At 33.2% G+C, this 205267-nt stretch overlaps 15 protein-coding genes, 3 long non-coding RNA genes and 1 other non-coding gene across 23 annotated transcripts; 11 read left to right on the top strand and 8 right to left on the bottom strand.

Moving 5' to 3' along the window:
• Positions 1–6918: 6918 nt before the first annotated feature.
• Positions 6919–13510, bottom strand: LOC105338554 (transforming growth factor-beta-induced protein ig-h3). Its single transcript, XM_011443733.4, has 6 exons — positions 13247–13510; positions 12577–12788; positions 10443–10632; positions 9890–9988; positions 8576–8683; positions 6919–7030 (listed from the first exon to the last, which is right to left on the bottom strand). Exons 1-6 carry the CDS (start codon positions 13389–13391, stop codon positions 6927–6929), a joined length of 858 nt encoding a protein of 285 aa, XP_011442035.3. The 5' UTR covers positions 13392–13510; the 3' UTR covers positions 6919–6926.
• A 4177-nt stretch (positions 13511–17687) lies between these two features.
• Positions 17688–25736, top strand: LOC105338555 (uncharacterized). Its single transcript, XM_011443734.4, has 4 exons — positions 17688–17827; positions 23890–24452; positions 25232–25379; positions 25559–25736. The coding sequence occupies exons 1-4, from the start codon at positions 17824–17826 to the stop codon at positions 25597–25599; spliced, it is 756 nt and encodes a 251-aa protein (XP_011442036.3). The 5' UTR covers positions 17688–17823; the 3' UTR covers positions 25600–25736.
• A 501-nt stretch (positions 25737–26237) lies between these two features.
• On the bottom strand, positions 26238–30284 carry LOC105338556 (uncharacterized). Its single transcript, XM_011443735.4, has 9 exons — positions 30134–30284; positions 29988–30032; positions 28880–28977; positions 28300–28371; positions 28058–28184; positions 27296–27390; positions 26917–26985; positions 26473–26632; positions 26238–26382 (listed from the first exon to the last, which is right to left on the bottom strand). The coding sequence occupies exons 1-9, from the start codon at positions 30147–30149 to the stop codon at positions 26327–26329; spliced, it is 738 nt and encodes a 245-aa protein (XP_011442037.3). The 5' UTR covers positions 30150–30284; the 3' UTR covers positions 26238–26326.
• Positions 30285–34659: 4375 nt separating this feature from the next.
• Positions 34660–43221, top strand: LOC105338557 (metalloproteinase inhibitor 3). The gene is made up of 6 exons (XM_011443736.4): positions 34660–34927; positions 36903–37028; positions 37457–37560; positions 39725–39821; positions 42528–42649; positions 42869–43221. The coding sequence occupies exons 2-6, from the start codon at positions 36905–36907 to the stop codon at positions 43049–43051; spliced, it is 630 nt and encodes a 209-aa protein (XP_011442038.2). The 5' UTR covers positions 34660–34927; positions 36903–36904; the 3' UTR covers positions 43052–43221.
• Positions 43222–44014: 793 nt separating this feature from the next.
• On the bottom strand, positions 44015–48974 carry LOC105338558 (metalloproteinase inhibitor 1). Its single transcript, XM_011443737.4, has 5 exons — positions 48675–48974; positions 47904–48046; positions 47462–47567; positions 45452–45573; positions 44015–44431 (listed from the first exon to the last, which is right to left on the bottom strand). Exons 1-5 carry the CDS (start codon positions 48787–48789, stop codon positions 44264–44266), a joined length of 654 nt encoding a protein of 217 aa, XP_011442039.3. The 5' UTR covers positions 48790–48974; the 3' UTR covers positions 44015–44263.
• Positions 48975–50807: 1833 nt separating this feature from the next.
• Positions 50808–59898, bottom strand: LOC105338559 (U3 small nucleolar RNA-interacting protein 2). 2 transcript variants are annotated; one of them, XM_011443738.4, is made up of 14 exons: positions 59761–59898; positions 57883–57992; positions 57113–57225; positions 56639–56706; positions 55925–55966; positions 55453–55579; positions 55111–55235; positions 54476–54568; positions 54168–54268; positions 53402–53536; positions 52992–53054; positions 52446–52597; positions 51450–51532; positions 50808–51189 (listed from the first exon to the last, which is right to left on the bottom strand). In XM_011443738.4, the coding sequence occupies exons 1-14, from the start codon at positions 59803–59805 to the stop codon at positions 51040–51042; spliced, it is 1407 nt and encodes a 468-aa protein (XP_011442040.3). In that variant the 5' UTR covers positions 59806–59898; the 3' UTR covers positions 50808–51039. The 2 variants fall into 2 exon arrangements, with proteins under 2 accessions (XP_011442040.3, XP_011442041.3); XM_011443739.4 differs by having other exon boundaries at positions 50810–51189; positions 51450–51529.
• A 1245-nt stretch (positions 59899–61143) lies between these two features.
• Positions 61144–61763, bottom strand: LOC109620035 (uncharacterized). Its single transcript, XR_004596776.2, has 3 exons — positions 61607–61763; positions 61391–61462; positions 61144–61249 (listed from the first exon to the last, which is right to left on the bottom strand). It is a non-coding gene; the product is annotated as an uncharacterized lncRNA (long non-coding RNA).
• A 1715-nt stretch (positions 61764–63478) lies between these two features.
• On the bottom strand, positions 63479–75902 carry LOC117692791 (uncharacterized). Of its 3 annotated transcripts, none has more exons than XM_066081741.1 (3): positions 75328–75902; positions 72775–74213; positions 63479–68070 (listed from the first exon to the last, which is right to left on the bottom strand). In XM_066081741.1, the coding sequence occupies exons 2-3, from the start codon at positions 74138–74140 to the stop codon at positions 65651–65653; spliced, it is 3786 nt and encodes a 1261-aa protein (XP_065937813.1). In that variant the 5' UTR covers positions 74141–74213; positions 75328–75902; the 3' UTR covers positions 63479–65650. The 3 variants fall into 3 exon arrangements, with proteins under 3 accessions (XP_065937813.1, XP_065937812.1, XP_034337724.2); XM_066081740.1 differs by lacking the exon at positions 75328–75902 and adding an exon at positions 74858–75321; XM_034481833.2 differs by lacking the exon at positions 75328–75902 and having other exon boundaries at positions 72775–74309.
• Positions 75903–78445: 2543 nt separating this feature from the next.
• Positions 78446–180077, top strand: LOC105330985 (uncharacterized). Its single transcript, XR_010713022.1, has 3 exons — positions 78446–78599; positions 78781–78837; positions 179993–180077. It is a non-coding gene; the product is annotated as an uncharacterized lncRNA (long non-coding RNA).
• Positions 79421–84744, top strand: LOC105336219 (uncharacterized). Its single transcript, XM_066081738.1, has 2 exons — positions 79421–79540; positions 81738–84744. Exon 2 carries the CDS (start codon positions 81745–81747, stop codon positions 83407–83409), a length of 1665 nt encoding a protein of 554 aa, XP_065937810.1. The 5' UTR covers positions 79421–79540; positions 81738–81744; the 3' UTR covers positions 83410–84744.
• LOC105338562 (uncharacterized) lies at positions 84814–116784 on the bottom strand. 2 transcript variants are annotated; one of them, XM_066081739.1, is made up of 5 exons: positions 116661–116784; positions 115296–115459; positions 114761–115089; positions 114196–114432; positions 84814–84979 (listed from the first exon to the last, which is right to left on the bottom strand). In XM_066081739.1, the coding sequence occupies exons 1-5, from the start codon at positions 116721–116723 to the stop codon at positions 84849–84851; spliced, it is 924 nt and encodes a 307-aa protein (XP_065937811.1). In that variant the 5' UTR covers positions 116724–116784; the 3' UTR covers positions 84814–84848. The 2 variants fall into 2 exon arrangements, with proteins under 2 accessions (XP_065937811.1, XP_011442043.3); XM_011443741.4 differs by lacking the exon at positions 84814–84979 and adding an exon at positions 112878–113096.
• LOC136274582 (tripartite motif-containing protein 2-like) lies at positions 87077–90301 on the top strand. Its single transcript, XM_066081733.1, has 2 exons — positions 87077–87223; positions 88154–90301. Exon 2 carries the CDS (start codon positions 88161–88163, stop codon positions 89823–89825), a length of 1665 nt encoding a protein of 554 aa, XP_065937805.1. The 5' UTR covers positions 87077–87223; positions 88154–88160; the 3' UTR covers positions 89826–90301.
• Positions 93387–98341, top strand: LOC136269772 (tripartite motif-containing protein 2-like). The gene is made up of 2 exons (XM_066081734.1): positions 93387–93489; positions 95220–98341. The coding sequence occupies exon 2, from the start codon at positions 95227–95229 to the stop codon at positions 96889–96891; it is 1665 nt and encodes a 554-aa protein (XP_065937806.1). The 5' UTR covers positions 93387–93489; positions 95220–95226; the 3' UTR covers positions 96892–98341.
• Positions 100737–104470, top strand: LOC136274584 (uncharacterized). The gene is made up of 2 exons (XM_066081737.1): positions 100737–100833; positions 101761–104470. The coding sequence occupies exon 2, from the start codon at positions 101768–101770 to the stop codon at positions 103430–103432; it is 1665 nt and encodes a 554-aa protein (XP_065937809.1). The 5' UTR covers positions 100737–100833; positions 101761–101767; the 3' UTR covers positions 103433–104470.
• On the top strand, positions 108108–112333 carry LOC136274583 (uncharacterized). The gene is made up of 2 exons (XM_066081735.1): positions 108108–108254; positions 110129–112333. Exon 2 carries the CDS (start codon positions 110136–110138, stop codon positions 111798–111800), a length of 1665 nt encoding a protein of 554 aa, XP_065937807.1. The 5' UTR covers positions 108108–108254; positions 110129–110135; the 3' UTR covers positions 111801–112333.
• On the top strand, positions 120194–126594 carry LOC105338561 (zinc finger protein 888). The gene is made up of 2 exons (XM_011443740.4): positions 120194–120278; positions 121985–126594. The coding sequence occupies exon 2, from the start codon at positions 122159–122161 to the stop codon at positions 124907–124909; it is 2751 nt and encodes a 916-aa protein (XP_011442042.3). The 5' UTR covers positions 120194–120278; positions 121985–122158; the 3' UTR covers positions 124910–126594.
• Positions 131951–137215, top strand: LOC105338563 (uncharacterized). Its single transcript, XR_010713021.1, has 3 exons — positions 131951–132104; positions 133362–133667; positions 136364–137215. It is a non-coding gene; the product is annotated as an uncharacterized protein (transcript).
• On the top strand, positions 165125–170004 carry LOC136274585 (uncharacterized). Its single transcript, XR_010713023.1, has 3 exons — positions 165125–165483; positions 167255–167325; positions 168966–170004. It is a non-coding gene; the product is annotated as an uncharacterized lncRNA (long non-coding RNA).
• A 1376-nt stretch (positions 180078–181453) lies between the features above and the next one.
• Positions 181454–190783, bottom strand: LOC105338565 (uncharacterized). Its single transcript, XM_034449419.2, has 3 exons — positions 190435–190783; positions 189218–189286; positions 181454–182042 (listed from the first exon to the last, which is right to left on the bottom strand). The coding sequence occupies exons 1-3, from the start codon at positions 190739–190741 to the stop codon at positions 181582–181584; spliced, it is 837 nt and encodes a 278-aa protein (XP_034305310.2). The 5' UTR covers positions 190742–190783; the 3' UTR covers positions 181454–181581.
• Between the last annotated feature and the right edge of the window lie 14484 nt (positions 190784–205267).

The following is a 205267-nucleotide window of genomic DNA, read 5'->3' as shown; positions in this document are numbered from 1 at the left end:
AATGGTCCTATTAAAAAAACCCAATAATCTTGATTAAGCTCGTAGGTTAATGTTTTTTAAAAGATATATCATGATACATGTATGATAAAAAGATGATGACAGTTAAGGTTTAGTTTAATAGAATTGTTATTGAAAAATGAATGAGTGTGTGCACCCTCAAGGTTCTGAGTTACTTCTACCAATCAATGATGTACAATATTTGTGACTCATTGGGGCGTACCCTTAACCAACGTACTCCTAGAACGGAAGCATATTAAAAATCGTTAAGTGAAAACGAGGTAAGGAACGGATATAGCCGTTCGAGTGGTCCTTTCCTTTCCATATTATATATCATTCTAGAATTCAAGGTTACTAGCCTGAGGATAAGTTGGTTATTTCTTGATTAAAACACCTTTTATACAGTTGATGCTATGGTATAAATATTTTGTTTATTTAAATTAATGTATCGTATGAACATGCAATAAATTTTACAGGAAAGAAACAAGAAAAAAAAAATGGCAATATTATTATCATATGTTATGTTGTTAAATACAAAGTATCATTTTTTTTTTATAAATTAAGGTAATATAAATATAATTGTGATACTGTTAATTATTTAGAAAGTCCAACTAGATTCGTTTCGATACGAAAATATTTATTTTCATATAAAAATAAAGAAAAGAATTGTGTTCATTTTTTGTTGGGCTTAGTTAACACAATTAAATGCTTGGATGAAACTTCCAAATATAAAGGATAAACATCAATGTTTGTAGGAGGTGAGATGTATGCCACTTAATTTATATGTCTTAGTCCCTATCATGATTATTTTTAAAATAATGTGTTATTTTCACCTTGCTAATCCAATCCGACAATTAATAATAATTTCTTTACATAGTAAAGTGGTTAAGTGCAATGTCTGCAATAACCTACCAACAAGTGTCATTGATTACAATTTTAAGATAACTTGACGCTTAAATGGTCGTGTATCATATATACAATGTGTATCCCAAATCGCTGTTACAAATGTAATTCTATTAACAAACAAAAAATTACATAATGCATTAGATGATGCATGTATTTATGTAAACCAGTTTTATCTTAATTGGTACTGCAACTTTGTTTTTTGGGTTTTTTTTTTTGCTCCTTTGAAACACTACAAGTCATGATTTGATATTGTCATTTATTAATGACAGACAGACAGACAGATAGATAGACATATAGATAGTTGGGTAGATAGATACAGATATGTTACAACGGCATGAAAAGAAATTATACCTTCGGCTTCGTTCGATATCTTCAATTTGGGTGGACCTGATGTTTACACGCTACTAGAGACATGTTCATTTACTACACGAAAAAAAAATACACACATAAAGAAAACAAAATATAATGATATAATAGATAGATAGATAGATAGATAGATAGATAGATAGATAATTTAGCCATCGTTTGCATACCTTTGTATCCCCTTTTAATAATGATTTTGAAGCAGTCATTAAAATGTACAGGCATGCAATACATATGCACATGACGTTTAAATTTTTCCCATAATAAAATATCTACAATTTAGGTAGATGCCTGTGATGCAATATTATACAGGAAAGAATTTTGATGCACCAGGAAAATACGAAAATTTCTAAAATTAGATAAATGTGATCAAAACTCATAAACAAACAATTTTCTACACACCTTAAACAGGTGTAACATGTAAATAACATTGTAGTGATCCACACCGGTGCTGTATTCATTTTTAGATTTGTAGTTAACGTAAACTTTTACGATCTTTGCTGCAAAACCCGGTTGATTTTTATATCCCGTGCAGGTACCACTTGAATAAAATACAAAAGTAGGCACATTGTGGAAATACCATAGTGTGTTTTGAAAGAGAGAGAGAGAGAGAGAGAGAGAGAGAGAGAGAGAGAGAGAGAGAGAGAGAGAGAGAATTGTTACATCTAACATAATGACTTTGCGACTGTGTAAATAATAAATATTGCGATTTATGCGTGTAGTATATATATAATTTGACCTCTTCTTCCCTTTATACAGCTTACATACCATTCAAATAAAGATTAAACAGTTCAAGTTTCATCTATCTAAAAGTGATGGATGTTTTAAGTATTCATTTAATTCTTTTGATTTAAAAAATTGTAAAAGAATATATCAATGGATACATTTAATTTCATACACACAAGATAATAGTTCAGGAAGAAATCAGTGTTTTCCGACAGTTCATTTGGTCATGCTAAACATCGTTATTCTGTCGCGCATACGTGATTTCGAAGCGGAAAATGAGAAATTCATTATTTTTTTCTCATTAAGCCAGACATGAATTGTGCTTTTTTCACATGAGATTGTTTTAGCAAATTTCCGGTGTCATAGCCTTCGAAAGAATTCATATATTTTTTTATAATTCATTTTGATATAAAAAAAAAATTGAGCCCATGGTTTCGACGGCAACATGATTGTCACTTCAATTCAATGCTCTCTTATATAACTTTAACTTACTGTATGAAATAATAACAACATAAAACTTACATGAGAGAGAAAATCTTGAAAAAGTTTATTTTTTTTAGAGAAGACAATATTCCTCAGCATAAGTACAAGAAATTCTTTAAAATAAACATAATTTTGTTAATAATCAAGTATGTGTGCACATTGTCAAAACTCTCTCTCTCTCTCTCTCTCTCTCTCTCTCTCTCTCTCTCTCTCTCTCTCTCTCTCTCCAGCTTTCTAGATCTTTTTTCTCTTATAAGTCAGGTAAAGTTTAAAAAGTTAAGAAATGAATCATTTTTCTAAAATCAATAACCTTAAATTTCTTAATTCTCAAACTTCTTAAAATTGATGCACCGTGAACTAAAAACTTAAACGGTGTACAAATATAAAAACATTACAAACGTAAAATTAAGACAGGTTGTTTTTGTTATATCAAGTAATGTAACTTTACCTAATCTTATTTGGGTTTTTTTGACACAAAAACATCCTTCTGTTTTAGAATGTCCTGTCTGGTGAAATTATACAATATCTTAAAACACAATGCAACTAAATAATATAAATGAAAAGAGAAAAAGTGTTTACCCCCGTCAAGAAGTGAATAATGTTATGCGTGGCTCTTTTTGACGTCCATAAATTATAACCGGAAGGTAAGCATCGTTCAAATATAAAATTTAATTTGGAAAAGAATGGAAAAAGATTTTCCCCTTAGAGGTATTTTCATATCAAATACCTATATCATTTTAGATTATATAGATACTATTAAAATATTTGTCATTTATTAAAGCAGGCGTCCAATATCATGCTGTTTATCTCACAATCTTGTTTATTTCACATCCACCAATATAAAAAAGCACAGTCCAATTAATTTCTATCAAAAAATATCTTGCTTAAGTTTGACTGGATTTGTTGAAAAAGTTTTAAGTTAACCAAAAACCAAATCAACATATCCTTAGAATAAGAACATTCATTACATATACATGTAATAACATAAAAAGTACAATTTTACTTCAATTCATCTAATATACAGCTTTATATATAGTTTAAGAAAGAAACAACAGAAAGAACAAAATATATTGTAATATTGTAGATTAACGGATCTTTCACTGAGTGCTTATATATGAATTGAAACTTCTGAAACCTCTGACGTTCATTGATGAAAAACAAACCCGCAATATTTACCTAAGATCTTTTGCAACTTGCATACGATTTATATATGCAAACTCATCAGATTTTCAATTAAATCATCTTTAATCGTTTTACATTTATATCGTTATTGGTGTCGGTGTTTGAAATTTTCCGAATTACAATTTTACTAAGTAATTAATTTGCCTACTGAGCTTACGAATTCCATACGATGTTTTGTTTAGGAGTCCAAAGATGATACATATTATGACCGGTATATCTGGGATATAAATAGTTTCATGACAAAGTCAGCCGAAGTAAAATTTCTTAATGTTAAAATTGTTATTATATATAATAGTTTATTCAACGAAGAATTGAATTTTTAAATAATGCATTGAAAATTTTTGTGACCAAAAAGATTTAACACTTTTTTAACAATGAGTATAAAATGCTTTCGTTGGTGATTCATGCGGGATATGAAGGTTGTGCAAGTGGGTTATCTTCATTTTTTCTGCAATGATCGCGACCTTCATACTCCGAGTAAATCAAAGAAAGCATTTGATTGTTTATAATTACATTCTTCCTTTTACAAGTTTACGAATTGATCGTAGAAAGGTACTAAATTTTACTGAATTATTGTTAATTTACATCAGTATGTTGGATAAAAGAAATAGCCAATTTTTCTCATACGGTAATTTGACTCTGACATCATGATGATTATTTTGTGCAGGTCTTGATTTTCCTTAGGTTGCTAAATATTTCGACCAATCGATAAATTGTTTAGAAGTGGATCACGTAAATCGCAGCCGTGTCAGTTTCTTTAGAGCTGCGAATACACAATCTTTTTTTTTAAATATGGAGGAGAAATTACTCGATAAATGTTAAAATAATTCATGCAAGTAAATAAATAATTGTTGGCAAATTTTACTCTGCAACTGTTTAACTTCTAAAAAGTCAAAACATTAAGCATCAAGTACTTCATGAAAAGTGAATTCTTTTTATCTAAAGTTGCTGGTATGAAGCTAATTTTAATCTGCTTTTAAAACACAAAAGTTCCAATAAATTATGACTTTCTCATGTAGTTGGACTAGTATTCAGGGAAACTTGTTTCATCAGTTACGGTTGCAAATAGCCTTACAAAGAAAACAATGACAGTGATAAAGTTTGTAGGTTGATGTCTTTTTTTAAAATTTCATAATATGATTAAAAGAATGTTGTGGATGGTCAAGTTTTAGTGTAAAAGGATTGTCATTGAAATATGAATGGGTGTGTACTTCAAGGTTTTGAGTAACTTCCACCAATCAATGATGTATAATAGTTGTGACTCATCGAGGCGTGCAAGTATATGAGTTGTCCTTTCTTATCCTAGTTGTGTATTGTCTATAATTTAGGATTTCTAAAATAAATTAAGTGATTTCTAAAACGAAACACCCTTAATAAAGTTCATGCTTTGATACAAATATTTTGTTTAGTAATATTAATGTATTGAATATATTATGTACATGTATTTAAACTTTCAAAAAGAACTGAAGAACAAAAAAACCCCAAAAGAGGATCAAATGACAATGTAAAAAAAATGTCATAATGCTGAATAAACAGTAAAATTAAAAAAAGGTGGATCCTTGTGAACAGCATTAGGTATAAAACAATGCTTTTGTCTCTTTGGAAAGTCTATATACATGTAGCTTCGTTTTTTAAAAAAAACAAACAACAACAGTGGTTTCCATGGATAACTTCACATCTGATGTCTAAAATTAATCAGGAATTCGTACATTTTCTTTTTATATCAGTTTACATATGTTTGGTTCGATTTAACTTTTAAGATAATTGTCAATGTATATGCTCTATTTTAAGAAATGTTGAATTCGTAGGAAGTGAGATGTAGGCCGCGTAATTAAAATGACTTAATCCGATCCCCATTATGATTATTTCTAAAATGGTGTATTTTTCACTTTGTTAATCAAATCTGGAAGTACATTACACTGTAAACTGACCAAGTGCCATATCCACAATAAAGAGTCGTGTATTATATAATTACAATGTCTAAACGCTTATAAAATGGTAATACTGTAACCAAAAAAAGGGTCTATTCCGTAGCAAATTGGATGATTGCGGCATTTTTAAAACATTTTTTTTGGATGGATTTTTTTAACTTAACAAAATCTGCCACTCAAAATTTGTAAAAAAAAAAATAATAATAATTACAACTTAACGAAAGAGAGAGTTTTTCTGTAGATTTTGTTTATTTTCAGGATTGCGTCAAAAAGTTTGTGAGGAATTTTTATTTCTTTTTCATTTCAAGAATATTGACAAGACTCTTGTCAAATGAAAACCAATGTTTACAGGGTTTTTTGGCAACCAATTAGACTAATAATAACATTTATCTGATAAAATGCCTCTACCTGTAAAGTACAATAACTTATGATTCACCTGTATAAAACGTAAGGCATATGATACGTTATTTTAGATTTTTACATCAAGAATATTCAACTATGGAGCAGATTAGATATGTGTTTCCTTTTCCTTTTAATACAGGTCTTATTATTCACGTGTAGTTTATACCTTTATCTTCCGTACATGCTATTAGAAATATTTGTGACTGAAAATGTTACTTTAATTGATTAATTACTTACAGAAAAAATGCTTACTTATCGTATTTGGACTGCCAGCCAAAGCGAGAGAACTCGTCTGCCGTATACAACATTGTAGAATTGAAAAGAAACACGTTAGATAAAACGTGACTGTATACGTTTTGCATTATGACTTTCTTCATTAATTTTATTAATACATTTAATAATTTTATGATATTGATGAATTGTCTCTATTTCAGATCAATTTTAAATATTTTAATGAAATGTTAGTACGGTGTTGTTTGTAAACGTGTTTAAGTCATAGGATGTCAGGTTGCTATTTTCATTGTTGATTTCTTCTCTTTACATATATTAAATATTGTAAGCAAATTGTTATTCAAATTTGTTATATAGCAATTGCCATCTTCTTGCACATGATAACTATTACTATCCTTAATTTAAAGCAAATACTGGTAAAGTACCTTAGTCTGTACAACACTTGTTTTACAAACAAAAAGCGAAAGTCAGTTTACTTTATTTGATGATATGAACTTTAAATTTGATGTATGTTTAATCATGACAAAGAATATTAAAGATAAACATAGAGCCTCTGTGATAGCAGTGCATATAACAGAAATATACAATATAAAACTCAAGAAATCTAGATTAAAGGAAGATATTGACGAAAAACTATGTCATAATAAGAACTATACAATATTTTTTTCAAAGCATTTTTTAATGTTCACTTTGTTAATCACATTGTTAATTAGGCGGAGTGAGTACGGTATCAATGACGTGAATCACGCCGTTAGTTACGCTGACGTCAGCCTGTACAACTGTTGCGCCACCAACCTTCACCACGCCACCTGGAATAAAGTCATAAAGGAATATTATATACCGTATATCAGTTTTTTTCCGCGTGAATCCAATTTCCACTTTGTTCGCGACGATTAATTTCCGAATTGCGGAAAATAAATCAGCGTAAATTTGATACAAAGTTTGTTCTTGTAATAGAGTTTTCTCTTTCCTGATAAAGTAAACAGGTAAGTAAAAGTACGATGAACTGTGTTCATTTAGTGTAGTTAAAGGTACAAATCACGGAATCGGAGGACAAGCACCAGATACTAGATTTGTAAGCCTCCATTGACAAGCTAATTTAAACGGTCGTATTCCTTGCGTAAACCGATGTTTAATAATACCTGAGCTACTGGTATATGTAACGGTACATGATCTATTTATCTATGACTGTTTTATCATAATTATCGGTTATCATATTACATTATGGAAAACCTGTAAATAGTTTCAATGTCTGAATTTTTCATTGCCAATAGCGACAATTAAGATACTTTTTCCCTCACAGGTTTAAACAATCGTGAATTATACTTACAATTTGACTTTGAAATAGTGAACATTTCATTCGCATTAATTTTATATACCGTTCTAGGCTCCGATTCGCAGAAAAAAACTGATATACCGTATCATGTAAGTGCTGCACATTCCGCTCCAATTGAGGAAATATATTGTACTGTATACATGAAAATATTCGTCACCGTTTAATTTTCGCCTCTTTTGCCCTCCTTTAAAACAACTGTGTCCGGGCGAATTCAAGACAGGGTGAAACCGTTTGCAAGTGTAGAAGGGCGAAATTTACATGGGGGCGAAAATAAGCCTGTATACAGTATTTACTGCACAGAAGGACAGCTGTAACCCGTGATTTTTATTTCAAAATGAGCTTATTATCGAAACGAAATTTAATCCAAATAAGGGACAATTTACAAAAGTTTTGTAATTCTAGCAACGGATTATATAGTTTCGAGGCTATTTCTTCAAGACAATATTAAGCGGAGACATATCAGTGAACAAATATTAGTCTGACAAATCATGGACAAAAAATTGCTTGGCTCATGTTATTTTCTAGAGGAAGAAATAGATCTATCATGCCTGAAAAACATTAGAACTGTAAATAAATAGTTACCTTTTTGTTGGTTTGTAATTGTATAGCTTATATATAAGTACATGTATATCATAATGACCGGATGACATCACGAATAATATAGGCTAGTATAGACTATTTTCAAAATTAAGAGAAGCCCGATTCATTTATGATAATGACATGAAATCTCAACCAAACGTTAAAGCATGTTATTTCCCCATAAGTTATCAAATGTTTATTGTGACAAGAATTCATCTTGGAAGTGCGTGTACATGTAATTAAGGCAATGTTACTTAAACCTATTATGACCTGATTATATTTATTAACGGAAGAATGCATCAAATGCCATTGACCGATCTTGGAATAATACACTATAATTAGAAAATATAGTTACACAAAGGAAAATCTTTTTATCATTGTAAACAGAGCCCATTTTCAAGGAGACTGGAGAGTGTTTGAATTATCTGAGTGTGATTACCATTAATACTAATCACGAGCTTTGACTTCTCCACCGTGAGAACTTCCTGTCCATCTTTCAGTCCACCGCTGTAGAGTACCTCCTCGGTCACGTGATATGTCAACAGAGCTGTCAATAGATACACAAACACTCAAAATCCCGGAAATTGATACATGTATGGCCGGTTTAAAAAGATTCACGAAATCAAAAACAGTTCTGATTGATTTACCAGCACATTAATTATCATTGATAGAACGCAATTGATCTATGAAAGCTGCAATTTACTCATTCATGAAGATTGAAACTATTGTAATTGATTTACTTCAATTTAGTACGATGAAAAAATTCGATCTGAAGTACATGCATGAAGATATTTTTACCCAGATACAAAGATTGGTTTTGCGTAAGTAAAAAAAAAAAAAAAAACCAGATAAGAAAATTTATTCAATGTATCGTAAATATTTTAAAAATTGTAAAGTCCCATTTTTCAAAGTTTAGAAATATTTCAAAGTATCTGATTACATTGAAACTTTTTCCGGGTCACCATGTGAAACAATTGTCTGATCTTTGTTTTTGAAATTTTTCTTCTTTTGTTGCAAACCCCAGCGTATAAGTCTTCACTTATTACTATTCATTCTTAAATGATGCGATCAAGAAAACCTATCTTGTTTATTGATTGTGAAATCATCAAAAAATACATTCCAATACTTCGACATTAATTCAAGACAAGACCTTAAAAAATCGCAGTTTGGTTTCAATCCTATCTCTGTTACACTTTTTTTGTATCGTTGCAACGAATTAAGATCAATTTACAAATTAAGAAAAACAATACTCATGAGGAGAATATAACAACGAGAATACCAATGAACGTTACGGGAGCTGTAGGTTGATAATTCATCAACAGCCAAAAATGTCAAACATTTCTTGATAATTAAGATTTTGTCGACAGCTTTGCAAATTTGATTCAAATTTATGGAAGCAATGGTCATAAAACCACAAGTATATCATTTGAATCAATATATCTGATTCTTATTATCATTCTTCTTATTCTCTGAACATGACAATTAAAGACTAATTTGTGCAATTTATTCAAATGAAATCCCTGTTGTCCTGCAATACAACTTTTATATTATACACGCCGTAAATTGTTTTCCTTCTTGCGCTCACATTTCCAATGGTTGGATAAAACGCGATCTCTGATGTATCTACTTTACATGAATGTGAGACATAATTTCCTTTTCATTCATTTGCATCTGCAGATAACACACACGATATATTTTTTTTATTTCTCCATGCTTAGATCTTAACATTAGGTACCGATTACAATGTACTTACAAACAAGGGCTGTTTCATTACTGAGGAGGTCGCTGAGTTTCCCAGGAGGTAACTTTTGGAAAGCAGCATTATTTGGAGCAAATACCGTGAAGTTGCCGTCTATAAACAATAAAAAGTACGCTGTTAGACTAAACACAGAACTATTTTAAAGTAACATAGTGATTATTATAGAGGCGATATAGAGAGCACCATTAGTTGTAGTCGTCCTATGTCCTTCATCGGACGGAATGAATTAAGGGAGCTGAATATCAACAACATTATCCATGGGATATGCCTTGAAATATGATATTTTAAGCCATAAACTGTAAATCTCATAAAATGAAAATCCAAATAAGTTAGCTTTTAAAATTCATTTTTTCTTTTTAAGGACATTGATATAGTTTGAAAATGGCTACAGCCATCGAGCCTTCTTAAAAAATTCATTGTATATTTGACTTCTTATCACGTTTTTTTAAAAGGTCAATTTTCAAACTATCAAATCAATATGATTTATTTTCTGTTCACGAGATTGATTTATTCAAAATATTGCATTCGTGATATCATTTTCAGGTACCTGTTAGCGTTTTCTGTAAATTTCCTCGAATAACGGCGTACACTAATGTACTGAGTTCCGGAGTTGTGGAAGCCTCGGCTACAATGTTTTTCGTGGGAACGGGGTAGATGACTTGGTTTAACATATGGACTACACCATTGGAGGCATCATTGTCAGGTAGTATCACTTTACGCCCTGTGGCAAAAACATCCTGGCAAAATTTATGAAATTGAAACTCAAAGATTTTATCAAAGATAATAATGCTCACACTCTTATTTATTACGTGAAACATACTCTTTCCTTTACATGTACATGAATTTCTACCCGAAAATAGTTATTAATAATTAACATTCCAACCCACTAGCAGTGTAAGCCATTGCTTTTATGATGATTATTGATTAATAATTAAATAAAAAATAAATTTAAAATCAGAAGGATGGGTGTTTTGCTTTTCTTTTAGCTACATTCAAAATCGACGCAAGTAATTCTATTGTACATCTACAGACACAGTTTCTCTTATAGAAATTATAAATAAAAAACAAGACTATATCATATTTTTGTATGCAAGGATGGAACCTTTACAAGGATATATCAATTGTTTAATTATTTGTATTTAATGCCTTTGTATCCAGTATAGACTACAAAGTCTAAACACTAATTGCAAAGTTTGATGCAGTTTAGAACAGAGCAAAAGTGAAATGATTTACCATTAAGGCATCACTAAAGTTTAGGGTTGGAATTCTTGAGTGTTTGACCGCTGAAGGCCGTATTACTCTGAGATTTGTTAGTCAATCAACAAATTAAAGAGAAAAAGAAAGTTAATCAGTTAATCTTAATAACCACAACGTACACAGTCCGTAGACGGGTGTAGATGTAATAGATAATTTTAATCATTTAGATTGAATAACAAGTCCGTCAACGGGCTTTTGTAGTGTCTTTACTGAGAGATAAATAATCATATACTTGTTTGCTCGCCTTTAGCAATTGATTTCCCTTAGGGAAATTAAACGTCTGGTCCGATTATGATCTAAATTGAAGTGATGCCCCAAAGTGCTTAATTGATATACAATACAGTTAATATTCTAAAGATTTTTACATGATTTATCGTATGTTCAAGCCTATCTGAAACATGTAATTTTATTTCTAATGGTATAACTGTAGAATTCTGCAATTTTAAAAAAGATTTCTCGAGAAGAACTTAACCGAGCTGCACCATTTTCTGAACTTTTCCCTATTTTTATACAAATGCAAAAACAAAATATACATATTCATTGTTTATTGTGTCCCTTAATGCTAAGAAAATTTTAGTTTACAACTTGTAGTGTTCACACAATCATTGGTTTTGAAAACTTAAATCATAGCAATTAAACAATTTTAACTTATTTTTTACATAAGAGTATGCATTTTTTATACAATGTTTATTGTGACCGCTTTATTTTGCGGATTTAAGATTTTTGAGTGATAGTCTTTATCAAAAATTATAAAATTAATATTAATTGGAAAATGGTGTTTCATTCAAATTTCAAGTTGACTATGTAAGGACTTATTTGTGATGAGGTACATTTGTATTTTAACTCCTTCTTCAATACTTGTTTAGTTTAAGGTATCTATCGTGCCTTTATATTGTAAGACTGCTTAACTCAAAATAAAGTATTGATCGTTTACACTCTACATCAGTCCATAGTACAAGTTGTTGGACATAACATGTAACATTGAACTCTAATGTAGTGGTAGAGAATCGAGTTGTGGGCTCTGAGGCAAGGGTTGATTTTAAAAAGGGACCAGAACACTTACGACTAAACCATATACATGCTCATTATTAATAGCTGCCAGTTCGTTATTGTAATCAATAACAGTAAAACCATACTTATATTAATGTAATACTGATGTAATGTTAGAGATTCGGGACCACGTATTAAGTTCTTTTGAAACGGACAAGTCACGATTACAACTTCATTGAAATGCAACATAAAGAATGCAACCTTTACAAAAGTGCTTTGTCAACAACACCACTGTTGCATCATCTATTGCATTATTTCATAAATCGTACTTAAACATCAACCATAATCACAACAACAACAACAACAAAGAAACAAACCCAAGGCATGGTTTGTATTCTTAAATCTAAATATATATTAGATAAAGAAAAACTCACTTGGCCGTAGATATTGATTCTGAGTTTTTCAGGGTTGTCCAAACTATCCAAAAGTTCGTTATTCTTAAGATCTTTTGCCAGTATTTTACCGGAAACGACATGATATGATAAAACCTTTTTCAGAAGAGCTTTATCTTTTGATAACTTATCCAAAACATCGGCAGGAAGAGCATCGAATCCCTTGTCTGTCGGAGCAAACAGTGTGAATGGACCTGTAGAAGAAGATTCCAAAAATTATGATGCGGCGTTTTGAAGAACCAAATACTCAAAATAATGCGTATATAGAAAAGAAAAATGATAGATTAAGGAGGTTAGGTGGCTAACAATTATTATCAAATCATTTTTTGAATTTCCAGGTATGATTTGCTATAATTCATTGAGTAAATACAAAGTGTAGTACCGCCTTAAAATTTGAGTATTTTTTCTATTATCTTTATACATAGCTCTTTTTTAATATCTTTATACATAGTTCTTCTTAAGGAGATCAGTGCACTCTAAAAATAGCCACGGCCACTCAGTCCTCTTAAAGTTGAATTATTTGTTACGTTATAAAAAACAAACCGTTACTGATATTTGAAAACTTACAAATGGACAAATGTGTTCATGTTCTAGAGAACCAGTGAAATGTACACTTATTTGACCTCTGTAGTAATGATTGAACTTATCATACCTTGGCCTTTTAGAACGCTGCTCAGTTCGGCGTCTTGTAGTAACTTCACCAACGTCATGGCTCCACGTTGTTTTGCAATGTCTAACACATTGTCTTGACTGCATACAAGATTTACCATAAGGAGGACAAAAAATTGTTGATACATATTTCCTTACAAATATATAATCCTTTCTTCCCTTAGATATACGGCAGTGCAAAACACAAAAACACGCGGTAGTATCAGTCTAGAATTTGAACCTTTACCTGTTGTGAATTAATGGTTATCAAACATGGAATGTTTCATCGTTATCACAATATTCAAAGCATTATCTTGCAATACAAAGGAGCTTACAGACTGTCTGTCATAAGGTTGTTTACATACTGTTGATAAAGAACTATTTTCACGAATATAACAATTCCTGAATTTTTCATAATGGTCGAGGAAATGCAATAAAACAATTTTGATTGAATTTGGTTTTTTAATTGCATTAAAGAATACTGCTTAGAGCGATTAACCGCGGATAATTCTGTATTTTTTTTTTGTTAAGGATGACGTGCCTAGATAGTAGGTATTTGATCAGGTATTTGTTAACTGTAATAAAAGCGTTATCATTGCTCAAACTAGGAAAAACCTTTATTTAAACAGTAAACTTCACTGTTTGGTGGTTCATGCAGATATGAGAGCAGCAATAATGAAGAGAAATGATCGTTACATGTACTTTTATATTCCGAATGAATCACCAGGAAAACATGTCATTGTTTATATTTTTTCTTACTTCTTTCTTTTAACAAACTAATGAATTAATCATAAAAGAAAATTAAAGCAATTAATTTATTATTTGGAACGTTTATACGTAAAATAAAAGAAATGACTATTTTTCTATGTATGTAAGTCTGACATCATATTCATTTCGCGTGGTCCGTGACTGTTTAGGTTGATGATGGTTTATATCGATCGATAAAATTGTCAGAACTGCATAATATATAGTATATTTATGATATAATATTATTTCATCCCTCTCAGATTAAAGGAGCATGGGGTTACAATTTGGTCAAAAATCATTTTTCCGATTCTACTGTTTGCAATGCTTCAGTAAAGCATTTTTACTAGGCAAACAAACTTTAGGTGTCATTTGTTGAGATATAAGCGAGTTACGGAGCTTAAAATTCTTTGCTATGTAAACAAAGCTTTTGTTTACATTTTGAATGTTGATTTGAAAATTGTTAAACGTTAAGAACTGTTTATTTATGCACTAAAATGAGTAAGAAGATAGACAAATCAGTTTGAAAAAGATGTTTTACAGGTATATTGAACCTATGTTAACAAAAACAGGACACGAGCGTTGTTTATATGATAAAGAGTTATGAGCCCTGTATATTGCTTAAAACTCTACGACTGACTCTCAAAATTCATGTGATCATTAGAGATGCATTTCGACAGCATTGCAAATAATAAAAACAGAAAAATATAATTTTACCAAAATCGTGACCATATCCCTTTAAAAGAGCAATGAATCACAATGGATTAAGTTAGGAAATGGAGAAAAAATCAATCAGTAGTTGTAAATAAAGGCCAGGGAAAACAGTGAAAGAAACACAGTAAACTTAATACAAACTTGGTTTGTTTGAGCCGGTAGTGAGATTGACAAAATGAAACCCGTTAAACGCATCGCAAATCAAATGCCTATCGCCCATAAAAGTTTAGTGTCTTAATCACATACAATTTTTTAGATATCACGGGTACAATATTCACAGGAAGCAAAGTTTGCTTGTTTATTTAACACTGTACAGAGGACATGTCATTTGTAAGGTTTTATACTGATTCATTCAATACATGCATTTAAATTAAAAAATAAAGAACAGATTTGTAGCGTCCGGTCTAAAAAAAATGGAAAGAAAGAAAAAACACTACAATCTCTATGAGGTCTTCTGTTGGAAACGGAAGACATTAATAAGATGAACATTTAGCTGTTACAACTCGAAATACAGTACAGTGGTAAAATGTTTAAGAATTCAAGACTCAACCAAATAAAAGATCCATATTCCATAATGCAATGACAAAACTCTATTCTTTGTTTATGATCTTCAACCTAAACATTTGATCACGTTACACGAAACAACACACGTAGATGTCAGCTAATGCCAACTACAGATATACACTGGTTACAAATCCTCTACCTCCCTCCAGACCTTGGTTGCTGAATGTACACTAATAGCATTTACTCAAACGTCATTTGATTTAATCAAAGCTGTGTAGTCGTGCACTGTGGCTCTTTTGTGTATATCTTCGTGAAAAGAAATTGCATTGTCCATCCTCCATCAGTTCTAATAACCATTAACGCAGATTTACGATAATGACATTGTAGTGCTTTTCATTTCATAACACATCCGACGCTGATGTTGATACCATCGGCCTACCGGAAAAGACTTTCAAGGCAAGTGATATGATGAAGGAAATCGAATGATCTGTGTCACAATCTCTTTGTCAATTACTGTAGGCAAAATGCAGAGGGACATGTATTGTTCAACGCTGTACACAAGCTTTTCAATATAGAAATGGAACCAAGTTTCTGGTAGCACGAAAAGGATACTAGAAAAGGCATCGCAAATTCTTACTATCGATCATTGTGCATCAAATGCGACCATATGTGAATGGAAATAGGTCTCGCTTGAAAATTGACATGTATTTGTGATAAAAATGTCTTAATTTTGAAATTAATTATTAATAAAAGTCCGATTTCCCCCATAAATTTGCCTATGCTAGTTTGTTTTATATGGGTAACAAAACGAAAAAATCAAGCTATGAAGCAACATACATTATACCATTATTGGCATTTTACAAATACGTATACATGCCATTAAACATGTACACAGTAAAAACGCACTTTCAGAGATTCAAGTAATTTAGTAATTTGCTTTAAAACATTACTATTGGAAAATATAAAAAGAAAATCAGTAGAAGTTACCGTGATGAGTTTGTGCTGAGAATATTATGCTTTTGTGAAATAAAAACCCAGGAGGCTAATGAAAACGGATTGTCTTCATTAAAGATTTTTAATGACAAAATAATGATACCCTTTATGGGAACGAATGGCAAAACGATGCCCTAATCACGTAAAGAAGGCTTTTGAAAATACCAACATCGAAAGATACACTTCCTAAAATGTGACTTCACGTAAAAAGCACGGTCTCCCTAATTGATACTGATCCCTTCATCAAACCTCAATGTATTGTACTCAACATGAACGCAAATGCTAAGCAAAGCACCAAATTCCATAATTTTTTTTCAAATAAGCAGACGCCTGCTGCTTAATAATTCTTTTCATTTTTATTTTAAAGCCATTTATTGTCCGGTTAATAGCGCAAATTAACATACTCTAAATCCGGTATTTTTCGGTACGATCTTATATTTTTTTTGCGATCACTTTTACATCATAAGATATGAAGTACGCAAAAAATCCAATACGCTATTGTTAAGAAACTTTTTAAAGCGTAAAATACGTTACATAGTTTTCCCCTTCTAGTAATGTTTGTGACACGCGAAAAAAAAACAAACAAACAAACGAATATACGGTACATGTTTATCTATAAAAGTCTTAATTATTTATTTGTCTTCTTTCTCTAATTCATCAAATTTAGATCGGCCATGCTTTATTATACACACAGTCTTGTTCTTTATTGAATCAATTAAACGGTGTTAAATAATTATCACTCGGTTAATGGATTTGCAACATCTTACTTTAAAAATGATTTTAAGAATAATGATATCCGTATCAATTGTTTGTTTGTTGCTTTGTTCCTTTTGGTTATGGATTCTTGTTATTGATTACATAGCCCTCTGTTAGGCTTGCATTATTACTTTTAGGCAAATGTTAATCTTGTGCATGAAAAGAAATTTGGAAACAGCAAAAATGTATTGATATATTTCTTTTATAACAATTCTAGAAGTTCATAGACGCAACAAATAATATTGAGAAGTGGATTTCTGTTAAACTTACCTCGGCAATAACGCAAACATAGTGCAATTCGTGATTTTTGAGGGCACTGATTTTCTCACTTAAACTACAGTTCAAATACAATTTTCTGTAAGTAAATGCAACTGAATTCAAAATTATACACTTACATTCGTTCGTTTTTTTTTTAGTTTATTTTTACAGAAAAGCCAAGCCTATGACTTTAACTTCGTTAACGTTGCATAATCTTATGTCAGCAATGATCGTTCACGAAAACAGTCTTCTCAAAAAATGAAACCTGATGTCCACCGAACAAATAAAGATAGCTATGTGTATTTAACCGTTTGCTCGACGACGCTCCTTGTTTTTACCGTATGTATCTGAAGCTCACGCAATGTTCTTGATAACGTCAATACAAAAGGCAGAGTTGCCCTCTTCCCCCTCTATTGGATTGGTGATCTTTGTTTGCAGTGAGTAGCTGTGACGAGAAGTCCTAGCTAGCCCACGGAGCGCGGTTTAATACATCACAATTAGAAGCTGTGTCAAGAAAATCGCTTTGGTATTGACAGGATAGTGTGTATATATATAGGCTCAACAGGTGTTGAAGGAAACTGGTATAGTTTGCTCCTGTTATCTTAAGCCAAAATGCGTAAGTATATATATTATTCAGCTTTTATGGTTTTTTCTCTTTCTTTTTTTTATTTTTCTAAAACGTCCGTAATGATTGGTCTTTGCAGCAGCATTGAACGTTTGAATATAACTTTGTATATACCGTTTTTTTTTCGTTTTCATTAAATAAATTCCCATTTAGAAGACTACCTTTCAAATGATATATGGTGTTGCAGAAACACTTTGGATTATATGTTTATCGTACATAGCCATAGCTACATAACCACGTACCTAGTTATAGTTAATCCTGTATTTTGTTTTAACGATGTTCAATGTTTATGTTTATACGTAACATTTACCAAAAGCAGATCTTTTTGAAAACGACTAGTTTTAGAGGAACTTGATAACATTTTTAAACATGCTGTCCGGTTTATTAAAATTTACTAAAACAATCCCTGTACTTTGAAATCTATATTATAAAACGTTAAACTGATGGATTTTTAAAAGATAATTAAAGGTTAAAAAGAAATAGAAATGATACATTTTTGTTATAGCATATAAAACTCTAATACGATGTATAGGTTCTGTTAGCTTCCTGTCGTGATATCGCATGATTTATGTTTTTTAATTAAGTACAACGGTTTTTTGGCCAAAGAAACTAATTGACAGCTCTTTGTTGTTAATTCCGATAATATAGAACTGATTACTGGTAAAAGGAATTAGTAATATGACAGAATTGTGTAGGGCAATAGACGAAAATAAAGTCATCTCAACTTTGACAATGGTGTGTTCCCTTATTTAAAAATAGTAGCAGTTTAAGGTTAACGCCCCACATTACAAAATCCTAACAACGGTTAGTTACATTATTTATAAAGCGGAAGACATTTATTCTTTACATACAACCCTTCCCCTCCCCAATGAAAAAAAAACCGAACCCAATAAATGGTCATTCTATCATTTTTTATGCTTTAACCTTGCTATACATGGCCCATGCCATAAACAGCGTTCGATTTTCCTTTACTTGACAAAGTTGATATTTTCGTTATTGAAATTAGCGGTTTCTAAAGAACTTTATATAAAAAAAAAACTAAAACTCGGAATTAAAATGCAAAATAATAAAAAAATGTTTGATTTAAATTATTGAGGATAAGGCCCATCAGATCAACTGAGATATGTGCTTAAATATAACTGGTTTTGCTAAATACATGCCACGAAAAACGCTTTTTTAAACTACTAAGATGATCTGAAAAAATGTTTACTTTGCTGAAAATCCCAAGACAATCAATTTCTTTCTAACACTTTTTCTTGAATAACAAATTCGATTTTCTTACAAATCAAGGATTGAGATATTACAATTTCTGTTCACTTTTCTCAACCATGGTCGTACATTAAGATTTTTTGCATATAGATATTTTCAAAAATATTTCAAAAAAGGCATTACTTCGTTTATTTGTCTTAAAATTGATAAACATTTTGATAAAGTATAGCAATATTTGGAATTGATCTTGGACAAATGATCATAACAATGATACAGAAATTAAAAGCACGTTAGGTTTTGAGATGAAAACAAACCAATGTATAATTATAGAATTTGGTAGTTTTTTTTAATGAAAAAAAATCATTTGTTATCTAATTAGATCATTGTCTATCATGCGAGGATTGTGCAGGCATACAATAGAAATTGTGCAAAGTGAATGTTCAGTATAATTACATGTTAATGAAAGGCATGCCACAAATACAACACATTATGGGTTATCATAATAATCAATTTTTATCCAAAAGAGATCAATGTTCCGTTTTCTTATCGTGTTGAAAGAAATTAAACACTAACTAACCCGTTTGTTGAAATATTTGTAAAAAAAAATGATAGAGTTCGCTTTCAGACCAATTTGCAAATTCTTAATTGAATTTTTTTTATTCGAATATATTCATATTAGATTACAATAACACAAATTGGATTTCATTTTTTAGTTTATTTTTTTGTTTGGTTTTTTTTTTGTTTGAGTGCACCCATATGTAAAGAAATACAATGATTGAAATAATATAGTAGGTGTCTGATCTTTCACGTCGGTTATGAAATATGAGCACCCATCAAATACGTTATTCTTAGTAATTTAAAACTCATCTTCTTTTTTAATTAATCAACAACATATATTAATGTGAGAATCACATGCTCATACACGAGTTCAAAACACAAGTTTGAAGTTATGATTAAAAATTTATAGGCAGAGCAAATAAAAAAACCCACTAAAGAAACATTGATCTTTTGTAATTAATATAATATTGGAACATCAGAAGTACACTTCTAACGTTTTGTGAAAAAAAGAGAGAGGAAACTGACATTTACCTAAAAATTTGAAACATATTAATGTACTGTAAAGTGCATTTTGTAGCCAGTGATCTCAAAGGTAAATAAACTGTGATCTATGTACATGTATTATACTCACGTCTGCTACGAAGTCTCGTAGGTCGAGATCTAACGAGAGTATAATTGGCGGGATCGCCCATCTACTGCTCCACGCAGACGTGTTCGTGACTGACTGGCCCTTATTATAGGTGGCTGTTGTAGATCTTAATCCCATTGGTAACTCAAATCTGTTTACACCCTTGTTAAGAATGGTGACAAATTAAGAAATAATGATTCTCTTAATAGGAGAATCGTGGTTTTTCCCTTTCAACACCTCTTTTATTAATGTATTTTCAGAACTCTTTCAAAAGAAGTCTAAGGCTTGTTTAAATTATTTCTTATCGAATTGAAATTTTGCAGCGCCCTACGAAAATATATCAAACCAAAAATAAGAAATACAACTCAACTTGAATACATATGTACATGAAAAATTTATCGGATTATAAAAATACACAATAGAATTTAAGTTAAAGGAATTCGAATTGTAAAATAATATATAAGCAATGCCGATGTTATCGCTCAATACTTTCTTTGGCGGAAATTGTTCTGTTTTGTAACTATTTGTCTAATTTCATTTGGGTATGTTTTCTTTCTTTTTTTTTTATATACATTTCTTTGATAATTCTTAACGTTTGCAATAGAATCATGGTAATTATGAAGTCCACAAAGTTTAAATCCTGTCGTTAGGCAAAATTAACAATTTCACTTATACTCTGATATAGAACTGTTAACAGTTGGATGAGCTACAGATAAGGTATACCCAGCGGAGTTTCAATAACTAATCTTCATTAACATGCAATGACTCCAAGTTAGATATCTGGGCTATGTTGCCCTTCTGTCTAAACTGCTGTCAACTTCATAAAGATGTACTACTTTCACTGAGGTTTTTAATGATGCTGAAGAAAAAAATCAATTTCATTCTGCATGGAACTTTCATACTCAACGAAATGCATCATCTATTAAAGGCAAATCTTATAGGACTCTCAATTTCCTTTTATTTGGAGTAAATCAACAGATTCGTATAAAATAACCACCATGTGGTAATTAATTGAAATTGAGTTGAGGCATTATTAAGAAGTCTTAAAGCCGGCCAAAGTTTTAATGAATTTCTTTTTTTACTTTTGAGCGCATTAAGGAAATTTTTTAGGAAAGAAATGGATACTCTAGCTCTGATTACGTCACTTCATTAAGTGGAGGCGTGTAATTTAGCAGCATTACTAAAAATAACTAAAGAGTGTTATTTTTAGGAATCATTGTTTAAGAATACAGAATGCGCAAGATAATTCAAGAGATATTCAATTAATTTATTTAAGTTCTATGCCAGACAAAAAAGTAGCACACAGTCGTATTTAAGTTTGACTACTAGATCTTTTCAAAAGGAAAGCAGAACGTGTCTCAAAAAGATAAGAGATAAACCAAATCTTCTTCTATTTCCTTAATGTAAGTTTGAGCTCTGTCTTGTACAGTTAAAGCCAAAATCAAAATTAAATCATTAAAAAGCATACAAGAAACTTAAGTTTTAAATCCATCATAACACATATTTTTTGGTTAATACGGGAGACATGTGGGAAAAAAGTGAAAATTATAATCACCCTACCTGAACGACAATAATATCAAGCGATTTCAAACACATAATGATATCTCAAAACGCTGAAATAAAAAATCTTAATGTTTGTTCTCAAAATATCTAATGTCTTTTTAGTGTTACAAATGTATTTCTTAACACTTTAATTATTATCACAAGAGCCCGAAGTATTGTTTTATAGGTTACAAATATATTTCTACGCTGTTTAGAGATTTTTTGAATTAGTGGTAGCAATGGATATTGTAAAATTCATTTATGAAAGAATCCATTTTCCTCTTTCTAAATTTGATTATGTCAGTGGGTGTTTAAACCAGCATAGATACGTGTTGGCAAGACAGAATAAATAGTCACCTTGTCAACTAGATATTACTGTTAGATTATGCATGTTTTTTTTAGGTTTTTTTTTTTTTTTTTTTAGAAAAGCTTCCTTTCCATTACTTTCGCAATGTTTCATTAGTTCATTTTTGTTTATTTTTTCCAAATATACATGTAGGAAACTGTACAAAGGGAAAGGAAGATGACTTTTACATTTGCTTAATTAAATTAAAATATCCATTTGGAGATATCGTTGATCAGGGATATTCTCTCTTTTTTCTATTTAAATATAATTTTATGGTTCACCGCTACAATCAAATTATATACCATTGTTTCTATTCATCATTCAATCATCGTTTACCCCTACTATCGAATTATGTTTTATCGTTTACCCCTACTATCGAATTATGTTTTATCGTTTACCCCTACTATCGAATTATGTTTTGGGTTGCTCTTTCACTTACCAAGATGGCTTGTTTAAAAGACACTTGTTGATATTGTAATAGTTTTTATTGCATATTGGCAGCACAAGAGGAAAGACTGTTTCCAATCCAAGCAAGCCTTGCCATATAATTGTTACTTGTTGAAATCGCATCATCAATCACATTACTTTCGCTGCAAATGAATTGATAGTTTTATTGGGTCTTTTTATATGCCAAATACGAATGACATTCGCATAATACTCTGTACAGTCGATATTATATAAATAGTGCCTGTTTGGGAGGGTAACAGTTGAAATTGACACCCCGAGAAAACCATTGTCAACCGACGCGAAGCGGAGGTTGACAATGGTTTTCGAGGGGTGTCAATTTCAACTGTTATCCTCCCAAACAGGCACTATTTATTTTGTTATACTGAATGTCTTTTTTAAAAATTTTAAGAAAATTTTACTGCTTTTATATAGGAATAACGTGAATTCTACAGCGAACCGTACGCGCATAATTTTCGCGCATGTAATATTTTTTAATATTACCCGTTGCCAAGTGCGTTGCTAACGCTGAGGGTAATAGTAAATATTATTAACTGCGTCTTAACCAATCAGATTTCAGTATTTAACATGAAAGTATAACAATAATGAATGATGACTGATCACTTTCTTTTAATTGAATAAGAGACATATGCTGTTGACGATCAGAATCGACATATATGACATTCCAATCCATTGTATGATTATGGCTCATGAACACCTTTGAGACTAGTTTCTTTAATCAGTACAACAAATAACTATTAAAAAAGATTTGACATTCTAGAATTTCGTTCAAAATTAAAAATCCCATAAAAATTGATATTTTGGATTTTTTAAGCCCTTGATATCTACTTTATTTGAACCAAGTCTCTCTGTCGATTTCTCACTTGGGATCTATTACTCAATAAATTACGAAGAAAGAAAAACCGAAACTGTCAATTTTCATAATTCGACGCCATCTAATTCCCCATCCTGTGACGGCGTATTGCCATTCAAGACTTTAAAGTAGGCCAAAGGGGCCTTTAAAAAGTTAACGACTCATTGACCTTTTGAGGTGTTAGGTTCCTTTTTAAATTATGATGAAACGCAATATTCTCAAATGGTCTTTATACAGAAGCATTAAATTGATTATAAATAACTTGCATGATTGCATATGTACATTTAAAATGCTTTTTGTAATTGCATTGCAAAAATTCTTATTAATTATATATATTAATTTGATAAAGGAAAATCATGCTTTTGTCATCAAGTTATATATAGAACGGAATTTATAAATTTTCATCTATTTTAATAACCTTTCTGAAAAATGTACGTATATTTTTTCTTTAGAAAATCATCAATCACAGTTTTTATTCAACATGGAGACTATATTCATATTCCTTTTGGCCGCTACTATAGACTGTGTATCACCATTTGGATTTCATCACGTAGGGATTGTTTCGCCAAAACAAAGCGAATCGAAGTTGTATAATTCTTTATTTGAAAATTACAAAACAGAAACAAACGATATACCGATTTGGAAAAAGTTCCATTTTTGGAAGAAAAAGAGGGATTTTTGGACTGATGATGCGTTCGATCCTAGCTCTAGGTTTCTTTCACCAGAAAATCAAGATAACTTCCCACCAAAGACAGAAAACATATTCAGTGAGCTGAAGCCATATGCGTCGTTCCAATTTGTTGATACTCAAAGCGAACCAAGCGAAGATTTTGACCCAGAAGAAATGGAACTAAATGACATGTTACAAGATTCAGATCCATCTGATTTTGGAAGCTTTGGACCAAACGTAGTTCCATCAGATGATTCTGGACTTAGTGGTGGTTTTGGAGTATTACAGAGCAATGTAAAGAATACTGAACACTCACACCAAACGGAGGGTTTTATAAACAGCGGGGTAAGTTTACTGGATCACTTATTAAGTGTATCATTTATACAGCAATTTATTCTTACGGTACTTTTGCTTCTGCATTGACTCATCAAGTGACCATATTTAAAGATGAAGTAAAATATTGTGATTTGATACATAAACGTTTAACTAACAATTGCAATTTTTGTATATAACTTGGCAAGAAAATGGTGATGCTTGTGTAATAAATCTTATTTTACAAAAAAAAAATGAGAAAACATGAGTAATTACAATAGATAAATCAAAATCTCTATTTCAAAATCTTACACATTTTTTCTCTGTTGACTCGCCATTGTCAAAACAAAGATTGCTTTCAATCTTGTTAACTGCTGACAAACAAACCTGGATAATTTAAATGTGCATGCACACTATTGTATTGATATGATACCTTTGAATATACATGTACCACTGATGTGATTCATGTAATACCTATATTGTTACCAATTCTGAGTCACTACCTTAATTAAATTGGGTGTATTGTTACATAAAAATGATGGAATATCACTTTTATTCGTGAGGGGGGGGGGGGGGGGGGTAATGTTTGTGGGTAGACAAAGTTTTTCTAGTTCGAGGAGACGTAATTTCGTTGGTAGTATAATCGGGATAATTTTGATGAATTAAAAAAAATATGATTGTGGAGATGTAAATTCGTGGGCAAGGGTTACTCACGAACAGTGAAGCCCCCCCCCCCCCCCCCCCCCTCCCCCCGAACAATGATGATTCTACAGTACAACTTTTTCACTCTACTGTTTTTAACTGATTTGTAGTCTGGAACATGTGTCAAAAATATTTCACTACAAGGAACCACGAGTTGTGTGTCTGACGGAGACTGCAAAGATTGCAATGGATTTGTATTTCATTGTGCCAGTAACTTCTGCAAAGTTGGTCCTGCTCCAAGTTGTGGGACAGAATGTGGTAAAATATTAAAGTTCATTTATTTTAACTCAATATACCATTATAAATTTTTGACAGTGACCCTGAGAAAAAACTTAATTAATGAGATGAGATTGTATTACCATTGATTGGTCAATGCCTTAATCTGACCTGATTATTAAGAAATAAAAATATTAATATTAATGTTTTTGATCTTTCAGATATCACCGATGGTTTTCCTGCTTGGCTTCTTAAGCGATGAAGATCATTGGATGAACCGAAGACTGGTTATCTTTTGTTGTGTTTGGATAAAACATTTCGCAGTCTCTAAAGGACATTAACTATTTCAATTTGTTTACATGAATAAGGATATAAATATTTTGCATTTATCATAATTATTATTTATAAACGAAAATTAGCGTAATTCTTAGACATTACATTCAATATTAGAATTGCATTATCATGTTAATTTGACCCGCTGAATTTTGAACTTTGTACCAACAACCAGCATTCTTGTCCTTCTATATAAGGATGATGAATGTTATTTTAAAAGATTTACATAGGTATTTCAAAAAAAGGTTTCTTAAGATACATGTTATATTGCTTAATCACTTTTGTTGATCTAATATTGTACATTTTAAAGCCTGACACTTTAGGTCATTTTAAAGTACGTGTTATTAATTTGATATGTTAATGTATTTGCTCCAATTTCAATACTTTTGGCACATAAGTTTCATTATCCACTACTTTACATCTAAGGAAACACGATTTATGTAAAACCAAATCGACAGATTTTGCCATCCGCTAATTAAAATGATTTAATGGCATCGTCTGGAATTAAATACAAAGTATCTTACTTTTTGCTATCTTTAAAAAGATATAAAAGGGAAAAAACTAAGGTTTCTTTCAAAAAATAACATTTATTGACATAACCAGATATTTGTATCAAGAGCATAATTATGAAAACAATGAATAAAAGAGTTTTATCTTTATCCAGCAGTGGGAGGGGGAGGGGGGTTGGTTCCTAGCATGTCAATTGTGATATCTACAAAAACAATTATTCATAGTTAAAATCATAGTTATTCTTTACCAATTGCTATCATTAGAAGTTTACTAAATTCAAAAAGAAGTTTACTTTTTTTCTTCAAATCGAAGCACCCTTCTTGATTACAGTCGTTTCCATAGCAACAGGCAGAGCAGACGATGAGCCCTTGGTTCTCAGCGTTATTAACACGCTTTACCACTTCTCCTATGATATGTCCATCAACATTGTTTGCCAAAGCAATGGCACAAATCTGCAAATTGTGAATAAATACTTAAAGACGCATGTATTCATTTTTTCTTTTTTAAATTTCGGAAAACCTGCCGTTGAAATTAAGAGCAGTAACCAGCAGACCCCACCGTCACCAACAATTTTGAATTTAATTTACTGGTACTCGACCTATATCCCAAGTCAAAGCCTTAACAGACAAGTTCGTATATTTGAAGTAAAACCTCAGTTTTTTGGCTAGGAATCTGAATTTTTAAAAAAGATGGTGACGATAGGGCCGGATATTGTGAGCTTAAGTAGATATCTTACATGTCTTTCCTCACAATAATATCTGTATAAGATATCACCACCAACAATGTGGACAGCATTGGCACAGACCTTAATTAAAACAAAAAGAATCACTCAGAGAATACATGACTTTTAAAAGGTATTAACATGTAAAATAACACTTGTAAATGATATTACACAAAGGATGTAAGGTTAAATTTATCGTACAAAACAAAAGTCAAACATTTAAACCAACCCAATCATTTTAATTTCAGCGACACATCTTTTTCAAATACTAAATTAAGAAAAAGTATTGCGAGATATGACATGTTTGATTGTATTATTTTCAGAATTAAATGCTTCTTCTTTGCTATTGTGTGATAACGTTTTGTAGCGTTAGATTGTTGATAGGGAGACCTACCTGGGTATCTTGACACACTTGTCTGTTAGTACAGCCTCCCTGTGCTGATCGGACTAGATCATCACACACCAGGCATCCAGCTTTGGACAGGCCAGCTAAATACAGAAAAAAAAGGTTTAAGAACTAAGACATTTAAATATATATTGATATTTTATGGTATTCCCAAGTGTTTACTTTCATTAATTACATGTAACTCTGTGGTATTAACAATATTTGCAGCCGATCAAAATCAACGACTTTCCTGTGAAATGTTTGTAACAAAAAGTAACTCTTTCACATTTTTTTTATAAATATTTACAGTAACTAGGTTTGTTTAAAAAAGTAAATCTTTGGCTTATCGTTTGAAATTATTTTTTCTACTTAATTTCAGAGCTGAATAGTCCAAAGAAATAGGATCAAGATTATTTCAAATGATTCAATCGTGCTTTTTTTTTTTTTACACGGATACGTTTGGTAAGGAACGTACTACTTTTATATTTTCTTCCCGCTTTGACAAAATATCCATCTTAAAAATTTGGTCCTCAATCATTCGTTAAACATTATTAATATTTGATTTCACAATTATTTCGAAATGATTACAATGAATTCCGTTCATCGGTAATTAAAAAGCGAATTTTGCTTCAGAAATTGCAAATACTCTATTTCCTTCTTCATTAAACATTGCTTGGACATTTAAGAACGAAATTTACAGACGCTTTTGGCGATTTTTCAGGGATGGCAGAATGATAGGAGTCAAAATTGGTTAGAAATAATTATGCTCACTTTCACCACAGAGATTGGCATTGCATGGTCCGTGTTCCTGTGTTGGGGCTGAATTACAACATTCTACGCAGTTTGTATAATCACTCCTTTTTCTTCCACTGCCCAAAGAAGCCATTAGAGCGCAAACCTTAGAGCAAGAAAAATCTTAATTAAAAGATCAGACTAGACGTAGAATTACAGTTTCATTTGATTTAAACTTTTAAAGGAATTCGAAATAATCCTTAAAGTGGTAAAATACACACCGTTTTTGAACGACAGCCAGCAACGTATGCTGTCTTTAATTCTTGAGTTGTGATTTTCTCCAAATAGCATTCCTGTGTACGTATGACAGAAATTATATATATATATATATATATATATATATATATATATATATATATATATATATAATAAAAATTCAATTCTTAAATTGCGCGACATAAAATTTAAATATACGTTATCATTTTTAGATTCACTATGTGCGAGGAAAAAGGGGGTTTGCAATATGTCTTTTGCGCGACATAAAATTTAAATATACGTTATCATTTTTAGATTCACTATGTGCGAGGAAAAAGGGGGTTTGCAATATGTCTTTTGTTTGACAATGTAATTTAAATAAACGTTAAAATAGTAGGACTACTAAGGAGACTAAGTTACGTATTGTCGTTAGTATCGTGCGGATCCATGTTTAAGAGAGCAAGCACTTGCAAACACTATGTACGATGATTGAGAATAGTGGTGGACGCTTAAAAGCGCTGCTTCGTATTTAAACAGGTCACAGAGCGTCTACGTCATCTTTTCTTGAACAGGTAACGCTTAACATTAATTTACTTATCCACTCACCTCGGCGTCTGAGCACTCGATGATGTTAGTGGCACAGTCACTGATGTTAGCGGCCCTGTTACAATACATACATTTCTGGCTTGCCTCGGAGATGCCCACTGTAATGTATTTGGATTAAATTCTTAAACATCTACACACAGAAAGTACCCTTGCATTCCACCTTTTAATAGGGTTTTAATTCGTTTGACACTCTGTATATTTTATATACCGTTGATAGGAAAGAAAAATGCAAAACACATTTTGTTTTGATGGTGGATGCCACATGATTTGAACAATTTTGAAATCAACCAGTATAAAGCCTCTTTATATATGAAAATTGGAGCTTATAATGCAAAATAAGTTGTTTTCTGAAAGGAGCGGGCTCTTTCTAAATTAACTGCCTATGTTTAAAGCGATATGAGCTTTCTTTTTTTAGAATTTTATTTTGATGCAAAAACCTATTATTATGATAAGTCTGCTTATAACTTAAACTTATATGATAAATTGGATTTTAACAAATTTTTTGCTTTGTTGATATGCAATGCGATGGTAAAGCACATTCATTTGCCTCTTGATGTTTGATCCTTTAAATGATGAACCAAACTGCGTACCTTGCTATTCTATTTTAAACATTGAACAAACTGAATGTCGTCATATTCACCATCTTTTTTCTATTGAGACGAGCGTATTTCCGTACTAATGAAAATACTTATAGATGCTTTGGGTATAATTTTTTTTAACTTAGAAATCAAGAGAACTTAACTGAAATGTCTTAAAATGAATTCGTTAGAATACAATTCCACTATAAAACAATGCGTCCATCAAAATCTAATCGTTTCTGAAAATTCTTGTTAATGAAATTATGGTTAACGCTGAACAAGCTTTTTCCAATTTTACATGAGTTTTGAAGACAAATAATTTAACAGTTTTCTAAAGTAAATAAAAAAAATAGTCTCTTAAAATTTCTCTTGATAAAAATGAATAATTATATTTGAATATATTCCTTACCTCTGAAAAACTTTGTTTATATAATAATTTGTTTAACAATATTTAGGCTTTAAACACGTTTATTTAAATAAAAATAAAGATGAAAATTGTAAGAAATTATTGTTAAACAGAATACTCTTACCTGAACATATAATAACAAATGCTCCAAGTAAATATATACTAATTTCTGAAATAAAAAAAAGGATAATCATAACCAATTTTTGACGGGACAAAATATAATTCAAGAATAGTAAAAAAAAAAAATGCAAGCGTTTTCAAGTTTCTTACCAACTTTTGGATTCATGTTCTTGTTGTTGTAAGGAATAAAAGTATCGTAGTTGTTCAGGTGTTGAAGTCTTCTTACAATTTAGGTATATACTCGTGAAAGCTCTATCCTTAGTTTGGACCGTTTTCTTCTATCTAAATCCGCGATAACGCCATGACGCTTTTAAAGGGAAATAATCCTGTGACTACCATGTACATCATGTACCAAGGGCAAAGCGTATGCAATATTATATATTCTAACACACAGCCTGTGAACCTCTTAACTTAGTTTTCAAGTTCACCAGACGGCGATTCGACTATGTCAAGCACGAAGTTTAACTTCTGGTTTCGTTTCTTGACTTTTTTAAATTTTCAAATGATAAAACATAGATAATTACTACAACAAATCGTGTATATCTAAATTGAAATCAAACATTTGGTATAAAGTCATTTAAAGATATACATGTAGTATGATGGTTGCATAGACTTAAAAGATTAAAAAAAAAAATGGTTGCAAAAACAATAAAACAGTAGAGAAAATTTAATGATAAATCTGCTATTTGTTTTTCAGCGTGTATATTAATGATATAACCAAACTTTGAAATATCTATTAAAAAGTATTATTTCTTTTTATCCTATACATATTATAAGAAAAAAAATTCTCATAGAAAAATTTTATAGAGGGTAGTGGGACACAATGCATGCTTATCTCAATTTGTTAAAAATTCCGAAGTCTGAAAAGTTTCACAAAATGTTTGCATCTTCTCAAATACTGGTCAGGGGATCAGTTTGTACATACTTAGATCTACACTACATTAGTTTACTTGCTTAGGAATAAGTCAAAATGTATCGTCGGGTAGTTCTTTCAGAATTTTTTCAAGTTCTGTCCTACGTTGCTTGCTCTTAATATCGTCACATAATCTGGGCCCATTTCTTGAAGCAATTGTCATGATTTGAACAAATTTGTAATTGAACAATGCCTGTTATGTTGTTTTCCGCTTTTATTTACAATTTGATTTAATATTTAAAAGTAGGATGTGGTGCTTGAAGTGGACAGTTTATTTCCCTCAGGTAAGCTTCATTGTATAAAACTATAAAATGGAACAATTTAACAATAAAAGAAACAGGCAAAACTGAAATAAAAAACAGTTTTAAATTTAAAAGAATGTTCTTAAATGATTCACCATGAATTGTCTCTCTTTCTGTATGCGATTCATTCGAATCTCAATTCAATTACTCCGTTCTTTTTATTTACAAAGGTATCTGTGCCCCAATGATCTACGTGAGTTTTAACACAAAAGTCTTGAACAATGTATAGAAAAGTATTTTTCAAATCTAGTAGATGAAAGAAAAGGTACATTTTTGTAAAATTACTTTAAAATGAAATTTCGAACTACATGTACGTTATTCAAGGCAAAAATTACTTTTTCTGTGTAAAATAAGTTAGGCCTAACGTTCTAGATAAGTAATCTCTAGAGATGTAGTTGGGACTATCTCAAATTCGTATTGACCTTACCTAAGACGTCATATTCACAAGATTGAGCGTCATCGAGTGCGTCTCTTCTGGCATTTTCCAATAACTTAACACATTTTCAATGCCACTTACTGTAATATGGACATGACTAAACCCCTTGTGTGTCTAAATCATCTGCTGTTACAACAGCCTGGCGTCATTAATTGCCATTTCTGCAATTTTACAGGTGAAACGTCGTTTTGATTAGCATTTATGATGTCTGGATGGTCAACAGATTATCCATCAAATCTAACTCAAAGTTTTCGCCATAAACTATCATAAAGTAATGAAAAATTTTAAAAATTTTACCTTTAAAATTTGAATGTTCTCCTACATATTTAAGTCTCAATAACACCATCGTGCCCTCTTAACGAATTGGTTCCCGACTCCTGAATAAAATGTTCAATGAAGAAGGTATTCGAATTATTGATGTGATTTGATACGATTCTACAGGCAAAAACCATGGAAATTACAGATTCAACCATTCTTTATGTAATCACAATAACATCACCTTGTTATTCATGTTATAGTTTTAGGCCTAAAAAAAAGTTGTATGTTTAGGGTAACCCTACCTAACCTACAAAAATGCCCCGATCCTACCATTTTTAGATGTCTGTTTTTATCTGTTTGTGATTTTTATATTATTTCTATTAAAAACCCATTTTTAAAATATGACACAAACAAACACTCTTAGGATTCATGCATGAAAAAATATGATAAAATAAAAAAAAAATCCCTACCTACCTAACCTAATATTTTGATCAGTGTTACCCTAAACACACAATTTTTTTTATAGGCCTTATCAGATTTCAACATATTTTTATCGTACTAATAAAAATGAACAATTGAAATCGGGTACAGATACTGTAATTTATATATTCAGATATATAATATTAATATAGTTTTTAATTACACAAAATATATAGGTCAACGGAATATGCAATTGAATTACATGTACATTTACCATAGTCATCAGTTGTAGTTTCAAAGATGTGCATATTGTTGGGCTTCTATCTATGTCAATTCATAAGTTGAGAATTCTTTAAAAAAAACTTTCCTATAAATAAAATAAGGATAAATGATCGTAATGAAATGGTCCATTTGGTCAAGAATAAAGATAACTTTTAAAGCGTCTTAATCGTACAATTGACGCAAATAATGAGAAATGAAATTGGTTAAATCTGTAAGTAGAACAATATACGTGCATGAGCATATTGTTTCTTCCTTTCGCCACTGCTTTTAACTTTACCACAGGAGTAACTTGGCAAAAAAGGTGCTTTCCGTTTTTCCTGGAACGTTAGGGTAGGGCGGCGGTTTATAGAGTATACACATTGTTCAACAAAACAAACACTGAAACTGAAAGTACAGTTATTTGTACGTGTAGTACAGAAAATTATATCCTACTATAAAATGAAAAATTTTGAAGCCTTATTTCTGTATGTGATAATCAGCAGTTCGAGTTGATATTGTAAATTTTTTAACCAATTTACTTCAGTTTACTTTATATATTAGCTAGTATATATATATATACATCAGCTAATAATATATCAAGCATGCATTCCTGTACACTGTTGATAAGTATCCATTGTGTTTAAAGTTGCCGTTGTTATAGTCATTGCTGAGAGAGAGAGAGAGAGAGAGAGAGAGAGAGAGAGAGAAAGAGAGAGAGAGAGAGAGTGTGTGTGTGTGTGTGTGTGTGTGTGTGTGTGTGTGTGTGTGTGTGTGTGCGTCTCTAATTTAAATTACCGGTATGTGTTGGATCCGCTCGCTTATATGCTAAACATACGAAAATAGCAAGTAAGCGGGCGGATCTAACATCTAATTTAATCTAACATAAATTTTAATGAGAGAGAGAGCGAAAGGGGAGAGAGAGAGAGAGAGAGAGAATTTTTTAAAATCGAAACTATCATAAAATAATTTGCATGTAAGTCGGTTAAACCAGTACATATTCATGGATTCCTAAGATAGGAGTGAATAGTTGGTATTTGTTGTACAGTCATTTTCTAGATAGTGTTTAACTAAATAAAAATATACAACACGTTAATGACAATACAAGTGCATGGAGGAAAGTGTAATTTAAAAAAAAAAACTAATTGAAGACATCGCACTGGTAAGTAAACATTTAAAAGAATTTAGTAATTTTAGAAAAAAAAATTAAACGTGTGTAATGTGATGTGATGTAATATTCAGCCATAATGAATGAAATCTTCGGACGATATCGAGAATATTCAAAGAATTCGTTTAACTTAACTGTTTCAACAATGATTTGAAGGGGAAAACAATTCTAAAGTAAAAACATAATATATATATATATATATATATATATATATATATATATATATATATATATATATATATATGCACACACACACACACACACACACACACACACACACACACACACACACACACACCACTTCTCCTTTTAACATCATTATATTCATGAAGATAAATGTACAAACTTTAAGTTCGAAAAATATTAAAATCATTTTATTATTTAGGCAAGGTAAATTTGTCGCTTCATTCCTAGACGTAAGTACCATAAAATTTATATACACGGTTTACGCTACGTTCCGTCTATTCGCAAGAGGCTACTAAAAAAATATAAGGCGCTAGTTTGAATGATTTCATGCTCCCTAAAATTGTCATATAGGTGTCAACTAAATAAATGGACACTTATATCTGCTTACTTTAAAAAAAAAGTGACCTATTAAATACAGCTAGGGAGTTAAATAATACGTTACACCTAAAACGGTTACCGCAAATCAATGTTGTAAGAAATACGGTAACATAAATAGAATAAAATAGTTGGTAAACATACAATGAATGACACATGTATACGATTTACAGTCATAAAAAGCCTGACTTGCCCTCTTAAATCAGTAACGTTGGTTATAGGAAACTGCGAATCCCCTCCTATTTTTTTTATTAGAAGAAAATCCCTGCGTTCGAAACTTGGCAAGAACATGGTATACTTGGGGCTAAAAACTCTCCCGAATAACAGGGGTAATAGAATTAAATCTAATGTGTATATTTCACCTGAAGGTCTCGCAGTTTGAATTTTTACGATTTTTGACGAGCGTTTCAGTTATGTGTGGAATGCCACATTGAATTGGCTGGCCCCGTAGTTTGGATGAAATGTTAATTACAGATATCTGATCTCGCAAACGACAGGGACTATTGCTACGGGGCTTAATGTCACATAGAGCAAATTGCCTGTACACCCTTTGACCTCTTGCTGCCGTATAAACAACAACAACAAAAAATTGTTGATAGATTTATCAATTGGATTTTGTTGCTCAAAGGTAAGCTAATTACGACGTTGAAATCTGTAATCGAACAATGTATTAAAGGTCGTTAATTTTGTGATACTTTTTATTAAAAGAAACTTCAATGCGCTTTAAACTTTCTTGATAAGTTTCTTCTTCAAATTATATACGCATGCATGGTATAAAAAAGGACATTAAATTTTATCTCTATTTTTTTTTTTAAAATCGTTCGAAATTCGTCTTTTAATTTGATGTGCAGATAATAAATATAACACGTTCAAAGAACGGATTTTATTGATGTCTATTTATTTAATAATTCTTAAATTAAATCTTTTGTTTATTTGCATTTATATTAAACAAACTTTACTTTATGGCTTTTTATTTAAGTATTGATAAAAACTTTAATATTGAACTGGGTTTATTTTAAACGTGAATGTGTAATACCGAAGAAAATTGTTTCAAAGTTAACTTAATTTTAATTGTCTGTAAAAAAAAAAATCGTAGATTTATTAACAGAAATGAATTAATACATGTCTAGATTTCGCTTAACATGCATATACCCAGTCCTTAAGTACACGTATGGTATGAAAAAAATATTACATTGTACATAATTAGATCAAAAACAAACATTGTATGCGTATAATATTTTGCAAGAAGAGATGCCGTTAAAAAAAAAATTAACAAAAATAAACAACACTTAAATCAAAGCGTGATCAAGCTTATCCCAAAAGACCAAATTCAGAAGGAAAAAACTCACTCAAAGCAAACAAAAGCAAAACCTGTTTTGTTTTCTTTGATCCAGAGCTAACCCTGTCGTGCTTCTGGGATTATAATAGACGGTGCGTTAAGCTTGTTCCGACAGTTCGCTGTTAGCTTTTCTTATTATACAGCTAATTAAACAGGTTGTACTTTTCTTATCAATCATTCGTGTTGCCTGCTGTTTAAAAAATGCCAGTTAGTCAAAGAATTCGCTATTTTTGAAATAACAGAAAATTTGAATGAATTAAAGAAAATGAATGATTCAGAAAATTATCTCTCTCTCTCTCTCTCTCTCTCTCTCTCTCTCTCTCTCTCTCTGGGGTCTTGTATGATAACAGACTCCAGGCAAGGAACCTTCCCGTGAAACATATACATGATAAATACAAATCTATTAACTGCGCAATTAACCTTCCAATTCAAAACGGCTTCACTTGGTAGAAAGGCTTGTGTGTGGCGGAAATACGATACCAACTCATTCAGTTTGTGTTTTTTTAATTCGACCACCCTAAGCCAAGACGTCGTGTGAGAATTCTTGCACGTGTCACGTACATGTATGTTTGTATTAACCTTCAACATTATCAAAGATGTGGACGAGAGACACATTGGTCCAAGCTCTACATCTTTTAGATCGGAATGCATTATAAAACAGCGACTGAGGTTTCAGACATAAATTTGTCCATTTATTTCATTATTATACCATACAAAAAACTTGTTGCTGCAGAAGCTTCGTCTAAATTATGAGCAAGTTCTGGGATGCGATCAAAAACATTATAGGATCAATCTCTCAACCAATGAGATAAATTTCGTGTAAGCAAATTCTGGCCAAAATTAGTTTCTGCAGTTATTAAGGTGGTATGGTACACCTGTCGATATTGATGTGGATTAAAGTACATTATAATTAAATACTAGCTTTACCAATTTAGAATTTTCAAATTTTACATTATTTAACAAAAAAAATACGTCTTAAATTTTTTTGGAAAAGTACAAATTTAAAAAAACAGCAGCGTGATTCTAACTCATGACTTTCAGCTCCGTAGTGAACCCACTAACCTTCTGCTTTACCCTGTTATAAAACAACTTTGATAAAGCAATTATTTATAACATTCTACTTGATTTTATTGTTTATTTCGATAAATAATACGTCACAGCATGGAGGTGCCCCATACTACCTTAATATTAACCAATTAATAAGAAAAAAGAACACATGTTTCTTAAACATATTTTATATGGCGGAAGGGAATTTCATTTTCAGAGATGGATTGGAAAGAGTTGATTTTCTTCCTTAGCATGATGTGCCTGTTTAGACCGAAGTTGACGTCATGTTGCAAATGTCCCGGTCCAGAACATCCCCAATGGCTCTACTGCAAGTCTGACATAGGTAAAACTATTGATGCAATATGTTCAAATCAAAATTGTTGTTACATGTTTTATTATTAAATTTGCTTTTTGAATCATGTATATGAACCAATTGGCTAAATACAAAACTTATCTTTTATAGATCTTATTTAAGTCTTCAGTCTAATATTTGCTGCTTTTGTTAGTAATCTTGTTTTTCCATGAAAATTTAAATATCTAAAGTTTTTGCGAATACTTCAGATTGAATAAAGACATATGAATAGCATTGAATTTTATTACTGTTATACGAATAGCATTATTTTATACATTACTGTTGTCCGAAATACATTTAACCTTCGAGATTTGGCTTCACCGTCACCAAAATTTTTCAACTCACTCAACTCAACTCAGACTTGAGACTGAGTATTGACTTGAGGAAAGTTGGTGACGGCTTCACTTGGTCTTTTGCAGTCATCAAAGCCTACATCACGAACATCACCCGAGTGTATTCCAAACAAGTACCTGGCCGTCCAATTGGCAACCACATTCATGTCCACATCTATCAGAAGTTCAAGGTCAGATGAAAGTGTCATAATGACTCCTGATTGACTGGCATGAAAAACCTCTCTCTTATTTACAGTTGAAAAGCGCTTGATGGCAGTTACATGATATTGTCAGCTTCCTTAATAAATTTTCAATTACTTAAAGTTAATTTTAGTTAATCAACTTTCTCAATCTTAACAATTCGTAACAGTTATTTACAGTTAATCTACTCTCGATCACTAGCAGTTAACTTAACGTTAGTCAAACATCTTACAGTTAAATTTTATAAACTTTCGATCTCGATCAGCATTCAATTGATTCGTCGATTTTAGTTTACTGCTAACAATTATAGTTAATCAACGTTCAATCACTTTTAGCTAATCAGACTAAATACATTTATGAAAAAGTTTCCTAACTCTCAACAGTTACTTTTATTTTTTCAACTCTCACTTAAAATCATCTTACAAATAATTGTAAGCAACTATTTTCAATTCCTATCAGATAATTAACTCTCAATAACTTAACTGCAGTACAGTTTTAACAGAATCTCTACCTCTTAACAGATACAGTACACGTAAAGAACTATCAACTACAAAAAAGTTATCAACTCACAACTTATACACCTATTCAATTCTCAACCTTTCACATGTACAGTGAAAAAAACAAAAACTTTCTATTACCAACAGTTGCTTAATTAATTACAAAACCAAAACAGTTACTTAACTACCAACCGTTAAAATTGAATGTTGAAACAGTTACTATTTCAAAATTCAATTTTAACTGTAACCATTTAGAGTTACTCGTTCCTAAATAGTTATTGCCAACAATTAATCAACTCTCAGTACAGCACAGTTACAGTTAACAGTTATATACAAAAAATGGTTAACTATTCCATTTACGATTTTCATGGTTAAAAAAAATCTTTCTTGGTTTATATAATCGTATCATAAAAATTTAATAGCATTTTCTCTCCAAAAAAGAAAAATGTCCTATTCAAACTTGAGTAGTTCTACGGTATCAAATCAATAAACAACTTACAGTTCTTATTGCACTACTATCTGCAGTCAGTACCATTTAAAAAAGTCTATTCTGATGCATTATGATTTTCAAAACCGTTTCGTTTTAAGTTCATAACCATCTTCTATCGCTTTCATTCAAACAGTATAAGTATATTATGATGTAATGAAATATAAAAAAACTCATTTACACCAAGATAGAATTAAATTAAACATGTCATTATGATGCGGTGGGATGGGGAAGGGGGGAGGACAGGGGCGTACAAGGCGTTGTATATCCCCCACTCGGAGCAATGAAGACGAAAGAATTTCAATTTAAGTTTGAATATTAATTTTTGGCTTGTATGTATTGTTTTTAATGTAAATCAATATTGTGCTTTCATTCTTTAAACACGACGTGTATAGGTTTCCAAACTAAGCTGCACGCTAATATTGAAATCTTGGATCATTCACTGTTCTAAATTCCAAAATTTAGGTATGAATAGGTCTTGACTCCATCCTTAAACTACTTTTAATTAAAGAATAAGTTGATATTGATTTTATTATTGATTAATTAAAATGGAGTCTAGACCCATAATGGTTCAAATTCGTAGTTTTTACCATAAATGCTTTACTTTATCAATTATTGTCAAACAATTTTATTCACCCGTACTCTAATGTGTCAATGTAGCTCACTGTTATACGTGGAGACTTGTAGTCCATCCTTCTCTATGTAGAGGGTGAATTCATTTACTTTAAACTAAAACATATATTTTGCTTTTTTATTGGATTATTATGAAAAAAATATCTTATAACATTTATATAATCACAACAATTACGCAATGTTCATGTTCTGTAAACACAATGTCGGATAAAGATAGCGCTATCACAGATATGAGATCATGCTGTAATGTTTGGAAAGCAACAAATAATACAAAGGATATGAGTACCAAGTACATGTGCTAATTATTTATTTGTCAGAGAATGCAGTTCTATATTATACATGTACATGTACTGATGCACACTTTCAAATGTTAAGATTTTCATATGCCATTTCAAAATCCTGGGTACGGAGGATTTGTCAGGCCTTGTACGCTCTTGTCCTTTACGAAATATCCTTTCGATCTAAGGCGTAGGTAAATTGGTACGTGAGGTCATTATTTGGGTACATTTTTGTTACTGTAGCTGTTTTCTTTTCCAGGGAGAACGAAAATTCAAGAACATTGACCACACAAAGATATATACGCCACTGGGGTGTAACATTAGACCAAGAATCGGGCGAAAGTATATTATGATGGGTAAGGAGAATAACAAAAAAAACAACATTCATTTGATACGTGTACACTGTGATTGTAATTCAAACGCTAGCTGTCTTCTCAGGTGGGGTTTAGAGAAATATTCTTTAAACGACAATAATGACAATATATGTAATTGAAGGAAAAAATTATCTTCTTATATCAACGAGTAGCGGCAAAAAGGAACTTTTCATTCGCGAGTTCGTTCTTCATTTTACACTTTCTCAACAAGCATATACACTTTTTTGACGTTTTAAAACAAAACATTTTTACCAAATCTTTAAACATAGTGTACCACTGTTAAGAGTATTACATACCCATGAAAATAATATTTTTCGGATTTTTTAAATATCATTTTGTTTAGTCATTGTCAGGGGTAAAAAAATAGTGCAGATATTGTGCTTACAATCTACAGAATATCTCCATATAGTTTTGGACGGGGTCTAGATCCATATACAATCAGCTGGTCAGGATGTTAAACAACAATAACCGACTTCAACCTATACTTCATACAGATAACAAGTTAATTTTTATTGTGGTAAATTTTTAGAAGTTCGGAAATTGCTTTACCAAATATATATATAGCTGATGATACGTTATATAGTAATTGTGTTGGGCGCGTGCGCTTTTGTGTGGGTCTGGGAGAACAAAAGTGCAAGTGTAACATCACTTCCTTTTAATACCTAAAATTAAATCGTGCGTTATGGTTCGAACACGGCCACTTGACATGACATCGTGAAATCTTGTGTTTGGTGCGTTCAATATGCAAGGCTAAGTTCAACAGCTGAAGCGACATATATACAGCAGCAAATTTAACACGATAAAGGTTACGAGTTTATTCAAGCGTGTTTGACACGGACCAACAATTAATTTGACAATTAAAAACACGATACATTTCAAACCTGATGGCACGTCATTGCATTGTGCTTTTCTTTTTAAACTTGATCTTTTTATTAAGTACAATCATACAGGTCGCTTTAGTGATTTTTTGGTTTAAAGACAAAGGAAGGGAAAAATATTGATGATTTTAAATAATTTAATATACGCCCTTAAATATTAAAAAGATAACAATTTGATCTATACCTTGTAGTAATTGAAGCGAAAAATAAAAATTAAACCCATATTCGGAATAAATATAAGGGGGGGGGGGGTCTAGTATACTAAAACAACACGTTATTGAACTAAATACGTCTAGAAAAGAAGATTTAGAAAATTTTAGGAAGTTCAAAACACATTCTACTTGTGTTGATTTTGCTAATGAAAGAAAGTACACTTAGTTTGTATCCAACTGTTTCATACAGATTCAAATGGCCCCTAAATTGATAATGGATCCAAATCAGATAGCGGAGAGCTGTGTATCAACTTCTAGGTTTTTATTTAGTGATGTTATCTCGTGATTTCATTGAAATCACAGGTGTTAAGTTGTTATATTAGGTCCCCTACATTGTTGGAGTTGTTGAATCGAAAGAAGATTTGTCAGTGATATTGAGTAATGTTTTTACAAACATTTTCAGTTATTAGCCAGATGTAAATTTATTTAATAAATAAAATCCAGGTCCTCATTGATTCATTTTCCCAACTTTAAAATGTGCGTACTTAATATATTGATGGAGAAGGACTGAAGAAAAAAATCGTTTTTATTTTTCTTCCTTAATATTTTCAATTTTTTTTCCTCTCTTTTCGTCATTTAAGTTACAAATGTACTGAATTTAAAGTGCCCAGGTGCAAGTTACATTTAATTTCTATAATTGCACAATTTATGATGTGCAATTTGCAGATGTGTAACAAAAATGTTTGGAAATGGGATGACATTTTGTATTATTTAATTTTGACATTAAATGGAGATGCGTTTGAATTAAATGTACTTGCCTTAGATTTTAGATTAAGATGTACGCAATATGCATTTGTCTCTTTGATAAGAGATTTGCATGGGTTTCAATAGGTGTTTCACAACATTGTCAAGGTTAATTTTTTGTAACATGCATATGGTATCAATTCCTTTACAATTTATATTTACTTTGGGAATTTTTTCACAGAAGCTAGAAAATGGGTGAATAAGGTAGTATGTCTGTAGTTTAACCTAAAAGCAATCAGCAACCAATTTATCTAGTTGCAATATTTCTGGCAAAACTCTCTAATTTAACGAAGTTTATTTATAAGAAATGGTCTGCTTTCTGCATATAACGAATGATTTCTTTTAAAACAGTGCAGACTTAGTCAACAAAAGCTTGACCCACAATGCATTAATTAAAACCATATCACTCTGTAAAACACCAAAATTCCATCTCTTTTGCAAAAATGATCGAAATCAGAAGACAGCTCAACTTAGCAGACACAACATTATAATTATGTACAGCATTTAGATCATTAGTTCTTGTGACTTCAGTGGCTCAGTGGTTAGAACGTGTACATGTAGGTGGCAACCATGGTTCTTTGATCCTTGCAATTTCAAAATGTTCTACTCTTAAATTATTCTAGAAAGTTCTAACTGGTTATCGAAAGAAATGATGTGTGCTAAAGTTTCTGAGATAGCAGTTGATTCAAAATGATTTTTAAAGTTCGACCTATTTTTTTTTTACTATCAAACCGTATTTTTCGCCCACGTATAATGGTTTTAAACGTTTAGTATTGGATGTTGCAACATCGAAGCGTACTTGTATTTCTGTGGCTTTTCTTCTGAATTGTTTGACTCTGTCGATTTTTCATTAGGGGTGATCTTGGACAATGAGATGAGGATGACCAAGTGTAACTTCATGCAGTTGACACATACACTGACTAAAACCCAACAGCTGGGATTGCGTAAGCTCTATAAAAAGAACTGCCGCTGCATTGTGAGTTCCAAAAACATATCGTCCATGCAACTTTGTTCGTTTTTTTCTTCTATCTCATTTAAATGAAAGCAAAAGCATAAAGGATATTTTTTTTTTAATTTTCCTGTTTATGTGTCTTTAATGTTCATTTTTGATAATTTTAAGAAGATAAAATGAATAAACCTAATCCGCTTTATAAGCTGCAACGATTCTGAATTTAAAACCTTCTCTTTCATTCAGGCTGACATTGGTACGGACAGTCCATATCATTTAAGTCCAAAAGATCCCGGTTTTCGCGGCTGCACATCTCGAAAATCAAAACTATTTGACGTTGATTGCTACGTCAACCACGCTGTTTGTGTCTATCGCAAGAAAACGTGTCAGTGGAAAGGAAAATTCCGGAAAAAGCAACGAGGAAAATAAACCAAAAACAAGAAAATCAAAACGATAACGTTAAAAATACTCAAAGTGGCAGCTCGTGTGAGCATGTAGCAGACGGGGATTTCATACTTCAGGGAACTACTTTTTTGCATGTATATTAAACCATTTTTTTTTAAACTTAACCCTGAATCGGGGTACGTAATCGGTCTGTGTAAGTACATTTGTAATTCGTATATTTTGTGTAACTTACACGTGTAATGTAGATTTCTTTTAAATTTGTATACTAATATGTATATATACAAACAATGCAATATCATTATAAGAATTTGTCTCATTAATTATATATTACACATATATTTGTATATATATATTTTGAATATCACTGCTATTAAAAAGTGCAATTGTTTTTGTTTTAAAGATTTCATGATTGGTAGACTTTTAAAAGTTTTTGAAAAACCAATGTTCACTTGATAAAGTGGTGGTCATATTGAATTTTTCAATATCAGTATCATTTTGTTATTCATGTACGTTAAAATATTACTCAATAAAAGACCAGCTTTGTTTGTTTTTTCAGTCTTGCTATTTATCAGATTTTATTCGTCAACAAAAGAAATTTAATTTTATTAGAGCAATAAACTTACGTAAAAAAAACAACAACAACTCCAAAAACAACAATATTTCAAACATCCCTCCCCGCACCCTTCTTCTTACACTTGTCAGGGTCTGAAAGGTATCAATAAATTCCTATATATAGTGAAGTGATTTCACTTCGAGATCAAGAATTTCGAGCGATCGAAGCTCGAGCCATCGAATGTCACTTGCAAGTACATCTTTTATGTATTCATTCCACAAATTAAAATCTTATTGAAAACATTTTAGAAAGGAGTATTTCAAAAATCATGCATGGTATGGTTTACCTGTAATACAAAACTTTTCAAATGAATCATTGCATTGGTTACACTCAATTTTTCTAAAACCAAAGTTCCCACCTGAGCCATGTCTATGTCTAATTTTGGAAATTAGTTTTATAAGTCTAAATTTTCATACAATTAGATTTCTGATAAAACGCTCACAGTGAAATGAAATCATTATGCGAATTGTTTGGTGTTTAAACAATAATGCATTCATACATTCTTTTTAACGAACACGTACCCTGTTCTGTTGAACTTCGTCCACTTTAATCGTTTAAGAAATTACATAGACATAAGATTTAAAATACCCATAGTCGTTAAACATGAACGTGCGTCCATATATCTATTTGTCCTCATCATCCAGTAAGCAGGGTTCGTCTGCAATATGGCGCCAAACACATTTCCCGCCTTTTCTTTTGACGCAGACGGCCTGTGCCTCCTCGCACGGAGAGTACCACTCGGCCTGGCACACCTTCTTCTTCTTCCATTTTTCCATCATCAGCTCGTTTACCTTATAAATTAAAAAAAAAATAAGGCGGCGAAATTGATCAGATTTTCTCTAGTGTTTCTACAGACTCTGGTTTATCTAACTACGCTCTCTCTCTCTCTCTCTCTCTCTCTCTCTCTCTCTCTCTCTCTCTCTCTCTCTCTCTCTCTCTCTCTCTTTCTCTCTCTCTCTCATATATATATATATATATATATATATATATATATATATATATATATATATATATATATATATATATATATATATATATATTAAGCAGTGTACACTTTGTCAAAGTCTTCTATTTCAAAATAAAATTATTAAATAAAAGCTTTGAATGATTGATTAACAAGTGATTATAAATGATTGAAAATCATCAAAATAAAGAGTTAATGTTTAATCATTAAGATGATTAAAAATGTGTGACTATCAATGATGAGTGCATTAAGATGTAAGTTTCGACGGATCGTTAAAATCATGATGCCAAGAACAGACATGTACCCTCGATTTTAAAAGTGAACGGGGCAGGGAAAAATGGGATCGAACACTCGGTTTGAAAGTTTAATTATACATCTAGATTATAATTTAAATGAGTAAAAAGTTTTATTTAAAAACAGTGAAAGACCACCACCTAGCTTCTTGCTGCTACATGTACGTATCCGAGGAGTTTTGATGACGGACATCTGATTCAGTCTTAAGTATTTATGACCTTTAAACGACTAGTTATTTGTATCATGCCAGTATATACTACACATCATTCACTGTCGTAAACACACAGTCAGTCTCGCATACGCTTACTGACCATGGGTAAACTCATTGAAATTTTTTTGTTCACATTAAAATTTCATGCTTTATTCCGATTGGCTCATTCACACTTTCATATAGGAAATCTAACCAATCCTGTTAAACGCTTATACACTTAGCATATCAACACCGACATGCATACATTACATAAATTGTGTAAAATCACATTACATTTATGATTAAATGATTTTAGCACAAAACAGTTTAATGTACTTCGTGTCTTGACACCGGTTGTCTTACCCGACATTTACAGTTGTCGGCGTACAGCCCCCTGATTCCCTCCAGGTGCCCGGCCTTCAGCTCCGAGAAAGGCGCCGTGGTGAAACAGGACGAGACTACCATGTGATCGTCTCTGACGTAACCTGTCAAATTCATAACAGGGTTAACTAGAACTGTCCTAATGGGACTAATACCCCCGCTAGGCTAATTTCAAATGGGACAAATAATTGAATTGAATAATAAAGGTTTGGAACACATACAAAATTTTTTTTCTAGAATTGTAAAAAAAAAAGTTAACTAAGAAAAATTAAAATCAAAATTGTCAGAATTTCAATGTAAATACATATCTATAACAGTAATACATTTACAAATGTATGTATTTGATGATGTATTTTTTTAATTTAATTGATTTAAAGAAAAACCAACAAAATGACAATAACCCCTCCCTTTGCAGTGAATAGAAATACCGGTAGCCAAGCAATGCTTTTCTGTTGATAAAACTTTCAATATCTTTCTAATAAGAGTCTTGACAGATGCAATTAGTTGTTTCAAATTTTCCTCACTTTCTCCTATGGCACAATGGAACTCCATATCAGAAAATTTATCCCATAGGACTATGATTTTCTTTGATGAACTTGTCAAATTTAATAAACTCCCAAAACATTACCATAATTACCATACTATGTAAAAATATGTAAAAAAAAAAGAAGAAAATTTAATATTACAAACAATTTTAAAATTGCCAAAACACTACAATCATATCAGAAATCTTGAATTTCATTTAAATTAATGCCCAATAGGGTCACTCCATCAATTTACTCGACTAATAAATTTAAACAACCTCTAAAAATAGTTTTACTTCTTTATTAATAATTATATTATTTATTTCCTTATAATGATAGACCTTTTGGTTTACATGAAACAGTTTTAAAATAGCCCCAAAACCATCACCCACTTTACAGATTATTAATGTCCCCTAAACACATGCTCCATCTGAACCATGGCTCAGATAATGGCTCCCTTGGGACAAATGAATTCAGCCACACTTGTCTTTGATGTTCTTATTAGCTCCTAAGAATTTATCATTGACAAACAAAAGCTTTGCATTGTCAGTTGATAAAACACTTATAAAAAATAATTTTTTTTTATTAATTAAGACATAAAGACAAAAAACTCCATCTGGATGTATTTATATAAATATATTTTAGAGTGTTTTCTATCAATTAATTAATAAAATCTGTAAGGATTACCTCCCTTACTTTTCAACATTAGTGTACAATATATAGAATAAGGAAAATGAAAACTGTCATAAAATCATTAAATCTTGTCTGATCTTAAAAAAAATTGCAGGTGCACATCTTCAGATGGTGTTCAACATATGTACAAATTTTCAAACTGTTCCATGCAGTAATAATAAATTCTATAGGGGGGACAAAGTTGCGTCTACAGACAGACGGACAGACGGATGGACAGACAGACGGACAGGGTGAAACCAATATACCCCCCTAAACTTCGTTTGCGGGGGTATAATAACGTCATTTCACGGGTGATACGTCACGTGATTAAATGAATCGAAACCATTCTTCATGAGCATACACAAAAATACATGTTCGGTATATACCACTACTGCCGATCAAATTTATTAAAAAGGATTGTTTGATGACATACATGTACATGTAGTACCTGTGACAACAGGTACTAACGTTCAATGTCTCAATAAACACGTATAAGCAAGAACCATCGTGAAGAATCGTCTGTGATACTTATAATTCTAAAACGGTATTAATAGGAAAAATCCATCAGATATATATTGGTTTGAGATATTTACAATAGTACACGTAAATTTATACTTGTTATGCAGTGCGATTTTTTGAAGGGTCGATTTTCGAGGATAACCAAATTTTAAATTAACAGATTTGTAGCGACATGTTTATATGTGCATTATAAATGAAGCGGGCAATTAATTGCATATTCACGAAAATTAAGCCACCACAATAAAAAAAATGTGTAACTTTATATAGAATATCTGACCCGTCATGTAGTACACTGTCCCAACGGACAGCTCAATCCCACAGGATCCGTCAAATGCGTCGGAAGTGACGTAGTTCTGGTCGACCGTCTCAAAAGTGGGAGTTATCTTTAAAAATAAACCAACATTGTTCGAGCATGTTTCATCATTACGCACTGTGTACACTTTGGAATATTTCCATTAGTTCTTTTTTATTCCTTCCTTTTTCTAGAGATTGAAGCATATTTTTCGAAAATATACAAAAACATGCATCATAGTATCTCCTCTAGCCAAAAGTCTCTCTCTCTCTCTCTCTCTCTCTCTCTCTCTCTCTCTCTCTCTCTCTCTCTCTCTCTCTCTCTCTCTCTCTCTCTCTCTCTCTCTGTAGAGGAGAGGAGCTGACCGTAAATTAAACCCAGATGATGGCCTAGAACTAAAGTCTTTTAAAGTAATCGTATTGCTGACCTTGAAGATGTCCAGCACATCAATGGAGTAGTTATATTCCAGGCGCTGATGTCGGTCCGGAATTACGCCCTCTAGCACGTAGGAACTCAAACTTCTCCCGTCCCGGAAAAACAACTCAGAGGAAGTGACATTTGCTGTGATTGCTGTTATAATGAAATTCAAAAGATATCGTTTGATGCACTAGTAAGTGTTTTGTTCTTCCTGTTTTTGTTTATTTGCTTGTTTGTTTGTTTTATGGGGGTTTTCTTTAATTTTTTATGGCGTTTTTTTTTGTGTATGTTTTACTTTTGCAAGATCCCAAATTGGTAATTCGCTATAAATTATTGTAAACCGCAGATCAGTTGTAAATTGCCACGGACTTTTGTTCATATTCACAAATTGAATTAATGAAAGCCATAATTTTTTATATCCAAAATTGCATATTTTTTTCGCATATTTTACTGAATATACTTCTCATTTGTCATGCTGTTTTTAATGAAGTATCTTTCTGCTGATTTGAGAATATGTTTCAAGGTGTAGTGGGCCACCTTAAAATATTTGCTGAATTAACACACAAAAAAAATATCAAATTGAATGCAATGTACAAGCAAAGACACCCCTATATATCTTCTAAAAATACCGTGAAATTAACATATATACCTTATGAAAAATTAAATAGAACATGAATTAACATGCAAATTAGATCTAAAAGGTTAACATTATTTTAAATACAAACATCATATAAACGAACTTACTATATACATTAAATTGAATTATAATAATTTTACTGACCAAATTCAGCATTGCAGAACGAGTTTTGATATCGTGGCATATAGCAGGAACAGGCGCTAGAAAACTTCATCAGTCCCAGGAACAAACATATCCATGGTAACACGCGCCCAGACATAGCGACTGGATTTCCCACAGATTACGGGGCAGCAAAAAGAAAACTGTGGACTTGGCGATTCCGACAAATTAAAACTAAATAAGTCTCGGATCTTATCACCATATAAAAACCGATCGATGGATTGTCTCTAGTAAGTTCTCAGACCGCAACGCGACCTATAGGAGATATACGAATTAGACAGATCCGCCAATGTTTTGGCTGTCCGTTAGGTATTAAGAGGGAGGCGAAATTAAGTATTCTTGGGGAGGAATCGTTGTCGATGTGTCCAATTAGATACCATGGCGTCAGCGGGGAATACGGACCGGAATAAATGCATTTACGAGGGTTCGGAGAGTGGGGGCATGGATATTAGATGACGGATTGACCGCTGAACAGAGTTGAAGTTCTACGCATCTCCAAATTCGTCAAGGGATGTTTTCTACATATCTACCACATTCTGGCATTTTAGGTCTCAATATATAAATATCATTTATTTCATATTGCATTCATAACAAGAACTAAAAGCGGATTAATTGTAACTAAAATGGTAATTATCTGACAATAACTAAATTTTGTAACTTGCAGGACACAGACGTCAAGGGCACGGGGATTTTGTTCACCAATCCTTGCCTGGTGTATTAACTAATAATTATTTTTTATGACGTTGTAATTGTGCAGACACAGCTGCTCAATGTGCGACGAAGGTTTCCGATTTTGTCACCAAACAGGGTACATGTACGTATAAAAATCAAAGTAAAATAAACTATTTGAATGGAATTATAATGTTAAAGTTATGTCCAAAGTGCGCCATCATGAGCAAAAAACGTCGATGTGCGTGCGTGTTTTGATGTAAATGAATTTTGGATCTGTTTTTTTTTTCGCTTTAAATTTTTAGAAATCTTTTAATCATCGTTTGATTAAATGGTGTGTTCAACAACCCTGCTTTTGAAGCATTTTGTTCACGCGAGGAGTATCGTCATAAACATTTTTTAACAATTCAAATTATTTTAGAAAGTACATGTAGATAATATTATAATCAAGAGAATAAAGTCTTAAATAATCTTTCTTGAGCAATTATGCATTTTAATATTAACCAACATATCATACATATATTCTCTAATATATACAGTTTCAAATTGGTTTATTTATTCCATATTTAATTTTGGAGCTGTATCGCGTCGATGAACGTCAGAATGTCAGCAAGCGCATTATTTTATAACGTTATCTGCAAGCGTAGTTCATGTACATAATTTAAAGCAAATTATGAAAACAAAGGACTTATGTTATGTATCGGAGACGTCGATACATGTACATTTTATATTTGTTTGGCAAGAATATGTGACGTGCAATGCGTGTATTTTCCGAATTTTAACATAAACATACTAGTAAAATGCTCTGCGAAATTACTAATTTTCAGACAAGACTAACGCAAATGTACAAATTAAATGGCGCATTTTATTATCCACTGATTATCTCAGGAAAAATCTATTTTACTCCGGAAGTGGGTTGAAACTATGTTGTATTTTAGTAAGCTTCGAGTTCAAATTCTGGTATCCATATGACTCTCGTCACACTAAATTTATCAAGTTCCCTCCCAAGAAATATTATTGTACACTCCCATTGTAGAATCTTACATAATTAACTACAGCAGACTAGGATAGAATACATTTGGTGATCAACTTTACAAAGATTTACGTGATACGAGTTTTCTTCTAAATCCCTCCAGCTTGTATGCATTAATCCTGAATTGTTTATTGCTCTTTGTTGAGTATACTATGAACAGAGGAACAACAACTGTTGTGTATCAAAGCCGAGAATCGATCGCAGAATCTGCACTGGGATCACACAATCTGCATCAATTTGTTTATTTTACTTTGTATGAAACAGCTCCTAAGGTTTTATACATTGCACCAGATCCCATTCAGTTATACAGATAAGATGTATTAATTTCTTAGATGTATAACTCAAAATAACGACAATTAAAACATAGATGTGTTATTTGTGTTTTGTTTTATTTGCGATTCATTACACCAATCTGCATTCTCAATTCAACAGGCTCTCATATAAATCCAGTATCAAAGCTTTTCCGAATCTATATAATCAATACGTCTTACATACACATGTAAATTATACATGAAAACCAATGTCTATGTAACCAGTACATGTGTATTAACATGTACATCTTTCAATCATTCAATGTCTGTTTCCCTTCTTAAAATTCAAATGAATTTTACTATCAAAGTAAAAAAAAAAGATGATGTTTTCCTTCCATCAGACATCTTTCCTCTTTAACTTGATGATTCTTATCCCGTTTTTGGCCTCTTTGATTCGCCACCACCGACCTAGTTTGTGTTCCTGACCGATTCCTGCCACCAACACCTGTCCATCAGGTGAAAATGCCAGACTGTTCACAAAACCAACCTAAATAAAGGAAATAAAACAGCCATTACTTGCATGTTGCTGAGTATCATGTACTACATGTATACACTGTATAACAAAGAAGCACAATCAATGTCCAATAACAGTTATCATATTTCCATACACAGATCCAGGGGAGGGGGGGGGGTCCAGACCTCCTTCCAAAATTCAATTTTTTAAAATTCACATACATGTAGTAAATTTACTTCAAAAATAACTTGCACATGACATTTCCATGTGAAAATAACTTGAAATCTACCTACCATAGGTATTGAATACAGTGGCTGCAATACTGTGTAATTCTTGGAGATCTTCCATAGTTTGATGCAGCCATCTTTCGATCCTGCTGAACAAAATCTTTTAGTGAGATCCAATTCTTTCACATGTATATGTGTAAAGTACCAGAGAACCAATGAACATATTTCAAGGACTTCTAAATCTAGTTTGGTACTAAAAACAACTAATGCCCTGCTATATAAAGAATGCCAAAAAGGTAACCATAAAGTATCTGTATCCTTCTAAATTAGAGTTAATCACATATAATCATATTCTATGAACAATTAAGATATATTTAATTTAATACAATGTCGTGTCAAAATGTCAAAGCTGAGGCGGCTGAACAATGGAGATCTGAGAGAAAATTTATTGTTAAAAAGTGTACATTACTGAGTTTTAATATCTTATTCATTTTCAACTTCAGTACATGTGTATTTGTAAATTTTTATCAGAAAAATTGTTTATATTGTTATACACAATTTTATTACCATAAAAAAATCGTTGTTCTTTACCGTAAAATTGGGAAATAAATGTGTATGTTATAACATGTGAATAAAATATGTACATAATTTCATTACTTTGTTGTGGTCATATTAATGTGAACTGATTAAAAAAGTTGTTTAAAGCTTGATATGTTTTACATCCAAGGGCAATCACTCTATATGCATAAAAGTACTATAAAATTATTAAATGTGCAGTGTTGAGAGCATAAGAAGGCTTGGTGGCTAGCTGCTGCCATTTTTTTAAATACTATATCTCCTTGAGAAAAGGAGCTCTGAATAAAGATGTAAGAAAATAATAAAACTTCAAAGCTAGGAAATTGGATTTTATCTCTACTAAATAATCATCTATGTGCAAAAATAACATATTTAAAATTGAGGGTAATCTAATGGGCAATTTGTTGACCATTCAGCCTCCTTAAGGGTGTGTTCTGTAATCCAAAGTAAACAATGATCAAACAGTCTTATACTACTGTGAGCTACCTGACGCCACCAGGTCCGTGTTATGGAGAGCTGCCACACAGGTTATCCAGTTGGTCTGGGTGCTGGAGTTCCCATTCTGGTCCTGACCGTGGTGAGCGTTCTTCACTGTCACCAGTGGCTTCTTCTTCATGAGGGACCATATGGATATGGAGCTGTAAAAAGATCAATGTAAGAAGTTTTTTTAACTCTAAAACTGGTTTCTGTTGTGCTTGTCACCTGTGTATCAATCAGGGAAATAAAAAATCAACTACCTCCGAGCATGTTCTTTACTCTGTCTACATATGTTTTTGTTTATTACATTTTGCCTTATACAACTCATTATGAATCACATAAACTTAAAACTTACTTATTTGCATAACTTTTAAAAATTCTATTATCTAAAAAAAGTTTATATCTGAAATATTCTAAAGGATCAATTGATACATGAAAATTATCTGCTGGTATATCATATAATTTACAATAGTGAATTTCATGTTTATATGTGGTACATGTATGTTAAATCATTGACTGTCAGAAACTCTGGAACCTGGTGATTATCTCACTTACTTGTTGTCAGTTCCTGATATAAAATTAGATTCATTGATGAAGGCTATGCAGTCTATGGATCCCCTGAAATCAAAAATTTTAAAAGTAGAATATTTCAAATGGAATAGATTTCTCTGTTGAAAATAATTAACTATGGCATACATAACAACCAATCATCTATGCAGTGTTGTACAAACCTAATAAATTCATACAAATACATAAATTTCAAATTTCTTCTTTCATATGACACAGAAATAGATTTAAGTTGTGTACAAAGCATAACTAAAATCCAGGTATAAAATATACACTCATAAAATCTCTTTCATTTTATGTGATAAGTGATAAAAAATGCTTTTGAAACATTAATAAATAGAGGTAAGTACATTAACAGAACTAACAGTCAATACAAAATAAACATCCAAATTACTCACGGGTCTCCATTGAACACTAGCTGTGACTCCTCCACGACTTTCCAGATTCGGATACTGGCATCCCTCCCCCCTGATGTGATAGCCCTGTCCCGGAACAGACTGTCGATTCCTGTGATTGCATCACTGTGACCAAATCTAGATATTCCACAAAGGGACATAACTTCAGCACAGTCTTTATTGACTAATCAACATAAAATGAAGCCTGATGTTGAACATTCCAAAGATAAATGTTAAAGTTAACTAAATGTACATGTTCCTGAGTATCTAGTATTAGTTTATGTGATTATAACAAAATAATCATAATTTGTGACAAAAAGAGCAAGTTAAGCTTAAGGCACATTGACCTTAAAGACATTTTCTCTGACAAATAAGTATCTTAATCATGCCTTTGTTAATATTTTCTATGTAAAATTACAACGAATAAACATGCTATTCTATCTAACCGTGAAATTGTTTCCTTGCTATATACCCATGGTGAATAGTCATCAGAACTATTCAGCGGTGGCAATCAATTTCCCTTGATTTAAAACTCCCACAGCTCTAATTTGTTTAATCATCAAAATTATGCATTACCGACAAATATCGTTTTTTTTCTCAGTATAATGAAATATCTATTTACTGACTAATCGAACAAATGTAAGTTTAGTATCCCCCTCAACAGCAACTATATCCATAAACTTTGCCTCGTAAAATAGTTGCTGTCTTGGAGGACAATAAGCCAGGCCAGTAAATATATATAAAATATCATCACCAATAGTGTACTCACAATGTTTCTATGTAAGCCAGCTCATCCACGTTCCAGATTTTGATTGATCGGTCATGTGAAGCACTAAACAACTGATGGGAGCCAATTCTAAAAGCCAGGCCCTGAAATTGATAAAAAGTGTCTCCAGTATTGTTGATAAGTACCTGTATTCATACAGATCAGTCTTGTATTTTGGGAAATTATAGACAGAGAAGGAATAAATCTGTAGCTCAAACACTAATCTTGATTACAAAGCCAAAGTTTTATTTATCATGCATGATATTAAAGAAACCTCATTCTACAATGAACACTCATAAATATATCCTTACAGAAATGGCACCCCTATGGCCATTAAATCTGTGAATGAGTTGGCAGGTGTCTGGGTTCCAAAGGAGAACAAACTTATTTTTTCCTCCTGATGCCTGCAATGGACAAATACTATTTAATTTCAAATAAGAACACACCTGCACGGTATTAATTATTATTGAGACAAAACAATCGTGGTACATGTAACGGCTCATTTTTTAAAATAGTTAAACTGATAGATTAAAACCCTTATTATACTATAGATACAATTCTTGATCTGTGTATCAATACAATCAAGAAACTATTACTTGTACATGTATTAAGTAGCTGTACATAACCATTCAAATCCAATGATGCCAATGGTTTCACATCTTTGTAAGAGTTTTCCCCCTTGATGTTTATGTATTATCAAAATAATCTGTGATAACGTCTTTAATGTTAATGGCTAAGTAAAGAAAGATTGACCATTATCCTCCTCTACAAAAAAGCAATCTAACCCTTGTTGTACATCTGCTGTATTAAAAGATATATTTAAAATATATGAAAAATGCCATGTTTGATACTACCCCTTTCAGAGTAAAAATGTTCAAAGAGGTAAACATGACAGATATTTCTTTAACGCACAGCTTACAAAATATACTTGATATGTGTCACTAACCAGAAATTTTCCGTCGGAGGACATTGCGAGACAGAAGACGTGGTCTGTGTGTCCTGTATGAGTGTCCTCCGTCCCTTTCCTCCCCCCAGGAATCATGTGTAGTCTTTTACCCTCCACCGCATCCCCTGTGAAAATCTCATCATCTCATCAATTCACATTCACAAATAATCAAATTTCGGCACCAATGTAAACCATTTTTAAGCTGTTATATTTAAATTAGTCATTTAAATTCGATGTAATATGATTGCATTATTCAATGCAGACTGGTGAACAGACGAATTGAATAATGGGCATTAGACATTTAAAATTCGCCTCATTATAAATCATTTGGGTCAGGCTTACACTTGATGATACTACAGTCTTTGGAGCCACTGAAAACGTGTCTTTTGTCAGGGGAGATAACCACACAGGTCACACTCAACTGATGCCCCCGCAGAACGATGATGTCATCCAGGGATGGTTTTTCATACTGTAACACACACAACAGCAGTGATGTAAAGAAAGACAACTGATGCATAAAAAATTTCAGCAAAAAACTAAAAACTGAAAACACAATAAATCAAATCCTTAATGCCATGGCACACTTCTGTTATATCTCACTAAAAATGAAAGGTGTAGTTATTCGATAACTATTTTTAATTACTGTATTTTTTATTGTGTTGCTAATTTTCCCAATTAAAGGCCTAGCTAAAACAAAAACACCCAGGTTTTTGACTGTAGTTATCCTCAATTTGAAAAAAAATCAAATTATAAAAATTGTTTATTAATATCTTAAACTTTTATAAATCATCTCTATCCTAAATAAAATATTTACCCCATCTGCAACAAGTTTCTGTACTTTTCCACTTTGTTCCAACTGTCAAAAAAAAAATGAAACAATCATAAGTCCTGTATGTATGATGTATATATACATTATTTCCCCGACCAGCAATCATTATGAATGAAAAGCATGTGGTTTGTATATCTTTCTACATATGGATTATTCCATTAATTATGGTTCTGAATGGATACTATATTTGTTTAGAACATAACCCATTTTTTCATCCAATCAGCAGTCAATAAATATTCTCTTAAGTGTTGTTTTTAATTACCAAGAATTTCTCTAAGGTCACAGCTAAGTCACAATTCAATTGAGTAAAAATTGATTTAAGTATTAAAAATTGATTTAAGTTAAATTGATTTAAGTTAAATTTACGCAATTAAGAATGGGCTCGGTCACTTCGCTCCCTCCGCTCCTTCTTAATTGAGTTAATTTTACGTATTAATATGATTTAACTATTAATTTAATAGTTACACGTACATACTCAAAGTGCCATCTCGCAAATGTCAATAATATCAATATGGCTGGACTGATTTGATTAATCAAATATTCTAGACATTTCATTTGACATTACTTACATTAATCACTTGCTGAGTTTAAAGTGGTTTTCATGAAATTTAAAAAAGTTTGGCATTCTAGACATGAAAAAAAAACCTACGAAATTTTACAATCTTCTACCCATTTAATGGAAGATTATCTTATTCTTACCAGGTCCTGCTTTAGTCTGTGAGATATAATGTCTCTGTGGATGTCATCCTCTTCTCTCTTCTCTGCCTCTGAATGATAGAGACATGAATAATTAAGGCCATGCTTTGATTACTCTTCATATTTTTTGGCCTCGAGTCATTCAATGTTATAGACTTCGCAGATAAAGTTATTTCTTTTTTGAACCTTTTTTTGATAAAGAATTAATTTACAACAAATGTGTTACAAAAGAAAATGCTGCTTTTTTGAGAGTAACTTAATGTTTAACATCTTTATTCCAAATAAATTTTGTATCTGAACGTGTCATTTCCAAGAATTTAAAAAGCATAAAAACTTATTAGATATTAATAAATATTTCATGTGTTCAAAAACAAATTAATTACATGACAAGAAATTCAACAAAAATATCATCTTTCAGTAAATATTCCTTTTAATTGATGTACAATGCAACTAATATTCCAAATAAGGTATCCGTACCTTCTTGCTCTAGGTTGGCTAGATATTCTTTTGCAAGACGCAACTTTTTTTCCTGTGCAGTTTCCTCCTCGTCTGAGGATGTCACCACTTCAGCCTTTCTTTCACCTTCATCACTGTCAAAAACAGATAAAAAATAGAACAAATAAAATAGTAATTAAGGTACTCAATATAAGACTATGAAGTCTGTATAAATATCACAATTACTGCAAATGCTGTAGATTCCTTATTAAATGCGAGGAATTTATTTCCGCGTAAAATCGCAAGAAGCATTCCTCGCAGATTTTAAAATCTCACTTTTATTTTTCAGACAGTTTTGAACTTTAGGAAATTATAACAAAAAATTGGTGATCGCAATTTTATGTTCTTATGATTTGATACATAACAGCAGAATCGGAGAATTAAGTACTCACGTAAAATAAGGAATTTACAGTAAGGTATCTTTAAAATAACATTCAAACGTTGTTTTGAACCTCAATGGGACCATGCAAGCAAATTTTTTATATGTGTGAGATATTGAGGTTGAAGTACAAAAAGAAACAGTGGTTGGGACTCAGACTCGAATCAACATGTGACGTCCATTGCACCATGCATCAAAAATCTAGATGCTGATGTCAGAAATAATACCCAATATCAACAGCACCATATCATGTTTTGTGGACATTGATACAGCTTGTCTAAAAGTGTATGCTGTCTAAAAGTGTATGCTGTATAAGTCATTGAGAACTTTATGTGTGCATTAAACAAGTTAATTAAGCTACATGTATTCCAACCTTTCTATCTCTGATTCACTCTCTATTTCTTCATTCTGCAGCCTAAGCTTCTTCCTTTTACGTTTTGAGGGTTCTCCACTGAGCGACACCTGTGGTCTCTGATTTTTTGTCTGGAAAAAAAGCTCTAAATATAGTATTACCAGTTATGTACTGGAACATGTACTAATAAATTGAATTTGCATTACATAGAATTACAGTATCTTTTAGTAAATCAAACAACACAACTGGCAATGCAAGTTTAATAAATGGTTACTTATTTAATGCAGTCATGTACATCTTAGTCACTCATATTTGGTAATATGTATCCAATGCTGATTTCAAAATTCAATTCTAATTTCTTACTGCTTGAGTTTGACATTGTATAACTGAATATATGCTTGCATGCATTCACTGATAAAATAATGTTTTACAGAGATGATTGGACTTCTGAACTCTTTTAACAACCAAGTTTTGGCAGAGATTTGGCTCAGCTTTTAATTTGACGACACCTTCACTGAATCTCTTGACAGTCCTAAATTGTTCATCATCATGCATGTGTGACGGTCAGACTGGTTCAAATACCGGCGCCAGATAGCTCAGTTGGAAGAGCACCTGACCAGAGATTCAGGGGGCCCCTGTTCAAATCCATGTCTGATACGTCAATATTTCTCCCATCCCATTACATTTGGTGCTGTGACCAAACCTGGAACTGACAGGTGAACTCTTGCCATGGGAAGAGCCTGGGGTGATCTTCAAGGGCAAATATCATTTGAGGGGGAGGAATGTGGCGGTCAGACCGGTTAGAATATAGGTGTCAGATAGCTCAGTTGGTAGAGTACCTGACTAGAGATTCTGGGGGCCCGGGTTCGAATCCCTGTCTGGTCAATCATTACTTCTCCCATCCCATTACATTTGGTGCAGTGACCAATCCATTACACGTCTGGATCAGCTATATTATCCATCAGCAGGTTTCACAATCTTTAATTTTCAACCACAACATGGTTATGAAAGACTGTTCCAAGATTGGGTGAAGGTGTCAAACCAAGTAAGAAGGTGGACAGAATCTCCTCCAAAACCATGAAAATCCCATCTCCTAGATAGAATTCTCTATCGTTAAAATGACAGATGTCCTACAGACCCGGTTTAATGATTGAATTCGTCCCATATATTCGCTTCATTCCTAAAAAAATATATCGCGCTGTATGTTGCCTTAATTTTCTGATGATTGGTCTCAAATACAATGTTGCTCTTTTATAATCCCATTTTACCACATTAACTGATTTTGCAACAAAATTACTGCCACTTTTAACATCTTATTTGAAATTCGCTGTTTACGTTCGCCATGTTAATGATATTATTGGAGACATGCCTTGTTATGACTCATAAAATAGATATTTTGTGGACTAAATTACATATGCATGTCCAAAGAGGTTTGTAATATGTAAAATGTGTTTCCACCCTGCAGATTATCTTTAACAGACTTAAAATTGATGAGAAGCAGATCCGCTTTGCAGCTGCTACATTGCAAGTATATGGGACACATTCTTACTGTGACCTGAGCGTAGCCTGGTCACGGTAAGATTATTCTTTCTACCCATCTCCTATCTCTGCATTTTTGAGTCAGAGTTTGTGGGGGGGGGGGGGGGGTCTTCTTAGATGATTTAAACGAGAACGCATATTCTTCCCTATGAACAGATGCTTCTATTGAATAGTGTCATAAATCAGGTATTTTTCTACGTTCATTTGAAACCGTACACATGGTTGTATATATAATATACAGATACATGTATATGTCACTTTTTAGCGTTTTTATCATCGATGAAATGTTGAATAAGAGAGTTATTGTGAAAGGAAAACAAAACCATATAATGCAGCATTACTTCATAGAAAAAATAATACCTTAGACTTTGATTGCTTCCTTTTTGATTTGATGAAAAATGGCATTTTAAAAACAAGACATGAACAACACGTTGTTTTCTAAATCGCAGTCAATGTTTGTCAAACGCTTGAAAAATACTATATGCTCTGAACCTTAAATCAAACGTTCAAGACACTAAAATAGTAATAATAAAACCCAACCTATTTTATTTTATCCGGAATGTATTATGCGTTTGGTTTTTCTGAAAATTCTATTATAGTATAATAAACTTTAAAAACATGAAAAAAAATCTATTCACACAGTTTTTGCCAAAATCACCCTCCTTATAGAAGAGTTAACTTGTGAAATAAATGGTAAGACACATACACACTTTTTATCGCAGCAAAAACATTTTTTTTTTCAATTTACAGAACAAAGTTAGAGTTGCCGCCCGCCCCCACTTTTTGGGGAACATGTGAAAATTAAAGGGAAATGGAGGAAATGAAAGAATCAATGAAGTTTTAGGTAGGGTACATGCATGTACATTTACACTACACCAACAACAACAACAACTCATACTGAAGCCCCCCCCCCCCCCCCCTTTCAACGGAGTTTTGGAAAATTGTACGTCTTTTTTTATTATTTTTTTTTATCATTATTTATCTATCTATTTTTTTATTTTGCTTTTTTTTTTTTTGCTTTTCAAACGTCATGTCAAATGAGTGGAGTCTGGCCAACATAGATGTAAGAAAAATTAAATCATGATCAATTACTACTCCTGACAAAGATACATGTAAATAATTTAGACGAAGAAGTTACAAACGTATGATCATTAGACATGCTGAGGACTCAGAGATACTAGCCAACCCGCAGATGGCTTAAAATGAAATAAATTGTTGGAGATGGTGGTGTAAAAAATTGCGATCTGTTGTATGCACTGATATATACAAATAACATAATTATATATATATATATATATATATATATTGTGTGTCCAAACACGTTCATATGTGCCGTGCATACAAAATATCTTAAACATGCAAGATGACTGTTTATCATGTACATTTAGATAACCATGTCTCATTGTTTATAATTATTTCTCAATTAGGACAATTTTTACGCATTGAAAAATGAAACAAATAATGTATGCTGCCCAAACCTCGATCTTAACTTTTTAAATTGGTAAGTCATCGCTCTAAACGCAAATCTCTCTCTCTCTCTCTCTCTCTCTCTCTCTCTCTCTCTCTCTCTCTCTCCAACCTTTTGCGTAAAGCCATTGTCTTTGTATAACCCATTCCCTGCACTTTTGTGGTCATCCTTTGTTTTTGTTAATTTGCAACCGTTCCAGTAAAAGCATAAAAAAAATTGATTGAACTTGAATGTACATTACACGAAATAAAATAAAATCAAACATTAGGCCAGAATGGGATCGGTCAAATGTTTTATTTCAACATTTTTACAATGATCTCTGAATGCTCTCTAGCATTGCATCAATCTGTTCAGAGATCTCGCGGTTCATATCCGCCTCATCTGAAATGATATGAATACAAAATGCATTATTCATTTTTTTCAGACAATTTCATCTTAGTAGCACTGAAAAAAAATATACATAACAATGCATGTATATATTAATGCTATTGATATTTATGTACATATATGGTAAATATTTACCGTCTTTTCTCAGCCACTTGAATCCTTCAAACACCGCCATAACGAAGATCGTGAATCCTATCATTTTAGTATCTATCAATGAGAAGGGAAACAATTGGATATTTCATTGAATTATAAATCAACCCGTGAAACATGACAAGAATCGTGTGAAATGAGAATTTACATTTCTAAAATAATAAAATTAATTTTCAGATATTCAGAATTACATCTACTTACAGAATTCTTGATGTCCTGGTAAACTTCTTAATGAACAATGAATACAATATTCCGCTTTAGGAATAATTGAAAACTGAAAATTTTCCGAAGAATATTCCTGGGAGGCAAGCAACACCTTTACTCAGAAATAGCTGGAGGGTATTATGACGTATGAATCGTGACGTCACAATTGCTTCTGAATCATGTAGATGCTTTTTTTTTTTAATTTACAGCTGTGAAGATATTATGACGTTGCATATCTGTGACGTCACAGTTGCTTCTGATTCATTTCGCAAACCCATAGTCTTCTGTCTCTCCGCACACAGAGATTTGGTTTGGTACAAAGGAATCTGGCGGAAGTTTGAATTATTTCGATGATATTTTTTTTAATTATTTTTTTTTATTTACGTATCCGATATCAAATTCAGAAAGGCATTGATGAAAAAGTGTTTGCTAGCGCTCTCGAGCGCTATAATAGCAACTACGTTTAACTTAGTCCTTTTTTACTGGAATACACATGCTCGACTCCACATTCTAGGACATTCTTGGAATACTTCTGTTTATAAATTGCACCTTGTCAATTTCGTTTTAACCATCTACAGATAATCTGAAGTTTTGTGTTTGGTTGTTTAACCTCTACATAAATGCCAAAAAGTATATATAACAGTATTTCTTATGCCAAGTCATTTCTAAAATTGATAAGTTTTATGGTGCGTTCTGGCGAGCGCAGCAAAAATTACACATACCTTGCATCTAAGTGATATTTTGACAATAATCAACTGACATCAAAGAATTTTCGAGAGAGAGAGAGAAAGAGAGAGAGAGAGAGAGAGAGAGAGAGAGAGAGAGAGAGAGAGAGAGAGAGAGAGAGAGAGAGAGAGAGAGAGAGAGAGAGAGAGAGAGAGAGAGAAAGAGAGAGATGCACGGAACTCTAAATGAGCGAACAACACATTGTAGTAAAATGTTTGTAAGAATAGAATAAAGGAAATCACATTAAATGAAACATAAAATGTGATTATTCTTTAAAAAAATTTCCAATGTATACGTATTATCTGGCACCGATAGGACTGCCTTGCTTCGCATGCACTTCGAACACGGGTTTCGCTCTTACAGAGTGCATAACGTATGCATCATTTTGAAGACCATGGCGGCACTAGATGTACATCCAACATATTAATAGATTAATGATAGTATTAATCCAGGAGTAGCAACATCAATTCTAAAATCCATGCGGTCAGTTCACGATCTGCCACAGTGTGTGGTTTGTGCGATGTTGAAACAGACACAGGAAAACAATTACAAGAATTTCTGAAATTTGTGTGCCTGTCGATCTGTTCCGTTTCGTCATTCATTTGATACTCCTTACCAGTGCAGAGGTTGTCATCTAATTTTTATTCAAAACTCGTTTCTATAAGTCTTTCAGAGCCGGATCCAGCAATTTGGAAAAGGGGGGGGGGGGGGGGTAACCGTTCCATTTGATGAAAACCAAAATGTGCAAAATTCATCATTTGTCAATAAACAAGGACTTTTTGAACGTTTTCCGTGCGTATACAACTGTATTTTATAAACATTTATCTCATTACTATCTATTTCACATCTATTTCAACAGCAGAGTGCACGGCATTATTGAGCGTTTTTGCCGATTTGGTTTAGGTAAGGAAGATTTGCATACTATCTAGCCACAAGAAACCCAAGTCTCCAGCATGAGAAAGTGAAACACTAAGAAGCAAAAAATAAATCAGACTAATTACGACAAACTATTACAAAAATTGATATTTTGGTAATTTTTTTATATCTTTGATGTTTTTAAATTCTGAACTATTTGTCATCATGGAATATGGGGTTTAAATATATAATCAAAGTTGACCTGTAAAATATGACCAAGAGTTCAAATGTGAAGAAAACGTCTTTTATTGAGGAAGCGTCCAGCAAAAGTCTCATGACATATAAATCATAAGATTATAAACAATGAGTCTTTGCACATATAAAATAGTGCAACAGATAATATAAAATATCAATGACCACATTATGTAAAATTAATCATATGACTTACATGTGCAAACATCAATAAAAATAAACAAAAGTACAAAAACCACATCAAGTATAAATGCTTATAATCAAATGGGAAGATTAACTTAAGTGGGGAGAATTAACTTTAACGGTAGAGAACTTCACTTGGCCATGATAAGGTACACAAATTATGAAGGAGTAGACATAAGCATAGGGTCTTATTTGCATAATTTCAAACTACATGTACTCAATTTAAATTCATGATTTGAATCGAAAGATATGTTTGAATAAAGATGAAATAGATTTTGATTCTGGACTTTCACTTATGAAGTTAAAACAAATAAAAGAATTGAAATCATTAATGCTTAATGAAAACACACACAGCATCACTGTACATGTCTATTGTCATAAAAACCCTCAATCAGAATCATAAAGTATGAAATGACAATAAATCCCTAAACGAATTACAGTAAAAATATGTAATTATCAACTTACATCTTTATGCCATTTAGTTATCAAATGTATTATGCAGATTAACAATGTTTTCCTTAAGTCATGACATTTTCAATTCGGGCGGAAGCGAACTCATGTAAACAAAGCCGAGACTAAATTTAGAACTGGTCATGTGACACATAAATTTCCAGGAAAAGTGTTGCATAAAAATAATAAAAAGAGTAATTCAAATATTGAGATAAATCTACCCAAAGTAATTTTAGATTTTCAAATGAGATAATTTTTCAATCGATATTAAATTACTTTTGTACATTTACGCATTTCAACAGCATACAATGGGATCTATGTAAATGACTAATCTACATGCAACAAGAACAAAGAAAAATCACATAAAATAAAGTACAAACTTATATTGATGTGTTATACAAATTAAGTAAAATTGAACACATAAACCTGAGATCATAAAAACGTACAATACAAAAATAATTAAAAAGTAAGTAAAATATTGCCTACCTGTAAAATATGACCAAGAGTTCAAATGTGAAGAAAACGTCTTTTATTGAGGAAGCGTCCAGCAAAAGTGACGCGCTGGGCTTTGATACAAAAATTCCTCTTGGTCAAGGTAGGGTACACGATAGGTGTACAATATTAAAGTTAAAAAGAAAACACAATAATTTCCCTGTCGGGGGCCTCATACCCGAAAGAAGGGATGTAGCGTGGCCTAAACAAAAGCAGCGCTAATCCGTAATCCTGACAGTAATTGAGTAAAGGGGACATCAAAAGGCTTTCTTAATTGATTGTCATGTGATTATGTAAAAGTTGTTTGTTGGCAAATTATCCAAAATTCCTCGTGGCATCGAATGGTGTTAATATGTACCTAACTTCTTATCGTGTCTAATTTATAGAATAAAAGATATTGTTAATGCTTGACACAAGTTAAACAGAGACTTAGTCACGAATTGTAGTAATTAAAAGTAGTAAAAAGCATTTAACCAAAAAGAACTGTTTTTGAATAAGTTTGAGAAATGATATATTACATTAAAATTATATATAATAAAAATAATATCAGAGGGTCAATGAGACCTGATGATAAATCCCTCCTGGTTCGGAAATCTTTGTCCCCGAAGATAAAAAAATTGTATGCATACAAAACAAAAAAATATAAAATCAACAAAAACTAGTGTTGACATCCTAAAATGTAGGAAAATACTACCCTAAAGAAAAATAACTAAACTAGGTACTCTAATACAAACATTGTTGAATAAAATAAAAAATGTATAAGGAAAACATGATATGAAATATTGAAATTAGAGATCATTGCAATCAATGTCAAACACAAAAATCTGGTAGAATATCTTGGTTAATTAGCAAGATGTAATTATATATACAAAAGTACATGTAGAAACTCATAGACATGTGAGTACATGTAAATACATGTACTAAGTACAATGGAAGTGATACATATGCATCAATCATTATGGTAAAAATTTACCAAAACACAATATAAACACTGTTAAGAACAAATCAGACTCGGTATGCAACTCTCATACCAATGGCAAGTTTTGATAACCTAGATCTACATAGGAATTTCTAATTAAATTTTTACTGAAGCAATTGATAATACTGATGATGGGACAAAAGGTAGTATGCAGTATATGGTTGTTGTAACAGACGACGTAGTCTCAGTGCTTTAAGTGGTGAAAGTCGGAATGTGTTTGGTATGTTGAGTATGGTGTTGGTATGTTTGTTTTGTATGGTGAGATCTGATGCATTGATTGTGAAATTAGCCCAGCCGAGGTATGTTCTTCGAAGTATGATGTTGTTGATGACCTGTGGTGGGGTTATGTTCCAGTTGTCTGGACAAAGTGGAAGAGTAGTGATTGGAAAGAGCATGCATTCAGTTCCTGTTGTGATTTCTAAGTGAAGAGTGGTTTTGTGCGTGCGTTTAAACTTTTTCCACAGTTTGTGCAGATAAAAGCAAATAAGCAGTGTTGTTAGGACAGACAGTGTAACATAGGGCCAAGGAGATGTGAACGAGGTGTAAACATTTTGAAGAGTTGTTACTTGGTTGTCAGTTTGGGAAGGGTTAGAATATAAGGATAATAAATCAGGGTGAGGGGTAGGTAAAGCTTTAGCAGAGTTAGGAAGTTGTGTAAGTGTAATAATAGTTGTCAGTTTTCTAATTTTAAAGAAAGACCAAATGCAATAAATCATGCAAATGAGAACGAGGGCAGAAGCGATTAGTGCAATGGTACCACTAGTGTCAGGGAAAGAGGTCACAGCAAAGTCAATTTGACCATCTAACATGGATTCTGCCAAAGATTGAAACACTGTTGCATCTTTTTGTGCTAATTTTGCCATTTTCTTTAAATTTAAGTGTTGTTTTTGATCAGCAGCCACAAAATGAGAAAATGAATGATTGAAAATTTTGAAATTTGGAACTTTGAGATCAAGATATTGTTGAAATGTTGTATCACCAAAGATAGTTGAATGAGATTTAGGATCAAAAAATTCTTGGATGAGTGCGAGGTTGACTGGGTGAAGGACAGTAACTGACTGCGAGTTATTGTTGCATGAACCCATCCTGGGGGGTAAGAACAGGGTACCTGATGTTACTGAGCAGAGGCAAGGTAACTGCATGACACAAAAGGGACATCCTTTGATAATTCGTTGACCAGAAGGGCAGTCAAGAGCAACCATAGGGGTTTGGTACATAAGAGTGTTAGAGGGAGATAACTCTACAATATTTGGTTTGATTTCATTGGTTAGAAAGCGAAAGTCACATAAAAAGTGAACCGATTCCTTTTGATTGTAGAATAATGCTGAAATGCACGAGGGTGATGCAGATGATGTGAGTGCTAAATGAAATGAGCAAAATAGCATTGAAGTTCCAATGCATTTAGATATCTGGTGAGAAGTTATCACTGTGAAATGTTGATTGTCATGTGTATGTGCGAAATACTGGGGTACATCCTTGAGTTTTGTGGCATGCGAAGTAGATGAATTAATTGGAACAGGAAATGAGTAAATATTATACAATAACAATGGTTGTTTAAATGGAGAGATGGGAACTTTGAGTGTCAGAAACAAGGTGGAATGAACTCTTGCATACAAGAAATCACCATATGTAAAATAGTAAAGGGGATCTTTATGAATTATAGTAAACTGGGGATACTTTTTGTCCATAATGCTTTGGATCTGGTGAAGGGACGATGTTATTGCCTGAGGGGTGATCAAATAAGGTGAGAGTTTTCCTTTGATGAGTTCATGTATGCTGAGTTTGACACGATCTAAAGCCTGTTGTAAATGAGCTGATGCATTCGTTTGTTTCATGATGAGCTGTTCTAATAATATAAACTCATGTTCTACAGAGTCAACTGAGCTGTGTAAAAGGTCTGTGAGAGCTACTGTGTCTTGATGATTTTTCTTTACCGCACTTACTATATTATTAAACCTGGCATCAACAGTAGATATAAAAGAAGAAAGATGTTTCTCTTGAATGGCCATGGTGTGAGCAATTTGGGCATTGTTTCTGTTTAGAGTTTGCATGTGTCGTTGCAATGTAGCTATATCATCAGAAGTTGCTGTTCCAAAAAGGGATTTTGAAATTTGTCCTACAAAGTCAAAAATGCCGCGCTTGGATCTAGATCTAGATGAGCCGATGAAGGATTTAGGTCTTGGAAGGTGACTTTGTGGAATCAGCATGTGAATATCATGTACGGTAGCATTTAGGTTTGCCATGGTTTGGGTCCGCAGTGCATTGAGTGTTTTGATCACATGTTTGCCGTACTTACAATGAGGGGCGTTGTTGCAATACAGCTCTCTGTGTAAATACACTTTCTTGGGCAGGGGAATTTGGAAAGTATGCGACCAATACTCCTGTCCAAGATAAAGCTGTTGTTGTTGCTCAAATAGGACGCCATAATTTAAACGTTGGTATGTGGCAGCATTACCAGTAGGCACAACTCCAAGAAGGGAGACAAGACAAATGAGGAACAATGTAGGCGGAAGTCCTGGGGTACCTAGGGAAGGAAGTGAGGAAGATTAGGGGAAAAAAAAAAAGGGTCATGTATTCATTGTTAATATCAAACAGTCAAAATAACAAATAACAACTTTTGAGCAATATATTGAGATATTAACAATGATACATGATGAGGGGCTCAGAGAGCATAGTTAGAGGTAGAATTATAGGAAAGGGCAGGTACAGGATAGAACTAGGGCTTAATTGTTCATCTACTTAAAACAAGTCAGTTTTGTCCTCTTCTTGCGGGCCGAACCCTGTTGTGTTTTGGTAATATGAAACTTGCGAACCATACAGGGAGGAAGATTTTCTTCAGGTTCCCATGTTCGTTCGCCGTATCCTAGCCATTTGACTCGGAATAGCTTCTTGCCTTTGACAAACTTGTAGCGCAGTAGTTTGTCAACAAAATAAGTTTTATCAGAGACGTCCTGTGTCTGTACTGAGGAGTCTGATGAACATTGAGCACGTAAACGCTGCGGGTAAGGTGCTGGATTGTCAGCAGTTTGAGTAGGAGGTAACTTTGGCTCCTGTTGTACTTGTATGGTTTGTTGCACGGGTGCAGTTTCTGGGGGTTGATGAGTAGCATCAATTGGTGCATCTGGAGGTTGCGGGATTACAGGGTCTGGGGGATAATGGGCATCATCAATGGGTTCATCTGGACGAGGTGGGTCAAAACTTGGACGATGATCTGGGTCATTGTAGGGTTTGAGTCTGTTCACATGAATGAAGGATTTCAGTTCCTTGTTGTTGGAGCATCTGCGCACTTTGTAGGTGTTGTTTGGACCAACTCTACACACATAGAAGGGACCTTCCCATGGGCTGGTTAATTTAGGTGACAATCCTTGAGGAACTTTTGTTGTGTGAAGCAGTACATATTGTCCTACACGAAACTCTCGAACTTGAGTTTTTTTGTCATACTGCTGTTTCTGTTTCTGTTGGGCTTTTTGGATGTTTTTGGTTGCGATATTCTTCACGATTTTAAGGTGAGACATGAGATCACTTACATGAGTTTTTGCATCCTTATTGAGTCCATTTTTGGGAATTAGTGAAGTATCAAATGGTAGGTTCATTTCTTTCCCAAAGACAAGATGGTATGGTGACAGATCAGATGCTTGTGTAGAAGGACTCATCCTCAAGGCCATCATAACTCCTGGAAGGAGTTTGTTCCAGTTTGTTTGTTCAGGATTGATGTAGGTGCGGAGGCACTGGGCAATGGTACTGTTCATTCTTTCGCAAGCTGCATTTGTCTGAGGGTGGTAGGCACTAGTAAAATGTCTGGTGACTTGGAATATTTCACACACTGCCGTAACAAGTTTGCTCAGAAAGTTCTGTCCTCTATCACTCACAATCACACGTGGTGCTCCATATCTTGCAAATATTTCTGCGAAGAGAACTTCAGCTATTTCTTTTGATTCTTGAGTTTTTAATGGAAATGCTTCTGGAAATTTGCTGAATGAGTCCACGACCAGTAGGATGTATTTGTGGCCTTGTTTTGATGTGGTAAGTGGTCCCAAGATATCCATATGGAGACGTAGGAAAGTGTCCTCAACTGGCATATTGACGAGGGGAGCGCGTGGTAAAGTGGTTTGTTTCTTGGCATGCTGGCATGTATCACAGGAGCGAATATAGTCGGCAACATTTTGGTACATCTTGGGCCAATAGTACTTCAGTTGAATTGCTCGATATGTTCTGTCAAGGCCAAGATGTGCTCCTCCTGCTAGACTGTCATGGTAGGATCTCAGAACATCTTCTCTTAGACAACGTGGTACGGCTAACTGTTTTAAGATTGGTTGACATTGAGCTATTTTCTTTGAGCGAGGTTCGTAAAAATGGTATAGTGTATGGTCTAAGAAAACATAATGTTTGCTCTCTGAGATAAGTTTGTCACGCTCTTGTTTTGTTGACGGAACAGCTCCATCTGTAAAGTAAGCATGTAAGGGACCAAAGTCTGGACACTGGCTTTGAAGCTGACCAATTTCTGTAGATTCGTCAATGGTGCATACGTTTGATTGTGTTTGGTGTTTAGATTGCTGAGATCCACAGTTTTCATTTTTATAGAAGAAAGTCGCTTGATTGTGTTCAGATGGAGTAGAGAGGACGGATACTGTAGCAGTACTGGGTATGACATCCTCTGGTTCTTCAGCTTTCTTGGGTGGTTGTGGGTAGTTTCTTCTGGAGAGGGCATCAGCTACTCCATTTTTCTTGCCTTTCTTGTGGATTACATTGAAGTTGTAGCCCTGTAAGAGGATGGACCAACGAGCGAGTCTGCCTGTATCATGCTTGACAGTCTGTAGCCATTTAAGAGCTGAGTGGTCAGTGTACACTGTGAATGGTTTGCTAGCGAGATAAACATGGTAATTCTTAATACCTTCAATAATGGCCAAACATTCGCGTTCTGATATGGTGTAGTTTCTTTCATGTTTGTTGAGGGATCGTCCACCAAATGCAATTACACGCTCTTTTCCGTTGTCATCAAATTGTCCAAGAATAAACCCTAATGCTGTTCCAGATGCATCAGTAGTAAGGATGAATGGTTTGGAGTTGTCTGGATATGCTAAAACAGGTGGCGATGTGAGAGCTGTTTTCAGTAGATCGAAGGCTGTTTGACATTCATCACACCATTTGAATTTGTTGTCTTTTCTCAGTAATGCTGTTAATGGTCCTATGATGGTACTGTAGTCATGAATAAATTTTCGATAGTAGTTACATAGGCCAAGAAAAGATCGGACATCTTTTGTACATTTTGGTGTTGGGAATGACTTCACAGCATCTGTCTTAGAAACATCCACTTGGACTCCATCTTTGGTAATGACATGACCAAGATACTGCACTTGGCGTTGAGCAAAAGAGCATTTGGTAGGTTTCAATGTAAGACCTGCTGAACTAAGGCGAGAAAAGATTTGATCCAAATGCTGAAGGTGTTGTTCAAAGGAGCTAGAGAAGACAAGAATATCATCTACATAGACAAGACAGGTTTTCCAGTTAAGACCCCTAAGTACTTGGGTCATAAGTGCCTGAAAGCTAGCTGGGGCATTGACAAGGCCAAAGGGCATACGTTTCCACTGATACACTCCAGTAGGGGTAACGAATGCTGATTTGTGGGCAGTTTCAGGATCCATGGGTATTTGCCAAAAACCAGAAGCTAAGTCTAGAGTAGAAAATATCTGTGCTTTAGAAATGCCAATTGTGTCAAAAACATCTTCCAAACGAGGTAAGGGAAATGTGTATTGTTTTGTGACAGAGTTTAGCTTTCTATAATCTATCGCAAAACGTAGTTGGCCATTTTTCTTTTTAACCATGACAACTGGACTTTGCCACATAGATGTTGACTCTTCAATGATATTGGCTTCTAACATCTCCTCTAGTTGTCTATTCATCTCAGCATTTACTTCTGGGGACTGTCGATAAAATCGCTGTCGGACAGGAAATGCATCACCAGTTTCTATGCGATGGGATTGAACAGCACAGTTGCCTAATTCTGATAATTCTGTTGCAAAAACAGATCTATGTTTGTTGAGAAAAGCTAGAAGAATCTGTTTTTGTGTGGGATTAAGATTAGAGTCAGAAAGATCAAAATCTATTGGACAACCTTGTGGTGGTTTGGGATCAGAGTCTGTATTGGATGGTTTTGGGTTGTCTAGAGATAGTACAGTATCAGGATTAACAACTGTGGCAGATGCAATGCATGTATTTGCTGACAAAGTAATTGGGTCAGTTGTAGGATTGATGACTTGCATATAATGAATCTCGTTGTTTAGGGTATCAACTAAGCATTTGGCTCCTGCAAGGCCTAACTTGGGAAGTTGTTGTGAAGGTTCCAACAGAACATGAGCACCTTTTAATGAACTTGAGATAAATACCTCAATTGCCATGACACACCCTGGGTTGACAGTGACTGTTTGACAAACTCTAGCAAGACCTGAATTAACGTCAATTGCAAGGACATGGTTAGAAATAGGGTCCTTAAGAGAGAGAGTGTTCTGTGCAATGCTAAGAACAGCATCATTTGCTCTTAAAAAATCTAAGCCCAAAATAAGAGGTTGATGGAATTTGTCATAAACCTGAAAATCATGTGTAAAAACAAAACCATCAAAAGAAATTGGCAAGGATAGAACACCAAGACTGCGATGAACTTCACCGCCAACAGCGACCGCATCAGTTGCATTAGTTGATTGAATTGAACTCTTGTCTATCCCTAACCTAGTCACAAGAGAGGATGTAATACATGAGATAGATGCACCTGTATCAACCAATGCACGCATGGGAGTATCATAGATATCAACACTAACAGTGTTTTTCATGATAGGCATAATCAAATTAACCGAGCTGTGAGATTTGGGTGTACTACTGGGCTTGGGTTTGGGAGATGGGGTAGGTTTTAATGAGGAGTGGGGGGCTTGGTTAGAGGGACTGATCGGACGGCAAGTGTTAGTCGATCTATGCCTACTATGCATACACTGAGTTTTTAGTGAGGATGCTACAATGCTGTTAGTTTGGTGCCTATCCTTGGAAAGGATAGGCGCGTTTCCCTAGTATGATGAATTGTGGTGTGACATTGAGGGATGGTTGTGTGATTGTGTGTTAGGCATGTGTGGAGTTTGTGCTTGTGGGGTTTGACACACTGAAGCAAAATGACGCCATCTGAAACATCTTAAACACTTTACATTAAAAGCAGGGCAAGTAGATCTAGGGTAACAAAACTTACCACATCCCTTGCACACTCGACTTGCTCTCTGGTACTGTCTCACTTGGGGTTCATTGTTGGTTGCTTGGGGCCACTGCTGAGCTGATGGCTGGACCTGGGGTTGCACTGGGGGCTGCTGTTGATAGGAGGTAGGTGGCACTGCAAAGTTTGTTTGGCACACTGGCACACTGTATCCGGGTGGTGGGGGTGCGAATTGCTGCCACTGAGGATGGGGGTTGGGTGGTTTGCTCCATGGTTCTGGCTGACCGTTCTTTGATTGACAAGTACTCTGTGTTAAGGCACTAATTTCAGCTTTCAAGGAGTCCTTCAGCTGAGCAGCTAATGCTACCAGGGTTAAATTGTTCATGTCTTCTGTGGTGTTGCATTCTAGTTGTGCTTTAGCTAGGGACACTGCATGGCGTAGTTCCTGAAATGTTTTCGGCTCTTTGGATATAACCTTTGCCTTCACCTGGTTCTCCAGTCCTTGGATGGCGAATTGGACCTTGTATATCTCTGGCAAATCATGGCCAAGGGCGGTTTTCTCTGCCCTAGACAAGTACACATCAGCAGTTTCTCCTGCTTGTTGTCTTATGGACAAGAGGGTAAAGTTTGTTTCTTGAGGGGCGAATTGGTTTTTTAGGCACTCTTTGAACTCGGTTAAATTGTTTCTCTGTCGTGGTGACAATGTTTGTAGCCAGGTTTCAGCTTGGCCTTCTAAACTGCATCCAATTGCTAAAAGTGCTGCACCGTCTGTCACGTTGTGAAATTTCTGCCAACTGTCTAAGTGGGACAGCCACAAGTGGACATTTTCACTACCACTAAACTTCTTTAAATTTATTCCAGTGGCCATATTGAGAATAATTCTTTCACTGTTTTCTATGTGATTTTCAGTAACGTTTTCTGTAGTTTGTTCGTGGGATGTGTTGTTTACACCTGAGGCTGCAGCGTTTTCTGTATTTTGTTCCAAGGATGGATTGTTATCACTTGAAGTTGCAGAGTTTTCAGTATTTTGTTCCTCGGATGTAGTATTTTCACTTGAGGTTGTAGAGTTTTCTGTATTGTGTTCCTCAGGTGTGGTATTTTCACTTGAGGCTGTAGAGTTTTCTGTATTGTGTTCCTCAGATGTGGTATTTTCACTTGAGGTTGTAGAGTTTTCTGTATTGTGTTCCTCGGATGAGGTATTTTCACTTGAGGTTGTAGAGTTTTCTGTATTGTGTTCCTTGGATGTGTTGTTTTCACTTCCTAGTATATTATGCTCTTCACTTGGTATTTGGCTTTCACTGGAATTGGTAGGTTGATTTGAGCTAGATTGTTGTGAGTCAGAAGATTGATCTTTTTGTTGTCTATCTCTCAAGTTGTACATGTAGTTTATTGGTCTGCTCTTCATTGGGATCTTTGAGGAAACATCCACCAACTTGTCATCATGGAATTTGGGGTTTAAATATATAATCAAAGTTGACCTGTAAAATATGACCAAGAGTTCAAATGTGAAGAAAACGTCTTTTATTGAGGAAGCGTCCAGCAAAAGTCTCATGACATATAAATCATAAGATTATAAACAATGAGTCTTTGCACATATAAAATAGTGCAACAGATAATATAAAATATCAATGACCACATTATGTAAAATTAATCATATGACTTACATGTGCAAACATCAATAAAAATAAACAAAAGTACAAAAACCACATCAAGTACATGTATAAATGCTTATAATCAAATGGGAAGATTAACTTAAGTGGGGAGAATTAACTTTAACGGTAGAGAACTTCACTTGGCCATGATAAGGTACACAAATTATGAAGGAGTAGACATAAGCATATGGTCTTATTTGCATAATTTCAAACTACATGTACTCAATTTAAATTCATGATTTGAATCGAAAGATATGTTTGAATAAAGATGAAATAGATTTTGATTCTGGACTTTCACTTATGAAGTTAAAACAAATAAAAGAATTGAAATCATTAATGCTTAATGAAAACACACACAGCATCACTGTACATGTCTATTGTCATAAAAACCCTCAATCAGAATCATAAAGTATGAAATGACAATAAATCCCTAAACGAATTACAGTAAAAATATGTAATTATCAACTTACATCTTTATGCCATTTAGTTATCAAATGTATTATGCAGATTAACAATGTTTTCCTTAAGTCATGACATTTTCAATTCGGGCGGAAGCGAACTCATGTAAACAAAGCCGAGACTAAATTTAGAACTGGTCATGTGACACATAAATTTCCGGAAAAGTGTTGCATAAAAATAATAAAAAGAGTAATTCAAATATTGAGATAAATCTACCCAAAGTAATTTTAGATTTTCAAATGAGATAATTTTTCAATCGATATTAAATTACTTTTGTACATTTACGCATTTCAACAGCATACAATGGGATCTATGTAAATGACTAATCTACATGCAACAAGAACAAAGAAAAATCACATAAAATAAAGTACAAACTTATATTGATGTGTTATACAAATTAAGTAAAATTGAACACATAAACCTGAGATCATAAAAACGTACAATACAAAAATAATTAAAAAGTAAGTAAAATATTGCCTACCTGTAAAATATGACCAAGAGTTCAAATGTGAAGAAAACGTCTTTTATTGAGGAAGCGTCCAGCAAAAGTGACGCGCTGGGCTTTGATACAAAAATTCCTCTTGGTCAAGGTAGGGTACACGATAGGTGTACAATATTAAAGTTAAAAAGAAAACACAATAATTTCCCTGTCGGGGGCCTCATACCCGAAAGAAGGGATGTAGCGTGGCCTAAACAAAAGCAGCGCTAATCCGTAATCCTGACAGTAATTGAGTAAAGGGGACATCAAAAGGCTTTCTTAATTGATTGTCATGTGATTATGTAAAAGTTGTTTGTTGGCAAATTATCCAAAATTCCTCGTGGCATCGAATGGTGTTAATATGTACCTAACTTCTTATCGTGTCTAATTTATAGAATAAAAGATATTGTTAATGCTTGACACAAGTTAAACAGAGACTTAGTCACGAATTGTAGTAATTAAAAGTAGTAAAAAGCATTTAACCAAAAAGAACTGTTTTTGAATAAGTTTGAGAAATGATATATTACATTAAAATTATATATAATAAAAATAATATCAGAGGGTCAATGAGACCTGATGATATATTTATCGATTTTGAGTTCTATCGATTGCCTTCTTAAATAAAGGTCTAAATGATAGGATATAACAAAAAATGGGGATAATTTATGTGCTGAATAGATGGTATGTGTGTAATACAATGGTAAAAGCAATTGTCGTCCCAGGGAACTTGATGTGACCCCTGTAATGGCCGGGTGCGCTACATCATTCGGCACAAGTACAGATGCGATCATATTTAGAAAAGTTTTGAAAAGTTGGGCATTTTCATAATGGTTTACATGTAAACCCTTTATACGGTATTTTTGTAACAGAATTTCCGACTTTTGGAAACAAAACAAAAAAGGCTTTCTTTTGTGTTTCATGTGGGTATGAAGGTAGTCAGCATTCCAGAAAAATAGCATAACCCGCGTAAGCGGGTCATGTAATTTTCTTTGTATTTTTCCTTTGAAACGAAGTAAAACTCATCTATTATAAATACTTAAGTTTATTAACTAAACAATAAATTTGAAAGCGAATGCGTGTACTCATATTTGATCGTCGTTTTACTCGATGGCTTGTCAGTTCAAAACTGTATGAACTATAATAATTTTGTTTTAAAAGAAATGAGTAGAAAATAAAGTGTATATGTTATTATAAATCTGTGTTTTTTAGCGATACTGCTGAATATTATGGGTTTTTTTCTTTAATTTTCCACATGTTTACTCGGTGTAGTAAACACGGGATGCTGAAGGGGGATACAATGTACTTTATTTCGATAAAAAATCGATAGGGTTTTTTCACATAAGAACAAAATTATGGGACGCAGTACGAAATTCTTTAAATAAGCAATTTTAAAAACATTTCTTTGAGATAATTACAGTATTTCTATTATAAATGGGAAAATTGTCTTTAAATAGGCACTAAACGTTTTCAAAAAAATTCATATGTTCCAGAGAAAGGGGGGGTTCCGACCCCCGGAACCCCCCCCTCTGGATCCGCCAATGTCTTTTCGTCCAACGTTTTCGGGTGAATAAAATACCGGATCATCAGAACGCGATGAAGATGACTAGTGACACCAGCCTTCCATTTATACATGTATAGGGGTTTGTAGCTCTAAGCGTAACAATAGAGATCGACAACTAATATGGCGGTATTCGGAGATTATGATAAATGGAAAATAATGCATATTTATGAATTCATGTCAGCTTTAAGCTCGGAAAATAACTTCGGAAACGTTTTCCGAACATGCCGGAAAGGCCCGAGAAGACACGATTCCTAGAAAACGGTCACATCGGTCTTCTAATAGCTTATTTTCACCTCAAAGTTAAAATTACAACAAAAACAGAATGACTATTTAAAATCACAAATGAGGAGTTATGCCAGTGCCGATGGGAAACCCACTCTAGATCGATTCACCATTCTAGATTCACCCGATACACACTATTGAATAAAGACACAACTTTACACTTTGTTGACAGTGTTTATTTTGGTTCTAATATGTTTTACGGTGCTACCGTTCTGGCGAGCGCAGCAAGAATTACACATACCTTGCATCATTATCAACTTATAGTTTTATTTAGGTATCAACGAACGTCAAAGAATTTTTGAGAGAGTATTGCTCTACAATAAGTATGCCAAAGGTACTAATTTTAATGGTTATGATACATACAGCGCAACCCCCTTCCCAGAGAGAGAGAGAGAGAGAGAGAGAGAGAGAGAGAGAGAGAGAGAGAGAGAGAGAGAGAGAGAGAGAGAGAGAGAGAGAGACCGGTACCTGTTTGTAGGTGTGTAATTTCCCACTTTTAAATTTAATGGTCTGACTATATGCAATATCTAAATAATTTTTTAACTGTTTTTTTTTTCTTCATTTTATTCCTTTTATTTATTTCAAAATGTCCTATTGTTTATTTCCTCTCTACTCATGCATGCACAATTAGCTTAAAAATGGATCGATATGACAGTAAAGTACAGTATGGCTCTTGCTAATATATATACATAAAATCTCTATATTAAAAAAAATTAAAAATAAATCATACGTCAATGAGGCGGGTATCGCAGTCTATACTGAAATAGCTAGTACACGCATTTCAGATGTTTGATCCACCTCTAAATTTATCGCGGGAAATATAGCGCGAGTGCACTGTGACGTCATCCATGACTTTGTTCGTCTTTGTTTATGTTTCTCGACTCAATACGGAGGTATGGAAGCATGTAACTAATCTTTTGAGTGTCGCCAAAGCATATGCGGTACTCAAAACGTGTCTTCAAACTTTAAGTCACTGTAAATTACGAGTTAAAAGTCGGCCATTTTTGGCATAGCACCACGGGTGAAAACATTAGAGAGCATTATGGGACGTAGACAAAAAGTTTTGTTTGATGAACTGCAGGTTTAGCTGGTTCTTTTTCCCGCGCACACTGGTTCTTAGAGCTCGCTTCGCTCGCTATAAATGACCTATCAGAAGCGCCGATAAATGAGAAGCAACTGTGACGTCACAAATCATGCAACGTCATAATATCTTCTCAGCTGTAAATTAAAAAAAATAAAGCATCTGCATGATTCAGAAGCAATTTTGATGTCACGATTCATACGTCATAATATCTTCTCAGCTGTTTCTGAGTAAAGGTGTTGCTTGCCTCCCAGGAATATTCTTCGGAAAATTTCAGTTTTCGATTATTCCTTAAGCGGAACATTGTATTCATTGCTACATTAAGAAGTTAACCGAGAAGACAAGAATTCTGTAAGTATAGATATAATTCTGAATATCTGAAAATTAATTTTAAAAATGAATTATTCTAACTTCTTGTTCTCATTCTTCTTATTTCTTTGTTTAATGTCTCGATTCACGCGATTCTTGTCATGTTTTAATTCAATGACGTATCCAATTGTTTCCCTTTTCATTGATAGATACCAAATGATAGGATTCACGATCTTCGTTATGGCCGTTTTTGAAGGATTCAAGTGGCTGAGAAAAGACGGTAAATATTTACCATTTATTTACACGAACATTAATAGCATTAAAATACATACATTTATAGGTAAATATGATATTTATTTTTTTATCAAAGCTACTAAGGTAAAATTCTTGAAAACAATGAGTAATGCATTTTGTTATATCATATCATTTCATTAATTTAATTATTTTCTGGCACAATTAAGTTACTTTATTTATCTGACAACATATAATCAAAATTCATGCGCGAATCTACGGGATAGGGACAGGACGCCCAGCAAAATTATTATGCATCAAACCCTATGGTATAAATACAAAACAATACCGGTAGACCCTCGCCCCCCCCCCCCCCCCTCCCTTCCATCGGTAGACAAAATCCTCCATTTGATCCCCGGAAAATTAAATTTTCTGTTTGTGCTACTTTCATCACAATCACAGCTACATGACTGCATGTATATGACCAAATCAATAATTATAACCGGTACAATCAAAATTTAAAAAATCATATGGCCCAGAGAAACTAACTCCCGTACACCCCCCCCCCCTTTTGATCCGCCCATGGGGCTACAAATTGCCAGACAACGGGCCATAGTGATGAAAGGGAAATAACTCTGATTTCTTTTCTTTTTTTTATTTCAGATCAGGTGGTTACCAGAACAGGATCAGCCATGTTTTGCATTGGGAACGAATACAGACAGTTATAAATTGTGTAAATTCTTGCTGTTAAGGTTTGTTATCTATCTATATCTATCTATAATTGCATTTAAACCAACACATAAGTTGCTAGCTATGGGGATTAAAACAATTCCAATTCCTTCATTAGAAATTTTATAGCTACTTTCGTTTTGAATAATGTGATGTTTATAGTCTGTCCCAAAATATTAATGCAGCACATTTGGACGATTTTTAATAAAAATACACATACATGTGAAAGAAGTGCGTTTGAAATAGTTGAAAGGGATATTTTCCAAGATAATTTCATTGACACATTATCATCTTTCACTCGGAAAAATTCACAGGAACGGATTCCTTACGGAGATTGGTTACATCTTTTTAGCTCACCTGAGCTGAAAGCTCAAGTGAGCTTTTCTGATCACATTTTGCCTGTTGTCCGTCTCTGTCCGTTTGTCAGTAAACTTTTCATATTTTCAACATCTTCTCAAGAGCCTCTGGGCCAATTTCAACCAAACTTGGTACAAATCATCCATAGGCGAAGGGGATTCTAATTTCTAATTATCTCTCCATGAAAATTAAGGGCCACACCCTTTTTCAAGGGGTGATAATTAGAAATTAATGAAATATTTGAGAAATTTTTAAAAATCTTCTTCTCAAGAACCATAAAGCCAGGAAAGCTGAAACTTGTGTGGAAGCATCCCCAGGTAGTGTAGATTCAAGGTTGTAAAAATCATGACCCCGGGGGTAGGATGATGCCACAATGGGGGTCAACGTTTTACATAGGAATATATAGAGTAAATCTTTAAAAATCTTCTTCTCAGAAACTAATCAGCCAGAAAAACTGAAATTTGTGTTGAAGCATCCTCAGGTAGTTTAAATTCAAAGTTGTGAAAATCATGATCCCTGGGAGTAGGGTGGGGCCACATTGGGGGTGTTGGGGTGTTAAAGTTTTACATAGGAATATATATAGAGTAAATCTTTTAAAATCGTCTCAGAAACTAATCAGCTAGATGATTCTGATAAAATTGTGAAGACTTTGGCCCCAGGACAATTCTTCGGCCTCACAAGAAGGTTCAGAGGTTGATGTAGCTTTACATCCAATATATAAACAATTGTTAAGGATCTTTTTGAGAACTGCAATACTCAACATGTGATCTGACTATAAAATCATCCTCTTAGAAAAGGGACTAATGATTATAAACATATGAATATCCAGGGGGGGGGGGGTGGATTTTATTTACACAGGATCTACATGTTAGTACATTGTCCAGAAAGTTTGTATTATGATTCCATTAAGCTGATTTTATCATACCTATTGTTCCTCAGGTGAGCGATGTGGCCCATGGGCCTCTTGTTTCATTCGGAATACACTGAGAATCCATCGCGCAATTTCAACGTTATCATCCGAGTTTGCTGCAATACAAAATATCCGTAGACATCACATTTTTTAGCATTGTATTAAAACCTGATAAGCTAACAGGGGCGTTTCGACTGAGAAATCTTGGCAATTTTTCATACTTTTATATGAAAACCGTTTGAACCTTGAAGTATTCATAAATATCAAGCAATTAAGCCAAATGTAAATCCAGGATATCTTGGGACAGAGTATAGTAAACTATAGTTTATCAAACGCATATATGGCAACTTGATTTATTATAATCTAATGATTTATAAAATGAGACAGCTGTGTTAAAAAGTGTTCTATAATTTGTTTCAATGTCCGACTAAAAAAAAAACGAAGCTTAACGGGGAAAGCACAGGAGTCGGCGATTTTATCAATTTGTTGAAAGTATAACCATTTTAACATGTTTAACAAGGCCTTGGACTTTAAGTAGGACGTAACGTTACTATCAATTTCTTGCGTCAAAACAAGTTAAAAATGATGCTGGTTTCGAGTGAAATATACACCGATTGTGTAAACTTAGCTCAAAAGCCAGACAAATCTTGTTGATTTCAAAGAGCCACGGCTGAGTAGCCCACAATGAAATAGACAGGCCTACGTCACATTGCTGTTTAACACCAACTACCTAAAGTCCAAGCTCTTGTCAAAATGGTTCTAAATGAGAAACAAATTGATAAAATCGCCGATTCCTGTGAGGAAATGGGTGTAGTAGATGAATTAAAAAAAAAAAATCAGAAATTCGTTTTATTAGCCAAATTAATTTGTTGTATTCACTCTGACTACACATATGAATTTTTTTTTATCTTTATCAATGTACAATCTTAAGTCTTTAATTTATTTTTTCATAGAAAAACAATGCATCCTCGTTCTAGTGCCCAGGATGTACATCGATGTGACCTTTGTGAGACCGCCATAGTACACAGCTACTGTGACTTTTGTCATGTCAACCTATGTAAACCCTGTATATTAGATCATATATTAGATGAATATGACAAACATAAAATAGTTCCTTTCCAGAAACGAAGATCAACCCCTATTCATTCGAAATGTGAAACACATCCACACAGAAATTGTGAATTCCAGTGCAAGGATTGCAACAATATGTTTGTTTGTTCTTCCTGCATGGCATCTAAACAGCACAAGGGACATAACTTCGTAGAAGTTACAGAAGTTTACAAAACTAAGAAAGATGATATTAAAAAAGATACAAAAGAGTTAGAAAATTATATTTCCCCTACATATGAAGAAATTGCATTCGACTTAGAAAATCAGCTTGCAAGCCTTGATGGAGGATATGATAAACTTACAACAACAATGTCCAAACAAGGAGAGCAATGGCACAGAGAAATTGACATCGTTGTCAACAAAATGAAAACTGAAATCAGCAAGATAAAAGTAAAACACAAAGAACTTTTACAGAAACATTTGAATGAAATCAAACAGATACAGTCTCTCATAAAAGAAACACTGCATGCTTTAAGGAAAATTGAGGAGTCCACTGAAGTATCTTCTACCATTGAATACAACTCTAAGATCAGAGAGTTCAGCAAGCCTCCACCCAAAGTTAAGGTTACAATGCCCACATTTATTCCAAAACCAATAGACCATGAGAAGCTGTATGTTTTGTTTGGACAGATCACCCCATTATCTACAGTTACAGAAGAAAATGTCTTGTCACTAAACCAACCCAACACTTCAGTCAAAGAACTACTGGATGAACCGAAGCTTGTTACCACAATACAGACTGGGCATAAAAATCTACGTAATGTTACCTGTGTAAATGATGACATGATATGGACGAGTGGAAATAACAAAGATATCAAATGCTTCGATATCAAAGGTTCAACACTTCACACAATCCTTACAAAATCAGGTGCTTGGCCCGGTGGTATAGCTGTAGACAGTGATGGGAATCTACTGTACTCAGATAGTACAACAAGAACAGTGTATAAAGTAAAGAGTAGCCAGACAGAAGAGTTAATCAGATTACAGGGATGGGTGCCTCGTAATCTGTGTGTCACCTCTACTGGTGATCTCCTGCTTACCATGTACAGTGATGATGAAACTCAATCCAAAGTTGTCCGCTACTCAGGATCTACAGAGAAACAAACCATTCAGTTTGACGATGAAGGTAAACCTTTGTACTCGGGGAATAGTTATATGAAACACATCACAGAGAACAGAAACCATGACATCTGTGTAGCTGACTTTTATGCTGGTGCAATAGTAATGGTTAATCAGAGCGGGAAACTCAGATGGAAATACACCGGCCATCCCTCAGTTACCAAGAACAATCAATTTAATCCCTATGGTATCACAACAGACAGTCAGAGCCGTATCCTGACAGCAGACAGTTTCAACCATTGTATCCACGTTCTGGATCATAATGGACAGTTTCTCCGTTACATTGATAACTGTGATCTGAAAAATCCTTCTGGTTTATGTGTGGACAATAATGACAATCTGTTTGTGTGTGAGGTTTTAGGGGGCAATGTAAAGAAATTCAAATATTTTAAGTAGACATCATCAAATATAAAAATGTGATTTTCATCGAACAAAAGTGGACTTTCCCTGTGTATATTGAATTTCATTCTTTACCCTAGCTAGTTATACACTGATGAATTCACAAAGTGTATTCATTTTTAATCAGCAATAAGAAATTCTCTTAATCTTATCCCTTTACTATTATTTGAAGAGAGGGCATTTAAGCATTGTTTGCATGTAATATACAGCTATTGTACCTTATCAAGTAAATTAACAAGCGGTGCGTCATGCAGTTACTCAATTATCAGGACAGAAGTAGATTTTATAGACATGTTGCTCAGTCCTATACAATTTAACTAGCATATTTGTATCATTCAATGCTTATATTCATATTGAAATTTTTTTTGTAAGAATTTGTGTATCGTCGCTTTTTATTCATTGTAGAACCATTTTAACAAGAGCTTGGACTTTGAGTAGTTGTGTTAAACTGCAATGTGATCTAGACCTGTCTATTTCATTGTCAGCCACTCAGCCTAGGCTCTCTGAAATCCACAAGATTTGTTTGGCTTTTGAGCTAAGACTACGTAGTCGGTGCATATTTCGCTTGAAACCGCGTCATTTTTAACTTGCTTTGACGCAAGAAATAGATAGCTACGTCCTACTGAAAGTCCAAGGTCTTGTTAAAATGGTACTATATGCATGTCAAGGATATGAAACATACACGGAGTATCCATATTATTATCGTTTTACTACATGTAGATTCTTGGATCCACCGCGGATTTAAAAAATCTAATGATAAGATTGTTACCAGAACTGTGTAGAACATGTAGTGAAATAAAAAACTAATTAATGTTGCATCAATTTATCTAGTATTATAATCAGTTGTGGTCAACAACACGATAAACAAACTATATTACATGGTAAAAAGCAAAAATCATATTACAGAAACATGGAATAATTATGTTATTATGAAGTTTAATTATATAATTCCGGTGAATTTTACATGCATTGATAATGACAACAAATCTTATGGGACTGCACCTACATGTAGAATGCATAATGTGAAATTAAGTCCATCTTAACAAAATTAATTAATAAAAATTAAACTATCTATATATTATACATTTTATATACTTATGTTCAAGCTTAAAATGAACTTGCAATATATATACAGCAAGTCCATGCCGGTATTTATGAGTTCTTAAAAATAAATGTGACTTCACTGATATACATGTACCTGCGTGTACGATATATAAAGAAAGAAATGTTAATTACCAAAAGTGAATATCACAATCAAATACATGCACACTTTGTACAATAATTTTGTAGTTTCTTGTATTTACAACAACCAGCTTCGTACACAGATAACACAAATTGAAATTTAAAATTTTTTTTTTTGTTATTGAAATGAAATACCTTCTCTATCGTGTTACATATATTGCTGTCTATATAAACGATATATTCAGCAATCTTTTCTATTTCGAATTATCATAGACCATGGCGACTAAGACTGATAAAAGAACGACTTCCGTTTTCACCCTCCGATCAGCACCACCATTGTTGGAGTTTGTACAGCTACAGAGGAATCCCCAGGAACTGTCAAATGCTGCAAAAACATATTGATAACACATGTTGACAAATGAGAATTGCAAGGGTCATTTGACAAAAATTTGGGATGAGTAGAGACAGACAGACAGACAGAATGACAATGAGCTTGTATGTACATATATGAACATTTTGTTTGACTTGTTATGGCTGTACAAGGTGGGCTTGTTGTATGGTTAAATTTCTGATGTGTAATATTTATAGCTTATAATAAGCTTTTTTTTATGCATAATACATGTACGTGTTTGGACAAAATACTGTATGTTATGAATTTGTATATCAGTACGTATACTATACTGCAGTTATACAATTATTTCATTTACATGTGCAACATATACACATCAAACGAGTATATGCGAACTAAGTAGATATATAACTCACACGATGAACTCGATTAGCTACAGGTGTAGGACACACTCGAAGAAGATCACCGATCTATAACCTTCGTTTCTTGAAGCCCTCGATTGCACTGGCTTCTTTGACGTTGTTTTTTGTTCCAGTCCCTGATGGTTCTCAAACTATTCTTTGCCTAGATGTAGATTAGAAAGTATTAAAACCACGTGGATTTTTTGTGTGTAATTATTTTAATAGCATGCATTAAATTTATTTTTTTGGCACAATGAACAAGTATTTCTGTTTAATCAAAACTGAAATGTTATGTCAGTCATAATTCTTCGTACAAGTTATATATAATGGGAATATAATGGGAGCTTTGTTTATCATTACTTTATGTCACAATTCTGTCATGTTTCACGAGTTAATTTTATTTAATTTATTAAAATATTGTGTTTTTTATTCCATTGATAGATATCAAAATGATAGGATTCTCAATCTTTGTGATGGTTGTATTTGAAGGTTTCAGGTGACTGAGAAAAGACGGTAAATAAATACCATTCATTCTACACAAATATCAATACATGTAGCATTAACATACATTGATGTTATTCTTTATCAGTGCTACTATGATACAATTCTTTAAATACATTGAATACTTGTCATTAGTTACATGTAATTATGTCATTTCAGACGAAGTAGATATGGACCGCGAAATCTCCCCGCAGAAATTAATGGAATGTTCACTTGGAAATCATTCAGAGATCGTTGTTAAACAAAATTAGAATGTTGAAATAAAACACTTGACCGATCTCATGCTGACCTTTTGTTTGATTTGATTTTAACTCGTGTGATGTACAATTAAGTACAACTTATTCAATGTTTTTTTTTTCAGGGGCGCTTGCCAATTATCGAAAGCAAAAGAATTACCCAAAAGTCTATGAGACGGATTGCACAAACCCACTTCGATCTGTAAAAAAAAAATTATGACTGTCGTCTTATTTTATATCAATTTATTATAATAAATCGATACATGTGTCTGTCTACCATTACCGTTTATTTTCTTGCACATCGACAACATTTTCTGAGAATTAAGTCAATACATTTATCTGACAACATATAATTAAAATGACGTTTATGTGTCTTCATCAGTTTTTATCAGTATTTATGATTTATTTGACTTCACATGTTTTGTTGACTTGCCAGATCAGCCACCGATCTCTGATTGTCAAAAATGTGGTCCAAATATTGATACAGATACAAATTTAAAACACCCCATAAGAACAAAAATGAACAATATAATTGTAAACAATTTAAGTAGACGAAATAAAGAGAGAAAGAGGACAGAAACCATATTCAGTTATCAAAACCATTTTTCATCTACATTAAAAGTGTTCTAGTTATAATATATAAATCGCCGGATGAGTACTTTCATGCGCGGATCTACGGGATAGGGACAGGACGCCAAGCAAAATTCTTATGCATCAAATACAAAATAATACCGGTAGACCCTCGCCCCCTCCCCCTTCCATCGGTAGACAAAATCCTCCATTTGATCCCCGGAAAATTCAATTTTCCGTATGTGCTACTTTCATCACAATCACAGCTACATGACTGCATGTATATGACCAGATCAATAATTATAACCGGTACAATCAAAATTTAAAAAATCATTTGGCCCAGAGAAAGGGGGGGGGGTGTGCTAACCTCCGTACACCCCCCCCCCCCCATTTTGATCCGCCCATGGGGCTACTAATTGCCAGACAACGGGCGATAGTGATGAAAGGGAAATAACTCTGATTTCTTTTCTTTTTTTATTTCAGATCAGGTGGTCACCAGAACAGGATCAGCCATGTTTTGCATTGGGAACGCATACAGACAGTTATAAATTGTGTAAATTCTTGCTGATAAGGTTTGTTATCTATCTATAATTGCATTTAAACGAACACATAAGTTGCTAGCTATGGGGATTAAAACAATTCCAATTCCTACATTAGAAATTTTATAGCTACTTTCGTTTTGAATAATGTGATGTTTATAGTTTGTCCCAAAATATTTATGCAGCACATTTGGACGATTTTTAATAAAAATACACATACCTGTGAAAGAAGTGTAATTGAAATAGCTGAAAGGGATATTTTATAAGATAATTTCATTAACACATTATCATCTTTCACTCGGATAATTCACAGGAACTATAGTTTATCAAACGCATCTATGACAACTTGATTTATTATAATCTAATGATTTACATGTATAAAATGAGACAGCTGTGTTGAAAAGTGTTCTATAATTTGTTTCAATGTCCGACTGAAAAAAAAACCCGAAGCTTAACGGGGAAAGCACAGGAGTCGGCGATTTTATCAATTTGTTGAAAGTAGAACCATTTTAAAATGTTTAACAAGACCTTGGACTTTAAGTAGGACGTCACGTTACTATCAATTTCTTGCGTCAAAACAAGCTAGAAATAATGCTGGTTTCGAGTGAAATATACACCGATTGCGTAGTCTTAGCTCAAAAGCCAGACAAATCTTGTTGATTTCAAAGAGCAATGGCTGAGCAGCCCACAATGAAATAGACAGGCCTACGTCACATTGCTGTTTGACACCAACTACCTAAAGTCCAAGCTCTTGTCAAAATGGTTCTAAATGAGAAAAAAATTGATAAAATCGCCGATTCCTGTGAGGAAAGGGGTGTAGTATATGAATTCAAAAAAAAAAAAAAAATTCAAAAATTCGTTTTACTAGCCAAATTAATTTCTAGTATTCACTCTGACTACACATATGAAAATTTTTATCTTTATCAATGTACAATCTTAAGTCTTTAATTTATTTTTTCATAGAAAAACAATGAATCCCCGTTCTAGTGCCCAGGATGTACACCGATGTGACCTTTGTGAGACCGCCATAGTACACAGCTACTGTGACTTTTGTCATGTCAACCTATGTAAACCCTGTATATTAGATCATATATTAGATGAATATGACAAACATAAAATAGTTCCTTTCCAGAAACGAAGATCAACCCTTATTCATTCGAAATGTGAAACACACTCACACAGAAATTGTGAATTCCAGTGCGAGGATTGCAACAATATGTTTGTTTGTTCTTCCTGCATGGCATCTACACAGCACAAAAGACATAGCTTCGTAGAAGTTACAGAAGTTTACAAAATTAAGAAAGATGATATTAAAAAAGATACAAAAGAGTTAGAAAATCATATTTCCCCTACATATGAAGAAATTGCATTTGACTTAGAAAATCAGCTAGCAAGCCTTGATGGAGGATATGATAAACTTACAACAACAATTTCCAAACAAGGAGAGCAATGGCACAGAGAAATTGACATCATTGTCAACAAAATGAAAACTGAAATCAGCGACATAAAAGTAAAACACAAAGAACTTTTACAGAAACATTTGAATGATATCGAACAGATACAGTCTCTCATAAAGGAAACACTGCATGCCTTAAGGAAAATTGAGGAGTCCACTGAAGTATCTTCTACCATTGAATACAGCTCTAAGGTCAGTGAGTTCAGTAAGCCTCCACCCAAAGTTAAGGTTACACTGCCCACATTCATTCCAAAACCAATAGACTGTGACAAGCTGTATACTTTGTTTGGACAGATCACCCCATTATCTACAGTTACAGAAGAAAATGTCTTGTCACTAAACCAACCCAACACTTCAGTCAAAGAACTACTGGATGAACCGGAGCTTGTTACCAAAATACAGACTGGGCATAAACATCTACGTAATGTTACCTGTGTAAATGAAGACATGATATGGACGAGTGGAAATAGCAATGAAATCAAATGCTTCAATCTCAAAGGTTCAACACTTCACACAATCCATACAAAATCAGGTGTTTGGCCCGGTGATATAGCTGTAGACAGTGATGGGAATCTAATGTACTCAGGTAGAGAAACAAGAACAGTGAATAAAGTAAAGAGAAGCGAGACAGAAGAGTTAATCAGATTAAAGGGATGGGTGCCTCGTAATCTGTGTGTCACCTCTACTGGTGATCTCCTGCTTACCATGTACAGTGATGATGAAACTCAATCCAAAGTTGTCCGTTACTCAGGATCTACAGAGAAACAAACCATTCAGTTTGACGATGAAGGTAAACCTTTGTACTTGGGGAGTAGTTATATGAAACACATCACAGAGAACAGAAACCATGACATCTGTGTAGCTGACTGTGAGGCTGGTGCAGTAGTAGTGGTTAATCAGAGCGGGAAACTCAGATGGAAATACACCGGTCATCCCTCAGTTACCAAGAACAAACCATTTAATCCCTATGGTATCACAACAGACAGTCAGAGTCGTATCCTGACAGCAGATAAAGACAACCATTGTATCCACATTCTGGATCATAATGGACAGTTTCTCCGTTACATTGATAACTGTGATCTAAAGGATCCGTATGGTTTATGTGTGGACAATAATGACAATCTGTTTGTGTGTGAGTTTTCAAGGGGCAATGTAAAGAAATTCAAATATTTTAAGTAAACATCATCAAATATAAAAATGCGATTTTCATCAAACAAAAGTGGACTTTTCCTGTGTACAGTTATGTGTATATTGAATTTCATTCTTTACCTTACTTATACACTGATGAATTCACAAAGTAAACGGTATTCATTTTTAATCAGCAATAAGAAATTCTCTTATCTTATTCCATTACTATTATTTGGAGAGAGGGCATTTAAGCATTATTTGCATGTAATATACATCTGTTGTACCTTATCAAGTAAACTAACAAGCGATGTGTCAGTTACTCAATCATCATCATTTAATGCTTATATTCGTATTGAAATTTGTTTTAGTAAGAATTTGTGTATCGTCGCTTTTTAGTCATTGTACATGTATATGCATGTAACCTTCTTGTCAAGGATATGAAACATACACGGAATATCCATATTATTATCGTTTTACTACATGTAGATTCTTGGATCCACCGGGGATTTAAAAAAATATAGCAATAAGATTGTTACCAGAACTGTGTAGAACATGTAGTGAAATAAAAAACTAATTAATGTTGCATCAATTTATCTATTATAATCAACTGTGGTCAACAACATGATAAACAAACTATAAAAAGCCAAAATCATATTACAGAAACATGAAATAATTATGTTATTATGAAGATTAATTATATAATTCCGGTGAATTTTACATGCATTGATAATGACAAAAAATCTTATGGGACTGCACCTACATGTAGAATGCATAATGTGAAATTAAGTCCAGCTTAATAACAAAATTAATTATAAAAATTAAACTATCTATATATTATACATTGTATATACTAATGTTCAAGCTTAAAATGAACTTGCAATATATATACCGGTATAAAGCATGTCCATGTCAGTATTTATGAGTTTTTAAACATAAATGTGACTTCACTGATATACATGTACCTGCATGTACGATATATAAAGAAAGAAATGTTAATTACCAAAAGTGATTATCACAATCAAATACATGCACAGTATGTACATTAATAATGTAGTTTCTTGTATAAATTACAACAACCAGCTTAATTCGTACACAGATAACACAAATTGAAATTTAAAAATTATTTTTTTTGTTACTGAAATGAAATACCTTTTCTATCGTGTTACATATATTGCTGTATATATAAACGAATTATTCAGCAATCTTTTCTATTTTGAATTATTATAGACAATGGCGACTAAGACTGATAAAAGAACTACTTCCGTTTTTACCCTCATATCAGCACCACCATTGTTGGAGTTTGTACAGCTACAGAGGGATCCCCAGGAACTGTCAAATGCTGCAAAAACAGATTGATAACAAATGTTGAAAAAAAGGATTTGAGAAATGAAAGGATCAATTGACAAAAATTTGGGATTAGTAGAGAGATAGAGACAGACAGACAGAGAGAATGACAATGAGTTTGTATGTACATATATGTACATTTTGTATGACTTGTTATGGCTGTACAAGGTGGGGTTGTTGTATGGTTAAATTTCTGATGTGTAATATTTATAGCTTATAATAATCTTTTTTATGCATAATACATGTACGTGTTTGGACAAAATACTGTATGTTATGAATTTGTATATAAGTACGTATACTATACTGCAGTTATACAATTATTTCATTTACATGTGCAAAATATACACATCAAACGAGTATATGCGAACTAAGTAGATATATAATGTATACTCACATGATGAACTCGATGAGCTACAGGTGTAGGACACACTCGAAGAAGATCGCCGATCTATAACCTTCTTTTCTTGAAGCCCTCGGTGGCACTGGCTTCTTTGACGGTGTTCTTTGTTCCAGTCCCTGATGGTTCTCAAACTATTCTTTGCCTAGATGTAGATTAGAAAGTATTAAAACCCCAAGGATTTTTTGGTGTGTAATTATTTTATTGCATGCATTAAATGTATTTTTTTTTTGGCACAATGAACAAGTATTTCTGTTTAATCAAATCTGAAATGTTATGTCAGTCATAATTCTTCGTACAAGTTATATATAATGGGAATTTGAGCTTTGTTTATCATTACTTTATGTCACGATTCTGTCACGTTTCACGAGTTGATTTTATTTTAAGTTATTGAAATATTGTGTTTTTTATTCCATTGTTAGATATCAAAATGATAGGATTCTCAATCTTTGTGATGGTTGTATTTGAAGGTTTCAAGTGACTGAGAAAAGACGGTAAACATTTACCATTCATTCTACACAAATATCAATACATGTAGCATTAATATACATTGATGTTATTCTTTTATCAGTGCTACTATGATACAATTCTTTAAACACATTGAATACTTGTCATTAGTTATATGTAATTTTGTCATTACAGACGTAGTAGATATGGACAGTGAAATCTCCGCAGAGATTGATGCAATGTTCACCTGGAAATCATTCAGAGATCATTGTAAACCAAATTAGATTCAATTTGTTGAAATAAAACATTTGACCGATCTCATGCTGGCCTTTTGTTTGATTTGATTTTAAGTCATGTGATGTACAATCAAGTACAACTTACTTAATGTTTTTTTTTTTCAGGGGCGCTTGCAAATTAACGAAAGCAAAAGAATTACCCAAAAGTCTACGAGACGGATTGCACAAACCCACTTCGATTAGTAAAAAAAAATATGACTGTCGTCTTATTTAATATCAATTTATTATAATAAATTGATACATGTGTCCACGGGCCCTTGATGTTATTGTAAATATATTACTTTTTTATACATGCACATGCAATATATTTATAATAACTTCCAGGGCCCGTGCATGTGTCTGTCTACCATTAACGTTTATTTTCTGGCACAATTAAGTCACTTTATTTATCTGACAACATATAATGAAAATGACGTACATGTGTCTTCATCAGTTTTTATCAGTATATTTATGATTTATTTGACTTCATGTGTTTTGTTGACTTGCCAGATCAGTCACTGAATTCGATTTGTCAAAAATGTGGTCCGAATATTGATACAGATACAAAAACACCCCATAAGAACAAAAATGAACAATATAATTGTAAACAATTTAAGTAGACGAAATAAAGAGAGAAAGAGGACAGAAACCATATTCAGTTATCAAAACCATTTTTCATCTACATTAAAAGTGTTTTACTTATAATATATAAATCGCCGGATGAGAACTTTCATGCGCGGATCTGCGGGATAGGGACAGGACGCCCAGCAAAATTCTTATGCATCAAACCCTATGGTATATATACAAAACAATACCGGTAGACCCTCGCCCCCTCCCCCCTCCATCGGTAGACAAAATCCTCCATTTGATCCGGGGACAAAATCCTCCATTTAACTGATCCCCGGAAAATTCAATTTTCTGTTTGTGCTACTTTTATCACAATCACAGCTACATGACTGCATGTATATGACCAGATCAATAATTATAACCGGTACAATCAAAATTTAAAAAATCATTTGGCCCAGAGAAAGGGGGAGGATGGTCTAACCTCCGTACACACCCCCCCCCCTTTTGATCCCCCCATGGGGCTACAAATTGCCAGACAACGGGCGATAGTGATAAAGGGAAATAACTCTGATTTCTTTTTTTTTTCTTTTTTTTATTTCAGATCAGGTGGTTACCAGGATCAGCCATGTTTTGCATTGGGAACGCATACAGACAGTTATAAATTGTGTAAATTCTTGCTGATAAGGTTTGTTATCTATCTACAATTGCATTTAAACCAACACATAAGTTGCTAGCTATGGGGATTATTTTCGATTAAAACAATTCCAGTTCCCGGCTACATTAGAAATTTTAGAGCTACTTTCGTTTTGAATAATGTGATGTTTATAGTCTGTCCCAAGATATTTATGCAGCACATTTGGACGATTTTTAATAGAAATACACATACCTGTGAAAGACGTGCCATTGAAATAGTTGAAAGGGATATTTTCCAAGATAATTTCATTGACACGTTATCATCTTTAACTCGGAAAAATTCAGAGGAACGGATTCCTTATGGAGATTTATAATTAATAGGAAATATTTACATCTTTTTAGCTCACTTGAGCTTTTCTGATCACATTTTGTCTGTCGTCCGTCTCTCCGTCTGTTCGTAAACTTTTCACATTTTCAACATCTTCTCAATAGCCTCTGGGCCAATTTCAACCAAACTTGGCACAAATCATCCTTAGGCGAAGGGGCTTCTAATTTTTAATTATCTCCCCTTGAAAATTAAGGGCCACACCCTTTTTCAAGGGGTGATAATTAGAAATTAATTGAAAAATTTGAGAAATTTTAAAAAATCTTCTTCTCAAGAATCATAAAGCCAGGAAAGCTGAAACTTGTGTGGAAGCATCCTCGGGTAGTGTAGATTCAAGGTTGTAAAAATCATGACCCCCGGGGGTAGGGTGATGCCACAATGGGGGTCAAAGATTTACATAGGAATATATAGAGTAAATCTTTAAAAATCTTCTTCTCAGAAACTAATCAGCCAGGAAAGCTGAAACTTGTGTTGAAGCATCCTCAGTTAGTTTAGATTCAAAGTTGTGAAAATCATGATCCCTGGGGGTAGGGTGGGGCCACATTAGGGGTGTTGGAGTGTTAAAGTTTTACATAGGAATATATATAGAGTAAATCTTTAAAAATCTTCTCAGAAACTAATCAGCCAGATGATTCTTTATAATTGTGAAGACTTTGGCTCCAGGACAACTCTTCGGCCTCAAAAGAAGGTTCAGAGTTTGATTTAGCTTTATATCCAATATATAAACAATTGTTAAGGATCTTTTTGAGAACTGCAATAATCAACATGTGATATGACTATAAAATCAATCATCCTGTTAGAATGATTATAAACATAAGAATATCCAGGGGGGAATGGATTTCATTTACACAGGATCTACATGTATTATTGTACATTGTCCAGATAGTTTGAAGATTAGAAGATGAAAGTACAGGAGTCGGCGATTTTATCAATTTGTTGTAACTTGTAAGTAGAACCATTTTAACAAGGCCTTGGACTTTAAGTAGGACGTCACGTTACAATCAATTTCTTGCGTCAAAACAAGTTAAAACTGATGCAGGTTTCGATTAAAAATACACCGATTGCGTAGTCTTAGCTCAAAAGCCAGACAAATCTTGTTGATTTCAAAGAGCAATGGCTGAGTAGCCCACAATGAAATAGACAGGCCTACGTCACATTGCTGTTTGACACCAACTACCTAAAGTCAAAGCTCTTGTCAAAATGGTTCTAAGTGAGAAACAAATTGATAAAATCGCCGATTCCTGTGAGGAAAGGGGTGTAGTAGATGAAAAAAAAAAATTATTCAAAAATTCGTTTTACTAGCCAAATTAATTTCTAGTATTCACTCTGACTACACATATGAAATTTATTTATCTTTATCAATGTACAATCTTAAGTCTTTAATTTATTTTTCATAGAACAACAATGGATCCCCATTCTAGTGCACAGGATGTACACCGATGTGACCTTTGTGAGACCGCCATAGTACACAGCTACTGCGACTTTTGTCATGTCAACCTATGTAAACCCTGTATATTAGATCATATATTAGATGAATATGACAAACATAAAATAGTTCCTTTCCAGAAACGAAGATCAACCCTTATTCATTTGAAATGTGAAACACATCCACACAGAAATTGTGAATTCCAGTGCAAGGATTGCAACAATATCTTTGTTTGTTCTTCCTGCATGGCATCTACACAGCACAAGGGACATAACTTCGTAGAAGTTACAGAAGTTTACAAAGCTAAGAAAGATGATATTAAAAAAGATACAAAAGAGTTAGAAAATCATATTTCCCCTACATATGAAGAAATTGCATTCTACTTAGAAAATCAGCTTGCAAGCCTTGATGGAGGATATGATAAACTTACAACAACAATGTCCAAACAAGGAGAGCAATGGCACAGAGAAATTGACATCATTGTCAACAAAATGAAAACGGAAATCAGCGAGATAAAAGTAAAACACAAAGAACTTTTACAGAAACATTTGAATGAAATCAAACAGATACAGTCTCTCATAAAGAAAACACTGCACGCTTTAAGGACAATTGAGGAGTCCACTGAAGTATCTTCTACCATTGAATACAACTCTAAGATCAGAGAGTTCAGCAAGCCTCCACCCAACGTTAAGGTTACACTGCCCACATTCATTTCAATACCAATAGACCGTGAGAAGCTGTATACTTTGTTTGGACAGATCACCCCATTATCTACAGTTACAGAAGAAAATGTCTTGTCACTAAACCAACCCAACACTTCAGTGAAAGAACTTCTGGATGAACCGGAACTTGTTACCAAAATACAGACTGGGCAAAAATATCTCTGTAGTGTTACCTGTGTAAATGAAGACATGATATGGACAAGTGGAGCGAGTACTGATATCAAATGCTTCAATATCAAAGGTTCAACACTTCACACAATCCTTACAAAATCAGGTGCTTGGCCCGATGATATAGCTGTAGACAGCGATGGATATCTACTGTACTCAGATGCACAAGCAAGAACAGTACATAAAGTAAAGAGTGGCCGGACAGAAGAGTTGATCAGGTTACAGGGATGGAGGCCATATAATCTGTGTGTCACCTCTACTGGTGATCTTCTGCTTACCATGTACAGTGATGATGGAACTCAATCCAAAGCTGTCCGTTACTCAGGATCTACAGAGAAACAAACAATTCAATTTGACGATGAAGGTAAACCTTTGTACTCTGGAAATATTTATGCTAAATACATCACAGAGATTAGAAACCATGACATCTGTGTAGCTGACTATGGGGCTGGTGCAATAGTGGTGGTTAATCAGGATGGGAAACTCAGATGGAAATACACCGGTCACCCCTCAGTTACCATAAACAAACAATTTAATCCCTATGGTATCACAACAGACAGTCAGAGCCGTATCCTGACAGCAGACATTAACAACAATTGTATCCACATTCTGGATCAGAATGGACAGTTTCTCCGTTACATTGATAACTGTGATCTGAAGTATCCTCGTGGTTTATGTTTGGACAATAATGATGATCTGTTTGTGTGCGAGGTTTTTACAGGCAATGTAAAGAAAATCAAATATTTTAAGTAGACATCATCAAATATAAAAATGTGATTTTCATCAAACAAAAGTGGACTTTTCCTGTGTATATTGAATTTCATTCTTTACCCTAGTTATACACTGATGAATTCACAAAGTGTATTCATTTTTAATCAGCAATAAGAAATTCTCTTATCTTATTCCATTACTATTATTTGGAGAGAGGGCATTTAAGCATTGTTTGCATGTAATATACAGCTATTGTACCTTATCAAGTAAACTCACAAGCGGTGTGTCAGTTACTCAATTATCAGGACATAAGTAGATGTTATAGACATGTTGCTCAGTCTTATACAATTTAACTAGCATATTTGTATCATTCAATGCTTATATTTATATTAAAAAATTTTTAGTAAGATTTTTGTGTATCGTCACTTTTTATTCATTGTAGAACCATTTTAACAAGAGCTTGGACTTTGAGTACAGTGTAGTTGTGTTAAACAGCAATACGACGCAGGCCTGTCCATTTCATTGTCAGCCACTCAGCCTAGGCTCTCTGAAATCCACAGGATTTGTTTGGCTTTTGAGCTAAGACTATCGGTGCATATTTCGCTTGAAACCGCGTCATTTTTAACTTGCTTTGACGCAAGAAATAGATAGCTACGTCCTACTAAAAGTCCAAGGTCTTGTTAAAATAGTTCTATATGCATGTAACCTTCTTGTCAAGGATATGAAACATACACGGAATATCCATATTATTTTCGTTTTACTACAAGTAGATTCTTAGATCCACTGGGGATTTAAAAAAATCTAATGATAAGATTGTTACCAACACTGTGTAGAACATGTAGTGAAATAAAAAACTAATTAATGTTGCATCAATTTATCTATTATAATCAATTGTGGTCAACAACATGATAAACAAACTATATTACATGGTAAAAAGCAAAAATTAGATTACAGAAACATGGAATAATTATGTTATTATGAAGATTAATTATATAATTCCGGTGAATTTTACATGCATTGATAATGACAAAAAATCTTATGGGACTGCACCTACATGTAGAATGCATAATGTGAAATTAAGTCCAGCTTAATAACAAAATTAATTATAAAAATTAAACTATCTATATATTATACATTGTATATACTAATGTTCAAGCTTAAAGTGAACTTGCAATATATATAAAGCATGTCCATGCCGGTATTTATGAGTTTTTAAACATAAATGTGACTTCACTGATATACATGTACCTGCATGTACGATATATAATGAAAGAAATGTTAATTATCAAAAGTGATTATCACAATCAAATACATGCACACTTTGTACATTAATTTTGTAGTTTCTTGTATTTACAACAACCAGCTTCGTACACAGATAACACAAATTGAAATTTAAAATTATTTTTTTTGTTATTGAAATGAAATACCTTCTCTATCGTGTTACATATATTGCTGTCTATATAAACGATATATTCAGCAATCTTTTCTATTTCGAATTATCATAGACCATGGCGACTAAGACTGATAAAAGAACGACTTCCGTTTTCACCCTCCGATCAGCACCACCATTCTTGGAGTTTGTACAGCTACAGAGGAATCCCCAGGAACTGTCAAATGCTGCAAAAACATATTGATAACACATGTTGACAAATGAGAATTGCAAGGGTCATTTGACAAAAATTTGGGATGAGTAGAGACAGACAGACAGACAGAATGACAATGAGCTTGTATGTACATATATGTACATTTTGTATGACTTGTTATGACTGTACAAGGTGGGCTTGTTGTATGGTTAAATTTCTGATGTGTAATATCTATAGCTTATAATAAGCTTTTTTATGCATAATACATGTACGTGTTTGGACACAATACTGTATGTTATGAATTTGTATATCAGTACGTATACTATACTGCAGTTATAAAATTATTTCATTTACATGTGCAAAATATACACATCAAACGAGTATATGCGAACTAAGTAGATATATAATGTATACTCACATGATGAACACGATGAGCTATGTATACAGGTGTAGGACACACACGAAGAAGATCGCCGATCTATAACCTTCGTTTCTTGAAGCTCTCGATGGCACTTGCTTCTTTGACGTTGTTCTTTGTTCCAGTCCCTGATGGTTCTCAAACTATTCTTTGCCTAGATGTAGATCAGAAAGTATTAAAACCACGTGGATTTTTTGTGTGTAATTATTTAAATAGCATGCTTTAAATGTATTTTTTTTGGCACAATGAACAAGTATTTCTGTTTAATCAAAACTGAAATGTTATGTCAGTCATAATTCTTCGTACAAGTTATATATAATAGGAATTTGAGCTTTGTTTATCAGTACTTTATGTCACGATTCTGTCACGTTTCACGAGTTAATTTTATTCCAATTTATTAAAATATTGTGTTTTTTATTTCATTGATAGATATCAAAATGATAGGATTCTCAATCTTTGTGATGGTTGTATTTGAAGGTTTCAAGTGACTGAGAAAAGACGGTAAATATTTACCATTCATCTACACGAAGATCAATACATGTAGCATTAATATACATTGATGTTATTCTTTAATTTATCAGTGCTAATATGATAAAATTCTTTAAACACATTGAATACTTGTCATTAGTTACATGTAATTTTGTCATTTCAGACGCAGTAGATATGGGCTGCAAAATCTCCGCAGAGATCGATGCAATGTTCACTTGGAAATCATTCAGAGATCATTGTAAAAAAAAATTAGAATGTTGAAATAAAACATTTGACCGATCTCATGCTGACTTTTGTTTGATTTGATTTTAAGTCGTGTGATGTACAATCAAGTACAGCTTACTTAATGTTTTTTCCAGGGGCGCTTGCCAATTAACGAAAACCAAAAGTTTATGGGACGGGTTGCACAAACCGACTTAGATCTGTAAAAAAAAATATTATGACTTTCGTCTTATTAAATATCAATTTATTATAATGAAATATATTAACGTTTATTTTCTGGCACATCGACACCATTTCTATATATTTATCTGACAACATATAATTAAGACGTACATGTATCTTCATCAGTTTTTATCAGTATTTATGATTTATTTGACTTCATGTGTTTTGTTGACTTGCTAGATCAGCCACTGATCTCTAAATGTCAAAAATGTGGTCCAAATATTGATACAGATACAAATTTTTAACACCCCATAAGAACAAAAATGAACAATATAATTGTAAACAATTTAAGTAGACGAAATAAAGAGAGAAAGAGGGCAGAAACCATATTCAGTTATCAAAACCATTTTTCATCTACATTTAAGGTGTTTTAGTTATAATATATAAATCGCCGGATGAGTACTTTCATGCGCGGATATACGGGATAGGGACAGGACGCCCTGCAAAATTCTTATGCATCAAACCCTATGGTATTAATACAAAACAATACCGGTAGACCCTCCCCCCCCCCCCCCCTCCATCGGTAGACAAAATCCTCCATTTGATCACAGGGGCTTGTGTAGAAAAAAAACATCGTTATAAAAGTGGTTACCTCGGAGGAAATATTCCTCCGAGGTACCCACTTTTATAACAATGTTTCTTTTTCTACACAAGCCCCTGTGATTTGATCCGGGGACAAAACCCTCCATTTGATCCCCGGAAAATTCAATTTTCTGTTTGTGCTACTTTCATCACAATCACAGCTACATGACTGTATGTAAATGACCAGATCAATAATTATAACCGCTACAATCAAAATTTAAAAAGTCATTTGGCCCAGAGAAAGGGGGGGGGTCTAACCTCCGTACACCCCCTCCCCTTTTGATCCTCCCATGGGCTACAAATTGCCATGCAGACAACGGGCGTTAGTGATGAAAGGGAAATAACTCTGATTTCTTTTTTTTTTTTTTTTTTATTTCAGATCAGGTGGTCACCAGAACAGGATCAGCCATGGTTTGTATTGGGAACGCATACAGACAGTTATAAATTGTGTAAATTCTTGCTGATAAGGTTTGTTATCTATCTATAATTGCATTTAAACGAACACATAAGTTGCTAGCTATGGGGATTAAAACAATTCCAATTCCTACATTAGAAATTTTAGAGCTACTTTCGTTTTGAATAATGTGATGTTTATAGTTTGTCCCAAAATATTTATGCAGCACATTTGGACGATTTTTAATAAAAATACACATACCTGTGAAAGAAGTGCAATTGAAATAGCTGAAAGGGATATTTTATAAGATAATTTCATTAACACATTATCATCTTTCACTCGGATAATTCACAGGAACTATAGTTTATCAAACGCATCTATGACAACTTGATTTATTATAATCTAATGATTTACATGTATAAAATGAGACAGCTGTGTTGAAAAGTGTTCTATAATTTGTTTCAATGTCCGACTGAAAAAAAAACCCGAAGCTTAACGGGGAAAGCACAGGAGTCGGCGATTTTATCAATTTGTTGAAAGTAGAACCATTTTAACATGTTTAACAAGACCTTGGACTTTAAGTAGGACGTCACGTTACTATCAATTTCTTGCGTCAAAACAAGCTAGAAATAATGCTGGTTTCGAGTAAAATATACACCGATTGCGTAGTCTTAGCTCAAAAGCCAGACAAATCTTGTTGATTTCAAAGAGCAATGGCTGAGCAGCCCACAATGAAATAGACAGGCCTACGTCACATTGCTGTTTGACACCAACTACCTAAAGTCCAAGCTCTTGTCAAAATGGTTCTAAATGAGAAAAAAATTGATAAAATCGCCGATTCCTGTGAGGAAAGGGGTGTAGTAGATGAATTCAAAAAAAAAAAAATTCAAAAATTCGTTTTACTAGCCAAATTAATTTCTAGTATTCACTCTGACTACACATATGAAATTTTTTATCTTTATCAATGTACAATCTTAAGTCTTTAATTTATTTTTTCATAGAAAAACAATGAATCCCCGTTCTAGTGCCCAGGATGTACACCGATGTGACCTTTGTGAGACCGCCATAGTACACAGCTACTGTGACTTTTGTCATGTCAACCTATGTAAACCCTGTATATTAGATCATATATTGGATGAATATGACAAACATAAAATAGTTCCTTTCCAGAAACGAAGATCAACCCTTATTCATTCGAAATGTGAAACACACTCACACAGAAATTGTGAATTCCAGTGCGAGGATTGCAACAATATGTTTGTTTGTTCTTCCTGCATGGCATCTACACAGCACAAAGGACATAGCTTCGTAGAAGTTACAGAAGTTTACAAAACTAAGAAAGATGATATTAAAAAAGATACAAACGAGTTAGAAAATCATATTTCCCCTACATATGAAGAAATTGCATTTGACTTAGAAAATCAGCTTGCAAGCCTTGATGGAGGATATGATAAACTTACAACAACAATGTCCAAACAAGGAGAGCAATGGCACAGAGAAATTGACATCATTGTCAACAAAATGAAAACTGAAATCAGCGACATAAAAGTAAAACACAAAGAACTTTTACAGAAACATTTGAATGATATCGAACAGATACAGTCTCTCATAAAGGAAACACTGCATGCCTTAATGAAAATTGAGGAGTCCACTGAAGTATCTTCTACCATTGAATACAACTCTAAGATCAGAGAGTTCAGCAAGCCTCCACCCAAAGTTAAGGTTACACTGCCCACATTCATTCCAAAACCAATAGACTGTGACAAGCTGTATACTTTGTTTGGACAGATCACCCCATTATCTACAGTTACAGAAGAAAATGTCTTGTCACTAAACCAACCCAACACTTCAGTCAAAGAACTACTGGATGAACCGGAGCTTGTTACCAAAATACAGACTGGGCATAAAAATCTACGTAATGTTACCTTTGTAAATGAAGACATGATATGGACGAGTGGAAATAGCAATGAAATCGAATGTTTCAATATCAAAGGTTCAACACTTCACACAATCCATACAAAATCAGGTGTTTGGCCCGGTGATATAGCTGTAGACAGTGATGGGAATCTAATGTACTCAGGTAGAGAAACAAGAACAGTGAATAAAGTAAGGAGAAGCGAGACAGAAGAGTTAATCAGATTAAAGGGATGGGTGCCTCGTAATCTGTGTGTCACCTCTACTGGTGATCTCCTGCTTACCATGTACAGTGATGATGAAACTCAATCCAAAGTTGTCCGTTACTCAGGATCTTCAGAGAAACAAACCATTCAGTTTGACGATGAAGGTAAACCTTTGTACTCGGGAAATAGTTCTATGAAACACATCACAGAGAACAGAAACCATGACATTTGTGTATCTGACTATAGTGCTGGTGCAATAGTAATGGTTAATCAGAGCGGGAAACTCAGATGGAAATACACCGGTCATCCCTCAGTTACCAACAACGAACCATTTAATCCCTATGGTATCACAACAGACAGTCAGAGTCGTATCCTGACAGCAGACGGTGACAACCATTGTATCCACATTCTGGATCAGAATGGACAGTTTCTCCGTTACATTGATAACTGTGATCTAAATGATCCAACTGGTTTATGTGTGGACAATAATGACAATCTGTTTGTTTGTGATTACGCAAACGGCAATGTAAAGAAATTCAAATATTTTAAGTAAACATCATCAAATATAAAAATGTGATTTTCATCAAACAAAAGTGGACTTTTCCTGTGTACAGTTATGTGTATACTGAATTTCATTCTTTACCTTACTTATACACTGATGAATTCACAAAGTGTATTCATTTATAACTTTAAGCAGCAATAAGAAATTCTCTTATCTTATTCCATTACTATTATTTGGAGAAAGGGCATTTAAGCATTGTTTGAATGTATGTATAATATACAGCTATTGTACCTTATCAAGTAAACTAACAAGCGGTGTGTCAGTTACTGAATTATCAGGACAGAAGTAGATTTTATAGACAAGTTGCTCAGTCCTATACAATTTAACTAGCATGTTTGTATCATTCAATGCTTATACAGTATTCATATTGAATTTTTTTTAGTAAGATTTTTGTGTATCGTCACTTTTTATTCATTGTAGAACCATTTTAACATTTTAACAAGACCTTGGACTTTGAGTACAGTGTAGTTGTGTTAAACAGCAATGTTGCGCAGGTCTGTCTATTTCATTGTCAGCCACGCAGCCTAGGCTCTCTGAAATCCACAAGATTTGTTTGGCTTTTGAGCTAAGACTACGCAATCGGTGCATATTTCGCTTGAAACCGCGTCATTTTTAACTTGCTTTGACGCAGGAAATAGATAGCTACGTCCTACTGAAAGTCCAAGGTCTTGTTAAAATGGTTCTATATGTATGTATATGCATGTAACCTTCTTGTCAAAGATATGAAACATACACGGAATATCCATATTATCATCGTTTTACTACATGTAGATTCTTTGATCCACCGGGAATTTAAAAAAATCTAATGATAAGATTGTTACCAACACTGTGTAGAACATGTAGTGAAATAAAAAACTAATAAATGTTGCATTAATTTATCTATTATGATCAATTGTGGTCAACAACACGATAAACAAACTATATTACTCGGTAAAAAGCAAAAATCATATTATAGAAACATGGAATAATTATGTTTTTATGAAGATTAATTATATAATTCAGGTGAATTTTACATGCATTGATAATGACAAAAAATCTTATGGGACTGCACCTACATGTACATGTAGTATGCATAATGTGAAATTAAGTCCAGCTTAATAACAAAATTAATTATAAAAATTAAACTATCTATATATTATGCATAGTATATACTTATGTTCAAGCTTAAAATGAACTTGCACTATATATAAAACATGTCCATGCCGGTATTTATGAGTTTTTAAACATAAATGTGACTTCTCTGATATACATGTACCTGCATGTACAATATATAAAGAAAGAAATGTTAATTACCAAAAGTGATTATCACAATCAAATACAAGCACACTTTGTACATTAATTTTGTAGCTTCGTGTATTTACAACAACCAGCTTCGTACACAGATAACACAAATTAAAATTTAAAATTATTATTTTTTGTTACTGAAAGGAAATACCTTTTCTATCGTGTTACATATATTGCTGTATATATAAACGAATTATTCAGCAATCTTTTCTATTTCGAATTATTATAGACCATGCCGACTAAGACTGATAAAAGAACTACTTCCGTTTTAATCCTCCGATCAGCACCGCCATTGGTGGAATTTGTACAGCTACAGAGGAATCCCCAGGAACTGTCAAATGCTGCAAAAACATATTGATAACAAATGTTGAAAAAAGAGAAGTGCAAGGGTCATTTGACAAAAAATTGGGATTAGTAGAGAGAGAGAGACAGACAGACAGACAAACAGACAGACAGACCGACAGAGAGAATGACAATGAGTTTGTATGTACATATATGTACATTTTGTATGACTTGTTGTGACTGTACAAGGTGGGCTTGTTGTATGGTTAAATTTCTGATGTGTAATATTTATAGCTTATAATAAGCTTTTTTATGCATAATACATGTACGTGTTTGGACAAAATACTGTATGTTATGAATTTGTATATCAGTACGTATACTATACTGCAGTTATACAATTATTTCATTTACATGTGCAAAATATACACATCAAAGGAGTATATGCGAACTAAGTAGATATATAATGTATACTCACATGATGTACTCGATGAGCTACAGGTGTAGGACACACTCGAAGAAGATCGCCGATCTATAACCTTCGTTTCTTGAAGCCATCGATGGCACTGGCTTTTTTGACGTTGTTCTTTGTTCCAGTCCCTGATGGTTCTCAAACTATTCTTTGCCTAGATGTAGATTAGAAAGTATTAAAACCACGTACATTTTTTGTGTGTAATTGTTTTAATAGCATGCATTAAATGTATGTTTTTGGCACAATGAACAGGTATTTCTGTTTAATCAAAACTGAAATGTTATGTCAGTCATAATTCTTCGTACAAGTTATATATAATGGGAATTTGAGCTTTGTTTATTATTACTTTATGTCACGATTCTGTCACGTTTCACGAGTTAATTTTATTTTAAGTTATTTAAATATTGTGTTTTTTATTCCATTGATAGATATCAAAATGATAGGATTCTCAATCTTTGTGATGATTGTATTTGAAGGTTTCAGGTGACTGAGAAAAGACGGTAAATATTTACCATTCATTCTACACAAAGATCAATACATGTAGCATTAATATACATTGATGTTATTCTTTATCAGTGCTACTATGATAACATTCTTTAAACACATTGAATACTTGTCATTAGTTACATGTAATTTTGTCATTTCAGACGAAGTAGATATGGACCGCGAAATCTCAGCAGAAATTGATGCAATGTTCACTTGGAAATCATTCAGAGATCATTGTAAAAAAAAATTAGAGTGTTGAAATAAAACATTTGACCGACCTCATGCTGGCCTTTTGTTTGATTTGATTTTAAGTCGTGTGATGTACAATCAAGTACAACTTACTAACTGGTTTTTTTTCAGGGGCGCTTGCAAATTAACGAAAGCAAAAAAATTTCCCAAAAGTCTATGAGACGGATTGCACAAACCGACTTCGATCTGTAAAAAAAAATTATGACTGTCGTCTTATTTAATATCATTTTTTTTATAATAAATTGATACATGTGTCTGTCTACCATTAACGTTTATTTTCTTGCACATCGACAACATTTTCTGAGAATTAAGGATTACGTTTACTCAGGAGCGAAAAAAAAATCCACTAATAGGAACGAATAACTACTTTAGTTACTGTTCATTGTAGCCCAACTTTTGTGATGCTATTTTTCACTTTCAAATAACTAGGTCAATGGCCTACTTTTTCTGCTAGTGACCTCTGAATGTTTTTTGAAAAAAATTGTCCACCATTTTCAAGGTTTACTTTATTTTGTAATTATTAAAAATAATAAAACAATTTGTAGGTTTGGAAATGATAAAATTTGAACTGCTTTACTCATTTTATATTTGAATGAATCGTTTTTAGCTCAAATGTCAAGTTTAATTTAGTCCGAATTTCCTCTATCAATTTCCAAAATTGTACCAATTTTTAATCGAGTTTTACAAAAAATTGACTAATAGGAGCTCCAAACCATTGATTGCCTAAAACTGTTTTTATTGTCTGCATAATGTTGACATTAACATTTTATAAGGTCAATGATAAAAATTTTGAGATATTTTATCTTGAATCGATTTTTATGTGTTTTAAAGATTTTTCAAATCGCGTGCCAGCCAGTGATATTAATTTATAGACGAGTAAATACAACAATAAAATAAGTAAAATGATATGAAAAAACACATAGAAACTTAACTTTTGCAAATACATTGCAACAGAAAGCTTTTAAGAGAAAATGAAAAAAATAGTCCGAATTTCCTCTGTTTCAATTTTAATCTACCTTTGTCGGAACATATCTTCCTCAAATAAACAAATTGTGGATATCAATATCGTTATTTGTTAATAACGTTGTTATTTTTTGTTTTTAAAACAACTTTGGACTTCAGATATTGAACTTTGTAAAAATATTTTTTAAAATCTCAAACCCTGAGTAAATGCAATCCTTAAGTCAATATATTTATCTGACAACATATAATTAAAATGACGTACATGTGTCTTCATCAGTTTTTATCAGTATTCATGATTTATTTGACTTCATGTGTTTTGTTGATTTGCCAGACCAGCCACCGATCTCTGTTTGTCAAAAATGTGGTCCGAATATTGATACAGATACAAAACACCCCATAAGAACAAAAATGAACAATATAATTGTAAACAATTTAAGTAGAGGAAATAAAGAGAGAAAGAGGGCAGAAACCATATTCAGTTATCAAAACCATTTTTCATCTACATTAAAAGTGTTTTACTTTTAATATATAAATCGCCGGATGAGTACTTTCTTGCGCGGATCTACGGGATAGGGACAAAATTCTTATGCATCAAAACCTTTTGTATAAATACATGTAAAAACAAAACCGGTAGACCCTCGCCCCCTCCCCCCTCAATCGGTAGACAAATTCCTCCATTTTATCCGGGGACAAAATCCTCCATTTAATTGATCCCCGGAAAATTCAATTTTCTGTTTGTGCTACTTTCATAACAATCACAGCTACATGACTGCATGTAAATGACCAATGATCAATAATTATAACCGCTACAATCAAAATTTAAAAAATCATTTGGCCCAGAGAAAAGGGGGGGGGGGGGTAGTCTAACCTCCGTACACCCCCCCCCCCCCCCGCTTTTGATCCGCCCATGGGGCTACAAATTGCCAGACAACGGGCGATAGTGATGAAAGGGAAATAACTCTGATTTCTTTTTTTTCTTTTTTTATTTCAGATCAGGTGGTTACCAGAACAGGATCAGCCATGTTTTGCATTGGGAACGCATACAGACAGCTAGCAATTGTGTAAATTCTTGCTGATAAGGTTTTTTATCTATCTATAATTGCATTTAAACCAACACATAGGGATTAAAACAATTCCAATTCCTACATTAGAAATTTTATAGCTACTTTCGTTTTGAATAATGTGATGTTTATAGTCTGTCCCAAAATATTAATGCAGCACATTTGGACGATTTTTAATAAAAATACACATACCTACATTTTTAGCTCACCTGAGCTGAAAGCTTAAGTGAGCTTTTCTGAAATTAATGAAAACATTTGAGAATTTTTTAAAAATCTTTTTCTCAAGAACCATAATGCCAGGAAAGCTGAAACTTGTGTGGAAGCATCCTCGGGTAGTGTAAATTCAAGGTTATAAAAATCATGAACCCTGGGGGTATGGTGATGCCACAATGGGGGTCAAAGTTTTACATAGGAATACATAGAGTAAATCCTTAAAAATCTTCTTCTCAGAAACTAATCAGCCAGAAAAGCTGAAATTTGTGTTGAAGCATCCTCAGGTAGTTTAGATTCAAAGATGTGAAAATCATGATCCCTGGGGGTAGGGTTGGGCCACATTGGGGGTGTTCGGGTGTTAAAGTTTTACATAGGAATTTATATATATAGAGTAAATCTTGAAAAATCTTCTCAGAAACTAATCAGCCAGATGATTCTTTATAATTGTGAAGACTTTGGCTCCTGGACAATTCTTCGGCCTCACAAGAAGGTTCAGAGTTTGATGTAGCTTTATATCCAATATATAAGCAATTGGTAAGGATCTTTTTGAGAACTGCAATACTCAACATGTGATATGACTATAAAATCATCCTGTTAGAAAAGGGACCAATGGTCATAAACATTAGAATATCCAGGGGAAAATGGATTTCATTTACACAGGATCTACATGTATTATTGTACATTGTCCAGATAGTTTGTATTATGACTCCATTAAGCTGATTTCATCATACCTATGTTCCTCAGATGAGCGATGTGGCCCATGGGCCTCTTGTTTCATTCAGAATACACTCGGAATACATCGTGCAATTTCAACGTTATCATCCGGGCTTTCTGCAATACAAAATCTCCGTAGACATCACATTTTTTAGCATTGTATTGAAACCTGATAAGCTAACAGGGGCATTTCGACTGAGAAATCTTGGAAATTTTTCATACTTTTATATGAACATCGTTTGAACCTTGAAGTATTTATAAATATCAAGCAATTAAGCCAAATGTAAATCCAGGATATCTTGGGACAGAGTATTAATAGTAAACTATAGTTTATCAAACGCATCTATGACAACTTGATTTATTATAATCTAATGATTTACATGTATAAAATGAGACAGCTGTGTTGAAAAGTGTTCTATAATTTGTTTCAATGTCCGACTGAAAAAAAAACCCGAAGCTTAACGGGGAAAGCACAGGAGTCGGCGATTTTATCAATTTGTTGAAAGTAGAACCATTTTAACATGTTTAACAAGGCCTTGGACTTTAAGTAGGACGTCACGTTACTATCAATTTCTTGCGTCAAAACAAGTTAAAAATAATGCTGGTTTCGAGTGAAATATACACCGATTGCGTAGTCTTAGCTCAAAAGCCAGACAAATCTTGTTGATTTCAAAGAGCAATGGCTGAGTAGCCCACAATGAAATAGACAGGCCTACGTCACATTACTGTTTGACACCAACTACCTAAAGTCCAAGCTCTTGTCAAAATGGTTCTAAATGAGAAACAAATTGATAAAATCGCCGATTCCTGTGAGGAAAGGGGTGTAGTAGATGAATTCAAAAAAAATAAATTCAAAAATTCGTTTTACTAGCCAAATTAATTTCTAGTATTCACTCTGACTACACATATGAAATTTTTTATCTTTATCAATGTACAATCTTAAGTCTTTAATTTATTTTTTCATAGAAAAACAATGGATCCCCGTTCTAGTGCCCAGGATGTACATCGATGTGACCTTTGTGAGACCGCCATAGTACACAGCTACTGTGACCTTTGTCATGTCAACCTATGTAAACCCTGTATATTAGATCATATATTAGATGAATATGACAATCATAAAATAGTTCCTTTCCAGAAACGAAGATCAACCCTTATTCATTCGAAATGTGAAACACACTCACACAGAAATTGTGAATTCCAGTGCAAGGATTGCAACAATATCTTTGTTTGTTCTTCCTGCATGGCATCTACACAGCACAAGGGACATAACTTCGTAGAAGTTACAGAAGTTTACAAAACTAAGAAAGATGATATTAAAAAAGATACAAAAGAGTTAGAAAATCATATTTCCCCTACATATGAAGAAATTGCATCTGACTTAGAAAATCAGCTTGCAAGCCTTGATGGAGGATATGATAAACTTACAACAACAATGTCCAAACAAGGAGAGCAATGGCACAAAGAAATTGACATCATTGTCAACAAAATGAAAACTGAAATCAGCGACATAAAAGTAAAACACAAAGAACTTTTACAGAAACATTTGAATGATATCGAACAGATACAGTCTCTCATAAAGGAAACACTGCATGCCTTAAGGAAAATTGAGGAGTCCACTGAAGTATCTTCTACCATTGAATACAACTCTAAGATCAGAGAGTTCAGCAAGCCTCCACCCAAAGTTAAGGTTACACTGCCTACATTCATTCCAAAACCAATAGACTGTGACAAGCTGTATACTTTGTTTGGACAGATCACCCCATTATCTACAGTTACAGAAGAAAATGTCTTGTCACTAAACCAACCCAACACTGCAGTCGAAGAACTACTGGATAAACCGGAGCTTGTTACCAAAATACAGACTGGGCATAAACATCTACGTAATGTTACCTGTGTAAATGAAGACATGATATGGACGAGTGGAAATAGCAATGAAATCAAATGCTTCAATCTCAAAGGTTCAACACTTCACACAATCCATACAAAATCAGGTGTTTGGCCCGGTGATATAGCTGTAGACAGTGATGGGAATCTAATGTACTCAGGTAGAGAAACAAGAACAGTGAATAAAGTAAAGAGAAGCGAGACAGAAGAGTTAATCAGATTAAAGGGATGGGTGCCTCGTAATCTGTGTGTCACCTCTACTGGTGATCTCCTGCTTACCATGTACAGTGATGATGAAACTCAATCCAAAGTTGTCCGTTACTCAGGATCTACAGAGAAACAAACCATTCAGTTTGACGATGAAGGTAAACCTTTGTACTCGGGGAGTAGTTATATGAAACACATCACAGAGAACAGAAACCATGACATCTGTGTAGCTGACTGTGAGGCTGGTGCAGTAGTAGTGGTTAATCAGAGCGGGAAACTCAGATGGAAATACACCGGTCATCCCTCAGTTACCAAGAACAAACCATTTAATCCCTATGGTATCACAACAGACAGTCAGAGTCGTATCCTGACAGCAGACGGTGACAACCATTGTATCCACATTCTGGATCATAATGGTCAGATTATCCGTTACATTGATAACTGTGATCTAAAGGATCCGTATGGTTTATGTGTGGACAATAATGACAATCTGTTTGTGTGTGAGTTTTCAAGGGGCAATGTAAAGAAATTCAAATATTTTAAGTAAACATCATCAAATATAAAAATGCGATTTTCATCAAACAAAAGTGGACTTTTCCTGTGAACAGTTATGTGTATATTGAATTTCATTCTTTACCTTACTTACACACTGATGAATTCACATAGTAAACGGTATTCATTTTTAATCAGCAATAAGAAATTCTCTTATCTTATTCCATTACTATTATTTGGAGAGAGGGCATTTAAGCATTATTTGCATGTAATATACAACTGTTGTACCTTATCAAGTAAACTAACAAGCGATGTGTCAGTTACTCAATCATCATCATTTAATGCTTATATTCGTATTGAAATTTTTTTTAGTAAGAATTTGTGTATCGTCGCTTTTTAGTCATTGTACATGTATATGCATGTAACCTTCTTATCAAGGATATGAAACATACACGGAATATCCATATTATTATCGTTTTACTACATGTAGATTCTTGGATCCACCGGGGATTTAAAAAAATCTAATGATAAGATTGTTACCAGAACTGTGTAGAACATGTAGTGAAATAAAAAAACTAATTAATGTTGCATCAATTTATCTAGTATTATAATCAATTGTGGTCAACAACACGATAAACAAACTATATTACACGGCTAAAAGCAAAAAATATTATAGAAACATGGAATAATTATGTTATTATGAAGATTAATTATATAATTCCGGTGAATTTTACATGCATTGATAATGACAAAAAATCTTATGGGACTGCACCTAGATGTAGAATGCATAATGTGAAATTAAGTCCAGCTTAATAACAAAATTAATTATAAAAGTTAAACTATCCTTATATTATACATTGTATATACTTATGTTCAAGCTTAAATTGAACTTGCAATATATATAAAGCATGTCCATGTCGGTATTTATGAGTTTTTAAACATAAATGTGACTTCACTGATATACATGTACCTGCATGTACGATATATAACGAAAGAAATGTTAATTACCAAAAGTGATTATCACAATCAAATACATGCACACTTTGTACATTAATTTTGTAGTTTTTGTAATTACAACAAATGAATCAGCTTAATTCGTACACAGAGAACACGAATTGAAATTTATGATAACTAATAATTGAAATGAAATACCTCCGCTTTCATGAATAATACAAAAAGTGCTGTATATTGTATATAAACGAGTTATTTAGCAATCTTTTCTATTTCGACTTATTAAAGACCATGGCGACTAAGACTGATAGAAGAACGACTTCCGTTTTCACCCTCCAATCAGCACCACCGTTGTTGGAGTTTGTACAGCTACAGAGGAATCCCCAGGAACTGTCAAATGCTGCAAAAACATATTGATAACAAATGTTGAAAAAAGAGAAGTGCAAGGGTCATTTGACAAAAATTTGGGATTAGTAGAGAGAGAGAGAGAGAATGAGGGAGAGAGAGACAACAGACAGACAGACAGACAGAAAGACAGAGAGAATGACAATGAGTTTGTATGTACATATATGTACATTTTGTATGACTTGTTATGACTGTACATGGTGGGCTTGTTGTATGTTTAAATTTCTGATGTGTAATATTAATATTAAGCTTTTTTGTGCATAATACATGTACGTGTTTGGGTGGACAATATAGTTACTTTATTACCTAATCAAAGGGATTTTGTTGTTTTATTACCAATTAAATATTTGCGTCTATTTTGAACTGCCGGTCAATAGACTGCGATCTATTAGACTGCCGGTCAATAGACTGAATCTATTGGACCGGCAACGTATTTCAGAACGCGGGTATGTTAATGTTACATCCTTTCGATAGTTCTCAGGGAATGTATATTCCTTTACATAGACGTTGTTTTTAGTACTTGGTGAAACCAAATCCAATGTTATCAACATGGAGTATCAAATAATCAACAGCTTTAAAGCCTCAAATAAGGTAAAAGACTATTTAAAATCTAATGGGTTTAAGACCCCCCTCCTTTGTGTAAACTAATATTAAATTGATATGTTGTAATGCATGCGACAGGTTCTGTGCATGTAAAAGATGAAAAAAACCATCTGCAATATGCAAATTGTAAACCCCGAAAACTAAAAAAGGAATTAGGTAATAAAACAATTATTTAATGCCTGAACAGTCAATAGACCAGAATATTTTTTCCTTGGTACAGGGAACTGCTCAGTATGATCTATTGCCCTCGGTCGTAGGCCTTGGGCAATAGATCATACTGAGCTGTTCCCTGCACCTCGGGAAAAATATTCTGGTCTATTGACTGCTCAAGCAGTAAATAATTGTATAGTATGTTATGAATTTGTGTATCAGTATATACAAATTAACTCTTTACTGCAGTTATACAATTATTTGGTGATTTATTTACATGTGCTAAATATATACATCAAACGAGTATATGCGAACTAAGTAGATGTATAATGTATACTCACACGATGAACTCGATGAGCTACAGGTGTATGACACACTAGAAGAAGATCGCCGATCTATAACCTTCCCTTTGAAACAGCTCAGGATATAAGGCCAGTCGTAGGTCATGTAGTAACGGTAACTCCCGCTACTGTTTGACCCGTGACATTTGTCAAGGTCAGAGGTCGTCAGGTTACTGGCGCCGCCATTGTGCCAGGAGGCTAGAGGGCCGTAGATAGGGTATCCATCTAGTGCTACACCTGAAAAGGTAGATTCATGTTTTGGGTAAAATAGAAAAAAGCTATAAAGCGTACCAACGTAAACGTAAACCCCTTTCAGGGTAGATTCTTTTAAAATCATTATGCATGTAGTTCAAGAGAGAGTAATTCCAAGTCATGAAAAAGCATCATAAGCAAGCGTTCAGCAGCGGGTCTTGCAGATGGTGGGGGTATCAAGTGGCCCCAAAAGTTGACCAATATATAATTTATTGTTCTATCATTATCATTCGAACGACATTTCACGTTTAGACCCAACACATACCCTTAAGCCATGTAATTTTTTTCTCACTTATATAAGTATATATTATACCTAAAAACTCGTCCACCCCTTTGCTGTACAGACAGTTATGGGGGATTTTGTGGTAGTGGTATTCTCCTCTATTGGTAGCATGACCGTCACAGCTGTCAAAGGTCTCAGCATTGCTGCCTTCTACAGCGTTGTAACTCTCTGCGGTCAGTGGGTTGAACAGCGCCACCCCAGTTTTCGCGAGCCCTATCTTCCCCATGGGTAGGCAACCATAGGACGACTGGTCCTCCGGCGTGTTCAGTACGTTGATTTCGTGGTTCTGTACGGTAGGGGTGTTGGGGTTCACCATTTGCCAGGCATGGTCTGGCATCCCACTGGCTGTTATTTTGATTCTGCAGTAAACCAAAAAATACTTAAATTATAATTTAAATGTGCTTTAAGAGATATAATTATAACCTTTCAAGGCCTGATTAAATATACATGCAAGTGTATAGTGCCAAATTGATTAGATCTTACAGGTTTTATATTTATGCATGTTCAGATTGACCAGTTATCAATTTGGATGAGAAAGAGAGAGAGAGAGCGCATGCATGCATACCTGTTTTGAGAGGCGTAAGTGGTGGCGTCCACACTAACGGTGGCGTCATAACTCCCAGTGACTGTGAAGGCGTTGATTTCAGTGGTTGTCAGGGCAGTCGCTCCATGCAGAGAAAATAACAGAACACAAGATATTGCCCACAATTCATGATTATCGGGCATTTTCTGAAACGAATTAAAAGTGATTACAATTTCATCATTTATAATTAATTCACATGCATATTATTATACATATACATATGGTTCCTTACTCTACAAGAAATCTCATATGAACTATGTACATTTTCAATTGTGTTCCTATTTTATGAAAAAAATAAACCTTAAAATATTTGAAAATGTTGCCTTAAAACTACAGGCATTCAAGTCGATGTTAAAAGGTTAGCTATCTATCTTTATTCATAGTTTTTTAGAATATCTGTAACTGAAAGAGTCGGATGCGATGTTCAACAAAATTGGCCATTTCGTAATATTTCATGAAATCTTATTTGGAACGTTTTCATATTCAAAATTAAATTTGACGATTGACAATTTCCGCTGATTTAAAAACAATTTTTTTTTAAATATCTCTTACGTAAATTATATTAGTTTTTTGTGTTAATCTCTCTAAAAATATTATCCTTAGTCTAGGTATCGTTGATAGCTTAAATCGTTTTGATGATGTGAATCCTGAAAACTCCTAGTAAATTATATACGTCATAAAAATATCAACTTTAAAAAGTTACTGCAATCAAATCTCTCTCTCTCTCTCTCTCTCTCTCTCTCTCTCTCTCTCTCTCTCTCATGATTGTAATAGCAATGGATGATATAATAACACACCTGACGAATCAATACAATATGTACATCGATATACTACAGGTACGTGTACATAATAAAAATAAAATTGCATAATAAACTGAATAGTTTTACGATAAAATGCAAAGAATATAGAAACGTCACCAGATGAATTGATGCATTTCGTAATACACGAAATGCATAATGCACAAAGCAACTTTATTTAGTAAAATAGACCAATATACAATGAAGCGCTAAAAGTGATTCTTAAAATCAATAAAAAGATGGAAGACCGTGATACACGGACATGTGATTAGTAACATTCATATGTTATAGTTATAACTCACAATCTGCATACATATGTACATGTAGGTATATCTAAATAGAAATTAATCATGCACAACTATAACAGGATTCTAGCTATCTAAAATTACAACGATACATGTAATTAAGAAATGGACTATATTTTCGAAGAATACAAAATGATACGGTGTAGTGTAAAGCGTGTACAAAGAATGTGCAATCAATGTTTGAATATTACATGCATTACATAAGGATGGTAGTTATATAGTTAATCAATTATAATAGCACTTACCGTGGTCCACACCAAAGGCAGTTTGAATCTGTTTGTGCAGCGACCAGAGTTAAATATCCGCATAAATAGGACGTATCGGGTGCGCAATCTTTTGAATAATAAGTCACGAATAGATATTGAGCTTATACAGAGATTTTTTAAATAGCTAGCATTTGGTAAATAGTAAACTAATTAACTGACAAAGTTACGTCTACTAGATGATTTTTAAAATAATCTCATCACTGTATATACGTAGGTGCATAGGTACATTTTTTTAATTATAGATCTAATATAAAATACATGTTTGGAGTGGAATTTTAAAGTTCATTATAAATTGTGCGTCTTCAATGCTGACAGATTTTTTTTTAAAGAGGACTGGGTTTTTTTCTTTTGCAAAAAGTTCGACTCCCTGGTAAAATATTTTGGATCTGTGCATGTTGAAAGGAGACGTGGAATAAATATAAATTAATGTTAATAATAATAAAAAAGGTGTAAGTAGTCTTTCATCGAAAATTTAAATATATATTTGTTTATTTTCCTTTCTAATGAATTTCTTCAATGATGCGTTTTCCAATTAGCCATATCATACAAGTACATTAAATTGTTACATCTAAATAATCTACTATTATGTTGATTTTTTAGTGTTAAACTTTATAACACGGCTCGAAAGTGTAAGATAATCGAAACATGCAAACATTTACGTTTTTTGATGGTTTATTTTAGTGTTGGTTTGATTATTTGTTCTTTTATCGTTTAATGAATATTTTGATACCCTCTGAAAAAAAATGAACATCTTAAAATAGAATTTATTCACAGCCTTGTCGTCAGTGACACATAAGATAAACTTATTTCGTCATTGCCCCAATAAATTTATTGCTCTAAAATTTATAGTACATGCATGTACCAGAATTACCGGAGTCACACGCTGTCAACACCAGCACTCAACAATTGCAAGCCGTTTATATTTTTTATGACTTTATTACTCGTGGCCTCTAATATAAAAGATTGACTGCGTCCTTAAACATTTTCTTAAATAAATTCTCCCTTCCCGAAAACACGCGCCCCCTCCCCCTGGTCCTTGTCTCACTACCTTACCGAGATTACAAAGTCAGTGAAAAACATCGACAACTTGAAATCAAAGTTATTAAGAGAAGGAAACTGTATATCTACATGTATATGCACATTTTACATTATTTCGGGCCAGGGTATATGTATACTTGTAAAAAGGTCAAGTAGGAATTGCATGTAATTCATTCTGTCTGTGAATAAGACTCTTCTTTTTCTTTTTCTTCTGAATATAGCGGTAGACGCAATTTCTTTGAATTAGATCTAGTTTATAGCGTTTGCTAGCGATACTGTTAATGTACGTAGTGCATGTTAAAATGTGCATTACACGAGGAGTTTGAGAAAATGGCAGTTACTGGTACATGTTTACCAGCATTCTTATCTTGACATCTGCTATAGAAATTAACTTAATTACTTTTTATTATTTTCCCTTTATAATGATTTCATTGAAAAAAGACTTTTCCTTTAACGGTTTTGATGATGTCATTTTTGGTTGAATTTTGAAGAAATCTATATAGATTATTTAAAGAAGATTCTTTTTGCAATTTGTGCACAGTTTTTTTTTCTTTTGCATGGGGTAAAATATGGCATTTCAACAATGAATTATGATGCTTAGAAACAGAGGGTTGTAAAAATATTACATCAGAAAGCCAAATGCAATTTACAGGAATTTATTAATTAAAATCTTGTCTGTCAAAATCTGGTGACATTTTAATAATTTTTTTTAAAAGTTGGTTTTTCAATGAGTTACCGTGTATAAAATAAGTGTATGAAGTAAAAAGGTGTATACAATAAAAACGTGTATTATTGTAGTAAAAAAGTGTATACACTAGTAAAAAAAAAAAGAAAATTGATATTATACCGTTGTCTTTAGACAAAAACTCTCTTTAAAAAATAACTACTCCATAATCAACTGCATATACAATGTAGATACACGAACGACTAATCACGCAAGCAGAGCTCTATGCATACGTGGACAAGTGCATTAAGGTAACAAACAATTTATAAGTATGCACTGATAAACTTAGGTTTTAAAATAACGTAAAGATCAATGAATTAAAAAACAAAACAAACAATACTCATCTGGTTTCTGAATTCATTTAAATCATTAACAATGCTGGTTTTAAACGCCTTAATGCAAACAAGTTCATAACAGTCACGTTTATGATTGTATATATTGTTTCTCTATTTAAATGGCCATGCATATGCATGCACGTTCTGTGCTATATTTAACTTCTTAAATCTTGGTACTGCCAATTTAATATTCATGAATTTTGAACACGTACATGTACATATATACAGTTCGATGCTTTTTAAAGAGTATCTATAAAGTCAAAACTGTTAACCCTTTTGATTTTGTTTTTGTTTTTTAGAGAGAGAGAGAGAGAGAGAGAGAGAGAGAGAGAGAGAGAGAGAGAGAGAGAGAGAGAGAGAGAGAGAGAGAGATTTGGCAATTGTCTTCTTCAATAGAGTTGCAAATAGACCTATTGCTACCACTATTGCTGCATTTATAAAACGCAGAAAAAAAAATAAATGCGCAAGTTGTTTAGTACGAAACATTTGTGAAATTAATGACTTGAAAAAAAATTTTCAAATACACAAAATTAATTACTTGATATCATGTTAAAGTTTACTTTAATCAATTATCTTCCGAAAATGATATCAATCATACACATCAATCTTTCAGGCAGAAAAAATGAGGCACAGCGCATTTTGATAATTTCGAAACCTACATTTGATGGTATTCATTTGACTTTTGTGCAGTTTAACCTTCTAAGTGTTAACATTAAACCAATGCGGCTTAAAGAGAGCTCGATGTTCCTGGACATTTATAGACTATATTAAATTTCTTTGAGAAGAAATGCTCTATATAGAGATATGCATGTAGGAAAACATTGAAATTTTAGAGCTGAAGTATTTTTCATTTTTATTCACTAACTAACATGTTAAATTTATCGCAAACATTTTAATTTCTAAAATTTAAAGTAAGATGGGATAGATAGATATCTTTTTGACCATCAAGTCTCGTATGTTATATATATTGCATGTAATTAACTAAGCTGGTTGCTGAATACACATGAGCTTCAGGACGGTATGTAAACTTGCTATATAGCTTACTACTGACCCCCTGCCCCATAAAAATACCCCTCGAAACCTCTAAATTTTTACTGGTTTTTTTCTTCTTCATAAATCATCCATGTCTGATATAATTTATTCCACCAGTCTGAAAATAATAATTAAAAAACAACAACAACAAACACTTTATAAATATCAATCATACCCGAAGCTGGGGTGGGGTGGGGTCGGTCACCAGTGGTTGTGCTACGGACCACTGATCGATTTGTTTCCATATCTTGCAAGTTAAAAACATCTACAGAAAAAAGATTGAATGTAGGGACAGAAAGATGTAACCATATATATTAAAAACTTTTGTTTCGTTGGGAAATAAATGTGGGAGTGTAATATAGATCCGCCAATCTGTAATTTAGGGACGATCTAACTATGAGCGAACGCAACCATTCCGGAATGGGTTCGAACAAAACAACGATCATTGATCGACCAAAAGATCGGCAGGTAAATAAAAGAATCCTTAGTGATGTTAAGATTTGTTTATTGCTGAATGCAAGTTATGTTTATCGTGAAAATACTCCATTTTTCACAGACATCGTACCAGTATCAGGTGTTTATAGTGGCTTTGTTTGTGCATTAAATTAGCATTCGAACCCAGATCCGCCTAGAGGAAGGTCAGGGTCATGAATATTTTATCTTTTGTTTGGCAATCGAGAATGTTTTCATTGAGTCGGTACACTATTAATGCGATATTTTCTTATCAAGCTTAGCTAAACTATCGATGATAAAAAGATTTTTGTGTTTATAGCGTTAAAAATATTAAACTTAAAAGGTTTCTAGTCAGCTGAGAGACGAGACCGAGTTTTGTCATTTAGGATTGTGCTAAAAGACGGAAAACCACAACTTAGACATGATAGAGAACAATAAATAATATGAAGATATGCAAAGGTGCATGCATTTCTGAAAAACGATATAAAATATTTGTAAAATGAATTTTGTTTTATATTTTCCCCTATTTTGCATGTTTTCTGTTTATTTGAAATTCACATGAATGCTATATATAATGCTTTATACACACAAATTTATCAATCACAAGAAGACAAATATTCATATTACTCAGGGGTTTATATGTGCTTTTAAATTTTTCTTAGGACCACCCCCTGTTACATTTTGGCCCCTAAATCTCATCACAGGGTTGATCAATCATAAAAATTCAGCCAGTTTCCCATTTTACACACATTGAACATCTTTTCTGTTCCCATATTGTTTAACTCCAAGCCTAGTAAAAATTTGACATTTTCTTGAAGGTGGCAGGGGATAGTTTTTTTGGTCGAGGAAATGTGAGGCAGATAGTGCTCATATATGAGATTTAATTTTTCAGTGGGTTTTTAAATTTGCTAAAATTGGTTTGCATGCAGGGGACAAATGGTCCCGACTCTTGAGAATTTTTAAACATTTCAGAATAAAACAAGTACAACTTACATATAGCACTATAAAGAATAGCCAGGGATGGTCTCAAAATTTTCTGAAAAATGCCCCTTTTTTCACATGTTCACGGGTCCAGAACCACGCTCCAGCCCCGAGCAACTGCCATAAACTACAATAGGATTGGTAGCTTAATGTATACCCATGCAAATAATCACCAATTGATGGGGGGTCAATCACCTTCTTTTCGAGTGACATTTCGTGTTCTGAACCCATCCTACTTTTCAAGCACAAAACCGAAAGTGAAAATTTTGGCCACAGTTTCGCATTTTCATTCCATATCTGATGAAAAGTGCTACTAATATTAAAGTGTCATATATCAATGAAATTGACATGAGCTCCTCTATCCACAAAATGAATGCAACAAATATTCTACCAATTTATACCCCTCAAGTAACCAGCCAAACCCCAGGTTCTCCCTTTATTTCAAGATTTTGACCGGGTCTTTCCTTCGAAACTATCCCCTGCCACCTAAGAGTTAAGAGCTAATCAAAAGCATAATATATAGTTGTTTTTCATGAATAACAGTGAAAATATATCAAATTAATCTTGAATTTGATTTGTTTTTGTTCATAATTTAGCATTCCAAGATTTTGCAGAATCCATAACCCCCCCCCCCCCCCCAAATTTAAGATACCGGTATTTGTATATATTTGACAATCCATATAGTTTCAATGGTAACAAATTTGTTACTTTAACTGAGATATTTAAAATGTATTTTTCAGATGTTTGGGATAAATGAGACACAGAAGCAACTTAGATTTGGAAACTGCTTGTATGCATTACCCGTAAATACATATTTTCAAAATGTATTTTAAAAAGTATGTAAGACACCAGTAAAAAAATTAATGAAAGAAAACTTAAAGTGAGAAACTCGGGAACTTGCACAAAAATTCAAAATGAATTCACAGCAACATCGTGACCCTATCCGAGATATTTTTTCCAATCCGATCCTTTGGACCAACGGGAGCTCTCGTGATAAAATGGAGGCGATGTCCAAACTGGATTCAATACTGTACAACACAATAAACAACATGGTAAAGAGGGAGCCAGAAAGTTTAGACAACGACCATTGCAACCATCAACGACCACCTCACCCCTCAATGATGATGGGGTCCCAATTTTTCATGAGTTCACATGAAAGTGCAATGGACCACTTTAATATACCATTGAATTCCAGTGTTCTTCCAGATTCCAAAAGTTTGCAAGTTGATTCAGGTCATTCCACTATAAATGAAACTGCTGGAGCAAGTTCCTCCAGAAGAAGCTTAGCTTTCAAGAAGAAACCGAATATAAACCTACCCAAAGAAATGAACACCGATATGGATGCAATGTTTGATAAGTATGAAAATATCACAGACAGCAGACCCATGGAAGTTAGTCTTCGGGACAATAGGCATAATTTTGTGAACCATTCCCAAAATGAAGCTACTTTGATGAAAAATTCAGGTCTAGAAAACTCTGATGATATGCAGATGTTTACACGGTTCTCAGGGAATAGTATGTTCATTGAATTGGGCAACAGCCAAAGTGTGGTACATTCAAAGGAGGTTAATGCGTTACCTGAAAAAGAATCTACGGATATTCCTCAAGCAATGCAGTTGAATTTAGATATTTGCGAAAACGAATTGACAAATGAGGTTAGTGAAGACAATAAAACAAATGATGGTGAAAATGCAATCACTGAAGAACAAAACCGACTTAAACCTACTAAAGGAACTAGGAAATATTTCATCAAAATTATCAATGGAAAGAAATTTCATGAATGTTCACTGTGTACCAAACTGTTCAAAACCAGAGCTGAAAGAAAAGCCCACAACAGAATGCATAGAGAAACCATAATGGACGTTGATGTTAAAGTCATCGACGGCAAGAGATGGCGCGAATGCTCAGAGTGCTCGAAACTCTTTAAGACTCGCAAAGAATTGCGCATTCATTTTCGCATCCATTCCAATGAAAAACCGTATTCCTGTGAAGTATGTGGCAAAGCTTTCAAACAAATTGCTCACATGAACTCCCACATGAAAATTCACTCGGGAGAGAAACCGCACACCTGTGATTTATGTGGGATGAACTTCAGTGAACGATCAAGTCTGAAGCGTCATGTTCGAAGGCATCTTGGAATTCGTCCATATCAGTGTGAAGTTTGTGAGAAGACGTTCTATACTAGTACCACACTCAAATCACACAAAGAATCTCACGAAATTCGGTCAGGAACAAAGGCTCGCTATGACTGTACCATCTGCAAGAAGAGTTATTCCAGGAAAGAGACTTTAAACAAACACATGAAAACTCATGACCCTGAACAGAGAATAACCTGTGAGAAATGTGGATGTTATTTTCTGACCAAAGCCCATCTGAAACGTCATCAGCTAACCCATAAGGTAAGCGAGGATAAAAACGAGGACTACAAAAAGTTCTTTTGCGGTGTTTGTGAAAAGAAATTTTCCACTGATGGCCTACTTAAATCTCACATGACTACCCACAAGACGGAGAGAAATTTTAAGTGCGATATTTGTTCCTGTACGTTCAAAGACAAATATGCCCTGCAACGACATGGTTTTGTCCACAATCCAGTGGAACGGGAAAAGAAAGCTACGCATCTCTGTGAACAGTGTGGAAAAAAGTTTCTTTCGGCAAGTAGTCTACGTTACCATTTGGCGACACATATGGACAATAAGCCATTTGCATGTGAGGTATGCAATCGAGCATTTTCTCGAGAAAGAGATATGATTAAGCATGCCACAATTCACGAGAAAGACACCCATTTCAAATGTCCCGAATGTGATGAAACATTCCAGTTGAGAAAACAGCTGTTATTGCACATTTCTAGGAGACACCCAGAAGAAGAGAAAATCCACCAATGTAAAATTTGTCTAAAGATCTTCAGTCGAGACGACACGCTTAAATGTCATATGAAACGACACGAGGGAACTGCCTATCCATGTGACATTTGTGAAAAAATATTTGATCGGAAGTCTAATTTGAAAGTTCACAAGCTTACTCATACGATGACGAGTGATATTCAGTGCCCTTACTGCCCAATGAAAGTACGCTACAAGAGAAGTCTGGTTCGACACATTGCCAGAAGACACAAAAATGTGGGTCGGAAAGACCCGCACGAATCTCTGTCACGGGATAGCTTTACTAGGGATAGTTTAGAGTATGGAAGCTCCGTGGCTGATGAAGAGGAAAAGAATTCGCTTAATCAATACTATGATGATGCAAATAGTAGTTTGTCTTTTAATGAAGTGGAAAACTTCTCTAATGATGAGGATAGTAACTTTGTACCACAGTACACATACACAATCAATGATGATGATGATACTGATGAAGAAGAGGAGAATTTTGATGATGATGAAAATGATACCAGCCACACTTCCAACCAAGAACCAGAATTAAGATTTGATGAATCTAAAACTGATTTTAAATTAGAAGATGGAGAAATCTCAGGCTCTGTGGAAAACCTCCTAATATACAAAAACTCAAGGGTTTCACCCATGGATGAAATAGACAAGAATGTCATTGACAACCATTTGGATGACGGACAGCAAGCGCTGAAAAATACATCAACTTGCTATGATGAAGGACAGAATGGATCATCTACAGATGATTACACGGACAATGAGGATTATAACAGTGTACCTTAATAAGTGTAAAGCTTAATTAAACCACAATTACTTAATATATTATCTACATAGTACATACCATGCTTGTATTGTAAACTTGTGTGTATTTTTGTTATTATTTTAGAAGTACATGTACATGTGTATTTATGTATCTTTTTGGGTGACGTTTTGTCTCCTTTTTTGTTTCTTGTGATGTTTTTCTATAGATTTTATTTTTTAATGTTTTGTCTGAACTGTTTAATCTGTAAATACAATAATATCTTCTATTGCAGGTATATAGCAAACATATTCACAAATATATTATGATACATTAACATTACAAACACTTTTATATTCTTTTGAATTTTTTTTTTGCTTGAAATGATACTTCAAAATTAAGAAAAAAAATTGTGTCTGAAAAGAAAAGAAAAAGAAATTTGATAGATGAATTTATGTTTAATACAGTGTAAATGTTTTGGATTTTTTTTTATATATATCAAATTTTTTTTTCTTCCAAAATCATAATATTTGAGTAAATATTTGAACTGCACATATTTTATTGAAAAATTTACATATACATGTATGTCAATGCACAAGTTCAACAGCCATAGATCTGGTAGTTTTTTTTTGTTTTTTTTTTAGAATTAATCCAATATATTGTACAAAGTTTGTATTTTGAAGACATCTTGATATATCTTTAAGTTGCTAAAGGGTTTTTCATCTGTGAAACACTGGATTAAAATCTACAAGTATTCACTCTGTCTATTTTAGTTGGTTAGATAAATTACAAGTCTGTGTAGTACAATGTAAACAAAACAAGTGCTTGTAGTAGTAGTATTGATAATAATCTTTTACTTGGAATCAAAATACTATAAATTAATGTTTAAATTTTCTTTGTTTTAAACACAAACATATATGTACATACATGTATATACAAAAGTTTTATCAACAAAAATGTACCGTGCAATCTAATGGATTTTGATTATTTCCCTTTTTTTGTGGAACGAAAAATTCACAACCCACCATTTCATTGCGTAATGTAGCTTGTTGTTTAATCTAGAGCATGTATATTTATATTCTCTGTTCTTCTTTTTATTGTTGTTGTTGTAAATGCATGTTTTGATAAACATGTACATGTATAATCCAAATCAAAAATTCCAGACTTTTTATATTTAACTGTTATAACCCTTTATTTGTATTTATTTTTAAGATTGTACTAGATAATTTTTAACTTAGTAAACTGTACTAGTACTGAGGGCATGCAAGTCTGAAAACTTGATTTTGGTTTGTTTCATGGCTTTTGTTTAATAATTTTAGAAGAATATCAGATACATAATATATTAATAGATATTTTTATATAGTGTACATGTAAGAACAGAAGACTTTTAAAACCTCCAACCTGATGAAACCGAAGAAAAAAGCTGTAATTTAGAGCCGGTTAATACACAGCATTTACTTTGTACAATACCTGTTTACAGTGTTACAGTTATAGTGTTGATATAGTTATGTTTTTGTGTTAAACAGAAATAATGTACTTTTATTTCAAATTTGATACATTAATTCGGTTTAAAAAATAGTTTCATGTCACAAAAAAACTATACATGTATTAAATAAGTACTGTTATTGTACATTCAGAAGTTGTGTTATATAAATGCATGTTTGTATGAACGGGTGATGATTATAAGGATATCGATTGCTCTTGCCTAACAGGATTTTTCGTCAGAGAGCTTTAGATCCTACAAGACATTGGCGGATCCAGAGGGGGGGTTCCGGGGGTCGGAACCCCCCCTTTCTCTGGGACATATGAATTTTTTTGAAAACGTTTAATGCCTATTTAAAGACAATTTTTCCCATTTATAATAGAAATACTGTAATTATCTCAAATAAATGCTTTTAAAATTGCTTATTTAAATAATTTCGTATTACGTCCCATAATTTTTTTCTTATATAAAAAAAAACCCTATCGATTTTTTATCGAAATAAAGTACATTGTACTCCCCTTTAGCATCCGGTGTTTACTACACTGAGTAAACATGTGGAAAATTAAAGAAAAAATACATAAATTAAGCAGTATCATAGATTTATAATAACATTTACAATGTATCTTCTACTCTATTTCTTTTTTTTTTTAATCGAATATAGTTCGTACAGTTTTGAACTGACAAGCCATCGAGTAAAACGACTTAACGGTTCAAATACGAGTACACGCATTCGTTTTAGTTTAGTTAATTAACCTAAATAATTATAATAGATGAGTTTTACTTCGTTTCATACGAAAAATACAAAGAAAACTACATGACCCGCTTATGCGGGTTATGCTATTTTTCTGGAATGCTAGCTACCTTCATACCCACTTTTAAACACAAAAGAAAGCCTTTTTTGTTTTGTTTCCAAGAATAGGAAATTCTGTTACAAACATACCTTGTAAAGGGTTTATATGTAAACCATTATGAAAATGCACAACTTTTCAAACTTTTCTTTTTTAAAATGCTCGCGTCTGTACCAGTCCGGATGATGTAGCGCACCCATTACAGAGGTCACATCAAGTTCCCTGGGACGACAATTGCTTTTACCATTGTATTACACACGTACCATATTTTCAGCAGATAAATTATCCCCATTCTTTTGTCATATCATGTCATTTAGACCTTTATTTAAGAAGGCAATCAATAGAAATCAAAATCGATAAATAGTTCAGAATTTAAAAACATCAAAGACATAAAAAACATTACCAAAATATCCATTTATTAATAGTTTGTCATAATTAGTCTGAGTTGTGTTTTGTTTCTTAGTGTTTCTTTTCTATCAAGCAAAGACGCACTGAATTTATCATTGCTGGAAAGTTGGGTTTCTTAAGGCTAGATATAATGCAAATATTCCTTATCTAAACCAAAAAGGCAAAACACTCAATAATGCAGTGCACTCTGCTGTTGATATAGATGTGAAATAGATGGTGATGAGATAAATGTTTATTAAATACAGTTGTATACGCACGGAAAACGTTCAAAAAGTCCTTGTTTATTGACAAATGATGAATTTTGCACATATTGATTTTCATCAAATGGAACCCCCCCTTTTCCAAATTGCTGGATCCGCCTCTGCAAGAGTTATGTTTCATGATTCAAAACTGACTGACACTGTCTGTTTAATGCTTATTCCACCCCTTTTAAGCACCCAAGCGAAATTTAGATCGGTTAAAGAAAATAAATCATACCATGGAAATATAATTGGATCCTTGCCTGAATTCTCACCCGTTATAAAAGCTACATTAACCTCAGCACGTGCAGATCTAGGGGAAGGGGGGGGGGGTCCGGAATCTTCCTAAAAATTCAAACTTATCAAATTCGCATAGTAAAATTTCCGAAAATAGGTCTAAGACCCACCTGGCAAACAAAATTATTATCCGAATCACCCACCCCCGGGGAATATTTTCTGGATCTGCGCATGCAGAAAGTTACAAAGTTACAATCTGAAAGTTTGATATAAAAATGGTTTTAAAAAAACCAACACACTAGTTAGAGGATATATCTTGATTTTATGCATGAGCGGAAACAAAAATAACACCTACAGTAGAATGCTAGCTATACATAGGGTTTGATGCGAGAGATGATATACCATGTAATACATAAAAATGCAAAAAATATGAATTATTTATTTACTTTACAAAGAAGATTTAAAAACATTACCTTAAACGAAGGTAATGGGTATATGTTAAACAAGTTTGATACCTTAGACCACATCGTTGACGGTTTTGCGTTTTACAATGTAAGTCTCGTATTGCAGTACAATTCACCTTTCTCTTCCAAGAAAAGCGAATAAAAACATGTATTATGAACAAAATGTTGAAGAGGAAACGCTTAGTTTTTACAACAATCAATTCAATGGTTTTTATTTCTAAGCTAGTATGACACTCAGTGCTATTGATTCATAAAAGATTATTAGCCATATCTACATACAATTGATTATGTCAGATAAATTTGCATTTTTGTTTTTAGAATGAAATGGCTGAGTTAATATATGCATGCTGTATGTACAGTTGACTTTAACGAAAAATGCTAAGTTTTGAATTCTCATTAAGTGAAGCGTCGACTAAAATCAATTGGCATGTTGGTCACTGACAGATTTTGTCACATTTGTCTCAATTAATCGTCTATCTGGTACATGTAAAGGAACGTCTATTTTAAAAAAGGGTCCGAGGCGCTAGTGTTCTTTACAAATTAGATCTAATTATAAAAGCGAGGATTATAGATTGCTTTCTTGTAATGAAAAAGTTAGACTTAGTGTCGAGCCGCGAAATGTTTTTTAGTATTATTGACTTGCACTGCACGATCGAAGAAAAGAGTTATTGTCCTACAAATGCCATCCCTTGGAAAATATGCAATCACAGTATTTTAAACATTCGACAAACATAATTGCCTGCTTTACAGCCGATACCCAACATGCGCCTCATGGAGTACGTTGCAGTTTGTTAAACAGCAACGTGCTTTCTTTGTTGTTTTATGCGGATATTAAGACAGTAGCTAGCATTGTAGAAAAATACACAACCCGCATTGATAAAGTAGTTGGACATACATGTACTCTTAAAGAAGAAAAATATATAATATTAAAACATTATTATCTTAGTTTTACTTATTTGATTTATCTATGAGAAATGCGAAAAATCAATTTTTTTCATTGAATCGTGTAGATCTAGATCATAATCTGTATTGTCAGTTTATTGTCGTATGAATTGCATGTACATGTACAACCGATTTTCTGAAGAAGTGTAAACAGAGGAAAAACATGTACACGCGTTTGCCTTGAAATTGTAAATTGGTATTGCACATCAAAACAAATCATTTGATAATCTCTCTTCACACATCGTCGTTGGAGATTTCTATACAAACTACAAAAATAGAGACGATCACAAGTGTTTTAGTGTGATATGATAATTTACCGCCTCCAAAAACTTGTGTGGTGAAATGGTGGCTATTTACATGTAACTAGCATTAATTCGAAAATAAACGCATCCGGAATATATACCATTTAATATGTAAATACTGCCCCCAATTTAAATAGTCTACATACCATTAATACAGTTTTTAAGTGAGGTTTAAAAGGATACGGTCACAATTTTGATAAAAACAAGTTTCCCCATTTTAATGTTTTCAATGCTTCAGTGAGACGTTTCTAATAGGCAATCAAATTTTAACTGCCAGTCACTGAGTTTTAAGCGAGTAACAGAGCGTACAATCTTACAATTCTTTGCTATGTAAACAAAGATTTTGTTTGCATTTTAAATGATGAAGTGAAAAATCCAGTTTTAAACCTAAAATGAATGTGTTAAACGTGAGAAACTGTTGCTTTATGCTTAAAACGAATTAGAAGCTAGACAAATCAGCTTGAAAAAGATTTTTTATTGGTATATTGAACTCTTGTAAACAAAAGAAAAAAAAAGCACGAGCCTTACTTACATGACAAAGAGCTGCGAGTCCTTAGCTATCTTGCTTATACATGGAACTCTACGACTGACTCTCTTTCATTTTATCATTAATAATGCATTCATAAAGCAGTGTAAATATTAAAAAACAGAAAATAGAATTTTACCAAAATCGTGACCACACCCCATTAATGACATTATCAAGTGTTATCTTTGTGACGTCTGTTAATATTTAAAGCAATAAAATGTTTTATTTGCATGGTGCTTCATATGGCTATGAAGGTACATATATATGTACATAGCTAGCATTGCAGGAAAAGTACATAACCTGCGCTTGTGGGTAAGTCGATCTTATTCTCAAAAACTGAAACAACAAAAAAGAACAATGATTAACTGAAAACTATATTAAGAAAAAATTAAAAATCATTGAAAATCAAAATTTACTCTACTAAGTTTGTATTTGTTACTCCAAAGACGGTAAAAAAAACCCACGATAAATGATTTTTGCTGAATAACTGAGTTGGTTTTTTTTTACTCAAAGGACAACACTGGATAAATATACAACTAAAATGTCATGACCGGTTTTCACAGAAAAATTTCTCTGTTCATTTATTCACATTTCAGGTTAATCAGCGCCTGGCGAATAAATTAAAAGGCTTAGCCCAAATGAATTGACATCGCTCTGTAATGATTAAACATTAATCACGCACCTGTGTGCAACATATATATTGCTCTGTTGCTATTGATTTCAAGACCTCCGACTGCGTATCTACCACAACAATTAAACTGTTGACATCGAAGAGTTAAGTGAACTTCATATTCAAATTGATTTTTCAAAATTTTCCAAATTATGTTCTATTCTCAAATAAAGTCAGTTTAGAACTGGCACTTTTTTGTCATATAAATTAATATGTTTGTTCGCTGCACACGTACTTTACCTGTTCAAATACGTTTCGCGTAATTTTGATTCATTTACACAATTAAATGTCGTTATGCAAGTTCACTACTATACCTTTTTTTTAAAAACTTAATTCAGCCTTTTATGTAAAATTTTAGTAAGTTAACACACTAATGCTTGGACCTGCTAATTTGGTAACTTTAGTGTGTGAATTTAGAAAATTTGAATTTAGGGTGGGGGATGCTTCAGCACACGATAATTGATCCGTAGTATTAAGTTTTTTTAAACTGCGCAAATATACATGTGCATTGTATGCTATTTGTCCTTCTAGAGATAAAGATATACTGTAGCAGATCGGAACGTCGCCCGATCTAGTGACTCCCCTCGTGGTATTTCAACACGTACATTCTAATAGTAAATATCTTGATAAAAACAGTACCAGTTCTCGCTCTCTGTCTCTCTGTGTGTCTAATCCTCTCTCTCTCTCTCATCCTCATATCTCTCTCTCTCTCTCTCTCTCTCTCTCTCTCTCTCTCTCTCTCTCTCTCTCTCTCTCTCTCTCTCTCATATCTTTATGACATCTCTTTATCATGTCTTATTACGCCAAAAGCCAGTGAAAGACTCAACATCTGGTGGAAAGGTAATATATGATACGTCATCATAGAGACGGTCACATAAGACGCAAAATAAATAAATAAAAACAAACGATATTTATTTCATAATAATTTGCGAGTTTTCATTCAGGTAAAAAAAGAGGGAAATAAAACCCAACTCCAACAACTCTTTTTCCGTATGCATTTATTTTTTTACCAGTAAAAACAAGCGGCAAGTCAATGGGTCATAAAATTCAAACACATGAAGGTGCTGACTATTGAATTTAATCGTGCGCCGTAGTGTGTGTGGGCCAGATACATACACAGGTAAGGTGTTAATTGTCGAAGTGTATACCTAGTCTCCGAAAGACATAATTTAACAGACATTGAAAACTATTAGAATATATGTTATGTATTTATAAGCACTGATGGTTCGATCTTCATTTGGGTTGTATTGATTTTAACCTTCTTTCGTTTTTAGAGCTTAACGGGTATTGCGTCTTACACGAGTTATGTGTCCTTTACAGATTTTCTTTCGTTTTTGCTTTTAATTTTCATTTCATTACAAAAATGCATGGTGACTACATGTATGTGTGTGTGTGTGTGGAGAGAGAGAGAGAGAGAGAGAGAGAGAGAGAGAGAGAGAGAGAGAGAGAGAGAGAGAGAGAGAGAGAGAGAGAGAGAGAACCGTACCAAGTGCGATAATTATGTTATAAAGAAGCTTTTTAGAATGAATAATACATGTATGAATAAGCATTGATTTTTTGATTTTAACATTCTTTCGTTCTAAAAATTTACAAAATCTACTACGATATAGAGTTACGAACATACGTTTCATATTCTATGTTTCGGTAAGAAAAGCAGTACCGTGAAATGTAGTTTTTCTTAAATACTTGAATATATATATATAATATATATATATATATATATATATATATATATATATATATATATATATATTAAAGAAAATTTTTAATACAAAAAAAGGTTATCAATATGGAGCGATAATATTCTGTTGTATGATATATATGTAATTTCATAATGACAGCAATAAAAAATCACCCAAAAACAAATTTCTGAAGAAAAAGTAGCGTTCATGCTTTTTATCAACGTAAGCGTAATGATCATGTTTAAACTAACTTCAAAATTTTCGGCTTCTTTCTGCTGTTGTCATGATTATACATTACAATCACACTAAAATTGCTGAACTGTTCAAATGAGTGAGCATTGCCGAAAAACAACCGCGTGGTAGTAAAAACACCTGTGATACAAGATGACTCCATGTTAATTCAATTTTTTGTATCTAAATTTAAAAAAAAAATCTTTGCTGCACACAAAAGTGTGTGTGTGTGTGTGGGGGGGGGGGGGTGGGCTCCTGGCCCACCTAATGCAACGTGCAAGTCTACAAATTAAAAAAACCCAACCCAACCAATGGTATAACTCATGAATATCTCTACATATTCATACTCTCTTAACTAGGGCACCGTTTTTATAAAAAAAAATCGATCTCAAATATACGGCGGTTTGAATAAGTTAAAAAACAACATCAAACACTATTTAAATATCATCCGTTTTCAAACACAGCCACATTGATCTGAAGCACGAGACAGCGCATTGAGACACGTCAATGATGAAATTTAAGTGAACGACCAAGAAGTTTGACTGTCTTAATCAGATATCCATTCGTGGCGAACGGAGACGTCAACAGCTACTGCAACACAGGACACGTGAGTTTGCATGATTAGGGAAATGATAGGGATTGTAAGAAGATAGAGAGGAAGTTAAAGTGATACGTTTTCTTCCGTCTCACACTCCATGCATTGACATATACATTTATACGGCGAATGGAGAAAACCCCAGCCCCAGTAAATACAGGATACGTTTTACAAAGTAAGTGGTTACGACAAAGCTCGAATATGACGAATATAGCAAACAGGGATATAGCGAATCAACAGTTATATATAGGCTATTTAGCGAATTTACAGCTATATATATCGAAGTAATTTTGAGACCCCCGCTGGCATAATTTTAACGCGTCATTTATAAAATGAGTAATTTCATTTACAAATTTGATTAAAAAACATTTATGTTTAAAGGGGCATGGTCACGATTTTGGTCAAAAATGTTCCTGATCTTAATGTTCACTATGCTTCATTAAGGCATTTTTAATAGTCAACCAAAATTTGAGTGTCATTCGTTGAGTTATAAGCGAGTTACAGAGCTTGCAATTCTTTGATATGAAAACAAAGCTTTGGTTTATATTTTGAATGTTGAAGTAAAAACTTCAGTTTTAGACCTAATATTCATGTGTTAATCGTTAGGATCTGTTTATTTGTGCTTAAAATTAAAAAATAGACAGACAAATCAACTTGAAAAAGATTTTTTACTGGTGTATTGAACCTATGTAAATAAAAACAGGGCACGGACCTTGTTTACATGACAAAGAATTGTGAGCCCTGTATCTTGCTTATAACTCTACGACCGGCTCTCAAACTTCAATTGATCATCAGAAATGAATTCCTAAAGCATTGTTACAGTTTGTTTATGTACACGTGTCATTCTGTCTTGCATACCGTGCAAGGACATGGAACTCACTTTTAAATCATGCAACATGTATATCTTAGCTTGCGGCGTGGATGCTATCTTCTACGGTACACTAACCTAGCTAGCCCTTAAGGAGGGTGAATGGTCAGCAAACTACATGTAGTTATCAGATCTACCCACGGATTGTAGATACGAATGTTTCAGCCATAACCTCTTATTAAGTAATAACAGGGATATTCTTAATATTTGATCTTCACTGTTGATAATATACTGTATGTACAGGGAAATAATCGCCCCCGTTTTTTTTTCGCCCCTTTCGCTCTTGTTGTCAGCGGGCAAATTTAAGACTGGGCGACTTCCAATGTTCCAAGCTATTTCTTTAGTACACAAACGAGTCTGGGCATATTCAAGACGGGGTGAAACCATTTGCAAGTGTAGAAGGGCAAAAATAACACGGGGCAAAAAATAACCCTTTATACAGTAGGTATTTTATGTTGACACAAAGCTCTTCTTCTTAAAAAGATTAATATATATTGTCTAAAATATTTTAAAAAGTAAAAAGAAGTAGCTTTTATTATTTCTGCTTGATTTCAAAAAAAAAAAAAAAATGGTAATAAAGAATTTGTATCAAGAATTTGTATCAAGTGTAATAGTTTTACGGTTGGTGATCCTTTCATTTGTTGGATTGATGCCAAAATATAATGATAATACATGTAATTTAAAAAGAAATGAAAATTTTAAAACCCCAGAATAATATATTAATGAAAATGTTAGATCAACCAGAGACAAATAACTAGAAGCTAGCAGGTGTCAGTGTGTAGGTCCTTGCGAAATCTATGACTATTGCTTGGCTTGCAAAATTCATACCCGGATTTTTAAAATTTCTTTTACGCACGATGGTTTTAAATCTCCCCAATCTGATATGCCATTTATCATCTATAACTTAATTTCAGTAGGCTATTGAACCGTTGCTATAAAAACCAAGACCATGTAAAGAAACATTTATGAGATGCGCCCAGCATGGAAAAAAAAATTCGAACCAACGTCAAAACTTTATAAATTTTTAATTAGATGTAGATGCTACGTGCGGTTTTACAGTTTATGTCATTATATTTTTGGAAAAGCGATTGAATATTGTATACGTATAAGCTTATCAACCAGTTAGACTACCGATTCACAAATACGGCAATGAATAATGGATTATTGATTGACAGCGGATCACAATTCGTGGACAACTTCCAACACGTGCGCTGTTTGAATGGAACCATGATTGTGGTGACATCTTGCTCGTTCAGTGGACTTTGCATATATTAATGGCTCATCGTGTGCCCATATATCGGATCATGAAAAGGTTGGCTAGAGGTAGAATGTGTAATAAATGATATTGATAAAAAATTCCCATTGATAGCTGTAAAGCAGCTCCTTTCCCTAACATCAAAGAAGATGCTGATATTTTTTTGTTTCAAAATATGTCACCCTTTAAATAGAGTTAATGGTTCAGTTCGTTCATTATCATTGGAAGTCGAAATACCCATGCACGTTTAGTATTTTAGACCATATACTGTATACTGAATAGGGCCCACAGGTAAAAAGTGTCATTACAAAAATAAATACACATGCACAAAAAAACTGCCGAACCATAGCTGGGTGGGGAATTTAATTGACATACCTTATTTCTGAACAGCACATATCTCAGGAATGTTTAAGAGGTAAAATGTTACATGTACGGCTTGTTGAATAATGTACTATAGAATTTGTTTCATTCTCCTTGTAATTTTTTCACAGTCATGACGTTAGAACTGTTTTTTGTTTTTTGATTACGCTTTAAAACTGTTCTTCCTACTCAAGCAGAAAAATATGATAGGATTAATTGATTTGTAAGAGGCATTCGTATATAAATGCTTATGAAATGATTCTCAGTTATAAGTAATTTCTTTTTTTGTGGGGGATGGGGGTTGCGGGGTGTTACAATTATATGAAAAAGGCGTTTAAGACCAAAGAATATCTTTTGAGCTCACAGTCTCTTGTTTTTCGTTTTTCAGGTATGGCTCTTTAAACCTGTTTTTGCGTCCAAAACTCTAGGACGAGGAATTGTTCAGAATCAAATGAAGACGAGCGAAGACTAAAAACAGCAATCTAGTAAAGCATTTTGTTTGCTCCTCATAACGTCTCATTGACTTGGTAATACAGTGTATAACCAAATGACATTATATTGAGACGACTGGCGTTTTGTTTGTGTTTTGGCTCTTTATCCTGTTTATACGCCAAGAAATCTGATAAGAGGAGGAGTCGTTCAGAAGTAAAATGATAGAATGGAATTCAGTAAAATCAGATACATGTAGCAGTGTACAGGAGACAGCCTTCTGAATATGTCTGCTATTAGAATGACATTTGCTAAAAAATGGAGAATCCTCGTTTTGATGACAATGTTGTTTGTTGTCTTCTTATGGTCCACGCAGGATTATGTAAGAACAGTAGAAAAATCTAACCAAAATCCAGAATACAACAAAACATTTATATATTCTACGAAAAACTACAAATCCAATAAAAAGGGATCCTTTCTCAACCAAAACCAGTCATATAATGTAACGCATTCAAACTTTATCCAAAGTTTAAAAGTAAACAAACCGTATATATTAAGTAAGAATCAAAGTCATGCACACAACAAAACATTTTCACAATTTCAGCCGAGCAACACAACTAACAAAACACGTTTGAATTCAAAACAACATCCAAGAATCTTTCGCATTGCATGGCATGAACAAGATCCTGAGATTCGGGAAAGTCTTTCCAAGTATGATCCGACTAAATGCAAAATTCCAAATTGCCTCATAGAAAAAAGCCCCGCTCTGGCGGATATCGTTGTATTACGTCACAGTCATCTCCCTTTTAATCGAGCGATTGCAAAAAAGAAAGGACAACTGTGGGTATTGTATAGTACCGAAAGCCAGTACCACACCCTTCGACCCCCGCCACAATGGGCCGATAAAATTGATTTATCTGCTTCCTACATGGAGACAGCAGATTTCTATGTGCCATTGTATGGAAGACTTTTACATAATAAAACATACCCCTTACTGAATTATACCGGAGTTTTAGCCAATAAAACCAAAGATGCTGTGTGGGTGTCGAGTCACTGCAGCACACCATCTAGAAGAGAAAATCTGGTAAAAGCGTTAAGTAAACACCTTACGGTTGATATGTACGGACAATGTGGAACGAAAAAGTGTGGCAAACAATATGACGATTACACAAAGTGCAAAGCAATGTTTGAAAAGGACTACAAGTTTTACTTGGCGTTTGAAAACTCCATTTGTAACAACTATACTACTGAAAAATTGTATTCACTTTATCGGGAACATGCGCACATCATTCCCGTCATAAATGGCCCACAAGACGCGGGGAAATACCTTCCCAAAGGAACTTACATCAACAGCCTCGATTTCAATTCACCAAAAGAATTGGCGGAGAAACTGAGGCAAATCGGATCCAATGAAACTGAATATATCCGTTATTTACAAGAAAAGGATAAATATGTGATGAAATATTCTATCTCTGAATTGATAGTTAGAGGGATTCATAAGTTTCAATGTGATATGTGTATTTATCTGTCTGAACGTAACAATAGTAGTCCTGCCCCGAATCCGAAAAATTGGCAACGTATATTTGACCCTAGTGTGCACTGTATTCCAGGAATATAAGAAACATTTATTTGAGTTATACCTTTTTAATATCAAATATATCTGCTGCTCAGTTGATTACATGTTTGCTCAATTAATTAAAAAATTATATTTACGGCTATATAATGAAATTCTGTCATGCCAATTACATAAATTTTCATACAAGGAAGTGCTATATGAACAATTTTTGCAGATATGTGGCGTCAAACGATATTTTAAATCCAAAAATTTCGATTAAAATGTTCTGTAATATTAAACTGTAAAGATATGCTGTACATGTATATTTAATTACATAGTTTTTAGTCATCATGGTTTACATGTTAAATATCTTGTTTTAGCTGAATTTACTTTTAATGTGGTTATACTTGTACTACGTATTCTTTCAATTAAGAACCTAATTAGTTGGATGAATTTCATAATTATACAATATTGCAGTATAGTTATACATGTACTATGTTCTCTTTTAAGTAAGAACATAAGTAACTGAATGAATTTTCATAATTATACATGTATGTAGGATTCTATTGATTCGGAAAGAGGTACATTGTAGACTAAGTTTGTAGCAAATAAAAAAGAGTGATCGATTAGATGATACACAGTTTTACCAAGCTTTCTGTAGACATCAATATATACCGCCATTGATCAGTCAACAAATAATGCGCCACAGAAAAGTTTTGTGTTTACCTTTGGTATAGAAAAGTAATTTAATAAAAATAATTATTATATTAGTGTACATATTAACTTACTGTCTCTTAAATGATAAAAATGTATTTCATCGGAAATAATTCATTGAATTGGACAAAGACTGTAACACTGCCATGTTTTTTTAAAAAACTAAGTATTCACAATACTGACTTCCAGATTGGTGGATACTGGATAAATACTGTGAAATCATGAAAATTCGTCCTGGCCAATTTTCATGGAATCCTTAATTTTTTTTAGGTTCGTAGGGACGTACTTTCCTATATCTTACACCTGCAAAGGGAAATACCACTCCATGACCCTAGTTCATTAATTCGTAGATAATTTTTATTCGTGGATGAGAAATACCCATGAATTCCACGAAAATGCAACAGCCACCACGAAATCTAATGATTCAACTATGAGCGTTTTGGTGGTTTTGGTACGCAGATGCTGTTGTAAACAAATTAAGCATTTATTTAAATCTACCTCATACTAAGCTGCAGGTTTGAAGTCTCAATCTAATAAAAATTGGATGATCAAACTGAGAGCAACCGTAGTAACGTGTTAAAAAGTGGAAATTTTATACGACGCACAAAACAGCTCATGGTGCTACTGCGGATCGGTAACGTGCACTATGTGGCTGATAGTCTTGTGTATTTTCACAGGCCTCATTCTCTGGTATACTGTCCCTGAATGATGTATGCCTTGCACATAAACATTCTTTTTTAAAAAGTTCAAAAACAAATGTGAAAATCAAAATAACCAGGTTAGAGAAAGAAATGGCATTTCATGTGGATGTATATGCGCAGCGAGTCCCGAGGGAGATCTTTTATCCTGGGTAAACCATTGAATCAACATTGATATCGGATTTCACCGAATGATATTTTTTATAAACAAAACAAATAACACGAAATGTTTTTACATATGTATTTGTTCACGTGTGAATGAACTACTTAACATAACAAAAAACCCCACTTTTACGTGTGCATAGGATACATGTACGTGAGTAAATGATGAAATATAACTTAAAAAGAGTGTTTAAGAATTGTAAGAAGATTCAAACAAGAAAGTTACAGTTTGTTTACATATTGGCCATATTTCTAACACCCCACTTTAAATATTTATTATGTAGAAAACCTTAGCTTCAGTTTTTAAGTCGTTGACACTATCGTCTATTTATTACAATTCTCAACTGTGCATATTATTCAACAAAATTGTACCTGAGTAGGGTGATTTCACAATGCATCGGGCACCCTCTAATTTTTCCCTTTGATCACGCTTAGATAACTGTCCAAATAAAGCTAAACCTTAATCTAAAAGACATGTAAAGCTTAATGCTTAATTATTGGAAAAATAGTGAAATTATTAAAAATGTAGAAAATAAAGCAAATTAATGAGTGTTGAAATATTTCACCATTGATTCATACAATATTTACCAAGCATCGGACAGCTCTACAGTAGAGATTAAAAATAACATTTTCTGGCTTTAAAGGGGAACAGGACACATATCACGTGATTATCATTGAAATGATGCTTTGATGTGCAAACTCTATTTTGACGTCATAATTGATTTGATTGTAAATTGCTATGATGTCATTTATTCATTATGACATAATTCAGGATTTGATAGATCATTTCCCCGTACTAAACGGCTCAAAAGTAATCATTGTCAAAACATGAGCTGGTGGAAATTTGACAATCTAAGTTTAAGAAATGTAAACGCTCAAGACAATGAGCGGTGAATATGATCAGATATATATTCTGATAAAGATCAGTTCGTGTTCATTGATTAATCTAAAAAAGCATTACCTTTTTGATGGTTATAAACAGAATTTGTCACAAAAAGTCATACTACTAGAATAAGGGTTAAGGGTGATTCATATTGTAGTTTCTCTCTTAAATGCTAAGAAAGTTGACATGAAAATTGTCTGAGTTATAAAGAACATTCTAAGGTTGATATATGAAATGTTTTAAAATAATTCATAAACAATCTTTTATGTGCCAATGTGCTATCACGTTTTGTTTAAATTTCGAATAAAAAACTTCAAAAGAAGTGCTGATTTTAGCAATATTTTGATAAAACTATGATATTGCTAAGTAAAAAAGCAAATTTTGTAAACGATTATGTAATTAGTTTTCGTTCTAAAAATTAATGAATATGATTTTTGCAGATAAATTCCATTAAATAAAATAATTATTGCATAAAAATTAAAATTGCTAAAAAATTTTATAATGCCAGAAAAGAGGGATAATCCCTATCAAAACGTCTCCCTTTCAAGGTATGAAAGTATTCATGAAAATGATGTATGTTGTAGTGGACATTTTAAGGTAAATGTTTTTAAAAAAGCAACAAGAAATCATAACTAGATCTCGTTACGAGTAACGAGTAGGTCTTCCGTCCGATTTTGTTTTCATATGAGACGATGAAATATCGATATTCTCTGCCAAATCTGCAATCTTGTTGAATGTAGGTTTTTTGTCTCGAGACCGAAAACGGACGAACAAAAGAGGTTTATGAAAATAAAAGCTAGGTTTTTTTTATACATTTGTTTAGTGTACACTACTGTTAATCATGGAAGATGAAACAGCAAAGATAATCAGTTAAACTTGTAAAAAAAATGAATTGTTTGAACTCTTCTGGTGAGTACCGGAAGTCACGGTTGACAAAAGAAAACCCGTTGAATATATCTTCAATCGATTGTCTATCATTTATAAAAGTTTGTGTCTCAATCACTTACAGTGACTAAAATCTCGCTGGTATCAATTTTGTAAAAAGGCTAGGTACGAAAGATATTTGAAATCTTGATTGTTTTCAAGTTATCTGTAATATAGTTTACGAGTGTCTTGGCCTCTCATTTAAGGGGCCAGCCCCTTTTTCTTGAGTTCAATCGAAAGGTCTCACGAATACTAACATTTTTTGTTCTTACACCCATTTAAAATTGTTGTTCATTTTTGAGATACAAATGATTGAATATTTTAGGGGCCAGCCCTCTAGATCCTTAATGGGGACATACTTTAGAGTTTTGATTAGTGGAATCGATTAGAATCATCAATGCAAACATTTTCTTTTCTACATTGCCTAACAAAATATGTCTCCTTCTCTAGATATATTGCATCAAAGTTTAAGTACTTTGGCCCCTTAAAATTCCTAATTACGTCATAAATGGGTGTGAAAATGATTTTACCTGATAAATATTGCTACAATCAACAACTTTGCTTCTATATTGCATTTCAAAATTTTGATCGTTTTTAAGTTATTTGTAATAGAGTTTACGAGTGTCTTGGCCCCTAATTTAAGGGGCCAGCCCCTTTTTCCTGATTTTGTTGGAAAGAACGTTTAATTATCTACTACTTTTGTTATATATGTCTTAACAAAATATCAACTGATAAAAAGATACAGATGAAAACGTATGAAAATTTTGAATGAAAATTCGTACTCAATTTTCGAGCCCAGGCGAGCTCCAAGAAATGGCGCCACTGGCGTAAAACAACATAATAGTGCACAACTTCAAACTATAGACTACCTATCCTGAAAATTTCATAGTCATATCTCTGATAGTTTCTGAGATCAGCTCTGCACAAAATAGGTCGTGAAAATGTGCAAAATGGCCGATAAATCGGTACCGGAAGTGACGACAGGAAAAATCTCAAAAATGTATAAAGTTTAAATCAAGTCCCATCTTCTGTGAAAAAATGATTGAAATCGGTCGAATAGTTTTCGAGAAATCGCGTGCACAAAATTTGTGGAAAAAAATAATAATAACTAGATACGATCTCGTTACGAGTAACGAGTAGGTCTTCCGTTTAATTTTTTAAACGATTCGATTAAAATATCAATGAAATTTCAGAATTCTCCCTCAACCACCTCCTTTTAGATAATGTATACGATTGTCAATATCCTTTAAAATGCTTAACAAAGAGTTTTGCTTTTTAACATACAGCACATTAAAGATTTAAGATTTTAGTCCCCTAAAATCCCTAATTACCTCATCAATGGGTTTGGAAATTAGTTTTATAAACTGATATTGTTACGATCGACAACTTCGTTAATATAATGCATTTCAATGTTTTGATCGTTTTTAAGGTATGTGTAATAAAGTTTACAAGAGTCTTGGCCCCTCATTTAAGGGGCCAGCCCCTTTTTCTTGAGTTTATTCGAAAGGTCTCACGAATACTAACATTTTTTGTTCTTACACCTATCTAGAATTGCTATTCCCTTTTAAGATACAAATGATTGAATATTTTAGGGGCCAGCCCTCTAGATCCTTAATGGGGACAGACATTGGTGCTTTGATTAATGGAATCGATTAGAATCATCAATGCAAACATTTTCTCTTCTACAATGCTTAACAAAATATGTATCCTTCTTTAGATATATTGTGTCAAATTTTCAGTACTTTGGCCCCTAAAAATCCCTTATTACGTCATAAATGGGCAAAGCAATGATCGTACCTGATAGATATTGTAACGATCAACAACTTTGTTTCTATAATGCATTACAAAATATTGATCGTTTTTAAGTTATTTGTAATAGAGTTTACGAGTATCTTGGCCCCTAATTTAAGGGGCCAGCCCCTTTTTCTTGATTTCATTGAAAAGGTCTTATGAATACGAACATTTTTTGTTCTTTCACCCATCTAATATTGTTGATCATTTTTGAGATACAAATGATTGAATATTTTAGGGGCCAGCCCTCTAGATCCTTAATGGGGACAGACATTGGTGCTTTGATTAATGGAATCGATTAGAATCATCAATCCAAACATTTTCACTTCTACAATGCTTAACAAAATATGTCTACTTCTCTAGATATAATGCGTCAAAGTTTAAGTACTTTTGCCCCTAAAAATCCCTAATTACGTAATAAATGGGCGTGGCAATGATTTTACCTGATAGATATTGTTACGATCAACAACTTTGCTTCTATAATGCATTACAAAATCTTTATCGTTTTTAAGTTATTTGTAATAGAGTTTAAGAGTGTCTTGGCCCCTTATTTAAGGGGCCAGCCCCTATTTTTTGATTTTGTTCGAAAGAACTTTAGATTATCTACTACTTTTATTATACATGTTTTAATAAAATATCAACTCATAAAAAGAGAGAGATCAAAACGTATGAAAATTTTGAATGAAAATTCGAACCCAATTTTCGAGCCCAGGCGAGCTCCAAGAAATGGCACCACTGGCGTAAAACAAAATAATAGTGCACAACTTCAGACTATAGACTACCTATCCTAAAAATTTCATAGTCATATCTCTGATAGTTTCTGAGATCAGCTCTGCACAAAATAGGTCGTAAAAAACACCAAAATGGCCGATAAATCGGTACCGGAAGTGACGACAACAAAATTTTCAAAAACATATAAAATTCAGATCATGACTCATCATCTGTGAAAAAATGTTGAAAATCGGCCGAATAGTTTTCGAGAAATCGCGTGCACAAAATTTGGAAAAAAAAATAATAATAATAACTAGACACGATCTCGTTGCGAGCAACGAGGAGGTCTTCCTTGTGTTTTCGAACATGAAATACATGTACGACCTTGGTTTTGCTATTTAACGGCTAAACGTGATTTAACATATAAGACAAAGGTCTACATTCTAAGGGCTAGATACTATTTTGTTTTAGATGTATGAGTTTTGGTTGAAAACATTAAGATCTCTAATTCGAGGGGCAGCCTCTTTTTCCTCGTATTAAATGAAAAGTCATTTACTTTTAAAGAAATTTTGTTCAACAAGTGTATGGAAATTTGTTACCATTCTTGAGATATCTCAGAAGTGTATAGAAATTTGTTACCATTCTTGAGATATCTCAGAAAGAGCGTTTTAGGGGCCGATCCCTTATCTCCTTATTGGGGTCGTTTAACGAAATTTTGAAGAATCCATATTGTTTAGTAGATCATTTTGAGTATCTTTTCTTCTATACTGCATTTCAAAATATATTTTTCCTTTCTGAGATATTGGTGATCAAAGTTTTGGATTTTTGACCCCTTAAAAACCTTAATTACGTACCACATTATAAAATCATGACACTGCTTGGATACATAACAGTAAGATAAACATCTTTGCTTCTATAATCTTTCACAAAATATATCTCAGTAAAGGGGCTATAGATGAAAGACTTGAGAGCCCTTTGGTCCCCTAATTTGAGGGGCCCCTTTGTCTTGATATCAAATAAAAGTTCTTATAAATATAAAAAAAATTAACATTATATGTTTTAACAAAATATTATTCAGAAAAGAGATAAACAAAGAAAAAAAGAAAAAAATATGATATTTGTTTAATCTCAATTTTTGGGTCCAGGCGCGCTTCGGCGCTTTTTGCGATCGAAATGATTTTAAACCTTTATGCACAATTTCAATGTTCCGTCTACCATCACTGAAAATTTTAAGTGTATGTCTGCTATAGTTTAAAAGGAGTACTGCCGAAAAAATACCTCTCTGAAAATCGACAAAACGACTATATCTCAAAACCTGAAGTGACGTCATCAATAAAAAAAATTTGCAATACGGTTCACATCGTCATCTATTAGATCGACAAGTTTCATAAAAATCAATTGAGTAGTTTTCGAGATCTTGCGTGCACAAAATTTGTAAGAAAAAAAAATAATAATATAGAAGAATAGGGAAAAAGGAACAAGGCAATAACAATTAGGTTTTCCGTTGGAAACTTGTACTTCAGTCCAACAACCCCTTTATTTTGAATATCTTAGTTAGAAAGACAAAAAAAAATGGAGAGAAGGAAATAGAGAGAAAGAACAAATCTTGGCTCCGGCGAGATTCGAACACACAGCCTTTGCATATGTCATAACAGTATTTCATCGTAGACTGGTCCTCTGTCTCTACGTACGATATATATATAGGCATTGCCAGTCTATATTTCATCATCGAAGGTTCACGTCAAAACATGGCTGACGCGAAATAATTCCCGATTTTCTCTTTGAATTTGGGGCGTTTCCGCCCGGGACAGGAGCTGAATTTTTGTATGAGATGAAAAACAACGTGTAAGATGTCTCACTACTCAGGTTTGGTAACAGTGCGAGGTCATTTGAAATATTGATGCGTGTTTGTGTCTGGAGGGGGATGAAAAGGACCGAGCTTGATTTTCGTCGTAAATAAATCGAAAGTAGAATTTTGAGGTGTGGATCTCGGATTCGGTTAACGACAATTAGGGGAAGTCCTAAAACAATGACTGCTGCATTTTACACATGTATTTCAGAGTAGAGATTTTTTTGTGTCGTTTACTATTATGTTTGACTATTTTATATCAACAGGATTGATAAAATTCTTATAAATGTAGAAATAACGAAATCAGTAACACGTAAATTTATTCATAAAAAAATTGATGACAGTAATTTTCACAGTTCTAACATTCATAATTAGTTCACACGGTATCGTAGATACAGACTAAACGGAAAACAAGAAATATACATGCAACAGAAATATTACGCGGCTGCTTACATCCCTTGCACTGTGTAAATTTTAAGTCCCCGTACAGGCTATACTCGCGGCTTGATATCGGAAATTTCTTCTTAATTGTTCAACCCGGTGCAAATTTGGCAGAAAAACAGAATGAGGTCCGAGGTACATTTACACAAAATTTCATGAAGATTGAGTGAAGGGCTCGGGAGTTAGAATTTTTTTCTACAGTACATGTCAAACACGAAAATTAAAACTCAAATGCCAAAAAGTTCATAACTCTGTTAATAATGAACGAATTGGTCTGGTAATTAGTGCGGTAATCTAGAATGGTACTAAGTTGAAATTAAAGGTCCGAGATCAAAGATCAAGTAAAATCGGGCCAGAAAAACTAAATGATTTTATGAAGGGTGGGGGGGGGGGGGGCGGTGGTCGGTGACTTCTATATTAAACGGAAAATACTAAATTCCCAATATCACTAGAGTTTGAGATACATGCTTGACCCTTATTTTGCTATTTACCAGCTAAACATGATTTGGAAATAGAATGAAAAATCCTTTGATTTTAAACAGACTCTTTTCTTCAATTTCTATATCCTCTTTTTCTTTTACAAATAAATCAGAAATGTATTGGACTTCTCGCCCTTGTTTTGTTTCTGATATATGTACAAGAGCTTTGATTGAAACATTTAGATCCCTCTTATCATGTAATTTGAGGGGCTAGCCCCTTTTTTTTTATATCAATGAAAGGTCCCTTAATATTAAACACATTTTGTTCAACAAGTGTTTAGAAATTTGTGACTGTTTTTGAGATATTAGGGAATGATTGTTTTAGGGGCCGACTCTTTATCTCCTTATAAGGACCATTAAACGAAACTTTGGTGGTTGAATATTATTACGAATATTATTCTGAGTATCTTCTCTTCTATAATGCATTTCAAAATATTTCTCCTTTTTAAGAAATAAATGATCAAAATATTGGACTTCTAGCCCCTTTAAAATCCAGATTATGTAACATATCAGAAAACTCTTAACAAATATAGGTAGATAACTGGAAGATACACATTTTTGCTTCTTTAATACATTACAAAATATTTTTCATTAAAGAGATATAGATAAAAGACTTTAGACCCCTCTTGGCCCCTTATATGAGGGGTCAGCCCCTTTTGCTTGGTGTCAGTTGAAAGATCTTTTATAGATTAAATTTTGATGCTCTACATGTGTTAGCAAAATATTGATTAGAAGAAAGATATTCGTGATCAAATCTCAAATTTCGTAAAAATTGTCAAAAAAATTTAACATCAACATTTTCAGTTCCGGGCGAGCTTCAAGGATGATGACTTCTGGTCAAATCTAAAACAAGCAAGCAAATCTACCATAACCACTATATCTTGCATATAAATTTCAAGTCCCTAACTATAACAGTTTTTGAGGAGATGCGTGAACAATATCATGTTCCAAAATACATGAAAAAGGGAGATAATTCAGAAGCGGAAGTGAATTTTCAGACAGGAAGTAAGATGCAAAGAGATATTCACCTAAGACATCATCCCTGTAAAAATCATTAAAATCGATTGAGAAATGGCTGAGAAATTTAGGGTGACTACCAAGAAGAAAAATAATAATATAGAAGAATGAGAACGCGTAGAAAAACAGTAAGGTCTTCCGCTGAAGACGGAAGACCTTAATAATAAAGGACTGTTTTTGTCTAAATCTTAAAGGAAGAGTGTTTTTCAACTTGTACTTCAGTCCAACAACCCCTTTATTTTGAATATCTTAGTTAGAAAGTAAAAAAAAAAACAAATGGAGAGAAGGAAATAGAGAGAAAGAACAAATCTTGGCTCCACACGGCCTTTGCAGGTGTCATAACAGTATTTCATCAAAGGTTCGCGTCAAAACATGGCTGACGCGAAATAATTCCCGATTTTCTCTTTGAATTTGGGGCGTTTCCGCCCGGGACAGGAGCTGAATTTTTGTATGAGATGAAAAACAACGTGTAAGATGTCTCACTACTCAGGTTTGGTAACAGTGCGAGGTCATTTGAAATATTGATGCGTGTTTGTGTCTGGAGGGGGATGAAAAGGACCGAGCTTGATTTTCGTCGTAAATAAATCGAAAGTAGAATTTTGAGGTGTGGATCTCGGATTCGGTTAACGACAATTAGGGGAAGTCCTAAAACAATGACTGATGCATTTTACACATGTATTTCAGAGTAGAGATTTTTTTGTGTCGTTTACTATTATGTTTGACTATTTTATATCAACAGGATTGATAAAATTCTTATAAATGTAGAAATAACGAAATCAGTAACACGTAAATTTATTCATAAAAAAATTGATGACAGTAATTTTCACAGTTCTAACATTCATAATTAGTTCACACGGTATCGTAGATACAGACTAAACGGAAAACAAGAAATATACATGCAACAGAAATATTACGCGGCTGCTTACATCCCTTGCACTGTGTAAATTTTAAGTCCCCGTACAGGCTATACTCGCGGCTTGATATCGGAAATTTCTTCTTAATTGTTCAACCCGGTGCAAATTTGGCAGAAAAACAGAATGAGGTCCGAGGTACATTTACACAAAATTTCATGAAGATTGAGTGAAGGGCTCGGGAGTTAGAATTTTTTTCTACAGTACATGTCAAACACGAAAATTAAAACTCAAATGCCAAAAAGTTCATAACTCTGTTAATAATGAACGAATTGGTCTGGTAATTAGTGCGGTAATCTAGAATGGTACTAAGTTGAAATTAAAGGTCCGAGATCAAAGATCAAGTAAAATCGGGCCAGAAAAACTAAATGATTTTATGAAGGGTGGGGGGGGGGGGGGGCGGTGGTCGGTGACTTCTATATTAAACGGAAAATACTAAATTCCCAATATCACTAGAGTTTGAGATACATGCTTGACCCTTATTTTGCTATTTACCAGCTAAACATGATTTGGAAATAGAATGAAAAATCCTTTGATTTTAAACAGACTCTTTTCTTCAATTTCTATATCCTCTTTTTCTTTTACAAATAAATCAGAAATGTATTGGACTTCTCGCCCTTGTTTTGTTTCTGATATATGTACAAGAGGTTTGATTGAAACATTTAGATCCCTCTTATCATGTAATTTGAGGGGCTAGCCCCTTTTTTTTTATATCAATGAAAGGTCCCTTAATATTAAACACATTTTGTTCAACAAGTGTTTAGAAATTTGTGACTGTTTTTGAGATATTAGGGAATGATTGTTTTAGGGGCCGACTCTTTATCTCCTTATAAGGACCATTAAACGAAACTTTGGTGGTTGAATATTATTACGAATATTATTCTGAGTATCTTCTCTTCTATAATGCATTTCAAAATATTTCTCCTTTTTAAGAAATAAATGATCAAAATATTGGACTTCTAGCCCCTTTAAAATCCAGATTATGTAACATATCAGAAAACTCTTAACAAATATAGGTAGATAACTGGAAGATACACATTTTTGCTTCTTTAATACATTACAAAATATTTTTCATTAAAGAGATATAGATAAAAGACTTTAGACCCCTCTTGGCCCCTTATATGAGGGGTCAGCCCCTTTTGCTTGGTGTCAGTTGAAAGATCTTTTATAGATTAAATTTTGATGCTCTACATGTGTTAGCAAAATATTGATTAGAAGAAAGATATTCGTGATCAAATCTCAAATTTCGTAAAAATTGTCAAAAAAATTTAACATCAACATTTTCAGTTCCGGGCGAGCTTCAAGGATGATGACTTCTGGTCAAATCTAAAACAAGCAAGCAAATCTACCATAACCACTATATCTTGCATATAAATTTCAAGTCCCTAACTATAACAGTTTTTGAGGAGATGCGTGAACAATATCATGTTCCAAAATACATGAAAAAGGGAGATAATTCAGAAGCGGAAGTGAATTTTCAGACAGGAAGTAAGATGCAAAGAGATATTCACCTAAGACATCATCCCTGTAAAAATCATTAAAATCGATTGAGAAATGGCTGAGAAATTTAGGGTGACTACCAAGAAGAAAAATAATAATATAGAAGAATGAGAACGCGTAGAAAAACAGTAAGGTCTTCCGCTGAAGACGGAAGACCTTAATAATAAAGGACTGTTTTTGTCTAAATCTTAAAGGAAGAGTGTTTTTCAACTTGTACTTCAGTCCAACAACCCCTTTATTTTGAATATCTTAGTTAGAAAGTAAAAAAAAAAACAAATGGAGAGAAGGAAATAGAGAGAAAGAACAAATCTTGGCTCCACACGGCCTTTGCAGGTGTCATAACAGTATTTCATCAAAGGTTCGCGTCAAAACATGGCTGACGCGAAATAATTCCCGATTTTCTCTTTGAATTTGGGGCGTTTCCGCCCGGGACAGGAGCTGAATTTTTGTATGAGATGAAAAACAACGTGTAAGATGTCTCACTACTCAGGTTTGGTAACAGTGCGAGGCCATTTGAAATATTGATGCGTGTTTGTGTCTGGAGGGGGATGAAAAGGACCGAGCTTGATTTTCGTCGTAAATAAATCGAAAGTAGAATTTTGAGGTGTGGATCTCGGATTCGGTTAACGACAATTAGGGGAAGTCCTAAAACAATGACTGATGCATTTTACACATGTATTTCAGAGTAGAGATTTTTTTGTGTCGTTTACTATTATGTTTGACTATTTTATATCAACAGGATTGATAAAATTCTTATAAATGTAGAAATAACGAAATCAGTAACACGTAAATTTATTCATAAAAAAATTGATGACAGTAATTTTCACAGTTCTAACATTCATAATTAGTTCACACGGTATCGTAGATACAGACTAAACGGAAAACAAGAAATATACATGCAACAGAAATATTACGCGGCTGCTTACATCCCTTGCACTGTGTAAATTTTAAGTCCCCGTACAGGCTATACTCGCGGCTTGATATCGGAAATTTCTTCTTAATTGTTCAACCCGGTGCAAATTTGGCAGAAAAACAGAATGAGGTCCGAGGTACATTTACACAAAATTTCATGAAGATTGAGTGAAGGGCTCGGGAGTTAGAATTTTTTTCTACAGTACATGTCAAACACGAAAATTAAAACTCAAATGCCAAAAAGTTCATAACTCTGTTAATAATGAACGAATTGGTCTGGTAATTAGTGCGGTAATCTAGAATGGTACTAAGTTGAAATTAAAGGTCCGAGATCAAAGATCAAGTAAAATCGGGCCAGAAAAACTAAATGATTTTATGAAGGGTGGGGGGGGGGGCGGTGGTCGGTGACTTCTATATTAAACGGAAAATACTAAATTCCCAATATCACTAGAGTTTGAGATACATGCTTGACCCTTATTTTGCTATTTACCAGCTAAACATGATTTGGAAATAGAATGAAAAATCCTTTGATTTTAAACAGACTCTTTTCTTCAATTTCTATATCCTCTTTTTCTTTTACAAATAAATCAGAAATGTATTGGACTTCTCGCCCTTGTTTTGTTTCTGATATATGTACAAGAGCTTTGATTGAAACATTTAGATCCCTCTTATCATGTAATTTGAGGGGCTAGCCCCTTTTTCTTGATATCAATGAAAGGTCCCTTAATATTAAACACATTTTGTTCAACAAGTGTTTAGAAATTTGTGACTGTTTTTGAGATATTAGGGAATGATTGTTTTAGGGGCCGACTCTTTATCTCCTTATAAGGACCATTAAACGAAACTTTGGTGGTTGAATATTATTACGAATATTATTCTGAGTATCTTCTCTTCTATAATGCATTTCAAAATATTTCTCCTTTTTAAGAAATAAATGATCAAAATATTGGACTTCTAGCCCCTTTAAAATCCAGATTATGTAACATATCAGAAAACTCTTAACAAATATAGGTAGATAACTGGAAGATACACATTTTTGCTTCTTTAATACATTACAAAATATTTTTCATTAAAGAGATATAGATAAAAGACTTTAGACCCCTCTTGGCCCCTTATATGAGGGGTCAGCCCCTTTTGCTTGGTGTCAGTTGAAAGATCTTTTATAGATTAAATTTTGATGCTCTACATGTGTTAGCAAAATATTGATTAGAAGAAAGATATTCGTGATCAAATCTCAAATTTCGTAAAAATTGTCAAAAAAATTTAACATCAACATTTTCAGTTCCGGGCGAGCTTCAAGGATGATGACTTCTGGTCAAATCTAAAACAAGCAAGCAAATCTACCATAACCACTATATCTTGCATATAAATTTCAAGTCCCTAACTATAACAGTTTTTGAGGAGATGCGTGAACAATATCATGTTCCAAAATACATGAAAAAGGGAGATAATTCAGAAGCGGAAGTGAATTTTCAGACAGGAAGTAAGATGCAAAGAGATATTCACCTAAGACATCATCCCTGTAAAAATCATTAAAATCGATTGAGAAATGGCTGAGAAATTTAGGGTGACTACCAAGAAGAAAAATAATAATATAGAAGAATGAGAACGCGTAGAAAAACAGTAAGGTCTTCCGCTGAAGACGGAAGACCTTAATAATAAAGGACTGTTTTTGTCTAAATCTTAAAGGAAGAGTGTTTTTCAACTTGTACTTCAGTCCAACAACCCCTTTATTTTGAATATCTTAGTTAGAAAGTAAAAAAAAAAACAAATGGAGAGAAGGAAATAGAGAGAAAGAACAAATCTTGGCTCCACACGGCCTTTGCAGGTGTCATAACAGTATTTCATCAAAGGTTCGCGTCAAAACATGGCTGACGCGAAATAATTCCCGATTTTCTCTTTGAATTTGGGGCGTTTCCGCCCGGGACAGGAGCTGAATTTTTGTATGAGATGAAAAACAACGTGTAAGATGTCTCACTACTCAGGTTTGGTAACAGTGCGAGGTCATTTGAAATATTGATGCGTGTTTGTGTCTGGAGGGGGATGAAAAGGACCGAGCTTGATTTTCGTCGTAAATAAATCGAAAGTAGAATTTTGAGGTGTGGATCTCGGATTCGGTTAACGACAATTAGGGGAAGTCCTAAAACAATGACTGATGCATTTTACACATGTATTTCAGAGTAGAGATTTTTTTGTGTCGTTTACTATTATGTTTGACTATTTTATATCAACAGGATTGATAAAATTCTTATAAATGTAGAAATAACGAAATCAGTAACACGTAAATTTATTCATAAAAAAATTGATGACAGTAATTTTCACAGTTCTAACATTCATAATTAGTTCACACGGTATCGTAGATACAGACTAAACGGAAAACAAGAAATATACATGCAACAGAAATATTACGCGGCTGCTTACATCCCTTGCACTGTGTAAATTTTAAGTCCCCGTACAGGCTATACTCGCGGCTTGATATCGGAAATTTCTTCTTAATTGTTCAACCCGGTGCAAATTTGGCAGAAAAACAGAATGAGGTCCGAGGTACATTTACACAAAATTTCATGAAGATTGAGTGAAGGGCTCGGGAGTTAGAATTTTTTTCTACAGTACATGTCAAACACGAAAATTAAAACTCAAATGCCAAAAAGTTCATAACTCTGTTAATAATGAACGAATTGGTCTGGTAATTAGTGCGGTAATCTAGAATGGTACTAAGTTGAAATTAAAGGTCCGAGATCAAAGATCAAGTAAAATCGGGCCAGAAAAACTAAATGATTTTATGAAGGGTGGGGGGGGGGGCGGTGGTCGGTGACTTCTATATTAAACGGAAAATACTAAATTCCCAATATCACTAGAGTTTGAGATACATGCTTGACCCTTATTTTGCTATTTACCAGCTAAACATGATTTGGAAATAGAATGAAAAATCCTTTGATTTTAAACAGACTCTTTTCTTCAATTTCTATATCCTCTTTTTCTTTTACAAATAAATCAGAAATGTATTGGACTTCTCGCCCTTGTTTTGTTTCTGATATATGTACAAGAGCTTTGATTGAAACATTTAGATCCCTCTTATCATGTAATTTGAGGGGCTAGCCCCTTTTTCTTGATATCAATGAAAGGTCCCTTAATATTAAACACATTTTGTTCAACAAGTGTTTAGAAATTTGTGACTGTTTTTGAGATATTAGGGAATGATTGTTTTAGGGGCCGACTCTTTATCTCCTTATAAGGACCATTAAACGAAACTTTGGTGGTTGAATATTATTACGAATATTATTCTGAGTATCTTCTCTTCTATAATGCATTTCAAAATATTTCTCCTTTTTAAGAAATAAATGATCAAAATATTGGACTTCTAGCCCCTTTAAAATCCAGATTATGTAACATATCAGAAAACTCTTAACAAATATAGGTAGATAACTGGAAGATACACATTTTTGCTTCTTTAATACATTACAAAATATTTTTCATTAAAGAGATATAGATAAAAGACTTTAGACCCCTCTTGGCCCCTTATATGAGGGGTCAGCCCCTTTTGCTTGGTGTCAGTTGAAAGATCTTTTATAGATTAAATTTTGATGCTCTACATGTGTTAGCAAAATATTGATTAGAAGAAAGATATTCGTGATCAAATCTCAAATTTCGTAAAAATTGTCAAAAAAATTTAACATCAACATTTTCAGTTCCGGGCGAGCTTCAAGGATGATGACTTCTGGTCAAATCTAAAACAAGCAAGCAAATCTACCATAACCACTATATCTTGCATATAAATTTCAAGTCCCTAACTATAACAGTTTTTGAGGAGATGCGTGAACAATATCATGTTCCAAAATACATGAAAAAGGGAGATAATTCAGAAGCGGAAGTGAATTTTCAGACAGGAAGTAAGATGCAAAGAGATATTCACCTAAGACATCATCCCTGTAAAAATCATTAAAATCGATTGAGAAATGGCTGAGAAATTTAGGGTGACTACCAAGAAGAAAAATAATAATATAGAAGAATGAGAACGCGTAGAAAAACAGTAAGGTCTTCCGCTGAAGACGGAAGACCTTAATAATAAAGGACTGTTTTTGTCTAAATCTTAAAGGAAGAGTGTTTTTCAACTTGTACTTCAGTCCAACAACCCCTTTATTTTGAATATCTTAGTTAGAAAGTAAAAAAAAAAACAAATGGAGAGAAGGAAATAGAGAGAAAGAACAAATCTTGGCTCCACACGGCCTTTGCAGGTGTCATAACAGTATTTCATCAAAGGTTCGCGTCAAAACATGGCTGACGCGAAATAATTCCCGATTTTCTCTTTGAATTTGGGGCGTTTCCGCCCGGGACAGGAGCTGAATTTTTGTATGAGATGAAAAACAACGTGTAAGATGTCTCACTACTCAGGTTTGGTAACAGTGCGAGGTCATTTGAAATATTGATGCGTGTTTGTGTCTGGAGGGGGATGAAAAGGACCGAGCTTGATTTTCGTCGTAAATAAATCGAAAGTAGAATTTTGAGGTGTGGATCTCGGATTCGGTTAACGACAATTAGGGGAAGTCCTAAAACAATGACTGATGCATTTTACACATGTATTTCAGAGTAGAGATTTTTTTGTGTCGTTTACTATTATGTTTGACTATTTTATATCAACAGGATTGATAAAATTCTTATAAATGTAGAAATAACGAAATCAGTAACACGTAAATTTATTCATAAAAAAATTGATGACAGTAATTTTCACAGTTCTAACATTCATAATTAGTTCACACGGTATCGTAGATACAGACTAAACGGAAAACAAGAAATATACATGCAACAGAAATATTACGCGGCTGCTTACATCCCTTGCACTGTGTAAATTTTAAGTCCCCGTACAGGCTATACTCGCGGCTTGATATCGGAAATTTCTTCTTAATTGTTCAACCCGGTGCAAATTTGGCAGAAAAACAGAATGAGGTCCGAGGTACATTTACACAAAATTTCATGAAGATTGAGTGAAGGGCTCGGGAGTTAGAATTTTTTTCTACAGTACATGTCAAACACGAAAATTAAAACTCAAATGCCAAAAAGTTCATAACTCTGTTAATAATGAACGAATTGGTCTGGTAATTAGTGCGGTAATCTAGAATGGTACTAAGTTGAAATTAAAGGTCCGAGATCAAAGATCAAGTAAAATCGGGCCAGAAAAACTAAATGATTTTATGAAGGGTGGGGGGGGGGCGGTGGTCGGTGACTTCTATATTAAACGGAAAATACTAAATTCCCAATATCACTAGAGTTTGAGATACATGCTTGACCCTTATTTTGCTATTTACCAGCTAAACATGATTTGGAAATAGAATGAAAAATCCTTTGATTTTAAACAGACTCTTTTCTTCAATTTCTATATCCTCTTTTTCTTTTACAAATAAATCAGAAATGTATTGGACTTCTCGCCCTTGTTTTGTTTCTGATATATGTACAAGAGCTTTGATTGAAACATTTAGATCCCTCTTATCATGTAATTTGAGGGGCTAGCCCCTTTTTCTTGATATCAATGAAAGGTCCCTTAATATTAAACACATTTTGTTCAACAAGTGTTTAGAAATTTGTGACTGTTTTTGAGATATTAGGGAATGATTGTTTTAGGGGCCGACTCTTTATCTCCTTATAAGGACCATTAAACGAAACTTTGGTGGTTGAATATTATTACGAATATTATTCTGAGTATCTTCTCTTCTATAATGCATTTCAAAATATTTCTCCTTTTTAAGAAATAAATGATCAAAATATTGGACTTCTAGCCCCTTTAAAATCCAGATTATGTAACATATCAGAAAACTCTTAACAAATATAGGTAGATAACTGGAAGATACACATTTTTGCTTCTTTAATACATTACAAAATATTTTTCATTAAAGAGATATAGATAAAAGACTTTAGACCCCTCTTGGCCCCTTATATGAGGGGTCAGCCCCTTTTGCTTGGTGTCAGTTGAAAGATCTTTTATAGATTAAATTTTGATGCTCTACATGTGTTAGCAAAATATTGATTAGAAGAAAGATATTCGTGATCAAATCTCAAATTTCGTAAAAATTGTCAAAAAAATTTAACATCAACATTTTCAGTTCCGGGCGAGCTTCAAGGATGATGACTTCTGGTCAAATCTAAAACAAGCAAGCAAATCTACCATAACCACTATATCTTGCATATAAATTTCAAGTCCCTAACTATAACAGTTTTTGAGGAGATGCGTGAACAATATCATGTTCCAAAATACATGAAAAAGGGAGATAATTCAGAAGCGGAAGTGAATTTTCAGACAGGAAGTAAGATGCAAAGAGATATTCACCTAAGACATCATCCCTGTAAAAATCATTAAAATCGATTGAGAAATGGCTGAGAAATTTAGGGTGACTACCAAGAAGAAAAATAATAATATAGAAGAATGAGAACGCGTAGAAAAACAGTAAGGTCTTCCGCTGAAGACGGAAGACCTTAATAATAAAGGACTGTTTTTGTCTAAATCTTAAAGGAAGAGTGTTTTTCAACTTGTACTTCAGTCCAACAACCCCTTTATTTTGAATATCTTAGTTAGAAAGTAAAAAAAAAAACAAATGGAGAGAAGGAAATAGAGAGAAAGAACAAATCTTGGCTCCACACGGCCTTTGCAGGTGTCATAACAGTATTTCATCAAAGGTTCGCGTCAAAACATGGCTGACGCGAAATAATTCCCGATTTTCTCTTTGAATTTGGGGCGTTTCCGCCCGGGACAGGAGCTGAATTTTTGTATGAGATGAAAAACAACGTGTAAGATGTCTCACTACTCAGGTTTGGTAACAGTGCGAGGTCATTTGAAATATTGATGCGTGTTTGTGTCTGGAGGGGGATGAAAAGGACCGAGCTTGATTTTCGTCGTAAATAAATCGAAAGTAGAATTTTGAGGTGTGGATCTCGGATTCGGTTAACGACAATTAGGGGAAGTCCTAAAACAATGACTGATGCATTTTACACATGTATTTCAGAGTAGAGATTTTTTTGTGTCGTTTACTATTATGTTTGACTATTTTATATCAACAGGATTGATAAAATTCTTATAAATGTAGAAATAACGAAATCAGTAACACGTAAATTTATTCATAAAAAAATTGATGACAGTAATTTTCACAGTTCTAACATTCATAATTAGTTCACACGGTATCGTAGATACAGACTAAACGGAAAACAAGAAATATACATGCAACAGAAATATTACGCGGCTGCTTACATCCCTTGCACTGTGTAAATTTTAAGTCCCCGTACAGGCTATACTCGCGGCTTGATATCGGAAATTTCTTCTTAATTGTTCAACCCGGTGCAAATTTGGCAGAAAAACAGAATGAGGTCCGAGGTACATTTACACAAAATTTCATGAAGATTGAGTGAAGGGCTCGGGAGTTAGAATTTTTTTCTACAGTACATGTCAAACACGAAAATTAAAACTCAAATGCCAAAAAGTTCATAACTCTGTTAATAATGAACGAATTGGTCTGGTAATTAGTGCGGTAATCTAGAATGGTACTAAGTTGAAATTAAAGGTCCGAGATCAAAGATCAAGTAAAATCGGGCCAGAAAAACTAAATGATTTTATGAAGGGTGGGGGGGGGGGGGGCGGTGGTCGGTGACTTCTATATTAAACGGAAAATACTAAATTCCCAATATCACTAGAGTTTGAGATACATGCTTGACCCTTATTTTGCTATTTACCAGCTAAACATGATTTGGAAATAGAATGAAAAATCCTTTGATTTTAAACAGACTCTTTTCTTCAATTTCTATATCCTCTTTTTCTTTTACAAATAAATCAGAAATGTATTGGACTTCTCGCCCTTGTTTTGTTTCTGATATATGTACAAGAGCTTTGATTGAAACATTTAGATCCCTCTTATCATGTAATTTGAGGGGCTAGCCCCTTTTTCTTGATATCAATGAAAGGTCCCTTAATATTAAACAAATTTTGTTCAACAAGTGTTTAGAAATTTGTGACTGTTTTTGAGATATTAGGGAATGATTGTTTTAGGGGCCGACTCTTTATCTCCTTATAAGGACCATTAAACGAAACTTTGGTGGTTGAATATTATTACGAATATTATTCTGAGTATCTTCTCTTCTATAATGCATTTCAAAATATTTCTCCTTTTTAAGAAATAAATGATCAAAATATTGGACTTCTAGCCCCTTTAAAATCCAGATTATGTAACATATCAGAAAACTCTTAACAAATATAGGTAGATAACTGGAAGATACACATTTTTGCTTCTTTAATACATTACAAAATATTTTTCATTAAAGAGATATAGATAAAAGACTTTAGACCCCTCTTGGCCCCTTATATGAGGGGTCAGCCCCTTTTGCTTGGTGTCAGTTGAAAGATCTTTTATAGATTAAATTTTGATGCTCTACATGTGTTAGCAAAATATTGATTAGAAGAAAGATATTCGTGATCAAATCTCAAATTTCGTAAAAATTGTCAAAAAAATTTAACATCAACATTTTCAGTTCCGGGCGAGCTTCAAGGATGATGACTTCTGGTCAAATCTAAAACAAGCAAGCAAATCTACCATAACCACTATATCTTGCATATAAATTTCAAGTCCCTAACTATAACAGTTTTTGAGGAGATGCGTGAACAATATCATGTTCCAAAATACATGAAAAAGGGAGATAATTCAGAAGCGGAAGTGAATTTTCAGACAGGAAGTAAGATGCAAAGAGATATTCACCTAAGACATCATCCCTGTAAAAATCATTAAAATCGATTGAGAAATGGCTGAGAAATTTAGGGTGACTACCAAGAAGAAAAATAATAATATAGAAGAATGAGAACGCGTAGAAAAACAGTAAGGTCTTCCGCTGAAGACGGAAGACCTTAATAATAAGAAACAGTACGAAAACAATAAGGTCTTCCGTTGGAAACGGAAGACCTTAATAAGAAATCGTACGAAAACTATAAGGTCTTCCGTTGGAAACGGAAGACCTTAATGACGCAAGCGTCAAATGGGCCGCAAAAAATTTAACTGTTGTATGAATCATCATTTGTTGTTTACATAAAAACACAACACAAAGGAGAAAATAACGTATTTTTTGTACTAATTTTTATGGTAAATTGTAATATACTTTCAGCAACTTGTTTTGAAGTTTGACATTTTACTAACTAATTTATAAGTAATTTTACTTATTAAGAATCGAGTTCATTACTTTAAGCATTTCTAACGGTAATTGTATGATTATTGCCATAGTATGAAGTAATGGAGAACACATTGATTTGTACATTATTCTAATACAAAGTTTAACTCATCATTTTCCTCTTGGAGATTATGTAATTCAAACTATTTTGATTTTTTGTTGCATTGTATTGAATTTTAAAACTATATGCATTAGTTTAAATGATTTCAAGGGACCACATGATAAAATAGAAATGGATTATTTTAAAGGTACATATAAGATCATGCTCAGCTGATAGAATCTGCACAATTTTAAAGGTAAAAAAATAAACTGGATAATTTTTTTCCTAAATGGAATTTTAAATCTTATCTCTATTTCAGTTTCCGACGTTAATCATAGTAATTTATTTGCATGAGGTTCTCAAAAGAATTAAAAATAAATCATGTAAGTTCAAATTCAATTCAATTCAAATTTTCAGTTCTTTCATATTTTTGAGTAAATAATTGATATGGATGTCAGCTATACAGTAGAGATTTAAAATAAGATTTTTCTGATTTTAATGCAAAAATACAAAGGTTCGAAAAACTTAATTTATCAATTGCTATTCAGATTTCTTTCAATGTAAATCAACGAATCTGCAGGCAGGAATTTAGAGTAGTGCTTCTGTTTAAAGAGGCATGGTCACGTTTTTGGTCAAATTCTATTTTTCTGTTTTTATTATTGACAATGCTTTAAAATGCATTTCTAAACATCAAATAAAATTGAGAGTCGTTCGTAGAGTTGCAAGCAAGATGCAGGGCTCACAATTCTTTGTGATGTAAACAAGGCTCGTGCCCTGTTTTTGTTTACTTAGGTTCAATTTACCCGTAAAAAATCTTTTTCCAGCTCATTTGGCTATCTTTTTATCTATTATAGGCATAGATAAGCAATTCCTAACGTAGATGAGCAATTCCTAACGTTTAACACATTCGTTTTAGGTTTAATCCTGAAGTTTTTACTTCAACGTTCAAAATGTAAACAAACGCATTGTTAACATAGCGAAGAATTTCAAGCTCTGTAACTTGTTTATAACTCAACTAATGACACTTAAATTACGGTTGCCTGTTAAAAATGCCGTTCTGAAGCATTGTAAATATTAAAATCGGAAAATTAATTTTTGACCATTATCGTGACCATGACCCTTTAAAGGAATATTTATCATATAGGGTTCTTTATCGTGCCAGCTCCTACAGAAACTTTGAGTTAAAAAGCCTGTGTCTGTAAAACTCATTTTAGGTGGTCAATTATTTTTATTTTTTTTATTTTAATTCACATTAAGTATATCACAGGGAATGGGACCTAACATTTTAATTTTCATAAGAAATCATGCATTGAATACTGTCCGATGCATGGTTAATTTGTGTCCGATCCATGGCAAAATGAATATATGGAGCAAAAATGACTTTGACACTAATTGAAATAAAATTATGAAACCTATGGTTGTGCCTATTTTAGTCAAATTTTGTTTCAAAACTTATTTCTTTTTATTACAGGTGGAAAGTGAATTTTCGATTAGCCTATTCACAATCAAATGCACAACATTGAATCAAATAATGCTGTTGTGTATAATTTTCGTAACTACATTTTCAATTATGGCGTATTTGAAGTCATTTTACGATGCATATACTGCTATTTTTTGACAATGTGACTGTCAAATCTGAATGATAATAATGTTCATTAGTTCCACTTCAGGGATATATGAAACACCACATGAGCGCATGCACACTCACCCTATTCTAATTATTCAACCATGACCGTATTTGTTAATCAAGAGGAAAGCTATCAATGTGACAACAAACCGGGTTTTCTATTGTGTGAACAGTATCTATCATCCATGTCAACATTGAATTGATGAACACTACCTACCTATCACGAAAAATAGGGGTACCCTATATGCAATACTTTGCCAAAAATGACTAAGTGCAACAGCTGGTATTTTTTTCATCATTCATCAGTAATCAAAACCCTAACAATATGCACACCTCTAATATATGTCCAATTAATCTGCTAAAGAACAACTTCCTATATTGAAAACTGTAGGAGGAGTTATAGTTTTCTGTACAATAGAGGTACCCTTTTGGCAGCCGCATGCCCGCCCGCCCACTATTTCCAAATTTTCAATAACCGGATTTTTCCTTCGGAAAAACCGGTTAAAAACGTGGAACGCAAGTTCGAAATGTTTCTCGGGATGTGGTTTTTAAAGCGACCCAATTTAATTGGTTTCCTAGCTTTAGTTGTTTATGAAAAACATAAAACCAATTAAGTATGGATTCTTTGAATAGTAAAATAAAACCTAACTTTTGTGCTCTACACTCTATGAAATGGTATTTTGGTGTTAGCCAATCCCATTTTAATAGTTTTTTCATATAATCATATATTCAGAATTTTTTTTACACTCATAAAGAAGATTCATAATGAGAAAATCATTCACAGTAAAGGAATCATTAGATATTCATTCATAAATGTTATAGCTTTAGTGTGCAAGTTTAAATGATTTAAAAAAGTAACTTTTTTTTTCTTGCAGCTCATTAAAGTTACGTTGCAAATATAAGCCAAATAATGAAGCTGTATTATGAAATTTTTAAAATGTACGCACATTTACTCTAACTATCGGATATCAATGATAGTAAAACTAGTATATTGACAAGTCTAAAACATGTTTAATGAAATTACATATTCCTGTTTACAATGACCATTTGGCGGATATGATTAACAGATATCAGTGTAAAAACGCTAAAAATACTATCAATATATGGCATCTTAGATGTACGTATAACTATATTGATCACAAATCTGAAAATGTATAAATAAATATCTTCCTGCATACAATGAGATTTAGGCTGGTGTGGTTGACATATATCAGTGTCAACGCAAAATAAATGCTAACTACTATCAACCATGCAAATTAGAAAAGTCGTACTAAAACGAAATTGATAGTATTCATACTTGTTCATGAAAAAAAAAATTAATAGTTCACCCAAAGCACTAGTTTAAAATCTTATCTTTCACAATTTGATGCAAAATGTTTGTTTAAATATGAACATATTTTCAAAGACGTTGTAACATGTGGACTCTTTTTTCACATTTTCAGAAAAGAAACGGAGTGGCGGTATTTTCCATCTTTGCTATCTCTGTTTTAAACACGTTGTAAAAATTAAAACAAAGTCCACTCCCTGCAATCCTGTTTGCAATGTGTCTACTAGCTATCTTCTCAGAAGTCAACTATTCTAAGAAGGGCAAGTTCTTACGTACTTCTAAACTATTAGAGTGGCTATTAATTGCATTTTAATATTTGAAAGACGGAGACAAATACTTTGGATCTCTTAAATCCACACCTACATAGGTCACTAGTTTCTGTATATGTAATGTAAACAACCTCTGGTGCATCATGAGCCTTATAAGGTTCACACACATAGTGATAGTACAAATTTAATTCTCTAAGTAAAATGAACCGACTTTTGAATCAAAAGATTTGAACAACTGATTTTTGTCAACAAACCTTGCAACACAGTTACCAATTTCTTGTGTTTCATCACAATTCTGCAGAGAGTTTAGAAAAATTTGGCATTATGGCCAAAAAAAAAAATTAAAAATAAAAAAAAAATATGGCAACAATTGACATTATGTCCAACTAAAACAACTTTTGACTGGAATCTTGTGAAGAATTTCAAAAGAGCATCAACAGCAGCCACCAAGTGTACAGCGTCCACTTCTTCACCATCACGAAACATTTTCCCATCAAAACTCTTAATCCAATGCCTTCAGTAGCTTTGTTTTACTGACTCTTCAGCAAAACATGTTCTTGAAATTATAACAATTAAAATGTACATCTATTCGAAAGATCATCCAGACAATAAAATAAAATTCGATATGGGACATAATTTTAGTAAACACGCAGTACAAACCTAGTCCTGTTGTTTCAAGGTCAGAGTAGACGTGTTGGTAAAAGTTTTCAATTGGCTGGGAGGACGTTATACACAAAGCTTAAGGTGGTAGTTTTTCACCTATACCAGTATGTGGTCTGCGAGGCGATTTCAGAGCAATAGGTAGGACCTTCTGAAAACTCCTCTTCCGCTGTTATTTGCTTTCTATGAATCAAAAGATTTCTACTGTATATGCATTTAGGTATGATCAGATCACTTAATATTAAGAGTCTACTCTATTTGTAATCTGTAAATCATATAAATATCAGCATTTAATATTATTTCACTGTCATCAAAAGTCTGGACACTGGTTGGCATGCATTAGCATACTTTTAGCAATCTCTATTTCAAAATAAAATCCAATACATTAACATTATGGTAATGGTAAGGTATTTCATTCAAACCTCTCTGCTTTAAGGTGCAGTATTTTTGGTGATTTCTTTTTTCCTTCTATTTTTTCTGTCCTTAAGAACACTTAGCCTCCTTGTATCCTCCTTGTATATAGGGGAAACGCCAATCTTCTTGTTGACCTATCGAGAATAACAAAGACTTGAAATCTATCCGTCCCATTTATCGATTGGCCATAATCTACAGCTACCTAAGAAAAATCACGGACTGCACGAAATTATAATGATGATGTCAGTCTCAAATTTTCATAGGAGACGATTTGCCTGTTTTTTTTTTATCTAACGTACTGATGTACATGAATTAGCAGTAATTTAGTTAATTTAACAAACTTATGACAAATAATATAAATGATTAATTTGTTATCAAGACAGATGTAAATTTAAACAATAAAATGCTTTCCTTCACAATTCATGCGGGTTATGAAGGTACATTGTAGCGATCATTGCCGATAAAATTATCATTACCTACTGACGCGGGTTGTATGTATTTCTAATGCAATGTAGCCACCCTCGTATCCCGCATGAATCACCAAAGGAAGTATTTTATTATTTAAATAGATGTAATGCATTCCCAACATCCCGTACAAATAAGTTGGTCCTTTTCCGGCTGGACTAACTGTGACTATACTTAAGAGTTTCAAAGGACGTGAAAAACGCTTAACATGTTAGACGGATTCCATCTTATTCATAACCGGATCTAAATCTGTTCAATCTAAAACGCATTAAGATTTATATGTACCAGTCATAAGAGGTTAAATATACACAAAAAATTGGATGATGAAAGGTCAGAAGTATGGTCAAGGCCTGATGTTGCTATATCCAGACTAGTCAATATTTCAATGAGCTTGTCTATATCTTACATTGTACGTACTGATCTGCATCATCGATATCCAAAGGAGATACCACGATTGCTTTACCAAAGATGACAAAAACTTTAAAAAATTGATTTCATACCCCAAAGGGCGATTGAAGAAGCTACCGCACCAGAGAAAGTGAGTATTACAATGATAATGTAAAGGTTTTAACAAAAAAATGATCTATTTTGATATATTTAACGGTTTATAATTTAAGATATCTTCATTCCATGTAATTATATGTAGAATGCGTGGTTATCCAAAAAACCTATTTTTTGTACGTTTTGTGTATAGTTCTCTTATTGTTTAATTTTTTTTTTTACATAAAAACAGAGATATTATATCATTTTTTTTTTTAAAAACAATTACCCTATCAATTTTAAACCTCTCAGTATTCAATATGATGTAGATCTTTCTAAGACTTTTAGAATGAATTATGACAAATAAGTAAGTTTAAAAATCAAATATGTTATGAAACAGTACTAGTGGACACATAGAAACTTACATGTAACCTTAACAGGAACAGTCACTTTAATAAAATCACTTAATATAACACGGCTAAATCATCTATTTATCTTTTTTCCAATCCCGGAAATTAGCGTTTTAAACAATTTCTTATTTAATTTTCTATGGAGTTCAAATGTCAATAAAATATAATAAAAAAAACTTTCAACCCAGAAATATTCATTTGTAGGATTTAAAATGATTATATTATATATAGAGTGCTCTATAAAAGCTTTAATATCCATTGGATAAGGTAAAATTGTTAATTATATTAATGACTTCAAAAAATATGTTACTTCAAAGACAATTGATCTTGACACTGACAAACTAATAAACGCTGGGCCTGCAAACTCAGAAATGTTAAAATTTGCACACAGAAAACCAATTCTAGGGAGATATTAATGTTTATCAGGAAACTCAAGATAGACTAGAAGTTATTGGTTAGAATCAATATGTATGTCAACCTTAACGGTGGAACAAAAATTCTAGAATTGATATCCAAAATGATTTTTAAAAAAATAAATTGTGGTAAAAAAAGGGTTCACGTATGTTCTTGATCTGATCTTTAAAATGAACATAACAATCCGTTTTTATCAATCAGTTACCTTTAAAAGTTATTTAGCATATAAACAAACATGTAACTCACAACGGTTTAAGAATGACAATATTAACAAACTTTATGAGGAACAATTTATGTAGCAATTATAGCTTACTCAAAAGACCCATGATTCCTAGCAACATTCAGATCTTTCTACAAGCAAAAAAAAAACCAAAAAAAAAAATATATTTCAAAACACACAAGTAAAAAAACAAAGGGGTAAAGATAATTGTTGTTAGATATTTTAAAATTTTGAAATTAGTGCATTCCTTGTATAATAGGACATTAAACTGCAGTGGTTCCAACACAAAATAAATCACTACATGTATATTCTATCTACCAATAGTCTTGTATACAAAATAGGTATAATAGATACAAACACAGGCACTCGTTCTAAAGAAGAGGAAGAAGCAATTTACATGTATTATTAGATATAGAAATGCATGCTTCATTGTTGGTTTTTTGTCACATGGTTTGTCTTATTGTTTGCTGCTTTTTTAATGGCTTTTTCAAAAATAATAAAAAATGAATAAATTAAAAAAAACCTATCTTTTCGGTTTACCACTAATCCAAAAGTCCTATCTCCGCCGTCTATATGCCCTACCCGACGTCACCTCAACCTCCGTACCCTTATATGTTTATCACACAACGCGTTCACTTACTCCGACGCGCCGTGGTCAGTTTTTACCCACATGTACTTTAAGCAAATTTAATGTAAAATATTATTATGATAATGGTTAAAACCATACATGTTATTTGCGCAAATCACTTACAGTATTGTTACCTGTGTTTATTCTATCTATACAGTTTCAAGTTTACACGGAGTCTCACTTTGCTGACGCCATTGAGAGTGTTCAGGTGATGACATGCACTATACGGTAAGAGAATTATTTTCATATTCTTGAATAACTATTCAGTTGTATTTTATTCAATACATATTATTTCACATAACCTTGATGTGAAATGATAAAATTGTCTAATATACGGAACACTTTAGAAAATGGTGTAAGCATTTTTAAGATGACTTTGTAGTGTTTGTCAATTTAAACTTGAATACATATGTAGTATATGTAGTATACGTTTGTATATGTAGTATATTATTATATATTATCAAAACGGATTTGATGAGTTTTTTCCGATAGCGTCGCGTTACGTCTGTCAGCTACATCACGCAAAAACAATAAGATGAGCGACACAAAATGGGCGTGTCTTATGCTACATGTATAATCGAAAAACGGTATTTGCTGCGCTGCGTAGTGAAACATAGCATCAGTGCTACATGAAAAAATAGTGGTATAAAAATGTTGTTTTAAAGTGTACAAATTGAAAATGATATAAGTAATTTTAAAGGAATCATTCTTTAAATTTTATGAGATGATAATTTCGGTCGTAGCGTGGTCAAATCTATCATAAAGCCCTTTAGCCTGGTTCCGGCCTACATGTACCCATAATGCTACTGTGCGGAGCATTATGGGTAGGCCGGAACCAGGATAAAAGCCCTTGGACTTTATTGGATTTGACCACACCCCGATAAAAAGGAATAACTCTTTATTCCTTAAAAATACATAAAACGAAACGAGCACATGCAATACAGAGTTGGAGAGAGAGAGAGAGAGAGAGAGAGAGAGAGAGAGAGAGAGAGAGAGAGAGAGTTTTGCATATAATTAAAACACAAGGGAAGAGTAGATGTTTTTGGAAAATAAACTGCCCTGTGAAATCTATAACCTCTGGGTTTGCGTAAGCGTGCATAGATACATGTAACTCTGCCTAAGAAAACGAGTTGACCAATCATAAAGTTTTAACACCGGCGTTTTGCTTTGTTTTGTTTATGTGTGACGCAACAGTCAGAGCTGTTCCTGACGCCTTCGGAAAAACATCACCAAATTCGTTTTGATATTATAATGAACTTCTTGTACGTACTAGAAGCTTTAAATAGGCGTCAACTCTAGAAAAGTTTCAATGTAATGTTTTGACTGATCTTTGTTGAATCAGATCACACCGATGAGCAAGCTAGATGAACTGTATATCCGGTTATTTTCGCGATTATCTAATTTTCGCTTTTTTTCGCGATGTCTTTTAAATTGCAAATGTTTGGATACGCAGAAATTATATTCTGGATTATTTTCGATAAGAAACTTTTAAAATTGCAAAAGATGACTTGCGCAAATTAAAATGCTACACATTCTCCCCATTTTCGCAAATTTTGTGACACGCGAAAAAAACCGGATATACGGTTTTTATCAATAGTTATAAAGTGACAAATCAAGGTCTAGTATATAATATAAATTATCCTATAAATTTATTTTTCGAAGTGTTTTGAAATTATTTCACCGGGGAACAACGAAGTCTATATATAGACAATGGGATGAAGTAATGTCAAACATCGAAGATTTTACGAATATTTAAGAATCTATCTATCTATCTATCTATCTATCTATCTATCTATCTATCTATCTATCTATCTATCTATCTATCTATCTAGTATCTATCTAGTTTTAAATTTTGATCCTCTTTACAGGTCTAAAATTTTCGAAGCGGAACGTACCTATCAACGTTTAAAACACTAGTTCGAAGAAGACTTCCATTTGCAATGAAACTGTTTGACTATTGGCAGACTATATCTTATTTGGCTATTCTTTGTATTATTTTCGTATTCCTATGGTCAACACAAAATGATACGGATCACAAAAACTACATATATGCGAACTCAAGCCAACCCGAGAAAATAAAATCTTATCAAACTCACAAACAAAGTTACATATATTCGAATTCAAGCCAACCCGTGAAAACAAAATCTAATCGAACTCAGAGACAAAGCTACATAAACTCGAACTCAAGCCAACCCGAGAAAATAAAATCTAATCGAACCCAGAAACAAAGCTACATATATTCGAACTCAAGCCAACCCGTGAAAACAAAATTTAATCGAACTCAGAAACAAAGCTACATAAAGTCGAACTCAAGCCAACCCGAGAAAATAAAATCTAATCGAACTCAGAAACAAAGCTACATAAAGTCGAACTCAAGCCAACCCGAGAAAATAAAATCTAATCGAACTCAGAAACAAAGCTTAGCCTACATAAACTCGAACTCGAGCCAACTCGAGAAAATAAAATCTAATCGAACTCAAATTTTTTTTCGCATTGCATGGTACGAGCAGAATTCTGAAGTTCTATTTGGTATATCAAAATATGATCCGACTAAATGCAACATTCCCAATTGTCTCGTAGAGAAAAACACTTCGTTGGCAGACATCATTGTATTACGTCACAGTTATCTCCCTTATCATAAAACCATCGAAAAAACTAAAGGACAAATGTGGGTATTGCATACTAACGAGAGCCCGTACCATACCTTTCGACCCCCCAAACAATGGGCCGATAAAATTGATTTATCTGCTTCCTACATGGAGACATCAGATTTCTTTGTGCCATTGTATGGAAGACTTTTGCATAATAAAACATACCCCTTACAGAATTATACCGGAGTTTTAGCCAATAAAACCAAAGATGCTGTGTGGGTGTCGAGTCACTGCAGCACACCATCTAAAAGAGAAAATCTGGTAAAAGAGCTTAGCAAACACCTTACGGTTGAAAAATACGGAAAATGTGGAACGAAAAAGTGTGGCAAACAATATGACGATTACACAAAGTGCAAAGCAATATTTGAAAAGGACTACAAGTTTTTCTTTGCGTTTGAAAACTCAATTTGTGATGATTATACTACTGAAAAATTGTATTCACTTTATCGCGATCATTCACCCATAATTCCTGTCATAAACGGTCCGCGAGACGTTAATAAGTATCTCCCCAACGGAACATTCATCAACAGTCGAGAATTCTCTTCACCAGAGAAATTGGCAGAAAAACTAAAAGAAATTGGATCCGATGAATCTAAGTATATCCGTTATTTACAAGAAAAGGATAAATATTTCCTTCCCTCTGATTTCGTTGAAAGAGCAGTCTACAAGTTCCAGTGTGATTTATGTAAATATTTGGATGGACTAAACAATGGCAGTCTCCAAAGGAAGCCTATTGCTTGGAGGAAGCTTTTCGATACCAGTGGGCTGTGTATACCAGGAAAATGAATAGCATTTGTTGAAGATTTTTTTGTTTTGTTTTGTTTTGCTGAATTGAAAATATATATCTTGTGTAAACATGATTTGTGTTCAAGTTTACTCAAATTGACACATGCTGATACATGTGATTAAAGGCGGAGCTCCAATATAGTTAATTTCACTGTGTTTTATGTATATCTAATTGTACGCTATGGGCATGTAAAAGTCAATGCGAGAATTATTGCAATATTTTGCTTATAATATTCATATATCTATGCAATGTGTATAGTTCCGATCTTCTCAAATCGCCGTTTAACTGTATTTCACATATATCTCAAACGATCGTGTAGTGCGCAACCTGCGCTCTAGGGTTCGTTCGTCATCGAAGCATCGATCTCTTGTTTTGCCTAGATAGACATGTGGCTAAGAAACTGACGACCCACTATAAGTAGACTGTGTTCCACAGGTTGTGAGTTCAAGCCCCCGGCCTGAGCGGAGGTGGGGATCCAATGCAATGAATGCTTTACGTGATCCTTTATTTAACCCTTTCACAATGAGAAGTATATGTCAGTTTGAGAGTTATTGCAATGTTTTGCTTATTATATTTTCAATTGCAATCCCTCAATATACCCTGAAACATTATTATTTATAAAAAAATTACTCATTAACAAAAAAGAGGTTTTTTTAAACTGAAAACCCCACTGAATATAACGTTTGTTACACATGGCCATCATGCACCTAGCCCCGTCATCCACACGTTCTTTGATATGCCAAGGAACAAAATTGAATTAACAATTTAGTTTGAACCCATTTTGAAGGTATGCCTAGGCTTGATAAATAAAAAAAAGGAGTTCATACAACCTAAATGGTTCATGATTTTATTTAAATGTAATTATTGCTAGACTTTAAATCATTTCATTAATATATCTCGTCATCCAAGTACAGGAAACTTGTTGGTTTTCTTGTCGAAACATACGATGTTTGTATAATAATTCATACATTTTCGAAAAAAAAGAAAGGCAAATTAGACCAAATTAAAAAGAATTGAAACGAAGGGAAAATACGTTTCATTCACCACAACAAAATATTTTGTTTATTCATGGAATATCAAACTTGCAATTGTTTTCCATTATATAAAAACCTACTTATCCGGAAGAGCATTGAACGAACTGCATCTGTTACATGAGCAAAATGATTCTTTGCGTAATTCAAGCTGTTTACTATTAAGATGTGTTTTTTTTTCAAAACAAGGTTGCTTCATTTTCAAATTCAAGAACATTCATATTCTTCAGAGTTAATTTCCTTTTAGTTTCAGTTGGTTTAGAGTGCTTACAACCCTAACACCAATATAATGTCATACGTGAAAATGCAAATTACTGTGACCCCGTTCTGATCCTCTTTGAAGTGCAATTATATGGCGCCTACATTTCGGCTAATTGACGGCACACATTGATATACATATATATACATTGATACCATAGTGACAATCAAAGGAGTAAAATGTAAAAAGACAATAAAATGCCGTCCCATGAGGTTCCATTCCCTACCCCTTGTACGCGCACGCATAGTACATATAAGTATGCGAGTAAGCATGAAATCTCGTTGATGTACACGTACTTGCTTGTTTCCTTAAAAGTCTAATCAGTTTTTAGACAGATTTGTCCAACTTTTTTTTTAGTAAAATATTGAAATGGTCAATTGTAGAACTAAAATAGCGTTTTTAGTACCAACTCACACCGACTTCGGGAGACTTGGTAAGAAGTGACGTCATAGGAATGTAAGATATCCGGTATTTTTAAGAGAGGTATCCGTGAGCTTACGTCACTCAGAATCCGGAGGTTGGTAGACTCGACAAACACGTAACATAAAACCGCTCAGACAGATTAGACTACCTTAATCTACTCAGAACTTTCAACTGTTTACACTAGGATTATTTTTGAAAATCACACTACATATGTCTATAATACAGTCATAACTAAAAGCAATGACGAGGAATAAGTGTTAGGGGATTATTTTCACAACTAACTAATTGAATACTTAGTAATATTCAGGATGTGCATTTGATTTCATTGCTAAAATTACTTTCAATTTACATAAACTATCGTTGGGGCGAGGACAGTAAGAATTACACAGTCATATATCTAGTATAAGTGTCATCTTTGTGAAATTTTGACAAGTATTTTGAGAGAGAGAGAGAGAGAGAGAATACATAACATAAACTTGCTTTCCCTAAAATCGTTTCTTACCTTTGGAAAGAATTGATTAAAATGTAATTTGTGTTTAATTTGATGAAATATGTAAACGATGAATATTATTTTTCTTTTGTACCATGTTGTTATCTGGGTTTTTTCCTGCATGGTTCATAAATTTTAATTTGGGTTTATTTCATTTTTTGTTATTTGCATGCTAAACATGTCCGGATCCAGAAAATTTTTCAAGGGTGGCTCCGACGGTTATTTGAGTTTACCAGGGGGTTCGGAGGCATATATTTGGTAATTTTATAGTGTAAATTTAAAGAAATTTGAATTACAGTACGGGGTCTGGAGCCCCTGGCCCCCTCTAGATCCGCGCATGCTAAATACATACGTTTTACCCATGGCCCCGGACCCATTTTGAAAGAGCTATTTCTATTTTATGACTTGACAATTTTAATATACAATACCTACACATTGTATTTATAACTGTGTATTTTTCGCTTTGTGCTTTTTTTTTCATTTGAGTTCACAATGATGTGGCTGTATCTGATAGCAATTTTGTCAAAATATTTCTCATTTCTTTCTTTATTTTACTTCAGTATGCAAAATAAGCTTAACATTGGATCGTTAAGCCGGTAAAGTTGTTGTGTATGTATATATATATATATATATATATATATATATATATATATATATATATATATATATATATATATATATATATATATATAATGAGGAGGAATGACCACAAATAGGCTCTCTATCTAAGCCCCCCCCCCCCCCAAAAAAAAAATAATAAAATAAAAAATTAAATTAAATTAAAAAACTAGTCATATAAGGCAGGTATCGCAGTTCATACTTAAATAGTGAGAACACGCATTACAAATGTTTGATCCACCTGTATAGTCAAAATTATTGTCACTGTAAACCATGACTATTCACTTTGGGCAGATTGTACGGAAACTATTTCACAGATAGAAAAGCATGTTGAATGTTTACTTTTTTGTAATTTTACAAAGAATCATACCCAGAGGTATAATAATAAACATATATGTAACGCATTTAAGGCTGTGGATGGGGTGAGATTGTGGACAGAGTCAAGGTTGACTTGGATAAAATGAGAATTCTTGGGTACATGTATACAAACAACAGGATCACAAAACATTGAGTTAGTACAATAAGTCATTTTAGAATTTTTTCCAACGTCCACTGATTCTTCGCATTGAATCCGTGGTTGCATTCAAAATCTCATTTGGTCATTTCTGACTCGTTACATGTACATGTACAACAGTATGTAGTGAAAGCAAGTGTAGAATCAGTTTAACATCAAAGTTTTAATATTGATATATCGTATCGTGGCCATTTCTCTGAGAGAGAGAGAATCCGTGGTTGCATTCAAAATCTCATTTGGTCATTTCTGACTCGTTACATGTACATGTACAACAGTATGTAGTGAAAGCAAGTGTAGAATCAGTTTAACATCAAAGTTTTAATATTGATATATCGTATCGTGGCCATTTCTCTGAGAGAGAGAGAGAGAGAGAGAGAGAGAGAGAATGTTCTGGAATGTCGCGAGATCTCTACATAGTGTTGTATACAATGGAGGCAGCCATGTTAGTTTCTAATTTCTTGACATACACATAAAAGACAAAACCAAAGACGGATAACTTCCGGATTTCAAATAGAAAACAATTGAGTATGTGACATCCCTCTCTTTCCATCAAAAGCAAAATATTATGCATTTGTAATGAAAAATTGACTAGAGATTACGCAAGACTAGATTTTCATGCAAAAACAAAATACATAATTTCTAAACTCTAAATTACAGTTTTTTAATTGTTTTTGTTAATTTTTCAATGTAATAGCTATTTAACGCAACACAATGAGTCATTCAATATAGTCACTGAATTTTGCTGGTGGTCTGACGGTCCTGCCTGAGCGCGTGGTTTGGGGTTGAACTGGAACAGGTGCGTTGTTTGGTTCAGCAGTGATGTTTGCATCTTTTTCATTACTGTGGTCCAAACGGTCCTGTAACTGAATGCTATCACGCAAATCTTCAGGATTCACACAATTTCGCATGCCATCATTTCGCGGTGCATTCTCAGCACGGTAGTTGGTTGCGCGAAGGTGTCTTCGGTTCCTACGCAATTTCCTTCCATCTGACGACTGAACAACGTAGGATCTAGGTGATGCATGCTGTTCAATGACTTGACCAGGTTTCCATTTTCCCTCTGTGTACAGAAATACTGCGTCTCCTGCCTTAAGCGGTTCCAATCCAGGTCCTGCATGTTTGTCAAATTGGATTTTATTATTCAGTTGGCGAGATTTTAATTTGGCTGCGATTTCTTTGGCATCTAATCCAAGAGGTTTTAGCAAGGGCGCAGAGGTTGGAAGTGATGTTTTAAGTCGGCGGTTGAGAAAAAGTTGTGCTGGTGATAATCCGATGTCTAGCGGTGTGTTTCGGTAGTCCAAGAGTGCCTTGAACAGGTCTTTAGATTTCATGATGAGCCTTTTGACTGTTTGTACAGTTCGTTCTGCCTGGCCATTTGATTGAGCGTAGTGTGGACTGCTGGTTACATGTTTAAATTCGAACTCAGACGAAAAGTCTTTGAAATCTGCAGAGGAAAACTGGGGTCCATTGTCGGTAATCATTTCATCGATGAGTCCGTATTTTGAAAGCAGCTCTTTTAAGCAGTTGACAGTTGTTTTGCTTGACAGGTTTTCTAGTTTTATTACTTCGGGCCATTTGGAAAAGTAATCAACGACTAGTAGGTAATGGTGTTTCTCGTGTTCAAATAGGTCTGCAGCTAGTTTCGACCAGGGCCGATCTGGTATCTCTGGCATTAGCATTGGTTCCTTTGCATTGATGTTTTGATGTTGTGCACATAGTCCACATGACCTAACTCGGTTCTCGACATCTGTTGACATGCCAATCCAAAAGAGAACTTCACGGGCACGTGCTTTGCACTTGACTATCCCAAGATGCGATTCATGAATCTTGTCCAGCATTGAGTTCTGTAGTGCTCTGGGTACAATGAGTTTGCTTGACTTGTAGAGAAGTCCGTCCATGACAGATAGCTCATCTCTGAAGGTCCAATAAGGTCGCAAGTTATAGGAAACATTGCTTTTTTCTTCAGGCCATCCATCCAATATGGCGTCTTGTAGTTCCTGTAGGTGTTCATCATTTGCAGTTTCTTTCTGGAACTTCTCGTACATCTCTTGTGAAATTGGTAAATGAGAAATGAGATGGATCTCATTGACATTGATATCAGGAACTAGTATTTCTTTGGTTTCAGGTAGGTATGATCTGCTCAGATGGTCTGCTAAGAACATCTCCTTACCAGGTTTGTACTTGACTTCAAGGTCATATTTTTCTAGTGCAAGTAGGAGTCGTTGAAGTCTTGGAGGTGTTTTGTGAAGAGATTTTTGGAAAATTGACTGCAATGGTTTGTGGTCAGTCTCTATGAGTACTTCACGTCCATAAACATATTCATGAAATTTGTTGCAACCATACACAATTGCTAGGGTCTCTTTCTCAATTTGAGAGTACCTCTGTTGAGTTGGCGTAAGTGCTCTTGATGCGTACGCAACTGGTCTCTGATTTTGGATAAGTACTGCGCCTAGTCCTTTTGAGCTAGCATCAACACTAAGTGTAAGAGGTTTGCTTGGGTCATAATACTGAAGAATAGGTGCATTTGTAGCCATATCCTTGAGTTTAAGGAAGCTTGTTTCCTTCTCTTCATCCCAGTGCCATGCTGTGTTCTTCTCCAGCAGTGTTCTTAGGGGTGCACTGACTGTAGACAAGTGAGGCATGAATTTGCTGAGATATTGGATGAATCCCATAAATGTTTGTAGATCTTTCAAGCATGTCGGTTTTACCATGTTGCATACAGCTCTGATTTTTTCTGGATCAGGTTTGACTCCTTTGCTTGTGAGTCTATGGCCAACATATGTGACTTCCGATTTTCTAAATTCACATTTTTCTGCACTGAGTTTGAGATTGTACTCCATTGCTCTCTCTAACACTCTCTTCAATCTTGCGTCATGTTCTTCCTGATTGGATCCCCACACCAGGATGTCATCAATAATAGCTTCTGCTCCCTCGATATCCAAGACCATTTGCGAGATCACTTTCTGGAACACTTCTGGAGCCGATTTGATGCCGAAAGGTAAGCGTGTAAATCTGAAGCGTCCAAATGGAGTGTTAAACGTGCATAATTTTGAGCTTTCCTCATCCAGTCTAAGTTGCCAGAATCCACTAGTGGCATCCAGTTTGGTGAATATTTTGGCATTTGGCATCTGTGAAATAACTTCCTCCACTGTTTTAAGAGGATAGTGTTCACGACAAATTGCTTTATTTAAGTCTCTTGGGTCAATACAAATTCTAATTTTGCCATTCGGTTTAATGACTGTGACCATCGAGTTAACCCATTCTGTAGGTTCTTCCTGTTTCACAATAACTCCCATCTCGGTCATTCGATCCAATTCTGTCTTGACTTTGTCCTTGATTGCAATAGGTATCTTTCTTGGTGGATGTACTACTGGAGTGACTGTTTTGTCTACACCTATAGTGTGCATGCCAGGCAAGCATCCAAGGCCTTTGAACAAATTTTCATACATGTTGCTATTTACTATGTCTTCCGGTAATGCACTAGGAGTCAAGCTGTAAATGCGTTGCACCATCTTCATTTCTTGACAAGTTTTTGCTCCAAGAATAGCTTGTACATCCTCTCTGACTATATAAAAGTCAACCTGAAAGTCTTGATCTCTGTGGCGGCATGTAAGGGAGGTGATGCCCATAGGTTTAATGAGATGTCCAGAATATGACTTGAGTGGGACATCTTTTCTCCGGATTTTAGGTTCACTGCATGTGGCTTTCAATGTTGCCAAAGACATAACATTGCACTTAGCACCTGTGTCCAACTGAAATTTTACAGGTACATTGTTCACAAGGATTGTCTCTTTCCATTCATCCATAGTCAGAGAGTTTACTTCTTCTATGGTATCGATAAATAATTCTGATTCACTTTCAGAGTTGGTGTTGTCATCCACGTGGAGTGTGTGGAGTTTATGTGGCTTCGGTTTCATAGGCTTGAATTCCTTGTATGTAGTTGATGACAAACATACTGAGGGAAAGTGATGCTTTTTGTTACATTTTGTGCAGAGTTTTCCATAGGCAGGACATTGTCTCGGTTCGTGTACGCCACCACAGTTTCGGCATGGATATTTTGATTTTTCAGATGTTCCCCTGTTGAATTTTCCATAGTTTCCGTGAGCATACTGAGAAGGGGTTTGTTTTTGCTTGGTAGCTACAGCATTTATTGAATTATCTTCACCATTCATTGTTTTCAACTGTGCCTTTGATATTTCCTGAGTTCTTGCAAAATTAATTGCCTTCTCAAGTGTCAAATCTGAACCCTCGTCGATACACTTAGCCCTGACTTTGTGGTCTTTAGTTCCAAACACAATGGCGTCTCTTATCATGTCATCCGCATCTTTGTATTCACAGTCTTTCACTAATAACTTAAGCTCTGTCAAATACTCCTCAAAAGTGTCCGAATCTTTTTGAACCCTGCTTAGAAACTTGTATCGGGAATAGATTTTGTTTGATTTGGGTTTGACGTGTTTCTCAAAGTTCGTATACAGTACGTCTAGTTTCTTGCTATCTTCCTCCGAGAGATCCCATGTAGAGTAAATGTCCCTACCTTTGTCTCCTATCCAGATCATCACGTAGTTGCATTTCTGGGCTTCCGATGCTTTTATAAGGGGGCCTGCAAACCAAAACTGGCAATGTTGTTTGAATGACTTCCACTGTGTAACTAGGTCGGGTGCATTCCAGTCCATCTTCGGGCTAGCTCCTGCTATTCCTTCCATTTTTCGTCTTTAAAAGGTGGCAGCGGTATGTTAACAATTTTTAAGATTGTATTTTTCTGCCGATGGCCTCTAATGATGGGCGAATTTCGTAGATTTATTCTGACACCATGTTGTATACAATGGAGGCAGCCATGTTAGTTTCTAATTTCTTGACATACACATAAAAGACAAAACCAAAGACGGATAACTTCCGGATTTCAAATAGAAAACAATTGAGTATGTGACACATAGCACATATCGAAATCAGCAAGTTTTGAGAGAGATGAAAAAGCAAAACAAAGAGTTAGATAATTTGTTTTGTTCAGTGGTTACATCTAAAACAATTATGATATTATGGTGATGAATTATAGTAGCCAATAAGACGGTATTCAGATTCAAGTATTATGCCATCTGATATTTCATTGTGCAAATTTAAAATATATTGACATAAAACTTTCTTATGAGTGAGTTAATGTATCTTAAGTAGTGTTTGATAAGGAATATCTTTGTTTTTATTTATTCATCTTAAGGTGATTAGAATTGACAGAGGTGTGCCGACAGAGCTTCAATATGTAGAAAAATCGTTGTTCCTCTGAATTAACGCAAGAATCGACAATAATGCACATACTTTTCCTTAAAGAGAGAGAGAGAGAGAGAGAGAGAGAGAGAGAGAGAGAGAGACTTGCGTCAATATGACTCCTTGTTTCATATCGGGTGTATAAATAAAAAAAAAATATTAAAAAGAAGCCATCAAAATGACTCAGAAGCAACTGTGACGTCACAAATTATGCAACGTCATAATATCTTTTGAGCTGTAAATAAAATATAGGTAAGAATCTTTATGATTCAGAAACAATTGTGATGTCACGATTCATACGTCATAATATCTTCTCAGCTGTTTCTGAGTAAAGGTGTTGCTTGCCTCCCACTGAGACCCAGGAATATTCTTCGGAAAAAATTCAGTTTTCGATTATTCGTAAAACGGAACATTGTAGTTATATATATATTGCTACATTTAGAAGTTTACCAAAAAGAGAAGAATTCTGTAAGTAGATATAATTCTTATTACCTGAAAATTAGTTTTAAAAATTAGTCATTCTAACTTCTTGTTCTCATTCAAGCTAGCTTTAATGTCTCAATTGACACGATGGCCATGTTTTACGGGTTGATTTGAAATTCAATGAAATATCCAATTGTTTCCCTTTTCATTGATAGATACCAAAATGATAGGATTCACGTTTTTCGTCCTGGCCGTATTTGAAGGATTCAAGTGGCTGAGAAAAGACGGTAAATATTCTCCTCTTATGAAAACAAACACCAATAGTTTTAATATATACATTTTGTATGTATTGGTATATATTAATATTTTGATATGTGCTACTAAATGAAATTATCTGAAAACAATGAATAATGCATTTTGTAATTATTATATTATTTCAGATGAAGCGGATATGGACCGTGAGATATACGAACAGATTGATGCAATGCTAGAGAGCATTCAGAGATCTTTGTAAAAATGTTGGAAATGTTGAAATAAAACATTTGACCGATCCCATTCTGGCCTAGTGTTTGCTTTGTTTGTAACTTATGTGATGTACAATCAAGTGCACATTATTTGGTGTTTTCACTTGTTCGTTTGCAAATAAACAAAAACAAATGATTACGAGAAAAATACTGGGAATGGGTTGTACATGTACAAAGACAATGGCTTTACGCAAATCGATGGAGTTTGTATAATAGAATCAATGCCAGATTTTCTTGTAAGATGATATAAAATAATGATCTTTTTTTTTTTATCATGCATATGGATACGTGTCCATTTAATAAAGCAGGATCGATATAATAGAAGAATGCAAGTAGCTAGGTTATGATAATACCAGTGACTTTTGAATGCAATGATATTAAATGATGAAAAGTATTATAATACATGTATATCATTATACATACATGTTTTTGTAAGTTGTCAAAAGAAATGAGTAACATGAGGCCCATGGGCCACATAGCTCTTGTCATTTAACTGACCCCTTGTTAATTTGCACAGTTCCAGAGATGGATTAGAAAACAACAACACTAATGTATATTTGTGAGGTTGGCTTGGTGACGTGAAAACCTAAGAGTATAAAAAACACGTTAATTTACGGCTTACGTTTTTATAATCTTTTTATTCCTACGGTTGCCTTATCAAATGCTTCATTTACGTGTATTTGTAAGAAGTGTGTCTTTTTTTATTGCTTGCGTGCAGAACTTTTAAGGTGTTATTTATGGTAATAAGCAATGAAATCAAATATATATTTTTAAGATAGTTTCTTTTCCAAAATTGTTATCAAAAAGCGTAGCGTAGTGGGTACATGTATGAGAGTTCACTAGGGATATGTAAGTCTGAGTTCGAATCCCGCTGGATGTTTTAAAAATTTTACATTTTCATTTACATATTTAACAATATTTTAAACATATATTTATTGAAAATATGAGAATCCATCTGAAAGTGTTTTGGTTATAATGTACTTTATTCCACATTATTATCGGCAGATGTCCCATACCAACATACATGTACGTTCTCTACCAGACATGTATCAGTTGCTCCTTGAATATTTTTTTCAATGTTGACCAAATGTAATTCTTTGCAATATCAATATCTTCAATATCTTTTAAATCAAAAACATGAAAGTATTTTGCTTTGAACAGATTTTGAAATAAGTATAAATAAAGAGAAAACATAATTTTTACGACATCTATATCCAAAATTGCCATTTCTTTAAAAACACTCGTTCCACTACTAGAAAATACAACGTTTTTATTCTTTATAGACAAATTCATACAGTATTTTTTTGAAATAATAAACAAAAGTAAATAAACATAACTTTATAAGAAGTTCTGCAGTATTTTGTTTTGGTAGTTTCGAACGTTTTGCAACTGCTTGATTTCATAGATAACATTTTAGAAACCATATATGGGTTTATTTCTTGCCCAGTTTAACAAAAATGAAATCACTTGGTTAGATAAATCTGAAAAGAAACTTTAATACCATTCTATTTGGTGCATACAACACAATACAAAAAGTATCCGTCGCCATAAGGCGGACAGGGAAGTGCTCCACATTTGGCTTCTACTGGGTAGATCATTTTGTCGACGTACATGTGTTCTCCTCCAAGCACAGTTTCCCTGTTTACATCTACACATACAAAGTTGGCTGATCCTGGATGAGAAGGATCGCCGGTCATTAGATAGCCATAGTACTGTCTCTTCCATCCTGAGTTGCAAGTTGTCCTGGCGGGAATCATCACGGAACTGGTTCCAGAACGAGACCGACAGACGGCGCAAGGAACGTCGTTCCCATCAGCTCCCAAGAAAGTTGACTTACCGTATTCAGCTCCGTAGATAAACGCATGGCCGGAGTATGCTGGACTTTTTAAATCTGGATTTTGACCCGGTAAACATAGGAAATCTGCAGCTCCTCCAGTGAAGCTTGGGTGGGAACCGGCAGCTATACCTAGTAAACAAATGATTACATTAGAGGTAAAGATTTACACTTCCGAGTAGTTTCTCCTCTCCTCCATTCATTAAGAAAAAATGATTCGGATTCATTGTTTTAGAAGTTGACATGACTGAAATCTATACAATCTAGTTTGAACCAGTTTTTTGATCGACTGAAACCGTTGGCAGCACAAGTAAAAATCACGGACTGTAAAAAATAATCATGTGTAGGCAGATTCCGAGAAAAAAATTGGCTTATTTCATATCTACGGAAGCTTATTGAGGCCAGTTCAGTTAATAAATTAATTTATATTGCGTTAAATCACAGTAGTTATTGCGTTTAAATGCAATCTTTTGCGTTTATTCGCAATGTATTTTGCGTTTAAACGCAAAAGATTGCGATAAAACGCAAAAAGTATTGCGATTAAACGCAAAGTGGATTGCGTTTAAACGCAAAGTTTTGCGTTTAAACGCAATGTATTGCGTTTTATCGCAAAAGTATTGCATTTAAACGCAAAACAAATATTGCGTTTAAACGCAAAGCTATTATTGCGTTTAAATGCAATATATTTTGCGAGTAAACGCTAAAGTTTTTGCGATTAAACGCAATAATTTTTGCGATTAAACGCAATAATTTTGCGATTAATTGCAATGATTTTGCGATTAAACGCAATGATTTTTGCGTTAAATCGCAGTTTATTCATTTGCTTATATATACACTTCAGTATATGTACCAAGTGCGTAATTTGATGACAACACTTGACACATCACAAAGACTCAGTTTCTGGTTTTCACTTGGAATAACTTATAATGAAATAGTAAGTTAAAGCATCAGGCACTTCTGAGCAAAAAAAGGATCGCGCTATAAATATATACAAGAGAGAGAATAAGTCTTTGCTTATATTTGTTTCCAAATTCTTCCTTAGAGATGACATGCGAAATGGCAATTGGTGGATGCACCAGTGATGTTTGCTTGCCGGATACTTGGTATCTAGACTGTGAGAAACAGTTGAATTGAAAAAACGGAAAAGACTCCTTCGTAAAGAGCATAATGCCAAGGGGCCTTATTAATAGAGGCATGTCGATTCGTGTGACAAATTAAAACAATGGAACTTTCACAAACAGTTGCATTGATGGCTATACTATGAAAATTTATTGTCTCCAAGATATTACCGAATTGAATAGGTGATAAAACCTTTTCAAAAAGTAAAATCATCTATCTGAATAGGTGATTCCATCTATTCAAACTCAAGAGTGATACATGTACCTTTTTTTCAAATATGTGATATCCCTTGTTCAAATCACAAGATAAATAGGTGATTGATGGGTGATAATACCTATTCTAATAAATGCTATCACTTTTTGAATATGTGATATCACTAACTCAAATCAGTGATATAACAATTACAATAAATGCCAAATCAGTTCGTCATATTGAATAAACAATATCACTTTCTTTTAACAATGATATAATAAAGCATTATGGATGGCAGTTATACAGTGTATGTGTGGACTATTTGATTTTATTGAATAATTAAGATTCGATTTATGAGAAACAATATGAAAAACAAATTAGAAATAGAGGAGAGAGCACGACGAGAAAAGCGAGAAATGTCTAACATTACGTTTAATGAACAGATTGACAGATGGTTATAGCATAACATAAGTATGTCATAAACCTCTTCGTTTGGTCTGAATAGAAAAAGTCATGTTCAAATTAAAAAACAGTTTTGCAATAAAATGCAGTAACTATTGCGTTTAAACCCAATACCTTTTTCGATTAAACGCAACGATTATTGCGTTTAATCGCAAAATCATTGCGTTTAATCGCAAAAACGTTTGCGTTTATTTGCAAAAAATTATTGCGTTTAAACGCAATATTACCTTTGCGTTTAAACGCAATAACTTTTTGCAAATAAACGCAATACTTTTGCGTTTAAACGCAAAACTTTGCGTTTAAACGCAAATCTTTGCGTTAAAACGCAATGTTCTTTGCGTTTATACGCAATAGCTATTGCGTTTAATCGCAATCTTTTGCGTTTAAACGCAAAACATATTGCGATTAAACGCAGTAATTATTGCGTTTAAACGCAAAAGAAATTATTCTTTCTGCTAAGCTGGCCTCAATGAGCTTCCGTGCATATCTGACGTATACTAATTTATAATCACAATGTATTGAATATTTTTCTTCCTCTTAATATATAATTTACGGAAGCTTATTGAGGCCAGCTTAGCAGAAACAATAATTTCTTTTGTTCTTTGTTGCGTTTAATCGCAAAAGGTATTGGGTTTAAACGCAATAGTTATTGCGTTTCATTGCAAAACTGTTTTTTTTAACTTGGACATGACTTTTTCAAGAAGAGATTTATGACATACTTATGTTATGTATAAGTAGGACATACTAATGTTATGTCACAATCATCCGTCAGTCTGTTCATTAAACGTTATGTTAGACATTTCTCGCTTTTTTCGTCGTGCTCTCTCCTCTATTTCTAATTGTTTTTCATATTGTTCCTCATAAATCGAATCTTAATTATTTAATAAAATCAAATAGTCCGCACATACACTGTATAACTGCCATCCATAATGCTTTATTATGTCATTGTCAAATGAAAGTGATACTGTTTATTCAATATGACGAACTGATTTGGCATTTATTGTAATTGTTATATCACTGATTTATATTAGTGATATCAACTATTGAAAAAGTTGTAGCATTTATTAGAATTGGTATTATTACCTTTCAATCACTTATTTATCTTGTGATGTGAACAAGGGATATTACATATTTGAAAAAAATGATACGTGTATCACTCTTTGAGTGTGAATAGATGGAATCACCTATTCAAATAGATGATTTTACTTTTTGAAAAGGTTATATAACCTATTCAATTTGGTTATATCTTGGAGACAATAAATTTTCATTGTATAGCCATCAATGCAACTGTTTGTGCAAGTTCTATTTGTTTTAATTTGTCACACGAATCGACATGCCTCTATTTAGAAGGCCCCTTGGTATAATGCTCTTTGTGATGAAGTCTCTACCGTTTTTTTCAATCCAACTGTTTCTCACAGTCTAGATACAAAGTATCCGGCAAGCAAACATCACTGGTGCATCCATCAATAGCCATTTTGCTGGTCACCTCTAAGGAAGAATTTGGAAACAAATATAAGCAAAGACTTATTCTCTCTCTTGTATTTAATTATAGTGCGATTCTTCTTTTCAGGATACGTTTGCTTAGAAGTGCCTGATGCTTTCAAGTTATGACAACTTACTATTTCATTATAAGTTATTCCAAGTGAAAACCAGAAATTGAGTCTTTGTGATGTGTCAAATGGTGACATCAAATCACGGACTTGGTACATATACTAAGTGTATATATAAGCAAATGAATTAATTGCGATTTAACGCAGAAATCATTGCGTTTAATCGCAAAATCATTGCATTTAATAGCAAAATCATTGCGTTTAATTGCAAAAATTATTGTGTTTAATCGCAAAAACGTTTGCGTTTATTCGCAAAATATATTGCGTTTAAACGCAATAATAGCTTTGCGTTTAAATGCAATATTTGTTTTGTGTTTAAACGCAATGATTTTGCGATTAAACGCAATATACTGCGTTTAAACGCAAAACTTTGCGTTTTAACGCAATCCACTTTGCGTTTTATCGCATAACTTTTTGCGTTTTATCGCAATCTTTTGCATTTAAACGCAAAATACATTGTGAATAAACGCCAAAGATTGCATTAAAACGCAATAACTATTGCGATTTAACGCAATATAAATTAATTTATTCACTGATCTGGCCTCAATAAGCTTCCGTAATAATTCAATATTTAAGAAAGATTTTTACTTAAAACTTCCTACAATAAAATGCCATCTATGATTAATCTCATTGACTGTGAAGGTGGGGAACATCGTAAGGAAGCTTATTGAGGCCAGATCAGTGAATAAATTAATTTATTTTGCGTTAAATCGCAATAGTTATTGCGTTTTAATGCAATCTTTTGCGTTTATTCGCAATGTATTTTGCGTTTAAATGCAAAAGATTGCGATAAAACGCAAAAAGTTATGCGATTAAACGCAAAGTGGATTGCGTTAAAATGCAAAGTTTTGCGTTTAAACGCAATGTATTGCGTTTAATCGCAAAATTTTTGCGTTTAAATGCAAAACAAATATTGCGTTTGAACGCAAAACTAGTATTGCGTTTAAACGCAATATATTTTGCGAATAAACGCAAACGTTTTTGCGATTAAACGCAATACTTCTTGCGATTAAACGCAATAATTTTGCGATTAAATGCAATGATTTTGCGATTAAACGCAATGATTTTTGCGTTAAATCGCAATAAATTCATTTGCTTATATATACACTTAGTATATGTACCAAGTCCGTGATTTGATGACACCACTTGACACATCACAAAGACTCAATTTCTGGCTTTCACTTGGAATAACTTATAATGAAATAGTTAGTTGTCATAACTTGAAAGCATCAGGCACTTCTAAGCAAACGTATCCTGAAAAGAAGGATTGCGCTATAAATAAAGAGAGAGAATAAGTCTTTGCTTATATTTGTTTCCAAATTCTTCCTTAGAGATGACATGCAAAATGGCTATTGATGGATGCACCAGTGATGTTTGCTTGCCGGATACTTTGTATCTAGACTGTGAGAAACAGTTGGATTGAAAAAAACGGAAAAGACTTCATCGCAAAGAGTATTATGCCAAGGGGCCTTATAAATAGAGGCATGTCGATTCGTGTGACAAATTAAAACAAATGGAACTTGCACAAACAGTTGCATTGATGGCTATACTATGAATATTTATTGTTTCCAAGATATAACCAAATTGAATAGGTTATATAACCTTTTCAAAAAGTAAAACCATCTATTTGAATAGGTGATTCCATCTATTCACACTCAAAGAGTGATACACGAATCATTTTTTTCAAATATGTAATATCCCTTGTTCACATCACAAGATAAATAAGTGATTGATAGGTAATAATACCAATAAATGCTATCTTTTTTCAATAGGAGATATCACTTATTCAAATCAGTGATATAACAATTACAATAAATGCCAAATCAGTTCGTCACATTGAATAAACAGTATCACTTTCATTTGACAATGATATAATAAAGCATCATGGATGGCAGTTATACAGTGTATGTGCGGATTATTTGATATTATTGAATAATTAAGATTCGATTTATGAGAAACAATATGAAAACCAATTAGAAATAGATGAGAGAGTACGACGAAAAAAGCGAGAAATGTCTAACATAACGTTTAATGAACAGATTGACGGATGATTGTGGCATAACATTAGTATGTCCTACTTATACATAACATAAGTATGTCATAAACCTCTTCTTGAAAAAGTCATGTTCAAATAAAAAAAAATAGTTTTGCAATAAAACGCAATAACTATTGCGTTTAAACCCAATACCTTTTGCGATTAAACGCAACGATTATTGCGTTTAATCGCAAAATTGTTGCGTTGAATCGCAAAAACGTTTGCGTTTAATCGCAAAAATTATTGCGTTTAAACGCAATATTACCTTTGCGTTTAAACGCAATAATTTTTTGCGATTAAACGCAATACTTTTGCGTTTAAACGCAATACTTTTGCGTTTAAACGCAAAACTTTGCGTTTAAACGCAAACCTTTGCGTTAAAACGCAATGTTCTTTGTGTTTAAACGCAATAGCTATTGCGTTTAATCGCAATCTTTTACGTTTAAACGCAAAACTTATTGCGATTTAACGCAAAAGATTGCGATTAAACGCAATAGTTATTGCGTTTAAACGCAAAAGAAATTATTGCTTCTGCTAAGCTGGCCTCAATAAGCTTCCGTAACATCGTTAACGCGGGTTATTTTAATTTTTTTCTGCTATGTCTGCTACCGTCATAGTCGGATAAATCACCCACGAAAACATTTTATTGTTTAAATGCTTAAAGGCTGTATATTAGTTGAAGAGGTTTTCGTTCTCAAAATACTATTTAACTGGTGTTCATTTTTTTAAAGTATATAGGTATGTCTTTATTGCTCGTCAACTTTTCAGAATCTAAATTTATATAAAAAGGAGAAATTTCAACTTATTATCGATTATGGTCACCTTAGTTTGTAAGTATAATCCGTTCAAATAGAATATGTTTATGTTATGGCTGTTTGTTGAATAACGATTGTAAGAACAATTAATTGCATGAATAAGAAAAAGGTTTGCTTATGATTTTGAAAAAAAAAAAACAATGAGGAAAACGAGGGAATTAGCAAAATTAATATTATTTCATTCTCGATGCATTTTGTCTAAAAAAATGAAAACAGATTGCACGTCGGCTGTTCGTCAGTTCGTACACATTGTAAGTTGCTCTTGTTAACTTGCAATGTTTTCATCATGCAAATTTAAACACTTTGTGGAATAATAAGTTATATAATATATGAGATACATAACACTGTGCCGGATAAATATGCCTCTGCCAAGGTGGCATTTTGCACCCGGCTAAGTTGCATATATCGAAAACTTCAAATACGTGTATGCCAAATGATAAACCATTGCTCGAAGATTTTATAACTACCTTTGATAATTATGTATCCCACCTGTCAGGTGAGATATAATCTTTAAAAAAATAAATTCCTACAGAAAAATATTTTTTCCCATAGCAGAACCAATTTCATTACAGGATATTCGGAATTTCCTAGCGGAAAAAAGAACTTCCAATAGGAATTTGAATTTCGACAGGATTAATTTTGAACAAAACTCCCAGAAGATTTTATAATCCAATAGGAAAAGATTTTCTTATTTTCCTACAGAAGAAATACCTATCTGAATCAATTAGAAATTTTTTTCTCTGAGAGGAAAAATAATTTCAATATGTATTTTGTAGAAAATTCTAAATGGTTTTCAATATTTCCTGAAGGAAAATTATTTCTTCTACGGGGATTTTTTTTCCCTACAGGATAATAATTTTAAAAGGTAAATATTTCACCTGTCGTGTGAAACACATTAAAAACAAAGGTGGTTTTAAACTCTCTAGGCAACGATCTATAATTTGGTATATACGGATTTTTACGAATTTGCATCTTAAGTGGGTGTAAAAATGCCACAACAGCACTAAAATAATTATCCGGTACAGTGTTATATATATTTGCGGGGCTAATGTTACATGTATTTCAATTTTTTACCGGAATAAAGTTCTTCTGAATCGCTGTCTGGGCAGTGGTGATGTCCCCATCTGATGAAAACTCCTCCACCTGTATAGCACAAATAGATTGAATGACATTCAACTTCAGCAATGAATTAGCATTTGATTATTCCTGTTAGTTAATTTTCTTTTGTTAGATATATGTATAATGACAAAATAACCCCCCAAAAAACCGCAAAAATTGTTATTCCTTTTGATTTATCAAACGCAATGTACTTTTAAAATTAACGTTGCAACAAAATAGTACACATTTATACAATTATTCAAAATTTCTTCAATGTACATATTGGTATATCACATTAATTCAAGACATTATTTGTGTTTGCTATAATGTCATTCCTTGTGTTTTAAGTAAGTACACCCAGCATATTATTACAGTTTTAAGTTTCATTATTCTTTAAAATCAAAGAACTAAAGAACTGACGGGAGCTCATTTTGTCGATGTTTATTTATTTTAAAATCAATGATATGTTTTTTTGCATGACAAGTACATGTAGTTTCTAATTTGAATTATGCACATTTTTATAATATGAATTTTTGGACATTTTCGACAAGAATGCCGAGAAACCCCCATATGAATCATGTTACATAATATTTAAAGATAAAATTAATTCAATCAAACTATGTATCAGTAATAGAAATATTTCTCGAAAATTGTATGGATCCAAGCAATATTGAACTCTAGTTTCGTTCAACCAAAGGCTCGGCTGACACCGTAAATCTCCGACAAGAATTTACGGAGACAGCCGAGCGTCGAGTTGATAGAGACTATACTGAACTCTGGCGTAGGAATACATACGACTACAAAGAATATTTAAATTGTTCGTTCCATTTAAAATCTGACTATTTTGAAGGTATTTATAAAAAGATTCTTGAAAAACAATGCTTTAGCATACATTACATCGAATTTATCAATTATTTTCAAGAACTCTTGTCAGCAGCAATGATTTGTGATGAGGTCCAAACACTGTTTCACTTTCGGTTTGTCAAAGTAACTGCATAGGAGAGTTCATTAAAATCAACTCTCAAAAACATATTTTTTTTAAACTCTACTTTCATTTTTGACAATTTCGTGAAATGATTCAATTGGGAAAAAATAAAGATTAAAAATTAATAAAATGATGTTTGTTCATTATTATAGAAGTACATGTAAGAAACATTTCAAACTTTTTAAAAAGATACAATGTTTTAAATTACCTGATTTGAAATTGTTCAGTTGTGACGTCAGACTACTTATCGTGGACGCCTGTTGCTGGGTTGTCCTTGTCAGGTGGTCGATGGAAGACTGGAGACTCTGGTGCTGAGTACGAAGCTGAGTTTCCACTTGACCAAGCTCGGTGACCAGTTCCTGTATTCTTTCTTCGAGCATATGCATCTTTGAGTTTGAGTCCTGAGTGCCATCAAGAACAAATCTCTTGCTTGACTCAGCACAACCCTCGCACACGTTAATTGAGTAAATGTGGTATATCAATAAAAAATCTGCTAACAAAACCATTCCCGACATTGTTGAACCGTATTTGTAATTTTTCCTTATCTCGAAGTTTCTTACCTTTATGTCATGTGTTTGTGTTCACAGACCTATAAAGTGCAAGTCGTCGCTGTGTTTCAGTTTTAGTTGCATTTTAATACTGCAGGAAAATCTCGATTCCTAACATGCAGTTAATATGAATTAGATTTGTAATAAATCCAGCTTTAAAATAAAGATGCCGATGGAATATATTCTTTTAAGGTCATTGGAGTATGTTCCGTTCTTGTGAATTAGTTTGCATTTAAGAAAAAGTAATATTAATTTTTGAAGGTTTAAAAAAAAGTAATATTAATTTTTGAAGGTTTAAAAAACCTACCATGTTTGGTAGAAAAAATATATCAATAGTTAAGAAATAATTCATTAATTTTTGTTAAATGACGTATATATTTCTTTTGTTATTAGGGGTAATGAAGCCGAGAACACTATAAGTTTTAACACGGATGTAAAATCAGAAATTGTTTTATCAGGTATCCGATATCCGATCCATATTAGGCAATTTTTTCAGCCTGAAATATCAAGCATGTATTAAAGGGGCATGGTCACAATTTTGTTCAAATTCAATTTTAATGTTTAACCCTTTTTTTGCAGAAACGTCAGGTTAAAGTCATTATATTTTACCTAAAAGGGGCATGGTTTCGATTTTGGTAACGATTTATTTTTCCGATTTCAATATTTACAATGCTTCAGTAAGACATTTTTGATATGCAACCACAAATTGAGCGTCATTCGTTGAATTTTTTGCTATGTAAACAAAGCTTTTGTTTACATTTTGAGTGTTAAAGTGAAAATTCCGGTTTTAGACCTAAAATGAATGTCAAACTTTAAAAACTGTTTATTTAATATGCTTAAAATGAATAAGAAGATCGACAAATCTGCTTGAAAAAGATTTTTCTACTTTTATATTGAACCTATGTAAACATTAACAGGGCTCGAGTCTTGTTCAAATAACAAATAATTGTGAGCTCTGTATCTTGCTTATGAATTAATGACTTACTCTCAAATTTCATTTGATTATTAGAAATGCATTTTTAAATCAAATAATAAAAACAGAAAAATAAAATTTGACGAAAATCTTGACCATGCCCCTTTAAATTATAGAATGATTATAATAGAATGATGCAGTTATTAATGTATCATAACTACTGATACATGCTTAAGATATTTAGTTTCTACAATGTCATGATAAATCCTAGCAACGAGATAATTTGTTATATGAAATTGGTATTGAAAATAAAATTGTTAAAACCTAGATTGTATTCCCTTTAACTTTTTCAAAATCTTTTTTATTTCGGCCTGATGATAACTTAAAGTTTTGTCATCTTATTATTTATATACTAGTTTTCTTTTGATTTAAGAATTTTTCAAACAGAAAACACTTTAACGACAGTGAGGAAAAACGGGACTGATCGCCAGTACATGAGCTAATATAGCGAAGTTAAAGGGAAATTGTTAAATAATTTCAAATAGAATCATTTCTCATACTGTAAATACGGATTTAAGAAGAAAAACAAACACATAAAATCGAAATGATTTATTCCATACCTTTTTAATAGGCTTGCTATGCATTAGGAACACGCGGAGCATGGAGTGATCTGTGATATTTTTAATTGCTATAGACAGGCGTAGCACGTGGAGACATGAAATAATCCGCTCAAATGACCCCAGTCTGCTTATGATTGACATGGCAAACAATATGAATTTTGTAAAAGCAAAATATTTAATTTCAGGGATACAACTGTGTAATTATAATTACCATTCTCTCTCTCTCTCTCTCTCTCTCTCTCTCTCTCTCTCTCTCTCTCTCTCTCTCTCTCTCTCTCTCTCTCTCTCTCTCTCTCTGAATCAGGTAATTTTTTTTTAGGAAAATATGTATGTATACAATGTTTAACACATTTTATAAGTAGAATAAGTATATTACCACTCATTGTGCAGATATCTCTTTTATTTTTTTCTAAATTGGCCATGAAAGTTTGTTCGATAACCGTAGGACTGATGCAATGGAAATAAATTAAACGGTTTATTGCATGTTCTTTAATACAGAAATAACACCGCAAAATTAAAGTATACAATCATCACCTAATTTCGTTCGAAAAAATCATAATCTTGAACTGATCTGGTCAGCGTCAATCTTTGGCCGTCTTCATTGAGCGACAGACAGTTGTCAAAAAGCATTATATGAAATATGTACGCTAATTGCACAGTACGGTACGCATTTTTTATCATTTTTAGGCGGGCCTTGGATAAGTTATTATTGCACGCTTTTTGCACGGTTGGTTTGTTTTATCAAAAGTGCGTTTCGTTTCTTGCAGGATACGGTTTGTTTCTTGCACAGAACGGCACGGTTCGTTTTATAGGTGTAATTATAGTAGTATGTTTCACCGTCTGTAATTTAGGTACATCTTGGGAAACAAATCGATAGTAAACCTCGCTTTGACAAAAAAGGAAATGATTATTTCAAAGCTTGTTAAAGAATTTATAAAAACAGTTCGGCTGTATTTTATTGAGCTCTTCACTGTTTTAAACTATTTTTGTCGATGTATTTTTATATTAATGTACGCTGCTTTGAATACTTAATCTTAATAGAGCTATCAATTTAAACGATCACTTCAAGGTTTACAACAATCAGAACAACATGTTTACAGCTAAACATCATGAATTGTTATCTGAGGTGGAAATTCTTGTATACAAAATTATCCTTTTTCTAAAATATAACTTTAGACATACCTTAAAATACATTTCCTTTGTGTTTTCCGAAGGATAACGAGCATCCTGGGATAGACTGTTTGTCCAATTCGTTTGTCAATGCACTTTTAAGACAGACAACTTTCTATAAATTAAATATTCATAGCCTTCATCGGAAATTTACTATTAAAAGTCACCCAATATATCTTGTATTTGCAAGATTACTTGGAATTTAATGGTTGAAAAGTCAAATATATCTTCATTTCAAGAATCTTATCAAACACAACTGCATTTATCAAATGTATCATAAAACATCTAACAAATGGAATAAAATTTCAATAGAGCAAAAACGTTAATTAAGGAAGTTTTATCCTTTATCAAGTTATTATGCAATCGCTTTCTATGATTTATGAACGTTTGTACTGTTCTTAATGAGGTTAATATTATACTGCAAGCATTAATTAAATGTCGGTTTTTGATTTGAAGTTTATTTCAACTGCGTTCTGAATTAGACTCTTTCCAAATTCATGGCATAGACGCTGTTGCTCTTCAGAGGTTAACGACATGCAGGTTTTTAAACAATGCAGTTTCATTTGAAATTACTTGATGGTCAGGGGTATAATCGTAATGAATTTGTTGTCGGCAAAGTGATGAATATTACGTACAGTGCAAAGTAAGCGAACAGTATGAATCAGTTGAGATATAGAATTTTAACTGTACTGTTGCGTCTGAATGTTAAGGGTGTTAATACCAATACATGGTTATCGACACTATTAACACTGCTGTAGAAATGGTAATTTCTTGCAATATTGAATGATGATAAGATATCAATAAATGGTAATCATGCACACTAGCCTTAATTGTCACACAAAATGCAGGATGAGCTATAGTTTGAGAGAACAACACCAACTAAAATTAAGTTTAACAAATTTAATATGATTATAAATGAACAACAAAAATGAAATGACAATGTTGTCTATTGTGTCAAGAAATATGTAGGAAAACCTATCAAAACCACACATGATAAAAATGTATGAGTAAAAATTTCAAACGGAAAGAATGTAAAAATATTAAGATTATGATATCAAACTATGGTAGATGAACATATCAAAAGTATAATGATCTGAAAAGTAGGGCATTCTTAAAGATATGACCATGTGAAAAATGGAAAATTTGGAAATATAATATGAACTTTGCCAAATATGCTCATACTTTATGATTTGTTTTATCAAAATAAAAATATTTAATTCAAATTGGTATTTTTATTTAATGTGAACCAGTTAAGAAAATATAATACGCTGTTCCAATGAATTTAGACAAACGATTTTATTTGGAAATAAATCTAAGTACGATTTAGTCAAAATCACTAAAAGTGAAAGAAACTTAGGTGGCAGGATATTTTTTTGTTTTGTTTTGGTTTTTTTGTTAGGAATAGGAAATATGAAACATATAGTGTTCATCTATGTGATCTAATTTTTTATTGGATTTTTAAATTTGCAATGTGCTGGTTAGCATTCAGTGGTCATATGATCCTCACTTTTAAGAATTTTTGAATATTTAGAATAAAAACAAATACAACTTACATATAGCACTCTAAATAATAGCCAGGGATGAAATCAACATTTTCTGAACAATTTCCTTTTTCACATTTTTACACTCCAGTCCCAAGCGATAAAGATACTCAATATATATATATCGATCGGTTCCAGTGGACACTCTAGGACCTATATCAGCCAATGAGAATGAACGAAGTTAATTTAAAGGTATGAAACTATGAAGGCTTTACAAACATTGTTGGTAAATTTGGGGCCTAAGTGAACATCTACTAACCGGTAAAATATTGTAGGTTTATATTAATGACTTCTCCTGGTGTTTTTGATTCAAGCAATTTAGAAATGATATTATCAAACATATGCATCAGCAATGAGAATGTAATTTATATAAGTAAATACATACAGGTATCAAAGAGGGATAACAACTCAACATAATAAAAAGCTTTTTATTTATGAAATTCTATAATGGTTTACCATAACTGCATTTAAAAGTCTTCAAAAAACGGAAAAAAAAGTTTGAATTCAACTTCTTGACTTGTAGATAAAAAAACCCAACCTTACGCTGTTAAATATTCAAATATCAAAATCGTGAAAAATTCGTAATTAAAGATTTTTTTCACATTTTCAGGGTGAAATTGAAAACAAAGTTAAGATTATGATCTTTGAATACTTAACAAACTAAAAATAAACTCATAAATCAATATATCAAACATTATGTGTATGCTTGCGATCAAACAAAAATCAAATTATCTTAAAATTCTTAAAATATATAGATATGTCACGCAGCAATGCCAATGCAATACTTTACAAGATTAAAGTGCAAAAATATCCTGCAGATGAATCTACATGGTACTCGTTACACAAAGTAAAAAGTATCCATCACCATTGGGAGGACAAGGCAGTGCTCCACATTTTGGTTCTACCGGGTTAATCATTTTGTCGACGTACATGTGTTCTCCTCTAAGCACTGTTTAAATATAAAATGTTTCTGCTCGGAAGGCCTTTTGATATTAGTTTTAATTTACAGTAAATTATTGGAATGATCTAACATTTCTTATTAGTAAGTTTATTTCTGGATTGTAAAATTTTCGAATCCTACCTCTGTAACGACTAAAGGATATGTTAGTATGTGACTGCTTTTAATCATGTTGGCCTTTTATGTTTTTTATATACTTCTGCAATTGGACTAATGAATTCGAATTCAAAATACAATTAGCGTGGGAAGGTCATTATTTTTATTTATTTTTAGAACCCCTTTTTTATTTATGTTTCAGTGAACTGTTCTTAATGACTTTAACGTCATTAACTTTTAATTAGCTCTTTATAAAACCGCAGGAGGATTTGTCAGTTTGCAGTCATGCAGTTTGATTTCATTACTTTTTGATATAAACTTCCTTATAATTGCATTTTATGTTGCCATTGCTTTTAAAATCAATATTATGCTTAAATAAAAAATCCAATCTGTTAAAATTATTAAATGCATGACAAACTGTTTTATAATGCAGATAAATATAATTAAAAGCTAAAGATATAGAAATGGTGCGAACATAAACATATTTACCTCTTATTTACAGTGTCCGCCTGATAGTTCTAATGTTCGAGACGATTGATAAATACAGAGACCCTAAATAAACAAAGTTAACTGATGCTAAATGATTTCGGTTTGAAACTTCTGAAACAAAACACCATTTTGCTTTTTTTTCATTTTTTTTCCTGAACTTAACAAGCAAGCCAATGCAATTATCTATGAAGAAAATTACATCAGATGGTTTTTATATGTACGAAAAACAAAATTTAATGTAATTCATGTTATTTCTAAAATGCTACGGCACTCTAACTGTGTATTTGCTTTAGAATAAATAGGATTCCACCACGATTAAATCCAATATCCATGTGGAGCACTGATATTTTGTATTTATTTGACATTTAACTCCGATAGGTTTTACTAGACCTTGTGTCAACTGCGCTGTCCAACGTTTAACTGGTCAGGTCGAAGATTCACATTAAAATGAAACTGAGGATTTTGACAAAGCAAAATACTTTTTAGCAAAAAAAAATGCCCCCCCCCCCACCAAAAAAAAACAAAAACAAAAAAAGAAAAAAAACCTCTCAAAACAACCCCCCCCCCCAAAAAAAAAAACCAAACAAACCAAAAAACCCCCAGCAGAATAATAAAAACGAATGCTTAAATACACGGTAAATATTCATATTTTTAAATTTTTAAAGCAATATATCAAATTAATTCATAATGTACACGTTTTCCTCTTTATCCTTCAATGCACTGGGTATTTCAACTTTGTGTTGAGCATGAAAAGGAAGCATCACCTGTGCATGTCAACCTGTCATAAAGATGTATTCAACAAGGATTATAGATCTTGCAACAATGACCGTTAACAAGAGTTATGGATCTTGCAACAATGACAGATTGACAGTACACAAGCTTAAAAAAATCTGTTTTTTTTCCATAGAACATAAGCTTTATACTTTGAAAAGTACTCGTATTACAATGTAGTATGAATAAAAGACAGACAGAAAATGTATACATGCTTAGAAACCGTTTTTAATCAACCAATACAACAATTGTTTTTAAATATATATCCTCCACCTTAGTTCTATCCTTGTTACTTTTGTTTTCATTTTACAGTTTGACGTAACTTTGAATAAAGTTAAAACGTTAAAAATAAAGAAATGACGATGTAAATAATTCAAATATACTATAGAATGAGCAAATGACATTAACAAATTGTGAACCATAAGAAAAAAAAGTTGTATAAAATTAAGAAGCATTAAATCAAAGAACACCTTTTGTATTGAAAAATATATATGTAAGAAACTGGTGTTATGCATGAATAAATCACCTTTCAAATCTTAGAATGTTAATGTGTTAATCTAGAAATTCAATCCAAGTAAATTTAATAAAAGCAAATAAATTTGAGAGATAATAGTTCGATTGCAACTAGTTAAAAGTAGAATGAGTCTCATTGGTATTACATTTACTACGATTTTCGTGTTGCTGACGAAAATACAAAATCATAAAAACCATTGTCAACTCGAATAGAATTCAAATGTTTTAATTTATATAATAAAAAAAGGTTAAAAATAAATCATAAAAACCGATTGTCAACTCGATTAGAATGCAAATGTTTTATATGATAAGAAAAAAATTAATGTCGGTGAATGGTTCTTTATGACAGTTGTAACATGCTCTCAGATGATTTACCTATTAATCAAGAGTCAGAGTAGTGATATTGCACAAGAAAAAAACCCAAGTTTTATTAATTCAGCAGCAAAGTTTTATACATGAAAAAACTTTCAATTTCTAATCGATACAAATTGTGCATCTAATTTCTGCCCCCCCCCTCAAAAAATTAATTAAATTGCGGTCTTCCTTTGACAATGAATTTTAATCAAATCTACCTCTTGTCAATCAAATTTTCCGCCAAATAATTGCTAGAAAATTAGGGTTCAACGAAGTGGGCTATAAGAATTGTTCAAATCCAATTGGCAGGGTATTAACTCTTTTTATAACATTTCAATGATATCAAATGAAAAGCCACATAATGCTCGCAATACTCACAATTTATAATCTAAAATGGATTGAAGCAACCAGGAAGTGAAAAGTTGATGACACCAGATAATCTTAGTAAAGGATTCACTTATTTATGTTATTGAATAAACTAAATGATGATTTAAAATGATACGGACATAAAAACATATACTTACGTACAGTATCGATCAGACCCAACCTAACACCAGAGTAAACCCCAACTAAACCCCGGGTTTACTTTCTGGGTTTACTTTGGGTTTACGGGTTGAACATTTAGGTCCATTTGGGGTTTACTTTGGGTTTACTTGGTGTTTACTCGAGAATTGCTTTAGGAGTCAATTATAAGCAATTAAGTGTGAAGCAGACCTGTATTTTATCTTATCATCCTACTGCCTGTAATTCCTGTCCCTTGTATATTCCGAATGCACATGTAGCGTGTGCTTTAAGGGTATACTTCTGATCGGGGTTTACTCTCTGTGTCCACTCTTGGTTTTCTTGGTGTTTACTCTGGGTTTACTCTGTGTCAACTCTTGTGAACCCAGAGTAAATCCAGAAAGTAAACCCGGGGTTTAGTTGGGGTTTACTTTCTGTTAGGTTGGGTTTGATCGGTACTGTAGGCTGTTTAGAGAGATATTAAACAGTTCTTGAGAATACCTCTGTCAAATTTGTACTTACAATATATAGAGTCTTCGGAGTGTAAAATTATGGATTCTATATTGTATAAGCATTGAATTGTTCGAACTTAACGTATTAAATTAGGAAAGTAAAATCTAAATAAAGCTGATTATTATACAGTCAACTTAACTACGTGATAATAAACGTTTTGAAGAGGTTCTAATCTTACATTGAGTTAAGAAATAGATATGATATCTTCTAAAAAAGGTTAAACAAACTTTTTTCAAGTGCACAAGCGCATGCAAGGGAGGACATACATTTATATCAGATTTCATTTCACAAAATCATTGTTTTTTTTAAACCTTCATTTTATTTTATTTACTATTTACTACTCCCTTTGTATTTGCAAACTACTGGCATACATTATTAGAAAAAAAGTAAACAGAATTTGAACATTATATCTTCATCTATACTACTATATTAAAATAATAGACTCGAATTTTTAGTCTTTAATACCGAGAAATCGGAAGAATACTGTCTTTTGTTTTATATATTTTAAACATCATTGGTACTTGAAGATTACCAATTTGTTTTTATTTTTTCTCAGTTAAGCTTCTCTAATAAATAATCAACGAAAATTCCTTAAAAAATCCCGGAAATCACCTTGATTTTTTGGATTTTACAATCTTGCGCTTGCGCAATACATTCACGCTAACGGGATCTTTAGTTTAATTATGTTTCCACAATATCACATCTGCATGAATAAACTCAGAAATGATAATACAAATACGGGTATATTTTCATAGGACTCTTGCTATATATTCTGTTCATTTACATTAATGATTTCTTATGAGAGAAAGTATAAAGTAATAAATATACATTTCAACTAAGTACTTATACAAATGTACTTTCATCTTCGTGATGACAAAAAATATTTGATAACATGCTAAAAAATTACATTATATTTGTTAGGAGAGTGAAGATAGAAAATGTTTTATCGTAAAAATGAATAATGTCCTACTGACCCAGTTTTACAAAGAAAATACGTGTACGTTGGCGAAAAGGTGTTGAATTCTTCCATTCTATGGATTAAAATTTTTAGTTGAAACTTAAGGTATTTGCAGTCTCAAAAAAGTTTTTTGTGATGTATTTGACTGTTATTTTCAAGGCAACTCCAAAGTCTTTCCGGAGCGATTCTACAATTTTCTGCTACATTACGGGTATAAGGGAGGGCCTTTCCCGAGACACAATTAGGTTATTCAAACTAACGAAAGTGTAGTGAAATTAATAGCATTATTGTAGGCTTATAGCTTTGTTATGTAAATGTCAATAATAAGGTGTGTCGATGTACCTATTTCATAAATGTCCGATATGCAATGTCAACCCGTGTACGCACGGGTCAAAGTCTAGTAGTAAAAATAAGTTTTGTTGTGTTTATTTTCTTTATAGTACTATTACAATTAATTATTCAGAAAACACCATTAAATTGAAAAAATGGTCCATTTTATATATTAAAGGTAATCAAACATTCAATTTAAGATATATATATAAATATAAATATATATATATATATATATATATATATATATATATATATATATATATATATATATATATATAACCAAGACATTTCTATCATAACATTATGACAATTTTAAAACAACTCGTAGAGAACAGATACGACGTAGCCTCAAGCTAAATTGACATAGTTGTTTAATTTCTGAACCTTAATACATGTACTAAGTAAAATATTAAAGCAAATCAATTAGTATTTTTCTCAATATTTCATATCATTCAACAATGCATGCCAAGTAATAAAGTATATGTCGGCTAACTTTTCCCGGGTATTATGAAATCAAGTGCTTGAAAACGAGGGGAAGTTTAACATCACACTTTGTACATGTTTTCAACAAGAAATAAAACTCATATTCAGAATTTAATAAATGTTTTTAAAATTCAAAAGTATATGATAGTTAATCATAATTAAATTTACAAATAAAAAAGTCTTAAAACAGCTAGCGAAAAAACTCTTTGAATTCAACTTAGTGACTTGCAGATAACAACAAACATTACCCTACGCTGTTTTATTATGAAATATTAAAATCGTGAAAAATCCATTATGATAACAATAAATTTTTTTTCTCACATTTTCAAGATGAAATTGAAAAAAAAGTAATTAGGATCTTTAAATAACTAACTGGCTAAAATAAACCCATAAATGAACATAACAAACAGCATATGTATGCTTGCGCTGAAAAAAGATCTAAGGGATGGATATATCTCAAAATACATAAATGGATGTGTCAATGCAATACTCTACAAGCTTAAAGTGCAAAAGTAACCTGGAGATGAATCAACATGGTACTCGCTACACAAAATAAAAAGTATCCATCATCATAAGGAGGACAAGGCAGCTCCACATTTGGGCTCTACTGTTCTCCTTTAAACATTGTTTAAATATTTAAATATACAATGTTTCTGCTCAGAAGGCTCTTTGATATTATAATTAATTTACAATTAATTATTGGAATGATCTAACATTTCTTATTACCAAGTTAATTTCTGGATTGTAAATTTTCGAATCCAACCTCTCTAACGACTAAAGGATATGTTAGTATGTCATTGCTTCTTAGAATAAAACAAGCGTGGGAAGGTCGTTTTATTTCTTTAATTTTAGAACCCTGTTTTTGATTTATGTTTCAGTGAACTGTTCTTAATGAGGTTCTCAAAGAGGTTCTTAATGAGGTAAACATCATTAACTTTTAATTAGCCATTTATTAACTCTCAGGATGATTTGTCGGTTTTCTGTCATGCAGTTTGATTTCATTATTTTTTTTAGATAAACTTCCTTATAATTGCATTTAACATGTATGTTGCCACTGCTTTAAAAAATTAACATGCACGCTTAAATAAAAAGTCAAATCTGATAAAATTATCAAAATATATGACTAACTGTTTTGCTATGCAAATAATGGTAATCAAAAGCTCAAGATATAAGAATGATACAAACAAAGAAATATATTTGATTTACAATGTCGGTCTTTGATAATTTAAATGCTTGAGAAGATTGACAGGCCCTGAATTAACAAAGTTAACTGATGCTAAAGGATTTTGAAACACCATCTTGCTTTTTTTCATTTTTGTTTTTGAACATAACAAGCCAATACGAATATCTATAAAAATAATTACATCAAATGGTTTTTATGTGCATGCAAAACAAACGTTCATGTAATTCATGTTATCTCTTAAATGAAACAGCACTCTGTGTATGTGCTTTAGAATAAATAGGATTCCACCACGATTAAATCCAAATATCCATGTGGAAAATTGATATTGCAACCTATTTGACATATAATTCTGATGGGTTTTACTAGACATTGTTTCAACTACGCGGTCCAGCGTTAACCAGGTCAGGTTGAAGATTCACATTAATATGAAACTGAGGATTTTACGATGCAAATTACTTATTGGCAAAATGAGAAAAATGAAAAGCCCCTCCTCCACAAAAAAAACCACAACAACAACAACAAACAAACAAAAAATAATAACGTGCAACCCCCCTCCCCCCCCCAAAAAAAAAAAATTTGTAATTCCGTTTTACAACCCATATTCGAAGATTTTACCAATGAAAAGGAAAAATATATACATGCATCAATACCTGGCAGTGCCTCATAAACTCTCCTATCAAATGCCCTACTTGCTGACAACTTTTACCACAAATGCCAGTGAACCTACCAATTATTCAAGCTCTTTCTTTGTTACCTTTTTACTGCCAAGGACATAATAAATCTTGACAATAACCTCGTCCACTTTTCTTTTGGAACATAAATTGTACCTGCACAGAATTAATTCCTAGTTCTGAAAGTTCTAAGATATTAGTAATGTACAATTCCATCTTTTTCTGACCTTTGTAAACATGATAAAAAAAATTGTAAACAATGAACAGGACACAGATAATCCCATATATATTGGTAAACACTTGTCTATGTAATGTGATTTATCAGACTTGAAACCAAGCAGACATATTTCTCGAGGACTGATTGGTAAAAATATAAAAGCACTTGAAAAATCCATTTTTGTTACATAGCCCTTGTCACCTTGTTTAAATTATGTAAATTACATGATCAAACGAAGATTGGTTGACAGAACAAAACTGCTGATTAATGTAATCATAAAAATAATCTCTAAACGGTTTAGACAAGTTTGTTATCATGCGCGATCCACCTTGCTTTCTTTCTTTGTAATAAACTAACTAATTTAAATCTTAAATTTGATATTAATGGGGCTTAAAAAGGACCTAAAACTTTCCCCGAAAACTATATTCTTTTAAATCGTTCTGCCAATTCACTGTAATATTGAATCACCGATTCCTTATTCTTATACTGAATCCTAATTCTAGGGCCAATACAGTTTATTAAACAAGTGAAAAGCTGTCAATGTGACAGCAAACCGGGTTTTCTTTTATGTGAACTGTATCCATAATCCATGTCAACCCTTATCCAGTGAAATGGAGTACCCTATAAGCAATATTTATGAAAAAATTACTAAGTTCAAAAGCTAATATTTTTTTCATAAATAATCAGAAATCAAAATCCTAGCAATATGCACAGCTCTGATATATGTACAATTGATCTGCAAAAGAACAATTTCCTATCTTGAAAACTGTAGGAGAAGTTATCCGTACAATGAGGTTGCCCTACATACAATATTTTGCCAAAAAATAACTAAGTTCAAAAGCTGGTATTTTTTTCATAAATAGTCAGAAATCAAAATCCTAGCAATATGCACAGCTCTGATATATGTACAATTGATCTGCAAAAGAACAATTTCCTATCTTGAAAACTGTAGGAGGAGTTATCCGTACAATGAGGGTACCCTATATGCAATATTTAGCCAAAAAATGACTAAGTTCAAAAGCTAATATTTTTTTCATAAATAATCAGAAATCAAAATCCTAGCAATATGCACAGCTCTGATATATGTGCAATTGATCTGCAAAATAACAACTTCCTATCTTGAGAACTGTAGGAGGAGTTTTCCGTACAATGAGGGTACCCTTTTGGCAGCCGCCCGCCCGCCCACCTGCCCGCCATTTTCACCATTTTAACAACCGGATTTTTCCGTTGGAAAACCCGGTTAAAAATATATCTTAAAACTGCGTGGATTTTTTTTGGATAATTTTTAAACGAATTCAGGATAACTTTAATTGGAATAGATCCAAATTGCCATGATTATAGACTATAGCGTAGTCGGGTAAAAATATCTCGGTTGGAAATTGTGGGAAAGGCTGTGATATTGGCTCAACTAGTGTAAATTGTTTGCCAGTGTTATTCTAGGAATATATACATTTCACAGAAGGATGTGAACCATTATTCTTGTCAAAAATATGCAACAATCTACAATATTGATTTTGAATACTCCTAAATATTATAAGAATAGCAATTAAACTTATTTGCAAAATCTGTAATGTTATTTTAGACTAGAGGCTGCATATTTAACAGCCATAGTTCAGCATCGACTAAACCTCAGCTAAGACTGGAATTAATAAATGTCTTCAATTTTAATTGGACATCGTATACCCTCGTTACTAAAATTTTGTAAACACTCTGCACCTTTTCTAATCCTAGCTTCATGTATGTAACGAAATGAATTAACAGTTTACAAAGATGCTTGGCACAATAAATGGTAGCAAAAATTTAAAAAAGAAATCTGACCGTTGTGAAATAGATACTATCACCCCGCCTTTGTATCTTGATTACACCTCAATCACCCCATGCATCATTTCATATGCAATATGCGGCTGAATATCTGACGCATGTTCTTTCATTAAGAATTTGTTTAATTGCAATATAATTTTTTTTTACCTTTTAATGCAGTGGGAACATTAGCCCAAATATGTGAGTGCTGACTTATCCGATGGGATACTTGCCATTATTTGAACAGGTTGTACAGATGGTTGGATTACTGGAACTGACAGCTTTTGGCTTTTACCATTATTATAGCTCCTAGCTGAAGTATTGGAAGTTGAATCGACAACCGCTGGCATATCAAAGCCTCTTAGACGTGGACGACCTAGGGTTATTTGCTCTCAACATTTCATAAAAT

Source organism: Magallana gigas, chromosome 4 (genome assembly GCF_963853765.1).
Source record: "Magallana gigas chromosome 4, xbMagGiga1.1, whole genome shotgun sequence".
NCBI lineage: Eukaryota > Metazoa > Mollusca > Bivalvia > Ostreida > Ostreidae > Magallana > Magallana gigas.
This window is presented reverse-complemented; position numbering and strand designations above follow the sequence as displayed.

Bases quoted from the DNA above. Each gene is read 5' to 3' on its own strand.
- LOC105338565 (XM_034449419.2), bottom strand. From the start codon at position 190,741: ATGTCGGGAATGGTTTTGTTAGCAGATTTTTTATTGATATACCACATT. The intron at 189,287-190,434 runs GTAATTTAAAAC...TGTGCTATACAG, and splicing joins ACTGAACAATTTCAAATCAG to GTGGAGGAGTTTTCATCAGA. The intron at 182,043-189,217 runs GTAAAAAATTGA...TTTGTTTACTAG, and splicing joins TTCAGAAGAACTTTATTCCG to GTATAGCTGCCGGTTCCCAC.
- LOC105338557 (XM_011443736.4), top strand. From the start codon at position 36,905: ATGGATTGGAAAGAGTTGATTTTCTTCCTTAGCATGATGTGCCTGTTT. The intron at 37,029-37,456 runs GTAAAACTATTG...GGTCTTTTGCAG, and splicing joins CTACTGCAAGTCTGACATAG to TCATCAAAGCCTACATCACG. The intron at 39,822-42,527 runs GTAAGGAGAATA...ATTTTTCATTAG, and splicing joins GCGAAAGTATATTATGATGG to GGGTGATCTTGGACAATGAG.
- LOC105338556 (XM_011443735.4), bottom strand. The intron at 28,372-28,879 runs GTGAGTGGATAA...ATACGTACACAG, and splicing joins TCGAGTGCTCAGACGCCGAG to GAATGCTATTTGGAGAAAAT. The intron at 26,383-26,472 runs GTAAACTTCTTT...TTGTTTTTGTAG, and splicing joins CTTCGATTTGAAGAAAAAAA to ATATCACAATTGACATGCTA.
- LOC136274584 (XM_066081737.1), top strand. From the start codon at position 101,768: ATGAATCCCCGTTCTAGTGCCCAGGATGTACACCGATGTGACCTTTGT.
- LOC105338562 (XM_066081739.1), bottom strand. From the start codon at position 116,723: ATGCGGATATTTAACTCTGGTCGCTGCACAAACAGATTCAAACTGCCT. The intron at 115,460-116,660 runs GTAAGTGCTATT...AATTCGTTTCAG, and splicing joins TGCCTTTGGTGTGGACCACG to AAAATGCCCGATAATCATGA. The intron at 114,433-114,760 runs GTATAATATATA...CTACCTTTTCAG, and splicing joins AGGGGTGGACGAGTTTTTAG to GTGTAGCACTAGATGGATAC.
- LOC105338561 (XM_011443740.4), top strand. From the start codon at position 122,159: ATGAATTCACAGCAACATCGTGACCCTATCCGAGATATTTTTTCCAAT.
- LOC105338554 (XM_011443733.4), bottom strand. From the start codon at position 13,391: ATGTATCAACAATTTTTTGTCCTCCTTATGGTAAATCTTGTATGCAGT. The intron at 10,633-12,576 runs GTGAGTTTTTCT...AAATTTTGCCAG, and splicing joins GAATCAATATCTACGGCCAA to GATGTTTTTGCCACAGGGCG. The intron at 7,031-8,575 runs GTAATCACACTC...ACTTTATTCCAG, and splicing joins GCTCGTGATTAGTATTAATG to GTGGCGTGGTGAAGGTTGGT.
- LOC105336219 (XM_066081738.1), top strand. From the start codon at position 81,745: ATGCATCCTCGTTCTAGTGCCCAGGATGTACATCGATGTGACCTTTGT.
- LOC117692791 (XM_034481833.2), bottom strand. From the start codon at position 74,287: ATGAGACTTTTGCTGGACGCTTCCTCAATAAAAGACGTTTTCTTCACA. The intron at 68,071-72,774 runs GTAAGTTTTGTT...TTCCTTCCCTAG, and splicing joins TCGAGTGTGCAAGGGATGTG to GTACCCCAGGACTTCCGCCT.
- LOC105338559 (XM_011443738.4), bottom strand. From the start codon at position 59,805: ATGCCATTTTTCATCAAATCAAAAAGGAAGCAATCAAAGTCTAAG. The intron at 56,707-57,112 runs GTACGGATACCT...TCTATCATTCAG, and splicing joins AGCCAACCTAGAGCAAGAAG to AGGCAGAGAAGAGAGAAGAG. The intron at 53,055-53,401 runs GTGAGTAATTTG...TTTTGATTTCAG, and splicing joins CTAGTGTTCAATGGAGACCC to GGGATCCATAGACTGCATAG.
- LOC136274582 (XM_066081733.1), top strand. From the start codon at position 88,161: ATGAATCCCCGTTCTAGTGCCCAGGATGTACACCGATGTGACCTTTGT.
- LOC136274583 (XM_066081735.1), top strand. From the start codon at position 110,136: ATGGATCCCCGTTCTAGTGCCCAGGATGTACATCGATGTGACCTTTGT.
- LOC105338558 (XM_011443737.4), bottom strand. From the start codon at position 48,789: ATGTCTGGGCGCGTGTTACCATGGATATGTTTGTTCCTGGGACTGATG. The intron at 45,574-47,461 runs GTCAGATATTCT...TGAATTTGACAG, and splicing joins GACAGTGTACTACATGACGG to GTTACGTCAGAGACGATCAC. The intron at 44,432-45,451 runs GTAAGACAACCG...TTAATTTATAAG, and splicing joins CCGACAACTGTAAATGTCGG to GTAAACGAGCTGATGATGGA.
- LOC136269772 (XM_066081734.1), top strand. From the start codon at position 95,227: ATGGATCCCCATTCTAGTGCACAGGATGTACACCGATGTGACCTTTGT.
- LOC105338555 (XM_011443734.4), top strand. The intron at 24,453-25,231 runs GTAAGTTTACTG...ACTGATTTGTAG, and splicing joins AGGGTTTTATAAACAGCGGG to TCTGGAACATGTGTCAAAAA. The intron at 25,380-25,558 runs GTAAAATATTAA...TTGATCTTTCAG, and splicing joins AAGTTGTGGGACAGAATGTG to ATATCACCGATGGTTTTCCT.